The following is a 288,358-nucleotide window of genomic DNA, read 5'->3' as shown; positions in this document are numbered from 1 at the left end:
AATAATGCAGTTATTAACTCCAAGAAAAATAAAGGTTGAACGAGAAATAAGATATTGTCATGGTACATTACTTGACTCGGCAATGAACAATACTCACAGAGTCACCATAGAAAATATGGAATAAAGAGCTAATAAAGAATGTGATTTAACCAGAGTGGGAGGTAGGAAGAGAGACAGGTGTGAGGACGTAAAATTTTTCATCATCCACAAACCTGATGAATCACAATACAGGATACGTATATTATTTGGGAGTGTGGCATTAAATACCACAAGAAACAATAAAGAGAATGAAAAGTATTCTTTAAGGAAGAAGGTAGGATGGTAATAGGAGCCAGAGGAGTCTTTTTTTCTGATTTAAATTTTTTAATGACCATTTCACCTGTTTGACAATGTGCAGGCTATACTCAGATAAAATAAAAATTGATTTAAAAATGTGACGTGGCTCTCAGCCACACGTGAGAGGTGTTGAGCGATGGTCAATCTACAGTCGCATTTCCTAGGATTCAGCCATTTGACCAGCCAGTGCAACAGGGACGTTGTGTAATGACAATCTGCTGAGTTGGGGAATGGAAGGCTCACCTGGTAGCACTAACTGTGGACTCCATGGAGGTGGGGATCATGCCAACCACGCCCACTTAACACGATCCCCACAACTGCCACACTGAATAAGCGTAGCTAATGCTATTCTCATTTACCATTAGTGGGCCAGCCACTAATGCCAAGCATTTTATACATAGCAAGCCATTTAAGCCTGGCAACGGCCCACCGTTACCCCCCATTTCATAGCTGAGACAACCGAGGGACACAGAGGGCAATTAATTCATGCAACATTGCCACCTCCTGAGTGGTGAAGCCAGGATGTGACTCCAGTCTGACACCTCCACTCTCAATGACTGTGTGCTCAACAAACATCTGTGGAAGGATGATGGCGTGGCCAAGGGAAGAAAAATTAACAGAGAGAGAGAAAAAAAGGAAAGGAAGGCCAACTCTCCCTAGAAGATAATTTGTAATCTGATATATTGCAAAAAAAAAAAAAAAAAAAAAACCTCTCCAAAATTCCACTCCAGAGAGCAAGCGTGTAGTCATGTTAGTCGAGAAAAAAAAAGTTGGAGGTACGTCTCTCAAAAGATGCAAAGTACGGGGCCCGAGCAGGAGTGCAGCCCTCCTGCAGCTCCCAGGCAGGCCCTCCAGCAGCGATCCACAAGGAACAGGTCACGGATCACCTCGGGGGCCACCGGGGCTCCTGGTGCCCCTCAGATACCCGGTGAAACTGCTTCCCCACCTTCTCCTTGACACCCTCATCCTCTAGAATTTGGGTCCAAATCTATAAGGCCATATTTTAAAATAGATCCCACCTGTCTCCAGTTGGCAGGCCCTGACTCAAAATGGAGCTTGCGGGGCATGACTTTCTCTTCTCTGCTGATTTCTTTCCTCCTTAGTTCCTCTGGCCAACAGACCCCTGGGAAGAATCCTGGGAGAGATGGGGAAGGGGAGCAGGTTTGAGAGCAAAAACGCATAGACTCTCCTTTTGGGAAAAAGAAGACTCTTGCCCACTGAGCTGGCCAGGGGAGGGGTCAGCAGTAACTGAGCCGTGGAGGAGGGTGGGGTCACCCACACACACATGCACACACACAACAAATTCTCAAAAGCAGAACGCTTTAGGGTTTCACCTTCACTTTCTTCCACCCGAGCTGAAATACTGGAGCGACCCTGGAGCTGCAGCAGCCACTTTTCCACCAGGAGGACCAAAGCCATACATGAGGGTGGCAGGACAGGAAGACAGAAGGACATCCTTAAGCACTCCTGGGCTGCCTGCCTCAGGACTTCTCGTTACATTTAAGAAAAGGAAGGAAGAGGAACACCTGGGTGGCCCAGTCAGTTAAGCGTCTGGCTCTTGATCTCAGTCCAGGTTTTGATCTCATGGTCATGAGTTCAAGCCCCACATTGGGCTCAGCTTAGGCCTACTTAAGAAAAAAAAAAGGAGAAGGCATGAAGGATCTTGTTTAAGCCATTATAAACATATTTATATTTATATTTAATCTATTACTTGCAGGAAAATGCATTCCCGGGCACTACAGGATCACCCGCCCTATCATAAAATGGGAACAGTTGGTATGAGAGTAGTAACGCAGATTATTAGCCGGCCACACTGCGGAATACTACTAGTGGTTAACAAGGGTGGTATAAACACACACGAACGTAAGGACGTGGGAGGATCTTACAGTATATTGCCAGATAAATCAACAGAACAATATGTACCACCGATCTGTTTATGCGATTTTTAACATTTTTACATGTGCTTGTGTATTTCTATTATTTATCTCTGAATGTATAAATAAATAAGTGCACATACCAACTGCCAACAAGGATTACTCCTGAGGTTGTGAGAGAGCAGGGCTGGGCCGGGGAGTGAAAGGGGCTTTCACTCTTCACTCCATGCTCCTGGGGTAAAGTAGTTGAAAAGTAATGCTGGTTTGCTTCCTTCCCTTTGGGTGATTAAATTCTAAGTCTCCCTAAACTGAACGGAGAGTTAAATGCCTTGGGAGACCATCCTCTGGATGTCGAGGGCTCTAGAAATCCACATATCCCGGTCAGCCCCACCAGAGAGAGAGAGACAGATGGCTGCGAGGACAGGGAGCCCAGGGGACTACCATGCTGATAGCATGACCTCTGGGCTTCTGCCCTCTAGAGACCGAGAATGGAGTTCTGAAACACCCCAATCGAGGGGCGCCTTGTGGCTGAGAGGTTGAGCATCTGCCTTTGGCTCAGGGGGTGATCCCAGGGTCCTGGGATCGAGTCCTGCACCGGGCTCCCCGCAGGGAGCCTGCTTCTCCCTCTGCCTCTCTCTCTGTATCTCTCATGAATAAGTAAATAAAATCTTAAAAACTCACACACACACATACCCCAATCGGATAAGCTTTTGGGTCAAAGAGCTGATTTTCTGACACCCGAGTGCAGCCCCAGTGCCCCTGCCCACTGCAGGCGGGGGCTCTCCACAGCCTGAGCGCCTGGGGCCTGGGCAGTGTGGCACCCACGAGGCTGGGAGGCCTCCCCCTGGACCCCAGCCCCACACCCTCCCTACTGGCCTGGGAGCCCGGATGGAGACGCTCAAACGCTTCTCCACAGTAGCCAGTGTCCTGGGGCTGGGCCTTGGCCCGTTCCTGACTTCCCGGGCTCTCCCAAGTGAGGGTCCCCCGAACGCCATCAGGCAGCTGAGTGGATGTGACCTGTGAATTACACAGCTGCTCAGAAGGATAATTGCTCTGTAATCTAAACCGTAATGGGCGTGATGGAGAGAATTTTCGCCCGTGGCTGGCCTGCCTGCCCGAGGACGTCCGCAGGACACAGTTCCCTGAGCTGGTCCATGGCGGGAGCCCCACGCACACCCACGCAGGGAGCCCCCCATCCCCCCGAGGCTTGGTGTCAAGTGAGCCAAATTAGTAAGAGTACAGATGAAGCGGGGGAGGGGGGCAGAGGGGTTCTCACCTAGGATCTCCAGGAGCCTGTGGGAGGGTGGGAGGGGCATATGTCACTGGTGGTGCTCCCCATGGCCTCTCCCACCCTGTCTCCTGCCTCTTAGGCCAAGTCGCACTCCAACCACTGGGCACCTGCTGGGGGCCTCCCCGAGCCCAGCAGGGGCCACCGGGCTGTCACCAGCAGGTCGGGGAACAGGGGAGGGACAACAGTGCCCCAAACAGCAATGCACACCCGCGGCTGGGGGAGCTGGGTCTGGAAGGCCGGGCAGCGGCCGCGGTGCAGGTCCGCTTGGGGAGGTTGCTCAGGGCCCTGACTGCACATCCTGGCAGCTGACGCTGAGGCTGGGTGACCGAGGTTCCCTGCTCGTGTCTGCCTCTGGGGCTTTTGCAGAGGCTGAGGGTCCTTGGGAAGCACATGATGGGGTGAGACCGAGGGGTGAGGACACTGTGAGCACCATGCATTGCACCCCTTCATGGTGGTTCCAGAGACCCCAGGAATAACCTCCCCCCCCACCTCCTTCCGACTCCTCCCCAGTCTCCCTGACCCTTCTGCACCCGGGGCCTGCCCCCCACCCTGCTCTCCTCTCCTTCTCCAGGAGGAGGGGGGCGGTGATACCACCTGTGAGGGGGCACAGACCTCCCTCACCCCAACCCTGGCCACCCCCCAACCTGCAGCCCCGGGGATGCTGAACCCCCTCAGGAGTCTCTGGTCCTGCCCATCCACCACCTGCTCCACCCACCACCCACCCATCCACCCAATTGGAGCTTTTAAAGGAATCAGCTCTGAAAGGGGGGGAAAACCCCAACCCTCGAGTAACAAAGAATCATATAATTACTTTGCAGCTACTTGTCCTTGGTAATTTGATGCTTGTGTTGCTATAATTACACACTCCGTGGAGTTAGAGAGTCACAGTGCTTGTGTGGCCCATCAGCGACATCTGTTCTCAAAGGGGGAGAAAGCCCGAGAGGGGGCCTGGCTGATGTGGGCCCCAGACCCGGGGGTGGAGTTGGGGGGTGGGATTGCAGGGCAAGAGGCTGTGGGGGCACCGAGGGGCTGGAGGAGGATACGGGGCCCCAGGTGGGCGCACGCAGCCCCATATGCACAGTGAGCAAGGCCTGTGGGCACCCCTCTCCCCTGGGGCACCTCGAGGACCCAAGGGCCCGGCTGGCCTGAGGACGGCTCTCAGCTGCTCCCCGCACCTCCCCGGCCCTCATCCAACTCCTGCCTCGCCCCATAGCCCGGGCCATCCACCCGTGCCCTGCACAACCGCCGGACAGCCTTCGAAAAAGGCCACTTTGGTGCAACTGCCCGGCCTTCGCGGGGGGGCTCTGGCCACCCACCTGCTGGGCTGGCCACACCCTGCAGCACCCAGCCTAGGAAGGCCAGGCTGCCTCGTGGGGCCTACGGGGGCTGGAAGGCGCACCCCCCCCCCCCACAGCAGGCCAGCTGCCTGGCTGAGCCCACGGCCCGGCTCTGCTCTGTGAGCACCCCACAGGCTTGGCCAGAGCCCCATGGCCACAGGGGGATGGGGAGACAGGGTCAGGCAGTGGGGGGCTCCGCACCCCCCAGGGCTCCTGGCAGCCCTGACCCTGGATCCACTGCCTCCCCCTCCACCTCACCTCTGCAGGCCATCCATCGGAGCTCAGCACTGCCCTCAAAGGACCCGCTTCTGACCCCTCTCACCCTGCGTGGCCATCACCTGTGTGGCCCTGAGCGGTCCCCTCTGCTCCGAGCTTCTGCGGCTCCCCTCACCTGGACGGACTCCTCCCTCTCTGCACCCACCTTGCTTTCCCTGCTCCCCCCACCGGGACCTTTCTCACCATCCGCACACCAGAAGGAAGCTCCACGGGCAAGGGACTCTTCACTGCTTTCTTCCTGGAACATCATGTCCCGGGGTCTCAGTAAGGAGTCGCTGAGTGACCTACTGCGAGGCCCCTGCACTGGTGCCACGCAAGGTTGGTCACGACTGTGCCCACAGTCAGGGCAACACTCCGAGACTCAGGGGTTACTTCGTTCATTGCCTCTTGCTTCTCATTGGGCCCCCGGGTCAAAGGTGGCGCTTCAGACAATGAGGCAGGAAGACAGGGTACGAGTAGGAGGGGGTGGCCCTGATGTCTCAGCCTGTAGGGACAGCAGGGCTGTAGCCCCGGGAAGCATGGCTGGGCAGGGCCAAGGAGGGCCTGTGGCGGATGAGGGCCAAGCAGCGGAGGTGGGGCGGGTGGCGGGTAGCGGGGGTGGGGGGGCAGCTGACCCTGATCCCCTGGCTATCCTGGGGCGCAGGTAGGACAGAGCACACGGTGACAGAGGTCCCAGCACACTTCGCCTGGCCCCTGGTAACTGGGGCAGTGGGATTTGACCTTCGCAGCCTCACCCTCCTAGTCTGCAGGTGCTTCTCCTGTTCCTGGGGACACTCGGGTCCAGGCTTGGTGAAGCTACCTCTGAAGATCCTCCCAGTCCCGGCTCAGGAGGGCCTGGGGTCTCTGGGAGATGTCGGCTCTGTCTACGGGATCCCCGCCTCCCATCTCCACCATGCCCCACCCCACACCCAAGGGAGCCTCCACCAATCACCTGCCAGCTTTCTGAGGGTCTCCCTCCGGGGCACCCCTGCTCCTCTCCCTAAGCAGCCTACAGACACAGTCCAGCCTTCTCTTTAAAAGGAAGAAGGTAGGGTGCCTGGGTGGCTCAGTGGTTGGGCGCCTGCCTTCAGCTCAGGATGTGACCCTGGGGTCCCGGGATCGAGTCCTGCATCGTGCTCCCTGCATGGAGCCCGCTTCTCCCTCTGCCTGTGTCTCTGCCTCTCTGTGTGTGTGTGTGTGTGTGTGTGTGTGTGTGTGTGTGTGTATGTGTCTCTCATGAATAAATAAAATCTTTAAATAAGTAAATAAAAATTTAAAAATAAAAGGAAGAAGGTCAAAGCTAACTGTACCTTATGAGGAACACACTGGATTCAGTACCCAGGGCAGCCAGAAAAACCGCCACAGGCTTAGTGGCCTAAAACAGAAGAAATTTCTCTCCCACATTCCGGAGGCCAGGGCCACGCTCCCTCTGGAGGCTCTGGAGCAGAGTCCTTTCTGGCCTCTCCCAGCATCTGGAGGCCCCTGACATTCCTTGGCTTCGGCTTCACAGGGCCTTCTCCTGTGTCCGTGTGTCCTATTCCGGCTCTTCTAAGGACACCCTCGTTGGAGTCAGGATCCACCCTGACCCAGAGTGACCTCATGTCCATTCCTACTTTAATCACATCTGCAGAGATCCAGCTTCCCAAAAAGGTCACGATTTGAGGTTCCGGGTGGACGCAAAGCTGGGGGGCCCACTGTGCAACCCACTATAGCTGCTGTGGGCCGGCATCGTGCCGGGTGGTCACCATGTTACCCGGCCGACCTCACGGGCCACGGTTCTTATTCTCACATTCAGTGAGAAACTGAGGCTGGGGGCACAGGCCGCCCCGGGGCCCCACGGGGGACCTTGCTTGTCCAGCTGTGCCGTGGGGTCCACAGGGAGGCACACGGCCGGGCCCTGCGGAGCACTCGCAGCCACGACCTTCCTGGCATCTGCTACCCAGTTGTGTTGGGGGGTGGCGGGTGGCCCCAAGTGCCGAGGATCACATGCACCCCAACAACAGAGAGGAGCCACGGCGGAGAAGCTGGCTCCCGGGGTTGGCCTCCTCTGGAGCCACGCGGCCAGGTCTGCTGGTCTGTAGGGGCCTGGAGGGAGGAGAGGGCATTCTCAAAGCTTCTCTTATTCCCATCACAGCCGTGTTCAGCCGTACACAGGCACCCTTTGCAGGCCTGGTTTCCAGGGAAAGTTTCAAGCACCTGGTCCTCCGAGCTTTAGACAGAGGTCCGTCACCTGGTTGCCACGCTGAGCACACAGGTTTAGAGATGTAGAAGACACCGACCCTGCCCCTCAAGAACCCATGCAGAGATTTGAGGGGAAGAGGCAGGGATGCTGACACGAAAGTGCACTGGGAACACCACACGGTGGCCTCTTGGCTGCAGTGACCATGCAGAAGAGTGGGACTAGGCCAGAGCTTTCCATGTGAATGACCACTGGGGACAAAAGGGAACGGTGTGGCTGGCCAGGGAAGAAAGCCATGTAGCAGGTGGCACCACTTATGAGGCACTGAGGCTCCTGGTCTCTATGTCCAGGTCCACGTCGAGGTTGAGTCGCGTGTTCTTGGAAGGACCAAAGGGCACTCGTGGCGATGCGGCCCGTGAAGGCTTCTGTGAAGGGCTCGTCTTGAGGGCAAGCTCGACGGGGGCCACGGGTCTGGGAACCCCACGAGGGAGCGAGGGAGCCCCACCGGGAGCCCCCAGCAGCCCCACGTGCTGCGCGGCACCCCCCTCGGGCTCCGGGCCTAAGCCTCTTGAGGGAGTCACACACGGCTGCTTGCGTTTCCTGAGGAACAAAGGGAGGCCCAGGGAGGGAAGGAAAGGCTTGCCCCATGTGCCCTGGGCCCGCCACCCTTGTTCCCACCGTGGCTGCTCCCTCGACGTGGCAAAGCTCGCCCCCAAGACGGCCTTCCAGCCTCGGCTCAAACGTCGCTTTCTCACCGGGGCCCCACGGCGACCCTGAACCCCAGCCCTCCCCATTCCTCACACCAGTGGCGCCCGGCAAATGCTCAACTGGCTCATTCCCACGGTGTAAATGTGCCCATCGGGGCCAGTTCCCAGCCACCCCCGAGGACGGGTGCACAGCTGGCCGGAGATGCGCACGTCAGCGGCACATGCTGCCCCAACCCCGCTCCGCCTCCCCTCCTTCTAGCAAACTGGGGAAATGCACTTGATATGTTTACTGTTTATTCTTTGTCCCGTCTCCCCCCCAGTGTACGCGTCAGGGAGGCAGGGCTTCTGTCTGGTTGGCCGGTCCCTTTCATTCCCCACCGATAAGCTCAGGCCCCTAGAGCAGGAGCCAGGCAAAGGATGGCCCAAGTGAAATCTGGCCCACGGTCTGTTCTTATAAACACAATTTTGTTGAACTTTGTTTATTGGATCCCACATTGGCTATGGCTGCTTCCCAGTTACGTGGCAAAGTGGTCAAGAGCCTATAAACACCATGTGGCCCCCACAGAGAACCCCTACTTAGGAGGGCACCTGGCACAAAGTAGCTTCTCAGCAAATGTCTGCAGGATGCCCGGTGCATGAACGTCACACACAAACGTCACCGCGGACACTTCTGCTCTCACCCTGCTTGGCCCAGCAGTCCTCCCGTTCGCTCAATCCCCACTTGACAGAGAGTACACAGAGCATCCGAAGTTCAAGCCACACCCTCAAAGTCACAGGGTGTGGCATCTGTGGCACATGGGTGGCATCTGAGTGTGTCCTGCTTCCACCAGCTCGGGACATGTTTGCCTCCACGGGGGCCGTGTGACCAAGGGCTCAATCTTCTCGGCTGGAAATAAAGGGACGGGCTCAGTGACACTCCAGGGAGACTTCAATTTCTTCACGGGGTGTCATGAATTCCTTTAAAATGCAACTGATGCCGAGTTGAAATTCATTACAACCTGAAGTAATAGCCCCAGAAGGTGCCCGCAGAACTGCGGGTGGAGGAAGTTTCTCGGTGCTGAGACAGCTGGCTTTGTAAATCTGTCCTGGCTGCACAGCTAGACGATCCACCCGGGTCTTACGGAATTCACGGAAAATTCATGAAATTCACAAAATTCACGGAAATTTTGCTGACCAGAGGATACCAGCTTTTGCCAGAAGAGGAGGCAGAGTGAGAAAGGGGAACGGGCGTCTCTGTTTTCACAGAAAGTGGGCTGGCACAGGGCCAGGATTAAAACTCGGGACATCTAGGGGCCCCTGGGTGACTCAGTTGGTTAAGCGTCCAACTCTTGATCAGCTCAGGTCCTGATCTCAGGGTCGTGAGGTCCAGCCCCCTGTCGGGCTCCATGCAGGGCCCGTCCCCTGCTCTCTCTCTCTCTCTCTCTCTCTCTTAAATAAATAAATAAATCTTTAAGAATGAATAAGTAAATAAAAATAAACGAGAGACACCCGGTTCCAAGCCCCAGCCCTCATAATACGGCTACTCCATGCCCGCTAATCCACTCCCCGCGCTGATTTTAATTCAGCTCCAGGGTAGATCATATGTTAAATCAGTCTGACTCTGGAATGATAGTAGACACTCAATACATCATAGAAACACAGCAATCGGGAGCTGGCTGAGCCCCTGGAGGCTCTGGGCCAGTGGTTCTCAGCTGTGGGCACATTTGATTCACTCACAGGCCGAGGGCGTTGGTCCGGGGTGAGCCTGAGAATAGAGACCTTCTAAAAGCTTCTGATTTCATACATGAGGACCCGACGCTAGAGATTTCAAGGGCTATTCCTCCGTTAGTGCAGAGCGTGCAGGGATGACCCAGCGACCCAGGCCGGCCTCCCCGGCCCCTGACCTTTGCTCCGTGCACGCTCCATCCTGGCCAGGCAATCCGCTGGTGCAGAAATAATCATTGCGAGGGGCTGGTATAATTGAGCATCTTTGGGATTTTCCTCCTAACATCCTTAAAGTCCTCTTGGCCTCAGACTATCCATGTGAGGGAGGGTAGAGGCCGACATCATTGCCCCATTTTACTGATCTGGGAAACTGAGTTGCTGACGTTCTAGGCTCCACGAGGCAGCGAAGCCCAAAGGTAAAGGGTGCCGTGGACACTGACAGACCTGGCTTCCCTGCTGGTTCTGTCCTCTCCAGCCGTGTGAACTTGGGAAAATCACTGAACCCCTCTGAGCCTTGGAATTGTCATGTGTTAAGTGGGAAATAATGAGTTCCGCGAGCCTGAAGGGGCTTGCTGGGCTGTTAGGACCAAGTGCTCCCCTATAGCTTTGTCATTTCCCCAACAGCCAACTAGGGCAGCGGACTATTTACAAAGGAGAGAGCTGAGACTGGAAGTCAAAGGACTTGCCTAAGATCATGCAGCTGGTGGGGGGACAGGTCTGGGCCCAGGGCGCAGTCCTAGAGGCTCCCACCTGGCCCTGGGGCTTTCCACAACTCTCCCCAGGCCCCATTCACTCTGAGTGCTGCTTCTAATGAGGCCAGAAAATCAGCTCTTTGTTAGAGCTCCTGTGGGGTGAGCACATGAGAGGGAAGGAGGATTGCACTGGTCCCACAGCCCCCACAATAAACTCGGGCCCCCGGAAGAAGTGTAATTAAAGCCATGAACCCCAGGGACAGTGGCCGCATCACACAGTCACACCATCAGGGAGTCAGGACAGGGAAGAGCTGATTGGCAGAGGAGAGCACACTGCTTAGCTTGGGATTTGCAGTCTGGGAAGAGACCGTCCATCACACTTACGGGGGATAATCACCTAGGATCACCAGCAGTCTGGGCCACCACGGGGACAGCCCCCGGGACAGCCGTGGTGACGGGACGGCCTCTGGAATCAGTGAGAACAAAAGGGACAAAGGCCATCAAGGAAATGGAAAGCAACAACAACAAAAAAGGCCTCCCATTCCCCATGGGTCTCTCTTCCAATAAGATTTGTTCGTGCTGAATTCACTTCCCCCTACAAGCAACCTCCGGAGACCGGAGACCGTGGAAAGGAGCCAGGGGGAGACTATTCCACGGAGCAGCACTTAGGAGAGTGACCTCCATGCTCCCAGCATGGCCGTGGGAGGCGCGGCCAGTAACTGGCTGGGTGATGGGGGGCATCCCCCCGGCCCCCCCCTGGGCCTACCTCCCTTACAAAGTGACTGGGTGAGACCAAGCCCTGACACTCTGTGACTCTGAGGCCCCTGGCAGGAGAGCCAGGAGCTCCAGAGCAAAGCTGTCGGCTGCTGGGGCAGGCCCTCCAAGAAGGAGCCGGGCACCCAGGGCCCCTCATCCGGCCCACAAAGGGTTTGAGCATGAGAACAGCACATCCCCCCGGGAAATTTTCCTTTGGAAGCTGGACTTATTCGGGGGCTCTTGAGTGGGTTGGTCGGTTAAGCATCTCCCTTCGGCTCGGGTCGTGATCTCAGGGTCCTGGGATCGAGCCCCACATTGGGCTCTCTGCTCAGCAGGGAGTCTGCTTCTCCCTCTCCCTCTACACTCTTTTGTGTTCGCCCCCCCACCCACTCTGCTCATGCTCTGTTTTGTGCTCTCCTGAATAAATAAATAAAATCTTTTTTGAAAACAAAAAAAAGAAAGAAACTGGGTTCATTTTGTCCTGAAAGAGTGGCAAACCACAGAGGACTTTGGATGCCGGTGTGGAGCATCTCGATCCTTCCTTACAGGGAACTGGGGGCTCTTCAGGATTTCTGAGCACACAGAAACCATCCAGCCTATGTTTAAGGATGACCATAGCAAGGGAGACCAGGGGAGAGAGAGAGCTGGGGCCTGGTGCTTTCTAAGGCGAGGCAGAGTGCCTGGGAGCCTCTTGGAGCCCCTCTGTTCAGCTGTGTGTTCCCATTATATTTGAACATTGGAGACTATCTAAGGGCATATTAATTTTTTTCTTCTTATTATTATTTAGTCTTCTGAAAAGACCTAAAGGCATGAAAAGCAAAGAAGCAGAAGAGCAAAAAATTGTGCATCCGGCCAGAGGGAGTTGTATTTGCCATCCTGAAATCTCTGCTTCTCATTAATTAGAGGAGCCAAGAAATCACCCTTCAAAAACTGGCTTTTCCACCAGGAATGCCAACTGCTCAACATCTTTGTGGGAATGTGCTGCTGGCCCCCTCTGGAGCCCAAGCCCCGATGGCAAAGTGCCCCAACCACGCGATTGAAATAGCCACTTGGTGCCACCTTTGCCCGTTAATTGTGTGTGGAGAGTGCCTTGCCTGACCTCTTTATCTGTGGGCTTCAGAAGCAGGCCCCTCTCCGGCGCTCCTCCTGCGAGCCAGGCTGGCCGGGCCGCCCTCCCTAATGCCAAGCCCTGGCTGCAGCTCCTCTTCTGCGTCTAGCACAGCTTCTGGATGTCTTGCTCCTCCACTGGCCCCGCTCCTGGCCATGCAGAGCAGAGGAACAGCTTGGGAAGCTCCCGGAGCTGCCCCCCAAACGTGGAGGCCTCCTGTCCTGCTCAGCTGCGAGGGGTGGTCTGAAGGCAGAGGGTGATCCTCAGGACTCTGGGCCTCACCACACACAACATCTGGCCCTCAGCCCCACGTGGGCAGGGAAGGGGCCACCTGGGAATGAGACTTTCCACGACGGAGGACTGTGATACAGTGATCTATAGTAAATATAAATTTGGTCTCTGTCCTCGTTCCTGGCACAGAGCTTCTAAAACCCTTGGAAATTCCTAGGTGGTGAGAGCAATCGATAAATGTGTCATTGTCATGTGAATGAGGTGACTTTCAAAAAGCATCAAGGTCACCTAAGGACCAGGGCTGGTCACCTGGAGAGCCAAGGGTGGGATTGGATGGCTGGAACTTTCAGTTCCTCCACTGACCTCAGAGCTGGGGAGACGGGCTGGAGACTGAGTCAATCACCCACTGCCAATGGTTTCATCAATCGTACCTATGTAATGAAGCCTCCATAAAAACTCAAAAGGACAGGTCCAGGGAGCTCTCAGGTTGGTGATCACATGGAGGTGCTGAGAGGTGGTGCCCCTGCCAGGGCCTGGAAGCTCAGCGCCTTTTCTCCATTCTTTGCCCTGAGCACCGCTCCCATCTGGCTGACCCATTAATATCCTTTCCTGTAAACCCGGAACCTAGTCAGGAAAATGTTTCTCTGAGTTCTGTGAGCGAGTTAATTGAGCCCAAAGCAGGGGTGGCTGGACCTCCAGTCCATAGCCAGTCAGAAGCACAGGTGACCACCAGGACTTGCAGTTGCATCTGAAATGTAGCAGGGACAGTCTTGTAGGACCCAGGCCTCCACCTGCACGATCGGAGGTGACAAGCAAGTAGACAATGTCAGGATTGAGCTAACTGTTGGGTGTACGGGAAACACACACACCCATTGACATCAGCGTCAGAGTGGTAGAAACCACCAGAGTGGTTTCACCTAGAGAAGAAAAAACAAGGGGACAGGTTGCAGGCTTCCTGTGAAAACCATCGCCACTGCAGGAGGGACCAGAGTGACTCACTACTAACCCCCGACAGGTAGATCCAGGGCCTCCATGGAAGCAACAAAAAGACAAACTTCAATTCAGTAAAGGAGAGACATGTTCATCGGAGGTGTGAGGGATGGCATGTTCCCCCAAGAAGCCGGGTCCCATGCCGGGGGCATTGGAAGGCCAGACTCCACCTCATTAGAAGTTACTGGGGCTGCCCCAGCCCAGAAAGTGTGCCCGTGTGCAAGGTGAGGGGGTGGGGAGGACACTGGCTGGAGAGTCAGGCGGGATAGCTTCCCCTCCCAGTTCTGCCACAATCTGTTGACGGCGGGATTTGGCAGGTCACTTACCTCCTCCGAGCCTCAGGCTTCTTGTCTGTAGGATGGCAGGTCTCGGAGAAGACCACCTCAAAGTCATTTCCAATCTTAAGTGTGGCAGTGCCTCCCCATCCCAAAGCTCACCCTGTCCTGTGGCCAGAGAGGGGCTGGGCATGCGACCCATCAGAGCCAAATTAATGGAAGAAGCCTTCCCAGAGGTAACCCAAAGTCAGGAAGCCCAACGGAGGTGGGGGTGGGGGTGTCAGGCAGGATGTTTTACAGCATAAGGTGTTACACTGGCACAGCGTTTCTGGATCTCACATGTGAAAGTGATGGAACTTGTGGCAGAAACCACCCCTTTCCAGTATGGGATGTATCTGATTGGCTTTAGGAACTCAAAGTAAATTAAAGGAAAAGACAGCTGTCACCAAGAGCAGACCACCATCACCCCCGCCCCCCTTGTTCCACCAAGCAGCAGAATGGATGGAGGACCTGACTCTCAGCTGTATCCATAGATGATGAAAGCTCACAAGACAGCAGAAGAGATTTGAGATTCCTCAAATTCTGCTAGAGGCTGGTGGTAGAGAGGAGAGAAGGAGAATAAACAGTCTGGGGGAAAGAGGAAAGAGTTAAAAGAGCAGAAAAATTATATGGAGAAGAAAGAAGTAGCCAATAAAGCAGAAAAGGTGGCCTAGGGGATGCCTATAAGGAGTCATCCCAAAGGTCTGAGCCAAGATGGCCTCATTCTTTGATGGTACAGGGCACAAGACTTCTAGACCAGGATGGAGGATTTAGGGGTAGGGGTAGGGGAGAGGCAGGTGGAAGGGATATATCTAACCCCTGATTTTTCTTCTATCCCCACCTCTGAAGTTTAGATTTCTCACCAAAGACCTTAAGATCTATCAGAACATGCTTGTTATCTCTCGTCCTCATGCATGTTTGCTTTAGTGGGATGGTGGCCACATGGGTCGCAGCTAAAGGCATAGAGTAAGTCCCAGCTCCAATCAACCCAAGCAAGAGACTCGTCTTGAGTGTGGGCTATGAGCCATTGTTAATGGCTGAAAAAATATCAAGACAGAGCCTTTGGGTTGTTTCTTACCCTCTCTCTACTTTATATCCTAGGAAAGAGATAGGGAGCTTGAGTGACATGAGAAAAGTGGGAGAGGCCACCATCTTGGCTCTCCAAACTTTGATGCAAGGTCCCGCTGTGTTTAGATCATACCGAGGGACCCACAGAGCCAGAGACGGGACGTGCCCTGCTGCAGAGCTGTTACAGTGGCCAGAGGTATGGGAATGGAGATTGGAAAAGCCCCCCAGAGTGAGAAGGTCCTAGAACCTTGGTTCTAAATCGACTTGGGAGGTAGGCATGAGCCTCTTCTTCTGATCCAAAATTTTCAAGCAAAGATAACTTCCGGAAAGGGGAGACACGTCTATTGGAGAAAAGAGCTCAGGGAAAACCCAAGCTAAATTTCTTACCTGCTGGCAGAAAGGGGGTGAGAGGCCCGGAGTCCGAGGTGAGACTGCGGAGGTTCCTGGACAACACAGTGAAGTGGAGGCAGAGAGTCTTAGCAGGGCCCGGCCTCCAGCGAAGTGGGCCTCCTTAGCAGGGCCCACTTCGCTGGAGACAGTCACAGTGTTAACAAAAAGCCTTGGGCTTCATGAACTGCCTGAGGGTCTTCCCAAGTCTTCATGATCAGCCTGGGCAGAGTAAGAGAGTAGAGGCCATGGGAAAAGAAAGAGAAAAGTTACAAGCTCAGGTCTTAGAGACTAAAAGAGGAGTGTCGCACATGGAAAGAGGATGGCAGCTGCTGTCCAAAACAGGGTGGGGAAGCTCCAAACCCCCCCTTAGCGAGGGAGCCAGGCCCAGCTCAGGACATCACCCTCCCACCCTGGGTTCCTACAGTGCAAATAGGGTGGTATTAAGGTGGTATATGCAGGGTGCGTACGGCCTGTGACATAGGCTTGGGTGGGGGAAAATGTGAGTCAGTCACAAAATAATTTAGGGTCACAGGTTGGACAAGCTGGACCAGGCCTCAGTGAGGCTCAACGCTTCCCCACAGCTCGTGTGCCCAGTTCCCCAGCTGGTGGGGCTGGACGGGGGGTGGCAGGTACAAATCAGACAGGGGGAGACGTGCCTGGACGTGCCAGATGTCAGGTCCCAAGCTGCCCCTCCTTTCCAGCCCTCCCGAAGCAGTGTCCTGTCCAAGGCTCCACTGGGGGACCCAGTGAAGGACACCGTGCTGAGCCAGGAATTCCAGAGGTGGCCCGAGGGTAAGAGAGATTGTGCCACACTCAGGCCTGGCAAAGCGGCCCAGGTCATTGGGACAAATCCTCGTCCCTCCCAGGTGTTAGCCATGATTTCTGAGAATAGAGCTGAATCCCTATCCAGAGACACTGTGGCTTCTGACCTTGGCTACTTGTGCGTACCTGCGGAGAGCTTGGGAGGCAGGGCTACACCGTTTCCAACTCAACCCCACTGGCGGGGAAGGCCTCTGGCAGCAGTGCCCAGGAGTGGAGACTCCCACAGTGTCCAGGAGATTGCCCTGCATGGATGGGCTGTGGGCTATGGGAGCAGGGCATCGTCTCCCCTCACTGCAAGACCCTAAAGCACTTAGAAGACCGATAATTTAAGGAACCACATGAAGAACACCCAGTTAATGGCACTGTGTGGGAAAACCCAGTTTGGCTGAAGTATAGGAGAGGTCGGAGGGACTATACTGCCACGGGCCTTGCGCACCAGGCCAACGAGCGAGAAGACTCTGAAACCAGGCTGGAGGCTGGCCGACTGGTTAGAGCACCAGTGTGTGCTGGTGGCCGCCTCTACTGCTCCAAATGGTTTCTCTTCCTTTCTCCCTTTATGGCCCAAGCTTTCCCCGGCCGGCTTTCCACACCAGTGTTTGACGCAGAGAGGGTTATTAAAAAGAATTTCCTGAATGCATCCATGGACAGTGTGATATTTATGGGAATCCAAAGGGTTGGCATCTAATGAGTGTTAAATATGACATAACATTTACAACCACCAAATAAAAAATCAATGATGAAAAAAGAAATTTTTTTCCAATTATTTCTCTTAACCAGAGAAATCTCACTGAAATGAATATTTTGGTAAGTCACTTGTGGAGAGTGACATAATTATCAGATGATTGTGTGCAACGCCTTTTATGGAAAGTGGGTCTAGTTAACTCTGCAATCCAGGAACGGGGTTTATGTGTGGGTTTCGGAGTAGAAGCTGGGGCAAGGCTGCTGAGCTCTGCATGAATGAACAGAGGGCGGCCCCCTGGGTCACATACCTCCTGAGGACAGGAGATATAAAAACACTCAAAGGGGGGCACCCAGGTGGCTTGGTGATTGAGCATCAGCCTCCGACTCAGGGAGTGACCCCGGGGTCCCGGGATCGAGTCCCGCATCGGGCTCCCCGCAGGGAGCCTGCTTCTCCCTCTGCCTGTGTCTCTGCCTCTCATGACTGAATAAATAAAATCTTTATAAAAAAAAAAACACTCAGAGAAAAGATTTAGCCCCCCACTTCCAAGTTCCTTTGGCTCCCTAGCTCCTACCCCTCTTGTTTTCCCAGGGTCTTCAACAGATCCCCCTTCCTCCCCTCCATCTTCTTCAGCTGCCATTCTGGTCTAATGTCCCCCCTCATCCCCTCCCCACACCTCCTGTGACCTATTTGCACAGCCCCTGAGCCTCTCTCTCGTCTTGTGTTGAGGGACAGGGGACCTTCTGCCCCAGGTTGCTCCTTTATCCAGCCCCATCCTTTTGAGGGGGTTGGGGGTGTAAAGGGCCTGAGGTCTTCACTTACTCAGTAAATAAAACTGTTTTTGTGAACTAAAAAAAAAAAAAAGATCCATCTAAATGGATCTTGAAGTAGCTTGCTGTGATGGAAGCGCCTCTCTCCGTCTCCCCTGCAAAAGCGTCTGTAAAGCCTGGGGAGATGCTGCAGCGAGCGCACGCAGGATGTATACTTTTCGAGTTCTGCCCCCAAGCTAGTGCAGGATAGAAATAGAGGTTGTTTCCACATGTGCTGGGGACGGAGGACCAGGGACAGCTGACGTGTGGCACCAGCAGATGGACCATGGACTCGCGCATACTGGACGTGGCCTAAAGGATCCTGGAGATGTTCCTCCGGAGGACAAGGGTGATGGGTGTGAAAGAGGGGTGGACCCTCTCGGGGGCACGGTAGAGTCCAAAGGCTCACTGACCCGGGAACCACCAATGCCAGCACTGTTTGCCTCCCCGCTGTTCCCTCCATCCAGGTGGCTGTCCTTGAGTCCCACAACCCAGCAGGGACATGGTGGGGGGAGCAGGACACCAACAGGACAAAGGCTCCAAAGGACGTTTTGTGGTGGGCAGAAATAAATAAGGGTAGGCTTTCACAGCCAGCGGCACTCTGGAAATCCACCTGTTCACCCTATATTTTAAGTGTACGTTCACTGAAAAAAGGACAACTTAACTTGATTAAAGGCATTGGAATCCTCTGGGGGGGGCAGGCCTCCCCTGCTCACACCTGACCCCCTTGGTGGCTCCCTGCAGCCCCACACTGCTCCCCGCACTGGGGGAAGGCTGCCTGGCCCACGCTGCTGCTCCAATTAAACTCCTTAAAAAAAACGCAATATTTTCAATAAAGAGAGGCCAAGCCGAGCACGCCTTGGTCATTACTGTGGTACTTTTCTTCCAGGAAGATGAGCAAATATAAAATGAGCAAATATAAAGTAGAGGGCTGAGAAATTTTGATCAAGCGACATGTTTTAAAGGTTTTTATTTCCTCCCTCTTTCATTAAAATCGCACTGCTGTGATTCTATTCTATATATAACATAGATACATTCACGCACGCTGTGGCGCTCCTACCCAACAGGGACAATAGGACCCTCCCTGGGAACTCATATCTTCTTTAGGATCTGTTGGGGAAAAGCAACGCATATAAAACTACAAATGAAAATGGCCCCAAATACGACTATATAAAAACAAGTGCTGCTTTCCATTGCTAGGCTAGCGGCTCTGAACTTGGGGGCCCAAGAGAAATATACTCATTAGCTCCAAGAAGCAGATGTAGATTTGGGGAGGCGAGTTAGGAGAGGCCAGCAAAGGGAGCCTGGAAGCCCCCCTCCAAATGGCTGAGGCTGACGGGAATAACCCCATCAGGCCAGTTCTGTCCCCAACACTTCCCCTCCCCTAGGCTCAGTGATGGGAAGGGGAGGGGGAGAGGGAGGGAGGAGCCAGGCTGATGAATATCCCACACCCCAGCACCCCCAGCTGTGTGCGGAAGCCCCACCAGCTACCTCTGCACCCCCAGGGTGAGAATCCCATCAGCCCGTGGCCCATCTCGGTCCAGCCCCAGCAAGAAAGGCTCATGCGATTGCACACGGGGGCCAGAGCCCACCTGAGAGGGGACAGACCTCAGGGAGGCGAGGGCTTCCTCAGGGACGGAGGCGGCACCTGAGAGGGCCGGTGAGCGGATGCTCCAGAAAGGGCAAATGTGCAAAATGAGAAAAGAAGACCAAAGCTACCTCTGTATCCTTCTGTTCTGGGGAACCCTGGTCCCTTTCCCATCCTCAGTTTGAAAAGACAAACTACTGCAAGGAGAAATGGGATCGAAGCAGGCATATGCCAAGGTGTGTATCATGGAGCCTCTGGAATCCCTCCCTCCACATCGGTCTCACTCAGCAGCTGCCAGACAGGAGCAGCCTATGGAACCCCTCTTTATTCCAGGGAGACCCCAGCAGAGAACGAGTCATGGGTGTTTAGCTGACTCCTAAACAAGGAGTCCAAAGGATACAGACAAGACCAAGGAATCAGGGCCCCACGCTGCCTTCCTCACACCCTGTGAGATTGGCCTGCATGGAGCAGGTGCCCTTCCGGCTTGGAGGATCCTCCTCCATCAAGACTCGAAAATCTGTCCGCTTGCTTATTCAGTCAGTCATGCAGCCAACGCTTTCTGGTACCTCTTCCAGGTACCAGATAATGAGCTAGATGCTGGATACAGCCATAGGCCCGACAAACACAAGTTTCCGCTCTTGTGGAACCCTAAGGACTTGCCAGGAACACAGCCGCTGCACAATAACTCCACACATGAGTGTCACAAAGGGAAATAGAGGGTAGGGGAAGAACCGATGATGGTGAGTCAAGGAAGGCCTCGCCCTGACCAGGTGACACTCGCACACATTTAAAGCCTATGTCGCCATCCGCTAGGGCTGCAGTAACAAAGTGCCACAGCCTGGGAGGCTTACATATTTATTTTCTTAAGGTTCTGAAGGCCAGAGGTTGGCAGGGTTGCTTCCTTTTGAGGCCCCTCTCCCGGGCTTGTAGATGACCACCTTCTCACTATGTCTTCACGGGGTCTTCCCTCTGCGTGTCTGTGTCCTAGTCTCCTCTTCTTATTTTTTTAAAGATTTTTATTTATTTATTCATGAGAGACACACACAGAGAGAGAGGCAGAGACACAGGCAGAGGGAGAAGCAGGCTCCATGCAGGGAGCCTGACGTGGGACTCGATTCCGGGTCTCCAGGATCACACCCTGGGCTGGAGGTGGAGCTAAACTGCTGAGCCACCCGGGCTGCCCTCTCCTCTTCTTATAAGAACATCCGTCACATTGCATTGGGGGCCACCTCATGACCTCATTTTAATTTAATTGCCTCTTTAAAGACCCCGTCTCCAAATACAGTCACATTCTGGAGGTTAGGCCACTCAATCCAGTCTCTACCACTTGCTAGGCAGGTACCCAATCCTGGAAAGAGTGTTCCAGAAAGAAAACACCTGCAGGAGAGCAAGCGTGATCATGAAGGACCCAGTTAGGTCAGGGTAAATCTTTTAGACCATAGCTTAAAGGTCACCTTGAGATCATAGAAGAGTTTCAAGCAGAGAAGTGGTGTGACAAAGTGGACATTAGAAAGACCATTCTAGCAAATTGAACACCAATAAAAAAATAAATTAAAAAAAGAAAGAAAGAAAGAGAAAGAAAGAAAGAAAGAAAGAAAGAAAGAAAGAAAGAAAGAAAGAAAGAAAGAAAGAAAGACCATTCTGGATTCAGGACAGGAGGAATGAGGGTGGGTGCTGCTGGTGGTCCAGGCCGCAGAGGGCAGCCCCAGGCCTGGGGAGCTGTGAGGATGTGAACGTAAATGAAACAGCAAGATGGGACAGAGCAGAGCCCCAGCAAGCACTGATACTTAGAGACTATGAAGAGAAGTTAGTAAGGGCCACCCAGAGAGGCGACAGCAACCAGAGCCAGAGGACCAGCGTGCTCCCAGAAGGGAGTGGTCAGCAGGGCAGGTTGGCCAGACCGGCAGGGACAGAGGGTGGCTGTGGGGCTTGTCTATCCTGAGGCCACGGTGCCCAGGGGGAGAGCACTGCAGGGAGTGTAGGCCTGAAAGCCCAGTCTCCACGGGAGGAGGAGGTCAGGGGACAACCCTGGCACTTTGGGCTGGGTATAGGAAGAGAGAGATGGTTGGGGATTTTTTTTTTTTAATGTAAATTGTCGGTAGTTATACCATGCAGTGCAATAGTGGTTTGTGGAGTAGAATGCAGTGCTTCACCGCTTACATGCAACACCCCATGCTCATCATAGCAAGGACCGTCCTTAATCCTTTTCACCCAAACACTTAAATAACATGGGAAAAGAACCAGCAAAGAGGTGTTGGATCCTAAGGAAGCCAGAGGGAACACAGTCCTTGGGAAAGGGAAGGTCCAACTCTCCCATTTTTAACACCAACGAAGGAGGAAAAGAAGAGCAAGCGTAACGTATGATCAAAGGTGGAATCCCAGGAAGCCCTGTAGGCACGGGGAGTGCTTGCAGCAGAGGGGTATTTGAGGTAGACCATGAATGTAAGTTGAATGCATGAATGAACGAAGGATGTCCTGATGCGTGAATACCCAACATGTTTGGTGATAGATGCAAAAATCAGGCCCACGCTTTCTTTTTTAGAAGGTTTGTCCTTAAGATTGCCACGGATACCCATGGCCATTTGGTCTCTAGACTAGCAGACAGGAACCATCCTATTACCACATGGAAGTAGGCCATCAAGCAGCCCACGGGCAAGCCAAATTTTTTCTCTGGAACATTTTGAATCAACTATAAAAGCTGGAGGAGTGTGATTAGACCCCGAAAACTGCAAACCACAGAGCACGCGGGGACTGGTGCCTGGGCCCAGATGATTCTAAGGGCCATCGTTATTCACAAAAACAGCAGGAAGTACTTCCTTTGAGCTTGGTTTCTCTCCTCCCTCCCTCCCTCCTCCTCCTCCTCCTTCCTCCCCCCTTCTCTCCTCCTTCCTCCTTTCCTCTTCCCTCTCCCTGCCTCAGGCCCCCCTCAAAACCACTGCAGGTGCGGGATCTGACTGCGACAGGACACCCCCACTCTGTGGGCTCTGGGGTCCAGAATAAAACCTACTAGAATAGCCAGACCATTGAGTTTCAAATTAAATCACCCCCACAGGCACTTCTTCTCCAGTTACCGGGCTCATTAGAGCTCAGATAATGGAACATCTCCTCCCACTAATGGCCCACGAGAAGCGAAGGAGAGAAACCAACCCCTCTACAACGTCACTAAAGAGAAGCGGGGAGTTAAAGGTGACTGACTATAGCCCCAAAGTTTTTAGTGTTTGGGAAGAACTTTCTCCTGACCATGAGAGATCTAGAGCATGAAGAATGGGTTTACCAGGATGTGGTGGTTATAAACAGAAGAGACATTCATTTGTGCAGCCCAGTGACTAAGCCAGAGTTCTGGAATTTATCATTCCAGAAGGTTCCATGGCCAATTTCACTGGTAGGCAGGGGGCATGTGAGTTCACTGGAGCCAGAAGAGGCTTTTAGAAGCTGCGGGGGCTGCTTGCCAGGAATAAGGGAAGACAGCTAGGCACAGCCTGGTTTGCGTTGATTAGTCCCACGTAAATCACAGGCTCTGCGCAAGGACCCCTTCTCCAGGGAAGGATTTGACAGGGACCAGATAGACGAAGTTGACCAAGATGCTCCGAGCATCCAACCACGTGTGCCAACCTGGCGCCTACGTGTCTACAGCTGCTAGAAAGCAGGAAGCATTGGGGTTGGAGTATTTTCTGGCCAGGACTCTACTCTTACCTCTGTCAGGGGCCATAAGAAACTGGGACGTCCCTTATTGTCCACTTGTCTCACCCTGAGCCCCCCTCCAAGTATGATTACTTTCTTAGAAATTGGCTGACTTTAAGAAAGTGCAGAAAGCAAAAGAATCCAGCCTAGGGGTTCCAGGCACAAGAAAGCTCTGAGCAGCCCCTCATGCCCGACCAGCAAGACTTCCCTTATGGGACAAGAGCCACAAACAAGAAGTGTCGTCAAGGGCCTTGCACGCGTACAGTGGACAGTTTCTAACTGGTCCCATGAACATCACTCATGCTAAAATGAATGGAAGCAAAGAGACTCTTGGTTTTGGGCCTTCCTGCCCCACTAGGCCAGGACCATCTCCCCATCTCCTGCAGGTGACTCAGGACCCCTGAGCAAATTTCCCTTGAGTCCCTGAGCAATGCTACTAGCTGGTCTGAGTTGGAGGCGCCTGTTTGGGGCATGAGCAATGCAATGACCCACCTAAGTCTCATCCCTCCCACATCCCCCCCACATGATAAAACCTGCAGAGGGGGGCATCCCATAGCCTGCCGTTTGGGGAATGAGGATGTGTGGGGTGCGGGGTTCCGAGCGGGACACGGAAGTCTCACAGCCTATGGCCTTAGCCCAGTTATATCCCATGTTGGGGGAGCCGGAGAGAGCCATCACCAAGGCAGCCAGACGGAACACGACTAGCATTCAGGAGGCCCCTGTGACCCCAAGAGCTCTCCTGCTGAGGCACCCCAGCAGACCTCCCACAGCCCCCCGCTCAGGGAAAGGGGAAACCCCGCAGAGATGGCCTGCCCTGTGCTCTCTCCTGCCAAGTGCACTCTCAGCGTCCCATGTGGCCTCCTGCCCCCTCCTCCTCAGGCCTGGGCCCCGTCGCTCATCGTAGAGGACACCACGGATGGGTAAGTTACACCTGAGACCACAGGAGAGGGCTAGCGTTTGCTGGGCACCATCTCTGTGCCGGGCACTCAGCTTTCCTCCACGGAGGACTTCATTTTGCGCTCCAGTAAGCCCGGCGACACAGGCACGGCTGCCATCCCATCCTACAGACGGGGAGACTGAGGCTCGGAGAAGTGAAGCAGTCCAAGCCCACTGCCAGTATGTTAAACCCCACCGGCCAGCTCCCGAGCTTTGGCTTGTGCCTCATTCATCTCACATCCCGGGAGGAGGCAACACTTAGCCTGCCACCCCAACCCCTCTGACGACCCTGCACAGGGCTCCCGGATGGGAAGAGACCGTGGGCGCCCACTCAAACCCTCCCTCACCGGGGGGCCAGGGTGCAGGGGTGCACTCCTCACCTCCCACTTCATTCTTGTGGTTTGCACATGCTCCTTTCCCAGGGCCCCGGGTACCAGGAAGTACTTGCCATTATTACCCCTTTGGGGACTGGTGCTCCCGTCTTCTTTGAGACTGAGGGGCCTTTGCACAGTGAGAATGGGGGGCAGGACCGTCAGGATGCCTTCCAGGAGGATGAACGGCATGGCCTCCTGCCCACAGGCCTCGCTGGGTCAGCAGGAGGCAGTCGTCCTACTTCCAGATGCTGACCCCACCGCCCGCCGGGAGCCAGGGACATCCTGAAGAACTGCTCCAGCTGAGCGGGCTCCTCCTGTTTTGCTATCGAGTATGCGCATTTGGATCCTGTCTTTCTCTTGCCATATGGGACACAGCCAGACGAGGCCCGAGCTCTGGCTCGGCCTGGTCTCCAGGTCCTCATGCCCACGGCTCCAGAGCCACACAAGGGGTGCCCAGCCTGAGACACCGGCACTGCCCAGGGTGACAGGCACCATTACGGCCCTGCACACAGAGTCGGAGGGGCCAGACGAGACAGAAGGGGCTGTGGCTTGCTGCAGGAGGACTGGGGGCAGGTCAGAAGGAGCTGAGGCCCTTCTGTTCCCCGCTTCTGCCCATCGCGGGGGTGCGCCCTCAAGCCTTGGCTCCCACGTGCACAGTGAGGAGGGTGAGCCTCGTCGCACCACTGTCCAGAAGGCTCCGTGAGCTGCACCAGGTGTGGGATCCAGGCCCTGAAGGGCTGGAGGGAGGGCATGCAGGAGGGGGAATGAATCAAACAGCCCCACTTGGCTCTCTGCTACACGAGGGCTTCAGGAAGGTTCTGTGGCTATGGAATGTCTGACCATTACTGGGCTGGATACTCTTGGTCCTTCTGACCCAGGGGGTCGGGGTGCTGTGCCTGCAGGAGGGCCCTGCTCTGCTCATTCTGCCCCCACTTGGATGCCACAGAGCCAAGGTAACCTGGGTGGACCAAACGGTCAGCCTGGAGGCAGGCGACCTGATTGCACAGACTAAGACAATTCCAAGACTCCAGAGTGGCTCATGTTAACATCAGGAGACGTGTCAGGGGTATATCCCATTCAGACGGCGCACCCCGCAGAGCCAGCCCCCTTGCTCTGCCCCTTTGTGAGCTGAACAGGACAAGCAGACAGGAAGCCTGCCCCGGCACCTCCTCACCCCAGCCACCAACATCCATCCCCCAGGGGGCCCACCCCTACGGTGGGCACAGGGACTGGAGCTCCTAGTAGCATGGTCCGCGGACGGCACTCTGCAAGCTGATGTGAAAAAGCAAACGCAATGACAAGAGCACCCGGTTGAGACTGCGGAGGGAGTTTAACAGGCAGAATGGGATTCCTGGGCATGGAAGGGGTCCAAGAGCTCGGTGCCCCCCGGGAGCCCACGGGGTCTCAGCAGCACTAGCAGAAGTGGTGCCCCTGGCAGCCCGGCTCCCAGAAATATGAGTGGAGACTGGGATGTGGCTCCCAGGCCTTCTCCCTCCTGCTCCCCTCCAGGGTCCTCTGGGTCAACATGAGTCCTCTCCACTCAGATTGGACCCTTAATCCTCAACTGGACCCTCTCCCCAGGACCTCCTCAACTGGACCCTCTCCCCACGTTCCCAGGGCCAGGCTGCCTGTCACAGCACCTCCTGAACTCCCAGAGCAGAGTGTGGGGCATGTGGGGCACCTGGGCCCAGAGCATGACCTGATGGTCATGGGTCATCATGATCATCATGATTCAGGGATCATTCTGGTCCTAGGCCCCCCCAACGCACTTGACTTTGAGGAGGGAATTCAGAGGCAGCTGCTCACGGGGCCACAGGAAACAGCTGAGGGTCTGGTTTCTGGCTGAGCATCTCCTGACCAATGTCAGACCCCACAAAGGGCAAGGCTGCCCCTTCTTGTCCAGCCTCCACCCTCAGCTTTCAGTTTCAGGTCAACGCCTGACTATCCTCGCCTGCCAGGGCACTGAGGGCGCCGTCCGTTTCATAACACAACCTACCAAATGCAAGTGAGCTATCATCCGGGCAAGTGTGAATGAGGAGCCAGGGAGCCCGGACAAGGGGAGGTGACCTCAGAGCTGGGAGAGCAGGAGGTCATTAGCAATTGGCAGACAGTCCTCCCAGCTGGGCTGGAAGGAGTCCTCCGCTCCTCCAAGGCAGAGGAGCTGTGTGCAGTCAGGAGCCTGGGTGGTGCCAGGCCGTGCTGCTGGGGGCACACTGATGGGAGGGAGCAGGGGGAGGGGGAGGCTTAGACATAATCACACCTCTCCCTCCCACTGGGGCTCCGGATCCAGCCCTGGTTCACCCTCCTGTCCCTTCTAAAACTGCCTCGCTCTGCACCACTTTCCCGTTGTCACTGCAGCACCAGCATCATCCACCTGAAGCACATTTTAAATATATGCCAACATAGAGAAGATAATCCCGGGCACTGCAGTCACCTAAATTCAATGATTTCCAACTCCTACCCAGCCTTGTTTCATCCATAACTCCCCCTACGTCCCCAACTTCCACCCCAGCCATCGTCCCATCTCACCTGCACATACTCCACAAGGTTTCTTGAAAAGATCAGAGGTTTTTTAAGGACAAATCCACAAAACCATTATCATTCCTTTGAGAAATGATACCACTTTCTGATTGTCGTCAAACATCCAGTCAGTGATCCCGCAGATCCAGATTGTGCCGATTGCATCCCCGACGGTGTCACTTGTTATGTTCCTCTGTCCTTCGGGTTTCCTACGAGGTCATAGGCAGATCGAGAGACCTACGCCAATTCAGGTACGCTTGTTTGTGGCAGGAAACATCCAAAGGGCTGGTGTTCTTTCCATGAAGAGGCAACCGTATCCACCTGGTTAGCTCTTGTTGTGATATTAGCAGGCATGGGGGCCTGATCCATTCATTTGTTAGACCCATTCATTCATTCATTAGCCGTATGCTCCAAAGAGGGGGAACTTCATAGGGAAAAACAGAAGGAACGCTTGAGACTTCCCCTTCTTATACACGTTTTCCAAAGAATGAGCTGCTTCCTTAGCGTCCTCCAAGAGTGGCCTTTTTTTATTAAAAAAAAAAAAAAAAAAAAAGGCGTTCGACATCTTTGATGTATTTTAATCTGATGCAGTCACCCTAATTGATGAATGGCCTGATCTTTGGCCACTAGGTACCACCTTGGCTCCCGCATCCACTTTGAGAGTTTCTTCGCTTTGTGGTGTGACAAGCTGCTTGAGGCTCATCCTGTACATTCACCTCATTCTCATCTATTTCAATAGAAAGTCCCCTGGCCCCGGCCTCCAATCTGTCTGTGTCTTCACCGCAGCTAGATGAATCCTTCCTTAAATTAACTTTAGCGCCGTTGCTCTTCTTGGGGGGCAGTGTGATGCCGGGAACAAACACGAGCTTTGGAACTGGGGAGATGTGAGTTGGGAACCGGCCACATCAGGGACAGGCTGCAGCACCCCGAGCTGGTTATACCCACTCCCTGAGCTCCAGCCGCCTCATTTGCAAAACTAAGAGTAATAACACCTTGCCTTACGGGGTTATGGCGGAGGTTTGATAAACGTGAAGCACCTGGCATCCAATCTGGTGACCAGGAAGAGCATGTCCACATCTATTCATTTTCTTCGTGTTCTTTTCAAGACACGTCAATGGCTTCTAATGTCCGCCCCACTGTGCAGACCTTCAAGATCCCTTCAGCTGACCTACTCCACCTACCCAGTCTCGTTTCCATGACTGTTCTTCCCATCCACCTGCCATTCTAATCCCACTGGCCTGCTCTCATCAGACACGCTAACACCCTCAACCTTCATTGACACCATCTCCTTTATCTTAAATGCCCCATGTCCTTCCATTTATTCAACTGTGAAGACCCAACTCGGATCGTTCTGTTTCCCCAACCCCTTCCAAGCCTCCTACTCTTCCCACCCCATGAAAGCCTGCCTGTCCCCAGGAGCCTGACTGGGGGGCTACATCTATTGTAACCATTGTTACCCACCACCTACAGACTCGGGAAGAATATACTTCGAGAAATGTTCTTTCTGAAGCCAACGTGGTCTGCACACAGATCCCTGGGCACATTATCTGTGTGTGTGACCGTGACCACAGCAAAGCCACTGAGAGTGTGCTTACACATGTGTACGTGGGCATGCGTGTGTTTGTATGCAGGCATGTGTGTGTGTGTGTGTGTGTGTGTGCGTGTGAGTAGGAAGCCAGTGTCCTGGCCTGTCCTCTCTGACTCAGAATCACTCAGAGCCCCTGAGGCTGTGCCCCGCCCTCCGACTTCAGCCAGGACGTGGGAGGACAACTGGACCCGGATCTTCACAGAAATCAGGTGATGATCTCCTTGGGGGGGGGGGTCTCAGTTTTCCAAACCAGATGTGACCCCATCTGGAACGTGGAGAAGAGCCACAAGTGACTAAGGAAAGCTTCCCTGTCCAGACCTGACGGCTGGACCCAAAACTAAAGATGATCTCAGCGCAGAACTTCTCCACAGAAGAACCATCCTACAGGGCAGTGATGAGTAAGGACGCTTCCCAAGATGGCTTTGCTCCCCAGGCAGGACCACCACCCTGCCCTTCGCCGCTGGTGACGACAAACAGCCCCAATGTGCCACAAACTCAGGGAGGCTCCTGGGACGTGATGTGCGCCTCCCTCCCTGGACCTCGGTATCGGTCTCAGGATGGTGCCCACTGGCAGATCTCAATCCCTGCTGTGTAGAGAGGCAGAAAAACCCCACCTGGGCTTTCTTGGGTCTTTAGGGTCTAAAAGTCCTGCTCCTTCCCTCCAAAGGGAAGGATCCCCTAGCTTAAGGGGATCTAACCAAAGCAGGATTCAAATCTCAGCATGGCAAGAGCCATGCAAGCAATAAAAGTGGAATTTCCTGGGGATCCCTGGGTGGCTCAGTGGTTTAGCGCCTGCCTTTGGCCCAGGGCGCGATCCTGGAGTCCCGGGATCGAGTCCCGCATTGGGCTCCCGGCATGGAGCCTGCCTCTCCCTCTCCCTGTCTCTCTCTCTCTCTCTCTCTCTCTCTCTCTATGTCTATCATGAATAAATAAATAAATCTTTTTTTAAAAAAGTGGAATTTCCCCAGATGACTGAAGAGATGGGGAGCTCTGGAATGCAGAGGGGCTGGGTGGCACCCCAATAAGGAGATGGCCTCTGCAAGGGCTGGCAGGGCCCCCTTAAATGGCCACCTGCCGACTCTGCTCTGAGTCCACCTCTTGCTGTCCCAAGCTGTCAGGAAGACCCCCAGGGTGACGTGCCCCAGGGGACCGAGGACGTGGGCAGAGTCCCTGGGCTGGTAGCTCTGTGCTCGGGGGCATCAGAAGAGCAGGCTGCAGCGTGGCCGTTGCTGGAGCAGAGTGAGAGACAGCCCCCAGTTATTCTAGAAGAAAGTGGCCTTTGGAACGAGTGGGCATGGGGTGTGCACTTTCCACAAGAGTGTCAGTAGGGTGTCAGGTGGTCTCATGGGTGTTACAGGAGTGGTGTCGCCCCCGTCCCCCCCACTTAGATAGGGTGTGTGAGGACGGCTCGGCGGCAGCAGACCGCTTGGCTAGCAGGTGTTCATCGACTAACAGAAGCCGCGCTTGCAGGGCTTTCTGGGGGCTGCGAGCAGGAGGAGGCTCCGGCGGGGGGCGCAGCGCAGCTGATCACCACGTGCCGTCACGTAATAACATGTAATAGCGGCGCACGGAGCACCAGGCTGCACTCGAACACCCAGCACCGGCTTGACATCGCGGCGTCTTTTCCTTCCCGGGCTCGCCGGGGAGCAGCATCTGGGGGCGGGGGCGTGAGGGCCAGGCCCTGCCCGGGCTGCACCTCCCCACCCCCCAGGTCCTGCACCGAGCCCTGTGCCCCGGGCACCACTCAGGGGAGGGGTCCCCCGGCTGCCACCCCCCCCAGTTCCTGCACCAAGCCCTGTGCCCCAAGCACCACTCAGGGGAGGGGTCCCCCAGCACCCACCCCCGGGGGGCCTTTCAAAGATCCCGTGACTGCTCTCTGCTCCCAACGTATAAACAGAATGCGCTTCTGTGCATCTTTCTGGAGCAGGTCGTGGGTGCAGGCCCTCTCCTCTCAGGCTCGCCCCCCTTGGCAGCTCCCCCAAGGGAGCCACTTAGGAAAGGCAGGGTGCCCGGGGCCAGGCCTCCCGGGGGCTGTGCGGGCGGGACCCAGGGTCCCTCTGCCTGCTGCAAGCAGTATGGGGCGCTCCTGCGGGGGCGCCAGGAAACTCTGTCAGCTTGCTTTGTGAGTCCAGTGGTCTCTAAATGAGCCGTTGTCAGGACCCTCCATCGCTTGCTTTGCGCTCAGCCCCCCGGACGGCGGGCTCCCGGCGCCCTCAGCCCGCTCCACCCAGGGCAGGCTCGCTCAGCCCCAGCAGGAGCCAGGCGCCCCTTGGCTCTCAGGCAGCTCTCCCTTCACCCTCACTCGGCTCCTGTCTTTAGGGCTGATCTCTGCCACGTGTTTCAGGCTCTGTTAGAGGGTCAGTTCCACGAAACCTCCCACGAGCATCACTGTCATGATGCATTTCATTTTCCTTGTGGCGGTCCCTTACCTTTTCATTCTGTGTCCACTGGGTGCGAAGCCTGGTCAGGGCCCTGGGGATCCGCACTGGGCCGAGCAGTCGGCGGGGCCTTGCCATGACCTTCGTGGGCACTTCCTCCAACAATTCAGATCGAAAATTCCATTTTAAGGCTGTGTTGGTACAAAGATGAATACATTGATAGTGTATATGACAACATTTGTTTTCAACCTAAAAGTTCTTTTGTTTCTTCTGATGTTAAAAGAAATGAAAATTAAGGGCACCTGGGTGGCTCAGTCTGTCGAGCCTCTGCCTTCGGCTCAGTCATGATCTCGAGGTCCTGGGATCGAGCCCCACACCTGGCTCCCCGCTCAGCGGATGTCTGCTTCTCTTGCTCCCTCTGCCTGTCATTCCCCATGCTTGTGCTCTCTCTCTCTCTCTGTGTCAAGTAAATGAATAAAAATCTTTTTTAAAAATACATACAACAGGGCAGCCCGGGTGGCTCAGCAGTTTAGCGCCGCCTTCAGCCCAGGGCGTGATCCTGGAGACCCGGGTACCAGTCCCGCAGGAAGCTTGCTTTTCCCTCTGCCTGGGTCTCTGCCTTTCTCTTTCTCAATCTCTCTGTGTCTCTCATGAATAAATTTTAAAAAAACCATACAACATAAAATTTGCCATTTTAACCCATTTTGAAGCTCAGTAGCATTAACTGCATTTCCATTGTTGGGTCACCATCACCACCGTCCATCTCCAGAACTGTAAGTGGTGGGATCATACAGCGCTTGTCCCTTTGTGCCCAGCTTATTTCACTCAGTGTACTGTCCCCAGCATCCATCCATGTCATAGCAGGTGACAGGGTCTCCTTCTTTAAGGCTGAATAATATTCCACCGTGTGTACAAATCACACATCGTTTCTCTGCAGGGCCTTGCCTTTGTTGTTTACTGCTATATCACAGCATCTAGAACCTTGCTGGCACATGGGGTGGGGGGTGCGAATAAGTGTTGAAAAAGAGGCTTAAACGAATTTTCCATTGAGAGCGCTTCTTTCAGGCATGTCTCAAGCCGTCTAAGAGCATGAGCCAGGGTTGCAACCAGCCACCTGCACTCTAATCTCATCTGTGTAAACACAGGGCACACAAGCGAGCGGGTCTGAATGCCACCAGGAAGCAGGTGTATTTCCTCACGGCCACCCCAGGCACACAGTCAGAGCAAGCGAGAGAGGTCACAGAGCTGAATGTCGCTGGCGCTCTTGAGCTTGGAAGTTACGGCCTGAACTTTGGCCACCTTCTACCTGAGGAGGTGCTACCTGGAACCATGCCCTGGAACCTTGGTGGCTTTTCTGGGAGTCCCTCAGGGTGGGAGCCCAGCCATCAGCGGCCCTGTGTCACTGCCCGTCTTCCTCGGGGATGCAGGACTCCTTCCATGCAGGCCCAGGCCTGCTTGAGCACCAGAGCACACGGTCAGCACTGCATAAGCAACAGCCAATGAAATGGTGGGAGGTGGTAAATGATGGTGTTGGGACCCCCCCTGTGCGAAATCTGCAGCCCACCTGGGGCTTTCAACAGGTCATTTGTCATTCCACAGAGAGCTCCCTCTCCACTTTCTCTTTGAACAGATCCAAAAAAAAAAAAAAAAAAAAAAAGAACAAATTCCAGGAGACTCAGGTTATTTGCCCTGAAAGTGGTCGGCGGGTAGCCCCGGGCCGTCTTTCTTGTCCCATTTCCGGAGCGCAGACCCAGACCCCAAGATGGTGCCATGGCCTGCCGGCCTCTGCTCCAACACAGAGGGACGCTGCCGGCTGGCGGGATCCTATTTAGGAGGCCAGCAGGAGAGCACAAGAAAGGCTGTTATGTCTTTCCACAGAAAATTCCAGAACCTTTAACCCTCCACTGGAGCCTCATGGCCCAGAGTTTGATGGGGGCTGCTCTATCTTTTCCTGTCAGATTTAGACAGCTCAGCATGGCGCCCTTTTGACATGAAGTAATAATTGTCAGAGAGGGTCAGGGCTGCAGCAGCTGAGAAAACAGCAGAGTGACCCTTGAAAGGAAAGTGGGTCCTGCCGAATCAGGACACAGCCCATTAGTGGGTCAGAGGACCTTCCCCACTGACATTTGCGCTGACGCTGCCTCATCAAGAAATTTGACATGGGGGACATCGTCTGTGCAGTCACCTTGGTGGGGGGCACGCGCGAGTGCTCCTTGCGAGTGGCACCGGCAGATGGCTGCAGATGCCACGATAGAAAACAATAGAAGGCATTGCACGGTTATTCTTGCCTTAATACAAAAGGAGCCAAAAGCCATAGGAATGGTGGAGAAAGCCACACAGATGGGTTTAATCATCCAGAATTTCACACCAAAAGGGGAGAGCTGCTGCCACTGTAGCAGAGAATCCTCCAAGATTTATCAACGCTTGTGTATTTATGTGCATGAATTACATCTGTGTAAATGCAGGCATGCATGTGTGTGCATACGTGTATCTGTGTGTGCATGTGTGTACAAGCGTGTACTTATGCATGTGTTGTATACATGTGTGTATGTCCGTGTGCATGTGTATATACACATATATACAAATGTGTGTGCATACGTGTATAGATGTGTATTGTGCATATATGTGTGTGCGTGTGTGTTGCACATGGATGTGTACATGGATGTGTTGTGTATATGGATGTTTGTGTGTCTCTTTGTAGGAGTGCGTGTGTGTCCGTGTGTGTGCATGTGTATGTACATGCATATATACAAATGTGTGTACATGTGTATAGATGTTTATATGTGTATATATGTGCGTATATGTTGCACAGCATGTTTGTGTGTGCATGTAAGTCCATTTGTGTGCATGTGTATGCATGTGTGTATATTCATGTATACAAATGTGTGTGCACGTGTATAGATGTGGGCATATGTGTTGCATATGTGTGTATGTGTGTGCATGTATGCCTGTGTGTGCATATGTATACATGCATATATACAAAAGTGTGTGCATATGTGTGTAGATGTATATTGTGCGTATATGCATGTGCATATGTGTTGCATATGTATGTGTGTATGGATATGTTGTGTATATGGATGTTTGTGTCTTTGTGTGTGTGCATGTGTGTCCGTGTGTGTGTGCACGAGTATGCATGTGTGTACACGCATATGTACAAACATGTGCACATGTGTACAGATGTGTATTGTGTATGCATACACGTGTGTGTATATGTAGTGAGATTTTCATGCGCGCTTCGTAACAGAAGTCAATCATTAGTATAAGAAAAGAGGCTATGAGATCAAATGCACTTTAACATTTAGTTTTTATTTTATTTATTTATTTTTTTAAATAATAAATTTATTTTTATTGGTGTTCATTTGACATTTAAACTTTTTAAAATGTAGACATTTTTCATATTTTTTCTGCTGCAGCATTTTCCCAACTGTGTCCTACAAAACAAACACATGAATTGAAATAAAAGCTGGGACGTGCTGCCGCCCCCAGAGAGATTCCCAGAGCACAGAGACCCTGAGAAGCAGTGGCAGGGGAGCCCGTGAAACGGGGTCTAAGCAGCGCCATCACCCACCGGCCGCCCTTTGTCACAAGAACAGCGATGCCCGCTGACCTGCGGAATCAGGAGAATCGCATCTTCTCTGGCCTTCCTGCGGCCAGCGTCCGAATCCCTTCTGGCCCTTTTGGGGTCGGAGGAGAGGCCAGTCCAGCACCACCGGGTGACTTCTGAAAGCAGAGGGACGGGGAAAGTGGCACATATTTGTTGGTTGTGATTCCACACGGGTCGGTAGTAATTTCCTTCTTCCCAGCTCTTCCTGGGTGAGAGATGAAGCAGTGGGCAGGGAAGGAATGAAAACGCTCCATCCTGGGCAGCCCTGGTGGCTCAGTGGTTTAGCGCCACCTTGGGCCCAGGGCCTGATCCTGGGGACTCGGGATCAAGTCCCACGTCGGGCTCCCCACATGGAGCCTGCTTCTCCCTCTGCCTGTGTCTCTGCCTCCACCCCCACCCCCCCACGTTTCTCATGAATAAATAAATTAAATCTTAAAAAAAAAAAAAAAACCTGCTCCATCCTTTGTATGTTAGGTGACTCTCCCTGGCCAACCTGTTTCTCACTTTCTCATTCTAAACCATAAAACAAGGAGGGTGGAAGGGGGATTGATGGGCGGTGGGAGGAAGGAGAAGAGGTCCGGGAATCTTTTTCTGTTAAGCAAAGAGCTTTGCTTCTTTTCTTTCTCTGTTTTACAAAATCAGGGTTACGTCACACTATTTGCTTTCGTAATTTGCTTTTTTCACTTCGTGTATCACGGAGATTTCTTTGAGGAATTACACAATCTTCTAAAACATGACTTTAAATTACTTCATATGATTTTATCTTGGGGATAAATACTGCAGTCTTGACCCTATGTGCCAGTTGTTGATTTATTGCCTCGCGGCTCTAGATTCACCCCTCAATACCTGCTCAGTGATAATGGGGATCATGGGCGGGATGCCAGCATTTCTCCTCCAGGGTGACCATGAGGTTAAGCGTTGCCAGTGGAGGGTGAGTGAGGGACATGGCGAGAGGTCAGCTTCTCTTCCTCATTCCCCGGTGTGAAGCTCAGGGATCACCTTGCCACAGGCACCCCCACGGGGTCCTGGATGACAACATGGGGACACGGGCCAGCTCTGAGGCTACCGGTGGCCCCCTGTAGCACCCACTGATCCCCCACCACACCCTGTTCAACGAAGGGTGAGCCCCCTTCCAAGCCTGCCCTGCTTTGGGTGCCTCCCCCTGCCCTGGGGCACCCTCGAGAGTTCTTGTTCCACCTTTACTCCATCTCTACTCTTCTATCACTGCTTCGTAATTCCTCATATTTAACTTCCCTTGTTGCAATCACTGTGGGGTTTCCATCTCCTGGTTGGACCCAGGCTGAAACGTCTGGCAAGGACCCTGCTGTAAGCACTACTTCTTCCTCGGAAGTTGGGCACAAGGAAAGGATGGCATGAAGGACGCATTTATTCAAATAGCAAATGTTTACTGAGCAGATCTACGCTGACAGCCGGGGCCCCGAGATGGGCTGTCAGAGAATAGTGACATTTGCTAACCCCACGTTATGAGAGCTAACTCATTAACTGTTGAAGCAGCCCCCTGAGCAGGCATTAGCTCCCTCCCAGGCGGCAGGGGAGCACCTCGGCACACACAGCGGCCCACAGTCGGTGGGAGGCGGTGCCCGTGGAAATCACGCCGGGCCGCACACTCTGCCCACAGCTCCCACTGCGTCTCTAAGACGGGACAAATGTAATCATTCGGACTCTTCATCCATGAGCTACTGGCCTTCCAGGGCTCCAGTTCTCTAGTATTGGAGGAAAGAGAGGATTCTGAGCAGAGAAAATGAGAATCTCAGAGAACTTAAAAACAGAGCCCAGGAGGAAGGATGAGAGGACAGTGAGTCTGGAAAGTTCTGTGGCCATGTGTGTTGATTCTACCCAGAGAAGGTGTGGTAGCTGTCCCTAAAGAGACGCAGAGAGAGAGGCCGAGGGCAGCCCAAGCTGTGCAGGACAGGGATCCTGCATGCTCAATTCCTGAAGTTGTCTCGATTTTATATTTTTTCTACCCTTTTCAGTGAATGACGTTGATATGGTTTAGTATTTGTACTTTCCTGTGACTCAGGCACAGTACGGTCCTCATTGTGGGGTTGGGAGCGACGGTCTACTGTCTCCCCAGGGGGCAGGTCCGGTTTTCTGTGACTAGGCCAGTGGCTGGCAGACAAGAGAGCAGCCCCAGCTGCGGCGGAGAAACTGAGGCTGGGCCTGCAGGAGGGACAGTATCTATTTTACCCTTTATCCTTTTAATAACAGCGTCCCTTAGTTTGGCTGGGCACATGGCATCTCAGCTAGAAGTTACAGCTCCCGGGCTCACGTGCGTGCAGGTGTGGCTGTATGGCTATATTTTGGCTGATGGACCGTGGGCAGAAATGATGTGTGCAGGTTACAGATTATTTTCATAAGGAAATTCTCTGCGCGCCCCGTCTTCCTACCCTGCCTAGCTCTGGGCTGGAACCGGACGTGATGGACTGAGTCCATGCGACCCCGCCGTCGGAGGAAGAGTGTTAGCGGCTGGGAGCAGCCAGAGAGGAAGCCACCGTGTGGGCCGGAGAGCTGCACTTGGCAAATCAGTTGCCTTCGATACCTCAGCAGGTAGGCCCGGGTCCCCACGGAGCCTGCGGTTCCAGGAAAAGTAAGTCTTCACACTCGCTGCATTCAGCAAGGCGCAAGAGACATCGTGTTGGGTACGTTTGCAAGCAAAGATGGAAGGGGACAGCTCTGCCAAGCGAAGGCCACTCTGCCTGGGGCCTGCAATCCAAAGTGACCAGAAAGGCCAGCTGCTTCCCTACCCCACAGCACGGTGCCTCAAGCAGGGTGCCGCAAGCCCAGAACCTTCCGTAAAGGCCTCTATGGAGCCTTCTCAGCCAGACCCCAGGATCCCTCTGGAAGCAACAGTCAGATGAAAGGTGCTGCTTTCCGCTCAGGCTTCTTGTTTCCGAAGGCTTCAGAGGCAGGTTAAAGGGAGCAAGAGGGGGTGTAAGCCGTGACATAAAGGAGGACCCAGGGGCGAGCTCCCAGGCTGTGTCCAAGGGAGACTTTTCAGCAGACTGTGTGCCCATGGAATGAACCAGAAGCAAAGAGACTAGAAGCCTACTTGGGGCAGTAAGTTTTGGGGGGCAATGGTGTAATTACTCATTTCCTAAAGTCGCTCAGAGATCCTCCACCTGCAGCGGCCGTGGGAGCCTCGTCAGTCTGGCTCGTGACTCCCGCTTGGGCACGTCAGCGTCTTTGACCACATCCTGGCTCTTGGGAATGATGAGATACCCGAGATCACCTTGAACACATCCCACCCCAACTTGGAAGAGCCCAGGTTCCTGCCAGCAGGAAATCACTTCAGATAGTTCGACACTCCGTTTGGGTTGTGGTGGCATCCACTGTCCCCAAGCCTCGTGATAGGACAACACCATGAAACACCTCCCTTTTTAAAGATAAAGAATGTGAATTCATGTGAAAGCTTCCAAATTCAGATTCCTTACCTTTATTTACCTCCTTACGTGTACACGCATCCTTCCTTCCTTCCATGCCAAGAGTGCGGTCCGCAGTGACACCCACTGAAGAACCTGTGTGCTCTGCTCCATGATGTGCGCACAATAGTCTCAGGATAAAAATGCCTGGCACTACCACGAGCAATAGAATCAGTGACTAGAGTTTTAAAAAATGTTTTGCACGTCTTTTGTTCTCAGAATACAGCCCAGCTAGGGATGTAGCATTAAATCACTGTGTTTTATGGTCCCTTGAAATAGTTCCTCTCCGGGCGGTAATGCCAACTGGTTCAAAACTCAGTTCAGCTCGCCTCTCTCCTTTTGCCTTCTTCTTAATAAAATTAATTTCATAAATAAAATTTCACTTCATAGTCATGTAAAATATCTGCATGGCTCCAAAGTCAGATGCACAGAGCAAGGTGAATTTAGCAGACTGCCCTTAATATTTGCGGGCCCGGGGACAAGGTAATAGATGGAGGTCCACGTCCCACAGGTATTTCGGGTTATAAATCAAGCCACCAGATTCTTACATAGAATATGTGCTCCCAACCTACCTAGACAAGAGCTTCTTCCCACGGACGCCGAGACCAATTTCCCATTCAGAATCCTTGGCTCCTCAGAGTTCTGCGCTGGAGCAGGGTGGCCTGGGGAGAGCCTGCCCCGTGTTTCCGCCTTGCACACACATGCTCGCAGGTGTGCCAGCCCCTGGGCAGCCCTCAGGGTGTGCATTTCCCAGTTGTTGTTTGCCCATAGGGACCAGGGTCCTGGGATGGGCCCTCGAAGCGGGTGGATATTTGAGTCCTGTGACCTAGAAGGGAGGGTGCTAGCTCCACTGCACCTGGCCCTGCGGACCCCTCGCCTGGGGGTGGGGGTGGGGCAGGTGGCTGGGGGCAGGCCAGAGCAGGACACTCTCATCCAGACCCCTCCCTCCCCACCGGGCAACCCTGATGGAGCAACCCGGCTTCTCTCCCTGTCCCCTGCTCCTCTGCAGTTTGCAGTTGATGGTGAATTTTTTAATAAATATAAGCAAATCCCACACACACACATACTTCCACATCTGTCCACAGATAGGCACCCAGGTACGTACTTCCGCACACACACCCGCGTGCAGACTTCCTGCCCGGTGCGGCAGGCAACAGGGAGCACAGTTACCTAAGCAGCCTCCTGCGGCTGAGCTGTGCGGAGGCCCCAGCCCTGAACCCACCGGCAGACGGGGACCCCGGGGAGCCAGCGATCCGGGGTCGCCCCGTCGGAGGAAGCATATGTGCCTTGGTTCACATCAACCGGTAGGAAATACCGCCTTCTGGGTGTACCCAAAAGATGTACAGAATTGGACGTAGCAGAAAAAGATCCAATTAGGTCCCTGAAACAACAGCACCCCGACCCAGAGCTGACCTGCTGGTAGGACCAGGACCCGCTTCTGTCGACTTCACAAATGCCTAAATGTGGGTTTTGCCCCTGGGCCTTGCAGGGAGCGGGAAGTTAGCCCCCCACCCGCCCCAGCTGGGGGGACCTGACTCCTTAACCCCCTGGCTATTTTATAGACCGCTGCCTGCAGCTCCGGGGGTTCCTAGGGTTTTTCCTGGGGATGTGCTCCGCCTTCCTGAGCCCCAGTGCCCTGGCTCCCCAGCCCCCCAGCCGAGAAAGGACCCTGCTTCATCGGCTACGAGTTGCCAGTTCCCTACTGCGGGACCCTCTCTGCGGCTGCCAGGGGACGGAGGCCGCAGCCTCCCCGCAATAATCACGAGGCTGCGAGTCGGCATCTGGTCGAGTTAGGAGGGCGACGTCAGAAAACAAAACTCAGAATCCTAGGGGTCAGTCATCTCGGGGTGCCTCCCGTAGCACTAAGTGACACATTTCACAGAGCCACCCCCGGGGGCAAAGCAGCTCCGTGGACCCTAGAGGGCCCAGAGAAAGCCCCCTGCCTCCAGGGAGGCTGAGAGGTTCGAAAGCCTGCGAGCCGGCGAAAAGGTCCTTTAGACTACCGTCGGTTTTATTTCTTTTTTTTTTTTTCCAAAGCCCTCAAGATTTTTTTTTTTCTAGGCTTCAGCCTTTTTTTTTTTTTAAAAAAACATTTTTTTTTAATCTTTATTTATTTATGATAGTCACAGAGAGAGAGAAAGAGGCAGAGACACAGGCAGAGGGAGAAGCAGGCTCCATGCACCGGGAGCCCGATGTGGGATTCGATCCCGGGTCTCCAGGATCGCGCCCTGGGCCAAAGGCAGGCGCCAAACCGCTGCGCCACCCAGGGATCCCAGCCCTCAAGATTTTACTTAAGCATCAGGTGATACAGTCTTTACCTTAGTCTTTGGTTCATTCGCAGGGCATAGCACGACATCTGAAGCATAGTTGATGATTAATAATTATTGGCTTAATGAAGAAAAGTTCAACCTGAATTATCGACAAATGTAGACTTTCCTAGTTGTATCACCTTTCACATTTTCAGTGTCTTTTTTTTTAAATTTTTATAAATTTATTTTTTATTGGTGTTCAATTTGCCAACATACAGAATAACACCCAGTGCTCATCCCATCAAGTGCCCCCCTCAGTGCCCGTCACCCATTCACCCCCACCCCTGCCCTCCTCCCCTTCCACCACCCCTAGTTCGTTTCCCAGAGTGAGGAGTCTCCCATGCTCTGTCTCCCTCTCTGATATTTCCCACACATTTTCTCTCCTTTCCCCTTTATTCCCTTTCACTATTTTTTATATTCCCCGTATGAACGAGACCATATAATATTTGTCCTCCAATTAATAAAAACTCTACCTCTCATAAGCCGCCACCTAATACCATCTTGGGTGGAAAAATCTTTCCGTATTTTTTTTTTTTTTAAGAATTAGAAATAGCAGCAGCAGTGGCTAGTTCTAGATTGTGCTCCAGGGGCCTCCAGGGGAGGAAGCTGCCCTCACCTTCCTGAGAAACACTCCACAGAACTTAGCTGGAGGCTCCCGCTGGCACCAGCCCCCCTGCAATGCACTCTTGCCTCTTTTTTTTTTTAAGATTTTATTTATTTATTCATGATAGAGAGAGAGAGAGAGAGAGAGAGAGAGAGAGAGGCAGAGACACAGGCAGAGGGAGAAGCAGGCCCCATGCCAGGAGCCTGACGTGGGACTCGATCCCAGGACTCCAGGGTTGTGCCCTGGGCCAAAGGCTGGCGCCAAACCGTTGAGCCACCCGGGGGTCCCCTCTCGCCTCTCTCCTTTGCTTGCTCCCCCGTGTCATTAAGGAAGACGTCCCCGCGGAGGCCTGGCACCCTGTCCGGCCACCGCCGCCCGGCGGGAAGGGAGCGCACCTGCGCACCGCGGGCAGCCGCCTGCTCTCTAACCGACGCCAGGCTGGGATGGAAAAGATTTCCTCTGTTCAGGAAGGACTTTCCTCCTTCGGACCTTCAGCTTCCTCCCCGAGCCTCAGGCTGATCTGTTTTATTTCCTTTCGAAATACTCACACATTTTGAGCGGAACAGCTGGTAAATACAGAGGATTCAGCACTTTGCTCTAAACCCGCAAGCGGAGGTCAGATCGCCGGGCGGCCCAGCCGGGGTGTTAATAATGTCACTTGTAGAAACGACTCCGTCTACATGAGACAGCTGGTGTGAAGATGGCATTGTAAACGCGTCTCACTCTGAATACTCGGCGTGGAGAGGTGGCTCCCCAAAATAAGCTCAGACAAAGCCCCCTGCCGGTGGCAGACGCCAACTCTCTTTCTCTGTATCCACCGTGGCATGTGCCCAGCACAGACAATAAATCATGACAATCCCGGTCCTCGATTCACCAGCTTCTCTTGCAACTAGAGTGGCCTCTGACCCTGTTGTAGCCAGTGAGGTTGAGAACATGTCTGGGAAAACTTTTACTTTTCCTGTTAAAGGGACAAACATGACTAGTTCTACTTTTTACCTCCCCTCTTTCTGCTTTGAACACAGACATGATGTCCGGGGTTGCAGCATCCATCTTGCAACCATGAGGCAAAGAAAGACCTTGGGCAAGCACCGCGGATTAGTAGAACCGGTGGCAGCCAATGCCTATCTCTGAGCCTCTGGTTATGAGATAGGCATTGGCCCATAAACCCATGTGTGTTGAAGCCTCTTAAGTTGGCTTTTTGGAGCATCGCAGGGGGCTCAGTGGTTTAGTGCTGCCTTCATCCCAGGGTGTGATCCTGGAGACCTGGGATCGAGTCCCACGTCAGGCTCCCTGTGTGGATCCTGCTTTTCCCTCTGCCTGTGTCTCTGCCTCTCTCTCTCTCTCTCTCTCTCTCTCTCTCTGCCTTTCATGAATAAATAAATCTTTTTAAAAATCTTTTAATTAAAAAAGTTGGCTTTCTGTTATTTACAGCTTAATGTGTTCTAAAGGAGACACATCATGCTTGGCATTTTTCCATTAATCCTGCCCTCTGAAGGAATCTAAAGCAGAAGGAGTGGAATCTGCACTCTCCTCCACTCTCCACCACCTCCCTTTGTAGGACAAACTCATAAAAACTCAAGCTGGGTAGAGGAGATTGTGCAATGTTCTAATCTGATCCAGGGATTTGGGTCCTTGATGGGTTAAATGGGTGACAACTAAAACCCAAAGAAAGTCTTTAGACTTTATGTCAAAGAAGATGCCTAAGGACTGGCTCATTCAAGGCCGGGACATTTGCATCCTGGGTGGGAGCCATCTGCTTAGGATCCAGAAATGGGATCATCCCCCTGGCAGTGCCACACGTCAGAAGATGCTCTGTGTAAGCAGAATACATTTGAATAGGGCCAAAGTGGATTGTTTTGATGAAATCCTCACTATCATCTCATCCCAGCAGGTATCAGAGAAAGACATCAGTCACATAGGATTAGGACCCACCCTAATAACTGAATTTAACCTTAATTACCTCTGTAAAGTCCCTATTTCCAAATACAGTCACATTCTGCAGTCCAAGGGGGTTAGACTTCAACATATGAATTTGGGGAGGACACAATGTAGCCCAAATGGGATTCGCGTCATTGCATTGGCCCCACCCAAATAACCCAGAATAATCTCCCTACCTTATGGTCTATAACCTTAATTATACCTGCAAAGTCTCTCTTGCCACATAACATAATGCAGTTACAGCTTCCCAGGGCTGTAGGACATGGACATCTTTGTTGAGGAGAGTCTTCTCCTTCCACACTGTACCAAGGGCTTGACATTTATTTTCTCGTTTGTATGTGGGTAAGTTATCCCATTGTCCCCAATTCCTAGCTGCAGAAACTGAGACATGAAGCAATTACGAATGACCCAAAGCTGCAGAGCTGGTAAACGGTGGAGCGTGTGGCTCGCCCACCCACCGCCCCAGTACAGGGCCTGCCCGTTCTGACTGCCACCCGATGGTGCCCGCACCAGTAGGGCAGCTTGGGTCCTGGCATCTGAGGGCCGTCTCCCCCTGGCACAGAAATGGGGTGGGTGGCCAGGCTCCTCTCTTACCCGCCAGCTCTCCCCAAGTCTGTGGGATCTGAACCCCTCTCCTAAACAGCACAGCCGCCTCGGTACCCCACTCCCTGCGGCTCTGCTTCTCCGCCCACCACAGTGTAGCCAGAGCCAGGGTTGAAAGCACAGACCTGACTTCGTCACTTGTACACTCAAAGTCCTTTAATGTCCCTGTGGCTGTGATTGCCATGGTCTGAGTGTATATCTGAAATCCTAATGCCCAGTGCGGTGGAATGATGAGTTGAGATCTTTGGGAGGGGATCCGTGTCCTTATAAAAGAGATACCAGACAGCCCCCTATTCCCTTCTGTCAGGGAGAACACAGCAAGAAGCTGTGACCCAGAAGAGGGCCCCTCCCCACCCTAACCATGCCAGCACCTTGACCTCTGACTCCCAGTCTCTGCAACCGGGAGAAACACATTCCTGTAGTTTGAAAGCCACCCAGTCTAGGGGATTTTGTTTTAGGATCCCAAACAGACTAATTTACAGATTAAGGCCAAAGACTGATACGTTGTTTTTGTTGTTGTTGTTTGGGTTTTTTGGGGGTTTTTTTGTTTGTTTTTTCGTGTTTTGTTTTTTGTTTTTTGTTTTTTTGTCAAGACTTGATTTAAACTTATGAAAACCCAATTTCACCATGGAAAACAGTTTGGTGATTCCTCAAAAACTTAAACATGGAGATTCCATATGACCCAAGAATTCTGCTCCTGGGCATATATCCCAGAGAATTAAAATAAAAACACGAGTTCAAGTAAATACACGTGTACAGATGTTCACGGCAGCGCTATTCACAATCGCCAAATGGTAGAAACAACCCAACTGTCTGTCCAAGTGTGAGACATCCAGAAAAGCGGATCTTATTCAGCCACAGAAAAGAAAAAAGAAGTATTGATACAATGGAGGTAAGCCCTGAACACATCAACTTTTGAAGTGAAAAGCATCAAGAGACTCAAAAGATTGTGTGCTGTACGGTTCCACTCGCACGAGGTACCCAGAACTGGCGAATCCACAGACATGGGAGGTGGGCTGGTGGTTGTGAGGGGCTGGGGCCAGGGGAGAATGAGCGACTGCTCTGTGGGTGTGAGGTTTCCTTTTGAGGAGACAAAAGGTCCAGAACATTCTGGAATGGCAATACTCAATACTCAATGTTGTGCTGGTCCAACACTGTGAATGTACTAAGTGCCCTGGGTTGTTCACTAAAATCGCTAATTTTATGTTCTGTGTATTTCATCCCAAAAACTGAAAGAAGAGGAAGGAAGGAAGGAAGGAAGGAAGGAAGGAAGGAAGGAAGGAAGGAAGGAAGGAAGGAAAGGAGGGAGGGAGGGAGGGAGGGAGGGAGGGATGAAGGAAGGAAGGAAGGAAGGAAGGAAGGAAGGAAGGAAAGAAGGAAGGGGAGGAGGAAGGAACTTACTGGCTCCCGTAACTAACGGTGAAGTTGAAGAGCTGGGCCCAGCCGAGTGACTGCGATGTCTGTGATGGCCACACTCTGCCTCAGCCTCCACCAGACCGGCGGGGAGGCTGGCCTTCACCCCGACCCACGAGGGGTCCGGGCTCAGAGCCCAGCCTGCGGCGCTGTCCGTTCTGCCTCCACCTGAGATCACGACCTGAGCCACCCGATGTCCCAACAGAAAGATCCGTCAGCGGAAAGCAGGGAAAGGCCGGACGAGGACCAGAAGGGTCCAGAAGGAGGCAGAAGCAGGAGCGGGACTATGTCGTGGCAGAGGGAGAACATCCAGGAGGGAACGTGGACCGGGCCCGAGGCCCCCCATCTCGAGGCTGGGACCCTGACCTGGTCAGAGACACGGGGCCGGCAGGGAATCCGGGCTGTGGGATGGAGGAGCTGCTGGGGGGGGGGGGGCAGCAACACCCCAGCCTGTGGAGGAGAAACACTCACAGGGCTTAGCTCCGGGCTCCAGGCTGAGCCAAGAAGGACAGATTTGGGGCTGATGAAAATGGGAGGGTTTCTGCTGTTTGGGGCACCGTGTCTGGCGATGCCACCAAGGGACGATGGTGTCCCTCTGGTAAGGCTGGTTCCGCACGCAGCCCAGCATGGGACGGGGGGCCCGACGTGAAGTGTGTCCGTGGCTAGGGTTAATGTCCCCTCTGACCTGTTTCAGGGGACCAGAGCTGGCCGTTCTCACTGCTCTCGTTCTGGAAGGCCAGAGGGATTGCAGGGGCATGAGGAGGAGACAGGGCTGCCCTCTGCACCCCCTGCTGGGGAGAAGGGACAGGAATTCATGCCGGCCTCACGCAGCCCCAGACCGGGCCTGGCTCTGCTGGTGGCTGGGGTCACCGGTCACGTGCGCCCAGGCACCCCTCTGTCAGACTCTGGTGGGGCAGGGCTGATGGCCCGGCCCAGCCGCTGTGCCCTTTCCTCCTCCTTGCTGATATACTTTGGTCTCCTGCCTGAGGCCCCAGGGGAGAAGGTGATAAAATGCTACTTTCCAAGACAGTGGGTGTGGGTTCCTGCAGAATCCACCCAGCTTTGTGACCCATACTCACTCCCGCTGCTGCTGAAGAGCTACCTGCGTCCCCATTCGCTCCCGCTCCCTGTGACTGCGGCTCCTGGAGACGGGCCAGGACGGAGCCACACATTCCTGGGCTCCCCGCCGCTAAGAACACTCATGACAGTCACCCTGATTCCTCACCACTGCTACTCAAGTCCACCTGCTGTCAAAGGACTCGATCTTGGGGCATCCAGGTGGCTCAGCGGTTGCACATCTACCTTTGGCTCAGGGCGTGATCCTGGGGTCCCGGAATCGAGTCCCACGTCGGGCTCCCTGCACGGAGCCTGCTTCTCCCTCTGTCTCTGTCTCTGTCTCTGTCTCTGTCTCTCTGTGTCTCTCATGAATAAATAAATAAAATCTTTAAAAAAAAAAAAAAAAAGACCCGACGTGGAGTCCAACCCTTCTTTGAGAAGGCCCGGCTACAGACTGTCTCATCCCTCAAGCAGAGCGCATGTATTTGCATCCACACTGTGTCGGGGCTTCTGGGGCTCTCTGAGGGATTCCGACCCACTGGATTCAGGGAGATAAATCGCACGACTGTGGCACATGCCTCGCAGGGAATTTGGCAGAGAGCAGAGCCTGCAGGAGAGCCAGCGGCACCAAGGCACGAGCTAGGAATATCCCAGAGGGCTGGTGGCATTGGGCAGCACCTGTCCAGGCTGTATTAGAGCTAAATAAAACAGGAGAAGTGAACCTTTCATCCGTCATCCAGTCAGAAGGCAAAGTGATCATTTCCCCAAACAGCACTTCTCTTCAACAAACAGTGGCCATAAAAGCAGAGCCTCGGCAACTTGAAGAGGCCGTAAAGCCTCTGGCCGCGGCGCAGGGCTCTGAGAACACACGTGCGAAAGTCAACCCCGGAGCTGCCGCGCAGATCAGCAGGTCCTCGGAGGGGAGACTCGCAGGCCGCTCCGGCCCACGGCACCGCACGCGAGCCCCAGCCCCTGCGCGGCCTCCCTCCCTCGGGGCGGGGGGGAGGGGGTGACAGGTGCACACACTGCAACGCAAAACCACTGCCGTCTGTCGGCCAGCCCCATAACCAGGTCGCCGAGGCCCACAGGCACTGTCCTCTGAGGAGGGGGAGAGGGGACATGGTCGGAACTACCAAGTTCCCGCTCTCCCGCTCAGGCCCCAAATAGCGTGCTTCGGGGCACAGGGGCCACCTGCCGGGGCTCTGCGTTCAGGGGCATCCCCACGTGGGCTGACACTGAACGCTGGATCCCTCCCCCGAGAGCCAGCTACAAAGGCCCCGAAGCCACTTGCACCGAGGTTTTGTCCTCGATTTAAAAACATCCTTTTCCCCCCGAGGGCCTCTGAGCAGGATGGTAAAGAATTGCAACGAGGCCCTTGAAGTCGGATGGAATTCATATGACTCACTCCCCCGGCTGGGTCTCGATAGATAGGGACGCTTGAAACCCCGCTTGAAACCTCGAGCGCATCCACTTAGCTCTTTCCCAGGACTGCACGTCAAGGCTGCGAACTTGGTGAAGCTTCAGGGGCGATTTGCAATTGAGTTAGAGTTGGGGTTTGGGGTGTGTGTGTGTGTGTGTGTAAGGCGGTGGGGTTCCTTTCAGCTGCAAGCACACCTTTCCGATCACATGCCCAGATACACACTTAATCAGGGCTGCAACAGTGCGTGGAAAGCAGGGCTTGGACATGGCCGGATGGAGAGAGGTGACATTAAAGCCCCAGGAAGGAGGCCGAGTTTGGCACATTAGGAACCCGTGCCTTGGTCTCAGTGGCATTGGGTGGCGGACGGAGGTGACAAAAGAGAAGATCATTCAGGAAATGAACCTATCACAGTCACTGCAGGCTTCCGGAGCATTTATTACGTGCCTGCGCCACGTGGGCCACACAGACATAAGCAATTCGGGGCCAAGGGATAGAACACTCAGAGGCCACTGGAAGGCCATTTCGCCCTGGGAAGGATGGACCATCATCCTCAGAGGGCCCGGCTTGAAGACAGATCCAGTCCTCCACCTTTCAGGCAAAGAAACCAAGACACAGGGAGAACAAGTTAAATGTAGCCTTTACAAAAAAAAAAAAAATTTTAATAATAATAATAATAATTAATTAATTAATTAATTAAAAAGAAGTCTGTGACTGCTTCTAAGTCACAAGAATATCATGTCAGGAAATCTCTGATTTTATCTGAGCCACGTGGACTGTCTTAGTCTGTTGGGGCTGCTGTAACAAAATACCACAGGCTGGGGAGGGGGCTGGCAGTTAAACAAAAACATTCAGTCCTCGCAGGTCTGGGACCTGGAAGTTCAAGACAGTGGCACAGGCAGATTCTCTGTCTGGTCAGGGCCCGCTTCCTGGCTCCAGCCTTCATGCTTGTCCTCGCGTGACCGGAGGGGCCAGGGGGCTCTCTGGGGTCTCTTTACACGGGCACAAACCCCATCGTGACTCCCAAAAGCCCACCTCCTATCGCCCCCCGCCTTGGGATAGTGACATCAACGTGTGAACTGGGGGAGGACACAGCACTGGGAGTAAACCACGAAGCCAGCAAGGACATGACCTGCAGACCACCTGATACTACACAGGAGGGACCCCCATCGCTCTTCAGCGGGAAGGCACAGAAGTTCATGCTCCTGCAATATCTTTTTCTATATTGAGCTGAGACAAGCTAATTTTTTTCACATTCATAAACCCCATTTGTTCCCAAATAAAAATCTCTTTTCTTATTCCTAAGTGAAGAAACACATTTTTTAACATCTTTAATTTGCCCCACACAGCACCAAATGCCTGACATTTAACCCTTACAACACTCCTAAGAGGTTGGCATCCCATTTGGCGGACAAGATCGTGGAGGCTCAGAGAGGTTGTCACCCGCCCAAAGTCACATAGCTAGCTGTGGTCTGGCTGACTCCAAGGCCCACGTATGCCTCTTCGAATATTAGCAACACACACACACACACACACGAGTGGGCTGTCGTGCCTCCTCCCACAGGGGGCAGGAGCAGAGGGCCTGAATGAGCACCCTGTCGGCCCTTGTCTGGTTGACACTGCGCTCAGGGACAGGGACAGAGAGCAGGTGCTGCTCCCTGCCTCCGACAGGGTGGGCAGGAAGGTGTTCCTAGCAAGGGCCATGATGGGCAGCACCTGGGCCCTCTGGCTGCCACACATGAAGGTGGCTCGGGCCCCACTGGTGGGACTCCAAGGGGCCATGTGATGGAGCGGAGGGATGGTGGCTGTGGTGGCAGCAGCCATTGCATTTTGGGTGTCACCCATTCCTTACAAATGCCTGGACTCGTGTTCTGATGGCAACAGAGACAGGACACCTGGCTTGACCCCTGTGTGCCTCTCCGAGGATACACCTGGTCAACAGATGGGTCTAGTAAGTCACTGGCGTTAAGCTGAACGTCCCCATCGTAAGCACCTGCGGAGGACAGCAGTGTGCCTTTACACCTGTCTAGCTGAGCCCCCCCCCCCCCACTCCACCTGGTGTTTCCATCACGGGACCTGGGGCGCTGACTTAGAGAAACCCATCCACCCACTCATCAAATGCGGAGGTGCCCCTTAGACAGCATGCTGTTTGATGTGATAGAAATGTCACAGGTGTGTGCGAGAAAGACTTGTTTTCAAATCTTGGCTCTGCCATAAGCCGTGACCTTGAGATAATTACATGACCTTTCTGTATTCTCATCAGCAAACCTGCTTTGGACGGCTGTGAAGCAATGAAATGGAATCGTACCTGGAGTGGTACGCGGCACAGGCCGGGCTCTAAATGACAGTGTGACATGTGCGCTGGCGAGAATGCTCCTGCACCCGCCCTGGTCAGGGACCCCCACCTCCCCCACGTCAGACAGGGACCCGCCGTGGCTTCAGTGCTCAGCCGAAAGTTTCAGAGCTGTGATCTCTGGGTAAGACAGGAAGACTAAAGTGTATCTGACCAGCGAATCACACCCCACCCCATGATGGAGCGGGGGAGAGAGAGGAGGAGGAAGAGGAGGAACAGGAGGAGGAGGAGGAGAAGAAGAAGGAGAGGAAGAAATAATAAAAAGAAGGGGTTGGAGGGGAAGGAGGTTACAGGGAGCACATGGGAGCAGGTTTTCCAAGAAGGACCCCTCATCTCTTGGTACAGAAGTTCCAGATAAGCTGGCTGAGCAGGACGGTCCACAGCACTATTCTCTGCTTGTCCCGTCGTTGTCTGTTGTTGAGTGTGGGAAGGGGCTGATGGCTTGTGTCTCTAGTTCACACATTTCAGATTGAAGAGAACTGGATTTGAGGGCTCAAAGAGCCTTGTCAGTATGGACCGGTTTGGGACAAATGATGCTCTACTGGGATGAGACTCTGGGAGCCTTGGGAGAGCCTGAGTACATGGTGCATGTGGGAAGGCCATGAACCGCTGCAGGACAAGGTGATGGTGGCAGCCAGCCTCCAAGACGGCCCCCAGTGATCCCTCCCTCTGCTATTCTCAGGCTGGTGGCGTCCTTCCCTTGGAAACAACAGCATGCTTCAGAACAGAAGCACGCAACTTCCAAGGAAATGCTAACACTGTGGCTTCCCCCTTATTCTCTCTGGGGTCACTTGCCCTGGGAGAAGCCAGTGGTCATGTCATGACGACATGCGAGCAGACCCCTGCTGAGGCCTGCCTGGTGAGAAACTGAAGCCTCCGCCCACAGCGAGTGTGGACTTGCCAACCGTGCATGTGAGCTATCCCGGTGATCAGATCCCCTGGCCTCCCTCGGTGGCCGCAGCCCTGGCCAGCTTTTATATTGCAGCCTTGGGAGAGAACCCAGGTCCCATGACTCTACCAGAATGCTCAGTTTTTACTATGTAAAAAAATAATAAATGTTTATTATTGGTTTAAGCTGCTATGGTGTGGGATAATTTGTTACCCAGCAACAGATAACTATTACAGGATTGGAAATGTCGAATATTTCATTCCATTCATTAATTGATGATGAAAATAGTAATATAGTTCTCAGAGCATTTGAGGAACTTGATACTCATGGGCAAGTGAATGACGTGCTGTTAGAATCTGAGTGCTAGGTTAATTCGGCAGGGTATGAAACTGGTTCCTGTGTTACGGAGTTATGAACCGCCACCTTTGGGTTATCTTTTCTACCAAACAGAAATTTTTTACGTCCCCGTCAGTCAAATATCTAAAGTTCAATCAGAACTCTTGAGACCTTTAATCAACAGAAACCAGGGAGTGGAGTGATTCTTTGTTGTCAGAGGCCGCTTTGCACCCTGTGGAGCGTTCAGCAGGATCCGGGTCTTCCTCTGCTCCTTCTCACTACCACTCCCACACCACCCCCACCCTAATCATGACAACCGAACCTGTCTCTAGATACTGCCAGTGTCCCCCGAGGGACCCAGGGTTGAGAACCACTGTCTCACACAATGGAATGATCCTTGGGTGGATCTACCCAATGATGCTCATTTTGACACTGAAGTGACATGCCATCCACTTTTGGGCCTCATTTCCAAGTTTGAAATACTTCTTTTTAACAAAGTTCTGTGAGCCAGGACCTGAGAAAGGAAGTTCCCTCCCACTTAACTGATGGCTTCCAAGGAAAGGGGGTTCGGGCCCCCTGCTGCTGCCCCGGTGAAATCTGGACGTGCAATGCAGTCTCCTTCTCCTCCGCCCACAGGGGACAGGAATGAATGACAGGAATGACCGAGTGAGGAGGGCAAATACAGTCGGAGGGGGACCTGGGGTCCGAGAGTTCCCGCGGGTAAGCCCTGTGGCGCCACGTAGAGACTTGTCTCAAAGCAGCTCTGGCAGGAAGATCAGTTGTTAGCTGATAGAAACGTAAGGAAGGAAGAGGATGCCCAAAGAGAACCCCAGGCCCTAACTAAGGTTTTTGGGGTTTTGTTTGCTACCTCCAAGCATCATTTACCTAATAAAAACCAGAAATTTGCATTCAGCTTTGAGGCAGATTGGTTCTTTGTTTTGAAAGGAACCATTAAGTGAATTCCTTCAATGAATTCCCCCTTAAACTGATAAGGGATAGAGCAGAAAAAAGTTCACCCTTAGCCAGAAGGCTGACCTATACCCTGCATAGTTCCGATAAGGATCACATATGTGCTGGTTGCTATGTTCTTAAAGGGTCTCATGACTGCTTGTAAATCTCACCGACAGTTAACGTCCAGCTGAATGATAAGCACCAGAGAAATCTTGCAAAAGCAATTTTATGAGTAGAAATTTGAAGAAGATATTTATGATGATCTAACACTCCCTGCGTGTCCCCTCCCCCTGGAGCACCAAGTGTGTAACCACCAGCTTCACACAGCAAAAGTACTGCCCTATCTGCCCACGGGCCCTGTCCCTGTGCTATTTAAATAAACTTACTAAATGGCACCTTACAAAACATCAAGAATTCTTTCTTGACTGTTGCATTCCACAATGCCCCACAATCCCACAAAAAACCATTATTTTGATTACTCAATATAAAGCAAATATGCACCATGCTTGTTGAGTCTATTGGCCTCAACATGGATGTCTGAGGCTAAGAAGCTCCATATCCTGAGGAGAGTCAATGGCAGAACCAGAATATCACTTGAAAAGAAAAAATTAATTGGTCGGCAAGGGATTGAAGAATCGGTTTGCAGGCACTGCACCTGCAGCCTGTGGGGTGATGTGTCTGCAGGAGGCCAGACTGGGCTGGAGAACTCCCCCCACATGGGAACGAAGAAAGTCCATGGCAGGGAACCTGTCACTTATCTTCCCAAAATGTGGACAAGGGGCAAAGAAAGGACATGGAAACATAAATGAATGAGAACCACAGAATGCAAATCACTTGCTTCTGCTCAGTCACAATCCAGAAGGAGCTGCAGATGCCGGGTTCAAAGCGCCCCAGGCTTCCTCTGCTCTAGGTATGTGTGATGGATACAGAAATTTCACCCACCACCAACCAGGGGGTCACAGCGTAGCATGAAATAGAAGTCTGAGAGCCCAAGGGTTGGCCCGTTGTCACAGGAAAGGAGGTAAGCAGAGGAAGTTGTCCAGATGGAACCCAAGGTAAGGCTGGTCCTTGTGGGTGTCGCCCTGAGCTCCCCGACCCCACAGCCATGGGGTTCCTTCAGGAAGGCTCTGCTGCCTTTCATCAACCTCCTACAGAAAGGGAAGGTTATGATACTTTGCCTACTTCCCTAGGGGATGTCAAGCAGCTCAAACAACCTTCTAAAGAATGTGGCTATTTGGGGATAAAGGACCCTACGCAGGGCCACCTAATGTCACTTAATAACGACACAAGGCCCCCAGGAACATGACAGCCAAACGGATTGTGCCAAAGGTTTTTGTGATGAAATGGAGCCCAGTGGGGCGGTGAGAGTTCTAATCCTCCATGAAAGGCCAAACTGGGGAGCCCAGTCATATACAGGGTGTGTGTTTTCCTACACACAAAGCTGATTATCTACTGCTACCTGGAAACAAGTAAAAATTACTTGTAATTATTCTAGACTAAAAAATGGCGAGTTCTGGAAGTTTTCTGACTCCCCTCCTACCAGGCCCATTAATAGCTATAAAGAGGAAATAATACCATGTTGATTTGGAGTGACGCAATGGGTGACAGCATGCTTCACGTCTTAAGAGGAGGTGGGCGACAAGGATCTACCTTTAAAGAACTCCAATTAAAGTAATTACCATTGTTACCAAAATTACTGTTTTTAAAAGACTGAAGTCCTCTATTGGAGAACACTTCAGAAGGCTGTGGAAAAAAACCCACATGACCAGCACGATTAGTGAGAACAAAAGCCAAGCATTGTTCGAAGCGAGCTGCTTAAATCCTCCTATGCCTCCGTTCCGTGGTGGGAAGTCACCATTCCTGAAAGCCTGTCATACTTTCTTAAGTTTTCAAAGAGCTGTCAGCATTATTCCCAGGGTGGGAGGGCGACAGGCACGTGAGCGGAGCTGCACGCGGCAGGTCGTGCAGGGTGACATCTGTCTCCTGTCTCCTCCTGAACTCTGCGGACAAGGCCCAGCCTGTGGCTCCCCGTTCTGGGCCACGGGGTGGAGGGATCCCTCCGGGCACCAGCCACTGAGGCTCTGCGCTCTGACTCCAAGGTTGGGGGCGGGGGCGTGAAGAAACGACACCGGGCAGGCACGGCCACCCTTCGGGGTGAAGGATGCTACAAGGTAGTCCAGAGTCCACCTGGGATAACCTTCATGCTCTTGACGCGGTGCTAGAAAGATTGACGTGTTGGTGGGGATGCCCTCAGATTAGGGGGGGAACGACTGTTTTTTCAAATTTTCAAAGTGTTGCAGGTGGGTATTTTCTCCAAAGTACCCTGAAAATTAACTACTAGGGACATAAATTTAATAAAACAAAGAAATACAAAATATAAGCCCCAAAGCATTGTTATCAGGCTCAACAGCAAATACAAATTACCCCGCACGATGGCTACGAAAGTTTCGAAAAGCCTACTCCCAACCTCTGTCCTTAGCCCGCTGCAGACCACCAGGCCAGGGGCCACCCTTCAAGCAGCTCTGGTGTAGGACAGCGTGTCCCAAAGTCTAAGTCACCCAAGGTGGTCACAGGCCGGTGGTTCCACTGGTCAAATAAGGTTTGGAAAATGCCGCACCTCCTGGTGGACAGTCACAATGCCCAGTGGCATGTTAAAGGCTCTGACAGGTCCTGTTTCAAAAGCAGCAAAAAAACTACCTTCATCCAACCCATGTTTCCAAATGTATTTGCTGCCTTGCTCCTTCTCTCTCCTATTTTATTTGTTTACTGATTAACTTCTTTTTGCGTAACACTTGCAGGATTTGCCCAACCACCTCCCACCAATCGCACGCTGAGAAATGCTTGCCTGGGGTCTGGCCTCATGGGCCTCAGCCCGGCCTCAGACAAGTCGGTGTCATGCTGGACCCCAAAGTGGGAAGTCCTCAGGGTCAGCGGGTCTTCGCCAGCCCACATCGATCCCACAGAGGTGATGTCTGGACCCATTTGCGGACTATGCCAAACGGCCCAAGGAATTGCTCCTGGGGAAAGTCAGGTTCCTCTCGCACCGCTCGGCAGCAGCAGGTAAGAACTCCGGCTGTTAGCGTGTTAGCGCCACTACACTGTGGCAATGGCCTGGCATCTTGGGACACGGTGGCCTTTAGCAAAAGTCCATGCATGACGTAAACTTGATGGGGTGTCAGGAGACTGCAGAGCGCTGACGCCCCAGCTCTAGCGACACTGTTCATCCTTCCCTGGGCTCACTCAAGCTAGACCCAGGATGGCTTTTCCTAATTAGCTGGCATCGGGCAAACATCGCACGGTGCCACCAGTGTCCTTACAGGATGCTCCCCAATACTGCTTGGAAATAGATTTGAACACGCTAAGCCTCCCAACTCCCCTCTAACACAACAATTATCTACGGTCCAATTTTCACACACGGAACCCCAAGTGCCATCCATACTGGGGTCGGTAGAATGAGGGTCTGGGGGTGCTGAGAACTCGACTGCCAATGGTTTTAACAGTCACGGAGACAGGCGGCAGCTGCAGGGGACCTAGGATACCACTGTCCTCCAAGGACAGGACTTCTCCTCCACTGTCATATCACAAAGCAAAGACATGCCAAAGTCACGGCCCCTCTCTAGTCTCCTCTCAATCTCTTCACACTTCCCTGCTTCCCTAACACTATCTTGTACCCCTGTGGGATCACTACTTCGCGATCTACTGTGATATAAGCCATCCCAAGTCACAGAAAACAGTGTTTCTAGGCCTCGACTTTCCCTGGTACTCACCGAGGCATAGTGTTTAGTACCAGAAAATTGAGCTACTTCCGCGTGTCACATCATCCCTCCACACCTCTGATGTGAATCACCAGCCACTGAGGGCACAAGGAGACTTTCCAACGACACAGGCATCATTAGGAGGACCCCAGGCCACGTCACAGAGAGAGGAGCTCCCACACGAAGGAACCCCTAGGCACCCTGGGGCTCACAGACTTCTTGAGCTGCCCCCTTCCACACCCCTATTGCTCACGCTTTGCTTCATGCTACTTGCCTCCCTGGTGCCGACTCCTACTTCCTATTTGAGACGCTTCTAGTTAGGAAGCCCAGCTGGTCGCTCGGTTGCTAACTTTGCCAGCTCTCTGTTCTCTTGAGTTGCCAAGCTTAGCTCTCTCATGCACCTCCCATGCACCTGGTGAGCTGGGCTTCCCCGCGCACAAGTGAGGAGCACCGTCAGGCCCCGGCACGGCTGGCGGGTGCCTACAACTTCCACACCCTTCCTTGCTCACTCCCTGTAGTGCCTCTAGTGTTCATGGAGCATCCACAAGCCTCCACGAGCTGAACAAAGCTGACCATTTCTCACTGTTCAGTAGAAGCAAGGAAAGAGAACTTTGATTTTCACTAACGGGGGACAAGCGATTACCAACCAGGAAGTTGTGCAGTTGGGACAGAAAATTTGAGGAGAAAATATCTTTTTGTTCTTGTAGTTGCATGAGGTCTTGTAAGGCTGTGTAGGGGCAGGACAACCAGTTGTCTCGTCTCTAAAATAGAGATGGTAACAGTGCTGTCGCAAGGATTACACTGGACTGGTTACGTGAGATGCTTCGGCCTGCGCCTGACATGCGGAAGAGCTCAGTAAACAGAGGCTTTTCTTACTCTTGTTATATATTATCAAGTTTAATATGCCCCGTACTGAGCTCTTCGCATTCCCTCCACACCTCCCACACTTTCCCCATCCCAGTAAATGGCATGTTATCCTTCCACTTACTCAGCCAAAAAAAACCCTCAAACACCTGGAGTTATGCTGTCTCCTTTCCTTCTCTCACATTCCACATGCAGCCAAATGGCAGTGGGTTTTGATTCTACCTTTGAAATAGATTCAGAACTGACCACTTCTCCTCACTGTCTGCTCTTACCTCGTCCAAGCTCTCATCACCTCCCCCTAGCTCATGGTCGGGATGTGCGGACTCCCCTGCCCACTGCCATCTCCCCTCGGCTCCGCCCTGACCGGCTTTTTGACCAGCTGCCAGGAGAACTATGTTGAAGCAGAAGTCACATCAAGTGTTGTCTCAAAATCTAACCATTCTCAGATGAAAAGCTCAGTCCTGGGATACCTGGGTGGCTCAGAGGTTGAGCGTCTGCCTTTGGCTCAGGGCGTGATCCCAGGGTCCTGAGATTGAGTCCCGCATCGGGCTCCCCGCAGGGAGCCTGCTTCTCCGCCTCTCTGTGTCTCTCATGAATAAATAAATAAAATCTTAAAAAAAAAAAAAAAAAAAAAAAAGGAAAGAAAAGCTCAGTCTGTCCTCAGGATCTAATGATCTGGCCCCTATTCCAAACTACTCTCTCCCATCTTTCTCTCACCCCCAAACCCTGGCACGTTGTTGGATTCAGCCTCACTGGCCTTCCTTTGGCTCCTCAAGGACACCAGGCCTGCTCCTGCTTCAGAACATCTGCACTTATTATCCCTTCTGCCCGAAAGAATTTTAACAAATATCTAAATGGTCTTCCTCAGCTTCTTCCAGTCGACTTCTCTGGGAGGTCTTTGCCAACAGCCTAATTACAATTGCCACCCCTTGCCACCCTGTCTATCCCTCCCTACGTCTTCCTGTTTGCCACGGTCCTCCTCACTGCCTACCGTACTATGTATTGACCTTGGCTTGTTTCCCCTCCTGGGATGGGACGTAAGCTCCAGGAGGGTGTGGGGTCTGTTGTTCACTGCTGCATCCCCACTACCTAGAAACACTGCCTAATACAGGGCACGTGCTCAAAAACCCACATTAATCAGGCGTGGATCCTTGCTTGGTTCCTAAACCAAAATGCAGAAAATGTTTGTACTTCTTCAGTAGGGAAGGGAAAGACGGGGGCCCCTTGGGTACCTTTCCCTTCATTTTTCACTTGGTGCAGATACAGTGGAGTCATCGTTAGTGATGTGGCTCCCCCTTCTGCTGGTCTTAGGCATCATCCTCATTCGCCTATGGGGACAGAGTTAACTCTTTGGATAAAGATGCTCACCCAAGGTGAAGAATAGAGCAGCTAGGGGTCAAGTCTTACTTCTGGGATGCGAGTTCTTAGGGAGGCCCTTTGACACAGCCAGTGGCAGGTGTCTGGGTTAAGGGACTACTACTATTCGCTCACAGCGCAGTCAACATTTCCTGGATGTGTCGACAGCCTGAGAAATAGGAAACTGTGTTGAGCCGGGGGGCGGAGTAGGGGGTTGCAGTTTATGAGTTTTGGTCCCGTGAACTCTGACATGGACCAGATCCACAAGGAGACCCCCCTCCAGCTGAGGAACCTGCCATGACCCTGTGAACTGAGCTGTTATTCACCTTCTCGGGGGGGGGGGGGGGGTGACATCACAGATGTCTCAGAGGCCCCCAGCTGCATAAGACAAGACACACATGTAACTGGTGGGAAAACAGAAGAACAAATAAGGCATCTGGTGATGACAACCCTGCTTCTCATACAACAGCTTTTTTCTTCTTGGTTTCCTTATTGTCACTCATTTGTTCTTTCAACAAATGCCTATTAACATCCACCTAGTAACGGAAGCGTGCAATGGAACTTACCTTCAGAGGACCTTCATTTTCTGTGTCCTTGTCTCCATTTTCTCTTTCAGAGCTGTATACTCCATGCCTCTCTCTGGGGTGAAGCTCAGGGCCTCTATGCCAAGAAAGGTGATTGGTTCCTTGCCAGATGGTCAACAGAGAGGTTGCAGAAGTTATAGCCCTCAAAGGCCCAGCTGAAATCTGCTGGCAGAGGTTGATATCCTATAATCCCATATGCGTGACAAATGGGGTTGGGGAACCTATCTGCATGTGAACTTCAAAAAAACACTTTAGGAAAAAAAAAAGCAACGGGGGAAGGCAGGAGAGCAATGAGTAAAGATTTACTGGAAACAAATGTGTCAGGAGCTCTGGGTTTGCAGGGATGGGTTTGTCAGAGTTGGCATCTACCACGTGGCACGGGGCCCAGGCATAGCAGGTGGCACAGACATAGCTTTAATTGATCGCTTAATTAAGGAATTAGGTAGGTTAGAACTTCCAACTACAGCTTGGTTCAGCTAAATTTCATCATCTTCCTTTTCCATAGAAACACAGATAGAAGTAAATGAGGGCTGGGTGTCAAACACCCAGGAACTGTTGCTCACATGGTTTGGCCTGTCTGTGGGTATGAAAGGGAGAAAAATTATGTGATAGGGAGGAAATGTCAACAGGTGCTTCCTCCACTTGCCAGAAGCTGCTCCATGTGCCCCCAAAGGGCAATGGTTTATCCTTTCTCCTCAAGAACTTGCAGAGTTGCTTCTAGAGATGAGAAGCTCCATCTCCGACAGCCAGCCTAGACCTCCCAAGGGCGCAGGCCTGTGAAATGAGTGAAGTCTGTGGAGACACAGAGAAGACATCAGCCATCTCACTGCTGTCCGCGAGCTCTGCAGAGGCCAACTACTGTGCGCCTACGAGCCGCACACGCCAGCCACCCCCGGCTCCAGGAAAACACTTGGCCCTCTGGTGGGGTTGGGACCAGGCTCTTCCTCACTAGTCACAGTGTGGTCCCCTGCCTAGCTGCCTCCCCATCACCTGGGGCTCATAAGGGCTAGAGAACCTCAGAGCTAACTGCATTTTAGCAAGATCCCTAAGTGATTTCTATGCACATTAAAATTAAAAATTTAAGCCACCTGGGTGGCTCAGTCGGTTGAGCATCTGACGTCAGCTTGGGTCATGATTTTTGGGTCCTGGGATGGAGCCACCGCATCCGGCTGCCCACTCAGTGGGGGAGTCTGCTTCTCCCTCTGCCTCTCCCCTCACGTGTGCTCTCTCTCAAAGAAATAAAATCTTAAAAAAAAAAAAAAAAAGAATCAGAGACTTAGACAATAGATTATACAGTCCAGGTTTCCAACTTAAAAGTGACTCTTTCCTAAAGCTTCTAACATGAATCTGTAAGAAAAGCGAGGTCTCCAAAAAAATCTAAGCCACTAGATAGATACCCATAACTGAGACTTGACACCCTTGTTCGAATATAATATATGTTAAAGTTTGCAAGAGAAGTGATGCCACGAGTGGTGAGAATCTCAGATATGGGAGGGGGTGCAAAGCTTCACAGACTAGCCAGGAAGGTGTGAGGGACACTAACAGCTACTGGCCAAATTACAGAGCCTGGTGGGTGATGTACCTCATGGGCACCGTGGGAGGCGGTCTTCCCACACTGGGGGGTGCTGTGGAGTTTGGAGCACTGACCAAGATATTGAAACCAGCAACCCACGAGGCTAAGAGTCCAGCCCTCTGCTGATTTCTTAGGCCAGCGAAGCCCCTTACTTCTCACACAAACACCCAACTTTGCTACTCCCAAACCCACCACTGTCTGAGTCATTTCCTGGGGTGGGGGGGTTGCTGGGGTTCCAGACGGTACAGACAGGAAAGCCCTGCTGAAAGGAAGCTGACGGCATGTCATGGACCACCTCAGAAGCCAGGGTGAGTGAGGACATTCGATTTGCTGGTCTTAGGAGAGTTTCTGAAGGTTTGTAAAGCTGAAGGACATAATCCAAGGGGGCTTTAAAGGTACAATTAGAGATCGTGTGGTTGAGCAGAAAGTCATTGCAATAATACAGTCAAGTGTATTCAAGACATCAAACAGGGTTTTTTTTTTTTTTTAATTGGGAGTGTAGTAAACGAAATGTCACTTTATTCTGATGGACACTCATTTATTCTGAGGGACGCATAGCAGACATTCAATAATGCTGTGCTGAATGGATGCATGTAGAGTGACTTAGGGACGTCATTACCCAGACCAATCTACACAGTGATGCAGTTAGACCTTAAATGACATTAAGTTCTTTTCACCCATATTACCTGGGCCAAAATACCGTTTCTTGACTATTTGTGCCTAGCTTTGCTGGTTGGTTGGTTGGTTGGTTGGTTGTTTGGTTCTCCACGTGACGGGGTTTCTGTCCTCGTCTCCACCAGGCTGAGGGCTCCCGGCTGCAGGCAGGGCATGCCCGTCTACCTTCCACCTTGGAATGTGCGGTCTTCCATCTGCCGCGGAACGGAGCCACAGCGGGGAAAGGTGAGTTCTGGTGCTTTGCCCAAGGTCAAGTCCCTGGGCAGTTCTGGGCTCGTGTCTTCGTCTGTAAACTGCTCATCACAGAACAGGGAGAGCTTTAGGGGTGGAGCCCGCTGGAGACAAGCAGGCCTCCTGGGCTTGGGTGTGGTCCGTCATCCCGAGAGATGCCCCGACAGGTGCAGGGTGACAGGTGCAGGGTTTCAGCTCTGCCGCTCGAAACGGGGGACATAGGCTTGCTTAGGCCAGGTTCCTTTCAGCCTCTTGTGTTCAGGTGAAGCTGCCAGGTGACCCGATTCCAGATAGGTACACTGTTCCTGCTTCTCACCAACATACAACACTGTAAAAGAACACCTGCTTTTCTTTGCACGAGTTATAATTTCCTGTGTCAGCCTCAGTTAGGTTCTACTTTCTAGGCTTCTCTCAGCATATCTCAGATTTAACTCATTGATCACAGTGGATTTTTAAAACACATTGCACAGATCCCTTCGCGGGACTCTGATTAAACTTGCACACTCCATCTGGTGTTCCAAAAGCTGTTTCAAGCCTGGATTCCTTCGCTGCGGTTATTCGCCAACAACCTATCCATAAATTAATAGTTATGGTATGTTTATTAGTTTCCGGGACTTCTAATAGCATATTGATTCTGGGCAGAAGCTTAGCATCTGGTTTGGCTAAAGAATTTAATTTTCTACAAACCACACAATCTAATCATATCATCTGGGATTGAAATGAACAGTAATTCAGTGGCCTTTAAATGCTGATGTGTGCACCAGAGCTGAGCCACACAGTTTTCACCCACCTGCAATGAGGTGTTAAAAAAAAAAGTCAATACATTAAAAGGGTAACTATATTTGAAGTAAAGAACTATTTTTTTTCTGAGCTTATGCTTCCTTTGCATGCTACAATATTCTTTAATATATTTTTAATAGACCTATTTGAAAAATAAAAATGGGCAGCTCTATGACAGTGTCTCAAATCTTGGGGAATATTTTACTGATTCATGAAATTCAAAGGAATGGGCTACCTTGGTCTAATGGAGCATCCAGTGATATTTAAAATATGGGACAAGCCTGAGTCTTAAATCCTCCTCCACCCCTTTCTGGTATCAACAAACACCTGCCGTGGTTTCTCATCAGGGCTGGCCAGGGATGGAAAGATTCACTTCCCAGGCGGGCTTTTAATCAGAAGCCTTTAAATCCAGCATTGACTCGTGCAGCAGGAAGACTGTGTGAGGCACCTGACTCCCCCTCCCCATATTTCCAGGTCTTCATATTTCTGAGATTCCTGCTTTTTGAAAAATTTATTATTATTGCTTTTCTAATGTTCACCCACTGGGCTTCATTGACCTTCAGCTCTAGGGGTGGGACCGAGAGTGCCCTTTGGTCCCCAGGCCATCCCGGCCTCGGGAGTCAGGACACGGCTCCAGTCTCAGGGCTCCTGGCCAGTGACCACTTGCTGCCCGCCAGGGCTGCCCCCAGGAACCGCTCAGATTTTCTTGATCCTCTTTCTTCCCCCAACTGAAAGACCAGCTGTAAAGGACACAGTTCAAGGGGGAAAGAATAGCCATCCGAGCGCCTTTCCAATAAGGACCAGCATTTCCACCGAAGCCCAGCCTAAATGTTGTTCTGCTTTGCTCCGGCCTCCTGCCCCTGCCTACCTGGGACAAGTCCCTCCCCACCTCCCTGTTTTGCTTTGACTGATTCTTACAGCCCAGCTTCTAAACCCTTCTTCCCTGCCTGTCCTCAAAGGTTCCAAAGCCTTCGTGTAACCCGAACTTCCGTGGCCCTCCCGGACAGCCCACAGTTCCTAAAACAATAGTGAGCAGCCCCCATGGCCTTCACCACCACAAGGCTGGTCGGAGGTGAAGCCAGAAGCTGGAAAGCCAACCAAGGGCTACGTGAATACTGGTGGTAGCTTTCTTCACCGAGCAATACGTCAGAGATCTCTCTCCGTATCAGTACATATTTTTAAAGGGTGAAGAGTAGTTTTTCATATGGCTATACCATAATTTAACCTATCCTTTATTGATGGACATTCAAGTTCTTTCCAGTTTTTCTCAATTACAAATACTGGTGCAAGAAATATCCTTTGACACATGTTTTTTCCACCTGAATTTTTGTTCACAGAAGCAGAAACTGCTGGACCAAAGGATACAACATATATAAATGTGGGTACTGGAAAGCGGTACAATTTTAGGATGCAATTTTCCTCTCACTAGCAGGACATGGGCATCTTTTTTTCTACCTTTGCCAATCACTGTTTCAATTTCAATTTCCTTAATTAATGAGGACATAGAATAGCTTTGAACTTCTTTACCTGGACATGTTCTTTTCATATGCTTTGTTCATATTCCATTTGGGGGTACTTTACAAGTCTAAAAGGAAAAAAAATAGTTCTTAAAAAAGCAGCATCAGCCCTTTCCCTGTACAAACACATTCATCACTGAACACTCAGAAAGCATCTATGTTCCAGGCACTGTGTGCCATGTGTATTATCTGAATTAATCTTCAGAACAACCTTGTAGGGAACGCCTCATTTTTCCTATTTTGTTCATGAGACAGGTCCAGCAAGGCTAGTGAAAATGCTGAGACGTCTCCAAGTTTGTTTTGAACCCCAGGTGTTTGTTTTGTTTTGTTTCCATCACACCTCTCAAAAGCTCTAAATAAAAATGCCTTAATATGATTTTCAAGTAGTCTCCTCATAGTAGTAGAATGATATGGGATAAAGAAATATCGGGTGGAGAGAGTGGCATCTCCTTTTTTTGCTCTGTGGTCCACACTTCACGTTTTGTTGCGGTGTAGCCTACACAACTGCGTTGTTGAGCTATAGGTGCTCAACCCTAATTCCTGGGCCCTACCCTGGGAGGTTGAGACTTAACTGATCAGGGGTGGGTGGGCCTGGGCATGAATATTTTTGGCAGCTCCCAGGGGATTCTCACTTTCAGTCATGGGATCCACCGTCCTAGAGCACCTCCACCAACGTTTCTAGCGCTAATGCCCAAGCCGTACAGCTCAAGAAAGTGAGGCCCAGAAGGGGAACAGGACTTGCCCAAGAGGACACTGCTGCTAAGTGGCAAACTCAGACCAGCTGTGCAGATTTGAGGAACTTTAGTTCTCTCTACCGGACTGCGAGTGTACAGGGCCATGGCTGTCCTTCCTTCACAAAGCTAACTCCGCTAAGGGTATTATTCATGGGCGCAGACATGGCTGGCAACTTCAAAGCGTCTGCACGTTAGTAACTGGTCTTCACGTTAGGAGCTGTTGGTGTATTTGTTACTCTGCTTTCCTTACTCCCAGGGTGTGCTGGGAGGCCTGTGGCATTGTCCAGGGCAGTGTGCCAGCGTCCTCTGCCCATCGTTGGGGCTGCCTCCCCACGTGTCCATCTGGGGCCACATGGCTCCTCAAGTACATCATCTTTGTGCTTGCCACAATCACGGGAGTTTGTGCGCTGGCTACTCCTCCTCCCTGGTCCTTGCCACGCGTGCGGGTGGTCAGTTGTGTTGGTGACCGCATAGTTCATGGGGGCCTCCCTCCCCACCAGGCTATCTGACCCATGAGGTCCCTGCTTTCCTAGCACTTGACATGGTATCCATGTCAAGCAGACAAACAGGCCTCAGGAGCGCTCCCCTTAGTGTTCAGGGCAGAACCCTTTGCAAACTCCCATTCCCCACCTCCAGAGTTCACAGAGCAGAGAACGGAGTCCCAGAGGGCCCCGTGATCTGCCCAAAGTCACACCATGAATTTGTGGCAGAGCGCATTAACCCATTCAAGAGATTTAGCTTCTTGGTGAGCCACACTCACTGCAGATTCATATTTAGCTTACAGAGAAGCAAACCTCTCCACCTTTTGCACATTTGCTACTTCGGCATAACATCTCTTATGAGGACACAGCAGAATATAAATAAGTGCTCTACAATGTCACGGATATTCATGGGCAGCACTTAGGGGCTCTCTTGATACAGCCTGCTTTATACTGACTGTGTTGATTTTCTTCCAAATTAAAGCGAAAACTCTGAATTACAGAGAGTTTAATAATTGGTATATTAATACTCATGAATACATAAAGTATCAAACTGGAATAAAACCAAGGGCTGCCTTGTAGAAGTACCTGAGTGTGTTTGAACGGTCAAAACTCATCTCCAACTAGCATGATTTTTTCCCTGTAAATAAATCCCTCCCCACCCCCACCCCAGCCCTACCTTTACCCATCAGTCCCTCCAGCTCCTATCCAGCAGCTGCCCTTCCCTTGTCATGGACACCTCTGGGGAGAGCCGCATGGCCTCCCACTTGTGCCTGCGAACACTGCAATCTGAGGCTCGAGGAATGACAGCAGGTGTCAGATCCAAATTCTCTTCAGCCCCGGTCACCGGGCCATCCTCCTGCCTTGTGAGCAGGTGCTGATCGTCTCCTTCTGGGCACTCTTGCTCCTCCAGCCACGACCGTCTTCACCTGGGTCACGTCTACCTCTGTGTTCCTCACTAGACTCTCCGCTCCAGGACCTCAAAGCCCATGCTCTCTCGTCACTAAACCTTGCAAGGTGGTGGTACAGGATCAAAGACGACATTCGAAATTATTACTGTATGATGATGCTGTGCTGAGCACTTTACACAAAGCAACTCATCCAACTCGCAGCTCCATGAAATAAAACCCAGTCTTCATTTACAGATGAGGAAATGAACCAGGACACCAGCTCCAGGGGGACAGGGGTTTTGTTGCATCACAATTTCACCACTGATGCCAAGTTCAAACCCGAGCCAGTCTGGCTCCAAAGCTCAGCTCAGCGGTCAGTCCCCAGGCAATCGCCTATTTCAGAGCCAGCCCGGGACCGCTCCCTCCGAGTCTTTCACACACTCCCTTCTCTCTGGCACCTCTTACATGTCAGCGACACCCCACCTCCCCGTCTCCCCATCCTTAGCTTTCTCATCTTCTCCCTAGACAAGTACTCTATCACAGCTTTACCTCCTACGCGCTGGCAAGTAAGTCCCAAATCTCTCTGGAATGGTCAGCTGTCTGTCAGACAACACCATCTGTCAATGCCCTATTCCTCAAATTCTTCCTATCAAAACATGTCATTTTCTCACTAAAACTAAGCCTGCTCCATCTTCTGAGTTCTGCCTATCAGATGGTGGCCCCACAATCTACTCCACCATCCAGCCTGGGCACAGCTGAACTAACCTTCTCACTTGCTCTCCCATCAGTAGGAGAGAACGACAGTGAAGCACGCAGGCCCTGAAGCAAACAATCTATTCATAAGAGCAAGAAAAATAAAACACTGAGGATTAACTTTAACAAAAGAAGTGCAAGACATACTAAAGATACAAAATATTGCTGAGAGCAATTAAAGAAGGTTAAAATAAATGTAGAGATAACCTATGTTTATGGATTGGAAGAGTCAACACTGATAAGATGCCATTTCTTCCCAAATGGATCCATGGATTCAAAGTAACAGCTATGAAAAATCCCAGTTCTTTTCTTTTTCTTCTTCCTTTTTCTTTTCCCAATGACCAGTTGATCTTATGTAGAGAAAAGCAAAGGGCCCAGGATAGCCAAAGCCATTTGAAAACAGAACAAAGTTGAAGGATGTACATTTTCTGATTTCAAAACTTAAACACTTATATATATGGTCAACTGAGTTTTGACAGAAGTACCAACCAAGGTCCCCAATTCAACTGGAGAATGCATAGTCTTTTTGTAACACACGATATCCACATGAATTTAAGTCCTTACCTCACACTGTACACAAAAATTAATTCAAAATGGCTCAGGAACCCATATGTGAGAGTTAAAACTATAAAACTTCTTAGAAGAATAAAACATAGAAGAAAATCCTTTGTGGCATGGGGTTAGACATACAGATACAATACTAAAAGCATGATTCATAAAGGAAGAAAACTGAAAAAAAACCTAAACTTCATTAAAATTAAAAACATTTATACCATAAGACTGGGAGAAAATATTTGCAAATCATGTCATATAAAGGACTTGTATCCACAACATATTAAGACCTCTTACTATTCAATACTGAGAAAATAACCCAGTTTAAAAGTGAGCAAAGGATCTGAACAGACATTTCACCAAACAAGATGCACAAATGGCCCATAAGTACATGAAGAGGTGTTCACCATCACTGGCCATTAGAGAAATGCAAATGAAAGCCCAAGAATGGCTACAATAAAAAATACAAAGTAACAAATGTGGGTAAGGATGTGGAGACATTCAAACCCTCATACAAGACTGATCTAAAATGGTGCACTTTGGAAAAGGAGTCTGGAACTTTCTTAAAAAGTCAAACTTACCATAAAAGTCAGCAGCAATAGCCCCAGGGAAATGAAAACGTGTCCACACAAAGACTTGTACACAAATGGTCCTAGCGGCATGTGAACACGATCCAAATGTCTACAACTGGTGAGTGAATGAACAAACTGTGATATATCATGCAATGAATACTACCAACAGTAAGAAGGAATTACTAACACATGCTACAACACGGAGGGACCTCAAAATCATGATGCTAAGTGTGAAAGAAGTCAGATGCAAAAAGCCAAGGACTGATTCCATTTATATGAAATGCCCAGAAAAGGCAAACCAGAGAAAGTAGATTCGTGGTTGCCTGAGGCTGGGGCAGGAATGATGGCTGATTGCAAATGGATACGAGAGATCTTTTGGAGGTGATGGAAAAGTTCTACAACTGGTTTGCTGTAATGGTTGCACAACTGTGTAAACTTACTAAAAAGTCCTTGACATGTTCACTAATAGGGGTGAATTTTATGGCAGGTGAGTTATAGCTTCTTAAAACCGTTGGGCTGGGGGGAAGCACAGGCTCTGATTCAGACTGCATGGATTCAGGTCCCGGCTCTGTGACTTGGGCTGGCTGTGTCGTTTGGGGTATAAGTTACCTCAGCCACCCGTTTCCCCGTGTGTACAGGGACTTAGAGAGTATACCCTTCACAGAGTTATGGTGAGAATTAAGTGAGTTAATGCAGGTTAAATGTTTCAGCACAGGGCCAGACACACAGCAAGCACTCAGTAATGTCCACTATTTGTATTATGATTATTATGATTATAGTCAAACAATTATCTAGTCGGGCCAACTTTTCTTAGTTATTAGTTCTCAAATTAATCACCCCTTTTCTGAAACTGCTTCCCTGGCCTTACACTCTGTACCACCTTTTAGGTAGAACATTTGCTGTAGTCTAACTTCCTCCTAGGCTGGCTCCTCCCAAGTAGCCTCTAGAGACCACATAGGAAATGGGAATATACCCCTTGGGAAAACCAGCTTCTGGGATCTTCTTCAATGGCATAGAAGGTCTCCATCATCTGATCTCTCTGTGGAACACTCCAACCTATCCCCACCCCCACACACATCACAGTGGCAAATGTCCGCATAGGTACCGCACAGGTGTTCACACCATATCCCCCCTACAGCAGTGTCCCTCACCTTCCCTTCAACTGTCTACTCCAGTCCCCAGACTCAGCAATGGAGTCTCCCCCACCAGCCTCCACTGACCCTCCTGAACATGACCTTTCTATGCCTGTAATAATCACCTGTGCCATGTCCCCAGTATTGGATTGAGGCACACAGCTTAAAAACTATGTCTCCCACCTTCAAGCATGGGCCTAGCACAGTCCCTAGGACAACCAGTATAATTTAGGTGCTCAACAAAATGTTGACCGGCCAAGTGAATAACCAGATGATGCACATTTTCTCTGCTCCTCACATAGGAAAAATGCACTTAGGTTTGCAAATAGCTTAGGACTATTTTTAGCATGTCACTTAACGAAAATGACAGAGGTTGTCCAGGAAAATGGAAACCTATTCTGAGGCACTACTCTAAGCAGTAATGAGAGAAGGTACAGGGTCATGCCACCTTCCATTTGAAGCCATTTGTACCTTCCACAACTGTCAGTTGGTTCATCAAAATTTACAGAGACGGCTGGTAATATTAATCCTTCCAGTGGAATTTTTCCTAACTCACCTGAAATCAGAGTTTCTAAACTCTGAAACTGATCTGTTAAGAATTTTTGAGACAGTTCACAGTGGGATATATAAGACAAATAAAACTCAAATTTAGAAGGTTTTTTGTTGTTGTTTTTTTTAAGAGTTTTGCTGACTGAATGGGGGAAAAAATACAATTACCTGATGCCTGGGTTTCACCCCAGAGATTCTGATTTAAGTAGCCTAAGGCAGAAATCAAGGAGAACAATTTTTTGTTAAGTTCCTCCAATAATTCTAAAGAGTAGTAAAGGTCAAGATACACCCCCATGGAATCTAAAATTTGTTCCTTTATGCCTCAGTGTTCTTATGTATAAAACGGTGGCAATTATGCTTAGATTTATGGATAATTGACAATCCTCCTGAAAGTACAAGTCATAACTGTTAAGTGGAGTCCTTTCTTTTCATTCTCACTACCTTGGGTCACTGAAAAAATAAAGTCTGGCTTATTAAAACCACCTGATCGATAAGTCTTAATATCCCTTATTACAGAGGGACATTTAAAATCCATTATAGGACAGTTAAACAAAAAAAGATCCCCAAACCGTATCTTAATTAACCCACAATCAAAGGCATACTAAAAATAAAGGTGTGAGTCTGAAAGATAACTGAGAGTAATAATATTTCCAGAAGATTGAGCTGTAGGTCCTCTGTGAATAAATCCCTATTTGTGGGCACAGCATGTTTTTCTCTAATCATGAAAAGAGATCTCAGCAAAGTGTTGAAGAGGTACTGTTTCTGTGCTTGCATTTCAATGGGTCCTAAGGGAGAGATCTGAAATGACAAATATGAAACTTCACTGAAAAATTACACTGAGCATGACATAAAATTTAGTATTAGAATCTCCTTAAAATGAAAAAAGTTAAAGCAATCACACCACATCCTGTAAACATCTATTTTTCTTCTCTAGAAATGTCCTATTCAATCTTTTTTTCAATTCTTTCAGGAAACATTCTATCGTTGCCACTGAGGGGGATCAGGGCACGCCACCCCAAAATATACCACTTTGGCATAAGAACGATTTTGAGCCAGAGGCATCTGAGTTCCTGATATTGCTTATCTGCCTGAAAGCAGAGCTTCCCCCCCCCAAAAAAACTGTCACAAATCCCCTCCCCAGGCAACTCCACTTTTTCCAGGCACCACACCCAGACACTGCCACACACCATGACACCGTCCATCACTTCTCCTAAGGCCCTGCTTATCTTTCCAAATAGTCCCTTGTCCATAAGTGCCTTTCTCCTCCTCCTTCTCCCTGCTAAGTTAGGTGCATGGACCCCAAATCTTTTTATTTATTTATTTATTTGTTTATTTATTTTTTGGGGACCCTAAATCTAATCCTCCTTTGAGTTGCTCAGGACTGGGTACCATGTGAATGTAGGATGCACCTGTTAATAAACTTCTGCTTTTTTCTTGTTGACCTACTTTTGTCAGACCAGTTTACAGGGCCTGGCTGGAAAATTCAGCAGGGTGGAAGGAAAAATAATTTTTTTCTACAGTACTTTGGTATCTGACTTTATATTTATGTATATACATCTCTCTCAGCTTTCAAAAGCGTTTTTGTTTTTTTTTAAATTCGATTAAAAAAAAAATCTCCCTTGGAGACCCTGGGTGTAGTCTCTTTAACATTTCAAACTAAATATTAAAACAACAAAAACCACACCAAAGAGCTTATTGCATGAAGCAGGACTGCTATAAAGAAGAGAGTGAATACTATTTACAGCATGCACAGCTGTGTAGTAGGATCACATCAGCCTCTGCTCCACGAGATTCCTCACCAAATACAGTTTTGCGATTATATTTAACTCACTTTACTAATATTATTTCATCTTTTATCATCATTCCATTATTTATCTTTTATTAAAAGACAAATTTAAAAGCCTAAAAATTGTATGGTGGCAAAATAAGTTCAAATTAAATTTTCCTACTTGCAAAACTAACAGAGGGAGCAACGTTTATAGTGGGGGAGACTGGAAATACCTTATTGCTATTAATAATGGCAGAGAAAATAAAATAAAGGAAAGGTGATGTAGTTCTAAATACAGTACTCCTGGAAATTAATAAAGCATTTAACATACAACTGTGATAAAATGTACAGTCATGTGGGCAAACACTGAGCAGTATCTCCTCAATTAGAAGAAAATTAGCTTTAGAAGCATCAGAGATGCAGCGCTTTTGCCATATAAAAAAGGCACATGAAAGACACAAAACAAAATATACTTATTACTTTTAGCATGTTAAAAACAATCACATCAAAAAAAGTATACAGATAAAAATGTCATAGATGACATAAGAAAATAGTGTGTGTTTATATATATTTTGCATATATATATGTATATATATATATATATATATATATAAATCTACAGTATTTACCACTGTTGACATAGATATTTTGGGGCAGCTCAGATGCCGCTATCATAACCTAAATTGTACAGCTTGGTTTATTACAAGTCACAGAATCATGGTTTAAAAATTGAAATTAATATCCTCAGCTACATTTTTTATATACATTTCTCTCTAAGCCTCCACATGATCTGAATCAAGAGCCCAGGGGGAGCAGGATTTTGCCTGCGTTTCAGCGTAGTGCTTAGCTGCTAACACACTGCCATTTGTTTTGCTGTTTAATAACATCATTACCAAGTTGATTAAAATTACATTAGACTCATTATATACATAAAAAATATTGTCACATTCACTAGCTAAACAAATGTTACTCTCATTTGAAAGGACATACTTCAGTACCTTGAAAGTTTAAAGCGCCAACTTGCAACAAGCGGAGCCCTTGAAGTTAGGTTTTCTACTCTAGTCCTTATTCAAACACGAGGAAAATATGTGGAAAACGAGCTCTCCAATTAAACACAAAGCCATACTTTCTGGGAGTGCCCTAAACTTTCCCAGTGTTTTGGTAATTGTAGTGTAATAGACTATTTTAAAAGACATTCATTGCTAATCTCTTAACCATGAATCTGAATTTTTTTTAACTGTAAAAAGGGGGAAAAAAGGAGATTTTTGAAAGTATGAAAGTCACACTATTTTTTAAAAAAAGATTAAAATCTTAGACTCCTATTAATAATTAGGATCATTTTTTACAAGTTTACACAATGATAATTTAATGGCCTAAGTGCAGCAATATCCATGGACTACCACCTTGAAAGAAAGAGTGCCAGAAAAAGACCATGACAGTAAATGACACCCTGGACTGTGCAGGAATCGAAAGGGCAGAAGTAAGGAGTAACCATATTGTTAATCCTGCTTTCAAATGGATTTCAAAGGAGTTTGTTCTGATGCCCCGTGTGAGTGCTTGAGGATCAGTAACTCGCAACCTCTCCTGCTGGCATCCACTGGAGAGCAGGATGGCAGCACTTCCTCTGCATCTGGCAAGGAACATTTTGCTCTGAGCTTTGCAAGAGTCAGACCAGAAACAAGGGCACAAATGCACTTCAAACTGCTCTAAAACTGATCTTGGGGTACCAGCAGCGCCATGCCTCTGGCCATAACCTTACTTTGAGTGCCCCAGTGTTTAAGCACCATTAGGTGGTCAGCCTTTCTCTCCAGTGTCTTTAATTTTCAGAAGGAAAGAAAATGGCCACAATTGCAGAGAAGTCAGGGCAAACACCCGACGGCATGTTAGGACCTGGGTGAAAAATATAAGGGGGTGGGGACAAAAACCTGGCTGAAAGGTAAGTTAAGGAAAGGAAGAATAGTAAATTAATCTATGGATGTGGATTACAATTAGTTTTTTTTTTTTTAATGTTTCTTTAGTTCTGTGTTCAAATATGTGTGCATAGAGGCATTTTGGTATCTATTCAAAGACACGCTCTACACATAGCCTTAAAAAGGTCTATTCTACACAGTTTTTCTGTGCTCTGTAATATTACTCAAAACAGAATGGGCTAATGGTACAAAAATGCTCAGATTTTGGAGAAAGACATAAATGAAACAGAGTAATGAATTATTATTATGTGTGCCTCCCTAAATGCTATTGCTATGTTTCCACCACGTTAAATTCTTTTTTAACAGGTTCAGAGATGATGCAATTTAAAAATGCTCATTGTAAGCAGCATCTACTTGGGGATAAAACATTTCTATATATTCTTATTACTAGCAGACACTGGAATTGTGTGAGATGTTTACAATAATATAAAATACTGCTTTGGCAATTATAAACATAGCAATGTAGGTTTCAAATGGTTTCTATTCTCTTGTCTTTACCAAGTATAGATAAATTCTCACAGCAATACTGATTCTTGAATAGAAAGTCCATCCCGATTTCTGTAGTGATATACTGGAGGTGAGGGCCCTGAATATTGATACCCAGAGGAACTGGCATCTTCTAAACCTGGTGAAGTTCTGTATCGCACTGGACTATCTACTGAGACTGCCGGGAGGCTATGGTCCTGAAAGGAAACATGTTGAAAGGCGGAATATTTTGGTAAATTGCTCAAGTGGCCACGGTTAGCATCTTGAGTCCACAACTGTCCATGAGTCTCAGGTCTGTACGTGTAAATAACTTCTGACAGGTAATCCACTGGAGGAATGATGAATTTGCCGTTCTTTGGTGACTCCGAATTGCCCGAATATCCCCCGGCGCCAGGATCAACAGGAAGAACTTCTATTCGGCTGGATGGTAGTACAAGAGGAAGCGGGCGGCCATAGGACTTCTCGGGAGAAACATCGACCGAAAGCGTAGAACCATAAGGTCTCCGGGAAGGATTCCTTTGAGCCCCGTGAGTAAACTGTGGAGATGCGCAGCTGCTGTTAGCACTAGGGATGTGTTTGGGAGAATTTCCATGGTAAACAGGGGGGTTACTGTAGGATGGCGGATGTACTGTCCTGCGATCTTCCCCATCTAGTGGGGATGGATATTTTGGGTAACCTGCAGGCTGCACTTTAAAGGTAAACTTGGTTGGTACTCTTGATGGACTAGAACCCGGCTCCATATGCTTCCTTGGGCTGTGAGAGGAAACCATGTTCCTTGGACTTTGGGAGTAAGCTCTTTCTAGTGCCTCTTCAATAGATGCACTGTTGTCATTTTCAGGTACGTTATCGTACTGGGATGCGTTAGAGCCCCGTTTCCCTTCATCAGCATCTAAAACCTTCATCTTTTGCCTTACATTTGATATTCGAGTATCAGCAGAACTTGGGATGGTGACTGCAAGTGTGGGCTGCACCGACCTACTTTTGCCTTCGATGGCATATTTGGCAGTTTTCTCAATAGCTGAAATGTCTGATGGTTTATTCCACTTGGGCACAAATTCCTTCCTGGTATTTGAAGTGGCGTTGCTATTTTGGTTAGCAGCTGCATGATTATACTGCTTGGAACTGTCTTGTGGCCCTGATGGAAGTTTTCTTTGAAAATCTGCTTCTTCTTTAAGCTTTCTACTGTCCTCATCATCTGATTTCCGTCTTTGCTCTGGTGTACCAATTCTACTTTGATGGTGAGGGGAAGGCTCATGTTTTTTGTGAGGTGATGAGCCACTTTCTCTTCTGCTGCTCATGTGGGGACTTGACTTGCCAACACTTCTTCGTCCGTTGCTCAGGTGACTGATGCTGGCAGGTTCAGGTGGAAGCTGCCCCAAAGGTTTCTTTGGATATTCGTCCTCTTTACCTGAAGGGAAAGACAGATTTGTAAGTAACATGAACACAGGAGTAAATAGTATTACGTACATTAGTAGCCACATTTTGAACAACTACATGCTTTTCATACGTGCACTCATACATATATGCCACAGAATTTTAGAGGTTTAGAAGCAGCATTTTTAAGAGAGACTGATACTAAAACATAGCAAAAGTCAAAATCTTATTAGACAGCATGCAAGTAGCAATACTTTATAAACTTATGAGTAAGGTTTATATAATTATATAATGTGATTCTTATGTTTTCTTAAGATATATTATTACATGCGTTTTTAAGAATGCAAAACTGATATGCTCATATTTATTACTAAAACAACCATGCAGGTCAGTAGCTCAATGCCTTACCATTATGCTACTTTGGCTTTAGTCTAAAGTAATCTAGTAAATCTCAGTAAAAGGTCTATCAACTTTAAGCAGGTCTGCCAAATTGAAAAGGCAGATGATAAAAAAAAAAAAAAAGAAAAGAAAAGAAAAGAAAAAAAAGAAAAGGCAGATGATGACCAACTGTGGTCTCAAGGTTGTCCCAAGATAGCTTATAATTATTACTATTATTATCTCAAGTACCTGCCACAGTGTAACTTCACTATAAAAAGAGATAGTACTCTCTCAAAGCTAATAGCTCTAAAAGGATCTTATTTCAAATGCAAAAAGGAAAAAAAAGAATTAAAAAAGAAAATCATACTGGATACTTTTAGTTTTATATTTACATAACTAACATCAGAAAATTAATGAAGAATTAAAGGAAGGTGCAGGGGCACCTGGGTGGCTCAGTCAGTTAAGTGGCTGCCTTTGGCTCAGGACATGATCCCAGGATCCTAGACCGAGCCCCACATCTGGCTCACTGCTCAGTGTGGAGTCTGCTTCTCCCTCTACCTTGCCTCTCCCCCTCTTCATGCTCTCTCTCTCTCTCTCAAATAAATAAATCTTTTTTAAAAATAAGAGAAAAGAAAGTATAATGAATTAGCCATTCAGTAAACAGTTCTAAGATGTCCACTCTCATGATTTTTATTCAACATAGGATTGAAGTCTTAGCCACAGAAATCAGACAAGAAAAAGGAATAAAAGGCATCTAAATTGGCAAGGAAGAATAAAACTTTCACTATTTGCAGATGACATGATTCTATAAATAGAAAACTTGAAAGACTCCCACCAAAAAGCTACTAGAATTGATAAATTAACTCAGTAAAAAGTCACAGGATACAAAATCAATGTATAGAAATCGCTTCATTTCTATATACTACTAATGAAGCAGCAGAAATAAAAATTAAGAAAACAATACCATTGACAACTGCACCAAAAAGAATAAAATACCTAGGAATAAACTTAACCAAAGAGGTGAAAGGTCTGTACTCTGAAAACTGTAAAACACTCATGAAAGAAACTGAAAATGACACAAAAAAATGGAAAGATATTCCATGCTCATGGGCTAGAAGAACAAATGTTGTAAGAATGTCTATACTAACCAAAGCAAACTACAAATTTAATGCAATCCCTATCAAAACACCAGTGGCACTTTTCACAGAACTAGAACAAACAGTCCTAAAATTTGTATGGAACCACAAAAGACCCCCCAAAGCCAAAACAATCTTGAAAAAGAAAAACAAAACTCAAGGTATCACAATTCCAGGCTTCAAGTTCTATTACAAAGCTATAGTGATTAAGACAGTACGGTACTGGCACAAAAACAAACACACAAACAAATGGAATAGAGAGCTCACAATTATGCAGTCAATCAGTCTTTGACAAAGCAGGAAAGTATGTGCAATGGGAAAAAGATAATCTCTTCAACAAACAGTGTTGGGAAAACCGGACAACTATATACAAAAGAATGAAACTGGACCACTTTCTTACACCATACACAAAATGAACTCAAAATGGATTAAATACCTAAATGTAAGACATGAGATCATAAAAGTCCTAGAAGAGAACATAAGAAGTAATATCTCTGACATTTGACTATAGCAACATTTTTCTAGATATGTGTGCTCAAGCAGACCCAGGAAACAAAACTATCAGGACTACATCAAAATAAGAAGCTTCTGCATGGAGAAGGAAATAATCAACAAAACTAAAAGGCAACCCACAAAACAGGAGAAGATATTTGCAAGTGACATATCAGATAAAGAGTTAGTATCCAAAATCTATAAAGAATTTAGTCAACTCAATACTCAAAAAACAAATAATCCAATTTAAAAGTGGGCAGCAGGCATGAGCAGACATTTCTCCAAAGAAGACATACAGATGGCCAAGAGACACATGAAAAGATGCTCAACATCACTAAGCATCAGAGAAATGCAAATCAAAACTACAATGAGATGTCACCTCACACCTGTCAGAATGGCTGAAATGAAACACAACAAAGAGTAAGTGTTGGTGAGGATGTGGGGATAAAAGGAACCCTCACACACTGTTGGTGGGAATGCAAACTGGTGCGGCCACTGTGGAAAACAGTACCGAGGTTCCCCAAAAAGTAAAAAGTAGAACTACCCTAAGATCCAGCAATTGTACTACTGGGTATTTACCCAAAAAACACAAAACCACTAATTCAAAGGGATATGTGTATCCATGCTTACTGTAGCATTATTTATAATAGCGAAGATATGGAAGTAGCCCAAATGTCCATTGATAGATGAATAAAGAAGATGTAGTAAAATATATACATTCATATGTGTATTACACACACACACACACACACACACAAACACACAGGAATATTACTCAGCCATAAAAAATGAAGTCTTGCCATTTGTAACAACATGGACGGAGCTAGAGAGTATGAGGCTAAGTGAAGTAAGTCAGTGAAAGACAAATACCATAGGATCTCACTAATATGTGGAGTTTAAGGGGAAAAAAAAGGAGAGATAAACCAAAACAGACTCTTCACTAGGGAGAAGAAACTGATGGTTACCAGAAGGGAGGGGAGGCGTGGGTATGGGTGAAGGGGATTAAGGACACCCACATGATGAGCCCTGAGTAACAGAACTGTTGAGTCACTATATTGTATACTTGAAGCTAATATAACACTGTATGTTAACTCTACTGGAATTAAAATACAAAACTTAAATTTTTTTAAAATTAAAAAATGAAAATGATCTATTATAATGTAGATATCCAATAAATATCACCTTGACAGAAAACAACAGACTTTACTTATAAACATTTGAAGGTTTACAATGTTTTTCACATATTACAAAATAACAAAGTCTCACTGAAAAATGTTACTCTCTTCATATATCTACCCATCCATCCATCTACAATACTTACTGAGTGAGCTCGGTTTTAGGCACTGTGCTAAGCAATGCATACAAGAGAGGTAAGCACACAGATACTGTCTTACAATTTTGTTATTTACCCACATATCATAATTTTAAGATACTTAAAAAAATTATTAGGTGATCTGTTCTTTGGGAAGGGAGGAGCAGAGAATGAAGAAGCAACATCCTTTAAAGAATTAAGCTACTGGGATCAGGATTACTAAGGTAAAAATTATCTTTGTGCTCTTTTCTTCTTTCTTTTTTTTTTTTTAAGTAGGCTCCACACCCAGTGTGGCGCCCCAGTGTGAGGCTTGATCCCATGACCCTGAGATCAAGACCTGAACTGAGATCAGCAGTCAGATGCTCAACCAACTGAGCCACCCTGGCACTCCAAACCTTTGTGGTCTTCTAGTCCAGTAGTTTTAAAACTTTTTAAAAGCAGACTTTTAAACTAAATTTCATACAAAACCCCAATATATAAATAAAATAGAAACATAGCTGTTCTCATGAAAGTGGAAAGTCACCCCTTTTACTCTTCCCTCAGCTGGGCAGCTGCTCAGAGCCCAAGGGTTTGAGATCTAGTGCTGCCTGTATTTTAGAAGCGGGAAGCCGAGTCTCTGAACAGCCAAGTGATCTTTCATGGCAGACACTGACTGAGAACCGGTACCTGGTATTTTCACTCCAGTTCTGCTGTTTATGCCACACTCATTAAATTCCAGAGATACTTTTGATGGTTTTAACTGAATCTCAGTTTACTTTGACAATATTTGTGCAAGCTCTTTATTTTGCACATCTGAAAGCACACACAGTGTTAGAATTGGCGATTATAGTTTGTTTTGTTCATTTACCCATTCCACAAATACTTTTGTATCACACAAATACTATGTACCAGGCACTGGTACAGGGTGCTGGCAAACTGGAGAGGACACGAAGGATGAAGTCTCTGTCTTCATGGAGCGTATATGCTGGGTGTGCAGAGCTAGGAAGACAGCACCAGGAGAAGCAATTCAAGTGATTTGAGGTGGGGCAGGATGGAGCAGAGCAGAGTTCTAGCAAGAGCCAAGGCACCTTGTGCTTGAGCAGAAGACAGAGAACAGCCAGGGACGAGGCTGGAGGAACCAAAGATTCACATCACACAGGGTCTTGAAGACTATGGTGAGGACTGTGAATTTCTTTCTGAGTTAACTGCAAACCATGAAGGCCTTTTCAGCAGGAGGGTAACATCATCTGATACCTAGCTTACCAAGTTCATCCGGGGGGGGAGGGGGACTGGACTTCAGTTATGTAATAATTAATGATGATAAAAGTAACAGTAATAGCAACTATCCTATCCATTACACACTTACCATGCGTCACCCCCACTCAAAAACTGTACATACGGCATTTAGCAATAGGCGTGTAACTTAGGTCACCACTGTGATCTCATTCTATAGAGGAGGAAACCGAGGCAGAAATAAAAATGCACAGGGGCTTCCCGCTGGTAAATAGCAATCACCGTTCAAATAAGAGCTGATTCCAGAGCCCTCTGCACGGAAGTAATGAGAAGGGGCTGCATCTGGCACATCCTCCACAGTTAACGGTTAGGTCCACACAGCTGCTCATGCGCTGGGTGCAGGCCGTGAGGGAGGAGCAGAGCTAAGGGGGCCTCTGGGCTAGAACACAGCACCAGAGACTGCTCAGCAACAGAGGGTGTAACCTATATTGTTCTCATCTCTTTTTATAAAAAAAGATTACCATGTATGCAGACATGGTAATTTAAGTGATAACCCAAACTTTAAAATGCTTGGCAATGAGAAGAGTTGTCCATGTTGATAACGTTGCTTGTGAAGTAGTCTCAGGCAATTCCAGTTCAGCATCTGGCTGGTCTCATAGGAAACAGCTAAACTCAAGGTAAGAAAGGGGACTTGAATGCAGCCTGAGTCAAGAATATTCACAAGTAGTTATGCAGTCTATTGGGTTAAAAACAATAAAAATAAAATTAAAATCTGTGTCCCCCAAAAAGCTTTTACCAGCTCTACAAATAATTATCCATTTAGTCCCAGATAAATACAGGAACTCCTTCTTCCCTGTAGGCAGATAACACCAACAAATTATCAAGAAGATATAAAGACCCATATAAAAGAAAAACTGAACTTATGAATTTTCTTTTAGTTCCCACTCTGACAATGTGCTAAGGGCACAACACAGTAACCTGAGCGGCTAATTCAATGGCTGGTTGGTATTCCATCAGACAAAAATATCAGCCAATCATCACAGTGCCCTTTCCAGGTGGGTGAGTAGGAACCTGATGAAAACCATAACCATTAAAAAGAAAAAGAAAGCAGGGGCACCCAGAGAGTGGTTAATTCCTGCCTGCGAGATGTGCTGTTACAGGGACAAAATTGGATTAGTTGTAGAGACTCTCCCGCTGAGCCCTTTAAGCTGCTCCACTACTCCACCACTTCAGTGGCTTTCGGCAGCCTGCAGACAGAGCCACCGACATTTCGGTTCATGTGAAATAATTGAAAATGTTTAACAAATTCTCCATAGCAGTATTAAACAACAGCACCCCAACACCAGACTTCAAAGTGAACTCCTGCTACAACTTGAATGTGCGGGTCCTCCCTGGAACGTTCATCTATGGGTGAAAGCATCCAATGTTTCTCTTAGTCTGGATCATGGAGGCTCACACCCTGTTTTCAATGTTTCCATCTGTGTTGTTTCACAATCCATGAGAACCAAACTTTCTTGTAATTAGGTGCTTTCAAAGGTTAGCTATCTGCTATGGGCCGAATGTTTATGTCTCCCCCAAAAATTCATACAGTGGAATTCCCCTACCTAATATGGTATTTGGAGATGAGGTTTGTGGGGATAATTAGGTCACGAGGGTAGAGACCTCATGATGGGACTAGGGCCCTCACCTCTCTTCATATGGAGCAGTGGATGGGGCCACAAAGAGATGGGTGATCCGCCCTGGTTTTACCGCCCCCTCTGCAGAGTCTTCTAAAAAAATAGCCACGCTGCACCACAAGGACTGAAGCCCGTGGGTTCCTCTCAGTTGTGGTCACCAGTGAAGCAGGGAATGGCCCCTGGCGGAGCAGGGAGGAACATCCCACTGGGGGAATAGTGATTAGACAGGGAACTCTGGACCAGGTTGGGGGCAGCCCTTCACCTTCTGTCATCACACCTCCCCAAATATACTAAGACAGCTGACACGTAGAGGGAGGGAGAGTCTGAGCCTGATTCACACGTGTGAAGCACTGGCAATGCCTGCCTGGGATGCGTTCACCCTGGTGGAGAGCTGCACACTCTAGGGCCTCTGAGGAGGACTGGGCACTAGAGCAGGGTTTAATTCACTAGAGGACATATTTGTGTTTTTTCTCTTCTTCAGCAAAATCTGTGCCTAAAAACTACCTTATTGTATGGGCTGACCTGTGTCGTCCCTGAGAACTCATATGTTGAAGCTTGAACCCCCAATCCCTCAGATGTGACAAGATTTGGAGATAAAGCCTTTACAATGGTAATTAAGGTTCTCTGAGGTCACTGGCCTCTTATCCAATATGACCCACATCCTCCTAAGAAGAGGGGTATCACAGACGGGTATAGACGGAAGACCAGGTAGGAAGACGCCCAGCTAAAGCCAACGAGGGAAGAAACCAACCTTGGCAACACTTTGATCTTGGACCTCCCAGCCTCCAGAATTACGAGAAAATATTTCTCTGTTGTTAGAGCCGCTCAATCTGTGGTATTTCCATCATAGCAGCCCGAACTAAGATACTATCCTCAAGTCTACATCCTCAATCTCAAAACTGATATGCTATACTAAACACAAATTTTATGGATTGCCTTTTTCTGCTAGTTAAAAATCACATATTTCGTTATTTATAATCATTTGCTTTTATGGTCCTAGTGTACTTTCAAATGTCAACCATGTAATGAAAGCAACTATAGTAATTAAAATTTACTTTATGTAACCACATCAAAAAGATAACTGAACAAAGCAAATGTGGACGTAGACACAGGCAGTAACAGATCCTGCAGGTAATGAGAGTTCCATTACTTCACAGATTCCCATCTGCCATTTTGTGTCGTGGCCACCACGGTATTGCTAGGGATGGTCAATCTAGGGTTGGCTTCCACAGCATTTCCCACAGACATTAAGCTAGACTGACTTACTGACAATGATGGACATGGAAGGGCACCTTGGTTAACTGTGTACCCCAGAATTTAAGCAAAATTCCAGGTTTGGACTGAGCCAGAGTGGAAAGGGGTTAATCAGGGCACAAGCCAGTGGAAAGATGAAAACAACAACAACAAAAACCCAAAAACAAAACAAAAACCTTGGGAGAGGTGGAAGGAAGAAAGTGGGGAGGAAAGAGGACTAAGAGAGAAAATGGAACATCTGTGGGGAAAATGAGGCCGTATCACACACTGTTCCTATATCCCAGTACCTGCAGACTTTCATTCTGAAATTCTTTAGTTACATAAACAGCACATATTGGTAAAGACTAACAGGACAGAGTAAAAGTGTAGGATTACAGGTACAAGGCATTATTTCTCAGGAGAAGGAATAAGATGGTTGAGAAATCGGTAAAGGAGAGACCAAGGTGGTAATTCATGCATGAAACAAGATGGAAAGGTATGTGTCATACACACATACATGGGAGATTTAATTGTTCAACATAAAGGGTAAGGAAAGCATTCACCTTACATTTAACATCACTTTATATTCAAGTCAATACAGAAAGTTTTCTAAGGAAGAGACATTAATATTCTATGCATCTACACATCATAGTAGAATTAAAAGAAAACTTCAACATGTTCCATTTACTGAATGGGCAAGAGACCCAAACCCACACTGGGGAAAACATTCTGTGACTGTTCTAAAATATCAAAAAAGTAGCATTTCCACGTTCTTTCATGGTAGCCCAAAACACATCTCCCTTTCCCCAAGCAGACAATAACCTAAAGTGACTTCTCCCCCTTTCCTACCCCTATACCTCTAGTATCTAAGATAGTAACAGAATTACAAGTAAGGTGGTGATAAAGTGTCCATTCATTCACATGTAATTAATATGAATTAGAGTAATGACACACTAATCATATAAATGGTACAGAAACGTAACGGTTATAAATATCCAAGATCTACCAGCTAAGAAACTAGATGTAGCAGGGTTTCGAGGGGGAAAAAAATGCAGTCCAGACAAAATGACACTGCATTTAATTAATTCCTAGATGGTAATCTCCCATTAGGTACTAGGGCCCTGTAGCAGGTAGAGGCTGAATATCTTAAGTGGAGAAAGACATTTAGAGTACATGGCCCTGTCCCCAGAGAGATTTTCAATAAGAATGGAAAAAGGTAAAGCAATTTGAAAGACGTAGTAAGAGCCTTCCAAAATGGAGGGGCTTAAAAATCTGTGACCTGAGGCATCCTACAAACTAACGGGTGTAACCAATACATGGCTCAGGACCCCGACCAGCATCCTCCTTCCACAAACACCCGCTGAATGATGACACGGTGGGGCTAGGCCATGTTCAAGTTGTTCCCGGGACTGACCAGACACCTCTGACTGGGGGGAGAATCATCAATGACCCAACAATGATCAAATGTCCACATGCTGCCTGCATCTCAGTGCAGGTCCTCGGCCTGGGGGCAGCATCCGCTGTGCAGGAGGGCTGTCTCTCTCAAGAGGAGGGGGATGCAAGGGGGCAGAAAGAAGTGACCTGAGAAGAAAAGAGGGAGATGGAGAGAGAAAGCAGAGGGGAGGGGAGCTGCATGACGGAAAGGATCGGAAGGGGAGCCAAGGGCAGAAAGCGGAGGCAGCCATAGGGAACCCAGGAGCAGAGAGTGTCTCCCTTCCTGGAGATGCTCGTGTCTGGGCAGGAACTTGCTCACATTTCACAGAGACTGCACAGGGCACAGGCCTCTCCATTCCAACACTAATACCCAAACCCGAGGACTCTGTGCCCAGGCAATCCGACCTCGGTAATTGCAAAATCTGGAAAGAAACTCTACTCTGAATTTGTTATTCAGGTGATTCTTTCCTGAAAGCGAATTATTCAACTTTCACTGAGCTGAAGATAGACCATGTCCCCTTAAAAAGGACAAATGCCGTCATCAATGATATTTTCATATGCTAATAAATAGTTGGGCTTTTCCCCACAAAATAGATCCAGATAAGCATGAAACATTCTTGAACAATCTCTCCTTAAGGGAGACCCCCCCCCCAACACACACACACACACACACACACACACACACATACAAGAACACTGCTCTATTCGGCTTTGCTTAGTTTACCCATCCCCTTTCATCCCTAAGTGATCAAGGGTAACTATAAGATTCAAACATAACTGATGTCAAAACAGATGGATACCAACTGATAGATGGCAATACATATTGATATTTACCATCCACACTTTCACTCTGAACTCTTCAGTAGCCACAATACTGTCTGTGCTCACCCCACAATAAAATCCATGCTTATAATTTAATTCTCTTTTTCCCCTTGAAAACATAGGTGTCTAAAAGAATTACTGCCTGACTCTTAAAGGTAGGTAAGCAACACAATTCCTCTCATATATAGCAGGGACACCTTTGTGAAAATAGCACATTAATGATATTTTTTACCAGGGTTCCATCGAAAGTGGAATTTTTATGCCAATGCCAACTTGATATATTTTAATAAAGGCAAAGAAGTTTATTATTTGGGTTTTTTGAACATTTTTTCTTTAAAAAAAAAGGAAATAAAAAAGAATACTCTAGGCATCCCTTAAAAAAAAATCAGAAAACCAGGAGACTCCCTCAAATCCCCTCATATTTGTGCATCTTTGCTCTTACTAAGGTCTCTGCCGCCACCCAGTGGACACTACACCAAATGACAGCCTTCTTGATCAATGGTCTCAGAAGGCATTACCACAGGCATTACCACCAGCTTTAGGCACCAAGAGACACAGAATTACAGCTAAGGGCTCTAAGTGCTCTCCTCTCCCTTGTGAGCAACATCTTCTTTTAAATTTCAACAACAGAATATATGTACTCTGTTCTAAAAGTTTTCAGTAAAAAATGGTAGGGGCTGTTGTCAGGAAAATTATTCTGGGACTCATCTTACTTATCTCCAGATCAAATATGAAGTCCAATTGAGTTTGAAAATATTGTCACAAAATCAGTGATCTCAAATTTATATCTGAAAAATCAAATGGCTTTCTTTCTAATGTACCATTAGCCAGAAAAATATGCGATTCAAGCATTAGTAGAGTCTTCAATAATATCTCCTTTCTTTAATGAAATAATGTGCTATATTTACAGCTACGACAGTAAAAAATTTTTGTTTAATTATTGTAGTTTGCTCATAGGCTTGACCTTTTTTCTCATCAGACAAAACTTGAAAGACAGGGTAAGCAGAAAGGAGAAAATTATTTAAACACATTTAACATTAGCAGGAGGCAGGGAGGGGAAGAGGGAGAGAAAATCTCAAGCAGATCCCCCCCTTGAGGGCAAAGCCCCATGCGTCTCAATTCCAGGACCCTGAGATCATGACCTGAGCCAAAACCAAGAGTTGGACATTCAACCGATTATGGCACCCAGGCACCCCTGAAATAATTTTTAAAATCTGCACTTTATAGGGTGCCTGGGTGGCTCAGTTGGTTAAATGTCTGCCTTTGGCTTAGGTCATGATCCCAAGGTCCTGGGATTGAGTCCTGCACTGGGTTCCCTGCTCAGTGGGGAGTCTGCTTGTTCCCTCTCCCTCTGTCTGTTGTGCTCTCTTTGTTAAATAAATAAAATCTTTAAAAAATCAAATCAAATCAAATCAAATCTGCACTTTGTGTTTCCTAGTGTTTCAATTCACATATGTATGTAAGAAACTGTTGAGCATGTGTAAATATCAGTTTCCTCCATACAAACAAAAGTGAAAACCCACCTAAATAAACCCTCAAAAAGTGGGACAGTTTTAATTTTTTTTTTAATTGACAAACACGGTTGACTCTTTTGTCAAAGAGACTCTTTGACTCTTCCTTCCTCAAGGAGAAGGAAGACTTTTGTGGGTATGTTTGTAATCAGGATACAAAATGGTTCCATTACCTCAAAAAACAGCCTCATGCTAGCTAACCTTTTATAGACGGTAGCCTTTTATTATCTAAAAAAATAGATTAAGGGACGCCTGGGTGGCTCAGTGGTTGAGCGTCTGCCTTTGGTTCAAGTCATGATCCCGGGGTCCTGAGATCAAGTCCCACATCGGGCTCCCCACAGGGAGCCTACTTCTCCCCCTGCCTATGTCTCTGCCTCTCTCTGTGTCTCTCATGAATAAATAAAATCTAAAAAATAAACAAATAAATAACATAAAAATAGATTAAAACCTCATTTGTTCATTAGAAAATATAGATGGAATGCCTATTATACACCAGGCACTGAAGGAGGTGCTGGTGACACAAAGACATGGTCACTGTCCTCAACAACTCACTGTCTAACGCAGACATCACATGAACATGAGCAGCAAAGCACTGTAAGCAAGTGCTGGGTGCACATCAGGCACACAATCCTGTGATGGAGTTCTGTGGTTTGGGTTTGGGAGTCTGCGACTGGCTGACAAGGCTTCAGAAGGAGGAGATGATGCTTAAGCCAAGTCATGAAAGCTAAAACAGAATGGACGAGGGCTGAGCCACCTGGAGAAGTGTTCAGGGCGTCCTTGGGGGAGAGGCATATTCAAGGCAAAGAAATGGAAGCGCAAGACACAGCAGGGGGACCCTCCATGGCGGCAGCCCATTTGCAGTGACATATGGCGCTGGCTCATATGGCACTGGCTCGGCAATCAGGCCTTGGGCAGTATTAACCTCGAAGCCCGAGTCCCTCAATCTACAGGCTACTACTATTGGTACTGATGGCAGAACGGGCATGAAAGCTATTCAAAATTAATTTGATGCTGCTTAATGTAAGATTTATGGTCCTTCCAGATAAAAAAGGAACACAGGATTCTATCACGTTCAGAGATATTTAAAGGTAAAAGGTGAAAACAAAAGACAAAAAAAAAAAAAAAAAAAAGCAAAGTCCAAGCCTCCTGGGTGGAAACTACAGACTTCCTCAAGGAGAAGGAAGACTTAGGCAGCATGCAGGTGGGGTCCACAGTGTCTGGACTACGTGGCTAGGCCACTGAGGGGCCTGGACCCAGTAATAATAAAAAGTGGTTCAGCCTGGGAATTTGGTCACTGAGGAAAATTCACTTGGAGTCCTGGCTCATAATATTTCAACTGATGAACAAAGTACCCTCTAAATTTACTTGAAATTCATTTTTTTTTTCATTCATAAAGATCTAGAACTAAGTACAGAAAAACTTAAGAGAATTAAACATGGGACTAATTCTTTTGCATTAAGGAATCTGCCCATATTTAGTATTTTATATACTTAACATTAAGAGAATCTGGCCAAGTTGCTTTTTCAATTATAAAATTGAAACCTGTTGAACTTCTGATTTGAAATTTATAAATAGTGGTGTAACAAAAATTTTTTAAAGATTTTATTTATTTATGCATGAGAGACACTGAGAGAAGGCAGAGACACAGGCAGAGGGAGAAACAGGCTCCTCACAGGGAGCCCTGTTGTGGGACTTGATCCTGAAACCCCCAGGACCACGCCTTGAGTCAAAGTCTGACGCTCAACCACTGAGCCACCCAGGCGTCCCAGTGTAACAAATTTTTAAGGGACTCAAGGTTCAGCAAATTTGTAAACTTATCACATTAGAAGTTATTTAAGAACTAGGGAATGTTTTGTTTTTATTTTTTAAAATATATATTTATTTTTAAAGATTTAAAAAATTTATTCATGAGAGACACACAGAGAGAAGCAGAGACATAGGCAGAGGGAGAAGCAGGCTCCCCACAGGGAGCCTGATGCAGGACTTGATCCCTGGACCAAGTTCATGCCCTGAGCCAAAGACAGATGCCCAACTGCTGAGCCACCCAGGCATCCCAGTTTTTGTTTTTAAATTTAAAAGTTGATATGTATGGGGCACCTGGTGGCTCAGTCAGTGAAGCATCTGCCGTCAGCTCAAGTCACGATCCCGGGGTCCTGGAACCCAGCCCCAAGTTGGGCTCCCTGCTCAGTGGGGAGTCTACTGTTCCCTTTCTCCCTGCTTATGCTTGCTCTATCTCTGCCAAATAAATAAGTATATAAATAAAGTCTCTTAAAAAAAATAAAAGTTGGTATGTTTAAGGAACTGCAGATATTAAATTTATAAATGCAATTTAAGGCATTTGGAGGAGTTCATCTATAAGTGGGACTAAACATTAAAGAACATTAACATTAACCAAACATTAACATTTCCTTTAAAAGAGAATGATAAATTTTCCCAGATTTAAAAGCAGTCTACTGACTTTTGTAAGTGGAATTAAACTAAAGAAGAACTAGGTTTGTGGATTTGTAACTTTAAAAAATCAAATATTCATTTTAGAAACAAAAACTCTCTTCAAGGACATTAACAGATTTGAGGCAACAAATGCCTTATTCCAAAGGGCTGTTGAAACAAACTAAGCGCCACATATATGTAAGGAAAGCATTCTGCGAGGAGTCTATCACAGAAGATGCTAAGGTTTGCCCTTATTGTCACTATGCTACAAGTGTCTGAGGAGGAGGGACCAGTGGAAATAGGAAAGCAAGCAGATGGCAGACGGGAGAGCATCTCAGATCCAACTCAGGGGCGTGGATCTTCTCCCTGAAGCATGAAGTGGCCCTTCAAGGACTGGCCATTTCACAAGATCACTCCGCGAGGCACGGAGGTGAGCAACACCGGAGCCAGGGCTTCCAGCGCGCCCTGGGGAGGCAAGAGGAGGGAGACGTAGAGACAGGGCCTCGAAAGAAACACAGAGCTCAGTGTCTGAACGGACTGTCACTGGATGGAGTGCGAGTAAGCAGGGGCAACGGGGACAAGATTTTGGAAGACTCGGAAGATGGGATAAAGTTGAACATTTTACAAGAGGAAATATGCAGGAAAAATGGGGAAATGAACATTTTCTTCCTACATCCTAGTCAAAACTACTGGTCACCATTAAAAACCATACAAAAGAGAAAAGGCAACCCTGAAACTGGCAAAGTTTTGCTCTAAATAGACAAAAAAGGATGAAAAAGGACATGTACCACAGCTAAAAGCAACAAAATGCTTTCCTTTCTTAACAAGGTTCAAGTTTCCTGTTTTCTGATGTCTAAAATAAAAGATAAAAATTAAGATGGTTCTCTCAGTTATTCTAAGAAAAATCTGCTCTTGTTTCTTCCAGGTCATACAGTCATTAGCTATAGCTGAGCCGAACGGGCAGTCAGAGTGGATCAACATGGGCTTTCTACCCAGAGCGGCTTCCCTAACTGACCAAGCCTCTGCCAGACAGCCTCCTGTGAACAGAAGGTGGCTGAGGAGAATCAAGGGACAGTTCGAGATCTCGAGCCAAGGGGGCATGCAGGAAACAAGGTGAGTCATTTTAATACTTTACATGGCAACTAAACGTACATATATTTAAACTGGGGTCTTCAGAGTTGACTCACATCGAGAGATTGAGAGCTGAAACTTTCTTACTACTTTACCCATGTAAAGCAGTGGTCAAAAAGAAAGGCGGGACGGAATCAGTAAGTCAGAAACAACGTAAGACAGGACACAGATGGAAATCAGATGAGCGACATCAAGGAATGGCTTGATATACTCCTAATAAACAGACTAACAACACAAACAAGGACATAAAGATAAACAGTGTCAGCACATTAGGAAAGGAAGGAAACATTTGTTGATAAAAGACAGCTATGAAAAAGCTGTGTATGTTTATGTAAATTTATGTGCTTTAAACACAAGTTCATATGTAAAAGCAAAAGAAAAGGACTAAAAAAATCTTCCCCAAACTGAAGTGATGGAAAGCCATCATACTTCACTCAACACGCTGCAAAGATTATCTAGAATTCTTATGAGAATATACTCATAAATTGTTTGTGTAATAAACCTGAGGAATAGCGGATCTTTAGGGTAAGCCAGAAATATCTTGTTGCACATAAAAGCAAGGACATATTCAAAGACTAATCAGTGTTGTGTCAGAGGAACACAGAAATCAGTCTAAGGAGGATGCCCCTAAAAAAAAAAAAAAAAAAAAAAAAAAAAGATGATGCAATGTGAGCATTAAAACAATAATAACTATATCTGATTGAAACATTAAGAATATATCAAATTCCATGGATTCACGGTGAGAAACCCAAAATAAAAGCTCACTTTCTGCCACTGGAGATAATCAAGAACATCAACTCCGAACTCTGAAAAATGGCAAAAGAAGACAATTAATAAGCATTTATTATGCCTTTTCAGTAGGAAATACATCTTAGGGTAACTAAGAAGCCCCTGTTGATGAAAGAGAGAGAACTCTTTGTTGCAGAAGAAAATCTGCTGATAAATGTAAAAGAAATAATGGAATTTGAAAATAACTAGTTTACAACCTGTAATGAAATACTTGTTTTTGGCAAGGATTCTTCATGGAAGCTGAAAACCATTAGGGGAAAGGTTCAAAGGAAAATTGATACCTGTAGAGTGTTAAAAACATTATGCCACAGATCACTTGCTAGTTGATAAGTTCTTGCAAAAAAAAAAAAAGAAAGAAAGAAAGAAATCTTATTTTTAAAAGAAAGAGCTCTGGTTCTCACTACCTTTTAGCCAGATCAGGCAGTGCCACGGATAATAATGAAATTAGTCATTACATGCCTCCTAATTAATCTGAATCCAATCAGACCTCTACATCTAACTTCTAGCTCATAGAAAATACAGAGGCTACAGGAGCCAGTTAAATGACTACTGTAGGGATCCCTGGGTGGCGCAGCGGTTTGGCGCCTGCCTTTAGCCCAGGGCGCGATCCTGGAGACTCGGGATTGAGTCCCACGTCGGGCTCCCTGTGCATGGAGCCTGCTTCTCCCTCTGCCTGTGTCTCTGCGCCTCTCTCTCTCTCACTGTGTGCCTATCATAAATAAATTAAATTAAATTAAAAAAAAAAAAAAAAGATACCAACTGGTATCTATTAAAAAAAAAAAAAATGACTACTGTAAAGGAAATTTAGACTACTCCAAAACAGGAGACATTCATTCTACAAGGCAATGGGAAATGTAATCACAACGGAATAAAATAGAAGGTAAGGGTGGGAAGCAAGGAAGAGGAAAATGCTGGTGCAAAGTAAGAGATCTATCAGGCATGTCAAAAAAGATGGGTCCCTGGCTAAAACCTGGTGGAGAAAACAGCTATGACAGTTTGGGGCTTAAGTGAAAAACTTTTAATGTGGAATTGGTGTTAGATCATAGTTGAGAATAACAGTCTTAATTTTATGAGGTTTGACAATGACACTGTGGTTAGCCAGGAGAAAGTCCTTGTTTCTTAGACATAGAGACTAAAGTTTTTAGGGTTAAAATATCATGAGATCTTTATTTTCACTTAAAAATTATTCAATAATAATTGGATATACATAAATACATGGGGGGGGGCTTTAACGCTCTTTCTTTTGTGTATGTTTGAAAAGCTTTCCATAAAACTTTATACAAATAAATTTAGAAACTGAAGTGAACAACTTTCTAAGAAAAAAATAAATGATTCACCCTGACCTCAGAAAACAAGTAAAACAATAACCAATAACCAGGAAAGCATAAAGTTATCAAAGAATGATTCCCCACAAACAAGCATATCAGACTAAAACAGCTTCATAAGTGTATTTTTTAAAGAGAATCTTCTTTTTTTTAAAGATTTTATTTATTTAGTTATTTATTTATTTATTTATTTATTCATTCATTCATTCACTCATTCATTCATTCATCCATTCAAGACAGAGAGAGAGAGAGAGAGAGAAAGAGAGACAGAGAGAGAGGCAATGACATAGACAGAGGGAGCAGCAGGCTCCACGCATGGAGCTGATGTGGGACTCAATCCCAGGACCCCAAGATCACACCCTGGGCCAAAGGCAGGCGCTAAACTGCTGAGCCACCCAGGCGTCCCTTCATAAGTATATTTTATTTTTTTATATATTTTTAAAGATTGTATTTATTTATTCATGGGGGAGAGAGAGAGAGAGAGAGAGAGAGAGAGAGAGAGAGAGAGAGGCAGAGACACAGGCAGAGGGAGAAGCAGGCTCCATGCAGGGAGCCTGACGTGGGACTCGATCCCAGGTCTCCAGGATCACGCCCTGGGCCGAAGGCGGCGCTAAACCACTGAGCCACTGGGGCTGCCCCATAAGTGTATTTTAAACTGCTAAGGAACAATTTAAATGCCACATAAAATTTTCCAGAACAGAGAGGAAGCAGGAAACTCCAAACTATGATGCCATCATAACCTAATAATACATAGGAGTGTTGGTTAACTAATGCAACCACACATAGGAATAACAACAAAAAAATTAAGTAAAATATTAGCAAGTATAAATCATCAGTACTTTAACAGAATAATTGATCACAACTAAGTGAAATTTATCCAAGAAGCCTAATGATGATTAACAATTAGAAAATACATTAATAAAACTCACCATACTAAAAGGTTTTTATAAAAGAAAAATAAAAAGATTGGTTCATTTGTGCCTAAAAAGCACCTTTAAAAAACCTTCAACATCTACCTTTTTTTTTAATTTGGAAAAACAGTAACAGTTTGATACTGTCTTAAGATGAAAAAGAAATAAAAAGTGTAAGTATTTAAAATAAAGAAAAAACACTATTATTTGTTGATAACTGTATATTTAGAATCTTGGAAAATGTGAGGGAATCGATCTTGCTATGTAACATTAGAAATAAGGCAAAAGAGAGAGGGTTCTGGGAAGATGGCAGACTAAGAAGCCCCAGGAATATGTCTCCCCACCTAGATAGCAACTGCACTAGCAGACTCTGTCTCTATAACTATTTTGGAACTCATTTATGTTGAAATCTTGCAACAGCCAGGAGAAGGCTTGAATGGGAAACCACAGTTAATACTGGCCAATTTCAGCTCTCAGCACTGTAGAAACTGCCCATGACTTCTCCCCTGCCACTGGTCATAGGGCAGGCAGCTTTACTTTGTTCCTAGAGCAGTTTGTATGCAGCCTGGAGAGCCAGGATGGGCAAAATAAATGTGTCCTCCAGATAATGGAGATCTGTGCTCTGACTGCTGATAGCTGCTTCTATCAGAGAGGTGCAGACTAAGAGGCAGAGGCCATTTTTGTTGCACCTCCTCCCACGCTTGCAAGCCCCTCTGGGCAACTTTCAGGGACTTTCAAGGGACAGTACCCTTTTTCTCCTCCACTTTATCTTTTCCCTTTCTTTTCCCCTCTTCTGGGGGGAGGGGGGCAAATGTTACAGACTAGAACATTCAAAAACTATATGCTATGTAATATATGTAATATAATAATATAATATATATATAAACTACCTGTACGAAGAAAATTAGAAAAATAGAAGAAAATTAGAAAGTGATTATACATGTTCAGGGAAAGGTTCTGAAAAGGTGCTGAGAAGAATTTAAGTTTACACTTTAGGTGTATCCTTGGCACAGACACAACCTATAACACTAAAACAAATAAACAATACAACAAAAAACAGGAAGCCTAGGGAAAATGGAGAAAGCTCCAGAGTTACCACATTGTTAGATTAAAAATTGCTCAGTTCTCAACAACAAAAAATCAAACGAGGTACAAAGAAAAAGGAAAGCCTGGCTCACTCAAAAGAAAAAAATAAATCAACAGAAACTGTCCCTGAAAAAGACCAATGGCAGATAAACTAGACAAAGACTTTAAAGTGTCTTAAAGAAGCTCAAAGAACTAAAGGAAGATGTGGAGAAAGTCAAGAGAATCATGTATGAACAAAATAGAAGTATGAATAAAGAGAACACTTAAAAAGAGACCAGAAAGAAATTCTGGAGCTGAAAAGTACAATAAATGAAATTAAATAATCACTAGCAGCATCCAAAGGCAGATTTAAGCAGGTAGAAGAAAGAACCAGCCAATTTGAAGACAGGACAATGGAAATTATCAAGTCTGAGGAACAGAAAAAAGAAAGATTGAAGAAAAGTGAACAGGGCCTGAGGGATGGTAGAAACCATCAAGCAAACAAACATATGCATTATGAGGAGTCCCAGAAGGAGAGGGAGACAGGACAGAAAAAAATATCTGACAAAATTATGGCTGAAAACTTCCCAAATTTGATTTAAGGACATGAATATAAACATACAGGAAGTTCAAAGAACTTCAAGTAAAATGAACTCAAAGAAACTCACATGGAGACACATTACAAACTTTCAAAAGACAAAGGGAATCATGAAAGCAGTAAGAGAGAAGCAATTTGACACATACAAGGTATCCTCATAAGGTTATAAGTAGATTTCTCATCAGAAATTTTGGAGGTCAGAAGGCAGTTGGCTAATATATTCAGAGCATTAAAAAGAAAAAAAAAAACTATCAACCAAGAATCCTGTATCTGGTAAAACTGTCCTTCAAAAGTGAGGGAAAATTTAAGACATTCCCAGATAAACAAAAGTGGAGGGAGGAGCACCTGGGTGACTCAGTGGTTGAGTGTCTGCCTTTGCCTCAGGTTGTGATCCTGCTTTGTTCTGGGCTCCCCACAGGGAGCCTGCTTCTCCCTCTGCCTATGTCTCTGCCTCTCTCTGTGTGTCTCTCATGAATAAATAAATAAAATCTTAAAAAACAAAAAAAGTCGAGGGAGTCTGTTAACCACTAGATCTGCTCTGAAAGAAATGCTCAAAGATGCAGGGTGAAATGAAAGGATATTACACAGAAACTCAAAAGTGTAAAAAGAAATAAGGATCACAAGACAGGTAAATACATGGGGAATTATAAAAGCTAATATCACTGTTAACAATGATTTGTTTTTTTTTTTAATTTTTTTTTTTAATTTTTATTTACTTATGATAGTCACAGAGAGAGAGAGAGAGAGGCAGAGACACAGGCAGAGGGAGAAGCAGGCTCCATGCACCGGGAGCCCGATGTGGGATTCGATCCCGGGTCTCCAGGATCGCGCCCTGGGCCAAAGGAAAGCGTCAAACCGCTGCGCCACCCAGGGATCCCCAACAATGATTTGTTTTTGTATTTAACTTCACTTCTGTTTTTCTATATCAGTTAAGAGAATAATAGGTTTTTTTTTAAATTATTTGTCTAAAAACATGTATTATTGTACCTTTGGTTTGTAACTCCACATTTTGTTTTCTCCATAATTTAAGAGACTAATGCATTTAAAAGAATTTTTACTTTATGTTTTTGGGCACAGACTGTATAAAGATGTCATTTGGGGACATTAACTGAAAGGGCTGGGGATGGAGCTGAGCTGTAAAGGAGCAGAGCTTTCATATGTTATTGAAGTTCATCCAAATCCAAATTAGAGACTTATAACTTTAGGATGTTAAACATAATGCTTTAACCACACACACACACACACACACACACACACACACACACACACACACAGGTATAGAATATACACAGAAGAAAAGAAGTAATTTAAACGTTTCACAATAAAAAACTTAACCAAATGGAAAGTAAGATAGTAATCTAGGAAATAAAGGACAAAATTCTATAAAGTATAAAAAAAAAAAGACAAATAGTAAAATGACAGAAGTCCTTCCTTATCTGTAATTACTTTAAAAGTAAATGGTTTAAACTTTCAAATCAAAAGACAGAGATTGGCAGAATGGGTAAAAAGACACATAATCCAACTGTATGTTACCTTCAGGAGACTCACTTTACATCAAAAGATGACAGCATCACCACCACCACCAGCAACAACAACAATAAAAGACACCCGATGGAAAGTGAAGGGATGGAAAAAGACATTCCAAGCAAACAGTAACAAAAGGGAGTTGGGGCAGCTATACTAAATCAGACGAAACAGACTATAAATCTAAAAAAGGCTGTGAGACAAAAAAGGGGGCATTATACATTAATAAAAGGTTCAATACAGCAAGCAGATATAACAACAGCAAACATGTATGAACCTAATAATAGACCATCAAAATATGTGTTAGACAAATGGACAGAATTGAAGGGAGAAATAGTTCCACAATAATAGCTGGAAACTTCAATACCTGTCCCACAGTAAAGGACAGAACCAGGCAGAAGATGAGGACACAGAGGACATAAACCACACAATAAACCAACTGGATCCAACAGAATTTATAGGACTCTCTACCCAACAACAGCACACGCATTCTTCTCAAGTGCATGTGTAACATTTTCTAGGATACACCATATATTAGGTCACAAATTGAGTCTCAACAGATTTTAAAAGATAGATGTTCTACAAAGTATTTTCTCTGACCACAAAAGGGGGAAGTTAGAAGTCAATCAACAGAAGTAAAATTGGAAAATTCACAAATTTGTGGAAATTAAAAACACATCCTTAAAACTCTTCCCTTAAACCAAAAGGAATTCTAGATGGGCAAAAGATTTAAGCACAAAAAAAGCCAACATAAAAGTTGCAGGAGAAAAATATAGGTAACCAAAAACTTTTTCAGTCAGCAGGTAGAAAATTCTTTACCCAAGACAGAGAAGTGAGATGCCATAAAGACTGATTAATTTTTTAAGATTTTATTTATTTATTTATTTTTTTTGGTTTTTTGTTTGTTTATTTATTTATTTATGAGACACAGAGAGAGAGGCAGAGACAGATAAAGGGAGAGGTAGGCTCCTCGCAGGGAACCTGATGTGGGACCCGATCCCAGACCCAGGATCATGCCCTGATCCAAAGGCAGATGCTCAATCACTGAACCACCCAGGCATCCCAAGACTAAAATAAAAAAAAAAAAAAAATCTATATTAAAAGTATCTACAACACATATAATAAAGTGGCCAATTTCTTTACTTAGGAACAATGTATGTACATGAATACAGCAATAGAAAAATGGGCAGCAGATGAACAGGGAAAGTTTACTGAAAAAGAAACTAAAATGCCCAATAAAAATAAAAGAAAGACACTCAATCAAAATTAAAGAAATGTGAATCAAAACAATGGAAGACTATAAGCAACCAGAAAAAAAATTAGCAATTTAAAATACCATGCGTTGTGTGGGGGACTGGGAAAACATACTGCAAACTAGGGCAGCTCATAAGGAGCCACAAAGAAATAACATACTCATGTGTGTTTTTAAGATGATAGATAGGATGTTAAAACTTCTTGCTACGGTGACAATTTAATTATCTTAATTACCTTAACGTTCCATATACAGCTTGCAATAATTTAAAGAGGATAACACAGGGCAGGCTGTAGAGCACAAAGCCCAGAAAGTAAATGTTTAACAGTAGAAACACAGATGAAAGGCAGATTATTGTCCTACAAATTACAGAGCCACCTCACCACTTTCCACTAACTCTCAGTCTGATTAAAGCAAACTTTAGCCAATGTGCCTGGTATTATTTATCTTTCCCTCTCCTTTATCCACGCCTCCCCCCCGATCCCATTCTACTATTTCCAAGTAAGAAGATCTTACAAACTACTATTACTAAGTTTATTCAAAGTAAAAGGAGGGTGAGTACTTTTTCAGAGCTAGTTTTAGGGATTAAATGAGATAATGCATATAGCCTGTGGCCCATCCTAAGCATTCTATAATAGCTGCTATTAGACCCTAAGTCATCCTATTATGCAATATTTTATTCTCATGTTTAAATAGTTCTACTATATATATTTTCTCTATATAGGTCTTTTATTACAACTTGTTTTGACTCTTTTTTAAAAAAAGCAAGATACTCTGAAATAAATGCTAAAATGGTAAGAATACACTTAGCCACTATTGTCCTGCGGGTGTTCCCTGCTATAGTAAAGAACCAACAGGGAATGGACACTGAACACAAAAGGGGTGTCCTCACTTTGCAAAGGTGATGGCTTTACAAGGCTTCTGACCACAATCCATCATTGCTGTGACAGTTTGTTTTCTTTTTTTTTTTTTTTAAGATTTTATTCATTTATTCATGAGAAACAGAGGGAGAGAAAGAAAGACAGACAGAGAGAGAGAGAGAGAGAGAGGCAGAGACACAGGCAGAGGGAGAAGCAGGCTCCATGCAAGGAGCCCAACATGGGACTCGATCCCGGGACTTCAGGATCACACCCTGGGCGGAAGGCAGGCGCCGAACCGCTGAGCTACTCAGGGATCCCAACAGTTTGTTTTCTAGTGAATCTTGATGATCCAGAACAAACTCAAGAGAAACATTGACTAGACCCCTCAAAACGAAGTAACTAAAAGCATAGCATCTTGGTTTTTACCAAAGGGAAAAAGATGTGCTTTCCATGAACGTATGTCTGCTTGTTCTGTACGGACACATCCAAGAAGACATCCAAACATGTGCCACACTGATGGGGAAATGTTACCTCAACTCTACCTGAGGGCCTAACAGGTAATGTTACTTTTCACCTCTCAAACATGCTCTTCCACTTCCCTATTGCCTTACCACACCCAGCCACTGGAAAAAACACAAGAAAGGAAACAGGCAGATAATGACTTTTTCTCTGGAAACCATTCATTGTCAAATCATATCTGGTCAAAACTCTTGAGTTATTCCTGCTGTGATTTTCCACATTTTCTTTTTTCTTCCCTCTCATTCTACCCTTCCTTTGATCCTTCTCCAATTTATCCTATTTATTGACAGTTCATTTGTTATCAGTTATATAAATTCTGTCTGGCCTGTGGGCACCTTAAGACAAGAAGCATGCCCTTCTCTTCAGTTGCCCAATCTCCCACACAGGGCCTCACAGAAAATCTACACGGAGGTGCTAGGAAAGGTTTTGAAATAAGCAAACAAAATATATTATCCACACTGCAACGAGCCCCGGAGAGCAGTCAGAAAGCCTGGACTCCAGTGTCAAGAGAACACCCTCAGCTGGTTCTATAGCTTCAGACAGAAGCATTTCAGCACGCGTGTCCTCCTCTTCTACAAAATGGATCTCTTACTTTCTCTGCTATGGTTTTACAAATGAGATGATGAAAGTAAAGGTCATTGTTTAATGCTCATTTAAAGCGCCACGATTACTTCTCCTGATCAGTGTTATTTGTCATCCAACCTTCTAAATTTAAGTAGAGATAGGATATTCTATTAGGTAGGAGAAGCAGATTTCATTAATGCATTTATTTGCTTTTTCTTAAAATAAGCACAAAGCCATAGCAGCTTGCCTGATATCACGAGTACACCATAATGCTTATGTTCTGAAATAGAAATGGCCCGTGTTCTGTGCGCCATTTCCCAGCGTTAATTATGACTTAGATAGAAAGTGTCTGAATATTTCTTACCAGGTTCTGGAAGGTCTAATTTTGCACGCTTTAGTTCTACCATAGAAATCTGAAGTTGCTCTATTACAAAGTCATCTTCGAAGAAAAAATCCTTTGCCAGAGTCTCCTGAAGAAATTCTACAAGTTCTTCCATAGACAATTTCATTAGATGTTCTAAGAAAAAAATGAGAAAAATACAGATGCTGAGTCAAAAGTCACTTCAGGGTGAGAAGGTAATGTATTCTATTCTGGTGCAGTATTTTTTAAAATGGGCATGGCATTCAACTTACACATAGCACTGTGAATATCACTGACACTCAGTAAGATAAAAGTATTTTCTGATATCCAAGCAGTCACGTCTACTCTTTGGGAAGACAGGGAGAAGTAAATTACTGCTAAATACCATTTCATCAGTTCATTTAAGAATATCACACCTTAGACATTAATATGAACCCAAAGCAAGCACTTGACCTGAGGGCTTTTGTTTTACTGTCATGGTGTTTTACCTCTCATAGGCAAACGCATTTCAAATCTATTTTTACAGTTACAGAATTTCCAAAAAAATCTGGATTACTAACTTGATTTTTATTTCTACTTACAAAATTAGTTTTATTTAAAACAATTCAGATTACAAAGCAGAAAGCAAAAGTCAGCTATGATCCTACTAGCCAGCCACTGCCCTACAAGTAGATGTGTGTACACAAGTATCAATTCAAAAAACTATACTTTGAGTCCATCGGATATACTATAATGTACTGTAATCCACCTAAATTAGTCTTCTAATACTGGACATTTAAGTTATTACTAATTTTTTTTTTAAATTTAAAACCGTGTGTGATAATTCTCCCATAATAAATGTCTCTAAATATTGTTAAGGCAACCAGGAAAAAACAAGAACAAAATCTTAGGAGCTTTAGCTAACTACTGGTTAAGGTGCCCAGACAACAGTTTTTGAAGCTTCATATAGTGGTGAAGAAACTTCATACAAGACCTTGAGCTTTGTCTTCCTAACAGAAAAAAAAAAAAAAACAAATAGCAGCAGACACATTTTTTCCAACAGCTATTTAGTCTGGTGATATGACAGGATATAAAGTAGGTATTATGCTTTAAAGTTTATTTGCAAAGGTGAAGAAACTTTTCACCTGCCAAGGTTAATCAAGATTCATATAAATAAAACATAATTTAAGACTGAGAACAGAGCTATGGAGAAATAAAACATCGTATTTCCACTTTTTCACTGTTTTGTGAACATTAAACCAATACATACATATTTTAATAAAAAAGTATACTTTTGTTCCACATCTTGGTCAGTTCGTAATCCAGAAAGAAAAGATGCGGGGAAGATAGGAGGGTCAGGGGAGGGAAAGAGAAGAGGAGGAGGTGGGCCTTCGGAAGCAGTTCTCTAGGTGCTGTGGTTTGTGTGCTGGAGGTGTGAGGATTGGGTGTAAGGGAAATGAATCACAGCATCTCTGATTCCTTATCTTTCAGGATAAACAATACAAATCTGATTTTACAGGGAGTTTTCATTTCTCTCTAAAGTTTGGATAATCCAAAGTCATGCTTTTCAAGTAAGCAATCAAATAACTAAAAATACCTAAAATGCACTTAGAACAACGCCAAGCACAGCAGGGAAAAAAACCTCACAAAACATGACCCCAAATACTCAATTAGCTTATAATTTAGTTGGGAAGTTGAACAGATGAGTCATGCAAGAATAACCTAAGAAAGGAGAATGATCAATGAATGTGAACCTATGTTGTAAGACCTAGACTGGAAGTGCTCTGTGAAGTTCTCAAGCTCTCAATGATTCTCCTCTCTGCAGAGTTACAAGAAGAGTTACTAGGAGTTGTTGTAATTTTAAAGGCTGAACTGAGGCTTTAAGATAAATAAGGTTCTTCATATTCAAGAAGAAAACTCTCATTTCTTGATTTTAAAGTAAGGCACTGCATGCCAAGTTTATAGAACCCTTGTAATACTGCAACTGAAGACTCTTTTAAAGCCTTGTTGCATTTAAACAATCATAGACAGTGACTGTACTTGCCCCAGAGGCCACGATGCAAGTCAAGCAGAGAGATGAGCAGAAGGTTCCCCATCTCTGGTCTACAGCTTGGAGCTGAGTGGTTTTTTTTCCTGGATGGAGGAAACAGTGATGGAAAATATAACTGGACTTTTTAACTAAGGGCCTGGTTTCTTTGATTTCTCTCTTCTCTGATTACAAACCAGAGATTCATAATGATGAAAAGCAATATTAGGAATGTGGGAATAGTAAGAATAATATCATTAGTGAAACCAACTTTTGTATTCTACTACTTAAGTGGGAAAATGAAACTGAAATTGGAAAAAAAAAAAAAAAAAACAAAAAAAAAAAACAAAAAAAAAAAACACCCCTGCAATGTAATTGGCTTCTAGACATGAGGAAGAACCAATGGAAGCCAATTACCAACTGAACATGATTGACTTTTAAGAGTTTTTTAAATCTATCCCTAAAAGAAAATGAATCTGAAGTTAGGTGAAGAATAAGAAATCAGAGTTAAATCAAGCCTTGATCTCTGTGAAATCTTAATACTTAAACATTTCCTTACTTTTGTGTAATTTTAAGATTGTGTAAGACATGGCGGTAAGAACTCGTTCTCCTTCAAAGATGTAGATATCCCATATTCTGAGGTTTAGTGTAAAGGGAGTCTGTAATTAAAAATAAAACAGAGATAAGATTAACAGTTCACCCTCACCTGGCATTTATAATTTTATGATGGGGTTTTGTAAATAAATACTCACACGATCAAGGAAACATTGAAAAAACCATTTCATTGTGTAAAAACTTGTATAGATTTCTTGAGAATCCTGAAAAATACAAAGACTTCAAATTTCTGGATTGCAGCAAACAAAATATGACAATCTAATACTCAAAGTTAGGAAAGCTGTTGGAGGTAGCTGTCAAAGCTAAACATAAAACTGTTTCATTCCAAATCTTTTTGCATGCTGGAGTATTTCTAGGTTTTTCTCCTCACCCTAGCTTTCTCCTTCAATCTCACTTTTGGAAATCACCTTAGGAATAAATCCTTCTTCTATAGGATTGTAATACAACATTTTGATTCTCCACAATGTATTTTACAGGCAAGTACTAACTCTGTTTACTAAATTATCGTGCTTTATAGTACAGCATGTATATGGTTCACTAAGGACGAGTTTGTATGACCCTTAAAGTTCTTTTGGTGCAATAAAACAGCCTCCAAAATAACTAAGAAATTATATATCTTTAAAAACTGTACTATTTGTATATATCCTCTGCAAAGAAGTGGTTTGATCCTATGAGTTAGGGCTGTGATGGTTCATCAGTACTAAATTTCACAAATCTCATGCTCTTGAAACACCTAGGAATTATAACTGTATAGTAAATGAAATGGGCAACTCAGCACATCAATAAAGCAATTGGGACCAAAGGCTGCACTCAATTCTTCCAGCTTTATTCTTGGTGTAAGTGGGCATAAGTCAATGTTACATCTACCTACCAAGTGTTGCTTAAGCTTGGATAGAAACTTATTCAGTATTTTTTCATGATGTTCTTGAAACCTCAAGAGTTTAGGAAAACCTTGAACAAAAAAGCCTAGAATACAAACATAAAAACAGTATTTCATAAACAATAGCAACAAAAACCCCTCTTTTAAAATATAACGCATTTCTTTCATTTTTAACTGTCTGCAACAACAAAACTCCAATAGTTACTAACATACTTGTCCTCCCCATCAAGGAAATAATTGAGTGTGAGCTCCGGGTAAAAAAACTTGCAGTTTTGTACTTGTTTGCTAAAGAGCTCCTGTAACTTTGTAAAAATACAAAGGAGGGCAGAATATTTCTGAATTAGAGAAAAACTTAGAAACTAAAAAAAAATGAAAACAGAAGCCATTTGTCAGGATTGTCTATTCTCTTAAAGATCTTAAAGCATATCTTAAATGTGCAAATGTTTTATGAGCTATTCTAAAATCTTGAGGACTTTTGTTTTACTATCATTATGCTACATAACCAACATTTTATTGCTTTTTTCAGGGTTACTCTAGCTTCATTAATATTGTCCTTCCAAAGTTTTTATCACTTTTTAGTCCCTTCTGTGATATTTGACATCAGCTAAGACATACTGGCACAGTATGATCAATGTTAAATCAGAAACTGTAATTTATCCCATCTCATTATACAACATAGTCTGTAAGATTTCTAGGAAGTAAGTAATTATAAATAGTAATTGAGTAGTGATTTTGTGCATCTAATTCGTGGAACTTTACATTTATTCTTATTTACAAGTTTCCTTTCAGATATTCTTCTTTTTATTTCTTCCAATAAAAAGGATATATACTCAACAGATTTTTATCATTTCTCCTTCCAACCTGGGATTTATGTAACTTAATTAATAGATATCTTATGTTTTTTAAAAAGAATCCAGAGGAAGTACTGTGTGCTCCACAAACCCTTCTGGCACGTTCATAATGATATGGGCTTCTCAATGTTTCTAACATGTTTTACAAACTAAAACTTTGTTTAACTCACTCTGTCAGATTTACTTGATCTTAGAGTCTCATTTGTTCCCCCACAGAACATCTGCTTCCAAAAAGTGAAACTGTGTTCCTCCAAGAACCCAAGGAACATACTTATGTGTGTGAATATTTCCAGAGATAGAGATTCTATTCCTCCCATAGTAACATTTTCCAGGAAAATGACGTCATAAAAAGTATATCTCTCTATCTGTGCCATTCTCCTGGTCAACTGTGATAGGAACGACAATTAGAAGAACTTCAAGAAAAAGTCTCATTTTGAAAAAGGTAATGCCCCTCAGTAATAAACACTCACTCGAGGATGCTAGGATAACTAACATTACTTCACTTCTTAGTGATATCCCAGACTTGATATTTTAAAATCTCATTTTCTTCAGCCCTCATTTTATTTTGTACATTTATAAATGATGTCAGTATCATGTAGGGGGTGCAAAGAACTGAGGCAACTTTCAGTGATAAAATTCCATAGGCAGATCTACAAATATCTCTAAATACAAACTTAACCAAAATAATGACCTAAACTGCACAGTAAATGCAAATATAAGGATAGTAAAATTAATATTTCTTTATAGATTAGACTGGTGACAATTGCTGAAAGTAAGCTATCAGGTATGTTCAAAAGAAATGACTTTCTTAGAGTTGGGCAGTCTTCCACGGAATTACATACTACTGAAACTGTAACATCACTTTGTACTTCAACACAGATCAGCAACACCATTCTCTGGTGAAGCAAAATAGGGATGGATGAGGGAAAGTAATTTTTTTTCAAGATGTCTTTTCAAATGATACTGCGTGTTGGATGGCAGTTTGATATACTGCGTCTTACTTTTGGAGGCTCTTGATGGGATCCAAAGTGTCCAGAAACAGTTATCATTAGTAATAGTATTCATTTAAAAAATATTCACAAGGAAAAGTAAGGGAGATGGTCCAATCTGTGCACGTCCACATGGGCGCATTGCACAAACACACACACACACACAAAATACCACCACAAAAACTACATGGTAAGAATGTGTAAATTAATAGACTATAATCATAATTCTGAAAATGTTAAAATATCACTTTAAACATGAGGCGGGGGCAGCCCCGGTGACACAGCAGTTTAGTGCCACCTGCAGCCCAGGGTATGATCCCCGAGACCCAAGATTGAGTCCTACATCGGGCTCCCTGCATGGAGCCTGCTTCTCTCTCAGCCTGAGTCTCTGCCTCTCTCTCTCTCCCTCTCTCTCTCTCTCCCTCTCTCTGTGTCTCTCATGAATAAATAAAATCTTTAAAAAAATAAAAAATAAAAATAAACGTGAGGTGGGTTCCTCACCACATAAAACTTATTCACAAACAGAACTTAGATGATCTATTCTTAGAGTGACTTGTGTTAAAAATTTGTTTTTAATTTGGTATTATTACATGGGTGGCACTGGGAAGATAATTTTGCACGAAATGGGCAAATGCCACTTTTATTACCAAGATGCAAACCAAACTCTATAAAGTTTCTTGTATATGCTTGGCAGATACAAAGGAAAGGTTATTAAAAACAATCTTCTAATTTGAAAACCAAAAACTCATGCAAGTTTTGAGATAATGAAGTAACTACAACATGTTATCAGCAGCCTTTTATCATAAAATGGAATCCATTTTAGCTAAAAGAACCAAAACACCATTTCACTGAAATGATAACTATATGATAGTCTAAGGTTTTGGTCAAAGGCATCCTATATTTCTCCCAGTAATACAGCGTTTCCTAAATTGCTCCAAACCTAAATTAGTTTCTTCTGACCAGGGGCAAGTAAGGAAGAAATTTCAAAATGCCAATAGTATACCCTGAGGTAAAAATAAAGGCATATAAATGTGAACAGAAAAGCTTAGCAATGTTCAATAAAGAAGGAGGACATAAGAAATGACTCACAAACACTAACTGACCGAACAAGCCCTCAGACATTGTTTCTATACTTAACACTACCAAGCATCTTCCAAAGTTTGACTTTGCTTTAATTTACCTTTTTTTCCCCTTCCTTGTTTTTATTGTTTTTGGTAAACTATAGGGTTTTCTTACCATGCATGGCATGTTTGGGGCCTGAGAATAGTTTGACCAGGGCCCAGAAGGCATCTTCTTCATTCATATACATAAGGAGCAAAGCTGTGATCTGGCTCATCCCCTGACAGTATCCAACCTCCTGAAGATAAATGAGAACAAAGAAACCGGGTATTTTAAGATCCAATTATATGCATATGCACATACAAAAACCTGCCCTACAAAATAATCAGAAAATGCCTAAATACATTAAATAATGGGCAATTCTACAAAGATTGCATTTTTTATGATATTAAGCTATATACTATAAAAATAAATTGGTATTCAAGAATAAATGTAGAAGTGAGGACAAAGTATAAAGCTGTATGTATTTTTACTGTGCCCTATTCAATACCACTATACTTTCTGTAAAGAGAACTAATAGTTTATTTTTCCTTTGTATGTTATTCTCAGTTCAATATTCCTCCTCTTTGTTCAAATGCTGGCAAATTTCTCTCTTCCTACAGTTCCCTTCCCAAGTTGCTGTCTTGTCTCCTGTAGATTTCCCGGCCTGAGAGAGACACATTTTAGGATACCCAGGCAGTCTATGTCCCTTCTCTGAGAACTGCCTACTCTCCCCAAATTCCCTGCTTGTGCCATATGAACTGGACCTGATGGAGGAGAAGAGGTCACTTGACCCCAAGGTTACAGTTAATCGGCTGCACGGACTAATCACATACTCGCCCCAAGATATTTGTAATCAGACGGTGAGATGCATTAAAACAGAATGGTCATATTAAGTCTGTGCGGGCAATTTTAGCCAATGGGAAAACTGAAAAGTAGGCAGAGAAAGCAATATGAAGAGAGAAACAGTGGAACGAACAGTTTACAGAGATAATCAGTTACCATGTGGCCCCAGAGTAGAAGAGCTAGAAAGTGTAGCTCTTTCTCAGTGAAGGCTTCTCACTTTCCAGCTCCAATTTCCATGAAACCCAACTATTGCTTCATTTCTATGAAAAGGCCTTTAATAAACTCTTTTTTTAACTTGCCCTAGTTTGAAATTTCTCGAAACTTAAAGGTTTTAATAGAAATTACACACCCAAGGTTCAAGGTTGTCCTCCCTAGAACCTAGTCAACAAGCATTTAACATCATTAGGTCTAACATTAAGTGATCTTTCCCCAAATTACCACCTCTCACTGAGTGATAGGTACATTAAGAACAACATGTTCCATTACCAAAAAGTTTACTTTCAGCCTACTCCTAGGTTTAGCAAGTAGGTACACATGATCTCCTATTTGGACCTCACCGAGTGAAAATGTGACCCCAAAACACAACCTCCCAGAGGTATTGAAGGGTGAGCAAGGGTTGAGCAAAAATTAATCTGCCCACCAACTTCCTAAACTTCTAGCACTACTCATTCTTAGAGCTATTATGTAAAATAAAAACAAGAAAAACACCATAACAAAACAATTCAGAAGAGGGTGAAAAACGAGTCACTGGCATACAGTGGTTTTTCCCATTTCTGAATTGGTTCTAAGATCCCAGGGTCACCAGAGGAGTCTTGAAAAGCTCTACAGCAGGAGGGGGTGCCCAAAGAGTTCCTCCAGTTTCTCAGAAAACAACTCAAAGAGCCATGGTTAGGTATGCTCTGACTTACCGTGTTATAAATAGAATATGCAGCAAGAACGTGGAATAGGGACTGTTGCCTAGAGAAAAGAAAGTTTATAATGAATATATTTGTTATTTCATATATTTTTAAAAATTATAAACTTAAAAAAATGTTTGCCTGAAAATAGATAATCCAAACAAAAGTACTAGTGTAATAAAAAAGATCCCAAGCTCAAATGTAAGCAATACTCTATACTGTCTATATTTAAGGTTAGATTACATTCTTTTTTTTTTTTTTTAACGGCTGGAGGAGCAGAGGGAGAGAGAGAATCTCAAGCAGGTACCACACCCAGCACAGAGTGCTATGAGGGGCTCGATCTCACAACCTTGAGCCAAAATCAAGTCAGACACTCAACTGACTGAGCCACCCAGATGCCCCTGACATTCATACTGATAGAATTTATAGCAAAAATCACAAAGGGCTTCACAATCTCTTAAATTTGTTGCCCTCCTTCACTGAACTATTCTCAATATAAAATCATCCCCATAGGAGCAGCCAGCTTGGCAGAACTATGGAGGTCTTGTAAAGCCTCAGTTATATGGCAGAAAGGTAAAATGTTGCCGGGCGGGGGCAACATCATCTGGGAGGCTGTATATGCTCACACTCTGCCTCCGATATCTTCTGCTCTCTCTCCCAAAGCCAAATCTGGGGTCCAAGATTCAAGAGCCACAAATGGGGATGACTCTACCCACTATTATCTCTAGTAGTCCACTAGCAAAATGTTTGCTTCCCATCCTATCAGCCTTAAGTTCTACTGGTCTAGGAGTCCCTTGTTCCAAAGGGAGAAATGTTTCCACCAGGAGACATGATGATTCCACTGAACTAGAAATTGAGATTTCTACCCAATCACATTGGGCTCCTCGTGCCTCTGAATCAATAAGCAAAGAAGGAGGTGACCGTATGGGTTGAAGCAACTGATCCTGATTACTAAGGAGAAACTGAGTTGCTACTAAATAATAAGAGTAAGAAAAAGTGGGCCTAGAAGGCAGGAAAATACTTAGGGTTCCTCTTGTATAGCTAAGCCTTGTGATTAAAGTCAATGGAAAACTACAGCAATCTGATTCAGGCAAGACTGCTAATGGTCCAGAATTAAATTCAGGTCACCCCACCAGGTAGAGAACCATGACCAACTGAGGTGCCTGTGGAGGGCAAAGGGAATACGAAATAGGTAGTGGAAATCAGTAACTATGTGCCCAGCCACAGAAATGATGATTATAATTGTAATGAGCATTTCTTCCTTATTTTGGTATGACTATGTTCATATATATGTATTTAAAAATATTTTGATTTTCTTCCTTCCTTTCCCTTTTCATCTAACATATTAGCTATATTAAATTATTAATGGTTAATTTTTATCTTGTAGTATTTTGGTTTTAGAATATCAAAGCAAAGAGTTTTATCTTGCAGTATTTTGGTTTTAGAATATCAAAGCAAAGAGTAAACATCACCAAGGACTTTGCATCCTCTTGTGGGGAAAGGGTTAGCCTAGTTTCAGTCCTAGGCAAAAGAGTTGTCTCATGTCAGGCAAAAGTATGCCCTTCTATTATCCGTATCTGGAAACTGAGTGGACAAGGATATACTGTAATGATCAGTACTCCACGGGTGTCATCTTGGCTAGGCTACAACCCCCACATATCTAAAAGCTAATCCATACATTGCTGTAAAAAAAAAAAAAAAAAAAAGAAAGAAAGAAAAGAGAAAGGCATTCTGTAGGCGTGATTAAGATCCATGAGCACTTGACTTTAAGTAGAAGAGGTTATCCTCAACAATCTTGGTGGGTCTGATTCAATCACAGGAAAGGATGTAAGAGCAGATGTGAGGCCTCCCTGGGGAGGCTCTTCCTGTGCTCAGGAGTTCCAGACTGTCCTTCCTGTTGGCCTGTCCTCCAGATATGGGACTTGCCTAGTCAGCCCCCACTACCAAGTTGATTCCTCCCAATAAATCTCTGAAAACACAAGTCGTACTGGTTTCTGTTTCTCCTGTTGAACTTAGCCAATACAGATGTCAAAAAAACTATACCTCTCATTCATAAACCGTAATTCTCATTTCATTCATTCATTCTTCTTTTTTTTTTTTTTTTTTTTTTTTTTTGTAGTTCCAGCTATGCACTGGGGTCAAGTTTCTAGGGATCATGGCTCTCAAAAACTAACACAATCTCCAATTTCTTTACTAGGATTTTGATAAAAGTAGCCACTACATTTTTAAGAATTCCCAGATCATAAAATGACTCTTTATCAACTGTATAGCATCCACTATTTCAAAGGTTAAAAATTTAAGTTAACCTAGATCCTAGGTTTCATACAACATGGACCAAATGATCTGCAAAAGCTTAAACCTTTAGGACCTGCATCAAAATTATAGTTTATGTAAGACATTCTACTTACTCATGTTTTAAGTTAACAAAGACTTTAGTAGACACTATTTACAAATGCTATTTATATTTCATAACTTAAAGTTTACTTACTTAACGCCGTATCTGTCTCTAAACATAATATGGTCCCGAAATGTACGGTTGACATCAAGGTCTATTTGTCTGATATCAGGTGAACAACCCCGTGCTCTGTGTTTTAATTTCTGAAGAGGAAACAAAGAGAGGAATAAAGTATATTTTTTTGGAAATCAGCTGTTGAAAATAATTCTTATTAAAATAATGAATCATAACATTAAAAACCTGTTTCAGTTTAGAAAAATCACACCCGTGGTTCACCAATGAATGTGAAGAGGCAGACAATAAACAGCTCTCCCCCACCCATCCCTTCCCTCTTCCCACGCCTTTTCCCTCTCCTCTTAACATACAGTTAAGATTTTAATTTTGAATGAAGAACTTTCGGAGTTTGCATTGCTAAGTCTATGTAAAAGTTCTTCATGGCTGAGCCACAGAGTCTGCTAGAATTTCCTTTTTCTTTCCAGCACAGTATTTTTGTTTTCCTTCGAACTAATCATTGCCTTGTTTCTTGATTTGCTTCATTTTCTACAAGCTTGTTGCTAATCCAATCCCAAACTCACTTTAAACTCCATCAATCTCCTCTGGCGTTGTTGCAATGGAAAAGGTACTCTCCGATTTCAAATTCGTGCAGACACCTCTCCAGAGCCTCTGGCCCCGCCCTGGGCTTGGGCTCCTGGACCTCTGGACCTGCTGCACAGCTGGGATCTTGGGGTCCCCCTTCACCCTCTGCTAGGCCTTCCTTCGCTTGGATCCCATTTTCTGGATCTCACATCTTTTTCTTTCTTGGTTTATTCCCTTGTTCTAGGGGAGCACATCCTCTAGAAGCTCCTGTGGAAGGGTGTATGGAAGACAAATTTTTTTGAAACTTTGAAGTCTGATAATTCTAACCTCCTTCTCATTTAACTGTTCAGCTGTTTTAGAATTCTAAATTGGGAAATATCTTTGCTCAAAAGGCGCTGCCTTTACTGTCTTCTAGTTTCCAGTGTTGCCACTCTAATTCTGGTTTCTTTATGTGAAATCTTTTTCTCTAGAAGCTTGTAGGCACTTTCCTCTCCACATCCTGAAACTTTACATCTCTGTGCTTGATTTGTATCTACTTTTATCCACAGGGTGGGCACCTGATGGATCTTTTCAATCTTATAAACTCAGACTCATATCTCAGTTCTGAGAAACTTCTTAAGTAATTCCTTTGTCAATTTCCTCATCCCTCCCGCCCACTTTCCCACCTCCTCTTTCTGGAACTCTTACTATTACAGTGTGGGACCTATTGGGCTGTCATTCAACTTTCTTACATTTTTCTCTATTACTTTCTATTTCTTTGAATTTACCATCTATTTCCTGGGAAATTCCTTCAATTGTTACTCTCAAACTTTCTCTAAAACCTTTCAGTTCTAGTATAATTTTGTATGATTTAATAGGTTCTTTTAAAGGTTCTCAAAGGTTCCTTTTTTATAGGCTTCTATATTTGCTTCACGAATGTAGTATCTATCTTGATCCCTCAGAAGGTACTTGCGATCGTTTTTCTAAGTTTTCTTCTTGCTCTATAGTCTGTTTCTTACAAGTTTCTTTCTTCCAGTTGTTCTTGTTTCTCTTTCGTGTTAGTGCCTTCCCTCAAGTGAAGAGTGGTATGTTGTCATCTGCTTACATTTAAAAGTAGAACACTAAAATGCTGATGGCAAGCTCTGTGTGCAGAGGTGGGGATTCACGATCGTGTCTCAACTGCAGAGTGATCTGGCTGGGTAGTTTCAGTGGGGTTCCCCTGAAGTCAGTATCTCTGGCTTTATTTTCTCAGGCTTGGCAGATTCCCCAGAGAAGTCTCTTCTGGTCTCCTGTCAGGAAGATGAGCATCTGGTCGCCAATGTTCTGGGTGTAGCGTGAGCAAGGAGGCTGAGATGTCCCCAGCTCAGGATATGTAGTTCCTCCGTGCACCCCCATCAACACAGGAGCCCCACCTCAGCACTGTCTGGGTCCTCTCCGGTCCAGAGGCCCTCTGGTTCATTCTTTCCAAATGGTACACCTCAATCCTGAGCTGGGGTAGCAGAGGGACCTCGGGGCTCTCACTGCTTCTGTAACGGATTCTGGACGACTTCCACTGTTCCGAGCTCCCCCCACCCCTCTCAGAGGTACCTGCAGTTGACAATTCCCAAGCATTTTGGAGATTCTGAGATATAAATCCTCCAGCCAAGGATTCCATTTTCTCAGGTTTGCTAAGCTTACAAGTGTCTGTCTGGATTCTCATTTCCAGACACTGGCAGCCATCCTCTCTCCTGTTTTCTTATTCCTTGCGGGCTCACCTTTACAAAAACTCCCTGCTGTCAATTTCATGGCATTTTGAAGAGAGGGAGTGAAGTGAGACTATTTAATCTCCCAAGTTTAACGAGGTAAGAGATTAACGAGGTAAGATATTAATCTATACTTAACCATGCTGACGTATAATCATGCATCTATATGCATATGTTATACTGACTCGTTTACCATGTCCTGGTGATACAGATCTCTGCCTTAATCAACTCCAATAAATATATATGAAAACATAACTGCTAAAACCTGACTTCAGCTAAAAATAGAAGGAAGTAGGCTACCTGGAAGACGTGTGTATGTGTTGTTTTGTGACTATGTGTACTCCTGTGTTTTGAGGGGGGGAGCTCAAACAAGGGCAGCTTGTGTAGCTTTTAAAATCATGAAGAATAACCACAGTATACTTTTGAGTTCTAAACACACAGGAAGATATTTATAGTATTGTATTAGAATCACATGACTACTAAAACATTATCATATGCTATCACTAATACAGGCTGGTCCAGAAGATATTACCAAAATTTAGTTTATAAATGATAATCTACAGCACCTGGGTGGCTCAGCTAGTTAAACATCTACCTTTAGTAATGATTCTGGGTTCTTAGATGGAGTCCCACATCGGGCTCCCTGCTCAGTGAGGAGTCTGCTTTTCCCTCTCCTCCCCAGCTTGTGTTCTCTGCCACTATCTCTGTCTCCCTTTCAAATAAACAGAAGAAATCTTTTTTAAAAATCTATTAAGATGCCTATTCATGTTTGTTCTTTTTTTTTTTTTAGGTAATGGGCAAGGAAAGAGGTTTCAATTATTGTTCTACAGGCCTGCTGGTAAAAGAAAATAAGATGTCAAAACATAGAAAGAAAATGCCTGACAGGACATGATGAAGTGTGCTTTAAAATAAAATTTAGTTCAAAGGCAGAAAAACACCCACATACTTCTATATAGTATCCGTTTCTCTAGAGGACAAGAAAATCCAACATAAAAAGGCCTTAAGATAGAAACAAATTCCAGTTAAGTAGGTAAAAAATAGGTCAGAAAGATGATGTTCTAGAATATTTACCAACGAATCTACACAATACAGGAAGTCAAGCATATTTCTTATCTTAGTGCAAGGAGGTAAAGCAGCTTCTACAGTTATCTCTGAAATTGGGTGGGTTGAGACCCATGAGTGGCACAATAATACAAGAATAATATACACTTTATTTAAGAGCAGTAAGATCTAATGAACCTATAAACCCGAGGGTGGAAATATAGTGGAGAGTATTTACATGAAAGATCAGAGATACTGCTGTGTGTTTGGCCAACAGCAAGGCTGCAGGAGAGGCCGTTGACCAGGATGGGCTGAACTTCTGCCATCTGTGAGATATATCACTACACACAGGACACAAATGACACTAAGGTACAACTAAAAGAACAGGAGGAAGTAGTAGATGAGAGCACCAGCTCGGGAGCCAGGGACTGTCTCACCCACCCAAGAAAAATTTTTGTAGTTCTATTCCTCCTGAAGTTCCAACTTGGAGAGCAACTCATGTTATCTTTGGAGAAAGAGTAAAAAAGAGTGGGAAGGGAAGATCATCAAATAATAATGCCAGGAAAACCAAAGAGAAAAAAAATATATATATATGATAGTATTGGAAAGAATACCTTGAAAGTACTGGCAGGCAAGTTCTTTTTTGTTGTTGTTGTTATTCTATGACTGGCATTTACCAAATGGATCTCTCATGTTAACCAGTGCCAAGATCATTCTATTCTATGTAGAAAAAGTCTAGAAGATCATCGAAAGCACAGTTCTGCCATTAGGGTGTATGCTGGGTTGAACAGTGCCCCTTCCCCAAATTCACGTCTACACAGAGCCTATGAGCTGCCCTGATTTGGAAATAGGGTCTTAACAGCTGTAATCGAGTGAAGATGACATTACCCTGGATTGGGGTGGACCCCAAATCCAATAACTGGAATCCTTATCAGGTGAGACACACAGATATGCACAGAGAGAAGGCTGAGGGAAGAGGGAGGAAGACAGCAGGCTGACTTAGCTTTGAGCCCAGAAACACCAGGGAGCGTCAGCAGTCCCTGAGGCCAAGAATAGGCAAGGACGGATCCTGCCCCGAGCCCTGCGATGTGTCCTGCTGGCACCCTGGCACACTCAGGCGTCAGACCTCTAGTCTCCAGAGAGAAGACACTGCTGCTATTTGGAGCCACTCGGTTTTGGTACTTTGTGGCAGCCCGAGGAAACAAATACAGCATACTAAAGAAAAGGAACTGTCTTCTCTCACTAATTAAACAAGAATTTAATGAGCACCTACCAAACACCAGGGACACTCTGCTAGGTGTTGGGGTTAGATTTTATGTTTTCTCAGATACTATTTTCAATACTCACTCTAAAACTATGATGCTAAAAAGAAATACCTAATCAACAGACTAAAATAATTTGACACTCTAAAAACCCTAAGACATAAACTCATAGTCCGTGAAGGGCCCAAATAGCCAAGAACAGAAAAGATCAAGAGTCTTTCAAAGCTCCTTTTATAACTGGTGTTGGGTTTAAATTACAAATAATTTTTCTTTTATCCATTTTATTCTATTTATATACATTTTTTGAGGAACATACATCAAAATGATTTTTAGATAATCATTCCCTTCAAAGCTTAATATAAAATTTAGATTTGGGGGCAGCCTGGGTGGCTCAGGGATTTAGTGCCACCTTCGGCCCAGGGCGTGATCCTGGAGTCCCAGGATCAGGTTCCACGTCGGGCTCCCTGCATGGAGCCTGCTTCTCCCTCTGCCTGTGTCTTTGCCTCTTTCTCTGGGTCTCTCATGAATAAATAGATAAAATCTTTAAAACAAAAATTTTGGATTCAGGAAGAGTATAGATGAGATGACAGGAGGGAAATGTAATGCATTAGCTAATCTAAGGAAAGTATTACTGATCACGGAGTCAAAAGTTTGATTTCGGTTAATAAATAACAAAACCTAGAGATACCTACTAGTCTTGAAGGAAAATACTTTTTTTTTTTTTTTTCACACCCAGAGGAAAACAGTCAAGCACACACAGGCAGCTGTTGGGTAAACTGAATCCCACTGCAGTTTTCCCACGAAGTGTACAAGGGACACTGTAGATCTCTCTATTAACACTACAATGCAAATGGGCAGCTATGACCACGTATTAGTCAATATTTTCCTCACGAATATGCCCCAATGTTGATCGTTTCAAGTAGTTGAAAAACACTGGATACTTACTGACTGGTATAGAAAATAACATTTCACTTGAAGTATTTATTCGAAAGTTAGGAAGTAGATCACACCAAACAATGAAGAAAATTATAGGCTTAAAAAACTATCTGTAGCATCATTTTAATATAACTTCAAATGATATGTATATCTTAACATCACCTTGAAAGTGAAAATGGGTTTTATTTTCCAATTTCAAAAAAACAAGTTAGCTTTAGATACTCACACTATAGAGGTCTCTTGTCTCTTCTTTCATTTTAGGGATCTCCAAAAGGAGAGCCCAGACTTCACCCCTGAGCTGGAGTGGGATTCCTTTGTAAATTCTCCTATGAAACTTATTGGAAGAAACATAAATTAAAGGTTATAAAATGACCAAAAAATCTTAGATTGATTCCTCAAATCAAACTAATGTTGTTAAGTCCCTTACTTTCAAAGTATCCATGATAACTGATACATTTTGACAGAGCACACTTGGATCCTATCATTTCTACTTTTCAATTCTAACAGAGAGACAGAATAACAGAAAGGCAGACTAGACAAAAAAAGGTTAAGGATGCCTAGGACATCAGTATTTTCATAGCGTTATGAAGGGGCTCCTCAGGCAGCATGAAAGCATAATCAGGGCTCATTTTTAAGGTGGGAACATCTGGTTTTACACATTCCCTGTTGATATCATTAACTAGCTTTGTACTTTCTTCCTTTTCCCCCATATATCATCTAAAAGGCTCCAAACAGTAAAAAGGTTGCCTTATCCCAAAAATGTCTTCGTGGAGTGTAGAGAATCCTGTAAAGCCCTAATATCTTTTCTTGCAGCGTCTTCTCTCTGGAGCTTTCCAGAATATATCAATATAACATATCCCATCTAGCTCCTAACTCAGCGAATGCCACTGGCAATCTTCAGTTCTCTCCCCCACCCACTGTCCTTGCCTGTCTCCTCCCCTCCACACCACCATCCCACTCTCCCCTTTCCCTCTTCTCTTTTCAATGTTGGCAGTTCTTCAGGAATACCCTGAGATCACTTTTGAATGAAATGTGGAATAAATCATTGGTTTTGTCAACTCTGAGGATTCTCGTACACTGTCACTCTATGAATCTTGAGACTCCATATACTTCTCCATCTTCCCATAACTGTATCTTTTTTTCCTCAAAGCTAATAATCTAAAATAACATACAAAATCTATTTTGGTCATTACAAAGCTGTGCATAATACAATTTTGAAATTTAAAAGAAAATGTCCAAACAAGGAAATGATTAAACAAATAATGGCAGAAACCTTAAGGAATGAGGTAAGAATAGGTACATAATTACCTTTATGATCAAAATAACATATTTTAATAGTATGGCTAAGAAATAGGATGTAAGCTCTAATTATTGAAATGCTGACAAGCTATGAACTAAAAAGCAGAGTTTCAACTACTACTATATACTACCTCACTTTTTAAAACTAAAGCTTTAGTAACGAAGTCACGATATTGCTTTATAGAACTGATGATGTTTTTTAGAATGAGTAACAATGTAGAACCCTTACTGTGAGATAGTGGATACTGTGAAGGTGATCCAATTAGATAATTCCATATGGAGTTTCAGCTTTGTTCTTTTGGTATAAATATACTACGTCTCAAATTTGAAATTTCAGTAGACAGTGACTAGAATCCTCAAAGTTTTAACTCACACAGTAGCTCTCACTGGAAGAATATATACAGAAAGGTTCTGTGTATACCAGACTCTGCTACTTGCAACATTTCCCACATACTAAACATTTATCACCTTTAATTGCAAATTGATGTGGTTTTCAAAAAAATGAATTTAAGATTTATCTTCTTAAAGAAAGTTTGTCACCAATATTCAATCCAAAGTTGTAATATTTACCATTATACTTTTTAAAGGAGTATCATCCACTAAAAGCACTTTCAAATTATCTCCTAAACTTCTAAAGTAAAGATGCTATTCTGTAAGCATCTAGTATGAATACTGGAAGGTGTGGAAACTACTACAAATGTGAAAAGTGAAATTTTAATAGTCAAGTAGAATATGATGACAGGTAAGCAGATTAACTTCGATGGATGTGAATCTCCATTAGGCTGATAGTTTCAATGAGTAAGAGTTCTGACATGTATTTCTCAAACTATATTACTTGAAAAGACTTCAGACATTATTATTATTATTACGTATTATTTATTGCTTTCATCCAATTCTGTATTCAATAAATAAAAATAAATGTCCATTTTTTATCTTAAAGTAAATTTTTTAAAAAATCAAATGATTAGGATTATATTCAGAAGAAATAATAGGGGTGCCTGAGTGGCTCAGTCAGTTAAGCATTTGCCTTCAGCTCAGGTCATGACCTCAGAATCCTGGGATCAAGCCCCGAGTCAGGCTCCCTGCTCAGTGGGGAGCCTGCTTCTCCTTCTCCCTCTCCCTCTCCCTCTGCCCCTCCCTATGCTTGTGTCCTCTCTCTCTCTGTCAAATAAATAAATAAAATCTTTAAAAAAAAAAAGAAAGAATAGAGAAATTTCAGGTAGAAAGCAAAATTAACGGTTCCACTGCTACCCCAGGCATAAAACAAAAAATGAGGCATAACTTTTACTGAGCATTTACTGTGCACAGGAAACTATTTTAAACTATATATATAGGGGATCCCTGGGTGGCTCAGCAGTTTAGCGCCTGCCTTTGGCCCAGGGCGCAATCCTGGAGTCCTGGGATCGAGTCCCACGTCGGGCTCCTGGCATAGAGCCTGCTTCTCCCTCTGCCTGTGTCTCTGCCTCTCTCCCTCTCTTTCTCTATCATGAATAAATAAATAAATCTTTAAAAAAATAAACTATATATAGATGTTTCTCTCATTTAATTACATCAACAATTCTATGAGATTTTAGTATCCCAATTTTAGTATCCCAATCTTACACATGGTGAAAGTGAATCATAAAAAAAAATTAATGTGCCCAAAGCATACACACAAGATGTCACCATCTTTTAACAAAAGATACTGATTTTATATTTTATAAAAAACAATGACCATCTTCCCAAGACCATTTTGCATGTAGTTAGTACCCACTGTTCTGCTCAACTGAACTTACTAAAATACACAGGTCAGAAAATATTAAGGGAATTCAAGAGCAGAGAGCATTGAAATAATACTAAAACTATTTAAGAGGTAAGCATAACATACAAAGTTGCCAAACTGACAAAGTGATATCTCATATTTTCTATGATAATCTGTAATGTAGGCAGAGTGAGTGCTACTCCATTTTAAATGCTGGGAGACCATGACCCAGAGAAGTGGCTTGCCTAGGTCAAAGAATTTCATCTTCCTACTCCTCTTTCAGGTCACTGTGCCAAATCCCACTGCCTCTTAAGAGATTACAGCTTTAAATTAAGTAGACTTGAGCAGTAGCCAGTGACAGCAGTTCATTCCAACTCATAAAACTGATACTCCCTTATTGTAAAATACTACTTGCTACAGAGCTGAGCATCATACCCTGATGGGAGAAGCCATGCTATAGGCAGACTCCTCAGAAGGGGGCCAGAGTGGTAAAAGGAGAATGGTAAGCACTACACCATCTAGATATGCAGAAGTGATCAGCCCTCTATGTCACAGGACACAAGAGACTGGAAGGGAAAACCAACAAAGTTTGGGAATGGAAATGCTGGGTGAGGGCAGTGAATGTGCTGTGGTGGTTACTTCTTATTGGTCCCACACAGCGGTTCTCAACTTGAGGCTGTAGGAGAGATACTGTAACAGCAGAAGGGGAGATTAATTCTATGTGACAGGGTAAGGGAGGCCAACACTGTGGGACACACAGGGATTTGCCAGGAAGGGGAACTGATGGTGGAAATGACGATAAGGAAAATAATGAATCAAATAATAATGACTGTAATAATAAAAGTTACACTAACATTTTCTGGTTATTTATTAGGAGCTGGTATATGTGTTCTATACCAGTTTATCCCTGAAAAAGCAACATACTATTGCTACCATCCCCATTTTATAGGTGAGAAAATGAAGATACATTTGGAAAAGTAACTCCAAATCATACAACTAATAAACTGTAGGAGAACTGAAATACAGTTAAGTCCGACTTCAGAGGGACACCCAGGTGGTTCAGCAGTTGAGCATCTGCCTTTGGCTCAGGTCATGATCCCGGGGTCCTGGGATCAAGTCCCACATCCTGCTTCTCCCTCTGCCTGTGTCTCTGCCTCTCTCTCTCTCATAAATAAAATCTTTAAAAAAAAAAAAAAAAAGTCCTACTTCAGAGACCATGTTTGTGCTTGTTTTTAAGATTTATTTATTTATCTTAGAGAGAAAGAGAAAGAGGGAGTATGGGCGGGAGGGGTAAGAGGAAGAGAGAGTCTTATTAAGCAGACTCCATGCTGAGGGTGGAGCCTGACATGGGGGCTCCATTTACAACCCTGAGATCACCACTTGACCTGAAATCAAGAGTTGGGCTCTTTTTATTTTCTAAGACTTGGACTCTTAACTGACTCTGCCACCCAGACACTCCCAGAGACCACAGTTTTATTTTTTTTATTTTTTTTAATTTTTATTTATTTATGATAGTCACACAGAGAGAGAGAGAGAGGCAGAGACATAGGCAGAGGGAGAAGCAGGCTCCATGCACCGGGAGCCTGACGTGGGATTCAATCCCGGGTCTCCAGGATCATGCCCTGGGCCAAAGGCAGGCGCCAAACCGCTGCGCCACCCAGGGATCCCAAGAGCACAGTTGTAAAACAACCATGATTATTTTATGGCTATGATACAGAAAATCTTTAAGAAAAAAATAAATTAAGGTTCCCTGAAATCTACCTTTTGCTTTCAGTATCTTTGTTCCCTTGCCAACAGAATCAAGTAGTCTATTTCAGTCACACAGATATATTTAAATATCCATCAGCTAAAAAGCAATTCTACTGACTGACCTAACATGTTCAGAACCTCTTTTTTAACCTCAGTGATTTCAAAATAGTGCTGAATGTGCCAGTCCACATCATGACGTTGGCCAGTGAGTCAGCTTTGCAGCCCACCTGGTAGGGCTCAATTTGGGAGCCCTGCACGATGGCAAGTATGTACCATGAAATAAGAGTTCATGCTGAGCTGATCTGTTTACCGCCTTTCCATTTTCTTTCAGCATCCCTGCTTCATTAACTCCTTCATCTCTGCCTCCATATAGGCATGAGTCCCTCAAGTCTGGGTCTAAAAAGTTTTAAACCATACCCAAGGCCCTATTGGCTCTTATAACTAAATTCTATTTCCCTCTGTCTATTGACAAACACCAAAAGAGAAAGGGAACATGGAAGATGGTACAGTAAACGAGCCCTCAAGCCTGGAAATGGGGATCTTTTGCTTGCGACTAACAAGCTGTATGACCTTGAGAAATTTCTTTTTCAACTTTGTGCTTCCATTTTCCCATCAGTACAATAAAATGCTAACTAATACAAGGTCCATCCAGTTACCTGACTTAAAACAAAAAGGAAAGTATATCTATTGTAGGTATGCTGTGACATAGCTCAGACACACAATTACATCATGACTAATTAAATCATAATGTCTCCACTTAACAGAGATGTCTTCATTTAATAGACTATATTGCTAAAACACAGTACTACTGAACACAGGTGCCGTGAGGACCGTCAGACACACAGGCCACACAAACAACCTTAATGGAAATTGTCTTTCATTAAAACTTGGGTTCTAAAAATCTATGTATTCTCTATAACAGCTGTATTTTTATTTCAAGATACTTTTAGAAATTTCTTTGTATTACCATTATGTAAGTAAGGAATCTGTGAAGAGAAAACTTACACTTCCTCTTGGAAGAGAAGAAAACCACATGCTACTTTTTTTTTTTTGCCTTGGTGCAATTTAAAACTAGGTACAAATTGAAAGCAGCAATTCTTTTAGAAGGCACATTCGGTTGCACGCCAAATTGGACATATATATCATCAAATAATTCTAGCATTATAGTTATGGAAAAGTGCTTTAAAATTATACATCAAAGAAACAGTTCTGTTAAAATCTCTCTTACTGGGAACTACATTAGGCAGAGTTGCTGTCAGAATAATGGCCTGCAAGAATTGCTCATTTTTACACAGGCTTACATACTTTCATAGATGTATGTATCCTTGAGAAGAACATAAAGCCATATAATTCTACAACTACCTTATTAGACTGAATGTTGAGATGAAAGCATGGGTGCCGCACATCGACATTTACCCTGTGATTACCACGTGAGCAATCTTTCCACAAAGACATGAGGTAAAGCAGGTGCCAACCTGAGGCCAGCCTGGGAGACAGCGTGATAATGAACAAGGGCACAGATGCTGTCACTAACATTCTATCTGGAACTGATTCCTCTCAAAGAAACTCCTGAGTTCCAATCTAATGCTAAAACACACCATTAATAAAATTGACAACCCCAACGCAAGCTTACTCCTGATGAAAATAAAATAGTAACAGTTCAACAGACTTTAAATGAGGGTATTTAGGATGCTCAAAAGAAAAGGGACATTAGCCCAGTGAGATGCCCTACGACAAAAAGATTTTCACAGTAGAATACATTTCACTCAGTTAAAGGTCCCTCTTGAAGGTGGGGTCCCCCTACCACGTGTTAAAGACTCTGAGGAGTCCTGAAGTAAAGGACTTAACTTTGCTTCACTTAGGCTAGCTCTGACACTCCCAACTTTATTTCTCCAGAGAGCTCTTTTCTCTTTCAAAAAACATCTACCACCATGAACCTCACAGCTTCCCAATGTTTAAAGACTTCTGTGATGAGACTGCTGGTGACAGAAATAGGTACGTGTGTTATGTTTTCATTGGTTTAAAACTTAGCACCAACTCTGCAGGGCTAAAAGATTTAAGGGGAGGTTTGCTAGAAACTTTTGGAAAGGAGATGGCTTCTGCCTCAGGGAAAGCTTTCAGAGGCCAGCCCTCTTCCTGAGCAGTGTGACCTATGTGCGTATGAAGCCTGGAACTGCTGCAAGGATTGTGATCCCAGAGGAAAGGCAACTTCAAGGTAAGAATCTTATCAGATGGCAGAGAAGAGAGACGGAATGAAACTAAGTCACAGGCAATGTGATGGAGGGTCTGTAGCAAATCACTTCCGTAACCATCCTACCTCTGGACTACCTGGTATATCCTCTAAATTGCTGAAACCTTTCTGAATCGGATATTCTGTTACAACATAAAGATTCCTAATTTGAGGCATTCCGCTGAATTAAATTATACTGAAATTTTTGAAAAGAATAAGAGCGTCAATACTTCTATAAGAGAAACTTTTATCAGGAAAATCCACATTGAATTTGTACAATTTCAGATAGAAGTAACATTATTTTAATTACCTTTTCAGTGTTCTTGTATTTTTCCCATCCTTTCAGCATTTTCAACCACTTAGTAGTTCTTTCAATTTCCAGTTGCTTTTGCTAATAAAATAAAATTGAAATCTATTGTTACTGTTTGAGACTTCCATACTTACAAATTGCCAAAAAAAAGTCAAAGAAAATCCTGTTAAAAAAAAGAAAACTACTAAAAAATTAAGCTCTTAGATAGCAAATATACTACTCTAACTTAAAAAAGTTAGATAAGTGATTATAGTTGTAGCAATAGTATTCCATAGCTGGAGTTAAGATACAGGGGAGACGTTCCAATGGGACAGGTAGAAGGAGAGGAATCGTTTAAATTTTCCAATGCTTTTACACTAATTCCTGAAAACTCTATGTGGTCTACAAAATTAAACCAAAAGGAAACTCTAAAATATTTTGCAATGTTTTTTATGCAGCAATAAAAAAACAACTTCAAAATTCCATTCTCTTCTTTTACATTTTACTGAATTGTATCATCTTAATGTTTTCAGTGACTGAGATGATTCTTTAAAGGAGAACTGGTATGTATTTGTGGAAATATGAATATCTAACTAGCAGTATGTTAGTGAAAAATGTATCCAAAAGTAAGTATAAGTTGCTGCCCTAAAGAAAGTTCAGGGAAACTCAGGGCAACTGTCCTGGACACAGATGGTACTGTGACAGGTATGACAACATAAGGTCAGAAAAAGATGACAATAAGATCACAATGGAAGAAGCAGTCAAATCCACCTAGGGATGTTAAAGAAGGTAAGCCATAAATGAAGAATTGAAAGATTATTAGGATTTTATCAAGTGCAGTGTGGGACTGCATATTCTAGGAAGCATGGACAAATGCAGTTCTGAAACAGTTCAGCACCGTGGGAGGCTGACAAGTAGTTCTAAAAGGCTAAAAAGAGGAAGCATCAGGAGATGAGGCTGGAAACGTAGGCAGGGGTCTTGGATGTCACACCAAATTGGAAATAGAGCAAAGTCAGGGAATGAAGAAGGTGATACAGAAAATGCTTCTTCCTCCCTTCTTTGGTTACCAGGAGAAGGGGTGTTTTTTCCTAATTATTTTGGCCTGCTGTCCAATCTCTTATTCACTCCTAAAGTGGTAAAGTGACTTAATTAGTAAATTTAGAAAAGGATCTGGGCATGGACAGCTCCTTTGTCCCTTTGCTGTGGAAGCCTGAACCCTCAGAAGGCACACTTGTAATCCATCCTTTCAGAGAGGGAAAAACACCCTCTTCCTCATCCAAGATGACAGTGACCTGTCTGTGACCAGATGGTCAGGAGTGTCTCCTCCTGGGCTTCTGAGCTAGGGAGCCCACAAATGCTGCATAACTGATGTGCTTTTTCTCCAGCCTCCGGAAGTGTGCTGACATAGAGCAGGCACCTAACTAACGATTTCATTTTCATGAAAAGAACCCAAAGTGATTGTTTCTTATGAGTGAGCTGAGACTCCACTATTTTGTGAATTCCCAGTGCCCACATTTTCTCTTCTGGAGACCTCTGTAAGTGTAAAAGGTCTATGAATCAAAAGCAAAGGAAATGAAAGACTAGACAGCAAAGAAAACAGTTCTGAAGATCTACTTTATGCTCAAAACGGTGTGCTCATTACAACCCTGTGAGGTACATATAATCATACCTATTTTATAAATAAGGAAACAGAGGCACAAGGTCACTAAAGGACTTTCAGATTCCCATATCCAGTAAATTCAAGTGTGAGGAGAGGTTTGCGGCCAGGAGCTTGGCTTCAGGACCTACACTCTGAGTCACCACAGCTAGGTCTCCTGCTTCCCTCATGTCCTCCACTCAGCTCAGGTGATTGCAGTTTCAGATGAAAGCAATGGCTCCATATTGATGGTCTTCAATCCAGCCTCACACAAGCAGATGGCAAAAACCCATCATCAATATTTTTAGATGTAAAAGAAGCATAAAATCCCAAAGGAAATCCTGATTTTAGGAAAAGATCCTCATTTTCCAAAAATGAAAATATTTTTAGAGAATTTTTATTTTTAGGCATATTTTATAACTCTTTAATTCTTAACTCTTTCTAAAAATTGTGATAGGTTTTTCATAATAAAAGATCACAAGTGAGCAAAACATACTGTTATAATTCCCATTTTTCAAAAGACTAAGCATATTCTTCATTATATTATTAGTGATAAAATGTTGCAGATGGTTCCAAAAATATGTTTAATTTTAAAGCTCAGTGGGGCACTGAAATCTAATTAATGTTTCTGCTAAATGTGACTTTAGAGAAGGCCAAGCTGTGAAAAATTAAGATTGATCTAAGCTTAGTATTTTTTTGTTCTCTTGCACTTCCTCCCCTGACTTCTTCAAAGCACAGTCCCCTTCTGCACCAACAGAAAAATACCAAATAATTCAAGCCAACCCAAGAGTATAATAACATACACTTTGCCAGAACAACCCTGCTGAGACCTAGCAGGTCTCTTGCTATCTTTCATTTTTATGACTATGAATTATCAATGAATCACTTTAAGAACTAGTTACTCTTTTTTTTAAAGGCATACTGTATTCTAATTCTTATCATATACATTGATTATTTTAAATGCTATATACACTTGCATGCAAGGACAAAACACACACACACACAATTTTAAAAAATATTAATAAGTATTCTTTTCTTTCCCCTACAAGGAAGATTAAAAAAGATATATGTTGGGAAAAACTCCTGGCTGCAGGATTTAAAAATTATGTATCAGTAGTTCCATCAGGTTTAAATGTTAACTCCATAATGCCATCAATTCAGCCACACCTGACTTGATCCAAGTGACTGTTCTCCTCCACTCATGAATCTGTAACTCGTGCATAAAATATATTTTATCACCAAGCATGCCACAACTAACTATTCCACAACTTATTCTGAAGTAAGAAGTAACTGAAACCACAGGTGACAAATGTAAACTTGAATGCTCTAGAAAGACAGGCTAAGGAACTCCATCTTGTCATGGACTTGGTAATACCAAGACAAACTAGAATATAAGAGCAAGTGAGAATCTTGACGTACAGGCTCAGCACATACTCAGTCTCAACATATCTAAAACTATTTCCCTGACCATGCTGCTATCACCCTGTTCTTCTCAAACATAAATTAATAGCATCACTACCTACTCCTGCTGGTCCTGTCCATGTGTCTTGCATCCATCATGTCCCCTGCCCCAGTTCAGCAATCCTTACCCCTAGATGAAGGCACTGAGTCCTTACTGGGAGCCCGGATGGTCTTCAGTCCCACCTCCACCACGACCACAACTTTTTAAATGCATCACAGTGAAAAACCCTTCCATGGCTACCCACTATCGGCAAATAAAGTTCAAACTTCTCCATGGATGACCCTTTATAACATGGCCCCATTCACCTTCCAGTTTCACATCTTACTACTTGTATAATCTGGTCACTCTGAAATATTTGTCATCCCCGGTACATGGTGTATCTTCATGCCTCTTTAACCAAAGTTTGCTACTGTCTGCCTGTGATGCTCTTCCCCACCATTGTTTGGTAAAATGCATCCTCTCAAGACCCAAATGTCAAAGGTCTGGAACTTTTCTCAAATGCCTCCATGCTCCAAGCAAAATTAACTGTTTCCTCAGCATTTCACGGCATGGACTAAGGACCCAGCTGGCCTAGATTCAAATCTGAATGGGGCAAGTTACCTAGTTTCTCTGTATCTTAGTTTGTCTGGTCTACAAAATAATAATTATTATGATTATTGTCATAACACCTAAGAGCTGCCCTAAATATTAGCTGCCTTAAATACCCAAACCTTATCATAATTATTATTCAAGTATAGACTCCTTGAGAACAAGAACCATATCATATATTCCTATTTTAATTTCATCACCTAAAATAGTAGTAGTCATATTTAAAAACTCAAATAAGTATTTTAAAATTAAACACAATTTGTATAAGGAAAGAGAAGTAAACAGCACTATGAAACCATTAACAGCATTCTGTGATCCCAGAGGTAGAGGGGTAAGAAGAGGAAAGAGTATGAATGGGTGGACCAAGATCATAAATACTTTTGACATTTTTGTGCACTTTTCTTCCCATGAGCTGTTTTCAGAAAAGGACTAAACTTCCATTTGAAGTCTGCAGTCTGACACCTGATTGTCCTACGATGACGCTCCCTCTGAGTCGGATGGGCCCCTCCTACTTGGGCAAGCAAGGTGTAAGGATTAAAACTGGCTGGGACCAATGTCTTCGTTGCTGCTTCTCAGTCTCGAGTGATCTCAGACTATATTTTTAACCCTACGCAGGACCAGCTGAACAGTAAGTACTTGACAACTGTGGAACTGTCCAGATGGTACTAACTTATCTCCTGTCTAGTCCCAGGTTCTTCCCATTGTTAATCTGATTAAGAACCCTAATAATAATGGCTACACATACACACAACGCATTTAGGATATTGAATGGCCTTCTCTTCTAGAATAAGAAATTTTGGAACTCTACTAAAGTTCAAGTCTTCAGATGCTTTTCTGTCTCTCCTATTTGAGTATCAGGATGAGTGACAGGACAGGGGACTGGAGTGGATTGGAGTTCCACACATCTAGACCTCGCCAGCAGAGGTCAGGAGAGGACAAGAAGTATAGGAAGGAAAGTGTCCTGTTTTGATAGAATAATGACACTGAAAAGTCTTTTGGTCATGTCTTTTGAGTAAGATTTCACGCCACATAAAAGATACTGATTCTAAAGATATGAATAGACTCCAATGTTCCATAAGCTATGCAAAATACTGCATTACATAAAGGAATAGCTGAATTCATGAAAATTCACAGCCTTACATACCCTTTCCTCCTTATTAAAAACATCAATAAGCTCAAAGAAACAATATAATCCATTATTAATATTGCTCTCTGCTGAGTAAATATAATAAGTGTGATTGTTTATTTGTTCAAATGCCTGTTTGGGGGAATCCAAAGCACTCTGCAAATATCAACACTAATCCTCTTATGAGGGACTGCCTATTGCTACCCCTATTTTAAACAGAGAATTGCCTTCTGTAAAATAACACATGTCAAAGTTGGAACTAAAACCCTGATTACTTGACCATGCATTAGTGTACAAGCCTTTCCAAATGGCAATAAGTGCATGCTTCAAGTGTATGCTTTGTAAAGATTAATAAACACGTGTAGAATTCAGCAAGGTACTGTTTCCATTGATGTTATTCAATGTAGTAATACATGCAGAATTTATTAGTTTCCTGGAAACTGCAGGTTTGGCCATTAAGACTACGCAGTGGCTGAAGAACAAATGAACTAAAACCAGAAAAACTGGGGGGCGAGGGGGGGCGCAGATTCTGATAAACTAAAAAGTTTACAGTCTTACGCTGCTTTGAGTGTGCCTAAAGTTCTTATTCCACTTTAAAGAGACCAAAAGTATACAGGGCAGGTAGTGCAATAGGAAAGCAGTTTTATACAAAATTTATACAAAAGGCATAAATGGAATAGCCCCTTTCTTAGTAAAAGATTGGCAAATGAATATAAAATTATGTCTTATGTTAAATTATTAAAGTATGCATAGACTTTTTTTTTAGTGACTTCCTATTAAATTCTTTAAAGTAAATAACCAATTCATTACAAGCATAATTGCACTGGGTAGGTCTTTTCTTCTACAGGCAAGTCTCTTAAAAAACAAAAATCTAAAAACAACCTCCCTCAAGCATGCATCTTCCACTAGTTTTTGTCTTCTATCTCTTTTTCCTTCACTGTCACCTTTCTTGAATCATCCATATCACCAGTTCCCAGACTTCTGGACTTTCTGCACCAGAAAATTATATGAAAGAGAAAGAGAAGCAGGGCACTAAAGGCAGAAACCTATACGGGGTTGCTAGATTTTATTTTGCCAAATATGGATTTTTTTGTTAAAAGACACCTTTTAATTCTTCTCTCCCTAATCTCTCAAATAAAGGCCACTGTAACATTCAAAAGTGTTTAAGTCACTATATTTAGTGTCATAAAGCAGCCATTACATTCCCTGTATTTTCCATTTAGCCACCATTTACTGAGCATACACCCTCTGCAAGGCTCTGTGTTCTGGGGCTACAGGAGTAAAAAGAAGAGGTGACCAACCCCCATAAAGATTATATCCTAGTGAGCAAAGTAAAGAAGTGAGTAACTACTTAGAATGTGAAATAGTGTTAAATGCTAAAGAGAAAACCAGAGGAAGGAGGGGGATAATTAGCATGTGTGAGGGGAGGGAGTTCCCAATTTCAGATATGATGGCCAGGGAGAAGGGTCTTATTCTGAAGGTGACCTGAGTAAGTAACAAAGAAAATGGAATGTGTCTCATAGTTATTGCAGGGGCAAAGGGAGGAAGCACCCCAGGAAAGGAAAAAACCAAAGAAGGAATATGGCTGGCATGCTCTGGAACCCTATGGAACCAGCGAGTAAGGAAAAGAAGGCAGAGCCTTCATAGAAAGCAGGTCATACAAGATTTTGAAGGTCTCTCTAAGGACTGTTTTACTGTGGATATGGCTGAGCGTCAACACAATGTTCCAATGTTCCAATCAGTGGGTCATGATCTTATTTTAACAGGCTTATTCTATCTCTTTCAGTGAACAGAAAGATTGTGGGGAAGAGAGAGGGACAAGAGCAGAAGCAGGAAGATGGAAAGCTCCAGAAGAGAGGTTTAGTGGACAAGGTGACAGAAGTAGTGATGTAAGTCATCAAATTCTTAATACATTTGAAGGCAGACCTCACAGGAATGCTGACTGATGAAATGCAGAGTATGAAAGAAGGAAAGTCAAAGATATCTTAGAAGTTTTAGACTGAACAACCAGAAGAGCAGAGCTCCCATTTACTGACACAGGACTTCTATTAACATAATGGATTTAAAGAGAATAAGAGAAACTCCTGTTTGGACATTTGTTAGATATCTAAGTGCACAGAGTAAGTCACATATTTAAGTGCAGACATTTAAATGTATATACAAGGATAGAAGTATGAGATTCGGGGAGCCAAGTCATCAATATACGGCTGGCATTTTAAGCCAAAAGATGAGATGAAATCAATAAGGAAAAAATACAAACAAGAAAGAGAAGTCTAAGACCTGGGCCCTGGGGCACCTCAAAGTCCAGAAATGGAGGAGATGAGAAGGAACGAGCAGAGGAAAGTGAAAACATGTGGCCAGTGAGGAAAGAACACATGGAGCATGTGAGGGCCTGAAGGTCAGGAAGAAAGAATGTGTGAGAATGAGACTGTAGCCAGCATGTCAAAAGCCACTGGTAGGTCAAGAGGAAGACAGAAAACTGCCTACTGGATGTCATAGTATAAAGGTAACTAGAGACTCTAAGACAGGCCAGGAGGGGATGGGAATAAAGGTGGGGAGTTAAAAAATGGATGCAAGAAGGAAATGGTGGGGAATAAAGGCGGGGAGTTAAAAAATGGATGCAAGAAGGAAATGCAGGAAAGAAATGGGAAAGAGAGTCCAGACACCTCTTTCAAGGAGTTTTACAGGAATCACAGTTCTGAGGAGGAAATGGGACAAAAGCAAATTGGTAGTATTGTTGCTTTACCGGAGAAATAATAAACTTTACTCTGATGGGAACAATCAAGCAGCATGAGAAAGAATTCAGGAGAGGAAGGGAAGAATAGCTCGAGGGATGGCCCTGAACAAGCAACACACTCAGTGATTAGAGCCTATAAGTACAAATAAAGACAGGTGGGTAGGTGTAGTTGTGGAAGTTCTCCAATTGCTTCTTTTTTCTTATAAGAAATATGAAGAACGTGAGCTGAGAGGACAGAGGAGGTGCTGAAGTTTACGGAGGAAAGAACATGCTTTCTAGGCAGCATTAATGTCCTGTTGAAGTTTGTCATCATGAATTTAAAGTGAGGCCAGCCCAGGTGGCTCAGCGGTTTAGCGCCACCTTCAGCCCAGGGCGTGATCCTGCAGACCCGGCCGGGATCAAGTCCCAGGTCGGGCTCCCTGCATGGAGCCTGCTTCTCCCTCTGCCTGTGTCTCTGCCTCTCTCTCTTTGTCTCTCTCTCTCTCTCTCTCTCTCTCTCTCTCATGAATAAATAAATAAAATTAAAAAAAATAATAATAAAGTGAAAGCAGTCAGCACGGTTGTGTCTTTTCCCTGTTACATTTAGCTGTGTAGGAGCAGGCACCTGCAGGGGCAGAGAATTGGCCTGAATTAGGGCTGGACTTCAGTCCAGAGGAAGAAAAAGAGGTGAGGGATTTAAAGGTGTCTGCGAGTGATTATACTGGCTGACCTACAGGAGAATTTCAGCTGGGAAGAGAGAGGAATGAAGATATGAGTGTGATGAGAGATAATGTAACTGTTCTTATATCAGTGAGGTCCAAGGATCAGTGAAGAAGGACACTAGACAAGAGAGAGAGAATGGGCAGAGTGGGAACAGATCCTCAGACTTCCATTTCAAAGTAGACTGACAGAAGCCACCAATAATCTCTCAGCTAGCGTCTCACTTGACCTTCTAGTCAGTGAACAGTGAGTGTCTTGAAGGCAGAAATTACCTCTTCTTTGACCCTCATATTCCAGGCAGTACCTACCAGTGCCTGATACACAGCTGTTACTCAATAGTTTATCTATTGTAAGAAACTCATTTGCCAAAACATCAAGGTTAGGATACTGGGAGGCAGTCTAAGAGAATTCAACTGCAGGAAGTACCTATAAGGATCTTTATATATTTAAAATGGCAATTCCATCTACATCTTAAAGGTATGCTTCATTCTCTTATTTTTCAAAACTTTTGATTTTAGGAAGATTTTCTAAAGTATTTTTCAAATTTTCATTCCAATTCTTTACCTCCATTGTCTGAAACCCAGCTTCTTTCCCACATTAAACATCAACAAACTCAAGATAATCTCAACCAGTGGCCTGTCTTTCATTCCGCAATTCATTTTCTGGTACAGGAAAAAAAGAGAGAGAGAGAGAGAGAGAGAGAGAGAGAGAAACGAGGAGGGAGATTCTGACCCATCTTAAAACATTCAATCCCTAGTTCTCATGTACATGCAGCTATGGAACCAGCCAAGTGCTGTGAACAAGGGACACACTGACTTTAAAAAAAAAAAAAAAATTACAGGTTTTCTATCCTGAGGTTTCTTGAAGTCCTTAGAAGCCAATAGACTTATTTGACTAAAGCAAACTTCTATTGTTGTGGTTGTTGTTGCTGTTTGTAGGAAATTTGGTTACAACCTCATGGAATAGTTCTATTTCACAAAGCCACTGGTCTAGAATCCTGCTTTGTTAGCTACAGAGTGCATGAGACTCGCTAGTAAAGCTTTCTGCAAATGACCTACCTGGGTTCCTGCCCAGAGTCTGACCTAACAGACTGAGGAAGGCCCCGAGCACCTGTGCTCTTCAAAGGCTCTACATTCAAAGCACTCCTAGACTGAGAACTTTCTAGAATACAAGTCTCTAGTAACTGCTACCTTTCTTTTTTTTTCAGATATTTATCAGAAGTTCCAAAAATCTCCTAAAATTGTTTCACCGTTAATTACTTTCTTACAGTGATATACTTTGGGTTAAATTAGGATGCCTGCACCATTTACATATAGCATGGCAATCACAAAGGTGGAGATTTTATTCCTCTGATAAATAGGATTCACCAGTAATGATAAACACATGCAGAGCCAGACTCACCCGTTCCATAGCTGCATTATGATACGGGAGTTCCTCCTCACTGCAAAGGAAATATAGAATATGTGAAATAGCTGAAATCATAGTGAGATTTTTAAAGAATTATGTATCTATAAGTACATAGGATATATAACCATTTATCATCATCACAAGGATGGATCACATTACATAAGCTTCCATTCTACCAAATTCAACAGAAAACAATTAGCGATTCTAAACCCACAAGGTCCCCTATCTTCAAATCTCTAGACATATACTCTCCAAGACAATCATCTCCAGCCACATGTGGCTATTTCTTAAATCTTAAATATTAGGCTCAAATTAAATAAAATGAACAGTTCAGTTTTTCAGTCTCACCCTAGCCCCAGCTCAAGTGTATGACAGTCATGCAGATAAAGGCTATCATTTTCAACAGTGTGTATATAGAAAGACTATCTCCACCACTGCAGGAAAGTCCTACTGGACAACACTACTGTAGATCAGCAGTCAGCAACCTTTTTCTGCAAAGGCAAATATTTAAACAGTAAATACATTTAAGCTTTGCAGACCATACAGTTTTTTTCATAATTATTCAACTATGATGTATTGCACAGGCAGACACAGATAATAAAACCACTGAATGTGGTTTTATTCCCACAAAACGTTTACAGAAACAGGTGGTGGACTGAATGTGACTGTAGACCATAGTTTGGCAACCTCTACTCTACATCATCATCTCCTCTCTCTGGCTCTAACTATGGCCTATAACAAATAATTGTTTTAAAAAATGTTATAAGGAAACAAAAAAGCCTCCAGTGGATTTATGAGTTAAAAAGGAAAATCTAATTCTCTAAATCAGGAAAACTTCACTTGTCAAAACTTAAATGGCTTGAGATTTTTAAATGTACAAAAGATCAAATTCATTTCTCTGATACAGTAATACCGTGGTATCAGCTCTAACTGAAAACGTGCTAAGACTGCTGTATGAACCACCAGTAACAACGAGCTATCCATACCAAAGATCTATGCTTTGAATTGCCACCTCAGTAGTACTCCTATTTTGGCAATCACACAGATTATTGTCTTAGCCTCTCTTGAACCACATAATACCACTTTTAAGAGTACAACACATTAGTATTCAAGAGGCCAGTATGTTTAAAGGCACTCTTTGGCTACTCTGAAGAGGCCTTGGGTGAACCACAAACCAATGTATAGCAATGGAACTGACAAAGTTTAACAGCCAGAAGAGATCTTGGAGAGTCCAAACCCCTCACTTCAAAGATAAGAAAGCTAACATTTCTCTTAGTCACAGTCATTTAGCCAAGGCAGAGATGCTCAATTCCCCCTCCCCAGTCCTGTGGGTTCAAATGAAGATGAACAAGATCTACAGGTTGTACAGCAGTATATGAAGAAAAGGCTGAGAAACCAATTCTCAAGAAGGAAAAAACACAACAAAACAAAACAAAACAAAAAAACCTTTGAGGATTTAATACATCTTTTGTTTTTTAATGTAAAGTGTCCACTCACCTTTATTGAAGGTGACACCTTGGTTTTTTTATATCTTTCATTATGCTCATAGTCTACACTTCCCTGCTAATCTGTAATCCTAATTTACTAGAGCCAATGATGTATGAATGGCACATGATGTAACTTCCAATTTAAAAGTGCATCTATCCATTCTTCCATACTGGCAGAAAAGAGCTTATCGACACCCCTGGAAATAATTTCTTAGGTGCATAGGGTCAGCAGGGACACCCTGAAAGAACAAGAACACCTGACACCCTTTGTGCACACCAAGAATGTATTTCTGGGGTGAGTGGGCTGCCCCAGGCAAGAGTAACTTTTAGTACAGCAGATGTGAGAAGATCCTGATAACCGTTTCTTTGAACTTTCCTAACGGCAAATGAAGTGCCAACTCTAGCTGCTTACCAAAGGAAGGTGCTGGGTACATTTCTTTGGTGTCCCCCTATTGACTAAACAAGACTAACAAACTGCACTATGCCTATTCCCAACACTGAATCAGAACGAAGTTTTGCACTTGTCTATGGAATGGAGCTGATCACCCATCTGCTCAGGCTATGTGGCCTGTGTCAGTCAGGTCCTACAGAAGGCACCTGTGAAATTCAAGATGAAACAGGACTGCTCTCAGCATCCCACCCCACCTTAACATTGAACCATCCTACTAAAAAAAACTCTGGAAAGAGAGATGCAGGAATATACACACAACCAAAGTCAGCCTTAGGCACTACGCAAAAGTAGAGAGACTTGGTGTTGGATTTCCCTCCACCTTGATATTTTACATTATTTCCTTTTGGCCTGTCACAACTCTACCAGGATCTGCTTGCCTGTGCAGGAATGCCATCGTACCCCCAAACAGTTACTAAATTCCTACTAACCAAGTCTTTTTTCATACGCATTTTTTTAATTTTTTGCCTGACATATAACATTGTGTTAGTTTTAGGTATACAACATAATGATTTGATATACGTATATATCACAAATTGATTATTACTACATTGTTTAATTAACATCCATCACTACACATGGCTACATATTTTTCTATTTTTTTTCCCTTGTGCTGAAAACTTTTAAGAGCTACCCCCTTAGTAACTTTCAAATTATACAGTAGAGTATTATTAACTTTAGTCATCATGCTGTATACTTCATTCCCAGGACTGACTTACCTTATAACTAGAAATTCATACCTTTTGACTATCTTCACTCATTTTGCTTACCTCCCACTACCGCCACTTCCATTCTACCTCTGGCAACCAGCAACCTGTTCTCTGTATCTGTGAGTTCATTTTTTTGTTTTAGACTCCACATATAAATGATAGCATACAGTATTTGTCTTTATCTGATTTATTTCACTTAGCATAATGTCCTCAAGGTCCATCCACGTTATCATAAATGGTAAAATTTCATTCTTTTTGTGGCTAAATAAGATGCCTCTATGCCTCTGTGTGTGTGTTTTTTCCTAATCCATTCACCCATCAATGGACAGCTTATGTTGTTTCCATGTTTTGGCTATTGTAAATAATATTGTCAATATTGCAATGAACAAGGGGGTATAAAATCTTGTTGACATAGTAAATTCCCTTTGGATAAATACCCAGAAGTAGAAGTGCTGCATCATATGTAGTTCTGTTTTAATCTTTTGAGGAACCTCCATAAGGTCTTCCATTGTAGTTGTACCATTTTACATTCCTACCAGCAGGGCATGAGGGTTCCCTTTTCTCCACATCCTTGCCAAATCTTGTTATTTCTTGTCTTTTTGATAATAGCTACTCTAACAGGTATGAGGTGATATCTCATTGTGATTTTGGTTTGCATTTCCCTGATGACTGATGACGTTAAACATCTTTTCATGTGTCTGGTAGCCATTTATATGTCTTCTTTGGGAACATGTCTATTTAGGTTCTTTGCCCATTATTTAATTGGACGGTTTTTTACTACTTAATTGTATGAGTTCTTTACATATTTTGAATATTAACCCCTTATCAGATATCTAATTTGAAAATACTTTCTCGCATTTGGTAAGTTGCCCTTTTAATGCTGTACAAAAGCATTTTGGTTTGATGTGGTCCCACTTGTTTATTTTTGCTTTTGTTGCCTCTGCTACTGGTACCAGATCCAAAAAAATCATCGCCAAGACTGATTTCGAGGAGCTTACTGCCTATATTTTCTTCTAGGAATTTTATGGCCCCAGGTCTTACCTCCAAGCACTTTAATCCACTCATTCTTTTGCATGTGGCTACCCAGTTTTCCCACCACCACTTACTGAAGAAACTGTCCTTTCCCCATTTTATATTCTTGGCTGCTTTGCCATAAATTAATTGCCCATACACCCATAGGTTTATTTCTGGACTCTCAATTCAATGCATAGGTCTCTGCATCAACCTATGTCTCTACTTTTATGCCAATACCATAATGTTTTGACAACCAGAGCTTTGTAATATAGTTTGAAATCATGAAGTGTGATGCCTCTAGCTTTGTTCTTGTTTCTCAAGATTGCTTTAGCTATTTTGGTCTTTGTGTGGTTCCATATCAATTTTAGGACTGTACACGTTCTATTCTGTGAAACATGCCATTGGCATTTTGATAGGTATTACATTGAATCTGTAGATAGCTCTGGGTAGTATGGACATTTTAACAAAATTAACTCTTCCAATCCATGAGTATGGAACTTCTTTCTATTTATTTGTATAAGCTTACATTTCTTTCATCAACGTCTTGTAGTTTGCAGAGTATAAGTCTTTTTGTCCTTGGTTAAATTGATTCCTAGCTATTTTATTCTCTTTGATGCAGCTATAAACAGGATTATTGTCTTAATTTCTTTTTGATAGTTTTTACTATGTATAAAAATGCAATCGATTTTTGTATATTGATTTTGTATGCTGCAATCTTACAGAATTCATTTATCAGTTCTATAGTTTTTTGGTGGAGTCTTTAGGGTTTTCCATATATAAGAACATTTCATTTGTAAATAGAGACAATTTTACTTCTTCTAGTACTATGTAAATAAGAGACAAGAGTGGGCATCTTTGTCCTGTTCCTGATCTTGGAGGAAAAGCTTTAGCTTCTCACCACTGGATCTGATGTTAGCTGTGAGTCTGTCTTATGTGGCCTTATCCATGATGAGGTCCATTCCCTCCCTATTCGATGGATGCTGAATTGTGAAAACAGTCTTGAGATGCCTTAGATGATCAAAGAGCAAGAATGTGGCCAGGTTTTCCTATATGGATTTTCTTGCATTATTATTGCTCCATACCCAAAATCCTTTATACAAAATCTGCTGTGTGCACAACACTGATTGCCACAGAACTTTTCCTCCTCAAATTTCTGTGATGGCTTGCTTAATTTTTACAGCCTTCTAGGGAGAAAGCAGGGGATTGTTGCTTTACCAAAAGCTACACACAATGTCTAAAACACACAATGTAAAAGCACTGCACCAGCCTCAAGCACCATGGCCGGCAGGCTGAAGGAGAGTACTAAACATTGCTGAATGGATGTATGAAAGAAGGGTGAACACATGCCTGCATACATATATGCATCTTCATCTTGTCTCTTAATGTTCTCCAAGTAGAAGAAAGGAAAGACCAAAGTCTGGATGAGTGCAGAGTATTCCTTTAGGTCAGCAAACTTAAGCCCTGTGGATCAAATCTGGCCCACTGCCTGTTTTTGTAAATAAAGTTTCAATGGAACACCACCATACTCATTAATGTATTGTCTGTGGTTGTTTTCATGCCACAACAGTAGAGTTGAATCATTATGACAAAGATTATATGATCCACAAAACCAAAAATATTGCCTATATGGCTCCTCACAGAATATGTCTGCCTACCCCCACTTTAAAAAACAAAGGTCTGTCCTCTAAAGGAAAGAGGTACATAGAAGTTGCTAAAAGAAAATGCCAAGCTGGCAGCAAGAAGCTATGCCTCGTAGAAACACAGTTAAGAAAAACAACAACACAGTCATTCCTGGAAAGAAAGGGGCCTTTACTCAAACTGTTTTCATCTGGTATAAACTAAAAAGAATTATTAACTAGAGTCTATGTACCTGTAATTTTCAATATGTCAGGTGACATATTTCTGTGAGATAAACTTTCACTTGGAAACTAAAACTGAACTTATTAAAATCAGTAAGTCGAATATATAGACTAAATTTTGTTTTTGTAGTAAACTGTGTCTAAGTTTAGATTTACTGTAATCAAAAGGATTAGATGAGTAGGAAGTTCTCAAGCTATTGTCATTAAACAGAGGTTCTTTAAAAACAAAAACACCTTTATCTTGGCTTTCAAATATTTATATAGTCCTAGTATATTACAGACAATCTGCTAACTTTTATAAATATATATGTGTTGATTAACTGAAAACCTGAAGGTTGGTCTTAATTTTATCTTTTTTTTGACACAATTCCCTTCTACTTCTATTAATAACTTCTGACCTAAATGCTGTATCTATCATTATCCAAATTCCAAGCATTCCAAGCAGAACAGACTGTGCCTATTTTTGATAAAAATGTTGAAAGTTCAAATTTCGAAATTTCTCTCTTAAATAAGCTTGATTTCTCCATTTTCCAGATGTAACTCTGTCACAGGCATTTGGACCAGGGATAACTCCCCATTTCTGAATCCTAAACAAAGACTTTCCTGTTGCAGCATCAAGCCAAGCTGTTTTGGCAACAGTTTTTATATTTATTGTGAAATCTTTTATAAAGCCCAGTTAGCCCTATACCTCACTTGTGAAGTGAATACTGTCACATATCATAAACAAGTAATTTAAGTTACTAAAACTATAATTAGATATGAAGTCAGCAGTCTTCAGAGAAGATTACAAAGTTACTTTTGGCCATTGTATTGTATTGACATTGACAATTAAAACCCAATTTCACCATAGAACCAATCAAAAACTGCAAAGAACTAAAGTAGCAGAAATAAATGCTCTTTGATCAAGGTGTAACAGAAAGCAATATCTAAATGCCTATGCCAAGTGACTTTATTAAATAGTGCAAAAAAAACTTCAGGCTACAATGACAAGCAATGGAAGGCACCAGCAGCAACATCTGAAGAAAGTGTTTTACTCAAATTAGGCACTGTAACAAAAATCAATGACTTTGGTGCAAATCAACAAAGCCTAACATTACACTAAAATCCATTTCTATGCTTCATTATTTTCATTTGTGCTGGATGCTTCAGGACTGCACCACAGTATAAATTTAAAAATCAGTGTGATAGTAGGGGAACTGGTACCAACTGGCTTCATTTTCAAAGTGGTGAGCTTAGCTAGCTGACTATACCTTCATACAAGTGATCACCTTTAAATTTCTTCCTAGGCATCTGAAAGCACTTTTGTGTTTCTCTTAGTTAAAATACAGTAGAGTAGTTAAAGGGAGTAAATGCAGAAGTTCAGCCCTGCTGTAAGACTGCCACAGTCTACATCCCACATCTGACACTGTCAACACAACTTGGACCAGCTGGGTGGCCTCTTTCTGCTCCAATTTCATCTAAAGAGAGAGAAAAAAGAGTACCTATCCCAAGAGTTTTTGAGAAGAATGAATGAGTCATCTATGCAAAGGGCTTAGAACAGTGCCTGGCTCATAGTAAGTGCTCAATAAATACTAACTAATATTATGAAGATGAATAATGGACTGACTAAACAGGTTTCAAGCAAAGAGAAAAGAGACTGGAGGCAATCACTAGATCCCTTTGAAAAGGACAGGTTTTTCACATGTAGTCTGTACTCTATTGGGTCATTTCATGATATAAACAAGACTTTTGATGCCTCGTTTGCAATATACAGTCACTTGAGGAGGTCAAAATGAGCTGAGTTGTACGGCACTTTCTGAATCAAAATCTGGGATAGAACCTAAAAATGTTTTAATTTCCCAGCTCATTCTAGGGTGCAGGCCAAGTTTGGAACCCACTCAGGCTGACAGTGCTAAAAGCTCAAATTGTCCTTTAAAACTTCATTCACATACCTTAGATCTGCACAGTAACCCACACAAATATGTAATCATTTCCTGTCACATTTGTGGCCAAGTCTGATTTATTTAAAAAAAAAAAAAGTGGAAGTGGGGGTTTAATTTAAGAACAGTGTTTCCTCATAGTTAAATACTCTGTTCTGTTCAAGTTCAAAATCTTCTAATTATAACTACTCAGGAGAACACTCTGGTTATGTTAATGTCATTAGGTATAATAATAACACCTTATATTTGTCCAGACCTTTCTACAGTTTTCTATCATTTTACTTCTTCAAAGCTTCTACTACACTCTAAAGTATGTAGAGGAGTTAATGATTCTCTCTTACAGATGAGGTATAAAAGGGTTAACTGGGACCAGTGAAGCCACAAGGACACACATTCTCTAACCCACAGAACTGCTTCTCTTATGTTGTTTGCTTGTTTACCCCATGTGATACCAAAAAATACTTTCTAAATGCAAGAAAATCAACAGAAATAGAAAACACAGCCTAAGTGCTACAAGTTTCTGCTATGAACTATCAAGAAATTACATTTTTTTCCTTCAAAATGTAATCATGTATCAAAATAAAAAAAAACTCTGGCTTTTTCCTATTTATAATAAATGAGACTGGAAAACAGTAATGAATGAGGAATTAGCGACTAAACTGGCAGACCCAAACAAACTATAGCCTGAAGGGATCTGCCCAAACAACACAGAACTAGAACAGGCAAACTGGCATCATTAGCAGGATGTTTCCAAGAATCAAAATTACTTTAGCCACTTTACTTTACAGTAGTCTAGACCTCTCTCAACTCTTTATATAACATAGTAAGGATAAATGGAATTAATTTTGAGAAGCAGTAACACGAAGGCATTTATAACTATGGGAAAGATCAACAGTATTTCCTTTCATTGTTCATTTTTAGGCTGCATAACACTGAAGTTCTAATGGCTAATTATTTTTAAAATGCATTTACATAAAATGAAATGTTTTGTAATTATTTTTGAAATATAAATTGTTATTCATTTCCATTTAATTCTGCTAAATTATTAATACAACTCATTTTTTGCACTTTATGTTCTTACTAAAATACAACAAATATTAAAGACTGTATTCTTAACTATAGTTCAATGTTAATCATAGAGGTTAAAAATGCCAGGAACTGAAAAACAAAAAGCACACTGCAGGACCCGTCCTGGAATCTTATTCACAGGTATGGTATTAAAAATAAAGAAAATCAATATAATAGGTCACCATAGAAACATTATAATAAATAAGTTTGCTTTCAGTCAATGCAACTTACTGTAAAAAGCCAAATCTGTCTGTAACTTTGTAAACAAGGTAATCCGCATCCTCCCAAGGTTCAATCTCTGCACCTTCTCGTCCCTGTAATGGAGATAAAGAAGGGTATTATTGGGAATTGATAAAACTGAATATGCAAAACAGACCACAAAACAGTACTTTTTATGAATTAATAATAAGAGTTAAAAATGAGGCATTATCACCCTAAATTAACTTCAAAAAAACCAAACTACTTTTGGCAATAGAATCAGTATTTCCCAATACAAGCTTCAGAAGATCCTGTATGACAGAACAATGACATGCAGTGGAGTCCTGATCAGACTTGGGTTCGTGTGAGAAACCAACTGGGTAAGACAGAGCAAGAAAGGTAAGAAAGTGACTCAAGAAAAAAACTGCCAAACTTCAACATGTTTGACTAAACATGTCTTAGAAAAGAACTACTCCTTGCCTTTTCCTCCAAACTCCTCAGTACAGTAAGCTATTCACCTTTCTTTCTCCTTCTTTACTTCACAGCTACTGTGACACTATTCTTGCCAGGGTCAAAAATGAGCTGTCATTGTCCAATCCAGTGGACACTGTTCAGTTCTTACCTAGCAGATTCTTTTCAGTGCGTTTGTCAAGTGTTGCTCACTCCCCATTCCTCAACCTCTCTCCCATCAGCCTCTCTTGCTTCTCCTCATACCATCCAACTCTTCTAATGGGTCTTTATAGGTCCCTCTTAACTACCAGTGCTCTGCCCTCAACCCGCTACTCTTCTCTCTATACTGCTGAGGCCGTTAACTAGTTTTGATTAGAGGAGGAACCTCAGATGTCTACAGCAATCCATCAAGTTTTAAACTCAATGCCTACCTGTCTTGTGGACCCCTCTATCTACATATATTTGATCAATGACTGCATGAGGGCTAGCCTAGTCACTAAGTGTTGACTACATGGAAAAAAACACATGCAAGCATAATTGAATGACAGTTCTATTGGTTTTATATTAGTTAAGCAGTTAAATAAGTTAATTAGGTTTTTCACAGACTACCCTAAAACCTATTCACAATAATGGGAAATTGTGATGCTCCAAATAATCAGTTTAAAAACAAACTCTAGGAAGGTAACTATTAAGTGAAGCACTGCCTGCCTGTATGCCTCCTTGGGAGCAGGGTACTGTCCAGATGGCTTTCTATAATTTCATGCTCCTGTTATTCTCTCAAATAATCAAAAATAACAGATATTAAATTACATGCAACTGATACAAATATAAAACATGACATTTATAAATCACCACCTACAACCCATTACAGACCTCAGGAGGTAAAGTAATAATGAGGAGACATGTAAATTGTCAACAACTGTGATATTCTAGGGCATCAAAAACCAGATTCCATAACTAACATAGAGATAAAATACTAAGGGAGATTATACATAATGCATAAGTTCAAATTTTCAGATCTGTGTTAAAATTTTAATAGCATATATAAATTATAAATAAAATGGGTCTTTAATTCTATATACTGACATATTCAAATATTTACTGAATACCTAGCATGAGTCAGGAACTATTCCAGGTATTTTGGATACAAGAGTAAATCAGACAAAAGAAATCCTTACCCTCACAGTTTAGATACTAGGAGAGTAGACAAAAAAAAAAAGTATAATACAAAGTATGCTGACAGAGTAAGTGTTATAGTGCAAAATAAAGAGAACAGGGATCCAGAGTGCTGGGGATGGGGGGTCAGAGAAGATGTCACTAAGAGGGCAGCATCTGGGTAAAGATCTAAGAAAGGTGAGGCAATGAGGCATGAGAATATCCAGAATACAAGGGTTCTAGTCAGAAGAAATAGCCAGTGCAAAGGCCCAGAGACAGGAGCAAGCCTGGTGTGGTGGAAGAACCACAAGAGACCAGAGTGGCTGGAGCAGAGGGAAAGAGGTAGAGAAAATCTGGAGATGAGTCAGAGAAAAAAGATGACTTCCATTGTCACATGAAATAAACAAACTGCTTCTACAATTTAAGCTCTTAAAAAATCCTTTTCTATTTATATGCTTTTTCTAATAAAACTTACTCAAAGTATAAATACTTACTCTGTCATATTTAGCAACTATTTCAGCTCGCTCCTGGGCAAGTTTGAGTGCTACATCCTGGTCCGAATCTGTGGAGAGATCAAATTTAGATGAACCATTATTTAAAGAACCATAAAGTTAATTAATTATAAAACTAAGAGAAAACAAAAATAAAACAATAAATTGGTACTGCCTAAAGAGACAAACTAGCAAAATCAAACTTAAAAGGCCAAGTTAGGGATCCCTGGGTGGCGCAGTGGTTTGGCGCTTGCCTTTGGCCCAGGGCGCGATCCTGGAGACCCGGGATCGAATCCCACATCAGGCTCCCGGTGCATGGAGCCTGCTTCTCCCTCTGCCTGTGTCTCTGCCTCTCTCTCTCTCTCTCTCTCTCTCTGTGTGACTATCATAAATAAATAAAAATTAAAAAAAATATTAGCATGTATAAAATTATTAAAAAAAAAAATAAAAAATAAAAAAATAAAAGGCCAAGTTACATATCTGTAACTACAACTTTGAGATATCAATGTATCTATCATTTCAATAGTATATATGATATTCAAAAAAAAGCAGACTTGTTAACATGTCATTAACTTAGGGGAGATGATAAATCTTCCCTCAAGAATCAATTTTGGATCTAATTTCAGAGAAGTAAGTATTAAAGTAGAAACAAAAAAAAAAAAGTAGAAACAAACTAAAAGCTCTAAGTTTTCAGATGAAACCCCTCTGGGTATGTGATGAGAAGAACATTCAAGAAGGCTTTTATAAATTGAGGTAATTTGTCCACAAAACAAACCAATGTAAGATATACTTAAGGAGTTAAAAAAAATTATTTCTCCTACATGATGAAAATAATTACTTCTTCATTTAGCCTCTGAGGTCCCCCTCATCAATTGTCTCAACTACTATGATAATCTCCAATTTTATTGCACACACACATATCCTTCTGTCTTACTACCACCAGGTATCTTTGAGAAACACAAATCTGAGAACAGCAGCAGCAGCAGAGATCGTAACATTTAATAGTATGCATATGATTACACATCTCAAGTACTGTAAAGAAAAACAAAAGACCAATAACAGACTACATTAAAAGCACCTCTTATCAAGAAGAAAAAGACAAACATTCCACTGGAAATTTGGGCAAAGGCCATGAGCAAGAAATTCCCAAGAGTAACAACTGCAGCCGCAAGCCTATCGGTATCCTAACTTCCAGGCAGATAGTAAGGTATCACCAGGCAGCAGATACCGTGAAAACCACTTTACAAGCCTTATCACATTTATTTCTCACAATGACACCCTAAAATAGATATCATATGAATTCTATCACACAGACGAAAAAACGAGGCCTAGAGATTTCAGCCAACCTGTCTAAGGTCAAAAAGCAAGAAAAGGGCAAAACTCAAATTCATAGAGTCTTGACTCCACAGCCCATAATTTTAAGGATTACTTTATAAAAATGATTACTAAAGACCCAAGAAAAGACTTCTGGGGAAAGATGACAGGTGGAACATATATTTTATATCCATTCTTCTTGAAACTCACTAATACAGGGATTCTTTCAATCCCCTTCCTCAAAGGCCCAGCAAATGGTAGCTCCTGAGGAGAGGGAAGGGTGGGGTTAAACAGAAAGCTGAGGAAAGGAGTTAATCCCCTGAAGGAATAGAAGGGATTTGCACGTGTAGAAGAGGCTGGGTGTAGGGAAGGTAACCACATCTTCGCCCTCCACCCTCCACAGCAGGAGACCATGAAGGAGCAATACAGGCCTGCCATCTAGCACCAGGGACGAAAACAAAAACTGAATCAGCCTGGGGAATGGAAGGTGGTTACTTCTGTGGGGTGGGCTGTGAGAAGGGAGGAGTATGGCAGTCAGCTATTTTTCAAAATAAGTTGCACAAGACTGCTGACTCTTAAAACCAAGTATAGCTCTGATAAAAATAAAATCTAAATTTAAAATTTAAAAATAAAATCTAAACTGCATTGATGTTACTCAATGTTGACAACAGCGTGGGTAGCTTACTCTAAGGTGAGAGTTAACCAGTTATAAAAATCTTTGTGAAAAGCAATTTGGTAATATGTCTGCAGAATCTCAAAAACAGGCATATCTCAACAATTCCACCTCTAGGGATTTAGGCCAATGAGATCATCAATATAACAGTAAAAATTGGGAAAAATAGGAATTTGTAAATTTTTAAAAAGTTTATCTGGGGAAAAAATGTTTATGTCACTGCTTTTCTCAGACTACAAAGTATCAATATACTATCCTTTGGGGCAAAAGTGAATAAATAATATAGTGGTTCAATAAAATAACAAAAATGCAGACTCATTTAGATTTTCATAGTGAACTAATACAGTCAGGAGTCTGGGATAATCAATTCAATTATATATTCATTACCCTACTCTAGAATTATGGACCGAGTCCTTTACCCTCTTCTTTTTCTTTTCTTTTTTTTTAAGATTTTTAAAAATTTATTTATTCATTAAAAACAAAGAGAGAGAGAGAGGCAGAGACACAAGCAGAGGGAGAAGTAAGCTCCATGCAGGGAGCCTAATATGGGACTCGATCCTGGGACCCCGGGATCACTCCCTGAGCCAAAGGCAGATGCTTAACCACTTAGCCACCCAGGCGTCCCCCTTTTCCCTCTCTGTTGCCCAGCTTCACAACATAAACTCCACTTTTACAAAAGGGTAGCAAAAGCAAATTAATAGAAATTAAACTTCAACTAGGAAAGCTATGTACTAAATTCCATTTCCATTATCAGAACAACTAAGTGTGAATATCTACGGTGATCAGACCAAATTCAATGCATGAGTACATTCTTTGAATGTATTCTATACCAGACCTTCATTGCTGCTATCAGTCCTAGGAGCCTCCACCCTATTTCCTACTTAACAATGAAAAAATGTGAAAGTATAAAGGCAAGAACTGGAAACAGTGTGGAATTGAGAAGATGCAACATATCCCAAGAAAGCACCATTGTGGTGAACTATAAGATAGAAAGCTTTCTACAGATCCTCTCCAGTCTACAGATTTCCAGAAAGGAAAACCTAACTACATAAAAGAAGTTGTACTGGAACTGAATGAAACTGTATCTTAATTTTATGAGAGAAAGATCATGTACTTTAACATGATTAGAGTAGCTGACATGGCTCTAAATCAAACAAAATAAGTTCTGGATCTTTACATTCCTTTAGAAATTTCTTATTGCTACATTTCCCCGTGGAGAAAATTCTGTAATGTTGACAAATGGGTTCTTTAAAAAAAAAGCACTAATTTTATAAAATACAGCCAAACGTGCTTCCTTGAAGAGACTAAATGTAAATGCCAATTCTTCCCAACATGGACTGTAGAGACATGACTTAGTAATCTACATTGTGAGGCAACCATCTTTGGAGTAAGAAGTAATATCCCTATGCGGAATTCACTCTAGTTATATATTTCATACTGTCTGGTCTATGGTTGGGAAGTTTATTAAGAATTACACTAGAATCCTCCCTTTGGCTTCATTCTGAGTGCTTATTTAGAAATTCCACTGCAAGAACAGAGAGTCTGCCCTAAAACACTGACCACAAAGGGGTATTAACAGCTGTTTAGTGTCTGTGCACAAGTGTGCACTAAGTTCCAGGCACCTATTAAACAATGACAGTTGTGTTACTCAGTACTTACATCACAAGTCATTATTAAATTTTAAAAATCTCTATTACATTACTCAAGCCAAATTAAATCAAATTATTTTTACTGACTTCACATCTAATACAACAACATTCCAAAGGAAAAGAGGCATATTTTAAGCAGTAAAAAATCAAAAGACATTGTATTAAATACTCCAAGTATACAGGAAAACATATCTGAGCACAAATAAATGGAAGGTAACAACAGCCATCGCATCTTATGAAGCGTTTTAAAAACTGACAAGTATAACATTTTAAGAAGGCCTCCAATCCCCTTTAAACACAAGAACTGGGCAGCCTGGGTGGCTCAGCAGTTTAGCGCCACCTTCGGCCCGGGGAGTGATCCTGGAGACCTGGGATCGAGTCCCACGTCAGGCTCCCTGCATGGAGCCTGCTTCTCCCTCTGCCTGTATCTCTGCCTCTCTCTCTCTCTCTCTCTCACATGAATAAATAAAATACTTTTAAAAAATTAAACACAACAACTTTTAGGAATCAAGCATCCTCCTGAACGACATTTTTTTTTAAAGCAGGCACTGTAGTTTAGTATCACTCAATCCCAAATTGTAATGAGCAAGTCAAAGTTATTAAATTTCAAATTCAATCCATTAAATCAAAATTGACAACAGACATTTTGCCTAGTGTACATTCTGACAGCTAATTTTATATATAAATCTACTATTCCAATGTAAGAAGTACTTTACCCTTTGTTAGACAGTTAGTCCGGCCTTGGGAATTAACGGCAGCTTCAGTCCTCATAGAGCAAACTTATCTACTCCAAGATTTCATTATTTTACAGTTCTTAAGCACACCAGGGGTGTTAGATGGTGCCTCAAACATTCTTAGAACAAACTGAAACTCAAAAGTAGAAGGCAGCTCTACTTTAAACTATTTGTGAAACAAGCATAAGAAAGAAAACGTTTCTAGGGGAGAAGAAAAGACCTTTCTGTGGTTACACGGACTACAGATAGTCCAACAAAGATGATGTTTGTTGAGGGTAAAAACATGTCTTTCAGTCCCAAGTATGAACCACACCAGCCTACACCCAGCATTCCATCTGACAACAAACAGGGGCTTGAAACAAGCAGCTTTACAACACGCCTTCGTCTTGTACTGCAAAATTAGCCACACGCTTACTACTTTTAATGAAATCTGTCATGAAGCAACAAAGAAAAATTTTATAGAAAACACCAAACTAAAGCTAAGTAGGAACGTTCTCCTCAAATATGTTGTACATCTTAACATAATTTTTAATATGAATACTTCAGCTTCTGTTTCAGACACTAAGTGAATACATGTTAAATTCTGGAAGGATTTGGAAAGTTTTAACACATCACACATATACACGTCAAACAAATGTTTTGTGAAACAAATGCTTCGTGAAACAGTGAGTGCAACTACTGTAGTGTGGTACTGTGAAATTTTCTATTCTATTCTATTTATTCTTTCTCAGTTCCCTTCAGTGATCTTTATTTCAAATGGACAAGGGCCTACAATTTGGGAACCACTTTGTAATTGTAACAGCCATGTTAGAGGCATGCTTGTGAACACTGATTACACTTAACTGGACACTAATGCATTGTTTACACTCAGCTTAAGACACTTGTAATATTTAATATAAGCAAAAGATCTCAGAAGCTTAGAGAAAGGGGAAACTTTCAAGTCATATACTGAGGAATGAGAATCAGACTAGTACCAAACTTCTTAGCAGCTAAAAGATAATAAAACTCTATTTCCAAAGTTCTGAGAAAAAGAAATCATCGCCAACTTAGACTTCTATACCAAGCCAAACTATCAATGACATATGAAGAAAAACATAAAAACATTTCTAGACACTATGAGTTGTGCTAAGCTCAAGAAGGACCCTCCCACAAACACCCAGAAGATGTCCACATCCTAATCTCTGGTACCTGTGAATGTACCTTATATGGCAAAAGGGATTTGCAGACACAGTTAAGTAAGGCTCTTGAGATGGGGAGATTAACCTGGATCATGTAGATGGGGCCAACGTAATCCTAAAGCACCCTATAAAATTAAGACAAGTGTGATGATGGAAGTAAGAGGTTGGAGTGCTGTGAGGAAGGAAGGGGTCACAGCCAAAGAAAGCAGGTGGTCTCCAGAACTTAGAACAGGCTAGACTCCAGAAGGAATCAGCCAGGCTGACACCTGTGACTTTGGTCCAGTGAAACGGATTTCAGACTGTGGCTTCCAGAACTGTTAACAGAATAAATCTTTGTTGTTCTAAGCCATCAGGTTTGTGGTCATTTGTAAGAGCAGGGATAGGAAACCAATACAATGATTCAAAGTTCACTACCTACGAAATGTTTCTTCTTTAAAAAATCTGAGAATAAAAAAAAAAAAAAATCTGAGAATACACTACAGAAAAACAAGACAACAACAGAAAGAACTGACAGTGACTCTCTCCTTTTCCAAACTTCAGTCACACACTCCTAACCTTCTTCCTGACGAGGCCTCACCCTGTCTCTGGCCTGGCTCGCCTTGTTCCCCACACTCTGACAGCTGGTCGCCCTGACTTTACCCAGAACCCTCTTCAGTCAGTGTAACAAAGACCTCCATAACCCTGATGTCACTCTACCTACTGAATCTTTTACTCTGTTGGCTATGAACCCCACTTGTCCTTATTGCATTTGGAGGGGAGCCTGATCTCCCTTTCCTGTTGTCGACAGTCCCCACACTAACTGCAATCATCCTGAACAGAGTCTTCTTTACTTTTTAACGAGTGCCAGAATATTTTTTTTTTTAAACAGAATCAAAAAGAGGGGCAGACACAGGATCCATGAAATCTTAGGACACTATAATTAGACATTTCCAGATGCCAACTATGTAGTTGCCAAGAGAGTAGCCAGCCTACATAATAGGGAAACTAGGTGTCTTCAGGAAGAGAGTGAATATTATTAGTGATACAGTAAAAGCGTATACATAAAAGACCCCAAAAAGAGGGTGAAAGGACTGGTAGAAATCTCAGAACAGGCAAAACAGAAAGTGATAAAAGTCACAGTCAAACAAACGTACATTTAGGGCATTTGTACATTTGAACTGGGTGGCATATAGGAGAAATGAATTCATGTGACCTCGACACTTTCAACAGTAGGATTTTTACTTCCTTCCTACACACATCATAATATTTGAGACTGAGGTAAATGATACCAACATTATTTTATATCGATATTATTCTGACTATGTAAGGACTTTACTGGCTTTTACTGATCACAATCAACTATAGACAAAGTGTCCAAAACTGAACTCTGATGTGCACACATAGACCTCACTCCAAACTTAAGCCTCTTTCCTAAAAGCAGCTACCTGACATACAAAAAACATTCTCCACACGATACAGGAACCTCCATGTACGCATGTGCACACACACAGTGGTCAACTTCCCTTTTCTAGCCCAAAACTAGAAGCGTTCTATAAATAATGCCACACCTTACTCTTTTTCATTTAACAGTACATCCTGGAGATTGTGCATATCGACACCTGTAGATCTACCCAGTGATGCGCCAATAAAGGCTCAGTGGCTACCTCTTGGAGGGAAGGAGCAGGAGCTCCATGACCTGGTCTGCAGCATCCCCACCTTCCTATGGCCCCCACCACCCCTGTGGTGCCGAATGACCAAGAACAGTGCTGTCACAGGACGCAGAGTTCAGCTGGCTCCAGTACTTCAACAAATCTACCTCCGCCTTTTCCACAGCTGTCAAGCCTCTCAATGCGTCCATGTAATTGATTCAGCCAGTCTTCTAGAAGGGATGGGAACCAGGATCAAATAAGAGTCTGTTTTTAATGGGATTTAAAGATGAAACGTGGTGAGGTAAAGAGCTTCCCAGGCATTGGTGACCAAAGGCAGCAGAAAAACGGGAAGCAGAAACTACCAGAAAGCTGAGAAAAAGCAGCTGTTGCAGAAAGGAAAACAGTACCTGGCGTGCAGAGCACAGACAATCTCCAACACAGAGACATTTCAGTCTAAAAAAAGAGACAGAAGGACCTCTCCCTGAAGCTTCTTCATGCTTCAGCTCCCAGCGGCTTTCACTTCCTGCTCAATTCAGATAATGCTGTTTTCTTGAAATAATTTGAGTAAGTTACTGTCCTCTGTGATCTGAGTTCCTTCATTCCACCGCATCTTTCAACCAAAAGAGGCCCTCAGCACCAAGGGTGCCTATGCAATGGTTTCAGTTATTTGTGATCACTTTCTTTCTTTTTTTTAAGATTTTATTTATTTATTCATGACAGAGAGAGAGAGAGAGAGAGAGAGAGGCAGAGACACAGGCAGAGGGAGAAGCAGGCTCCATGCAGAGAGCTCAACGTGGGACTCAATCCCGGGTCTCCAGGATCACACCCCGGGCTGAAGGCGACACTAAACCACTGGGCCACTGGGGCTGCCCTGAACACTTTCTTAGCATGCCATGGACTAAGACATATCAAAAATAAGGATTCCTTTAATGGTAAAGTCTTAATAGGCACCACTGCTAAAAACTTCAGCATTTATTTTGTCAAGCTCTAGATCCAAGGCTGGAAGGAAAGCTCAAAGGAGGAGTAAGCAGAGTTAAGCAGGTAACTAAAATGTAACTAAAAACAAACAAATAAAATAAAGGAAGGTGTACCAGTCCCAAGAGAACTTGAAATATCACTTATTGTAACTGGTCATTCTGTGTGAGAGAATGGGGGCACCTACAAGTTCCACATACCCGCCCTCCCCCTGGAGAAAGCTTATTCTAAAACAACATGCCAGGATACTCTGGGAGCCAAAGCCAAAAGCACCACCTGCCGGTCCGTGTGAGACGGAACTAACCCAGTGTCTCCTCATGTTCACTCTACTTCCTTCACTGGGAGGTCATCTATAATCCAAACATTCCTTTGCACTCCAGCCCAGTCCCACTTCAATCTCTCATAACTCACTTAATTCCACATTAATGTCTTATAAATAACTGCACAACCCCAAAAACCTACTTCTCTCTTTCTTCCTCCCTCCACTAGAGTTAATCATCTTAGAAGTCATTGGCTTCCTTCTCTCTACCTTGTGTTCACTGGGAATAAGACAACATTCAGATCATAGCTGCAATTATAAAACTATTATAAATAATCATGATCAAGTAAGGGACAGCCAAAGGCTAGAAGTTCAATATATGAAAGAACCAATGCCATAACCCAAAATCCTCAGAAATGTCCAGATCTGGTCTCAAAACAGCCGCACAAGTATCCATACAATAGCTTCATATTTCTCTGGCTTAATATGCATTGTCTGATACCATAAAAACATTCAAAATAATAACTTTAAATGCTCTTCAATTTTAGATTTTAATTATCAGTATAAATATGATTTGTATCTTTCTACTCAAAATATTTCTATTATGTCACTATCAGCATGGTATTAATATTTTCTTTCTACTATATGCTTTCAATGAGTAGTTTTAAATTTTTTCAATAAATTTGCAGAACACATTCCTTCAAATTCTTATACAGAAGCCAAATTGCCCAGCAAGGCAGGAAGGTGAGGCTGAGGAGAGAGGGAGCAAAGTTGTCCTGGTTTGATCTCTTTCCCTTTTTCCTCCACAAGATCCAGGGGACCTGTACAGAACTACAGTGCTATACAGGCCAAAGCAAGCTGTAACCACCAGCCTTTTTTTATGTGTGCCTTTGTAAAGCTACTGCTTTTATGCAGCTTTGTAAAGCTACTGCTTTTTTGAGTAACCTTTGTAAAGCTATTGCTCAAGTGATTCTCTTCCAATTGGTTTCCCAACTGCCATCTCAAGCACCCCTTTCACAGTCTCTCCCACAGTTCTCTAGGTTTGGGTCTCCCTTTTGGGTTGACCTGAACCCTAAAATGTTCAGATCAACATTTTATAATTGGTAGGTTGGCTATTTTATTTTGTTTGTAAGCATATACTTTTAAGATCTTTCAAAACAGGACACAGCTCTAATATTTTAAACACAGAGTACCCAGTATCAGCAAGGTATTTAATATTTCCATAACTAAGAAGATACTTAAAAATATAGTATTAACAATAATTTCTGGGCAAGCTTCTATTACTTGCTTCCTAATTTTTAGAAAGATGAGAAGCAAAATAATTTTAAAGTCCTAAAAACAATTACTGACAAAGATTTACTATAATTGAGAAGATAATGTTTTTCTCAAATTTAATCAAGAATTATAGCCTGCTTCTAGCCCACTGTCATAAGGGAAAACTGCTTCTTTTGTTCTAGTGTACTTCCAAACTCATACACATAATATTGAATATATTTATTGACATGTCTATTTAATTGTAAGTTCCGTGAACAGAAGACAATTTATCTTATTCATTGTAGTATCTCTAGTTATCTACCATAGTGCCTAATACATAGTAGACGCTCACCATATAGTTCTTAAAAATATAAAAATAACTCCTCAAAATTCACTACTATTGTGAACTATTCAACCAGCTAAACATTTAATATATCAATTTATTTTTAACAATTAGATTTTTCTTTTATTTACTTATGAGAGAGAGAGAGAGCAAGCATGAGCCAGGGGAGGCGCTGAAGGGGAGGGAGACGGAGAGAGAGAGAGAGAAAGAGAGAGAGAATCTCTTAAGCAGACTCCACCTTGAGCATAGAGCCTAAAGTGGAGCTTGATCCCATGACCCTGATTATGACCTCAGCCAAAAGAGTCAGACCCTCAAGGGACTCAACCCAGGTGTTCCAACAGATTTTAAGCTATTTTCCAGATATACTTTCACTGCAAAAAGTATACCATTACTAAAGATTCTCAGCTATGTTTTTTTATTCTATTTCAAGGTAGCATCAAAAATTTCATTAAGACTCTAAAATTCAGATATGAGAAGTCACAATCTATTTCTGATTAGCACTTTTGATTACTTACAAGTCCTTCATATCCATCAAGGAAGGAAAGAAGGAAGGAATGAAGGAAGGAAGGAACGAAGGAAGGAGATATGGAGAGAGAGAAAAGAGAGAAAGGAGGAGCCTCTTGAAAAATGAAAGAAATCAGAGACTTGTATGGGATGTTTGTGTTCCAGTCCACTCTCCTCACATCTTCCTTACCTAACTCCCCAATCTATTCATAGAACCTTGCAGCCTCACTTTCTTGACAGGAAGGTCCTGTTCACATGGCTAAATGTGCTACCATCACGCTTCAAGTCCATGTGGAGACACTTTAGCTAAAATGACACTCCAGGGCAGCCCCGGTGACTCAGTGGTTTAGTGCCGCCTTCAGCCCAGGGCGTGATCCTGGAGTCCCAGGACAGAGTCCCACATCGGGTTCTCTTCATGCAGCCTCCTTCTCCCTCTGCCTGTGTCTCTGCCCCGCCCCCCCTCTGTCTCTCATGAATAAATAAAATATTTTTAAAAAAATTTTTTTTAAAATATAAGAACACTCTAGAACTCTCCCAGAACTCTTCTGTCTCATGCGGGCAGAAGGACTTCTGAGGTTGCTAGGTTGAGCTCCTTGCTCTCTTTCTCTCAGCCACCCTGGGTGCATATCCTCTGGTCTACTCTCCATGCATGAAGGCACATGTCCTGAGGGGAGGCCTGCAGTGTGGCTCAGCTGTGCTAGTCATCCAGGGGGTATGTCTCAGTCAAGTCAGGCTAATAAGCCCTTTCACTTCAGATCGAATGTCATGTCCTCAGATCAGCCAATGGAGAGGATATTTTGATCTTCATCCATGGGTCTCTTGTGTCTCACTTCTCAAGGAGAAGAAACAGTATCACTACTGGTTCCCTAGAACTCCCCAGATCAGACTAGAAACTCCTACGTTTATGTGTAAGGTGATTCATAAAGAAAAAGGATATGGAGTGATGTAACAATATTTAAATACCATTACTACCGATGAGAAGCATAATTACTAGTTGTTGAATATGAGTGCAACTCCCACATTCGGGGGCAGGGTTGAATGAGAAAATTGCCAACAACAGATACTTAGAACCAAGACAAGCTCATGAGTCATTTTACTCATTTAAATCCGCCTACAGTTGCTGGCAAACTCAGGATTATACCTTAGCTGCTTTTCCAGCAGTGTAATTGTTTCAGAGGATGACACAAGACTCACTGGTAACAACTCCCTGTTTGTGGATACTTTATAACCTGTCTAGTGAGAGTTTCCTATGTGTCAGACACTGTGTTTGAGCATTAACTCACATAATCTCACACATAATCCTCACACAGCCTACTCGGATAGTTGTATGTCTACCCCCAGTTTATGCGGAGCCTGAGGTACAGAGAGGTTAAGGCATTCTGGTTCTGTGGGAAGTAAGCAGCAGAGCAGGACTTAAAAGTCAAGACTGTCTGACTTCAAAGCCTTCTTTCTAACCACCAAGCTATACTGCTGAAGTACAAATGGATAATCTTTTTCTATTCTTCTCATCTCTGCTAGTCCTTACATTTCTTAGAAACAAATCTATCAAAAAAAAAAAAAAAAAAAGAAACAAACAAACAAATCTATCTGTGATTCCTACGGATTCGTAACTGGTGCTTTCTGCTTTCCAGTAGCCTTCTAAACTTACCACACTAGCTTGTCTACTATTTGTCCAAAATGGACTCCAATAACGTAGAAAGTCCAAGAACTATTTATATGAAATATTCTTTGTGATCCTAAGCAACTGTACCTCCCATATTACATTTTAAATTGTATGCTTCAGGATAATAATAGGAAATGTTCAAGAAACATGCAGTGCTTGCTTCAGCAACACACATACTAAAAATTGGAATGATACAGAGAGGATTAGTATGGCCCTTGCACAAAGACAACAGGCAAATCCATGAAGCAGTCCCAAAAATCATACAAATAAAACCAAAAAACCTGCAAAACTATTTGACAGACAAATCACTATATGGATACTAAAGTTAACTCTGCTAAAACACTTTATGCATTTAGTAGATACTAACTTACATGCCCTCACAATTAATTTCTATGATTATGGAAAGAATTCTGTTGAATCTACTTCACTTAATTGACTTTCACAACTCTTTCAGCTCATTCAGAACTGTAAGAATGTACAGTTATATTCACTACAAGTTCATGTTGAATCCAGCCCAATGGGTACTTACAAGAAATGATGCAACTATACCAGATTCTTGTAGACCACTTGGAAGACAAAGAGGATGGAAGAGAATTCATAGAATGTCCACCCTAGTAGCACATAACTAATTCCACAGATAATTTGGCAAACCCTATTCTCAACCCAATGGTAACTTTTCCACTTCTTAAATCAAAAATAATATGCAAATAACAAACTGTGCCTAAAATGGCATACAACAACAAGAATTCAGTATCACTTAGGACACAGTAGCACACAGAAAGAACCACATTAACACATTTTTTAAAAAGTATGAGCCATGCAAGTATGCTCTGGTCCCTGAATGGCCCTTAGGTTCAAATTGGAATATAGGCCATCGAGGAGTTTCTGGGTGGCTCAGTCACTGAAGTGTCAGATTCTTAAGCTCAGCTCAGGTCTTGATCTCAGGGTTGTGAGTTCAAGCCTTGCACTGAGCTCTACAATGGGCATGGGGCCTACTGAAAAGAAAGGAAAGAAAAAAAGGAAAGAAAGGAAGGAAAGGAAGGAAAGGAAAGGAAAGGAAAGGAAGGAAGGAAGGAAGGAAGGAAGGAAGGAAGGAAGGAAGGAAGAAAGAAAGAAAGAAAGAAAGAAAGAAAGAAAGAAAGAAAGAAAGAAAGAAAGAAAAAAGAATATAAGGTCATTGAATGCCAGCAACTTGGGAAATAATAAATATAGGTGTTCATATCACACTAAAGCTGTTATTCATTCAAATAATTTTTTTAAAAGGTGCCCTAAGCTCCAAGCACAGCACCACATAATTCTCATAAAATAGAGTTGCATTCACCAACATGCCTAACAAATCCCAAGAATATTATATATGCATATCTCACATTTGTATGTGTGTTTAATATAACATGTATTCTTTACATTGTTACTGTGACAGTAATTTTGTGTTAGGGTGTCTTGTATAAGTGAGATTTATTTTACATAACAAACACCGAAAGTGCTATACACATATGAAAGTCACTGATCAGGAGACCAGATAAAATAAATAACCAACTAAGTCTGGTTCATAACACCTAGCATTCATTCTGCACAATCTAAACATCTTATGTATGTTATTTCATGTAATGACCTCACATCCAAGCTTTGAGGTAGGTATCATTATTGTTCATTTAACAGATAAGAAAATTGTTGGGTTAATTAACTTGCAAAGATCACACAGCTTTGAAGTTGTAGAAGTGGCACTCAGACAAAGGCAATAAGGCCTCAGAGTGCTCTTAATCACTCCACGTAATCTTTGAATAAATGAAACGGCAAGCATATGAACAAAGGTTGGTCAAGAGAATCTGTCCATAAGGGATCCTCAAAGTAGCATTAAATCAGGGCAAGAGGCTGAGGGAATGCCATCCCATCAATAGGAAGCCAAGGAGGTATTTTTCAAGAGAACATTGGCCAGAAGCTGTAGTGAAAATGAAGGCTGCTCAGAAGGAAGAATGTGCTTATTAATAGCTCACGTTATTGAGCTTTTATTACCCAGCAGGCACTGTGCTAGGTACATACAATATCTCACTGAATACTCAAACAGTCCTATTATCATTTACATTGTACAGATGAGAAAATGAAACTTAAGAGGCCAATGAAACTTAAGAGGCCAACTTGTCCAAAGCTACCTAAGTGTCAAAGCCTTAACTCAAGCTCCTATCTGGAAGGCCACAAAGCCCTGTATTCTTGCCCATTATGCTACAAAAGTTAAGAGAAAAAGAGAATATGCCTGCATATCTGCAAATTAATAAGATAGAAGCTACCAAGAAATGTACCAGGAAGTGGGTTAGCTGAGTCAGTGTTAGCTCAAACCTATACATGCTGGTTGTGTTTCTGCAAGTGAATATCCTCCTCCGATAAAAAAAAAATCTTCCCAGATCTGAAAATGATGACTTCCCAAAATTACTTATTCCTGTGTACTTTCAGATACTCAAGTGCCCAAAGTTCCCCTCCACTGATAACAGAAAGCTACCATAGCGTTTTATGCACATAAAATGCATTTTCCTAGTTTCTGATTACAAACAAGGAAGCAAAAGTTTCGAAATGTTAAATTAGAGCAGCTCAATATTGATACAACTCTCTTTCTCTCTCTCTCTCTCTCTCTCTCTCTCTCTCTCTCTCTCTCTTTTTAATCCTTTACTAGCTCCCAATCACCAGACCCCAGGCAGGGAGCAGGGAAACATGGGCTCCCTGCCAATGGTTTTTAGTGATCTTTGATTTATACCCTCTATTCAATATAACCTAGTCCTATATTTATTTTTTTTAACCCCTTTTGACTATATCTTTTATTTCCCTAAGTACAACACATAGGTTCTTCAGTATAAAGATTCATTAATTCTATATCATATCAAACTTTAAAAAAACATTTCCAACATACCTATTACTGGCAATTTGTTGCATATAAATACTGTACAAAACACTCCAACTCTCATCACTGGCATTTGAAAAATGCTAATGTTTCATCATTTCAAAGCTCCTGAAGGTCATCACTTGTAACAATTGCTAATTTTCCTTAGGCATGAAACTGAATCATGGACTGTGTATATGAAAGCAGGTCACCTGGTCGTCAAGTGAGCCTAGATGCCTAGCTCATGCCTATCAAAGTAGCTTTGTTTTTCTCTCATTTCACAAACAGCAAATCCCATGGTGGGAGTAAAATAAAACCAAAGCAAAATACAAAATTTAGTGGCCTCAAAAAGAAAGTAAATAATATTTTGGAAGTATTTCTAATTTGCTACAGCAAGGTTCACAATAGTGCATATAACATCCTGTTGGTGGTTAGGGATACACATAAATACCCAAAATTAACAGTGGCTGTCCTGGGGAGATTAAAGCTACAAAAAGGACACATATTTTTCAATGGATAACCTTTGGTACACCTTGAGTTGTTTACCATGTATATGTACCGCCTTATCAAAATATAAAATTAAAAATGTTAACAACTGTAAAGATAATTAATGTGAGGAGAAAGTTCCCTCCCCTCAACAAAAGGTTGAAGATTTCATACTACTCCAGTGTAGCTCCCTCTACTCAAGCAAATGTTCCCTTCTCTACCACACCCTTCTTCTAGCCTGCAGGGACCTGAAACATGAAGGGTGCTAGTACAGTGCCACCTCAGCTTTTATGATAGAATGCCTTCATCTTCCAATTTTCCTTACTGTTCTAAAGGAAGGAAAGGAAGAATGTAAATTCAAAGTGATAAAAAACTATACCAAGTGCATAACTAATTCCTTCCCATAACCCTAAGAAAGCCAATTAGCAATTTCTCTTCTAACAAGCCATTCAGGCAGAGGTGCTGTGACAATGCAGAAAGAGGAAAATTAAGAATCTATATCTTACCTTCTGGAAATATGAATAGAAAGCCAGGCCCTGCAAAACATGTCTTTATCCAACACAATGATTTGAAAGAGTATTTTACTAAAAATGGCAAAAATTAAAGATACAAATGTTAAAGTTTTTAAATTTTAGGCTATTATGGGCTAGTTCAAACATTTTACAAGTAAATATACAAGCCTGGGGGCCTCTGGCTGCCCCAGGTGGTATAGCACGTGACTCTTGACTTCAGGGTCCAATTGAAGTCCCACGTTAGGCATTGAGCTTACTTTAAAAAAAAAAAAAAAAGCACAAGCCAAATAACAAAATTTATGGAAAAACCTTCCTCAGCAAATCACACTACAACTTTCCTAACCAATTCACTTATATTCAATGGGATTTTTATTGCTGACAAATCTAGGTTGTTTCTGAAATGGATGTCTCCTAGAACTTTCATTTATAGTGTTCTTGAAATGCCTTTAAAAGCCTTTTAGAGGGTATTTTTTTTCCCTTAAACTCTTTTTTTCCATATAACACTGATCTTGTCAAATGCAGTTTTGCCAACAGCAGTTCTTTTCAAGAACATAACTTTAATAAACTTGCTGACAAATGGATTACATTACCATCATTGTGAATGGCAAGCTACTTTGACCATTTTTAATACAGACAATCTAATGAGTTGCTTGGTTTCCAATGAAACCATCAATGCTTTGACAATTTCACAAATTCACTGTGGACCAAGGCTCTTTGCAGGTACTGAGAAACACAGATTATTAAGACATACTATCTGCCTTCAAGATGTTTGTTTACAACCTTGTAAATGAATAAAAGAATCATTACCATAAGAGATGCGTTCCCTACAGGACCTTACCAGCAAGGAGAGAAAGGCAAAAGTCACAATCTTTCTTAAAGCATATCACACAATCTGCAGGGGACAACTATGTTACCACACTAATGCAAACTGTTCTTAATTCTTAACACAACTGGAATAGTGCAGAGCATCTAAAGAATTAATTATTAGGACTGATTATCTAAAGGTAGAACAGAATTTTAGTGAGTTCATTTTTGTTTATCTCAACACTATGGATTTATCTTCTAGGAGATGCCTTCAGTTTGACTTACATGCCTCTAGAAATTTAATGACACATCTAGAAACCAGAAGCTCAAATTGCTTGGCAAGTATACTGGAATGCCAACACAAACCAAAGTTAATTGCCTACTTTCTTCTAAATGCTATCAAGCACCATAAATCTTTTGGAAAGTAGGATTATCTTTATTTACAACATGCTTTAAAACAAAGTGTTTTCCTACTGAATTATGCCTGGAATGTGTGTATATATGTAAACATATGCAAAACAAAGCTTTCCCCAAAATCTATAGAATAGTTTCACAACAGTCTGATGGATTCATTTAACAAATTAAAATGAAACTAATACTATTATACAAATTAATACAAAATTAGTCCACATACAAATAATTTCACTCCAGTTCTCATTTTGTTTTTGTTCAATTCAACAGAAATCTTATAACTGCTCTACCATTTATTACTGATGTAAACCTGGGCAAGTTACAACCTGCAATGAAGCACTGGTCTCTTCACCTGTAAAAGAGAAATAAGGATAACAAGAGCACCAACTAACATTAACTAAATGTCTGCTACCTGTCAGATACTACTCTAAGCATATCACATCCTATGATGCATATATTCTCAAGCACGTGATCAAAAACTCAAACAACCTTATGGTGTAGACACTATAGAGAAAGAATAATATATCACCGCACTCCAGATGAGGAAAGAGACACACATGTTTCCAAAGGTCTCACAGCAGGTGCCAGAGTCCATTTGGCTGGGGATCCAAAAGTCACAGTCTCAATCACTAAGATACAGCTGCTTAAAAACTGTAAAACATCTCCTGCCCAACTTGTAGAATCATTGTGAACATCACATTTAATTTGGCTCATAGAAGTATTTTATAACTTTCAGTGCCATATAAGATAGGATACTTAATAAAGTTTTGAGGATAAGATTGATAAAAATTGACTGTGGAAGAATCAAAGCAAAAATTTAAGTTAAAAAAACAGTTAAAGGAGTTGTAAAGAGCCTTCAAATGTATCTAGCTCAACGTCCCACAAATGTTAACATCCCCTCAATAACATGCTTAGTAAGTTGTCACAGAATTTCTCTTTTAATGCCTACAGAGATGAAAATTTCCCAAACACACAAGTCAGCCCATTCCATCTTGAAATGTTCAAATTATTATTAGAAATGTCATCCTTTCAGCTCTAAACAAAATTAGGCTTTTCCACATGATAAGCCTATAAATACAAATCACTAAGATATTCACACTGTTCAACACAAGACATTTTATTAAAGTCTCCCTTTGAACTGTGACACCCAAATTCAGCATAATATCCCAGAAGAGGCCTGATGTGAGGAAAACAACAGCCTATTACCTTCTTGATCTGCATCTAAATCATTCACTTTTCTTTCCTGGCTGGTAGTCAATTTAATGAGCTTGTATTTAGCATACACTTAATTGAAATCTCTCAGTCCTCTCTCAGGGGCTATCTCAATCACAGTGTAGAACATGACATTTAATCATTTTTAATCTTGTTTTCACCTTGGTCTATTATTCTAGCCTGAAAAGATCTTGGCAAATCTTAATTTCATAACCTTACTTTATCAACACTGTACCCTCTCTCTTCCTTTGCAAACCCAATGATTACAATGGAATTTTTATCCTAGCCACTAAAAAAATGCTAAATAAGTTAAGATCCTAAGACACATTACCAAAGACCTTGACCCTGACAAGAATTAATTTATATATATGATCCATTGATCAAATATAAAATCCTTAAAAGACCTATTACTTCTTGTAGTCTGTGATGGCATCACAGAAGCCTTTTCAAATATGTTTCTAACACCCAAATAAAACCTATCTCTTGGTGGGTTGGGCTCAAGAGAGTAAGATCCTAAACTCACTCCTTCCTACGGATACAATAAATACACAATTACATATGGAACAATTTCCCCTTCTATGAATAACTAAACAAAATCTTTTTTTAAAAAAAAAAAGGAATAATTTCCTCTGAGAAATACCAGAAAAGTAGATGAACAGAGCCTCCACAACAAAGGATAACATTAAAGATAGGAAAGGCAAAGACAGCATGAAAGAGAGGGGAGAGAAAGAGGGAATGGAGGTAGAGAAGGAAAGAGGGGAGGGAAAGGAAGGGAGAAGAAGGAAAGGGGGAGGAAGGAAGGGAGGAAGAAAGAGGCAAGCAAAACAAATAAAAAACACACCCTGGGCACAATCAGGAGGGATCTCAAAAACAAGTAAGTTTTCCCTCACAAGTAAGAAGTTTTCCCTCATTTTGTGCTCTGTATCAGGCATCCAACACTGAGATCCTGAATGAGAGAAGAGCCCTCTAAACTTTGAAAACCAACAAGGATCATATCTGGGAAAGCCATAAAACATAAAAGCCATCTGGGAATGGAGAACCCACTCTTAAAGGAGTTCTCATAGAGCTCACTCATCCCAGGACCCAGAGCAAACACACCAGTCGGAAAAGTGCCTAGATCATATGGAGAGATCCACTTATTAATGTTAAAACACCTGCCTGACAGGCAGGAAACCAGGGAGACTTTCTCAGGGAATGGAGACACTAGTAGGTCATGCCATTTTTACAAACTCATTCTACCTTGCTAATGTCAGTCAGCACCAGCAGGCTCCATTTTGGAACTCTCTAACCTGCTAGAGATAGTGGGGCGCTAAAAACCCACCCATGCCCACAGCACAGACAGCAAGTCATTGCTGGGCCAGATGCCAGCTTTCCCCCTGCCCCCAGGCCATATGAAATGAGCCCATGCAGCCCACAGAGGGAACACCACTTGGGTGTCCAGCTCTGCTAGTGAGATAGGATTACACTTCTGGGCTTCACATGAAATCATTCACATAAGGCCACTCCTTCAAGACTGAAAAAGGCAGCTGATTTCTCTAATACATAAAAACAAACACAAAGAGGCAAAATGAAGAGACAGAGGAATGTGTTCCAAAGAAAGAACAAGGGAAAAAAAACATCAGGCAAAGACATTAATGAAATGGAGATAAGCAATCTACCTAATAAAGAGTTCAAAGTAATAGTCATAAAGATGCTTACCATACTTAGGAAAAGAATGAACACAGTGAGATCCTCAACAAAGAGAAAACATAAATTCAAAACAAAAGCTACAGAGCTGAAAAATCTGCTAACTGAACTGAAAAATACTACAGTTCAACAGCAAATTGGATGGAGCAAAGAGCAAATAGGTGAGCTAGAAAACAAAGCAACAGAATTCACCAAGACAGAGCAGCAAGAGGAAAACAGAATTTTTAAAAAACAAAGATAATGTAAGGGACCTTTGGGACAACATGAAATACAGTAACAATCAAGTATGTTATAGGGGTTCTAGAAGGTGAGAAGAGAAAGGGCCAGAAAACTTATTTGAAGAAATAATAGCTGAAAGCTTTCCTAATGTGAAGAATGAAATGGACACACTTGTTCAAGAAGCCCAGAAAGTTCCAAAAAAGATGAACCCAAAGTGATCATATTAAGATACATTATAATTAAAATGGTAAAAATTAAAAGATAAAGAGAGAATCTTAATTACATGTAAGGGAAATCCCATAACGTTACAGCAGATTTTTCAGCAGAAACTATGGAGGCCAGAAGAGAGTGGCATGACATATTCAAAATGCTAAAATGGAAAAACTTTGAACCAAGAATTCTCTACCTGGTAAGATTATCATTCAGAAATGAAGGATTAAGCATTTTCCAGATAAACAAAGAAGTTCATCACCACTACCACTAAAGGGGCCTTACAAGAAATGTTAAAGAAAACATCCAAAAGTAAACACCTTACTAGAATATAGGTAAATACCTACTAAAGGCAGTAGTAGGTAAATCACTTATAAGGGTTAAAATAAAAAAAATAAAAAATAATTAAAACTATAGTAATTAGTTAAGAGAGGCATAAAAAGGTCTTAAATCTGACAAAAAATATAAAATGTGGGAAGCATGGAGAAAAATATGTAGTTTTGGAATATACTCAAATTTAAGCTGTTATCAATGAAAACCAGACTAATATATACACAAGAAGCTATATGTGAACCTCACATTAACCATAAAGCAAAACTCATAACAAATGCACACAAAAAAATAGCAAAGAAATCTAAATATAATACTAAAGAAAGCCATCAAACCACAGAGGAAGAGAGAAAGAGAAAAGAAAGGAACAGAGAAGAGCTGTGAAAACAGCCAGAAAATAGCAAACGAAAAGGCAATAAGTACATCTCTATCAATCATTACTTTAAATGTAAATGGATTAAACTCTTCAATCAAAAGACATGGAATAGCTGAATGGATTAAAAAACAAGACCCACCTATATGCTGCCCGCAAGAGACTCACATGAGAAGAACACATGCAGACTGAAAGTGAAGGGATAGAGAAAGATAATCCATATAAAAGGAAATGAAAAGAAAGCTGGAGTAGCTATACCCACAGCAGACACAATAGTCTTTAAAACAAAGACTATAACAGTAGATAAAGAAGGCTATTACATAAGGATAAAGTAATCAATTCAACAGGAAAACATAATATTTATAATGCATGCAACATATCTGCATTGACACCAGTCTGACAAAGTAGCAGACTAACACCTTATTTACATTAATGGATAGATCCAATGAATTAAAAAAAAGAAACATCAGCCTTAAATGACATATTAGACCAGATGGACTTATTAATAGATATATATAGAACATTTAGTCCCAAAGCAATAGAATACACATTCTTCTCAAGTGCCCATGGAATATTCTCCAAAACAGATCACAGACTAGGCTACAAAACAAGTCTCAGTAAATTCAAGAAGACTTAAATCATATCTAGCGTCTTCTCCAAACACAATGGTATAAAACTAGAAATCAATTATAAAAAGAAAACTGGAAAAACCACCAAAAATGTGGGAATTAAATATGCTGTGAACCAATGGGTCATCAAAGAAATAAAAACTACACCTAGAGACATATTAAAACAGAAATATGACATACCAAAATCTTTGGAATTCAGCAAAAAAAAAAAATGGTTCTAAAAGGGTATATTGTAAGAATACAGGCCTATCTCAAGTAACGAGAAAAATTTCATATAACCAACCCAACTTAACATCTAAAGGAGCTAGTGAGGGAGAAAAAAAAAAAAAAAAAAAAAAAAGAGCTAGTGAGGGAGAAAAAAAAGCCCAAAGTCAATAAAAGGAATAAAATGATAAGGATTAGAGCAGAAATAAATAATATACTGAAAAAGAAATCAATGAAACTAAAAGTTGGTTCTTTGAAAAAATAAACAAAATTGACAAATGTTTAGCAAGATTAACCAAGAAAAAAAAGAAGGCTCTAACAAACAAAATCAAAAATGAAAGAGGAGAACTTACAACTGACACCACAAAAACTCAAAGGATCCATAAGAGAATACTGGAACAATTATACATCAACAAGTTAGACAACGTAAAAGAAATGTATAAATTCCTAGAAACATGTAATTTTCTAAGACTGAATACTGAAGAAACAGAAAACCTAAATAGACTGATTACTAGTAAGTAGATTGAATCAGTCATCAAAAATCTCCCAACATACAGAAGTCCAGGACCAGACAGCTTCACTGGTAAATATTATCAAACAGTTAAAGAAGATTTAATACTTACCCTTCTCAAACTCTTTCAAAAATTGAAGAGGAGGGAATACTTCCTTCCAACCTCATTTTATGAGACAAACATTACCCATATACCAAAACTAGAAAAGGATACAAAAGAAAATTACAGGCCAATAACACTGGTGAAAATTGATGTGAAAATCCACAACAAAATGAGCAAATCGAATTCAACAATACATTAAAAGGGTCATACACCATGGTCAAGTGGAATTTATCCCAAGAAAGCAAGGATGGTTCTACATCCACAAGCCAATCAGCATGATACACAATGTTAACAAAATGAAGGATAAGTATGACCTCTAATAGATACAGAAAATGATTCACAAAATTCAATATCCATTTACAATTAAAAACTCTCAGCAAAGTGGATATAGAGGGAATGGATCTCAACATAATAAAGGTATATATGACAAACCCAATCATACTCAATGGTAAGAAGCTGAAAGCTTTTCCTTTAAGATCAGGAACAAGACAATGAAGCCCACTCTCATCACTTTTATTCAAAATAGTATTAGAAGTACTAGCCACAACAATTAGGCAAGAAAAAGAAATAAAAACATCCAAGTAGGAAAGGAAGAAGTAAAACTGTCACTAATAGCAGATGACCTGATACTCCATATAGAAAACACTAAAGATGCCATCGTAAAAATCTTGGAATTAGGGTACTCGGGTGGCTCAGTCAGTTAAGTGGCCGACTCTTGATTTCAACTCAGGTCATGATCTCAGGTTCAGAGATCGAGCCCTGAGTGGGGCTCCATACCCAACAGAGAGTCTGTTTAAGACTCTCACTCTCTCTCAGTCTCTCTCTCTCTCTCTCTCCCTCCCTCCCTCTGCCCCTCCTCCTGCTAAGACATGCTGTCTCTTTAAAATAAATAAATCTTTAAAATATATTCTTTTAATTGATAAATTCAGTAAAGTAGCAGGGTACAAAATAAACACACAGAAATCTGTGGCATTTCTATATACTAATAATAAATTATCAGAAAGTGATATTAAGAAAGCAGTCCCATTTACAACTGCATCAAAAAGAAAAAAATAGCTATGAATAAATTTAACCAAGAAGGTGAAATTTAACCTATACATTGAAAACTGAACACTGATGAAAGAAAGTAAAGAAGATAAAAATAAATGGAAAGATATTCATGGATTAGAAGAATATTGTAAAAATGTCCATAGTACCCCAAGATTCAATGCAACACCTCTCAAAATTCCAATGGCATTTTTCATAGAACTAGAACAAACAATCCTAAATTTGTATATAACCACCTGAAGACAAATGACCTTGACATAGAAAAACAAAACTGAGGTATGCTCCCTGATTTTTAACTATACTACAAAGTTACAATAATCAAGCCAGTATGGTAGGGACACCTGGGTGGCTCAGTGGTTGAGCATCTGCCTTTGGCTCTGGTTGTGATCCTGGGGTCCTGGGATCAAGTCCCACATCAGGCTCACCACAGGGAGCCTGGGTCTCTGCTTATGTCTCTGCCTCTCTGTCTCTCTCATGAATAAATAAATAAAATCCTTAAAAAAACACACACACACACACAACAGTATGGTGTTGTTATAAAAACAGACACACAGATCAATGGAACATAATTCAGAGCACAGAATTAAAACCATACATATATGGACAATTAATTTATAACAAAGGACCCAAGAACATATACTGGCTAAGGACAGTCTCATCAATAAGTGGTGCTGGGAATACTGGACAACCATATGCAAAGAATGAACTAGACCACTATCTTACACCACACAGAAAAATTCACTCAAAATGGATTCACTCAAAAATTCACTCAAAGTTACACTCACTTGAATGCAAGACCTAAAACCATAAAATTCCTAGAAAAAAACAGACAGTAGGTTCCTTGACACTGGTCTTAGTGATATTTTTGTGGATGTGACTCCAAAGGCAAGGGAAACAAAAATAAACAAATGGAATTACTTCAAACTAAAAAGCTTCTGTACAATAAAAGAAACCATCATCAAAATGAAAAGCAACCTAGTCAATGGGAGAAAATTTTGGCAAATCATGTATCTAATAAGGGATTAATATCCAAAATATATAAAGAACTCATAACTAAATAGCACAAAAACAAATAATCCAATTTAAAAACAGACAAAGGGTATGAACAGACACATTTATCCAAAGAAAACATATAAATGGTCAATAGGCATCTATTGATGTTCAACATTGCTCATCATCAGGAAAATGCACATCAAAACCTCAATGAGATATTAGCTTACACTGGTTAGAAAGGCTAGTATTAAAAAGGCAAGAAATAACAAGTGATGGGGAAGATGTGGAAAAAGGGGAACTCTCATGCACTGTTAATGGCAACGTAGGAAATGGTGCAGCCACTGTGGAAAACAGCAGAAAGGCTCCTCAAAAAATTAAGAATAGAACTACTATATGATCCAGTTATTCCACTTCTGGGTATTTATGTGAAGGATACAAAAACGTTGATTCAAAAAGATATATCCACCCCCGTTTTCACTGCAGCATTATTTACAATAGCTGAGAAATGAGAACAACCTAAGTGTCTACCAGTAGACAAAGAAAACAGACTACTACAAAGGCATTAGAAAGAATGAAATCTTGCCAACGGCAACAGCATAGATGAATCCTGAAGGTATTATGCTAAGTGAAATAAATCAGAGAAAGAAAAATGCACATAATTTCACTCATATGTGGAATCTAAAAACAAAACAAAACACATACACACACTCTCATAGATCTAGTGAACAGACTGGTTGCTACTAGAGAAGGAAAGTGGAGAGGTGGGTAAGATGAAAGGGGTCACTTGTATGGTGAGAGATGGTAACTAGACTTTTAGTGGTGATCATAATGGTGATTATATTTTACACCTAAAAGTTACATAATGTTAAAAAATTATATAACATTATATACCAATTTTGCCCCCAACAATAATTTTTTAAAAGAAGAAATGTGAAGAAACAAAACAAAACAAACCTATCTCCAACATTTGAGATATCTATTCAGTGACAGCAAAAAAAGTAATTTTTTTGTACAAGTAGCTCTAATTATACCCAGAAAAGCTCCTAAATCATTTCCTTCTAAATACATTCATGAGGCATAATTAATAAAAATCAAGCTACAATTCTGATTACAATGACCATGAAATACAATCGTTTCTAGTCACTAGAATCTACCCTTGCTCTTCCTCTTTCAAGTCCAGTCTTCAAGTATCTGCTCTGTATTTTATTACTCTTAAAAGACTATTTACAGTTATTCCAAAATAGCCTAAGTCTGTAACTCATTTACCCCTAAACACCTGAAATGAAAGGGCGTTATTATCCCTGACCTTCCCTGGTTTTCAATTATCTCTCATTTCTGTCTCTTCTCTTTTCTGTTTGATGAGAATTCTGCTTTAACAAAACAACAAACAAACAAACAAAACCAAAACCAAAACAAGCAGATGGAAGTAAAAGAGTCTGGGATATATTCTTTCTCATGTTTACATTACCTGGCCTGCTCTGAATAGCAGGCCTAAATGGGCATTACAGATTTCCAGGAAGCAAACTATGCTTTTTAAGGTGTTTTTATCATATTCCACACTTCACAGATGTCAATTCATTTGCACTTGATTCTTCCTGACACTATTTTTTAAAGTACTTATTAGTCTTTTTCATTCATTAGAGGGGACAAGTCTTTTTTTCTACCTTTCATTCAAGTCCTTAAACTCAGAGGACATTTTAAAACAGCTTTTATGTATATTTTTATTTATTCAGTGTAAGTTCCTTTTTCTTTTCTTTTTTTTCCCCTTTGTTGTTTTTTTTAATTGATCCAGGACTCCTTTGAGTGTGCAAAACGTAAGAAAGACCGCCTTTACTATTTTTCTAATTCACTTTCCTAAAGATAATCATATATCACTAACGTGGTACAGAATTTCACTCCTTAGAACTTTACAAATTCTCTGAAGTTAACAGCACTTGAACCTTACCAGTAAGGACTTTCTTATTAAACTTGAATTAGTCCTGAAAAGCAGTTCCTTTCATTATTCCCACAACCTCCTAAAATATATACTTATCAGTAAGGTTATAAAATGGATTTGTTTATATTTGAATAAGCTCTATTGTCAGGCTTAAATTCTTGATGAAAGAAATGGTTACAAATGAAAGCAAGATCTCATAGTTTCAAGGTTTCAAAATAATTCATGGAGAAAAAGTCTTTTCAATAAGTGATAGTGGAATAACTAGGTATCTGTACAGGAAAAAAAACAAACTTTGGCTCTTACCTCACACAGTACATAAAAATTAACTTGAAATAAATCCTTGTTGTTGGGTAAAATGGGGAGACCCTGGGCCTTGGGGCCTGAAACCTTGATTCGGCCCATCCCAAAGGAGTCACCAAAGGTTAGTGGTCTTGTCACGAGAAACAATTCAAGGACAGCCATACAACACAGTGGACAGGCGACACGAGTGGGAAAATTTATTAAAGTGAAAAGCAAACTCTCAAGATGTGACAGTGGGTGAATTCAAGAGAGCTGGATACCCTGGGGGTTTCTATATAGCTGCTAACCAGGAAGTAGAATATTCATCAATGGGGTAGAGATTTCTTGGAAGCAAGAGTTTCTTGCCTTTTCTTCCATATATGGTCAGGGGTTTCCTATCATGTGGCATCCACAATCTTGGGCCTGTCTGGATTGATCTGGTTTCCTGTGGAATGCTGCCAGGACAGGCCTCTGACTTTCCCTAGAGCTGGTCAAGACTTCCTCTATGCTGGCCTCCAGGTATCCCGTTAGAAACTAACAGCCTAGTCTAACAAGAGATTTATATGTACGAACAAAAACTACTGATCTTCTACAAGAAAACACAGGAGAAATTTTGGATTACATTGGGTACCCAAAATGAAAACATATTCATAAAGATGTTTATGTGAATGTTAATATAAACATTATTCACAATAGAGAAGAAAGAACACAAATGTCCATAAACTGGCCAACAGATTAACATATTATGGTTAATCTCTACTTGGAATACCACTTAACAAAGCAAAGGAATAAATCTACTAATATATGCAGCAACATATATAAAACACAAAAGCCTCAAAATATATAACTCCATTTATATTAAAGTCTAGAAAACACAAAATCATAGTGACAGAAAATAGATTAGGAGTTGTCTGAATGAGGCTGGTGATGGGGCAAAGAGACATAAGAAAACAAGAATTTTTAGGATTCTTGATGGAACTTTTCTATATCAAGATGTGGTGGTGATGATTTGACTATAAAATTATCAAAAGTCATCAAGCTCCATGCTTCAAATGAGTAAATTCCATTGTATGCAAATTTTTTTTAAAAAAGAGTTTATTTACTTATTCATGACAGACACACAGAGAGAGAGAGAGAGGCAGAGACACGGGCAGAAGGAGAAGCAAGCTCCATGCAGGGAGCCCGACATGGGACTCAACCCCAGGTTCCCAGGATCACACCCCTGGCTGAAGACGGCACCAAACAGCTGGGCCATCGGGGCTGCCCTAGTGTATGCAAATTATACCTCAATAAATCTTTCTTTAAAAAGATTTCATAATCTCACATTTTTAACAATCACTACACTTTGAGTTTTATTTTTATTACTGAAACGTTTTGCTGTTTTTGGAGAATCTCTAAATTTACGCCCCATTTGGACTTCAAGGCTGTTATAGCATCAAATAACCAAACTTACATCAACAATATGAAAAATAATCACCAACAGGCTGGCTCTGTGTGAGGGGCTAATAGTCTTTCAAAACAGCAAACACAAGTTTCAATGCACTGACTTTGTTGCACCTACTTTGGAAACCATTTGTTTCCTTCAAGCTTTTTTTTTTTTCCTTAAGATTTTGTTTATTTGAGAGAGAGAGAGAGAGAGAGAAGGAGCAAGAGCAGAGGGAAAGGGAGAGGGAGAAGCAGACTCCCCGCTGAGCACAGAGCCCAACGGGGAGAACTTGATCCCAGGACCCAGAGATCATGGCCTGAGCCAAAGGCAGATATTTAACCTACTGAGCCATCCAGGGGCCCCTGCTTCTTTCAAGTTTTTAAGTGACCTCTAAATAAAGTAAAAAATGATTGTAACTGTAACAATGATAGCAACTAACATTAATCAAGGACTATGGCTAGGCCCCATACAGATCACCTACAGCTATTTATCCCACATTCATCATTTGCAAACAATACACAGGCCTTATTTTAGTTCTAAGTAGCAAGCACAGCATCCCCCTTTTTCATTATGCTTCAGGGCCATCCCACATTCTTCTATTCCAGTTGTTTGGAATTCTCTCCAACTCTCTATACAGCTTACTCCTATTGCTCTTCCCATCACAACCTAAGAGCTACCCCTTCAGGGAGATCTTCCTTCAGTTGTTCTCTTTCATGGCACCTTGATACCTTCTTTAAAGAAAATACCATAATTTGTATGATTTCCTTTGTTTACTTGTTTGTTTTCTGCCTTCTCCATTGAACCCAAGATCGGTCCACCTCATTTTATTTAACACTCTAAATCAATGCCTCAGTACCGACACATAACTGAGGTTCAATAAACTTCCTGAATGACTGAATGAACAAGAATTTTCTAATTTAATCCCAATCACAACTCTAGTGACACTGGTACCATTGTAGAGATGAGAAAACTAAGACTTGGAGAGGTCAGTAATGGGCAATGATTAGATAGCCATTAAGCAGTGATACCACAAATAGGCCTCCTCCAAATCTTGTGCAAGTAACCAAGTGCTAATGTCTACATGCAGCGTAGCAAAACTCACTGAATTTCTACAACGGATTGTTTGGTTCTGTTCACCGAATCTGAAGTTATTGGTTGGATCCTATCATAAAACTCTAAGGACTATTCAGATTATTTGCCTAGAATTTTGTTTGATCAACTATTCTTTCAAACAATTGGGCCAGCTCAATTATGATGCCTGATGACACTTCCTGGAATAGGCTTTAACTAGGTACAACTAAATTTATAGTATATTCCCAAACAAAAGACGCATATATTTGCTAACATAAATTATGTAGTATTTATACATTCATTCTATTAACAAGTGAGCTTGTCGTCTCACTATTCTCACGCACTATTAGTTCTCACTATACTGTACTTCCTGCCAAGACTGAACAGCAAAATGCCAGCCATCACAAGTAAAAGCTTTGAATATGCCTAGAGGCGTGGCATATACGCACCAATTAAGAAAAAACAAAGGTTATATTCAGCAATGTGAGACTTACTACAATAATTCTATTCACTGGGGGAAAAAGTAAAGCCAGAAAAAGAAAAGCAGAATGAAAGAGCTTTTGAATGACAGTGAACTTAAACAAGTGAGTCAGGATAGTGAGTCATTCTTAAGTGCATACCTCAAAAATGTGAACAGATACTACCATAAGTCCTAAGATGCCATTATAATCTTTGTCAAAATAAGGAAATAGTGCTGTTTTAGGCTGAATGCCTGTTTTCAAGGGAGTCATAGTTCTGCCACATACATTCGAATGAAAATGGTTTTAAAACTAGTTCCTGAAATACTATCTATGGATAGAAGCAGCTTTGCGATGTGTAAGGGAACAGCTGCAACCCGGGGTTAGGTAAAGTCCTGCAATATCCTTAGGGTGGGAATAGGAAAGAAAATTCTTTCATGTTGGTATAATATAATCCACATTATGCAAAGAATTCATATATACCAAGAAGAAGAACTATTTCTTAAATTAAACATGCTCTTATTTTTAAGTCATGAAATATTTATTTCCTTGCAAGGAACCCTTCCCTAATTTGCCTATTTCTGTACCAATAGCATGACTATGCCAGATTTTAAATTCAGAAGCTTATTTAGCATCATCTTTAACATTTTTTTTCTTTGATCCCTCTACATGTAATTTGTCACTAATTTCTGAATTTTTTTTAATCATCCCTTACTTTTTTTCATTTCCCCCACGACCACATTAGTCTACAGCCATATTTTGTCCGTGAAATTTTATTTGTTGAATGAAAGGAAAATACCATTTCTCAACACAGTGTACTGTAATCCCCCTGTATGGTCTACTGGGATAATGTGGTAGGTGTGTCATCAGTAACTTGCCAATAATAATAACAACACTTGAATTTGTCAAGTCTTTCTCTATAGGAAGATGCCTCTCACTAACTTGAATTTTCGTGTTTGCTTCTGTAGAAATTAAAGTGATAGCATTTGGGCAAATATATCAGAGGACCTGTCCACAAGACTATTCAGTCAGGTGTATGTCATTTGCTGTGGATGTCACAACTAAACAAAAGGCTGAAAGTAATGACTCTTAGTACGCTATGTGAATATACACTTATACTGATTCCAGGAACCCTCACTTTATGAATTGGCATTAGATTCATCTGGGTATAACATAAACCTAAAATAGCAAGGCTAAAACAACAGAAGATGTTGATTTCTTTCCTGATGTCTAAGAAATCTAGAACTAAGTCATCTAGGTCTGATAAGAGGACTCTATATACAGAGTCAACGGGAATTCAGGTTCCTCAACCCTCTCTTTCTTCTCCTCATCCTCTTTAAGGCTTACATCCTCAAGGTTACCGCATGGTACAAAGAGGGTTGCCAGATCCCCATCCATCATATCTGCATTACAGACTTATTACATCTGTATTAAGAATGAAGGAAGATGGGTGGCTGGGTGTGGGGAGGGGGGACAGTTTGCACCACAGAAAAGGAGTAAAAATACTGTCCTTAGATAAAAACTGCTAAGAGGCAGAAAATCAGTATTTCTCAGTCTCACACTAGAACTCAGGATAGCCAGGACAGCCAGGGCCTGAGGGCCAAGATCCCACAGAGAAAGAAAACAAAGAGATGCCAACCTACAACTTCGGCTGCCTAACTCCTCAATTCATTTGCCCATTCATAAGCATCACAGACTGCCAAGTAGACAGTACCAAAAGCAGTTTATTTTTTTTTTTAAGATTTTATTTATTCATAGAGATGCAGAGAGAGAGAGAGAGGCAGAGACACAGGCAGAGGGAGAAACAGGCTCCACACAGGGAGCCCGACGTGGGACTCGATCCAGGGTCTCCAGATCACGCCCTGGGCTGCAGGCGGCGCTAAACCGCTGCGCCACCGGGGCTGCCCCCAAAAGCAGTTTAAAAACTAACCAGAGTTGTTGTCAGTCTCCAAGTCCTAAGAAGACAAAAAACTGGAGTTCGGGACCGCCATCAATGAGGCAGGAACCTGGTAGGCACCCCGTATGTCCAGCTGAGGTCCCTGAATGACAATACCCTAGGATTCATGGAGAACTAGAAATAAATATAAGTCCTAAAATTCAGACTTGCAACAGCTCAAATATGATGGACTAAGTTGCTCTGCCTCATCTCTTATAAGATGAGAAGGCCTTGTAAGTCCTAAAATTCAGACTTGCAACAGCTCAAATATGATGGACTAAGTTGCTCTGCCTCATCTCTAGCTGCCTGCCAGGAGCTGTGAGTTTATCCAAAATCTCCACAAATTTTTCATATACAGTAGCTACCATTTAACAAAGACTTTGCAGACCTATGAAGAAATAACACCCAAAGGGGGGGGGGGGGGCCTACAAGGTAAGACAGATACTGCAGTATCAGACAGATTTTTTTAAAGTTTGTAATTAATATGTTCAGGAAAAGTGGTAACAAGATGGAGATTTTCACCAAAGATCTGGCATCTTTTCTTTTTTTAAAGAATCATATGAATATTCTATAACTGGAAAATACAACCACTGAAATTAAAAATTCAACAGACAGGCTTATCAGTAGATTAGATACAGCTAACAAGAGGATTAATAATCCAGAAGACAAATCAGTAGAAAATATATAAATGGAAACAAGAAGAGAAAAAAGGGATGGAATAGCACTAATTTATTATATAATCTAAGAAGTCAAGGATGAATAATGCAATCTAGAGTAACTCCAAAGAGTAGCAAAAGAACTTATAACCAACAAACTAATAGGTGTGAGAATGGATAATAAAAATTATTTGAATAATGTAAAAGATGGTAAGAAATGACAGAAAAAGAATTTAAAATAGGTGAGAATATAGAAAGATTTAGACCCAAACATGACTGCAATATATGTAAACAGACTGAGCCATTCCAATTAAAAGATTAAAATAATCAGTTTTTTAAAAACCATATAGATATATATGCTACTTAGAAAAGCCCCATCATAAGGCACCTGGGTGGCTCAGTCGGTTAAGCAGCTGCCTTCAGCTCAAGTCATGGTCTCAGGGTCCTGGGATTGAGCCCTGCATCAAGCTCCCTGCCCAATGTGGAGTCTGCTTCTCCCTATGGCCCTGCCCTCTGCTCTCACTCACTCTCTCTCAAATAAATTAATTAATTAAATATTGAAAAAAAGAAGAAGAAGAAGGAGAGAGACCTATCTTAAGGACAGAAAGTTTGAAAGTAACATGAACGGGGAGAGAGATATAATGCAAACATGAATTTAAAGAAAGTTGTTATCATTGTAAGGATACTAGACAAAGCAGACTGAGGCAAGAATCATTACCAGAGATAAAAAAAGAACATTTCACAGCAACAAAAGAATCAATCCAGGAAGAAGACCTAAGTGTGAACCTAATAACATAAGTTCAAAATATATAAAGCAAAAATTGGCAGAATTAAAAGGAAAAACAGGCCAATTCACAGATTAGAAGATTTTTAATATTCGAAAGGGTCTGGAAGAGTCAGACCTCTCTAAATCTCTTCTTAACAATAAATCAATTTATACTCAATACTCTTGAGTCAATTAACCTTGCTCTCAACTTCAGGGTACCACCAACTGAGGGACAGGATTTTTTTTCTTTTTCTTTTTTTTTCTTTTTTTTTTTGGAACTGGATTTTTAATATTCCTTTTGTAAAAGGAAAAAGCCCATGGACTATTTCCTTGGGGTCATAACCAGAGGATTTTAAGACAATTCTAAAACAACTCCATATCCTCAAAAAATTTTTAACAGATTACTAAAAGCTAAACCATACAACTCTTTAACAATTATGGATGTAATTAATTATACATCAGATTAACGTCGCTGAATATTTTGTTTTCTTTCTGTATTAACCGCCCCCCACCCCCCTACATGCTAATTATTTTCATGCTCATTCAGCTCAGTTATTCATTCACAATTTCATTCAAAATAATAGAGGGAAATCTGAAACCATCTGCTTGGTCAAAGCTAGACAACTTCTTAGTAGCAGAAAGGATTAAGGAACAGTCACAAAAAGAGACATATGGGGCCTAATATTACAAAGCCAACAAGTGTGGTACCCAATGTGATAGAACAGCAATTAAAATTTGTTTCCATTTTAATTTCCTCTTTATGATACAACCATAGCAACTATAGAAGAATGGTAAAATCTACACATTTCCCTAAATATATGATACTGAACACAGGAATTTAAAGTGGTATGAATAACATATTCTAATTCAAATAAGACTTACGATTTTAAAAGCAAATTTTAAATTGGATTGCCACCAATGTTAAATTGGAGTCATGGGGCTGAAAGTCTGGCTGAAGTGGATTTAAAAGAAAATGGAAGAGGAGACCGTGAAAAGTGAGTACCGACAACTCCTTGGAGGAGCTCTACTGCAAAGGGAGACAAAGAAATGGAATGGCTACTGGCAAAGGAGGTAAAGTCAGATGAAGTAAGTTTTCATCTGCTGAGAGAAATAAAAATACATGGTGGAATGATGGGAACGACCCATTAGGGGAGAGGCACTGGGGACACAGAGAAAGAATGGGGAGCTGAGTGAGTTACGTGCAGGAGTGGGTGAGAGAACAGAGGGGAGTGCACAAGGAGCAGGGCTGCATTACACAGGAGCAGAGATGTCCTCTACAGCAGGAATGGGCACAGTACATGGGTTCAGCTGATGTCACCTTGGGAACTCTGCAAGTGTTAGCCTGGTAGTCCACTGAGGCAATCAGCTTCATGTTTCTCAGTAAAGAAGGACGACAACCAGCTGAGAACTGGGTGTGGGGCAAAGATGGTGAAGGTTTGAGAAAAGTGGGGAATGGAGATCATCACTGATATGAGGGCAGCAGGATGATACAGGATGACTGTGAGGCAGCATGAAAAGCCCACCTCAAGCTGATGATAATGATTTTAAAGTACAACTAGTCTGCATGTTGTGACGGATTCTCCAGCCACATCCAGCTGCACAGACACAAAATGGATGTAAAGTTGGCAAGAGCCCTATCGGAGAGCAACCAAAAAGCCTCTGAAGGCCTGCCCTCTTCTTCCCCACTTCCCCTGCCCCCGAATAAACTCCACTTGTACCAGAATGTGCACTAATGTCCTTGTAAAAGAGAATATTATCATCTGTGGGGTCTGTCTCCCTTCCTACCATGGTTTCCTTTCCTTCGGTTCTTTCTTCTTGTCTTCTCTCCCGAGTGACTACATACACTCCTGAAATGATGCCTCCTACATCTACATCCCTCCACATTATACCACCTGAATGCTAACTTCATATCCTTTTGCTTTCTGGATGTCTATATCTGAATATCTATAGGATAAATCTCAGTGTGTCAAAAATAATCCTTGAAAGTCTGATCCCCTTTCGTGGTTGTGGAATTCCCAACAATCCATCCACAGACCTCATAACCAGGACACACTATACTTCTTGCCCAAATACAGTCAGCTCTTCAAAACCTCACACCTCTACAGATTATCACATCTAATTCACTACATTAACTTTATATAAACGACACCCACTTAATCCTAATCATACTGAAAGTCACATCAAACTGAAGTTTCTAAAGAACTGAAACAGATCCAATTCTCCTCTGCTAAAAATATAGAAGAAATCCAGTAACTTTTTTCCCGGAGTTTTTGTGATAGTATCTAAGTTTGACATACAATTTCTACAACTAACCATAGCTTATTTTGCTTAACATTAGTTCATGTTTTGTAACTGTCTAGATTTCAAATAACTACATTAGTTAAAAACAAAACAAAAGAAGCACCTGGGTGGCTCAGTTGGTTAACCATCTGCCTTAGTCTCAGGTCATGATCCCAGGATCTGGGGATCAAACCCCACACTGGGCTTCCCCTGCTCAGCAGGGAATCTGCTTCTCCCTCTCCCTCTGCTCCTCTTCCTCCCTCTACTTGTGCTCTTGCTCTCTCAAATAAAAAAAAATAAAAATAAAAAAACAAAGAACCCTACTTCTGAACAAAAAAAAATCATTATAAAAGCAATGCAAGCTATTAAGTCAAGCTAGGTTATAGACTTCTATAATGATGACGTTACAGTCTCCAAAATACTGGCAATCACAAATAGCTGAATTCTCTGAGCTAAAGGCCCACGTGTAGTCCTCGTGAGGAAGAGATTTGTGTGCGTGCATGCGCGTGCACCTAAAGTACTTTGCAGACAGAATATACAATACAACATACAAACTAGGAGGGTTTCTGAATATTAGAAATAAGTGCACAAATGCTTTAGGTCGTTTAAATTAAAGGCAATATTCACTGGCCCAAATAACAATTACTTCTTACCTTGACACATGGAAAGGAAAATTAGATTCAGAAATACCATAAAAATAAGAATGTAACTTGCTTAATCATTTTTTGAGTACAATAAAACATCAAAACTTTAAAATCATTTCCCAAACCATTCACTAATTCAACGTCTAAAATGTATACATAGTGCATTCCAAGCACCACAGTGATAACACTTTCTAGAGCTTAGAGAGTTATAATCACTTCAAGGTAGTAAAAAGTCTCATTTTTATCTCCATTATTACTAATTTAACATTTATGGAGCTCCAAACATGCATATCATCTAAGTAACGTTATACTACAATAATATATGGGAAAACAATATATTAAGCCCAAAGCTTCTTCGCTTTCTTGAGCAATCACAAAGTACAACCTAAACATCTTATAAACACAAAATGCCATAAACTTATCACTGGGAGAGAGAACTGCCTTCAGCTAGATGGGAGGGGAGTCCTGTGTTGCTCCAGTAACACATTAGTCTTGATTATGAACACAAGCTCTAACACTTGTCAGCAACCTGATCTTAATCCCTCTCAGCCTCATTTCCCTTATTTGTAAAACTGATGTACCACCATACCATGCAAGGTTTTAAGAAGTCAGGATCTAGCCTACAAAGCAAGCAGTAGTTGTAAATGGAAAAAAGGCTGGAATGGCTGACAATAAAATATTAACAAAGATTTTCCTGAGTAAGGAAATTAAAGGATCTCCAAAAAATAATTTCCCAGTGTGCTCTATGTTGTCCAAGTTTTCTGCACTTAAGGATAATAATTCTCTAAAAATATAATGAATAAAATAAAGTCTTGTTTTATTCTGAAAAAGCACAATACATATGCAAATCTCAAATTTCATATTATCCCATACAAGAATAGTCACTATTTGAGTTCTCACTGTGTGCCAGATATAACCCATAAACTATCTCCACATAACATTCACAGCAATCTCTGAGTGTATCATCTAGGCAATTACAAAATACACACTAATATTAAGTAAAATAGGCTTTTAAATGCAAGAAAACTGAGGATCAGAAAAGTCACTCAGCTAGTACATGACAGTGCCAGGATTCAAACCCCAGTCTGATTTACAGACTCCAGATACATTACAAGGTTATCATGAACTTGGCAACAAAGGGAAGAATCATCTTATCATTAAGAAACAAAAACAAAATGCAAATATTTGAAGATTCAGGGTTTGGGGTTTTTGTTTTTTTTTTCTTGCCCTAAAACATCCTATGCCCTTTCCTTACTACTATAATTAATACGTTTCTCTAAAGAGAATGGACATCTGATCGTAAGAGATCCCTAGAGATGTAGCAACCTTCATATATCAAGCCCCCACACATAACTAAAATATAGCTAACCAAAGAAGAAAACGAGGCCTCTAAAAAGTAGGTGTTCGAATAACAAATAAACATTCTTAGACGAGTCCTCAAAACTTTCATTCAGAACTATTTTATTCTGTTTTTATTCTGAACTATTATTAGACATAGTTAAAACCAGATTGATTAAATCAGAAAATTAAACTAGGGTGGACTATTAAAGGCTGATCCACTGGTAATGTACAACTGCCTGCATAAGGAATCAGAAAGTTAAAAAATTTACAAGGAAGATTTAAAAAGCATTTAATATAAATCTATTTGGAGTATATTCAGCAGCCCTAAATATCTCATTTAGGCCCTGAGTTACTAAAAAAAAAATATTTAGTATACTCTATGGCATAAAATGGCAAAATAAAATTTTAAGTAGTTTCATCCAGAAAGTTAAAGTATAAAAGTTTGTGTTTCAAGCATCCAAAAACATTACATTATAGAATGCTTCATTTCCTAACTGAACAGTTATTATATACTTATAAAATATTCAGACAATACAGATGGGTTTTGTTTTGCTTTTTTTTAAGATTTTATTTATTTATTCATGACAGACAGAGAGAGAGAGAGGCAGAGACACAGGCAGAGGGAGAAGCAGACTCCATGCAGGGAGCCCGACACGGGACTCAATCCCGGGTCTCCAGGATTGCGCCCTGGGCCAAAGGCAGGCGCCAAACTGCTGAGCCACCCAGGGATCTCCAATACAGATGGGTTTAAAGAAAATGAAAACTCTTTCCCCCATACTGCCTTCCCAAACTCACTTCCCAGTGTTAACTGTTTTTGTTGTGTTTCCATAAAATCTTTTTCTTCTGCATATTCCAAAACAGATATAATCATACCACACACACACACACACACACACACACACACATATTCATGCAGAAAAACACATACATAAACACATGTATACATACTAGAGGGCACGCAACAGAATCATACCATAAACAGTGTTCTGTTGTTTTTCTCTACCTACTATATTTCATGGCTATTTTCCAGGTGTGTTTATACAAAACAAGCTTATTATTTTTTTAAAAAAGGTTTACTTATTTATTTGAGAGAGAAAGATGAGCAGGGGGAGAGGCAGAGGCAGAGAGAGAATCTCAGGCAGACTCCCCACTAAGTGTGGAGCCCAACACGAGGCTCGATCTCATGACCCTGAGATCATGAACTGAACCTAAGCCAAGAGTTGGTTGTTTAGCAACCGGGTCTCCCAGGCACCCCACAAGCTTATTATTTTTAATGGCTGGCTGTACTGTACTCCACTGAATGGATATATCATTATGTATAAATCTTTCTCCTGATAGTTATTCAGATAATTTCAGGTGGTTTCATATTACATAAACAATGCCCCAGTGAAGATCTTTATGTACATATGCAGGAATGGTGTGTTCTACAAAACAGAATCACAGATTCGAAATGATGAACCAGATAAAATACAATTTCTAATTTTGATAAAGAATACCAAAATTGCCCACCAAAAAGTATACCAACCAATATGTTAGTACCTCTTTCATCACACTGAACATTATTCATATTTTTTAATTTTAGCCAGTTTTAGGCACACTTGATATTTCATTGCTCTTTAAATCTGCATTATCTAATGAACATTTCTAGTTGCCTATCCAATATTCCTACATCTCCTTTACCAAAAGAACCCCAAATCTTTTCAGCAAGTGTTTCAAGTCACAAAATACTTGCTACTTAGGCCACCATGTAGCCACGTGATACAGTTCTGGCTCGTGATTTAAGTTTATACTCTCTTTATACAAGGGACACCCATTCTAGATTTCCCCTTTTCCTTTTTCTTCTGGTCTGGCTTTTGGATCTAAGGATGGAGATGCAGCAGCTATCTTGCAAACATCAGGACAATGACTGAATGTGACTGAAGAGAAAAATGAAAAGAGCCAAGTCACTGAAGGCATCACTATACCATGGTAACTACCTACAGAGTGCATCCTCCCTGGACTTTCAGCCATTCTGCATGATCTTAAGCATAGTGGTTACAAGAATCTATCCATGTGATAACTGCATAAACTACAAACACACACACACACACACACACACACACAACGCATGTAGAACTGGTGAAATCCGAATAAAATCTGTTAAGTTACAACAATGTCAATATCCTGGTTTTCAAATGTAACTATGGGGCGTGGGAGACTGTGTAAAGGGTATTGCGGGACCTCTCAGTATAATGTTTTGCTACTTGCGGTAACTGTAATTATTTTAATTGTAGTATATACCAAATCGAGCACTTTATTTCAAAATTTAAAAAATACTTGGTCCTATTTTTGGAAACCCCATAATCAGTATACCCTCTCTCACTCTTCGACTTTCTTCCAGTAGTGTCTGGATGAATTTTTCTTTCCTTTCAGCTCCACTCCAAACCCCACATTTCTAGTTAAGGTTTCAGAGGATAAACAGAACGCATGAGAAAGTCACTGCTTCCCCCGACCCAATTCTGCACAGACAATTCCTAGAATTGCACATTCAGCCCCACAGGATGCCAGGATTATCAAGTATAACCATTCCAAAAGTTTTTCAATGACATTGTTGATGGTTCATTTTACAGAAAGAAAAGTGCTTTCCCACAATTATTTAAAATTTAAAAGAATATTAAAATGTTCTTTCATAGTAATGTAGATTAACCCAAGTCAGATTTCCAAAGTACAGCATCTACACTGTGTTGGATGTTATTGGTAACCACAATGATGAAACCAGCAGATGTTCAGGTAACAGTCATTAAAAGCTCGCCATGACTAAGTAGCATAATGACCTTTATTAATTACTGCATCTGGTGTCTGCCAAATGGAAGAGAAACAATACTCAAGCAACCCATTTTTAAAAGGGTAACAAGTTATCTGAATGAAGACACTGCAGTACTTTTAAATTACATTTAGATTTTATCAAGATAGTGGTACAAATAAACATTTAATTCCAAATAGCATTCAAAATAAAATAACTCACTGCAAACCTAATTGTTCTCTAGAGAATGTTTATAGTATCTAGTGGGCAGTGTGTTTCAGTAATAGAATAATAAAAAGTAGGAATCAAATCCTCTCAGTCATTAGGTAACTGATTAAATATTCCAATTATCTATTATCCATATGTGCATTTGTCACTTTGCTAATAAGCTATAGAGAAACAAATCCTAAGCAAGTTCATGAACACTACATTCTTCAGAATTAACTTTTTTCCAAAAGTATGAAAGAAGTGTGTCTTTACCCTCACAAAGCTCACAGTTTAATAAAGGCACAGCACTTTAAAAAATAACCCTAAGTACATATATAATAGTAGAATGATCAAAGATACACACAAAAGGTTACCCTAAATCATTGTCAGGTAGAACACTGTACCAGTTCCCAGCCATAACCCCATGTCATCTCTAAAAAACCTAAGAGAGTATCAGAGGATATTGAACCAATGTCTTAGAGAAAATGTCTGAGAATTTCCAATCGCACTGCAAGACCATAGATAAATCTGACTCACATCACTGGTTTTATAATAATCGTTCTTTTTATAAAAAGCCTGCACGACATGTATTAGTGACAGTACACATTATCCAAAATGCACCTATCCATAGGTAATCACAGACTTGCCACTGCTATTCTTTTTACATTAAGCAACTTGTAGTAACACACAGAGATTCTGCACAATCTTCTATCAGAGCCATACTTCTACAGAAGTTTATGTTCAATTTTTTACACTTTTTTCCTCTTGTGGAGATAACCTGTTTAAAGTGAAAAACCACCTAAATTATACCTAGATATCATTATTATTTTAAAAAAATAAGTTTTACTGTTATATGAAATGGTATTTTTTTCCTTTTGATTTAAGGTAACAGTCATTAAAAGCTCGCCATGACTAAGTAGCATAATGTTTGTTATATCCCTGTCCCAAATGTATAAGCACTTGAGCATAATCAGGAAAAACACAGAAAGAAGCCACATACAGCAGATCAAAGAACATGGAAGATCTTTAAGTTTCCTGAAAGAAGTGAGGAAACCAATATAAAATCAGCATCCTTTAAGAATGTATCATCAGAAAATCATTAACTGTGTCACTGAAGGGTGCTCTACATGCCACCATAATGTAAGGTAGTGACCTATAGTGACAAGAACTATTATGCAGTCTCCCCACTGAGACAAATATAGACAGTGGTAGAGCTTTACACGATGGAGCACATTTCTGGTACTGACATCACAGATGGTAGAATGGGTTTTAAATTCCCTTTACTTCAGAAATTACTTGAACAAATGTGTTTTGATATTAATAGAAATACTGATTGCATTTCAAAATCTGAAGATTCTTTTATTCAACAAGCATACCCTGAGCATTTACTAAATGCACAGATCCTAATACTACCCATTCTGGGAGAGCTTATATACCATTTCAAGAGTGAAACCATCACCATCAAATATTTTTAACTAAAGCAGCGATTAACTTAAAAAAATAGAACGAAGGGTTAGAATTAATGGTAGTGAAAAATGAGTTGGGACAGGCAGGATGGAACTCTCAAAATGTCTCAAAATGCCTAACAAAGGAGACTATGCTTCACCCTGAGAGCAATGAACACTCACATGAATTTTTAAGGTAAAATGCATGACAGAAACATTATTCGAAATGGTGGTCCAATATAAAAATGAAAAATGCACCCAAACAGGTTGATATATACAAATTTTTTTCTCAAACGGGCAATGAAAAAATACATTAAGGACAAAAAATATAATCACTACACATTACTAATAACAAAGGGTAATAAATCTAAACACACTATGCACACTTGTTTATTTAACAAACATAGTTACTATGCGCCAAAGGCTGTTCTAAGCACTTCACAAATGTTGATTCATTTAATCCCCATTAACAACCTTGTAAGAACTTTGACTGCTGTTATTAACCCACGTTTACATATAAGGAGACTGAAGCACAGAGAAATTACATAACTTGCCCAAGGTCACAGGACTAGAAGGTTGTGGATTCAAGATAGAAGCCCAGGCAGTCTGGCTATACAATCTATCCAGTGGTGCCCAACAGACCTCTCTACAATGTGGCTACTGGGCACTTATGATGTGGCTAGCATGAATGAGGAACTCAATTTTTTATTTTCCTTAATTTTAATTATTTAGGTTATTAAGTTGTTGACATTTAAACAACCATGCATTAGAGGCTAGTGTACCATGTTGGACAGAGTTCAGATGATGCTCTTTTTTTTTTTTTTTTTTAATTTTTATTTATTTATTATAGTCACAGAGAGAGAGAGAGAGGCAGAGACACAGGCAGAGGGAGAAGCAGGCTCCATGCACCGGGAGCCCGACGTGGGATTCGATCCCGGGTCTCCAGGATCGCGCCCGGGCCAAAGGCAGGCACCAAACCGCTGTGCCACCCAGGGATCCCTCAGATGATGCTCTTAATTACTACAGAGTACAACCCTACTGGCATGCAAGAAAGGAACATTACTCAGGATGTCTACTGCTTGCAATTCTTATTTTAACAATCTGAAGAAAACTTTACAAATAATTTAGTCTCAACCAATGAGTGACTGCAAAATTCACTGCATTACTTCCAAAATTCTTTACCAGTTAAGACAATGACACACTGGACCAATGAACAATAAAATGGACCCATTTTTCTTTAAAATAGTATTTTTAAAACAGGTAAAATCTGTAAGTAGAAATATACTTCCCTAACACAGTTTTGATAAAACTTATCAAATTAACTTTGCCCAGGCATGCACACACACAATTTTGACTTCAAATATTATATTTCTAAATTTAAAGACTAAATGCACTGGTTAATTTTCCAAGTATAAATGAAATGAAACTGTTGTAAAGATTAAACATCACTATACTGAGTCTGACCACTGTGCATAGAGAATCCCGTGTTCTGTCCTGGACAGAAACACCTATAAGCAAGTTAGCAGCCTAATAACATATCAGGAGGGTAGTATTAATCGCAGTATGAATGCCAATAAAAATAAGGGAACCAACAAAAACATTAACAGCGGCTTACATTTTAGCTCTTACCACATACCAGCCACAATGCAGGTCCTTTATATTAATCCTCATCTCAATCCTCACAACACTCTGATGAAGTGCATCCTATTATCATCCCTACCTCAGATAAAGAATCTGATGCACAGCGATGTTAAGTAAGTTGCCAAAAGTCACACAGCTAATAAGTGCAAAGCAAATGCAGGGTTGACACCCCAATCAACCTGAATATAGTCCATGATCTCAATTAGCCTCTTCTGTGCTGCCTTTCTCTTCATTAAATCACTCAAATTACTATGTATCAACACAGCAGTAAATTGTGAAAAATCCCAGAAGGCTTTTTATACATAAGCCAATTACACAACTTTCTAAGACTTCTACAACCCCATTTACTATCTATGTATATGTGTTGAAAGAGTGAAGATAGCCAGGTAGACATTATGCATCTGCTATTTTAATCTAAGCATTTACCATGCCCGGGGCGGGTGTGGGGGTGGGGTGGGAATGGCTTAAGAAAAGTAACAGAATATGAAATTCAGTGCTCTCTGAGATCTTAGAGAACATCTCATCACAGAATAGATAGAAAAAAACCATGACACAGACACATTCACTTATTTGCCTAAAGTCACATGATGGTAGAGCTAACTCATAGGCCTTCTGATTCCCCCTCATCCTATTATAAGAGGTACATCTGTGTTTTAATTTAGGATAAATGCTACTCGTGATTAAGACTACCCAAGCCCAACAAAAAAATAAAATACATTATAACAGGGCTTGAGTTTACATGCTAAGAGATTCTGCTATTTAAAAGATTGACTTTGCCTATTTTTTATCAGGTAGGATATATACTAGTAGGGATTGCTTTAACTACAAGTAATAAACCAAAAGTCTAGAGGTAAGTCAGGGTTGTGCAAAGGCTCACTGGTTCCACTGGTTTCACCAAACACCAGACTCCGATATTTCTCTTCCACCATATTGTTCTTGTCCTCATGCTCACATTATAGCTGCTACAACTCCAGGAATTACACTCATGTTCCAGGTAGAAAAAATATATATAACAAGGAAGCAGAGATAACTATCTCAGAAAGCAAAACTTTCCCAGAAATCTCCAGCAGTCTTTAACTTCCACCTCAGAAAATACAGTCTGATTGGTTTGCTTTTTTAACTGAGCAAAATATCACTCCAAACAAAATCAAAATCCCATCATTAGTAAAGATTTGAGGGAGAAGGGATACTGAGTGGGCAATGAACAGTGTTTGCCACAAGCAGTCATTTCTCAAGTTCTCATGAAGTTATTCTTTGTTGGCCAAGAGCTTGAAATTCTTTATAAATTATAACTCCAAACAAACAACTAAATCAAGAATACTAGATGTTTGGGGCACCTGGATGGCTTAATTAAGTGGCCAACTCTTGATTTTGGCTCCAGTCATGATCTCAGGGTCCTGAGATAGAATCTGGCATCAGCCTCTGGGCTCAGCAGGGACTGCTTCAGATTCTCTCTCTCCCTCTTCCTTTGCCCCTCCCCCGCAACTTGCCCTTGGTGTGTTCTTTTTCTCTAAAATAACTAAATAAAATCTTTAAAACAAAAAAGAATACTAGATGTGGTGACTTCAGTTTCTCAAGTTTGGCCAACATGTGCAGCAAAAAACATGTATTTTAAATATAAGCTAAAAACCATTATCTATCAGATATTACAAAATATCTCAAAAGGAGTCACACCTTTCTCTACCCATTTGTTATATTATTAGCTATAATATTTCATTTATCTAGAGATCAGTTTCTGACAATCTTAACTCTTTTCTAGAACACAGCTAAAAGAATGGAAGCAAAAACTCTCAGACAAAACATTTACAGTTGACCCTCGGACAACATGGTTTTGAGTTGTACAGTCCTACACAGACTTTTTTCAATAAACATACTGGACAACTTTTTGGAGATTTGAGACAATCTAAAAAAACTCACAGAGGAACAGCATACCCTAGAAATAGAGACAAAAATCACAAAAAAGGTGCACCATGAATGTATAAAATATATGTAGATACTAGTCTATTTTATTGTTTACTACCATAAAATATACATAAATCTATTATAAAAAGTTAAAATTTATCAAAAAGTATGCACACATTTACAGAGCCTACATGGCACGATTCACAATCAAATGTAAACAAATGTAAAGTTGCAATATTAAATCATAAGTGCATAAAACTAACTGTAGTATACACTGTACCACTGTAATAATTTCATAGCCACCTCCTGCTGCTATGGTGGTGAGTTCAAGTGTTGCAACTATCTACTTAAAATGCCAACCACGTGATGCTAATCACTTCCACACAAGGAGTCTGTTTCTCCAATAAACTGCATATGGCAGTAAAAAGTAATCTCTGGTGGTTCCCACATATTTTTCATCATGTTTAGTACTATACCGTAAACTTTGAATAACATCATGAGGCCTAAATGAAGTGCCACTAGTAATGCTGGAAGCGCTCCCAACAAGCAGGGAGAAGTCATGACATTACAAGGAAAAGTAGCCTCAGATGTACCATAGATTGAGGCCTGAAACCGCAGCTGCCCACCATTTCAAGATAAATGAATCCAGCATAAGGACCATTGTACGAAAAAAAAAAGAAAAAAAAAGGAAAATCTTGCACTTTTTTATGAAACATCTCTTATCTCATATTGAAAATGCAGCATTTGGGATCTCTGGGTGGTGCAGCGGTTTGGCGCCTGCCTTTGGCCCGGGGCGCGATCCTGGAGACCCGGGATCGAATCCCACGTCGGGCTCCCGGTGCATGGAGCCTGCTTCTCCCTCTGCCTGTGTCTCTGCCTCTCTCTCTCTCTCTGTGACTATCATAAGTAAATAATAAAAAAAAAATGCAGCATTTATGTGGGTGCAGAATTGCTAGAAGAAAGGCATACCTACAGAGAGTCTAATATGATTAGAGAAAAAGCAAAGTCATTACGTGAAAACTTAAAGCAAAAAGAAGACGAAGGGTCTAAAGCCAGATGTTTTAATGCCAGCAAAGGATGGTTTGATAATTTTAGAAAAAGGTTTGGCTTATTAATTAATAAGTGTCAAGATAAAAGGGAAGCAGCTTCTGCCATCCAAGAGGCAGCAGACAAGTCTGCAGAACGATTAAGAAAATCAGAAGCCTGAACAGGTTTTTAATGCACTTTTTTTTTTTCTTACCAAAAAAAAGAAAAAAGAAAAAGAAAAAAAAATACCACAAAAGGCATTTATTAGTAAGGAAAAGAAAGGAGCATCAGGATTTAAGGCAGGAAGGGACAGGCTAACTCTACTGTTTATTGTGCAAATGGAGTCGGGTTTATGATCAGACTGTCCTTATATATAAAGCCTGAGCCTTGAAGGGAAAAGAAAGGAGCATCAGGATTTAAGGCAGGAAGGGACAGGCTAACTCTACTGTTTATTGTGCAAATGGAGTCGGGTTTATGATCAGACTGTCCTTATATATAAAGCCTGAGCCTTGAAGGGAAAAGATAAACATCAGCTGTCAATCTTTTGGTTGGACAAGAAGGCCTGGACAACAAGAACCCTCTTCCTGGATTGGTTCCACCAATGCTTTGTCTCTGAAGTCAGGAAGTACCTTGCCAGAAACAGACTGACTTTTAAAGTTCTTCTAATATTGGACAATGTCCCTGGCCACCCAGAACCCCATGAGTTCAACACTGAAGGTGTCAAAGTGGGTTACTTGCCCCCAAACACAACGTCTCTAATTCAGCCTCTAGCCTGGGGCTCATGAGGACCTTTAAGACTCATTGCACAGCACTCTAAAGAAAGGATTGTTATCACTATGGAAGAGAGAGACAGAGAGAAGAACATTTGGACAGTCTGGAAATCTTACAGTATTGAAGATGCCATGGTCGTTATAGAAAAAAGCCATCAAGGCAAAAACAATAAATTCTTGCTGGAGAAAACTGTGTCCAGATGTTATGCATGACTTCACAGGATTTACAACAGAGCCAATCAAGGAAACCATGAAAGAGATTGTGGATATGGCAAAAAAGATGGGGGTGGGGGGTGAAGGGTTTCAAGACACAGAACTCTGAAGAATTCAAGAGCTAATAGATACCACACCAGAGGAATTAAGAGATGACCTGATAGAGATGAAGGCTTCCGAACCAGGGCTGAACAATGAGGAAGACGACACAGTCACAGCAGAGCCAGAAAACAAACTGAAATCAGATACTCTGGCTAGAAGGGGTCCAATTATTCATAACTGCTTTTGACTTCTTTTACAACACGGACCCTCCTAATGGTACAAGCACTGAAACTAAAGCAGTGGTGGAAGAACAGTTGGTACAGTAGAGAAACATTTTTAGAAAAATGGAAAAGCAAAAAAGTCAGACATAAATTATGATGTGTTTCCATAGAGTTTCACCAATTGTGCCGGCTTCCCCTGCTTTCCCCGCCCCCCATCTCTGCTATACCTGAGATAGGAAGATCAAACTCTGCTCTCTCCTCCTCCTCAGCCTACTCAGTGTGAAGACAACAAGGATGAAGCCCTCTATGATGACCCACTTCCACTTAATAAACAGTAAATAATCATCATGCCATATAGTTAATAAACTTACCTGTTATGTGTGTGTGTCTTTGTGTGAACATCTAGTAATTATAGGCAAGAACTGTATGAGATGCTTTTGGTCACCATCATCACCTAAGTATTCGTCATGTAGAACATTGTATACAAGACTCAAAGGGAAGTGGATAGCCTATCCTTAGATAAGCATAAGGTGAGTGATATTTAATATAAAATCAATAATGTGTTTGTTTTTTTAGGTTTATGATTTTGCTTTCAAAGAACTACATTAACCATATAGAATGCTTGGAGGAACTGCATATCAGCCTACCATCACAAGTAAGTGCTTTTTCTTAAAAAATCTAATAATGTTTCCTATACTGTATTATGAATATGACGGTAAACTGTATGCCATAAAAATTATATATGATTTATTCATTAGCATACATGGTAGGCTCCCATGAAGGAACTGTATTGATTACAGCAGGTTACCATAAAGCAATCTTACTGCTGCTTTCTCATTACCAATGCATGAATCATTACACCTGATATGAATTCTTTTCACGTTTTTTCATTTTTTATGTCTATTGTTAGTAAGACATATGACAGCTACAATGTTTTGTATCATATAAGACAATCCTGATGTAGGTATGGACAGGATTCATCTTGTAAACAGATAATGTACACTTACAGTATCAACACAGAACAGTACGGGAGCACCTGGGTGGCTCACTCGGTTGAGGGTCTGCCTTCAGCTCAGGTCTTGATCCCAGGGTCCTGGGATCGAGTCCTGCATCAGGCTCCCTGCTCAGTGGGGAGTCTGTTTCTCCCTTTTCCTCTGTTCATTCTCTCTCTCACAAATAAATAAATGGATGGATAAAAAATAAAGAACAGTACTATAAATGTATTTTCCTTATGATTTTAATAACATTTTTTCTCTAGCATACTTTATTGTAAGAATATAGTATATTATATACATATATATATACACACATACATATATGTATATATATTTAACAACACACAAAATACACGTTAATCAATAGTTTGTTATTGGTAAGGCTTCTGGTCAACAGTAGGCTGTTAGTAAAGTTTTGGGGAGTCAAAAGTTATATATGGATTTTCCTTTTTTTTTAAAGGTTTTATTTATTTATTCATGAGAGACACACAGAGAGAGGCAGAGACATAGGCAGAGGGAGAAGCAGGCTTCCTGCAAGGAGCCTGATATGGGACTCCATTCCAGGACCCCAGGATCACACTCTGAGCCAAAGGCAGACACTCATCCACTGAGTCACCCAGGTGCCCCTATATGTGGATTTTCAACTGTGCAGGGGTTGGCACCCCTAACCCCCACACTTTTCAAGGGCCAACTATTTCAGTTAACATTTATTGATCAATTTAACAAATATAACAAATATAATCAACATGTACAGAATGTTAAAGGTATAATAACAGGCAGGAGTAAAATGCTAAGAGAATACAAAGGAATGATTAGTTCTGACCTAGAAAGGTTAGGGGAGAAAGTTAGGGAATGCTTTCTGGAGGGGTGGCATTTAGCCTTGTAAGCTGACCTGATAAAGAATTTAACTGTTAGAGGAGGGAAAGAACCTGCCATCCTAACGGAGAAGCATGTCTGAGAAACAGCAAGCATTCTGCTGAGCTGGCACAGAGGGTGCAGTGAAAGACCCAGAAACAGCTAGAAATACAGGTTAAGTCCAAATTCCAATTCCATGACAAACTGTTTCAGAAAACTATCTCAGATGGCAACAGAAGGATGGAATACAGAGTTGAATGACCAAGTATCACTGACCAGGCTTCTTCTCACCTTCTCCCACCATCATCTAAAAGTTTCCAACTTCTTCACATCCCATATAAGTCTCCTCATGTTTTGGCACCTGAGCTCCTCTCTATTATTTATTTTGCTTAGGATGCTTGTACACACTCTCCCCCCCCCCCCACCCCCTGCCCCAAGTTAGCTAGCTTTTTATGCATATTCTGATACTTAGCCCAAATGAGAGCACTGTCAACTCAACAAATAGTTTAATTCCTTTGCTCTCCTAGTTACCAAACTAGGGCCAGTTCCCCATGGGGCTCCCATGACACTATGTCTACCATAACATCGATCATATTATTGTATTATTGACTTTTGTCTCTTGCCACTTGTACATGAATTCCTTGAGGATACTGTACCCTTGCATCTAAGAAGTCATAAATGATCAGTGAATGTTTATAAAATAAAATGAGTGAGGAGGCTAGTTTAATAATCTAGAGGAGAGGTGTTAAAGTATGAAAGTGGGAATATAAAGATTAGGATAGATACCAAAGCTCCTATGTTTTAAATAACAGGAGGGATCTTCAGGTTCTCACTCTAAATATATTCTTCCTTTAAGAGTAATTTTTAAAAACATGGTCATCAGGCTTTGCAACCTACAAAAAAAATATTTTAATAAAGAACTTGTATCAAATTTATATTTAGCAGACTTCTCTTACAAAATAGGAAAACATGTACTATTTTTTAAATATTTTTATCCAAATAGACATGAAGCTTTTAAAGGAAAAAACCAGGCTCCTCACTAATACATAGCCACAATGATTGTATGTGTGCCTTACATACATTTGAACAGATTGTACAGTTTTACTTGTGCCCACTCGATGGTGTTCAGGCTTCTCAAACAACTTGAGCATGGCCTTGAAGATGAAGCCTCACCAGGAAATTCAAGAGGAAAACCGCGACAGTTGGTGTTGCCGCTTAGCATCAATTACTCATTCCATCTCTTTTCTTAGTCTACAAGATCACACTGCTTTAATTCTCAGACAAGTTTATCTTAAATGTATATTCTTCCACTCATTGATTCTTTCATTCACTGTATCTGCTGAGTGTCTCCTATGCCCCAGGCATAGGCAGGGATCATATCTTTTTTTGCATCCCCAGTGACTAACACAGTGACCTGCAAGTAATGGACACCTGATAAGGGCTTTATGAATAAATACATGAGAGAATGAAGAATGGATAAACCAGTGAGCATATACATGTATATGTGACCCTCTCTCCCAGAAGACAGATATATATATATATATATTTTTTTTTTTTTTCTTTTAAGGATATTTTTCCAAAGACCACTTATCCTTTGCCTAGTCTTCCTTTATTTTGCCCAAGGTCAGATTACAAAACATCTATACCTATCCATTTCAACCATCTTCCAAATGTCAATCATTTCCATTAGCTCCTCACTGCATTATTAGAATAAAGAATGTAGACCACTAAAACTATCCTTCAAATACCATTATTAGTTCTCTCCCTTTCTTATAATGCTAACTGGGGCAAAATTCTAAGCTCCCTAGAGAGCACTAACACAAACTCTCAACAATGTATTTCACTAAGTGGTGGGTAGGCTGTGATACTCAATTGATACTTCAACTAAATGACAAAGCAGTGATTTGGCAGATATTTTGAAAACTTTAAAGAAAATAATCATGAATATTGCATAATTTTCCTCCTTCCTCAAGATAAGCCTTCACCATACCCTTCAGTACTACTTACAAAAAAAATATTGAGTTTGTTTACTATCTCATACCAAGAAAAACTAATTTGTGAAAAAATTTTCAAACCATTTACAACATAATGATTTCATTCCCAACTTTGATACTTTTTTTCACAAATCAATTTTTCTATACTACTCACTCATATTAATGTGATCAAAAACTTTGAAATGTTGCTCTCTCTACATTCATCCATTTAAAGAACTGAGTTTAAAGACTCTCTTCTAATATGTCATTGTTTTATATTTGTCTAAAGAACTTTATTTTTTCCTAGTTTACAAATATTAAAAATTGGTAAAATGTAACAATATTTCACAAAAGGGTAAAACTAATAGTAAATATATTATCTAAATGATTAAAAACACTATTAGAATAGGTTTGAAAAAAATAAGGGTCTATGAAAAAAATCTACATAAAATGCCTCTGTTTTTCCTGGTCATGGAAAATTCTGCCTGAAAAAATAAGAAAAAGGATCTAACAACAAATGCTGTTCTACTACTTTAGTGTATAGCACCATTTAGTACTAGTTTTTCTATATTCATACAGCATTTCCTGTCAAATATGATTATGTTATGTACATATATGCATTTTGAAAAACAAGAAGTATGTTATTACCTTTTTCCCTGGGCGTATTCCAAGTAATTATGATTATGACTGAAAACATATAAACTAGAAGAAACATTCCAATAAAAAAAATTCCATCTGTAAAGGTTAAACTGTATGAATCTGACATTTTCAAACAGATTGCAATTAAATTAACTAATTTACATTCTCCTGAAATAGTAAAAGCAGTAAGCTTTTTTTTAATGCCTAATTGTTAGAATCCTGCTATTCAGAGATAAGAATGCAGTCCTTAATATTAGAGAAGAAAAAGAAGGAGAAATAAAGGTAGCAAACAGATAAAGTATCTTAAACATTATACTTTCAAAGGTAAATGATAATAGTTTCTCTGAATTTTGACATGCATTTTTGCCAGTGAATACGATTTATTCACTGGCAATAAATACCATGTTTTTCCACAAAATGAGAATAGACAAGATGGTCTAAGGTTTCTTTCAGCCATAATATTCTATATGTGACTGATAATACTATATGTCACAATATTATTTCATACCATCATCCCTAATCACGTTGCACAAGACTTAAGGAATCTCATAAGCTTTACTTTAAACACAGGTCACATCAATTTTTTTTTAATTCAAAATAATATATATTTTAGGGGAACCCTGGGTGGCTCAGCAGTTTAGCACCTGCCTTTTGGCCCAGGGTGTGATCCTGGAGTCCTGGGATCGAGTCCCGCATCAGGCTCCCTGCATGGAGCTTGCTTCTCCCTCTGCCTGTCTCTGCCTCCCTCTCTCTCTCTCTCTGTCTCATGAATAAATAAATAAAATCTTTTTTAAAAAAATAATGTATGTTTTATATTATTTGAGGTACATTTATGCTATTTAAATCATATAAAGACAGAATGCTGTATCTTACTTGTGAAAAAGCTGATAGAGAAATTTATCAACTGACTGATTTTAAACCATAAATTGAATTCATGAAATTGACAGCATTATAAACTAAGCTTGTGAACTTATATTTTTTAAATCAATTCCTTATTGTCATTTTGGAGATTTACTATTTCAAGTGTTTAAAAAAGCAAAAACCACAAGTATTTCTTCAAAGGTGTATCTGCATTAGTTCATTTTAAGATCTGTGAGTCAGACATGCAATTTAGAAAGATTCTGAAAATGTATTTCAACATATCCCAAACTGACATAGGCTATACAGAAATATTTTAAATATAAACAGCATTGATTACGCATATAATCATAAACAAAAAGATAGTATTCACTGAAAAAGGCAAAAAAAAAAAACCCTACCATTTAGTGTCTGAATTCATATTCATAACTATTATTTCATCAGCAGGCCACACAAATAAGAACCATCTAGTTCTTTTGCCCTGCTACAGGCAGAATTCTTGCTTGTTCCTTTCTGATCTCTGCCATGAACACTTGTACTTTAAAATTAAAAGAGGATTATATAAATTATTCTTCTACCTCCAAAAACACATAATACAAGAGGATTTTTCCAGTGTGAAAAATACTATTGCAGTAGATATGTCATAACCTCTCCTCAGTATTCGTATCTTTTCATAAGAAGATATGCTTCTAATTTGTCATTTAAAAGTAGGAATAATAAGGTGTGTTTACAATTATGCCATTACCTGATCCTTTTCAGTTACCATTATATAAGAAGAGCAAAAGCATACACAATAACTCTAAACTCCTTTTTCATAGCTGTTCTCTAGATCGATATTTGTAAAAAGCTCTGAGTGCTCCGACTGTTCATTCTGACGATGTTCCTACCTTCCTTCACTCTGGCTGCTTTTTGCCTCGATGGTGTCACCAGCTCCTTTACAATCTGCAAGACTTGAATCATTGCTAGTTAACAAGCCAAAGACTCCGCGGCTTCCTCCAGAAATCCAACAGGTTTCATCACCAAGAGCTCACTGCTGTCTCTGCGTTCGGGAAGCTCAGGCACGAACACAGTTCAACTTCAGAGAAATTCATGCTTTGCTTAGCTATCCAGGAAGGCTCTGAAGCAGTTAATAAGAAACCACGAAAGGACAGGCGACATCGTCTTGAAATGGATTCGAAGCGACTTCGGCACATGTGAAAACCACCATCCTCAAAGTCCCAATGTATCACTTTACAAAGCATTAACCAGTTATAAACAAAAGAAAACAAAATGTGGGTAATCTGCTGCAAATCACTAAGCACAGTGAAAACATTTTCTCACAAAAGTCATGACAGGAGAACTAAAGTGCTATGCTATAAATTCTCATATAGCGGATCACAGATGCTATGTGCAAGTTTTTAAAAACACTCAGAAGTACTCAACCAAAATACCCTGCACTGCAAAGCCTTAATACTTTTTTCCAATTTCTCAAAAATTGCTTATGTGAAACACAGAAAGTAAAATGTGGATAAAAATAAAACTCTATCTTGCTAACTCCAAGCTCCCAGGTCTGCCTAACAGAATACTTCAAAAACTATCCTATAAATTCCTTCCCCGCCTCCTCACACAGACACCTCTGACTGACATCCCAGTACGTGAAGAGAAGTCTACATTACATTCATGCTTCCCACTAGAAATCCCTAACGGGTTTGTGAATTCACTGGCCTCACCAGCAGAAGCATGGGCCAGAGATTTTTCAAACCAAGCATAACCGCCATCTTTGCCACCCAGTTTTCAACAGCCATGCGGCGACAAGGCCCCATTAATACTGAATACCTTGGTTACATATTCTATTTATCACACAGCAGCCCCTCTCAAAGTAAACCTACGGGGTTAACTAAAAGAGAGAACTGACATTCGAGTTAATATGGTTAACTGTTGTTTTTATCACAGTGATTCTCCACCAGCAACTTGTGCCCCTTTCGGTCGGTCCTGCCAACCGTCCTCCTGATTCTCCTTCTTTCCCATTTATCACGGTGACAGCCTCAATGAATCATTACAAAATGGATCCTAGAGCAAATCAAAGGCAGTTGCTTTGCCTTCACACTTAAAGGCTTATAATGGTTACTTTCCCAGTGTTCAACTGGACAAGTGAGATACACAGTCCATCCACCAAGGTTGGAAGTAAAACGCAGAATCCAAAACTCAAAGGCTTCTGATTTCTCTGACATCACGCCTTTCCTGTAAAAATGTATAGTTTTAAAATTCAGGGTGAAGTTTTCAGATCTTCAAAAAAGAGGTGCTATAACATGTGCATATATATCCACCCATAATGTATTCTCCATATGGGTGGTAATTTAAGACATCAGTGTTACAAATCCATGGCAGTGACAAACTCTGCAAATGGAGGACAAAACAGGGCATTTATCCTAACTATCCATTATCTTTAAACAGAATATCTATACTTACAAACTAAGTCGGAAAGTTTGGATGAGTCAAAGACCAAATTTTAAACCTCAAATCAAAACTGTGCTCTTTAGTGATTCCCTCTGAAGACTTGATACAGATAATCAAGATCTAAATCAAACTCCTCAAATTAGGTTCCCCCAGTTCTTTCCATCCCTTGCCCCATCTCCTAAGGCAGTTCAGAACATGAAATAGGTATATACTGACTTCATTCCAGTTCTTTGCATTCCCACATTTCCGGCTCCTGAGAAATCACTTCCACCCTTCTGGAAAAACATGATGCTTTTGAAAGATACTTTCTCTTAGCTTTACTCTTTGCCAGCATTTTTCTTTCCATTCAAGGAAAGGGATCTACAGGGCATTATCTTCAGTCAACCGTCTCCTCCACACCTGATCAGTGCAAAGAAGACTATCTATATTCATGGTTCCATAAATTTCAATTATCATACCCCCATCTCCCTGATAACAGTATTGGTTTTGAAAATGAAAATTGCATGTGATCAGTTTGACTCACTACTGTCAGCCCTTAACTTCTTCTGCTAAGCAACCAATAGATTTTTCCGGTTTCTCTCATTCTCTTCTCATTTTTTATATCATGTGCTGCACAGTAAATGTATCTCACTACATATTCTAATATAGTAGATATAACCAAGCTGTACTCTAAAATGTCAAGATTATGAAAGACAAAGACAGAGGAACTATTACAGATCAGAGGAGAGTCAAGAGTCAGGTTAACAAAAAAATAATAAAAAATAAAATAAAATAAATAAAATTAAATTAAATAAATAAATATATATATATATGTATATATATATATAAATAAATAAAATAAAGAAAAAAAAAAGAGTCAGGTTAACAAGACATAACCCATGATGCCAGGTTAGATAATGGACCAGAAAGGCACAAGAGGAAATATATGACATGTGGGGACAACTAGTGAAGTGTGAACACCATCAACAGGTTATCAGCGTTAACTTCCTGACTATGACCATTACACTTGCAGTTACATAACAGAACATCCTGGATTTTAGGACTATGCCCTAAAATATCCAGGGGTAAATACTTCAATTACCCTCTACTGGTCCAGGAAAAAATAATAATAATAATAATAATAATAATAATAATACAGAATGAGAAAATAAATGTGGTAAAATCTTAGCATTGGAGAAATCCAGGTAAAAGAACAGGAGAACTGGGTTATTCTTTTTTTCTTTTTGAAAACTGTGTTATTCTTGCAACATTTTCCTAAGTCTGAAATTATTTCAAAATAAACTTAAATTCTGACTATCTGGCCCTATATATGTGTGTGTGTATATATATATAGTTTATAAAGGATATTTACGTGTTCATATTCATGTATGTTTAAATCATACAAAGCAAAGGATTCTAAAGGCCCCAATAAATAATATAGAAAAGAATTCCATATTTGTGAGTATGCTGTGTTCCAATTCAGTCTCTGCAGGTATATACATATACACACATATATGTGTTCTCATATTTGCTTCCTTTGCCTCAAAAGATCATTCTGAATCTTCCTGAAATGCAAATTTTGAAAATATACATACCTCTGGGCTTAGTCTGGCACGGGCACTCCTAAAAGAATTAATTTCCAGGTCATTCACTTGTACATGTACTTGTCACTACACCTGAGCTGCTTGAGAAGACACAGGCAGCAAGGGCCCTTCATTTCCATCTCCCTTTGACACAATCACCTTTGACCCACTTCACAAGAAATAGGCCAACCCTCACCCACCTCTATGCCACACAGTGCTCCAAGAGATAAAAACAGGAGATGGGGGACAAAAACAATACAACAATTCCTTTAATCAAGGTAGGATAAGTAACATCAACCTACTCCATTCATAAGAGTTTCTTTTTTTTTTTTTATTTATTTATTTATGATAGGCACACAGTGAGAGAGAGAGAGAGGCAGAGACACAGGCAGAGGGAGAAGCAGGCTCCATGCACCGGGAGCCCGATGTGGGATTCGATCCCGGGTGTCCAGGATCGCGCCCTGGGCCAAAGGCAGGCGCCAAACCGCTGCGCCACCCTCATAAGAGTTTCTAATAAAATATTCATTTAAAGTGAATAATCATTCACCAAAATTCATCATATATTTGTTGTTTTGACAAAGTGCATTAGGAAAAATCTCTGTGAGTAAAGTGGAATGGATATAGAATTCCAGGGGAAAAAAGAATATAAAACCTCTAGCTACTAAAGAAAAGCTTGTTCGTTTTCCTTTTTTTTTTTTTTTTTTTTGAAGGAGAGACAGAGAGAAAGGGGGTGGGGGGGCGTGTGCATTGGAGTTGGGAGGGAGGGGCAGGTAGAAGGAAAGAGAGAATCTTAAGCAGACTCCAGGCCCAACACCTGACATGGGGCTTGATCTCACAACCCTGGAATCATGACTAGAGCTAAAGTCAAGAGTAGACACTTAACCAACTGAGCCCCTCAGGCGCCCCTACCTTGTTCATTTTTCAAATGGATGGCACTGGGTATCAAACCACTGTGATAATTAAACCTCACTACACACACTTATAAGAAGGATGTAAGAGTTTGGCTTATTTAGTATTCTTCCTTACTGGTCCTCTGGCACAAAGAATTGGTTTAATCACAGTCCTTGGTTCTTAACATTGGTTCATGCATGGCCCAGTTTTATTTATACGCTGAATTATTTACTTTTAATAATAAACATCACAAAGCAACCACCCAAAACAAAAAACTAGGAAGTTAACAATAATCTGCATTTAACCTACATCCCCCCAACCACCAACCCATCCCCCTGCTTCAACCCAAAGTATCAAACACCGTGAACTCAGTAATTATCACTCCCTTGATTTCCTTTATATCTATCTAACATTATCTCCCCCCCTTTACTCTCTCACACACACACTCCCATGTGCTGCTGTTAGTTGCTCCGAAGGGTATCACATTTCATGTTATCTTTGAGGAATTATATTTTTTCTTAAATATTGAGACCAATGGTTCTCTATCTTCACTACACATTGAAATGACCAGAGGGTTTTAAAAAGTATGATGCCTGGGTCCCTCTACAGGGATTTGCACTTCACTGTCTCAGGGTGCAGCCCAAGCATCACAAATTTTAAAGGTTCGCTCAAATGACCATCACATTCAGCCAAGGACCACTGTTCTAGAAGAATGACATAGGAAAAGTCAATGTGTACAAGCAAACATGAAAGGTACAAAAATTATGATCCCACTATTACAGAATTATACACATGTGGAGAGAGAAACATGTGTGCACAAAGAAAAAAATATCAAAATGTTATCAACAATTTTTCCTCTGGGGACGCCTGGGTGGCTCAGCAGCCAAGCATCTGCCTTCAGCTCAGGGCATGATCCTGGAGTCCCGGGATGGAGTCCCACATCTGGCTCTCTGCATGAAGTTTGCTTCTCCTTCTGCCTATGTCTCTGTCTCTCTCTCTCTCTGTGTCTCTTATGAATAAATAAATAAAATCTTTTAAAAATATTTATTTTCTCTGAATAGTGGCATTATATACGAATTGTTACTGTCTTATTTTTGCTATATTTTTCTACACATTTTACTATTAAAAAATGAATATTTTGGTTTTTAAATATTCCATTTCATCTCACCAAAAAGGATACACAGATGGCAAGTTAGAGTATGAAAAGAGGTTCAATATCACATCATTAGGAAACTTCAAATTAAGACAACAATGAGATACCCCTACACATCTATCAGAATTACAAAAATGCAAAATGCTGAAACACAAATTCTGTCAAAGATAAATAGCAACAGGAATTCTCACTAACTGCTGATGGGAATGCAAAATGGTACAGCCACTTTGGAAAACAGTTTGGTGGTTTCTTAAACTCTTATCATTTTGTGCAACAACTGTATTCTTTGTTATTTATCCAAATGAGTTAAAAACATCCACACAAAAACCTGTTTATGAATGTTTATAACAGTTTAATTTGTAATTGCCAGAACCCGGGAGCAATCACTTGTTCTTCAGTGAGTGAACAGATAGACAAACTGCTACATCCAAGCTACAGAATATTGTTCAGCAATAAGAGGAAATGAGCTATCGAGCCACAAAAATAAACAAAAACAAACAAAAAAAAAACATGGAAGGACTTTAAATGTCAAGTAAAGGAAGCCAATCTGAAAAGGCTGCATAGTGTATGATTCCAATTATTCTGGAAAAGGCAAACCTGTGGAGACAGTAAAATAATCAGCAGTTGCCAGGGATTTGAGAAGAGGAAGAGAAGGATGAATAGGTGGGAGCGCAGGGAGTTTCTACAGCAGTGAAACTAATCTGTATGCTACTATAATGGTAGACACATTCATTAGACATTTGTCAAAAACCCATAAAATGCACAACACAAACAGTGACCTTTAATGTAAACTATGGACTTTGGCTCATCAATTGCAGTAAATGAATCATATAAATCCAAGATGTTAGTAACAGGGGAAACTGGGAAGTCCTGGGGGGTATAGGAGAACTCCCAGTACTCTCCCCTCAATCTTTCTGTAACCTACAATTGCTCCAAAATACAGTCTCTTAAAATGACAAAAGAAAATCTATATTTAATATGTACTTAATCTATATCCTACTCTTCAGACTTTATCTGAAATAACACACAGATAAATCCAAAAAAGTACAGAGTTTAACTGGAGTGCTTAAAACAAAAACAGTAACTGCCTATACACAAGAGCTCCAAAGTGGCTCCGTAGATAAGAAATGGAACAGGTGCCCTTGCAATGGACCTCCTGCAACCAGCTATGAGCTAGTTCTTTTTTTTAACAGAAAAATTCTTACTTCAATCTTGTTTCCTACCTTTGTATTTTTGTTACACATGGCCACCCCCAAAACCACAATCTCCTGGCCAACCTCTGAGAGCACAGTTTTCCTTTTCCTCCCCATCACTTCCCAATTCAGCACTCCCAGAGTGGGGCACAAGGAGGAACATAACGCCATGGAAAGCACAGAATGAGCCAAGTGCACAGAGAGAAGGGCCACAGGCAGTACACCAGGAGCACGTCATGCACATCTACCGGGACACTCCCGGTCATGCCACTTTGCTTTCTCCAAATGAAGATACAAGGCAAAAGCCAATTTCCTTCCACTCAAAAGGGATCAGTAACAGGAACTGTATGTCAAGTGGTATAAAGAAAAAAACAGCTAGGCAGAGGAAAGAAATTTTTTCCCACCATTCCTCACTCACCAAAAAAACAAAACAAAACACCAGGAAGAGGGAAAAAACAAGATTGAATTTGATCTCATTTGTATTTTTTCCCTCCTTCATTTAATAAAACCATGAACAAATTCACTGAACCATCTTTCTTGGCCCCCACACGAAAAGAACTATGGAGAATCAGTGTTTTCTTAAAGCAAAATTATACTACTAATCCTCATTAATAATGTTGTAGAAAATTCAGACCAACTCCCTAGAATCCTAAAGAACTGATTTAAAAGGTCTTGATTTCCTTCTTTTTGTCACTATACATCTCTAATAATTATTCTTATTACAAAAATAATGCATGTTCACTGCAGAAAATAAGTATATGAGAAAACAAGTCCAAAGAAAATAAAATCTCTCTTAGGCCTATCATACAGAGATAAGCACTGCTAAACTTAACCCTGTACTTTTTTGTTGATTTTACAAAAATGAGGTAGTACTATACATTACTGTTTGGGAATCGATATGTTTTCACACTTAAAAATACTTCATCAACATCTTTTTTATAAAATAAACACAGACATGGATATTTGCACTGTGCTTTGTCCAAAAATATTTTGATCATATGAATAACAACCCAGCATCTTTTCATTCTTGGCAATGATTTAGGATTTTTTCTATGCACTTTTCGGAAAACTGTTTTGGCTTTCCTGGAAATATATTTTAGAATGAAACTACTGTCAGTTTTCTCAGAACATGTAGATAAATGAGAAAAAAAAAATATGAGTGGCCACACTTGTTGTGACAAAAACAATCTGTAAATATGCAAGATGTCAACTGGCCAGCAAATAGAAAAAGGCTTTTGAATATTAAATGATAAACCCACTCTGACTGGTCTCCTTTTGGATTAATAAATCAGTTTAATATACTTCATTTCTTTGTCATTCTACTTAGATTTTACAGGTGGGATATAAACATTATGTTCTACAATTTTGAAAATCTATAAACTCATCAATAAAGAATAAAATGTATACTGATTACAAATATAAGAGTTGACTTTTGTCCATACACCTTCTTCATTTTTATTTTTTAAAGATTTTATTTATTTATTTAACAGAGAGCAAGAGTGCACAAGTAGGGGAAGTGGCAAAGGTAGAGAGAAGGAACTCCCTGCTGAGCAGGGAGCCCCATGTGGGACTCAGTCCCAGGACCCTGAGATCATTACCTGGGGTGAAGGCAGGTGCTTTAACCAACTGAGCCACTCAGGCACTCCTCCATATACCTTTACCAAATATCTGTTACATTTTCTGTCCAAATAGAGCTCAAGTACTCTTACAATAATTCCTAATAATTCATATGGGGTATGTAAAGAATAACACTGTCAAAGCTAATCAACTACCTGCAGATTTTTTTTTCCACAGAAAAAAAAGGCAAAATAAAATATGGGAAAGTAAAATGTCCAAAAGTTGCAGGATGTGGAAAGAGCCACAGAATATGCGTTATGGATGACATTACCCTTCTTTCACATAATCTCTAAGCATATTAAATGGCAGTAATTGTTTATGAACAAAAGTACCTGTATTGATGTAATTAAGTTAGCAGTTCTTTCAAAACCAGTTTTTAAAGATATTTTATAAAAAGGCAATTCACTTTGCTTATAACAAGCAGCCAAGAAACCACTGTAGCTTGGTTGAAGCTTCTGTACTTTCTGTGGCTCAAAAGAAACTGTCATAAACATGCACATGCAAAGTACAATTCACAAAAATGGAGAATTAAAACATATTATCCCAATTTATCTTTACAACACCTAGAAATTCTTAATGTACTGACATATCGTAAGTTCATTTTAAAGGCAATAAAATTTTGCTCATCCATACAAAAACTATTAAGCTCTAAATACAATGCTAGCTCCTTGTATTACAAGCGTGATCAATCTCCTCCCACTCTACCAAAAGAAACTGACACTAAACACATAATTACACAATTAATTATTGAATTACAATTGAAATAACTTCTGCAGGTAAGTACAGGATGACAGAAGACTGTCTTCAAGTGGAAAAATAGTAGGAATTAAAGGATACACACAGCACATTATAACTGAACATATTCTAATTTATCAATTACCACATTTTGAATTTTTAAAGAAAGCTTTCCTTTATGCACAAATAAGTCTTCTGACTTTCCAAAGCCACATGAAGATGGACACATAAATACAGAAGGTAAAGAGACCTCCTAGTCATAATAAGGAAATTTAAATACGACTTTCTTTCCAAAATCAAGAACTCAAAGAAAACACAGCATCCAAGCAATCTGACCTACTCCAGATTCTAACAAAGCTGTCAAATAACATTATTAGTTTAAAAATTCATTACTATTTTAAAACTCACATATTAAAAAGTAGTTAAGTCTTGGAATTGAATCTAGATGAATGGTAATTCAATATAACATCACATTTAAGATCAAATGTCCATATGCACCAAATACATGTATATGAAAAATATACAGACATAGGTATTTCCATAGAACTCACAAAACTGCTTGTGTATATAAATACAGAAACACTGTGCATTATCTTTCTGTTAACCATCACAAAATGACCCATGTCCCCCAAAGAACATATAAAGCCCTAATACACATATTAAAAAACTACACTGCTTCATAACAAATTTTTGGAGATGTATCATCCAGAGTTAAAGTCTGTGATTTTTCAGTAAGTCTTTTGGGAGAAAGGACTATTTTAAAAGGATATGATACAAGAAAAATGTAACTAGTGAACACATAAAAAAGTTATCCTAAGAATGAGATAGCACCTCAACACCCATTCGGATGGCTGCTGTCAAAAAAAAAAAAAAAAAAAAAAAAAAAAAAAAAAAAAACAAGAGTTGGCCAGAATAGGAGAAGATATTTGCAAATGACTTATCAGATAAAGGGCTAGTATCCAAGATCTATAAAGAACTGATTCAACTCAACACTCAAGAAACAAAAAATCCAATCATGAAATGGGCAGAAGACATAAACAGAAATTTCACCAAAGAGGACACACACATGGCAAACAAGCACATGAGAAAATGTTCCACATGGCCTGCCATCAGGGAAACACAAATCAAAACCACAATGAGATCCCACCTCATACCAGTGAGAATGGCGAAAATTAACAAGACAGAAAACAACAAATGTTGGAGAGGATGTGGAAAAACGGGAACCCTCTTGCACTGTTGGTGGGAATGCAAGCTGGTGCAGCCACTCTGGAACACAGTGTAGAGGTTCTTCAAAGAGTTAAAAATAGAGCTACCCTACGACCCAGCAATGGCACTACTGGGAATTTACCACAAAGACAGAGATGTAGTGAAATGCCGGGACACCTGCACTCCAATGTTTATAGCAGCAATGTCCACAATAGCCAAGCTGTGGAAGGAGCCTCAATGTCCTTCGACAGATGAATGGATAAAGAAGAGGTAATATATGTACACTATGGAATATTACTCAGCCATCAAAAAGGACGAATACCTACCATTTGCTTCAATGTGGATGGAACTGGAGGGTATTATGCTGAGTGAAGTGAGTCAATCGGAGAAGGGCAATCATCATATGGTCTCACTCATACGGGGCATATAAGAAATAGTGAAAGGGAATATAAAGGAAAGAAGGGGAACTAAGTGGGAAAAATTAGAGAGGGAGACAAACCATTAGAGACTCCTAACTCTGGGAAACGAACAAAGGGTTGTGGAAGGGGAGGTGGGCAGGAGGTTGGGGTGATGGGCACTGAGGAGGGCACTTGATGGGATCAGCACTGGGTGCTATACTATATGTTGGTAAATCGAACTTCAAATAAAAACAAATTAAAAAAAGAAAAAGAGTTGGCCAGGATGTAGAGAAACTGGAGCCCTTGTGCAATGAGAAATGGTACAGCCGCTATGGAAAACTGCATGCAGTTCCCCCAAAAATTAAACACAGAATTACCATATCATCCAGCAATTCTGCTTCTGGGTATATACTCAAAAGAACTGAAAGGTGAGTCTCAAAAAGATATTTGCACACCTATGTTCACAGGAGCATTGCTGACAAGAGCCAAAAGGCAGAAGTGAACCAACTTGCCCATTGCCAAACTGTGGTGATCCAAACAATGAAATAGCTATTCAGTTTTCTAAAGGAAGGAAATTCTGGCACCTGCTACAACATGGGTGAACTATGAGGACATTGCTGCTAAGTGACATGAGCCAGTCACAAAAAAGACAAATACTTAGGATCCCATTTACATGAGGTATGGAGAGTCATCAAATTCATGAAGACAGAAGGTGAGACAAATGGTGGGCGCCAGGTGCTGGAGGAAGGGAAATGGGAAGCTGCTTAATGAGTATGCTGTGTCAGTCTTTCAAGATAAAGAGTTCTGGAAACTGGCTGCACAGCAGCGTAAACAGACCTAATGCTACTGAATTGTACACTTACAAATGGTTAAGACGGTGAATTTTATGTTCTATGTATTTTACCACAATTTAGACAAAAAAGTTATCCTGTCTAAAAATCAAATATATGCAACTAAAAGCAACTTTTAATGCCATGTTGAGCCTACTAAACTAGTCATGGTGAAATGTATCCCTGTATACCAATTACCAGAGTAACTAAATTAGTACAGTCTTTTAAGAAAGATGGGAGACATATACAAAAACATTTCAATACTATAAATCTAGCCTAAGGAATTCACTCTAGGTGGTTTTATTAAAGTAAAGGAGCTAATTCACCAGTGACATTCATTCTGCAAACATTTTTAAAAATTGAAAAATCCTAAATAACCAAACAAGAGGGAAATAGTTATATAAGTTACTATGCATCATTACCTTTAGGAATTTGAAAATTTTGAATTTTAGTTATGAAAAACAATTACAGAAATATGATAACTGTCTAAATACGACTCAGTGTTAGAAATCCAAATATAAAATTGCATATACATTATGAATCCAATTATATAAAAATATACAGTATCTGGTATGCCTGGGTGGCTCAGTCAGTTGAGCATGTGACTCTTAATTTCAGCTCAGGTCATGATTTCGGGGTCATGAGATGGAGCCCCAACCACATCAGGCTCTGCTCAGCAGGGCGTCAACTTGAAGATTCTTTCTCTCTGCCCCTCTTCCCACTCTCTCTCTCTCAAATAAACAAAAAAATCTTAAATACACACACACACACACACACACACACACACACACACACACACACACGTATCCGGACAAGACCACAGGGTCACATGCAAAAAAACAAATGGCTGCTTTAATGTAATGGAGTTACGATGACTTTTTCTCCCCATCTCCAAAATGTATTTCGGTGTTATGATTATACTTTAAAAACAACAGGAAAAAAAAAAACAACAACAGGAAAAGGAGACTGTAAAGAAAAAGAAAACAGATTAGTTTTAGTGACATTAGGTGAAATAAAATAGAAAATGGAGGCTACAACATGGTGTTTTATCTAAACTAAAATTACAAACTTAATCTCCTCCCACCACTTACTTATACCAGTGCTAAATTTCCTTCATTTCTTAATTTCAACCTCTCAACTCCAGGTCTTCATATGTTGTTCCCTCCATTAAGAACCTTCTCCCAGGGTGCCTGGGTGGCTCAGTGGGTTAAGCTCTGACTCCTGATTTTTCGCTCAGGTCATGATCTCATAGATCCTAAGACTGAGCTCCAGATCGAGCCCCACATGGGCCTCTGTGCTCAGTGGGGAGTCTGCTTGAAAGAGTCTCTCCCTCTGTCCCATCCTCCACCCCCACAAGCACATGCGGTCTCTCTCAAAGAAATCTTAAACAAAAAACCTCTCCTTCCTCCTCTTCACTTAGCCAGACATCAGCTGGAATATGATTTCCTAGCAGTGGTCTTCCTGCCCTCCCTACGGATAGGTTCCCTTGCTCCTGCAGACTCCTACATTCCCCTTTTTGTATTAATAATACCATGCTACTTGTGCAGTAGCTGTCTTCCCAACCAGTTCTGTGCTCTAAGAAGCTACTGGCTGTCGGTCTTGTTCTTGTCTATCTCGCCAAAGATCAACCCAGCAGCAGAATACTTAGAGGCACTCATTAGTATCTGTTAATACTAAAAGACACAATTATTATGTATTCAAAAATAATATATTTCCTTCCTTAAAATTTGTTTTAAAATCAGATTCAAACACCATAACTCTTAAAATATTTTAAGAAATCAATTTACAGCATCATTGTGTTTCAAAGTTGTCAAGAAAGATTTAAATCTTTTATACCTTGCAATATTCCAAATTAATTTTCTAGCTTTCACTACACCTTGCAATTATTAAACTTTTAAGACTCATGACTATAGATGGTAAGTATCTGGACATTTCACATTAAAATCTAATATAACCCATAAATCTCTAAAACCTAATGAGAAGCAGTCCTGATGCATTCATTTATTCTATTTTTAGGCAGGAAACTTTATTAGGACAAAGACAAAGAGGCACTAGATTATAAGAAAAGCTAACAGTGAAGCAATTTCAAGTGATACATAAAGAGCTACAGCTGTTTATTGCTACTAAACAAATTCAATTGTGCTATATCTAATACCTTCAAAATATTTGTTCAATAGCATCTTGAGATTCTGTCAACATAATTCAAAATAGGAATTGTGCAGAAAGAAATTTCTCTTGACAAAAGCTGAATGTTGTCTCCTTCCCAGGTCATCTCATATTCTAGAAAATCTCTCTGCCATTTTTCTCAAGCCTTTGTGATAAAAGCAAAACCAAGCAGTAAAGCAGAGCAATAAATTCCTTTCTTATGCAAGAGATGTGAATCCTATTTCGATTAAGGGAGAAATGGGAAATTTTTCCATTAAAGAACTAAATGGATAAAAGTGGAAAGATCACCACGCAGTCTTCCTTTCTCTTCTAGACAAGCCTCCGGAGGGAATGGTGCAAGCTGTCACGCATGTTCATGCAGACCCCATTCATGACAGGAACCCACAGCCAACCCTCATGTGAGGGCTACTCTACAGAACAACTGGGCTGCACCCTTCAAAATCACCAGTATGGTGAAAGATCAAGAACCCTGAGGGACTGTCCCAGGTTCACGGGGAGACAGGGAACTGACAGCCGGACAGGCCCTGCGCCAGGAGCAAATGGGCTCTGCAGGACATTGCTGGGAAACCCAACAACCCAAGCATAGAACATCAGATAAATGTAATTCACCTAGTTAGTAATTTTACTGTGGTTATGGAAGAGAATGTCCTTGTTCTTGAGAACTACACACTGAAGGACAAATGGGAAGAGGAGTGTGATATATGCAACCTACTCTCAAACAGTTCCAAAATAAATAAGTTAATATGTGGGGTTGTTTAAATATGTTTTCAGAAACAAAAACAAAAAAGGTTGATCCTATTTTAAAAATTAAGTTGCAAGGATTGGGAAGGGAGAGAATTTTACCTGCTGAGAAGAGATACTCACTAATCAAAGGAAGAAATAAGAAGGAAAACTTTGCGGATCTCAACACTATCATTTTCCACCAGAATGCAGCTCAGCACTGAGTTAGAATAGCACATCTCTTCATTTAGACCAGAACTTCGGATGGCTTACAATTTTTACATCACATTTTAGGAGAAAATACAATAATGACCACCTCTGTAATACAAGTCAAACATTTTAAAGTAGGTTGTTTTTGTTTTTAACTACAGCATTACTTCTGCTAAGTAATCATTTGAGATCCAAGTTCCTCTTAACAAAGTCAGTTTGGGTGTCTAGAAAGGTGAGTGAGGTGATTCTCCTGTCCTGGGCAAAGTTCCCCGTACATATCAGTACATACACCTATAAGTACATACAAGTACAAAGTTCCTGTAAAAGGTCTAAGTCTGATTTGGGCAAGAAAAAGAAAATCACACCCTACTGACTCCGTATGGGACAACCTGGACCAAGACCATGGCAAGATGCTAAGGAAACATCTTTCCTTAAGAGACTCTAGTAACAAGGAAGACTTCCCCTTAGTTAGCAGTAAAGAAACCCTCTTTTAAATAGCTTCTAGGTTACTTACACCACCAGAAACAGTATTTTTGATAATAGAACATGCCAATGAAATACATCTTAGTCATCGTTTCTGCGTATGAATCAATCATATGGCATATAAAGTTTGTTGATACAGTTAAAACAACAAATTCAAGCTGGTTTGAAAATCAAACTCAATTCTGTGGTACCATAATTGTCATGAGTAAGCAAGTTTGCAATTTTCTTCCAACACTGGTAAAACCTGGCCTCTCCTTTCCTAATCTAGAACACTTCACACTTCATCTACATCTACACAGCACATAAAGAAAATAACAAAAAGCTATTGCCTAAAGAAAATACACAAGACCAGTTACTATGAATTTATATAAAAACTTACAGTATGTGTACATGTGTACATGTCCACATTCTCAAATTTCTTTTAAGTTAGAATCAGTCAATATATTCTACCTCACTTTGCATTAGAATATAACAAAGTTAATCAGTGAAGACATTAAACACAGTACTTTACTGGAGATTGTCAAAACTCATGCTAACACATCCTGAAACTTCTATTTCTATCCCATTCTTCTAGAATCTGAAACAGGCAACTACATTTTTTTAAAAGTCATGGTGACCCTAAATGTTCCACAATGTAAAACAAATGTAGATGAGTGCACATTACTGTCTTACTGAAATCTGTCCAGTTCCACTGTTGAAAGTTTAACGCCCGAATACTCCAAATGTGTCAGTGGGAAAGAAAACTAGTTCGACTCCACAGTACCTAGGTAATGCCAGCAGAAGTCAGCTTCTGAATTCAGGACAAAAAAACAGCACTCGACAACCAATTGCCTGCACATGACCACTATCTTTGAACATGAAGTTAATAAACTAACCTATGACTCAGTCCTTGAATTAGGAGAGGGTGACTGGGCAGGGGAAGAATTGGGAAGATGTTTTCATTCTATTCTGACCCTTTCTAACCAACAGCTTTAAAGAGAGCCTAAAAAGAATTAACTTCCATGGTCACCTTGTCCATTTCCAAAAAAGAAAAAGAGAATATAGTATCAAAACACAATCTTAGAACAATTTTGAGAGAGAAACATAGAGGTTTCGAAATTTTTAACATCAATTTCACACTTCTGGGAAATGAGGAGACAGCTATATAATGACATCCATCATATAAATTGACAGGCTCAAATTCCCTTAATAGAAAATGTCTATTTGTGTTTAAGGCAAAAACTGGTAATATATAGCTGTCCAGACACTATAAAAAAACCAATGTTAATATATGTAGATTTAATAGCCAGGCCATTTAATAAATATCACTTATTTATGTTAATTACAGTTGAAGTAAGATAATTTGCCAAGTTTCTTCTGTATTGAATTCACCTATTTCTCAAAATTTTTAAATTCATACTTCAGCCTTTGCACTCAGGAGGGTTTTGCACCAGCATGAGCTCTTGTACTCTACAGATCTAATTTATATAGTGAGTCAAAAAGTAGAATAAATGATCTAACACAGCCTTTCTTTTCCTTTTTCCTCTCCTTTGAAGTGAGTTGAGTTCCCATTTAAGGTTTGTAACATAGCTGTTTCCTAGTTGTAAAGTTAAGCCTTCCTAAGTGCCACTGTTGTAAAGTGTTGTTTCCCTAGATCTTCCAAAGATCTCGTTTTACCTTTGTTGAAATTGTATAAACAACTGCACCAAAGGAAAAAAAAAAATCAGTTACTAAGTTGTGCTTTCCAATATATGCCTTTTGATAAATGAAGAATACCAGAAGTCATATATGTAATATTTTCATACAGAAATTCATTTTCAGAGAAGCTAATGTAAAAGAGATATAGAATATTTTAAACCAGTGTATCAGTTCTAATTACATGGATTCAAGTATAAACTATAAATCAAACTATCTTCTGAAATTATGAAAGAGATAACAAGATGACTATTTAAGACTATTAATTTGAAATATACATTCCCCTCCATCACTCCTTGCCTAGAGGAGAAGCACAATGAACAGAGAACATGTGCCTACATTTGGAACAAAGGTACCTCCGAAAGCAACCAGGACACAAATTCCAGTGAGGAGCAACATACATAGGCCCCAAAGCCCTGAAAACTACACGTGTAAGTTTTCTTAATTTAGCTTAATAGAGATATTTCTCGTTTCATTCAATAGCTGTGTTCCTATAAGGCAAAATTGGAAATGAAAAGTTTCTCAGTGATATATAATCATGAATTTTAGAGCTAGAAGGTTTCCAGACAATGTAGTCTGGTCCCCACATTTAAAACAAGGAAATGAGTAGGGGTGCAGTAGGAGGGGGTAGTGGGTAGTGGGGTGGCATTAAAGAGGTCAAGTCATTGGCCATACATAACACGGCTAGTTTTTGTTTTGTTTTGCTTTTTGTTCTGTTTTTTTGTTTGTTTTTAACACGGCTAGTTAATAGCAAAGCCAACCCAGGTCTCTGAGACTCTTAAAGACTGCCACTGGAAAACTTACTCTGTCAAAATGGCATTTTAAAGAATTTCCCTTAAGAAGGGAGTATCTTAAAACTATTATAAAGAGACGCTGGTTTGTTATACTAAAGAATTTTAATTAACGTTCATTTATATACCAAGTCAATCTACATAATGCAATATACTGTGGGTCTAAAATAAAAATGTTAATGTTATGCCTACAAAACCTATGTAAACAATGTCATTTTTAAATGGTAATAGCGTAACAACAGTAGGTAAATGTTTTGAAACTTTAAGATTTAACTAGGAAAAGTAATTTAGAAACCTTACTAAGATTATATTGTAATAGTACAGTAAGCAACATTTATGCTACAAATTTAAATGATTTAGTAAAGGGAAACTATATTTTCACAGAAAATATTTTACCTACAAATCAATTTTGTTTAGGTATATATAGATATAGATATGTGTATGTGTGACAAAGAGGGAAAACAAGAAAGAAATCAAATGGACAAAATGTAAACAACTGGTAAATTGGAAAGGCATACGAAGAATTTGGGTTCTGTTTTTACAACTTATCCTGTTACAAGTTTGAAAAACTATCAAAACAAGAGGATACAAAATACTGCAAATCATCTCCTAACAAAAACTCAATTCTATACTTATTTTTGAATACCATAATTGACTATACTGCATAAGAAATACATTAAATTCATATTAAATTTCCCATAGCATCAAACTAAGAATTACTCACTTTTCTGCAGCAAATGGTCAAAAAGATGACAAATTAGCTAAAAGTAAAGTATATTCCATTTGCAATGGTCAGTATTAATACAATAAACTAAGAAATCACCTTAAACTAAAAAATTGATCTAATAAATTATCTGAGAAGCAATTTTTGCTGGCATTCTTCATCACCCATCACCTACCTTACCTACAGTGTACTGCTGCCATGGTTCTGATAGCTTATACCCACAGTGTTTCTCAACAGGGACTACTGTATACTGTACCTGGCCCCTGCCCACTGCCAGTAGGTCTCCCCAGTAATTACGACAACCAAAAAGTCTCCAGACATTTCCAAATTCTTCCTTCTTCCAATTAATATTCTGATTATACGGTTGACCCTTGAACAAGGCAGGAGTTAAGGGCACCAGACCCTGACATAGTTGAAAATCTGCCTATCACTTCTGACTCCCTAAAAACTTTACTAATAGTGTACTCTTGAGTAGAAGCCTTACAGATAAAGAGCTGATTAACATATATCTTGCCATTTGTACTATATGCTGTATTTCTACAATAAAGTAAGATAGATAAATGAAAATGTTACTTTGGAAATCATGAGGAAAATACATTTAGAGTACTACACTGCATTTTTTCTAAGTATAGTTGACACACAATATTACATTAGTTTCAAGTATACAATAGAGATCAGACAACTCTGTGACTCTATACAGCACGTTATGCTCACCACAAGGTACCTACCATCTGTCATCATATAGTACTATATTGTATTTATCAAAAAATTCCATATTATAAGTGGATTCACACTGTCAGAACCCATGTTGTTCAAGGCTCAAGGGTATATTCATTTTAAGAATAGTTAACTATTAAAACTTTATCTTCCAAAATCCAAACTTATCAAACATAAATGAGCCTAAATAAACAAATAGATACTTATACTTTACAAAGGGATTTCTTTCAAGATTCCATTAAATGCATGATTCCTCAGTATTCAAAATACAATTCAATGGAAGTTTTTTCTTTAACCTCTACCCAACTTCTAAGGTATACAGCTATCCCATAAAACAAGATATATATATATCTACATAATTATCCTAGAAAGAAATTTAGCCAAAACTTAGGGAAAGCCTTATATTATTTGTTGCATGATTTTTCTATTTAATAAGACTCAGAAGAATTCTTATGCCACCATTGAGTGGCTTAGTAATCTACTCATTTATAACATTAACTGTTTTAACAGGGGCAGCCCCGGTGGCGCAGCAGTTTAGTGCTGCCTGCAGCCCAGGGTGCAATCCTGGAGACCCAGGATGGAGTCCCATGTCGGGCTCCCTGCATGGAGCCTGCTCCTCCCTCTGCCTGTGTCTCTGCCTCCCTCCCTCTCTCTCTGTGTGTCTTTCATGAATAAATAAATAAAATCTTAAAAAAAAAAAAAAACTTTTACCAAACATTAAATTGTTTTCATTTCAGCATGAACTTTTAGTCTACTGCTCCACAGAATGAAGATATTTGCTCCTACTCTATTAGAAAGCCATAAATATATTACATCCCAAAATATTCACTGCCATTACTCTTTCCTCAGTTAAATGAGAAATGTTTCATATCCAGAAGTGACCTCAAAAAACTCACTCCTTTATTTAGGACAAAGGGCAGGATTAAGCATACTAATGCAAGAGATTCACTCCTGGATTGTCAAATCAGAAGAAAATTAACACAGAAATCCTCTCTTAGAAAATATGTCATATAATTAGTTACAGGGCGAAAGTTTCCTGAAGAAAGTGAAATAAAATATAAGATAAAATTTAAAAATAGAGTATATAAGCTTTATTTTTTCAAGTTAAAAGATGGGAAAATAAAATTAAGTAGTACCCTAAACAATCATTTTGGGGGTTTGGTCGTTTTTCTAGTTTGTTTTTGTTTAACACATTCCCCCCAAAAAAATCATCTAGAAATTGTTTACTAATGCTTTTTACAAGAACTATGCCTGTTGTGACAATCTCCATTAAAGATCTAAAGAACCATTTCAAATTATAGCCAAAGTTTAAACATAACAACTTTCATACATGTATTTCATCTTTGGCACCATTTGATAAAACAAAATTTTGAAAAAAAAATCTTGGTAAATGTTTATCATATGCAAAAACAAAACCATTTAAGTGCTGAAAATCAAAAGGCTTTTTTGTGGATTGTAATAACGTCAACAATCCACAATGAAACACACAACTCATAGCAGCATCATATAATACATTTTCCACAAGATAAATATCTAGCCTCAAAATTGAACAGAATAAAGATCTAGAATAAAAACTGAAAATTATCCTAAAACATTTTACCAATTCTCTAAGTTTTATGGCTGGGGTACCCCAATCGGTGTGCCAGAACATGCAAAGAAACAGACCCCCCCTCCACTTTCAGGACAGTTGGGCACAAGTAGCAGCCTGGTCTAAGGTGTCAGAGCCAGTTGCCTCCAAGCCCCAAACAGCTCCTCAGTTTACCCCAAATGCTGTATAACTTCCACCACATCCTACGTGGCTCATGACATGGGAAGGGTTAAGAAATGCTTCAGAGATAAACACATCCAGACATAACAAGTATCAACCTTTCTTTTAATTTTCTAAAGAAATACTGGAAAAAAAAAAATTTAGTTACCCATCATTCTCACCCAATCTAGGTTTGGAAATTCTATCTAGACTTTAATGACATATCTTCCCTTTTTTTTTTTTCTTAAAGATTTTATTTATTCATGAGAGACATAGAGAAAGAGACAGAGACACAGGCAGAGGGAGAAGCAGGCTCCCTGCAGAGAGCCCGATGTGGGGCTCAATCCCCAGACCCATGATCCAGGATCATGCCCTGAGCTAACGGCAGATGCTCAGCCATTGAGCCACCCAGGTGCCCCTCTTCCAATTTTTTAACCTGTACCATGATTCTTCACTATTTTTTTCAAAAACAGAAACTCTGGTATACTCAGTTCTTATCTTTTTTTTTTTTTAATTTTTATTTATTTATGATAGTCACAGAGAGAGAGAGAGGCAGAGACACAGGCAGAGGGAGAAGCAGGCTCCATGCACCGGGAGCCTGATGTGGGATTCGATCCCGGGTCTCCAGGATCGCGCCCTGGGCCAAAGGCAAGCGCCAAACCACTGCGCCACCCAGGGACCCCAGTTCTTATCTTTTTGAAAACGTACAACCCCCTAGAAACTGGATCATAACATAGACACTGTAACATTTCCCTAACCTACGGTTGCAGTGATCTACTCATAAATGACCTCTACCGATAGAGAAAAGCCAGCAAGTTGGCAAGAATAAGAAACATAACCCAGTCTATTTCAAAGGAAGCCTAAAATGGGCTGAAAACAAAAACTCAATTCTATACTTATATTTGAATACCATAAGAAACATAACCTATACTGCATAATCATAATCACTAAAATGACCTACCTACATCCCCAAACATGTTAAATACCGCTTAATCAGAAATCTCACAGGAACACCAAGTGTGAGCCAACCTAAAGCCACCAGGTCTGGGGGCTGTGGGCCCCAAAGTAGGAAAAGGCAGCAGGAAGTAAATCCCACAGGGTAACTGCACACCAAAGAGTTCTGTGTGACGCAGGGTCATTAGCCAGGCTCCTTGCTTAGAACCGGGGGGCAGGGGTGGCACTAGTCCTGGATTAGGAAACTAGACTGAAAAAGGCTTTTGCTAACCGTGCTGGAGCTACCACCGAGGAGGCTGTTGACCTAAGGCCAGCTGACTTAGGCCAGTGACAGAATCTGTGATATCACCAACATCACCATGGGGCTGGTGCTCCAATCCACTAGCACAAGACCCGATTCTGATCTGGGAACTCCAAAGGCAGGCAGAGACAACGGCACATCTACCAGACCAGCAGGGAAAATCACAAAGACACAGACGTAAGAGAAAGAGAAAGAGTTTTCGTCAGAATGAGCCTGCAAAACTGCAGAATACCGCGTAAACACCAACAATATCAACTACCACAATATAAATTCACTAAGACAAAATTAAAATGCTAATAATGTGACCTGAAAAAGACTTCAAAATAAGCACATAAAAGATCCACAAAGAGATAAAAGAATAATTTTTAAAAATGTTTAAAAACAAGCAGAAACAAGAAAAAAAACTATTGAATATAAAAAAAAACAACTAAAAATCTTACAAGTGCAATACAGCCATTATAATTCACAAATCACAAGCTGTATGTGGTTCAGGTGATTTATTATTAGTCGCCTAACAAGCTATCCCACGCCTCTGCCTTTGGCCACACAGGGCTCTAGATTTTTCGGGGCAGCAGTACACAGGACACTGTTATACACTAAGATTCAAAACTGAAAGACACAGGGTACCTGTCCTTAAACAACTCTGTAACCGTTTTGCTAAGAGAACACTAAGATTACAAAGTAAAACAAAATGTAAATTTTCCAAAATGTAATAAGCATTTTTAAGTTAAAATGCCTGGCATTTCTTAGTTTTCATAAATTCCTATTACCATCTTTACTAGAGCCGGCACTTTTAGACAAACATTCTCACAAAACTCATAAGAATGAATCTGAAATATCAAAAGCCGCTTCTTCTTTAATCAGTATTTGAACTCGGCTAGCAACTATCCTGGTTTATTCAAAATACACCACTGAAAAAGTAGCCCACTGAGAAGTCTTGAAAATCAAAGCACGCTTCTTACAATATCACCCTTAGTGAAAAGCACTCAAAGACTTCACATCAACAACAGCTTTGTTTTCATTTATCAACTGCCTTATTATTTCAGTCGATGATAAGAATAACTACCCATATTAAGATAATCATTATGAATTACATGTGAAAAATTTTAAACTCTCTAACATTATATTTCAGTAGGAAACGCTCACTCTATTCCAAAGTTCCCCTAATCAAAAACTCTGTACTTTTTAAAAAGTACATCAAAACTGTCATATGATCACAGGTTAAAACTCTTAATTCTTTCCTCACTCTCTAAAAGTGAACAGTTAGTACAAAATAGTAAAATCTAGCTATCCTATTCACAGGAAGAAGTGGATTGGAATGGCAGACAATATTACATATTGTAATAATTCATATACACAATCACACAATCCCCTTACAACTGAGATGATGCCATGTCAAATTTGTAAGTCTTACAAGATAGACTTGGTTCTCATTCCACCAAAGACATTAACAAAGAGACATTTTTTTTTTTTTTTGCTTAAATGTAATATTAACCTATGTTATCTAATGATTGAACTTCACAAAATTAAACCCCTGCTAATTATGGTCAATTTAAATTTTCCCTCTTCATATTTCTTTTTTTTTTTTAAGATTTTATTCATTTATTCATGAGAGGCACAGAGAGAGAGAGAGAGAGAGGCAGAGACACAGGCAGAGGGAGAAGCAGGCTCCATGCAGGGAGCCCGACGTGGGACTCGATCCCGGGTCTCCAGGATCAGGCCCTGGGCCAAAGGCAGCGCTAAACCGCTGAGCCACCAGGGCTGCCCCCTTTTCATAATTCTTTTTTTCTCCCACTCACCCCCCTCTGGCAACCACTAGTTTATCCTCTATATTTATGAGTCTATTTCCCTCTTCATATTTCTAACAAGTCACCTTCCAATAACTAGTCAACAGAATATTCTGGGTAACAAAAGAACATAACTAAATCAGCCAAGAAACTAATGACACAAATTTTTTCTCAGCACATCTAACTTCTCAGAATAAATCAAACATCAGAAAGTATCTATATCTCCTTGTTTCAGTAGAGACAGGTGTACAATTGGGCTGAACCAGATTATCCAATCTCTGATGAAGTGACATAATTCCAGTTTGTCCAATAACAAACTCTAAGTACTCTGCAAATGCTCCTGAGGCCCCTGAAACGAAACAAAGATGGAGACACTTACTCATGACTGGAAATGTCTCTGTAGGCTGTCCCAATCAGAGAGTAAACCAAAATCTGCTTCCCAAGGCTTCTCAGAAGAATACATGTCCTGGTCAGAAAACAAAGAGAAAAAAATCATCTTTTCTAAAGGTCAGCATTTTAAATAAAATTTTCTAAAAGGAAATGAAAATAATTTAGTTTCCACAATTTCCTATTTGCAGAAGAACGCTCTAGTGTAATCTAAATATTAAAAATTACCAATCTTTAAAACATTCTTATCTTCCCTTGTCTGTAAGAAGTCATCTCAAAAGCAAATAATACGTATGAAGTAATTATCACACAGAAACTTATTAACAGGTGACCTCGGTCTTCACTTACTAAAATCTTATTCCCTCTCTCTATCCCAAATAAGTACTAGAAAGGAAACACTCCATCTAAGGTAGATACAGCACATCACACATGCTAAATTTATTTTGATTACATATAAATAATTCATATACACTATCAAAGATCACCAATGTTATTGCTATAAACTTCCTCTAATAATGGACATTTTCCTCATTATAAATACAGTTTCATTGTTCTAAAAAATTGGAGGGATGCCTGGGTGGCTCAGGTGGTTAAGAGTCTGCCTTCAGCTCAGGGCGTGATCCTGGAGACCGGGGATCAAGTCCCGCATCAGGCTCCCTGCATGGAGCCTGCTTCTCCCTCTGCCCGTGTCTCTGCCTCTCTCTCTCTCCCTCTCTCTCTCTCTCTCTCTCTGTGTCTCTCATGAATGAATGAATGAATAAATGAATGAATAAATAAATAAATAACCTTTAAAATAAATTGGAAACAGTGACAAGATAGAAAAAAAATTCTCTCTCCACACAGAGCCACTACATCTACCCAATTATGTGGGGCACGTTTCCTTTCCAGGAATTTTTTGTAAGCATTTTTAAAATACACTTTATAAGTACTACAAAAAAATGTTTTATTGGGTCCTTTTCACTTGAGTATAACACAAAGCATCACCATGTATTAGTATAAATATGAACTAAATCTTCCTTACTTAATATATGCAAGAAAATAAGGCATAAGATAATACTGTTATATTTAAACATATGCATGAATCCACAGTGCTTCCCCAAATCTAATACATAAAATTCCACAGGTAACTTTAGATTTGATACAAAATTTACACTGTGCTTCCTCACATACAGCTTTCTTCACTAACTGGAGAACTACTTTTTGCAATTATAAGAACTGACAATTACTTTATTTTTTATATCAATTAAGAAAACAGCATAATACTAAGGAATTCTGATTCTGAAATAGATTAAAGTTAGGGTAACATTTTTTGAAGAAATAATGCTTGTCCCATCTATATACGTTACTCATGTCATGTAATATACATGAAAATACAAATTTACAAAATGAAAATCTGTATGCACAGCATGATTCATAGACTGTAATTACCAATGGCATATAATCATAGTGCTGCCACGTAATCACCTGACCCACATCCCACACGCTTTCTTCTTTATCTATGCAGTAAATACTATGATTTTCATTTCTCGATAACCCAATTATCCCAAAGGAAATGAGAAGTTGTATGGAAATCTAAAACAACCTATAATCTACATGTTAATTTTAGAATACACGATGAAAGTTTCTCCCTATAAATACACTTTCTTGATGATGCTTCACTGAGTCTATCAGACCTGTCTTCCCTGCCAGGGAACTATAAGGTCAAGATGCTGACCCCTGGAGCATGCTGAATGATAAGGACATGGGAAGGCAAACCCACATCACAGATACACAAAGTAGTTCACAGATGATCCAGGAGTTTACTTACTCTTGTAGAGTCCAGTCTCTTTGGCCTAGAGACTTTTTGTTCATGTTTATATCTAAGATTTTTATTTTAAATTTAAAATTCCTAAATGGCAACATCAAAGCACTCTGTACTAAGTAGTATGCCCCTCCTACCCATAGACATAAAATACTGAAGAAATATGTATCCGATGACTGAAGTTCCTAAGATATCAAGAATTTTCTTAGCACTATAAATAGTAACCTCAAAAATGCCAGGATAATAAAACTATAAATAGTGGAGTTCTAACCTTATCATCTAAAGTGATAAAAAATACTTTAGAAATATGCAACAATGCATGTATTGGAATTACTGTAAAATGTCATGGAGTAGCTCTCAGAAACATACTTTGAAATTACTTATAACTGAAGTCACTGGTTCAAGATTCCTTACCCTAACCACAGCTCTAAAATGTCTATCTTCCTATCTACTCTCAAAGTATGAACTCTTTAAGCAACAAGGTGGTTCAGAAGCACCTAAGGTAAAATTTGCACATTCTCTCTCTCCTTCTCTAAGTGATCTCTCCTCCCACTGGACATACAAAAAAGAGGAAATAAATTATCTAACTTTGTTTTTCACACTATCCAAGAGGGAAAAAAGTAATTTGTCTTAATTCCCAGTTTCTCATAAAAAGTATACTGGAGAATTTCCATAAAATCTGGGCTTTGTACACTACCCTCAGCATGAGAATTTATACTAGTGCTAACCTAATACAGGTTCTTTCAAGTGACTCCTCTAACTTTTGATATACTTGAATAGTGAGCCAGCCTAAGGATAATCCATCCTGACAGGGAATTCAGGGTCTACTTGAAAGTCAAGCGGACTCCCCCAAGTCCTTTTCTTTATTGCAGGCACTACTCGGCCTAAAAATAATTTCTGACACTTTTAGAGAATTAAAACTTCTCAAAGGATCTGAAAGGATTTCTGGTTTTTATAACACCAGATAATCTATTCTAGAACTAGCTCAGCAGTCCCAATTTTGATTATTTTAAAGCTCAAATTTAACAGAATTAGAAACCACACCACACAGTATCACATTCTATTGTTTCTAATAACATTCTTTCAGGAGACTAAATTAACAGTAACTTATTTTATTGTTTACTAACTTCTCCTACTGAAAGAATTACACAAGAATGCCAATCCCCACTACAAGCCTATGGGATCTCCGTCCTTTTACTCTCATCACAAATCGTAATTTAAGAAAACCAAATTTAATCTTGAGAACAATTATGCTAGGTGAAATAAGCCAGTCATATATAAGACAAACATCCTATGATTCCACTTATATGACGTACCTAGAAAAGTCAAATTCAGGAACAGAAAGTAGAATGGTGAGCGCCAGAAGCTGAGGGTGGAGTAATGGAGAGTCAGTGTTTAATGGTGACAGTGTCAGTTTGGGAAGATGAGAAAAGTTCTAGAGACAGATGATAATGGTTGTACATCAAAGTAAATGTACTTACTGCTACTGAACTGGATACTTTAAAAAGGTTAAAATGTTAAATCTTATGTATATTTTACCACAATACAAAAATATAAATAAAAAAAGAACCAAATGTACCTATAGCTCCAAAAGAGCAAGCAAATCCTAAAGTAACAAATTCATTACAAAGAATCTAGGTGTTTGTTATTATTAAACATCAAAACCAACCACATAGTTTTAAAATATTTGGCTCTACAGGAAAAAGTGGCTACCTGAGAAATAGCTAGGACTCACTATTTAGGTTTTTTAAATCCCCTCAATTAAACAACACAGGCCCTATTAAAACCAGAAGTGAAACAAACACTTTCAGCATTTAATGAACATCAAAGTCCCTTCCTACCCCTTCACCACCACCATTCCCTATGATCTCTCACATTCATTTGGCTTTTTCTGTCCATCTGTAAAATAATTCTCTCTAAATATACACACCTTTTCATTCAAGTGTTCTTGGGTAGGTAAAATACTTACACCAAGAAGGTGAAGATGATGTGTAAGACTTTAAAAATTTTAGCCACGGCTCCATTTTTATCTTTCAGCATCCTTAAATTTTTTGTAGGAAAATGAGGATGGCAAAGAAAGTACTTAAGTTATTTTTCCTCATAATTTTTAGCTTCATGGTCAGTTTCCATTTAAAGAATTTCCACGGTTCTGCTGTGAACTTTCCAATTTTTATCATTCAAGATAAGTACTTCCCCAACTAAAAGTACAGCTGTCAGGTATCTGTTTCTGAGATTCTCGTGTCCAAATGGATTGTGAACCCTCTTGCTACATGACATCAAACATATTTGATAAAGGACAAGAATTATCCTTTCAGATGCATAGCAAAGCTCACAAGCAATAAAGAGAAATCCTTAGAAACCATAAAAAATGAACAAAAGCTCAGAGAGAGAGAGTGATCAGTGGGCAAAGAATCCAGCAATGGGCTAAAGGGCATCTCACAATCTCCCATGACCAAGCTGCACTGTCCAATACTGTGGCCACTAGCCAGCCATATGTAGCTTTTTAATTTAAATTAAATAAGACCACGTACAATTTAAAATTCCATTCCTCTGTCATACTACAGACATTTCTAAAGTGGCTATTGGTTACTGTGTTAGCAGAGATGTGCAACATCTCCATTATCATAGAAAATTCTATGAGACAAAGCTGAAGGGCTTTCAGTGTTACGAGTTATACATGGGACAAAGTCAAAGCTTCACACTATACAACAAGGGAAGTCAGACTACAGTTAAGCACATAGAGCCTGGCCCCTGAAGCACTACACCTTCAATAAAAAGATAAGCTATGGAAAAAAAAAAAATCTGCCCCAAAGAAGAATGAAGGAAAATTCTCTCCAGAGTCAAGGTTTATCAGTGTTGGGGGAAGGAGAAGGGAGTTTTCATAGAAATCATCCTGAACCAAAACCAACCTTCACACAGGTTTCAAGGTCAAATCCATACATTTATATGTTATAAAACTCTCAAGCCTAGAAATCAAGTCACCCTAGTGTGACAGTGTCCTCAACTGCGAATTCCCTCCAGGAGAAAGTACTCTTAAGCCAGGTCTCACATCCATTTCCACAGACACCATTACAATAAAAATTAGCTCGGGGATCCCTGGGTGGCGCAGCGGTTTGGCGCCTGCCTTTGGCCCAGGGCGCGATCCTGGAGACCCAGGATCGAATCCCACGTCGGGCTCCCGGTGCATGGAGCCTGCTTCTCCCTCTGCCTGTGTCTCTGCCTCTCTCTCTCTCTCTCTCCAACATGAATAAATAAATAAAATCTTAAAAAAAAAAAACAATAAAAATTAGCTCAAACTTCAAAAACTATGCATAAGCAAGATTCAACAGAAATAAGTAAACTAATCACAAAGACGTTACAAAGGAAAGAACAGTAATGTTTCAAAATACAATAGGAAATGGAAAATATGAGCAAAACAGAAGGCAACAGATTTGGAAAAGAATCAGGTGAAAAATAGGATAACTAAAATTAAACCTCAATAGACAAGTTCAGCAAAGCAGCAAATTCTAAAGAAAGAATTAATGAGCCAGATGATACATCTGATAACTTTTTTTTAAGTTTATTTTTTTTTTTTGTAATCTCTACATCTAATGTGGGGCTCGAACCCACAACATGGAGATCAAGAGTCACATGCCCTCCCAACTGAGCCAGCCAGGTGTCACTGGAACCATATGACAGGATCTGAAGTTTTCCAGAATGCACAAAGAAAGATAAAAACTATATAAAAGACGATTAAGAGGGATCCCTGGGTGGCGCAGCGGTTTAGCGCCTGCCTTTGGCCCAGGGCGCGATCCTGGAGACCCGGGATCGAATCCCACATGGGGCTCCGGTGCATGGAGCCTGCTTCTCCCTCTGCCTGTGTCTCTGCCTCTCTCTCTCTCTCTCTGTGACTATCATAAATAAATAAATAAAGATTAAAAAAAATAAAGAAAAAAATAAAATAAAAGACGATTAAGAGACACAAAAACTATATTAAAACATCTAATATGTTTATCTAATTGGCGTTTTAAAAAGAAAACATTAAGAATGAGGGAGAGACAATCTGCAGAGAAAAGAGCTAAGAATTTTCCTGATTTGATGAAAGATACTAATGTACAGACTCAAGTTCAGCAAATTCCAAAAAGTATAAATAAAATGGAAACTGACACCTAGAGATACCATAGTGAAACTGTGAAACATCAAAGACAAAGAGTTCTTAAAAGCAACTAAAAATAAAAATAAAAGCAGGTCACTTACAAAGCAGCAATTAGACTTTTCACACTTGATTTATCAACTGCAACAACAGAGGTCAGAAAACACTAGAATAATACCTTCCAAGTTCTAAGAGGGAGAAACTGGTAACTATATAACTATATGCTCAACTCAGCTAAACTATCTTTTCAAGAAAAATGACAAAATAATGAAAATTACAAACTGAGGGAATATACAGTTAACAGATCCTCACTCAGGAAGCTTCCATGGGCAGGCCCGGGTGGCTCAGCAGTTTAGCGCTGCCTTCAGCCCAGGGTGTGATCCTGGGGACCCGGGATCAAGTCCCACGTCAGGCTCCCTACATGGCACCTGCTTCTCCCTCTGCCTGTGTCTCTGCCTCTCTGTGTGTCTCTCATGAATAAATAAATAAAGCCTTTTAAAAAAAAAAAAAAAAAAAAAAAGGAAGCTTCCAAAACTGTAGTCACAAAGTAGGAAAATGATGCCAAAGAGAAGGTCTGAAATACAGGAAAGAATGGTGAGGAAAAAAAAAAAAAACTGAGTAAATGCAAACAAATATTAGAGTATGGTTTCTAAATCAGGAAACGCGGGGGGGGGGGGGGGGAGCTAAAGTACTGGCACCTAGCACATAACTGAGCCCAACCTACAGCTTATGGACAAACCCACCCAAACCCATCAGAGACTGCCAAACTCATGAGCTAGAAATAAATATATGTCATTTTACACCACTAAAATTTTGCAGTGGTTTGTTACATGGCATTATTACTGCAAGAGATGGCTAATACAGAGAATAAGAACATTAACTTTATTTTTTTTAAATATTTTATTTATTTATTCCTGAGAGACAGAGGGAGAGAGAGAGAGAGGCAGAGACACAGGCAGAGGGAGTAGCAGGCTCCACGGAGTGAGCCCGACGTGGGACTCGATCCTGGGTCTCCAGGATCAGGCCCTGGGCTAAAGGCAGCACTAAACCACTGAGCCACCAGGGCTGCCCAGAACATTAACTTTTAATGGGAATTAAGTTTGTGAGTTTTAGTTTTACTAAAAAACTTCACTCACTAAATCTGTGAACATACACACATACTGAGATCATTTACAGAAATTTCCAAAATACATAAAATTAATAATAGGTTTTTTAGGGACACACACACATATAATGTAACTATACAGAAAAGTAAAAGAATGGTAGACCTTAAAGTTGAGGCTGCTGAATTCCTAGGGACAAGCAGTGGAATAGAGGAGAAGCAGGAAGATGTGATCCAAGGGAGTACTGATAATGTTCTATTGCTTAAATTGAAGGAGGCAATAGGATGGACACTATTACATTAGACCTTAGGCAACACACATCACACACAGCTTTTGGTATTAATGTAATATTTTATGATATTTTAATATGAAAAAGCAAAAATGTTCCAATAAAATCAGAAGTATAATAATTATAAATAAAAGTAACATGTGTACCCACCTATATAAAGGAGTTAAATGCACTTATAATCTTTAAGCTATAATTAAGAGGCAGAAAGAGTTGTAGTGACTCATTCATTCTTTAAAAGTAAAAGACAATACCAAGTGATAGGCAGCTCCACTACAAATTACGAGAGCTTTCCATGTGCAAAGACTGATGATTATACATTACCCACACTAAAAGCAGCAAAGAGTTGTTACTTGTTACTGTCTGAACTCAGCCTTCTGATCACTAAAGCTTCTCATCTCACTCTCCGAGTTGTACAATCCAAATTCATTTTCTAGTAGAAATTCCTAGATCTTGTTCTGCAACACTGCTATGTGTTGAACTGCCATCCCAAGAAAGAGCTTAAGAAAATTTCCTTCAGTGAAGCATTATTTGTAACAGAAAAAAATATATAAACAACTTAAATGTCCAATAATAAGGGATGGACTGAGGCACCTGGGTGGCGCAGTCGATTGTCTGCCTTCCACTCAGGTCATCATCCCAGGTGGAATTGAGCCCTGCATAAGTTCAGAAGGGAGTCTGCTTTTCCCCCTCCCTCTGCTGCTCCCCCTGCTTGTGCTTTCTCACAGTGTCTTTAAAAAATAATAGTAATAATAATGATGATGATGATGGATGGACTAAATGAACTGTTACTAACGTACATGTAATGGACTCTCATATATCCATTTTTAAATGTCTCAAGAAAATTTAATGACAGGGAGTGAATGAGTGTTCCACAATGTACTTTATGCAACTGTCCCACAGTCAGCAAAAATTGTCAGAAAAGATACCTCAATCAATTTAAATTTATTTCCCAAAGGGTTATAAACCAAACTTTAAATGACTAATGTTAGGTTTTTAAGTTTAAAACAGATAAACAATACACAAATTTACTTTGCATTCAATAAATATTTACTGAGCAGCTCTTATGAGCCAGGCAGTGTTTTAGGCTCTTGGAGACACAGCCAAGAACAAAGCAAAGATCCTCTCCCTGTGGAACTTAAATCACAGTAATTCTCGTATCTTTTTTTTTTAATTCAGACTCATAATTCATTAGTTCAAATATATACATATGTCGAGGCACATTCCTAGGTAATATCTTCTCATTCAGATAAAAAACTTCAAGTTAATATTAAAGTCATTATTCACTGATGCAGAAAAGTCTCTCCACTGTACTTTCCCAATTCTTGGGCATTCTACAAAAAATGCTCTTTCTGCAATGTATATCCCCTGAAACACAATGTTAAATTTGAAAAGGTTTAAATATTTTCCCAGCTCAAGAGAAATAAGGCAGATTTTCTATCATTGCTAGAATGAAAGGAGGTTTGTTTATCCTGTTCACTAAATCAACAACATACTTCCTGCTAATAGGATCAGAGAATGAGATGGGTAAAATGTGAAATCATTTGATTTCTTCGTTTTGTTTACACGTGTATGTTAACGAAGCATCAGATAAGAATGAGGTCTAATTTCCTCTTCTGCAGGTAGAATTTGAGTTAGGTTTCCAGAAGGACTTATCAAATTCTAGTAGCCATACACCGGTAAACAGGTCAACCTCTAGGTATTTAGAAAAACAAATGTACTTTCCCAAACTTCTTAGTTACAGAGCCTTTCAAAGGCAGCTCATAATTTGTTCACATGTTGTATTTGCCTAATGCACTTGATACATACTATCATAACTGCACATAATGCCTGAGCTCTACAGATAAAAGCTAAAATGAAGGATACAATATATCTGATTTTCAGAGGCCTAGTATCATTTAAAAAGTCAGCTAACAATTCCAGACTATCTCTAGTTAGATTCTAAACACAAGAATCCATCCATCCATTCAATAAATATTCAGCTAGACAATATGCAAAACCATACCAAGGGGGTTGAGATTAAAAAAAAAAAAATCAAGATAAATCTGCCATCTTGCCACTAACAAAATATATCCAGGACAAAAAGTACTATAAGGGAAATGGGAGTGAAGAGCTTCAGCTTATGCAAAGACCCTGTACTGAATGAAAATGTGTAAATTTATGGGCCATAAAATGTAAATACATAGCGTTGAAGAGAGGAAAATTAATGTAGTCCATAAAATTGGAATTCAGTAGATTGTGAGCCTTGCAAGAAAATCACTCACCATACAAGTCCTAGAAGCAAGAGGTACAGCTCTCCCATTAACCAGCTCTAGGACTTTAGATCAAGTCATTTCATTGCTCTGAGATTCTGTTTCTTCATCTGTAAAACGAGAGTTAAAATTTCTAAGCTACCTACCACTCATGATTGTCAAGGGATTATGCATGAAAAAATGCTTTACTAAACTAAATATCTCATATATACTAGTACTGGTTCAGCTTTTTGTTGGGTCTTATTTTTAAATAAATAAGTTAAAATGATATTTTTTAAGATTGCATTTATTTGGGAGAGTGTGCACAGACTAGCAAACTGGGTGGTGGGGGAGGAATAGAGGGAAGAGACTTGAGCAGACTCCACGCTAAGCATACAGCTTGACACAGGGCTTGATCTCACAACCCTGAGAGCACAACCCCAGCCAAAATTAAGAGTCGGACGCTTAACCACCTAAGCCACTCAGGCACCCCAAGTTGAAAAGACTTTTAAGTTCTCTTTTTAGCACTGTAAGATTTACAACCTAAAAACTAATCTTAACTCAATGAGTAACTAAGAGATTTCTAACTTCCTAAGCATTATTATTAGTAGCATCAATCAATAAATTACCACAGAAAACGAGGTATGAGCTAAAACAAACTGTTCTAAAATATTGGTTAAAAAAGGAAGGGGGATGAGACTCAAAGGACACATGGAAGAAAGTTAAAATGACTATTAATAGTGAAGGAATCAAAAGTAACCCTGAGTCTGAGGGGAGAACGGAGATGACATTCTTCTGGCAATCCTTCACGACGGCAAACTATCAACTTTATAGGAAAAAGTTATTTCAATTGAAAAAGATTTCCCAAGCAAGTCTGGTGAATGAGCTTAAAATTCAAATTCATGATACAGCACTGATTCAAAAGCAAAATGTGCCAGAAATTGAGGGACAGGGCTCAGTATTTCCGAAAAGCGAGTTGTAAAAGGAAATTTCAGAAATCTGACTTCAGCAATTAATGCAGATGGTCTGCTAATGGTAACTCTATTTAGCACTCACTTTAATACATATTCTAAAATACTTCTTTAAAAATTACTACTACTACTACTACTACTACTGGCGATGGGTGGCTCAGTGGTTGAGTCTGCCTTTGGCTTGACTTCAGGGTCCTGGGGTCCTGGGATCGAGTCCCACATCAGACCCCCAATGGGGAGCCTGCTTCTCTCTGTGTGTGTGTCTCTCATGAATAAATAAATAAATCTTTAAAAAGAAATTACTACTACTGTTACTTCACAATCAGACTATTCTACCTCATCTCTATTTTCCAATAATTAAGCATCTGGCTGGGAAAGCAAAACACAGTTAGTTACACAAAAGATAAGACAAAGGACCTACATTTCCAACAAAGCTAGACTGCATATTACACACCAACCCTCTTGCTTGAAAGACAATTAAAAAGTTAGACAAATCTATATTTTTTTTAATTCTTAAAAATATCAGAGGATATAAACTGGTGCAACCGCTTTGAAAAACTGATAGTTAACTACTGAAGCTAAATTATATCTACCAACAGCGCCGTACCCAGGAATACCTCCAAAAGAAGGAAGTGCATATCCGACAAAATACACATGGAAGAATGTTTGTAGCAGATTTATTATAGTAGTCCAAAATTGGAAATGATGCAAATGCCATTAAAAGTAGAATGGATAACCAAACTGTGATAGATCTGTATATGAGGCTACTACTACAGCACACTGTATTTTCCAATAATGGTGCCTACAATATTTCTGGTCTCACAAGCTCTTCCAGAACCTCAACTCCCCCCATCAAGAGGTAGAGTCCATTTCCCCTCTCTTTAAACCTCGGCAGGCTCATAACTGCTTCAAAGAGCAGAACACAATGGAAGGAAAATTGCATTAAGTTTCAAAGCCAAGTCATAAGAGGCAATCTAGTGTCTGTCTGGCCCATGGGCTCTCCACCTCACTCCACTCCCCACTGCCTGTGGGTGCAGGACACTAGCCCTTGGAACACTGCCACCGTACTATTAAGCATAGTCAGGCCACATTTAGGTGTTCCGTCATCAACCAGCAGACATGTGAGTAAACCTTCAAACACTTTTAGGCCCAGCCTTCAAACAGCCCTACTTGAAACCAAATGAAGCTAAGACAAGCATTGCACAAATTACAGTGTTGTGCAGAAAATATATGTTGTCACTGTTTAAGTCACTGAGTTGCTAGGCAATTTTTTAGGTGCTACAGTAACAAGTACAGTAACTACAAGAAACACTACTGCTACGTGCAACAACACAGCTGAATTTCACTGATATTATACAATGTTGAACAAAACAAGCCAGATCAGACACACGGGAGTAAAACATACTGTATGATACTATTTTGAAAAGAAAACTAAAAACTGCAACACTGTTGACAGAAAACCAAGTAATTGCAACCTGCATCAGGAAAGGATATAGATGGGGAAGGGGTGTGACAAGGTCTTCTGAGGTGGCAAAAATGTTCTACATCTTGAACTGGATATGATTACATATTTAGTTACATTCATAAAAATTCTTCAGGTTATACATTTAAGATTGGTGCACATTATTATATGTATATTATACCTTAATGAAAACACAGGAAAGGGTAGTAATCAAAGAGCTAATAAGGAAATAAGGAACTACTAGGCACAGTAGTCCAAGAGGACAGAGAGGAGCACAGCACCCTGGGGTCTCTTGCCCCCTGGAAATGTTTGCCTAATCAAAAAACTGCATGTAGGCAGGCTAGGAAAGTAGGAAGACAAAATGTCAGAGTACAAAATCCACCAAAGGAGCCATCCCTTGCTTTAGAATAAGACCCCAAAAAGCTGAATCCTGGAAGAGAGAACACAGAAGGAAACTAAACCAGTCATTGCATAGATAGATTCAAAAAAACAACAACAACAACAACAAAAAAAAACCCTCAGTTTGAATAAAGGTGGAAAATACAGGAGACAAGCGAAATAAACAGAGGAGTTCCTTGACACCATGGAACTAAAGCCCCAGAAAGAGGAAGCAAGAAAATGGGGAAGAAGCAATACTTGATGAAATGATGGCTGAGAACTATTCAAAACTGATGAAAGACATCCAGACACAGCATCAAAAGGTATATACCCCAAGCAAGAAAAGGCGGAAGATTATCTGAAATCCAAAGACCAAAAATCTCAAAAATAGCCTGAGAAAGAACAACTTACCAATAAAGAAATGATAAACTATAACTGACTGGCCAATAGAAACAAAGCCAAATGCTAGAGAATAATCTCTTCTCCAAAGGACTAGTATCTAATTATATGTATATATGTATCTATCCCTAGAATTCTATGCCTAGCAAAATGTATCTTTCCAGAATGCAGGTGAAATAAAAACATTCTCAAAAAGTTTGAAAATGTGTCAATAATATCTACTCTAAAGAAAATACTAAAGGATATTCTTCAGATGGAAGGAAAATTATTCCAGTTGTTAGGTCAGTAACACAAGAAGGAACAAAGGAAAAGAAAATGCACTAAGTCTAGTTGAATAATAACAGAAACAACAGAAATCTATCTTTGGAGTTTAAAACATTTATGCATTTTAAAACATGGTAACAATGAAGTAAGTTACAAAAAGAAGAAGGAGTGCCTGGGTAGCTCAGTAAATTAAGCATCTGCCTTCAGCTCAGACCATGATCCTGGGGTCCTAGAATCAAGCCCGGCATGGGGCTTTCAGCTCAGGGGGAGCCTGCTCCTCTCTCTGCCTTTCCCCCCTGGCTTGTGCACACGTGCTCTCTTGCTCCCTCTCTTTCTCTTTCTCTCTCTCTCTCTCTAATGAATAAATAAAATCTTTGAAAAAAAATAAGAAAGAAAATGAAATGTTTTTAAATGTTTTCAAAAAGTTTCATTCTCTTGAAAAAAGGACTGGAAGTCTCCGTTAATATAACACTCTGATAAGCTGAGAAAACATATTAGAATTTCTTAGGCCAACACCAAAGGAACGGCAAAGGAATACATAGACCACACTAATTTAAAAAAAAAAAAAAAAAAAAGAGGTAAATGAGATAACCATTTTTAAAAAGACAATCCAGGGGTACCTGTGTGGCTCAGTCGGCTAAGCATCTGACTCTTGATTTCAGCTCAGGTCACGATCTCAGGTCATGATCAACCCCCACATGTGGTTCCACAATGAGTGTGCAATCTGCTTGGGATATTCTGTCCCTCTCCCTCTGCCCCACCCTCCCACTTGTGCATGTACATTCTCTCAACCCTCCCTCCTCTAAATGAGTAAGTAAATAAGACAATCTAAAACAAAGCTACGAGAAAAAAGAAACATGAAAAACAGGTAAGACAGATTTTTTTACATTTTTAATCACTAGGTGGATCCTTACATGGCTCCCCAGTTTAGCGCCTGCCTTTGTCCCAGGGCGTGATCCTGGGGTCCTGGGATCCAGTCCCACATCAGGCTGCCTGCATGGAGCCTGCTTCTCCCTCTGCCTGTGTCTCTGCCTCTCTCTCTCTCTCTCTGTGTGTCTCATGAATAAATAAATAAAATCTTTTAATACATAAATTTTAAACACTAATATTATTGTATGCCAGTTCATTTTTATAAGTCATAAGCAAAATACGTAGATCTAGCAAATGCACACATACCTAACTTTTATAAATTTTAACATCTATTCAGTTTTTTTCCCCATTGTGACGGACTCTTCAAAATCTTATTTCACCTTCTCTTTGCGTATTTTACCACAGGTCTGCTAACAAGCATTAAAATGTCCAAAACCAAATAAAAATAAGCAGGAACAAAAAGCCCAGAGAGCCAACTAGCTTATGAATACTGCAATAATTCCATAATAAAGTATTAATTTGCCACTACCGACTTACATAAATTTACTGAAATATATTAAGAAACTTAAGAATATTCTTTCACTTAATTCTCAAAAAAACATTAATACTTAAAATTTAATTCACTTGTTAATTTAGTCAAAGGAAGATTCCAGGATAAAATTACAATTTTTTCTACACTCAAACCAGTATCAGCAAGACACAGGTGCAACACGCCCCTCTATCAGAGAATCATTAAATATCTATGTAGAACCAAAAACACCTAAGCAAACAAGATATGAAACTCCAGCCTCGGGCTGCCCGGGTGGCTCAGCAGTTTAGCGCCACCTTCGGCCCAGGGGGTGATCCTGGAGACCTCGGATCGAGTCCGCATCGGGCTCCCTGCATGGAGCCTGCCTCTCTCTGTATCTCTCATGAATAAATAAATAAAATCTTAAAAAAAAAAAAAAAAAAAAAGGAACTCCAGAGTCACTCCTATTCTTCCTATAGGCAAATGAAACTACCTGCCACTTAAATCAGTATTTGTTATTTTGGGGAGAAGCTGATATTTTAAGTAAGATGGCCTAGGCTCTTCCAAAGACACAAAGCTATCGACATTAAATCAAAACGCTATGTTCGTGTCATACAGTACTTCTGTAAAGAAATTTTAAAAAAAAAATCTAATTCAACATTTAATTCCAGTCTTTTAGAGATTCACAAGTGAACGGTGCCAGAGTTACAAAACTAGACACCGAAGCGTGGAGTCATTTCCAGGTCTACTGGGGCTAGAGGCAACTAACCTGACTCCCTCTCTCCATTAAGGCTGTGGAACAAGCTGAGCCCTTCGTTCAGGTGACTGGAGCATGGTGCCAGAAGCCTGCTATCTACACAGTGAACAGTGGCTGCTGACAAGTCGTGTAGGGAACTAAGTCATACACAAGCATCCTTATCCAGCCTCCAGGAGACTCTTCAGGCCCTGCGTGCAGGCTCTTCTCTTACCCTCACGGTGTCCCACCCCCTCCCCTCCTCACCTACCATCTCCTCCTCATCCTTCAGGTCTTACGAGTCCCTTCCTCAGGAAAGCCTGTCCCACCACCCCCAGGTCGGGTTAGGTTCCCTAGTCATCGTTTTTATAGCTCCCTATACTCTACTTCAAAGGACTTATCCCCCCTGTTGTTGAAAACAAGGTACCTAGCATGAGGTCAGGAGGTACACAGAAGGCACTCCAGAAAGACTTGCTGAATGAACAAAATCTGAATTTATGATGTCCCCACCCTCTGCTCAATTTTACAAAGAAACAAGGCTTTAAAAAATGAAGTTATTTACATGATGTGATATAGCCTGGAAATGGCATAGACCAGTTAAGAATCCAAGTGTTTTCAACTCTAAATCCCGTGTTCTGAACCCCCATGTACTATAATGAAATGTGGTAGAAGACAAATTTCATTCAAATTAATATTGTGTTTACACTGAGTTCCACTGTAAAAATGAGATGCTTTATTTTTTTAAGACTTTATTTATTGATTCATGAAAGAGAGAGAGAGAGAGAGGCAGAGACACAGGCAGAGGGAGAAGCAGGTTCCCTGCGGGGAGCCCGATGTGGGGCTTGATCCCAGGACCCCGGGATCACACCCAGCCAAAGGCAGATGCTCAACCACTGAGCCACCCAGGTATCCCTGAGATACTTTCTTAATGGGGGAAAAAAAAAAAGAGAGACTCTAAATACAAGTGAATCGCATCTAAAGGCAATATGCCTTTCAAAAATCACCCTGAAGGGACAAACTACAACTTTCTGGTAATAAATGGTCAGCATATTGTCGATAATAACATTGCACTAAAACAAAACAAGAATGGTTAAAAGTGAAATTGCAAACATAACCCAAAAATGTCATCACCGGCCTCTTTCTAACTGAAGTTGCAACTCCCAAACTTTCAGGACAGTGGCAAAGTCTTCTTCTCCCAGCTCCAGACTGCCTTAACACACCTAGCACATTTTCACCAAAGTTGATTTTGTTTTCAGCTTGCCACTAACTTTAATTTACTGGCCTCTTTTTTTCAACCACCTTCACAGGCTACAGAAATAACAGGAACTTGAGACAGATGTACCCACAGTGGCCACGCTGGACCAGTGCAATCTCTGCTTGACACTGGAGGCCCAGATTGAATCCGCCACGCCAGGAATTGTCTTGGGTCCCCAAAACACTGAGGATGACCAGCCAATTGACTAATGGTGGCAAAGCTGACACTTCCACTTACTGGCTTGCATAACCAGTGGCAGGACATATCTCATGTCAACAGATGGTTATAACTGGTAATGGGCCTTTTCAGAAACAAGTACACCAGGGAGTATGACAGGTAACAACAGTAAGTAGGCACCAACGCCGAGATGCAGGCCCCAAATTCTTAATGTTTGGCGAATGATGCTTCTTCAAACGCCTTTGTGACGCCTCACTAATTCTTTACATAATCAAAAAGGAATTTCTGTTATTAACTCAGGCTACCTGTTTTCTTTTAAAGATTAATTCATACCTTCATTGGCACAATTTTTTTCCTTCTGTGTTTTGACATATTTCAACGGCCTGTGGAGACTACAATACAGGATTCAGCATCCATTTTAAGTAAATACAAAGTCTGTTTGCCAACTTTACCATCCAAAAAGCCAAACTCAAATCTTTTTGACTTTAGGGCCTGACAGAGTGAGAAAAGCAAATAAAGCACTGTTCGCTTGATGCTGGCTCACTTAATTCTGATTAAAATGACTCCACAGGGCAGCCCTGGGTGGCCCAGTGGTTTGGCGCCTGCCTTTAGCCGGGGGTGTGACCCAGGTCCCAGGATGGAGTCCCCCCTCGGGCTCCCTGCATGGAGCCTGCCTCTCCCTCTGCCTGTGTCTCTGCCTCTCTCTCTCTCTCTCTGTGTGTGTGTGTGACGAATAAATAAATAAAACCTTTAAAAAAATAAATAACTTCACCAAAGAAAAAAGTATCCCGACTTCCTCCTAATAGAAATTCCAAGAGATGCGACAACACCTGAGGGACTGGCCACGATGATCTCTGAGGTTCCGCCCAACCTTCCTGAGCTACGAAATAATACGTTTGTAGCCCAGAGACTTAATTCCATTTACAGATGGATTAATGTGGGATTAAAATCGCCTTCTTCCAAGCAAGCAAAATATTTAAGATCCTGTCCCCACTTTTTGTTGTTGTGTTGTTGTTGTTTTTCCCCCTTCCCCATTTGGGTCATATTATTCCCCACGACTGGGGAATAAATAATGCCTCAATTCAAACATCCTTCCCCAGGCCCAGGAGGGAGACACATTTCACTCCTATTAAAGTCTACCAACTAAAAAGTAACTGTGGATTAAAATGCGGGGGAAAGGGTGTGTGTGTGTGTGTGTGTGTGTGTGTGTGGCGGGGAGGATGTCATCCCCGACTTCTAGAAGTGGCTTCCAAACGTCTAGAAATGTGGATTCAGGGCAGCCCGGGTGGCTCAGCGGTTCAGCGCCGCCTTCATCCCGGGGCGTGACCCTGGAGACCCGGGATCCAGTCCCGCGTCGGGCTCCCTGCATGGAGCCTGCTTCTCCCTCTGCCTGTGTCTCTGCCTCTGTGTGTGTGTCTCTCATGAATAAATAAATATTAATTAATTAATTAATAAAATGTGGATTCACAGACTCCTCCAATTCCGCGGCTTGGAGCACCTGCGCGCAGCCAGCCCCGCCCCCACCCTCCCGGCCCCGGCCCCGGCCCCGGCCCCCCCGGCCGCCCCGCCGCGCGGGCTGTCCGCTGCCGACTACTTTGCAAACTTCGCGGCGGCGCGCCGGCTCTCCAGCTCCCGGGTCCCTCCTCCACCCCGTCCCCCTCCCTCCAAGCCCGGTCGAAACCAAGTTTCCCCCCCACCCCCACCCCGCCGGGCACCGAAGGGCAATGATGTTAATTAAAGGGACGGAGGCGGCCTGAGTCCTGCCCCGCTTGGGGGCTGCGCAGGACGCGAGGGAAACTTGCAGAGGAAGACGCGTCCCCCGGGAGGGGGCGGGGCGTGTGAGGGGCGGGGCGTGTGAGGGGGCGGGGCGTGGAGGGGCGGGGCGTTGAGGGGCGGGGCGTGGAGGGGAGGGCGCCCCTCCCCCCGGCCCCGGCGACCCCGCAAGCCCGCAGCCCCCCGCCCCCGCCCCCGCCCGGCGCCCGCAGCCCGCAGCCCGCCAATCACTCCCGCGGAGCCCCGCGGCCCGGGCTCGGGGGGGCGGAGGGGGGGCCCGGACGGCCCCGCACGCGGCCCCCGAGCCCGCTCCGTCCCCCTCCCCCGGGGCCGGGAATGGCGGCGTCCGGCTCCGCGGGGCCAAGCCGAGCGGCTGCCCGCGGGGAACCCCGCAGCCCGGCGGCGGCGGCGGCCCCCTGCGCGGGGAGGAGAAAAACGAAGTTACCTCGGGACGGTCCCGGCGGCGGCGGCGGCGGCGGCGGCGGCGGCGGGAGGGGGCCGAGCGCGGGGTCGGGGCAGCCGAGCGGGTCCCGGCGCGGCGGCGGCGGCGGCTACCGCAGTGCCCTCCGCCCCATTGTTTCCCTTCCAAGAGGATCCCGGCGCAGCCGAGCCCGGGAACCAGGAAGTTCCCCGGCGCGACACCTCCTGCCGCCGCTATGGAAACGGCCCCCGCCTCCCAGGGCGGCTCGCCCGGGACCCCGCCTCCGCGCCGCCGGCCCCGCCCGCCTCACGGGCCGCCGCCAACCGTCGGCGATGCGGCCGCGGCCGCCGCCATCTTGGCGCGGCCCCCGCGGCCCCTTCCCGGCGGCACGTGCGCGCCGGCGCCGCGTTCCCGCCTCCGCGAGGACCCCGGCGGCCGCCGCTGGAAGACGCCCGCCCGCGCGCGCCCGGCCGGCCCTGCCGCCCGCGAACCAGCAGCCCGGCTTGCGGGCGCCGCGCGGGGCCCGCCCGCTCCGGCCGCCGCGGGGGGTGAGGTCAGCGGAGCCGCGGCCCCGGCGCCACCTCTGCAGCCACCTCTCCGCAGGTTTCATTCCGGGCGCATCTCCCTGGCTGCCGGGGCTTGGACCTTCTCACCCCCCCAGCGCCCCCGCCGCGTGACTCAGTTTCCTCACCTGTAAGGAGTCCTGATAGTAGTAGTACCTGCCTCCTAAGGGTCGTCACCCGCCGCAAGCAAGGGCTGGGTCGTTTAACAGGTGCAAAATGATCATCCGCTCCTAAGAGAATTCACATTTCTGAAAATCTTTCAGGGACTTCCAAGTGTTCAAATCAGCACGACTTTAAATAGGCTACTGTTTCAGATCCCAACTGCCGCCTAAAATTCCCCCAAATGTTCGTCTTTTTTGTCCCATCTTTCTCTAGGTCAGCTTTCTTTTTTTATATCATGGAAACTGTCAAGAGTTTCAGTCTCCAGAGTCTTCTATTAAGAGGTGCCATTAAAAAAAAAAAAAAAAAAGAAAGATGAATGATGTAAACTTTCCGACACTGTAATTAGCTGACAGTTAAATGATTTATTCAATAGGAGCTAGAAGACTTAGGGTGTGCAAATAACAAAGGCTTCCTGTCCTTGATTCCAGGAACTAGAGTTAGTAAAGTTGGCAACTGCGCTGTTGTTATTTTCTTTTTTTTTTTTTTCCAGCTGGTGAAAACGGACACCAAAAAACTGGGTTGCTGCGTGCAATATGGAGGCAGAGAGATGGACAGAGGAAGTGGGACCACAGTCTCTGCTGGAGGATGCAGACTTCGCTAACTGTGCCTAACACTTGGTCTTAGATGGATCTCCAAGGCTCCTTGTAGCTCACAGCCGGTCTTATTTGCACATACACCCTTTAAAATAATACTTCCCTTTGCTTATCCATTTAAACCAGATTTGCAAAGGCTAGTGTTTAATAAGCCCAATCCAAAACGGATATATGAATTGGAGTGAAAAACAGATCAAGAGTTGGCAGGACATGGGAAACTTTCCCAACACCCAAACACTTCTCCAGAACTTCTGGAATGCCCCAATTAGCAATTACCCAGATTGAGATATCTGTATTTCTTTTTTCTTTTTTTTTTCTTTTTTTTTTTTTGAGATTTTATTTATTCATGAGAGACACAGAGAGGCAGAGACATAGGCAGAGGGAGAAGCAGGCTCCCCACGGGGAGCCCTATAGTAGACTCGATTCCAGGACCCCGGGGTCACGGCCTGAGCCAAAGGCAGATGCTCAACCACTGAGCCACCCAGGTGCCCCGAGATATTTGAATATCTGAAAGGCAAGAGCCCCCACTCCTACAGCTGTATAGCCCAGCTGGACCAGCAGTTTGCTTTGCACATAGTAGGCCCTCAACATTTATTGAATTAAATGGCCATGTTTGTGGCTGAGTGCTCAACATTTAAGAAGTCGTTGGGAACCACAGATGATGTTACTCAAGGGACATCACTGCAAACATCTTTAACAGGAACCCCCAAGTCACTAGTTAAGGAGTTAATGGGATTTTGGAATGAACAACCCTGGCCACAGGCTTATTTGGCAAAATAAAGTGGAAATTTCAGATACATTTTTTCCATAACTTATATGGGTAATCTTTTAAAACTTTATTTTGGACCTAATGATGAGTAACACTGATTCAATTTTATGCTTCAGTGATAGTCCTCTGACTCTATAGTACAGTTAAAGCTCCAAAGTCCCCACATTTTCCCCCAAATCCAAGTGTCACCAGTGAGTTATGTCACTTCAGTATAAAACCAGTATTTGTTCGTAGGTATAACTTTAGGGGCTTGCCATAATTTTTGTATTTTTAAGCATCTTGGAGGTATTGTTAAATGGCAAACACAGATTTCTGTCTATATCCCCAGTGTAGGGCTTCACTCTGGGGTAGGCATGCAAATTCACTTATCTGCAGCATACGGTAAACATAGAACTTGTGTCAGTGATTATCATGGAAATAAAGATAGAATCATTTTTCCTCTAAATTGGGGATGGACAAACTTTTTCTTAAAGAGGAAACATAATAAACATGAAGGCAACTGTAGACAATATATAACAGGATGAATGTGCCTTAATTCCACTAAAAACTTACTTATGGCAATAAATGGGTTTGAACCACAAGGCACTATTTTGCTGATTGATCCCTCAGTAATTGTATTTATATTAAATTCATTCCATTTTTATATTCACTCCAATGTGAATTGCCAGATATTAAAATACAAAGGGTAAAAGCTTGATATCAATAAAGCACCAAAAAGTCAAAAGTCCTACAGAGTAAGTTTGTGTTACCAATAAAATGTTTCACGTATACCAAAGGTTTAGAACTACATCTCATATACTATAATGGAATAAGGTAGGTGGACATTTGTATGTCATTTTTGCAAAAGCTATGAGCTGTGGTAATGGAAATACTTAAAATGTTGACAAAGAGTGCATGTTTAAACCTCTCCCCGCTACCCATAGGATGCTATAATTATTAAAGCCAGAAGTACAATTTGAGGTGAGAATATAAGAACATAGAGAAAAAAATAATCCTCCAAATCATCCATCCTTCACTGTCATCTAGAGAAGGTGGATCAAAGTGTAGGTCCTCTGAGTGTCCTGTAAATTGAGAATTCGAAATGTGAATCCATGGCTATTTGATCCATTCCATTTTTTTCATAGGGGTAAGCAGATAGCTCCTGGGGAAGATGCAGCAGAGAGGAGAGCAAAGACGGTGGTAATAAAGCTGTGGAAAGTTCTGTGCACGTTTTCATCCTCAATAGCAGCAGTACTTTCGGAAATTTCGTAAGGAACCAATCCTCTTCGTTGGTTAGGAAAGTCACTTCCAATGACACTACATATAATTGTTCTTCCCTGTTGGGAAGAAAGACACACTAATCAATATCTGTGCACGTGGTATAAGTGAAAAAGCAATGGATAACCAACAAGGACGTCCACACTGCTTATATGAAAAAGTTTTCCTTTGATTAAAAAGAGAAGTTACTGATGCAATTAGGAAATTTTGTATAAGAAATGGGAGCCACATAAAACTTTATGAAAGGTGTGATCACAGTTCATTACTTAAAACTATCTGGAGTTATCTTGCTTATTTATTGGCATACTTGGTTTGTTTGTTTGTTTTTTAAGATTTTATTTATTTTAGAGAGCACAAGTGGGAGGGGCAGAAAGGGAGAGACTCTCAGGCAGAGTCTGCACTGAGTGCAGAGCCTGATGCAGGGCTTGATCCCATGACCTGAGCCAAAACCAGATGCTTAACCAGCTGTCCCACCCAGGCACCCCCACCCCCGGTGGGGAGAGGGGAGGGGGGGTTCTATCTTGAAAATGTTCATGTCATGAGATTGGGGAACTTATCTGTCTTCTTCCCTATTCTATCCCTTGGTCCAGATCAGTGCCTGGTACAGCTCTCTGTAAATATTTGTAGAAGAATAAAGGAAGAGTAGGAGGGAGGAACAAAGGTAACAACTAGCCATTTTCCTACATTTCTGAGCAAAAATTTCCTAAATTTCTGTCATATACTCCAAAGGGTCTCTGACTGAAAATAACAAAAACCAAGTAAGAATGACTGGTTTTCAACTACAAAGGCTGCCTCTCATTATCTCCTCTGCCCTTTTGCTCACCAGCTACCCTGCTCTCATAACAAAATGGTTATCATGGTTTGCCCAAAATCTACAATGATGCCATATCATTTGGAAAGTGTCTCATTATGTTTTTATAGCTTTAGAGAATTGCTTCTGCCCGCTTAAAGTTGCCATACTTAAAGTCTCCATTGGACTGCCTCCTAGACACCAATGCCCTTTATTTTTTGTTTAAGATTTTATTTATTTCAGAGAGAGTGAGCATGAGTGGGGGCATGGGGAGCAGAGAGAGAGGGAAAAGAAGGCTCCCCAATGAGCAAGGAGACCGATGTGGGGCTCAATCCCAGAACCCTGGGATCCTGACCTGAGCCAGAGGCAGTTGATTAACCCACTGAGCCACCCAGGTGCCCCCCCCCTTATTTTTTTTAAATCTCCTCCAACAATTGTATTAAAAAGTGCTATATGATATTGAAATAAATGTGAAGTACAATTTCAAGGCATTCTTGTCCCTGTCTTAAGGTGATAAAACTTGCCTCTGTGTATATGATTTTTTAATTAACTTTAAACCCTTGTGTACCTAAATCTATATAAGTTGTGTGCTAATTTTCAAAGCTAGTCCCCCAGTGACCCATGCTTCCAACGTTCACGTCTTTGCATACTGTCCTCCTCTTGAATCTGGGCCGCCCCTGTGACTCACTTTTTGAGCAAAAGAAGAGGGCAGAAGTGATGCTGAATATTTTCTAAGACCAGATGATAAGACATCTTACAGCTTTTGCCTGGGACTCTGAAATACTTACCCTTAGTGGACTCCCTCCTCGAACTCAGATTCCATGTTAAGGCCACATATTGGTGACAAGCTTTGCTTAGACCTCCAACCAATAGCATCAACTGCTAGGCCTGTGGGGGAGCCGTCCTGGACATCCAGCACAGTTGAGCCTTCAGATGCCTTGAGCATCTGTGACCCAATAAGAAACCCAACTAAGGGCACCTCAGATGAGCCTAGTCAACCCATGGAACAATGAGAGCACAAATTAATTGTTTGTTAAGCCATTGAGTATAGGGTGGTTTGCTACCCACGTATATTGATAACTGGGATAAATTGATTAAAAATACAGTGCTAAGGCTATATTTAGAGACATTTAAGCTAAAACCTTATAAATAACCTTGTCAAAATTAACAGAAATGCTGTATAAAAAGGTCGAGTTATAGAAGAACAAGGTAAACCGTAAAAGATCCTTAGGCATTCCGGGGCATGTTTCTGCTGATTCTATCTGACTCTTTCCTTTGAGGTGGTTCTTTTCCTTTGAGGCTCTTTCCTTTGACACTCGGCCAACGTGAAAAAACGTGACAACCTTAACCTTCTGGTGTCTGCAAAGTAAATATACTTGCGATTAAATGTGACTTAGACATGAAAATAAGTCCCTGTCCACACACTTTGGCTAAAAAAAAAAAAAAAAAAAAAAAAAAAGGAAAGGAGTGGTCACAAGTAGCCAGACTAAAGACTTAATTAAAATGACACAATAGATGGGAAAAAAAATTTTTTTAATCTACTCAACTTCTCTTTTCTATTTGTTAACACTTCATGAAGATTGGGTCCAGAATGCCTAATCAGCAGTTTTGAAATCTTAAAAAGCTCTGAAAACCAAGTGTTTTCCCCCCTAAATTTGGCACCTAAATTCATCTGCTAGCAACTGGATTTTCCTTTGGCTATTTATGGACTTTATTTTATTTAATCTGAATGTTCCTCCCGTTGTTGAACCATCAGTGTTTGATTGCGGGGTCCTAGCCCAGATCCCACTAACACTGCCCCTTAAGTAACATGCAGTATACGTGCTGTGTCACCCTCCTAAAAATCGAAACTTCTGAATCCCAAAACAGTTTTGGTTTCAGACCTGAAGTAGACTTTACTGGAGACCTCAAGTAGCATTTTGTGGTGCAGGGGTGAGACAATATGTTGTGGAGTCATTGAACATTTGATTCAGACAGCCTGAGTTCAAATCCCTACTCTGCTGTTTGCCACCTCTGAGACCTAGGTCAGGGAGGAACCCTCTGCCTCAGTTTCCCCCTCTGCAAAATGAAGATAAAGATAGTGATAGACATTACCACATAGGGTTCTTAAAAGAACTAAATGAGATCATGCATGTAAAGGGCTTACCGAAATGACTAGTAGTAAACACTCAACAAATGTTAACTCTTACTGTATTGTTATTATATAGAAGCTTCCTTAAAAAGTCAATAAAATTAATATCTCCACTACAGTTCAGGAAACTACTCAAAGGTATTACCAGCAGGAAAATATTCAATACAGCGGATCCGATGTACAAACTCTTTGGAAGGAGCCAACGGGGGAAGGTGAACAACACAACTCCTGGGTTATTCCACAGCAGTTGATGTCAGGAAGCTGCTGCATCCAGAGTCAGAAATCACAGGGAATGACATGAAATCACTGCCAATGTCACAGCTGCCTCACAGCTTAGAAGCTGGTAACTGTCAGGGGCATACTTTGTAGTCTAGCTTCACTGCAAAAATGTTTGTCTACCAAAGCCTCGTGTCAGCCACTACTGTCAGAGGAAATATGGCACGTTCCTTATGCCATTCAAATCCCAAGAGTGCATGTCACTGGCAAAAGGACACCTTATCAGAACTGAGCTGGCAAGGGACTCTGGGAAATGCAGCCCTTGCAAAACAGGTGATGCCCAACACAAATAATCTAATAATAATGATTTACATGTGTAAATTACTTGCCATAAAAGTTCTGTGGGGTGGGCAGGAACTGAGAAAGCAGAGGGGCTTCGTGGCCTCTCCAGTTGGCTGCACAGTGAGACACGCAGGTGCTCATATTCCAGATCTAATGTGTGTTTCCTTATGCCAGCGCTCATCTGAGTCCTACTTTTCCCCCTGAGTCCTCATGCCATTTATATTATTATTTACTTACTGTTTTTCCTTCAGTTGACTCACAATTTCTACTTGAACTACATTGGAAATTTTGCATCACTATCTGAAGTATAATGCAAATCACTAACGGTGGGAAACAGGTGTCACATAACATAAGTGGAAGATAAAAGCAAAAATAGAAAACAACAATGCTATTAAGACCACTTAATATCTTTAAAAAAAAAAAAAAAACGCCTGGGTGGCTCAGTGGCTCACCCTGCCTTTGATGAAGGGTGTGATCTCCGGGTCCTGGGATCGAGTCCCACATCGGGCTCCCCGCAGAGAGCCTGCTTCTCCCTCTGCCTGTGTCTCTGTCTCTCTCTGTGTGTCTCATGAATAAATAAATATAATCTTAAAAAAAAAAAAGGACCACTTAGATAGCATTGCCCACAGAAGGCAGGGAGCCTGAAGCCCACTCTCTCTTTGTTGAAAATGAGGATTAGCAAGTGTTGCAGTTGTTAGACAAACAGCAAACATCCTAACACCAAACTGAGACTCTCTCATTGATACATTCACAGGACTAAACCGCTAAGATCCTTGAAATTAAATTTCTCACTACACAAGGCAAGGTTATTTAAAGCCCATCTTACCTTCCAAATACATCCCACACTTCAGGTAATGCTGATTCCTGCCAATTGTGAAAGTTGAGCTCAGAATCAGAGTATTTATTCATTCAATTTTGGTTTGGTTTGGTTTTTTAGTTTCTTAAAGATTTTATTTGTTTATTTGAGGGAGAGAAAGAGCTTGAGAGAGTGTGTGCAAGCAGGGAGGAGAGGCCAAGGGAGAGGGAGAAGCAAACTCCTTGCTGAGCAGGGAACCCAACGTGGGGCTCTATCTCAGGACGCTGGGATCATGACCTGAACTGAAGGCAGATGCTTAACTTACTGAGCCACCCAGGAGCCCTATTCCATTTGAAAAAGTACTTGGTAGCTGAGTATTAAACACATGTCAGCATGTTTTGCTCCTACTGACTTGTTCGTAGAAGAGAGGTAAAATTCCCATCGCATAAACCATTTCAAAGTGAACAGTTCAGTAGCATTTAATACACTCACGATGTTGTACAATCACCACCTCTATGTTGTTCCCAAACATATTAATCACCCCAAAAAAGACTATATCCAGTAACCAGTTACTCTCCCTTTTCTCTTTCCCTAGGCCCTAAAAACTACTAACCAGCTTCCAGTCTCTATGGGTTTACCCTGAATGTTTCACATAAATGGAATTATATAATATGTGACCTTCTGTGTCCATCTCCTTTCACTTAGCATAATGTTTTTGCATTCCCCACACATTGTAGCAGGTACTAGTGCTTCATTCCCTGTTATGGCTGAATAATACCACATTGAATGGATATACCACATTTGTTCACTGATTCATCCACTGACAAACATTTGGGTTGTCTCCAACTTTGGGCTATTGTGAATAGTGCTGCAATGAGCATGTGTGTACATGAGTTTCATAACTGTTTCTCAGTTATTTGGGGTGTACACTTAGGATTGGAGTTGTGGGATCATATGGTGATCCTATGTTTAACTTTTGGAGGAACTACCAAACTGTTTTCCATTGTGGCTGAACCATTTTACATTCCCACCAGCAGTGACAAGGGCTGCAATTTCTCCAAATCCTTGCCAACACTATTTATTTTCTGCTTTTGTGATTATAGCCATCCTAATGAGTGTGAAGTGATGTCTTATGGTTTTGATTTACATTTCACTGATGACTAATGATGCTGAGAATCTTTTCACATGTTTATTGGCCACTTGTATCTAAATCTTCTTTGGAGAAATGTCTATTCGAGTCCTTTGCCCATTTTAAAAATTGGGTTGTTTGTCTTCTCACTGTGGAATTATAAGAGTTCTTTGTTTATTCTGACCCTTCTTGGATAGGAGATTTGCAAATACTTTCTCCCATTCTGTAGGTTTCCTTTTTACTTTATTTTGTTTTTAAATATTTTATTTACTAATTCATGAGAGACACACAGAGAGAGGCAGAGACACAGGCAGAGGGAGAAGCAGGCTCCCTGCAGGGAGCCCAATGTGGAACTTGATCCCGGGTCTCCAGGATCATGCCCTGGGCTGAAGGCAGATGCTCAACTGCTGAGCCACACAGGCATCCCATCTTTTTACTTTATTGGTAATGTTCGCTCGTGGGCAGAAGTTTTCAATTTTGATGAAGTCCAATTTATCTGGTTTTTTTTTTTTTTGTCTTGTTTTGCTTTTACTGTCATATCTATGAGTCAGTTGCCAAATCCAATGCCATGGGTTTTTATCTTATGTTCTAAGAGTTTTATGTTTTAGCTTTTATATTTACATATGATTTTTAAACCATACTATAAAATTTTCATGCAAGTAAGGTAAATTCACTGACCTAGATTAATTCTATTACCGTTAAAATTTACTCACCCTTGAAAGACTCATTTGTTTCTTTAATAAATGGGTTTGTTTAGCCATGACTATGAGCAAGTCACTATACTAGATTATATATATATCTGTAGACTACACACACAAACAAATGTATATTTATTAGTACATATACTATTTATTAGTATAGAATATTACTCTATATACTAACAGGAAGGTTATAGAAGTGCTGAGAAGAAAGACTGGATTACCAGTTTATGAGAGAGTAGCAGTAGGTTGCAAATTCGAAAAAGAAAAGCAAAACCAACTCAAACCAGCTTGTATATACAATAATGCAGTTAAGTTATTGGCTCATGTCACTGAAAGCCAACTAGAAAATGGGCTTTGTGGGATTCAATGATATTGTCAAGGACCAGCTTCTTTCTCTACCTCCCATCATGTCAGCTCCATCCAACCTAGATGATTGCCAACAATTTCCAGAGCTGCATGCATCATCATCTCAATCAGGAAGTGAGCAGCCCTCAGCCAACACTCTTCTCTGCCTCTGGCTCTGGTATGACCTGAATCACATACCCATTCCTGAGTATCCATAAATGTTGATTTATGGCCAGAGAGAGTGTATGATTATGTTAATTGCTTTCACTGCTGTTTAGCACCAGTAATGGAGTTGGGCTTCTTCCCACATGGGAAAGATATGGTTCTCAACTAGAAATTGGGCAAGTGACAAAGAAAACAGGAACGTATATTGGGGGGAGGGGAGGAACATCACAATGTTCACCACAGGTAATCTCAGAGAAGTCTTAACAGAAGAGAAGAGATTTGACCTGGTTAGAGGGAAACAAATAGAATAGTGAGTGTGAAGGCTCAGTTTTAAAAATAGGGAATAAGCATCTATATTTTAGCTCGACCGCTGGTGTCAGGTGAAAGTTAATAATCCTAGTAGGGTAACTTGGGGACATATCATAATGGAGGACTTCAAATACTTGACTGAGGAGTTTAGACTTAATTCACCAAGCAACAACAACAACAAAAAGAAAAAGGAAAATGACCTTATTCTTAGAAAAAAAAATGTTTTCTCTAAAACTGTATGGAGATGAAAGAATTTTAGAAGAATTTATTTTAATGCTAGGTTGTGGTATTTGAATAAGCTATATTCACCAGTAGAAATTCACTCACTCAAGTGACAAATATTGATTGGGGATATATGATGTGTGTCCAGTACTGTTCTGGCAATAGCTGGGTTGTTCAATGGTGAAATATAGTAATGTTACTGCCTTTGTGAAGGTTACAGGCCTGTGGAGATCCTATCATCTATGTCATCGTGGTGTCAGATTCTAATGTCTCCTCTGCCTTTGGAAGGCATTATACCCTGGGTCAAAACAGTTCACTCACAGTCAATGGAAAATAAATTAAGAAAGCATTCAAACTATAGTTAACAAACCTGCACATAATCTCCATGTGCCTTGCCAAGTTAATCCATCCTTCTTCTAAATCCTCCAAGTCCAGTTGATACTTCACTACAGAGAGGTCACTCTTCAGCCCTAGTTGGATGAAGGGATGTGAACTTCACCCAGAGATTTTACTTAACCTCAAACTCAACATACTCATCTTCAAAATGGATCTCTTTGCTTTACCTCAATTGTAGACCTAAATATTGTCAAGTTAAAATCAAAGCAGAGACTAGACAATTAAGTTAAATCACCCATAATACACTTGGAAGTCCCTTCTTTCCTCTCCCTGCACCTCCCCCACCCTCATCCCCTTTCTTTTAGCAAACCTCTACTGTGTACTTTCAAAGGCGCAGGACTGGAGAAGAACAGCTATACAGCCCCTTACCTGCCCAACTCCCTAACTTTTGTTATGAGTTACTCCTTTATTCCCTGTATGACCTGAGCTCAGAAGGATGCATTTGAGAAGAAAACAATTCTCTTCCCCCAACCCAGAAAATGTAGCTTTGCATTGGTCTGAGAAGCGAAACAGCCTAACTTAAAGCTGGTAATAAGGCAAGTTTATTCTAAAGGAAAACTTCTTCAGAAACAAACAAAAAGAAACAATGAAAAACCACATACCATACGATTTCAGCTCTATGACATTCTGGAAAAGGCAAAACTATAGAGACAGTCAAGGATCACAGGTTACCAGAGGTTGGGTTTTTTTTACTATAGTGTAGATACTTGTCATTACACATTTGTTCAAACACATGGAAGTTATAACACCAAAAGTGAACCCTAATGTAAACTACAGACTTTGGATGATGATGATGATGATGATGGATGATGATGATGATGGTGGTGGTGGTGGTGGTGGTGGTGGTGGCCACCACAGGTTCATCAGCTGTGAACCTGGTGAGGTTCTGGTGGGGATGTTGATAATGAAGGAGGTTGGGGGCGGGTAGGGATAGATGGGAAATCTCTGTATCGTCCACTTGGTTTTGCTGTGGACCAAAACCTGCCCTATATAAAGTCTGTTTAAAAAAAAATGAGAAAAGGAGAATTTATCAGTCCAACCAATACTTACTAAGCCCCTGGATATGCCAAGCACTACTGTATGACACACTGTAGTATCAAGGGCAAACAAGACATGCGTGGATCCTGCCCTCACAGAACTTCCATTAATGTTGTAATCAGATAAAGTCATTGTGCTTACTGAGTTGCCCTTTCCAGATAGCATACTATAATTCTCTACTCCAACTGAGAGCCCCGGCTTCCTCCAGCAGGTAACTAGTGGGTAATTCCAACTGGCTTAAAGGGGCCAAGCCTTGCAGCCCCCGAGAGAAGATACCCCCAAGTCCAGTAATTCTCACCTGAAGCTTTTGAAAAATTCTGTTTCTGGGGTATCATCTTCAGAGACTCCAACTCAGTAGGATTAAGGTTTGGCCAGATACTACACTTTGCCAAGCACCCCAAGTGGTTCTGATACAAGAGATTTGAAAACCAGTCATTCAGCAGTGGATTTCACTCTAAATAACAGTAATCACTCTTGTCCTGTTTTGCATACTGAATCTTTTTTTTATATTTATTTATTTGGGTGGAGGGGGGAGCATAAGAGAGGTAGGGGTAGAGGGAGAGGGAGAGTCTTAAGCAGACTCCATGCTGAGTGTGAGCCCCAACACAGGGCTCAATCTCAGGATCTGAGATTATGACCTGGGCCCGAACCAAGAGTTTGATGCATAACCAACAGCACCACCCAGGCACCATTGGTGGAGTTTTTAAAATACCTAGAACATGTCAAAAATATGATGATATAGGCACTCCTGTAAATTGCTTGCAGGAGTGCAAATTGGTAGAATTTAAGTGAAGGGCATTTTGACAATAAATATTAGATTTTATAGTATAAATAGTTTGACCAAGTAATTTACCTTCTAGGAGTATTTCCAAAGGAAATAACTTACACACATATACACAAATAAAACCCACAGAGATCTATGTATAGGGCCATTCAGCATAGCCTTGTTTACAATATTAAAAATTTGGAAGCCACCTACCTGTCAGTGAAGGATTGATTAAAAGAGTAAGCCATCTAACAAAGTGCAATCCATTAAAAATCATGTCATCTATATCTATTAATAACAGAAATAAACCTTTAACTGACTTTTTAAAAACTACATTAAAAAAACTACATGTATAGTATAATCTTGTTTTTAAATAAAATAATAAATGTTAGGCACATTGTGGGAAAGAAATCACTGAAAATGTTAAGAGTGATGATTTTGGGTAATTATAGTAGAGATTTTTATTTATACATTGTTACATTTCCTGAATGATTTCTACAGCAAGCATATGTTACTTTTAAAATCTCCTCCTCCCTAAAACCCTTTATATTTAAGTTTTATATTTGCAAGGGGATTTTCATTGAAGGACTAGCCTCTAAGGCAGTTTGTATATTACTCTATGAGGGGTGGGGAAGGGAAAGGAGGTGATGGAGGGGTCTGGAAGAAAGAGGAAGAGGGTAATTGGAGTCCACCCTACAGCCCAGGGCCCCAGACTAGGTCTGAACCTAATGGCAGGACAGACTACAAACAAGGATGAAGAGATCTTCTCCCAGGGGACACTGTGAGACAGAGAGGCATAAACAATGTCACTACAGTGTTCAGCCAGGGTGTACGGCAGATGACACAGAGTAGGACTAGGACAAAGCGTTATTCTCAATTCAGAGCAGCAGGAAGGAGCAGCAAGGGCCTATGGGAATGCTGAACCATCTTGGCATTTCGAGGCCAGAATACTTTTTATGCTCCTCAGATGTAGCAGCATAGAATGAAAGCTCTGCTGCCTCAGCCAGAGCCAGCTGGGTGCAGCAGCCAGGCCAGGTTGGAGACGGATGGATGCTGAAAAGTAATGCAGGGGATGAGGGGTACAGGGAGGATTTCTAAGGCAAGCAGTATGAGAGCATGTTTCAGTGCTGAGAGAAGCATCTAGCAGTGGGACAGAGGAGGGAGAACTAGCTCTTCTCATTCCACCCATAGTCTTGATCTGATCTCATCAGCATCATGGTTTTAACTACCACTCTAATGGAATTGGCACATTTTATGCCCAGGGTGCAGGCACACAATAAAAATATACTAAACAGATGAAGCTTTCTGCTGGCTTCTGGATCTAAATCATTAACTCATCATCTCTCAGCAATTCCACTGCTACTAACTTAATATCACACACACACGCACGCGCGCACACACACACACACCATTCTTCCTTTGGTGTTCATTCTCAATGAATGGCAACACCATGCACCTAGTTGTCAAGCTAACTATCTGAGATCCTCCTTAGTGCTCCTTCTCATCTCTCCCCATAGCCAACAAGTCAACAAGTGTAGATCCTCCCTTTGGAGAGCTCTTGAATCTATTCTCTCCTGTTATTCCCACCACTGTTTTCAATCTCTCATCATTTTGTGTTTGGGTTACTCCAACTCTTATTTTCAGCCTATTCCTCACTCTGTTGTACACAGCTATGCTGCACACTGTTAACAGTACCGTTTTCCGAAAATTTAAACCTGATCATGGCATTCACTTACCATTCTGAGCTTCAAAATAAAATGCAAGGTAAATATTCAATAAGTGACTGACTTGCCAAAGAAAGGGAGGATTCACCTTGGAAAAAGATTGCCAGCCCTTCCCAATCTGTGATAACTTTGGGCTAGTCATCTTTTATTATAATAATCTAGTGCCAGTTGGTCTCAAGGCAAAAACTCAAAACAGGTGTTTCTAGGTTTGGTTACTTGCTCAATATTTTCACTGTCCCACAGGAAGAAGGTCAAGGGGAGCATTGATATAGAGTACAAGGTGACAACAATTTTTTTGTGGCTATAACAGAGAACCCATCATGCCAAGAATTGGGAAAAGGCATCTTTAAAGTGGAAAAATAAAAGATCACTTTGGCAATTACATATCATGCATTTAGCCTTGCTACCTAGAAGATACTAAAATAAGCTGTGAAATAGTAAATTTCCAAATAAAAGGAGGAGGGACTAAGAAGCAGCTAGCAGAGCTTAGAAAAGTGCAAGCCATGTAACAATAATTTCATTTCTTTCCAGGATGAAGTAGCAGGCTATGCTGATAAGGAGGAAGCAATAGCTATAATCTATATAATCTACTCCCTGCAATAAAGATTCCGATGTGATGTTATCTCCAAGAACCTGGGACGATGCAGTTCAGTTGAAGATGGCTAAATTGCAGATTCGTATGTGATGCCAACACCACAGCATTTCTCAAAGAATAGCAAATATACTCTTTTTGACAAAGAAAATGTTAAGATCCACCTTTTCCAGTATTGCAAAATCTAGAACAAAAAAAGAAAACCATATGGGAACCCTCTCTCATTTTCACTGTAACAAAAGACTGAACTATAACAAAATCTGCACTTAGTAGACAGGCTCGACATGGTGGCCGATGTTATAGATAACGGCTAGTGATAACGCTGCTGCATCATGTACTTACCTGGGCAATGAATAACCTGTGAGTGTCACTGAGTAAATAGGGCATACACAAATAAAACTATAAGTAAGACACAACTAGGTTGAGGTTAAAAGGGATGTCATCATTTCTTCCAGCAGTACTGATGCCTGTGGAACTTTGGAGTAATCGATATCCTTCCTCAAAATACTATTAACTAAAAATCAGCCAAAAATGCATTTTAAGCCAAGCACTTAGAATACAGTTTTTTAAATAAGCAGGATATACTTTTTTTAAGGTTTATTTGTTTATTTTAGAGAGAAGAGAGCACACACCAGCATGGGGAAGGGAAGAGGGGCAGAGAGGAGGAGGGAGAGTCCCAAGCAGACTCCATGCTGAGCCCATAGCCCTACTCAGGGCTCAATTCCACCGCCCCAAGGTCACAACCTGAGCCAAAGCCAAGAGTCTGATTCTAACCAACTCTCCCACCCAGGCACCTGTACTTTTTTTTTTTTTTAAGTAAGGTCTATACCCAATGTGGGGCTTGAACTCAACACTAGAAGAATCACACGCTCTACTGACTGAGCCAGCCACGCAATCCCAGGACATATATTGCTGTCTCCCTTGTCTCAGAGAGAAGAGGTTCTCTGTGAGGACAAGATGATAGCAGTGAAGAACTTGCCCCTGTTACCTGAGTTTCATTTCCCTTTGGAGTTTTCTCAGTGGGTATGATAGTCATTAATGCTGTTCAACAAATATTTCTTAACATAAGAGTAGGACTGCTTCCTGGCCCTGCTGGGTTGGGTACAGTCATCCGGGCTAATGAATTGTGGACAGAATGTAGCATATGTAATTCCCATGCAGAACACTTAATTGCTGGTGCAGAACACTTAATTGCAAGACCCTCCGGAGCACTCTTTGCCTCTGCTGCAGCAGCCAGCAATGCTCCAGATGGTGGCTGCTCCATTAGCCTGGATTACAAAACAATGCAGAGTGGAAACCCCTAGTTGTCCTGCCATAGAGATATAACCAAATGAACCAAAATGAGATCTTATTTTTGGCCAGTGAAATTTTGGAGTTGTTAGTGCAGCAAAGTCTGAGCTATCCTGACTAACACTGTAAGATTATTACTATCACTAATACTCTGATCCTCATTATAAACTTTTCCTTAACCTTGAGATCCTGATTCCTTAACCTTGAGATCCTGACATTGACAAAAACTTTTTCTTAGGTTCCTATTGACTTCATCGGTAAAACTGGAACTTTCGAAATGGCAGTAATAAAGACAATGGGAGAAAATAGGTGGCAAATGAGAGTGAGCTAGGAGACAGATGGACTGGGTTCCACTGCATCTATGCTGCACAGCCTTGAGCTAGCTACATCATCTCCCCAAACCCCAGTTTCCTCAACAATGAAACAAAAGATGATAGCAAGAGAACCTATATCACTGAATTGTTTTAGATGCTCGATAAATTCCCATCTAAGAAGGTATCTTCTCAATGGGTCCTTCCCTGCTACCATCTTAGCTTAGATTCCCCCAAAAAACAGAGCCTGAGAAAGATGCTTATGTGTACTTTATGGGAGATTGTGATTTCGGGGGTCAGAAGAGAGAGGAAAAGGGGCAAAGCAGGGCAGATGGACCTACAGAAGGATGCAAAGTAGCAATACAAAGTTGGTGACTGGTCACTTGATCCTATAGGACCAATGGAGAACTCAATAGGTCCCTTAGGACCCTCCATTTACGGGGGTGGGTGGAGAAGAAAGGAGGAAGCATGTATCTATCAGTTCCTCTCCCACATTGGTCAAAGGTTAGCCCCAGGGGGTGTTGAAAGTAATCTAGAGGACTCGACTGCTGGTTGAACTTCAAGCTGGACCTGGGCAATCAGAGGTCCTCATCCCCAACCCAGTCCTTAAAAAGTACACTCTGCCTCTGGTTCTCAGAGTGGAAGCTGTTCCAAAGACACAGGCTTGAGAGGATAAGGTGTTGTTGAGACCATCTGGATGGTTTGTGTGACTGAACCCAGTTAAGGCCGCTATAGGCTTTTAAAATTGGGCAGGCAGGTGTGGAGACCTACGCATTTTGCCTCCATCCAAGACAGCCACATATGTAAGTTCCCTTATTTAACCTGCCATCTACCAATCTGGAATAACCTGCTTCTTTTCTTTGGTCTCTTTTTGCCCTGCAAATATGGGGGCGAGTTTGCAAACCAAGAAGGGGCGTTAAGTAACCTGCACCTCTGGGTCAGGCATGAACAAGTCTGAGCACTGAGAGATGTGTCATACACCTTGTCATCAATAGGGCAGCCCTAGGATGGGAGACAAGAGGCAGGTGGTGCTACCAGGTTGCACCTGCATCAGGCTGACATCAGAGTCTGTATTCAAGAGACTTGAAGACAAAACAGGTGTCTAACCCACCATCTATTTAAAATTGCAAATACCCCACTCTGGAATTTCTTATCCTTCTACCTTGCTTATTTGTCTTCATTTTACTTATCACCATCCAATATACAACATTATTTGCTTTTTTAGTTCATTCTGTCTCCCCGATTAGGATGTCAACTACCTGATGGCAAGAAGTTTTCTTTTGTAACCTGCTGTATCTCAATAATTAGAACAATGTCTGGCATAGCATAGGTCCTCTATAAAAATTATTTTTTAACTATTTGTTTTGATATATCAAATGTATAGAAAATTTGCAAAGAAAAAAATAGTACAGAGAACATCCACATATACTTTAGTCAAATTTACCATTATTAACATTTTACATTTGTGCTCACACTCGCTCACTCTCTCTGACACACACACAGACACACACATATTCTGAACCATTTGAGAATAATATGTAAACATCACATTCATTTACTTTCAAATACTTAAAACATGTACTTTCCAAGAATAAGGACATGCTATAACATAAAAGGACAATGATCAAAAACAAGAAACTTAACATGCTGATGAATATACATTTCATATACAAATCTTGTCAATGATCCCAATAATGTATTTTATAGCAAAATTTTTTCCTAATTGGAGATTCAGTCCATCACCACACACTGTGCTTAGTAGAAATGTCTCCTAAGTCTTTTAAATTTTAGAATAGTTGCTTAGCCTTCCTTTGCCTTTTCTAACGGTGACATTTTTGAAGACCATAGGCTTGCTTTTTAAATTTATTTATTTATTTATGAGAGACACACAGAGAGAGAGGCAGAGACATAGGCAGAGGGAGAAGCAGGCTTCCTGTGAGGAGCCACCCAGGTGCCATTTATTTAACTATGCTTGTTATTTTGTAGAAAGATCCCTCAATTTAGATTTGCTTGATGCTTTGTCATTAGATGTCTGATGATAAAGAATACATGAGGGTGCCTGGGTGGCTCAGTCAGTTAAGCATCTGCCTTTGGCCCAGGTCATGACCCCCGGGTCCTGGGATCAAGTCCCTCATCAGGCTCCCCGCTCAGCAGGGAGTCTGCTTGTCCCTCTCTTTCTGTCTCTCCCCCCTGTTCATTCTTTCTTCCTCACACACTGTCTCTCAAAAGGATAAATAAAATCTTTTTTTTAAAAAATACATGAATAAATTATTACTATCAAACATGATTGTTTTCAAAACATCTTATCCATTCCCACCAATCTGATATTTTAGTCATACTAAATTATGAATTCAGTTGCTGTAACATCTCACATTCTTAACTTACTTTTTCAGATTCTTATCTTACCTTACAAAAAAGAACGAAATAGAAGTTCTAGAATTGAAAGTGCAATAACAGAAATAAAACAATTCACTAGGAAGAGGTTCAATAGAAGTTTTAATCATATGGAAGAAAGAATCAACAAACTTGAAGACAGATCAATTGATAATATCAAGTCTGAAGGAAAAAAAGAATAAAGAAAATTGAATCTATTTACAATTTCAGAGACCTGTAGACACCATCAAGCATACCAACATATAATGACAGTCACAGAAAAAGAACAAAAAGGACAAGAAAGAATATTTAAAGAAATAATGACCCCCAACTTCCCCAAATGTGAAGAAAAACACTAATCTACACATCCAAGAAGTCCAAGTGGGGTAAATTCAAAGAGATCCATATCAACAGAACATAATCAAGCAGTTGAAAATATAAAGACAAAGAGAGAATCTTGAAAGCAGCAAGAGAGAAGTAACTCATCACATACAAGTGATCCTCAATAAGATTAAGAGCTGAATTTCATCAGAACCATGGAGGCCAGAAGGTAATAGGGTTATATATTCAAAGTTGTTGAAACAGAAAACTACCAACCAAGAATTCTACAGCCAGAAAATTATTTATCAAAAGTGAACGAGAAATTAAGACATTACTAAATAAATAAAAATTGAGGGATCCCTGGGTGGCGCAGCGGTTTGGCGCCTGCCTTTGGCCCAGGGCGTGATCCTGGAGACCTGGGATCGAATCCCACATCGGGCTCCCAGTGCATGGAGCCTGCTTCTCCCTCTGCCTGTGTCTCTGCCTCTCTCTATCTCTCTGTGACTATCATAAATAAATAAAAATTAAAAAAAATATAAATAAATAAATAAATAAAAATTGAGGAAATTTGTTACTAGCAGACCTGAAATATAAGAAATTCTTAAAAAATAAAAAATTAAAATTAAAAACATTTTAGAGTAAAAAAAATTTTTAAGTAAAAAAAATTAAAATTAAAATAAACAAAAAGAAATTCTAAAGTTAGGCTAAAATGGAAGGACACAAGGTAGTAACTTATATCCTCATGAAGAAAGAGCATTAACAAAAATCACTAAATGAGTGGTAGATACAGCATAAATGTATATTTTGTTTGTGACTTTTTTCCTCCCACCTGATCTAAAAGGCAACTACATAAACTAATAATTCTAAATATGTATTGATGGGAATGTAAAACATAAAGATATAATTTGTATGAAAATAATAGCACAAAGGAGGGGGTAAGAGAGGTACATTAGGTTTTATATATACTATTGAAATTAATTTGGTATTAATTTGAACTTAGTTTGTTATAAACTAAAATCTAATTAAATCCACTGGTCAAGCATTAAGAAGATAACAAAAATATAATAAATGACAAGGGAATTTAAATTCTACACTAGAAAATGTCTTTAAAAGGAAGGCAGTAATATAGGAATTGAGGAACACAAGAGGCAAAAGACATAGAGAAAGCAAATAGCAGAATGGCAGATGTCTTACCTTATCAATAATTACATTAAACATAAATGGATTAAGCATTATAATTAAAAGATGGCATTGACTGGGAGGTTGCATAAAAACACATGATCCAACTATATGCTGTCTGCAAGAGACACACCTTGTAGCTACAAAGATACAAATAGATTTCAAGTAAAAGAATGGAAAACATACCATGCAAATAGTAACTAAAAGAAAGTTGTAGCAGCTATACTAATATCTGACAAAATAGATTTTAAGTAAAAAAATGTCACTTGCAGCAAAAGAGGAGGTTTTAGAATGATAAAAGTGTCAATCCATTAAGAAGATATAATAATCATGAATATATATGCACCTTACCATGGAGCCCTAAAATAAATGAAACAAAAGCTGTCAGAAATCAGAGAAGAAACAGATAATTCAATGATAATAGTTGGAGACTTCAGTACTTTATTTTTAATAGTGACAACTACACAGAGGATGAACAAGGAAATAGAAAATATTATTTTAAAATATAATGAACTCTTTTTTAAAAAAATATTTTATTTATTTATTTGAGGGAGAAAGAGAGTGAGCACAAGTAGGGGACAAGGGGAGAGAGAGAGAGACAGACAGACACAGACAGAAGCAGGCTCCCCACTAAGCAGAGACCCTGACATGGGGCTCGATCCCAGGACCCTGAGATCATGACCTGAGCCAAAGGCACATGACTGAGCCACCCAGGCACCTCTAAATAAAGAACTCTTAAAACCACAATTTAAAAAAATTTTAAGGACAATTAAAATAAAAATTTTAATAACAAATGTTGGTAAGGTTGTGGAGAAACTGGAACCTTTGTGCACAGCTGGTGGTTGCAGCTTTTTTGGGAAACATTCTGAAAATTTCTCAAAAAGTTAAACCCAGATTTATCATATAACCCAGTAATTCTACTCCTAGATATATACCCAAGAGAGTTGAGAATGAATGTTCACCTAAAATTTGTTCATGAATGTTCATAGCAGTATAATTCATAACAGCCTAAAAGTCAAAACAACCCAAATGTCCATCAACTGATGAATCGATAATACAAATGTGGTCTATCCATATAACAGAATATTGTCCAGCCACAAAAGGAGTGAAGTAAGGATACATTACAACGTAGATAAACCTAAGACGTTATGCTAAATGAAAGAAACCAAATGCAAAAGGCCACCTATTATATGATTCCATTTATATGAAATATACAGTATAGGCAAATCCAAAAAGACAGAAGTGAATAGTTGTCAGTGCCTAGGGGCAGGGGAATGAAGAGTAAGGGCTAACTGAATGTGGTTTCTTTTTGAAGTGATGAAAATATTCTGGAATTAGACAGTGGCAATGGTTGCACAGCCTTGTGAATATACTAAAAAAACTCTAAGCTGTTCGCTTTAAAAGGGGATTTTATATTTTGTGAGTTATGGCTCAATAAAAAAAGTTCAAAAGAAAATTTCAAAATGAGATTAGCTATCTGGAGATATTAATAACTTAACCAAAGTATTACTATAAAATTTAGAGTATGTCCTAAATCTCAATTTGATTAAGCAAAATGAATCCAAAGTTAACTAACTTAACACCAAATAGAAAACAAGTCCTCAAAATATAAAGGTAGACACCTAGGGACACTTGGGTGGCTCAGTCTATTAAGCATCTGACCCTTGATCTCAGAGTCATGAGTTCAAGCCCTGCATTGGGAGCCTACTTAAAAAGATATATATATATATAATATATATATTACATATATGTATATGTATGTATATGTATGTATGTATATGAGTTCAAGCCCCTAGCATGGAGCCTACTTAAAAAGATATATATATATATATATAATATATATTACATATATGTATATATTTTTTATGTTATTTTTAACATATATATTATGTTATATATTATTATATATGTAATATAACATATTACATATATACATATTATTTGTACGTATGTATATATTTAAAGGTAGATTGATATATATTTATATATATATATAAAGGTAGACATCTATATGAATTCTTGAAAAACAAAAAGAATCAAATGGCAAAAATTTGTCATTGTTCAACCTTCCCCATCATGGGGAAATGCTGCACCTATGGGAATATATCTGTAAGAAAAAGGTATACCACATAGTCTTATGGAGATGATTTTCCAAATCCTATCATGGACCAGATGAACCATCATTGAAGCCCTTAATCTCTCTTTACTCATGTTCTGTGTTCTTCAGACAACTTTCTCATTGCTATTAGGCTCCTCAGGTATAACCTTACCAAAACACACACACACACACACACACACACACACACACACACACACAAAGCATATTGAATCAAAGACAAAAGAGTTTGAACCATTAAAATTTTATATTTTCATCTTAAATTAATACCAACATTAACAAGATGATTCATCATTAGGCCAACCTGATACAATAGTGTACAAGAGTCAACTATCAAAGAATCGAAGAGTGTCTGGAGTCAGGCCAAACCCAATGGTCCACATTGAGAAGACTGCTGGTCATGAGGGGCAGCACTTACAGGAGAGGATGGGCGGTGAGTAATTCTGCAGCTATGCATGACCAGCGACCTCTGGTTTACACACAATACCTTTATTGAATTCCATTTGCCCTCCCTTTGAATTTAGCTAAGTCTTTTTGAAAATGCCATCTTGTCCTAGCCGTGTGAGGATGGGTCTTGTTTATGCTGGGGGTAGGATGCTCAGGGAGAAAGTCCCTGTGGCCATGGTGCTGACAATGGTCATAGCAGAGAACCCCAAGGAAAAAATGAAATGCCCATGTTTCATGGGAGATTGTTTGGTCCTGCTGCCTATCACATCCCAATTCCCACAAGCCTTTCCCTTTGATACTTCCCACACTAAGAATTTAGGGGTTTTGTGACTTGACTTACAGAAAGAGAGGATTCCCTTACAAGATCTCTACAGGAAACTCTGAGGGGCACCTGGGTGATTCAGTCGGTTAAGTGTCTGACTCTTGATTCCAGCTCACATCATGAGTTCTGGGATGGAGTCCAAGTCAAGCTCCACACTCAGTGAAGAGTCTGCTTGTCCCTCTCCCTATATCTCTCCCCCCACTTGTGCTCTCTCTCTCTCTCTCTCTCTCTCTCTCTCTCAAATCAATCGATCTTTAAAAAAAGAAAAAGAGAAAGAGAAACTCTGAGATGTGAATGTATCAGACTGGAAACTAGGTTGGGACCGGGACAGGTTGGGACTAGAGCAGCACCCTAGTCAAGACACCAGTCCAAATTGAGGGCAACGTCTTAAGAGGCTCAGATGTGGGCTAAGTAAGATCACCTGGGTGGAATGAGCTTGGGCCCCTGCATCTCTGTTGGAGAATGTGACCATGCAATAGGAAGACTCAATTCGGTTTTACCTTCATGAGAAATAAAACTTTATTATGTTAAGCATCTGCGATGTGGGGGTTCCTCTATGGCAGCAGCTCCCTTTACCTTACAGTCACTTTTATAAATGCCGTGAAACAAAAGTTGCCCTGAGAAGCTGAACAAGAAGGCGTGTAAGAACACTGCTTGCCGTGGCCTCACAGCTGAGTCTTCTACTCGGCATCCTCCCCAAGCTTCCACCCGTTCACTTACCTTCTATTCATAGCCGACTTTCTTGGAATAGCAGTCTACATGTGTTTTCTCCATGTCCTCACCTCCCACTCGTTCCTCATTTTATACAATGTAGATCTTCCCTCCCCCCCATTTGTCTGGAATCACACCTCTGACCTCCTTGCTGTTAAATCCAACCCAACACAATTCAGTCCTTATGGAGTGACTTTCAATATGCAACAACACGCAGACTTCAAGAAGTGTGATATTTATGTTTCTGACTCTAAAAATTAATATTTCTAAGCTTTCCTTTTCCACTGGGAAGGAAATCCAATCGTAGCCATGATTAGGGTTCTCAGGTCTTGGGTCATGCAAGAATCAGAAGGGTTTTAGACAGCCTAGAATGCTGGGGATGGGGTATTTGGTTCATACAAGTCCTAGGTGACATGATTCTTGTCCAGCCAAGTCCACTTCCCTTGGGGATGAGTGTCACCCCTCATCTGTTTGTAGCTGGGCACACCAGGTGCTGTCTAGACTAAAAGATGAGTTACTCCTTAAGTAGACACTATGCCTGGCACCTGCCCCAGGGGTCCTAAGTGAAAAGGCCTTTGACTCCACTTCTCTCAGGATCCCTGGGCCTGGGTTCATTCCCCTACCCTTTAGAACATTCTTGCTGACTGAGGCCCCCCAGTCACGTCCAATTCTGCAATCTCCTTGGAGCCCCTCCTCTGCAAACAGTTCAACTTTCTCTGAGCCCCTAGAGAGGCTAAGGAATGCTTGATCTCCCAACTCAAAATCCCTGCTTGGACAATCGAAAGGCAAAAATATCTCCCACTGACACACACTCATGAGTCAAAGCCTCAGTAGGTGATGCTGTGACACCTGCTTGCTTGAGCCTCGAAAGTCTCTCCTCTTTTGAGTCCTGTGCACATTCTCTCGGAGTTTCCTTTCTTTCCCTGTGGTTATTCTTTCTCAGTCCTCTTTTATTCTTTTATAATTTTATTCTTAAAAGTACCTTGAGGGGCACCTGGGTTGCTCAGTCAGTTAAGCATCTGGATCTTGGTTTCGGCTCAGGTCATAATCCCAGGGTCCTGTTGGGACTTGTCTGCTTGTCTCCCTCTTGTCTGCCCCTCCCTCACTCACACACACTCTCTCTCAAATAAATAAATCTTTTAAAAATTTAAGATAAAAGTACCTCAAAAGATTATGTACTGTCCCTGTACATTTTTAAGTTTATATCTTAAAAATGTTATCCTAAGTCTAAAGAGTTGCAAAGAATGGATTTTCCAGTACATTGTAAATCTCATTACTTTGAAATGACCCTGTTGTATCATTCTTTTAAATAAATCTAATGGAGTCTATGAAACATGGTGTTTGGTTATAATCTAGTATCATCCAGATTTTATTTATTTTTTTTAAATTTTTCTTTATTTATGATAGTCACACAGAGAGAGAGAGAGAGGCAGAGTCATAGGCAGAGGGAGAAGCAGGCTCCATGCACCGGGAGCCCGACGTGGGATTCGATCCCAGGTCTCCAGGATCGCGCCCTGGGCCAAAGGCAGGCGCCAAACCGCTGCGCCACCCAGGGATCCCTCATCCAGATTTTAAATATTTGAGCAACCTCAAATATTTTTTTAACCTTTGACATCTTATATGGTTTTTTTTCTCCCTTTGATATCATCTTTCCCTTCCCACAGAATTTAATCTTAATATATTTTATACTTTACAGCCTTTTATTGATCACTCTTTTCTCTGGGAAAAAAAATTAAAATTTGCTGTGATTCCCATAGCCACAAGTCTCTAAATGTTAAAAGTGTCTTCAGTGTTGAGTTGCCATTACAGTGATTACTGGTACATAATTGTTCAAAACAACAAATACTATACATTTGATAAAGATTAAACAGAAAACTTTTTCCCTAACTTTATTGAGGTATCATTTACATCCAAAAAAAAAAATTCACCCATTTTAGATAGACATATTGATAACCTAGGACAATTGTGTTCACTTATATAACTGACACCACAATCAAAATTAAGATATAAAACATTTCTTTTACTCCAAAACTTCCCTCTTGCCTCTTTACAGACAGTCCTCAACTCTTATTCCTGACTCTAGGCAACCACTGATTTGCCTCTGTCACTACAGTGTTGCCCTAAATAAGTTTTTATTGGGAATTGTTGTGGCCTGAATGTCTGTGTCTCCCCCAAATTCACATGTGGAAATCCTAACTTCCCTATGTGATGGTATCAGGAGGGGGGTGCCTTTGGGGGTGATTAGTCTGTAAGGGGATTTGTGGCTTTATAAAGAGACATGGCAGAGTTCCCCTGCCCTTTCCACAGGTGAAGACCCAGGGAAACGATGCCATCTATGAAACCAAGAAGCAGGCTCTTACCCTACCAGAATCTGCCAGCATCTTGATCTTGGATTTCCTAATGCCCAGAACAGCAAGAAATAAAAATTCTGCTATTTGTAAGCCTTTCAGTATGGTATTTTGTTATAGCAGCCTGAATTGACTAAGACAGAAATGCATCTCTTAATTTCTGGGACTGGAGATATATATATATTCCCCACCACCACCACCAAGTTTAGTCATCTGTTAGTAAATATTCCTGGTCTCTAGAATAAGACAAGGTGTACCATCAATTCTACTCCTATTTTTCATTTTTATAGATGTACACTTTGAGAAACCTTACTCACAAATAAATGGATGGAAAAGGAAGAAGGTTTAGAGCAGTGGCTCTAAACTCTGAGCTCCTTTAGAATTATGCCCCAAATAGATTGCCCAGAGCAAACCCTAATCACAAACTCCTTGTGATGGCTTACCAGGGGACAGGTCAATAAGATCTGATTTCAATCCTGTCGCAGGCAGAGCTGGAGACCACCAGCTGGCAGAGGATCTGCTACTTGGCCACCAGAGTCATGGGCTTTCTCAGAGCCAGCACCAATATTTCCAGTTGCCCCTTTGTTTGCTTCCCCAGAGGTTCTTCCTCTCTAGGGTAATGCAACCTGTTGCTATGATGGGTGTGCCTCTCTTTTGGAAATGAGAAGAAAGGCAAGCATGAAAGGATGGGAGAGGAGACACTGAACTCCCTCCTCCATTCCATCACAGGTCAGCTCAGAAACAGAGCAAATGAGGAAAGATTAGAAATTGAAGCTGAGGGATCCCTGGGTGGCGCAGCGGTTTGGCGCCTGCCTTTGGCCCAGGGTGCGATCCTGGAGACCCGGGATCGAATCCCACATCAGGCTCCCGATGCATGGAGCCTGCTTCTTACTCCGCCTGTGTCTCTGCCTTTCTCTCTCTCTGTGACTATCATAAATAAATAAAAAAAAAAAATTAAAAAAAAAAAAAAAAAGAAATTGAAGCTGAGAATCTAGAAATGGACTCCCTTAAAACATCTATGTACACGTTACCCTCTTTGAAAGTCTTCACAAGGAGTGCTTTATCCCCGTTAAAGACCTCTGCCTTAAACAGCTAGTATTACCTTGGGTTCAGTCCCTGGTCTTTGGTGATTCTTACCTCTTTGGGTTCTATACACTCTGCTCCTTATGGGACCCAAGGTGCACCTTTAACTCCCCCCACCACAGACAGGGGGGTTACTGCCCAGCTTAGAACTCTGGCCTGAGTCTAAGAGCCACATATCCAACTGGCTGTTTGTACTTTCCACTCTCCTAACTCAGGTTTGACATGCTTTCTTATATGCACAAACTTATACTGTCCTAGACTTAGGGAGAAAAAAATATTCAACTCTCATAAAATGAATTGGAAAACAAAGTAGTTAGCATTTTCCTATCACTTTACTATTCACAAGAACTTTCATCTCTATACATGTGTACGTAGTATCGAGTCTATAAAGTATACATGTGACTTTTACAGTAAATGCTTATATTTTACAGATGAGGAAGCTAAGACTCTGACAGGTAGTGAGCAGTCAACTACATTCAGAAAAACATGCAAGAAATAGGATTTATTCTCTGCTGTGACTGAGTTGAAGAGTAGTTACTTAAATAAAGATCAAAAATCAACACAACCCTGTGCATACTAGGAGACAAACTACTGTTCATGTAGATGATACAAAGGATATTTCCCCCCCTGGTTTTAATAAAAAGTAGACTAGATTACAACCTATATACAGACACTGTATCTCGTTTCCTTATGGAAATGTGAAAAAGTTAAAATTTGTTGACTGGGCAATAAATTAATTAACCCACAATACCTAAGACCCAAAACGATTTGATGAACAACCACTGCTGGTTTAAGGACTGTTCAGCCAGAAACAGGAGGTGAAATGTGTCACTTCCTTGGCTTCCTTCCAACAATTTAATTCCATACAAAAGAAAAAAGAAGTAAAGTTTACCCATTTTCTTATGAATTGTGTTTTTGACATAGCCCTTCACTGAATGTACATTTCCTGTCCTGAGTGAGGTGTTTGTGGATTGTGAGGGGGAAAAAAACAATGTCTTACGCTCTTGAACAAGTGTTATTTGTAACAAACTCCAGGCAAAAGGGCATCTTGGGAATTCGGGTTCTCAAACAACCCAAACTACACAATTTTACATTCTTTTAAGATGATGGTCAAGAGGCAATCAACCAAATCTTTAAAAATGTTCTTTCCTCATCTTTTTTTTCTCCTTGATTGTCTCCATCTCTCTTATCTTCAGGTCTTATTTATCATTTGTGCTGTTTATTTGTGTTGTCTTATCTTCATACATACATCAAAACTTTCAGTTTTGCCTCGTCACATTCATTACTCTTTATCTTCATGGCTTGTACATTTTTGGACTTTAGAGACATAATTCCAAGCTTTTGTTGGTTGATAATGAACGAGGCCTCCTCTGTTACCATGTGTTTGCATCTGGCAAAGACCTGCAAAGGTAAAAAATGTGGCTGGGCCAATGCACAAGGGTCTGCTGTGCTTTGAGCAAAGGAATGGATACAATCACACATTTCAAACCCAGAGGGAGATCGTGCCAGTGTGAGGAAAGGCCTAAGTTCCACACTGGGGTGTATTTGAGTCCTTTCAGATGGCTACAATAAAAATACCATGAACTGTGTGACTAAAATGATAAACATCTCTTTCTTGCAGTTCTGGAGTCTGGGAAGTCTAAGAGGAAGGCAGTGGCACATGCAGGGGCCCGTAAAGGCCCACTTCCTGGTTCATGGACAGCTGTCTTCTTGCTGTGCCCTCATATGGCAGAAGGGGCGAGGGAGCTCCCTGGGCTCCCATTCCTGATGGTTCCCCCCACCTTCATGACCCAATCACTTCACAAAGTCCTCACCTCCAAATCCCATCACCTTGAGGATTAGGTTTCAACGTATGAATTTTGTGGAGGACACAAACATTCAATCTACGAGAAGGTAGGACAAGTCTTCGCTGAGCAGGACTGTTCCACAGACTGCAGACATCTAGCAGCCTTGACTCCGCTTCAAAGAAGCCAACAGCATCCCGTATTAGTTGCCTATTGCTGTACACTTTAAACTTTAGAGTCTTAAAACAATGACCTTTTGTCCCCTCGGTTTCTGTAGGTCAGGGATCGGGGAGCAGCTTAGCTGGGTGGTTCAGGCTCAAGGTCTTCATAAGCCTGCACTCCAGGTGTCAGCTGGGGCTGCAGTCATCAGACTTGATTGGGTATGGAGAGCCTGCTTCCGAGGTCACTCACGTGGCTGGTTTGCAGCAGGCATTTCCACAGGGCTGCTCACAATGAGGCTTTTGACAGAGCAAGTGGTGAGAGAGCCCAAGAGGGGAGCTGCAGCACCTTTTCTAAGCTTATCTTGGAAGTGGCTGACCTTCATTTCTGTGGCATCCTATTGGTCACAAAGACCAACCTTGCTGCACCATGGGAGGTACCACAAAGCAGTGTGACTACTGGAAGCAGAGATCACACAGGCCATCTTGGAAGATGGCTACCATATACAGAACATGTCCAATGGCTCCCAGTGACAGCCTATTCCCAACCACCCTCCCTGCCCTAACTAAGGATAATCACCTCATTCGATGCTGAGGAAACAGAAGCAAGGTGGAGGCAGTGACTTACTTAGAATGTATGGCTCCTTAGCGACTCTCCTGCACCCTACTGCCTCTTAGGAAATGTGTTTGTGGATAATCCGTAAGAATCATTAGTGTTTTAGCTGTATTCCTCAGAAGAAGGAAATTCTGGTAATAATCACATATTTAGATTAATGGCAGATTTTTTTTCCCCTTGCCTAGGAATTCTACTATCTCTTCATCTTGCACAAAGTAAGCTTACAATCTCTGGGGGCTCATGGGTGCTCCCTAGGTTAATCATCTGCCTTCGGCCCAGGACGTGATGTTTAGATCCTGAGGTCAAGGCCTACATCAGACTCCCTGCTCAGCAGGGAGCCTGCCTCTCCCTCTCCCCTGACCCCACTCATGCTCTCTTTCTGTCAACTAACTAACTAACTAAATAAATAAATAAATAAATATTTTAATAAAAAATTAAATTAAATTAAACTCCTCTCTGATTTTCTTAAATGTGCTAAGACTCAGCCTGGTACTATAGTTTTTGATATTTTCCCGACATGAATGAAATATTTGGGAGGGGGGGTACCTGGTTGGCTCAGTTAGTAGCTTGTGTGACTCTTGATCTTAGAGTTGTTTGAACCCCACATTGGGTATTGAGATTACTTACAAATGTTATATATATAAAATTTTCTGTTTATAAAATATAAATATATATATATATCTCAAAGAACTGCTTATCTTGCAAAGAGCTCTTTAATTGGGACGCGAGGATTGGGAAGATGTAAATAATAGTACTGAGATCACTGATACAGCTGATCATGAGCCCAGAGCTTTCGAGACATCATATCATTTAATCCTCATACCATTCCAGAGGAGGTGGGCATTATTATTCCTAATCTGCCAGGTTAGGAAATCAGTGCTCAAAAAGATCAAACAATAGCTAAGCAACGGCCAGGATGGAAGCCGGGTCTGCTTGAACTGAACCTTTGCTACTACATGATTAGGACTGAATTCTCTAACAACAACAATAAAGAATAGAAATTAGCCTTTTTAAGAAGAACTAAAAAGAGAAGCTCCAAAGAGAACCAAAAGTATTAAAATCCTCAAAGACAAAAGAAATACTCATTTTAACTGAAGGAATGGACTATGTACCAAAGATTTTCCCAAACTAATAATAAACTTATCAAAAAAACTGTGATTAATGCTGGGTTTTTGGACGGTTTGGAACAAGTGCAACTATCCTGATACAAATATAGCGGGACGTTACATTGCAGGGCAAACATCAGAATGGGCAATAATCTGGATATGTAAAGTCTGTGTAGCCCTAGCTGCCAACACCCACTCTTTGCTTAGTTGGTCTGATTCGACGCAACCCTCTCTATGGTCAAACCCATCCTACCTCTGAGCCTTACTTACCTAATCTGTCACCATTTTGATTTCCACATTTATTCTAGTGCGGCTCAATGTCTAAAACTAATAATAATTACTATTAGTGAACACCAACTGTGTAGCAAGCAAAACTTTAGGTATTTCAGCTGCAAGACCTCATTTGTTTATTTTTATTTTTAAAGATTTATTGATTTATTTTAGAGAGAATGAGAGTGTGTGCACTTCAGCAGGGGGGAAGGGCACAAGAAGAGGGAGAGGGAATCTCAAGCAGACTCTGAGCTAAGACTGGAACCCGACGCAGGACTCAATCCCATGACCCCCAAGGTCATGACCCAAGCTGAAACCAAAGTCAGTTGTTTAACCGACTGAGCCACTCAGGCGTCCCTACGAGATCTCTTTTGATCATTGTAATGCTACTCTACAGTTGAGAAAACCAAGTAATTAAATAATTTCCCAGCATCAAAGTTAGTGAGATCATCAATCAAAGTCAGAGTTGTCTCACTCCCAAACCATATGCCCCTTGCACCACATCACCCTGCCTCCCAAAAAGCCTTTGACATGGAAAAATTGGCATATGCATCCCTTTGACAGTATGGACACCTTTTCTGAGCAATGGTGAATTAGTAGATCTCTCCTTTCTTCCCCTTTCTGTGCTTCCTTCCACCCCCAATTTTTGTTGACTATATATACCTTTGGTTCTTCTTTATATGATTATTTGCAGGCCATTTGAAGCCAGGCTATCAAGATGAAGTATTGTAGAAGTTTGATGGGAGAAAAATGGTGGGAGAACTGAGTCATCAAAATACACATGATGGCAGGCACCTGGGTAGCTCAGTGATTGAGCGTCTGCCTTTGGCTCAGGTTGTGATCCTGGGGTCCTGGGATCAAGTCCTGCATCAGGCTCCCTGCAGGGAGCCTGCTTCTCCCTCTGCCTGTGTCTCTGCCTCTCTCTCTGTGTCTCTCGTGAATAAATAAATAAATCTTTAAAAAAAATACTTATGATGGCATAAGCACAGAGAACTCACAAGTATGCATCCCAGAATCCAGGTCCATATTCACACTGTGAGCCATGCAGGGTAAGGATCTCATGATGAGAACACACACTTACCACACATCATTAATGTGTGTGGTGAACAACCAATGAAAAAACTTTGTCAGGGCAGCCCGGGTGGTTCAGCGGTTTAGCGCCGCCTTCAGTCCAGGTCATGATCCCGGAGACCCAGGATCAAGTCCCATGTCGGGCTCCCTGCATGGAGCCTGCTTCTTCCTCTGCCTGTGTCTCTGCCTCTCTCTCTCTCTGTCTCTCTCTGTCTCTCATGAATAAATAAATAAAATCTTTAAAAAAAAATAAAGAAGAAGGGACAGTCTAATAGTGTCTCTCAAATGTGATGACAAAAGTATCATTTGACAAAGTTTTTTCTTTTTCTTTTTTTTAAAGATTTTATTTATTTATTCATGAGAGACACAGGATCCAGGATCATGCCCTAGGCTGAAGGCAGGCGCCTAACCACTGAGCCACCCAGGGAGCCCCTAGACTGTCTCTTCTGAATAAGGGATGTAAAATAAACTTTGCTAAAGAGAAAATAAATAAATTTTAAAAAGAGAATAAAGAGCAACACAAATCATGACAATTATTCAAATGATGGGCAGTATACTCAAAATCAAAATAACCAAATCAACCAATAATCAACTTGGCTGTGCTCATCCTCACAGCCCTCTTATCCTGGCTGCAATCAGCATTTTGGCCCAAGACTTTGGCCCGAGCAGTCCCCTCGCCTATACCTCACGACAGAATACACACATCATCCACCATTCTGCTCCTGGTTCACATCTCTTCTCCTACACATCTTCTTTAGGTGGGAGCTCATCCACTCACAGCCACGATGATTGTGAAAAGACTCCATCACTTCTACGTTGCCATCCATCATTTCTTCAAACTCACATTTTTGACTGCCCAACAGATGCCTCTACCTCCTATTTAATGTAACAAACACTGATAAACTCTGTCTGTCTCTTGCTCTTCCCTTTCCCTTTTTAAAGTAAGATATTTTAACTATAATTGGTTAATAGCATTGTCTCTTTCCTCTTGGATTTTCTCTCCATCGTACTTCTCCCTCTTCCTCTGCCCCGCCCACTGCTCATGCTCTCTCTCTCTTTCTCTTTAACAAATTAAATCTTTAAGAAAAAAAAAAGGAGAAGTTAAGTCAGGGATGCCAAAGCTTGGTGGGATAGATCTACACGATTCACAATCAGTTGGGTGTATGGTTATTGCTAGCCATCCTGGTGTGGGAGCAGCTTCCAGGGTATCCCTGCTGCCCATTAGGCTGATTCACCCAGAAGTCATGTCACGATATGAATGTGTCCTACAATACTTATCCCTGAAATGACACAGGGAGTGAAGAGGAAAAACAAGTTTGAAATACATAGTTGGAAGCCCACTCAGAATAGAAATCCTCTCCTGTCAGAAGTACTCATAATAATGCAGCAGGGATGATTTTACCATTTTAGATGCATTGCTTTTTTTTTCTTTTTTGATAGTAATTGTGTGAAATAGGATGATCATGAATTCTGTATTTATAGGACACAGATTATAACAAGACTACGAAAAAGCAAGAACATCCATAAGAGCTCATATGCATTTAAAAAATCTATATTTCCAGAATTTAAAACCATAAAATATAGTGAGATAATCTACAAAATAAATCTATGGAATAAGAATGTTTCTGTCTCAGACATTAACTTATTCAATGTCTGTTGCATAAGTAGAACAGGCGTATTTTCTCCAATTTTGAAATAAGACCCCAAAAAACTTGCCCAAGCCTCCACTGGCTCCTGAACACAGAAGGATCCTCAGCCCCCGGCTAGCTGGTCTACCAATGGTAGCCTTGGTTCTTCTCATTAGTCCACACTGGGGACGGGTGCCCCCCTTACACTGCTGTCTATCAGCTCTGCTCTGCACACCATGACTGACTGTGCCGGGCACACAGATCAGCCACACACAAGAATTATGTTGATGGGCCTGGTGGCGTGTCTGCCCCCAGGGGTCCTGCCAATCAACCTAGGGAGCCTTTCTGCCCTTGATGTGCTAGGAGCTGTGTTCTTCCTTGATAGTGACTTTAGCTAGGAAAACTTTTCTCCTTAGTTTATTTTTTAAAATGTCTGTCCTAGGGGCACCTGAGTGGCTCAGTTTGTAAAGCCTCTGCCTTCAGCTCTGGTGATGATCCCTGGGTCCTGGGATCAAGCCCTGCGCCAGGTTCCCTGCTCTGTGAGGAGTCTGCTTCTCCCTTTGCCCTTTTTCCCTGCTCATGATCTCTCTCTCTCTCTCTCATAAACAAATAAAATCTTTTTTTTAAATGTCTGTCCTAGGGACACCTGGGCAGCTCAGCAGTTGAGCATCTGCCTTCAGCTCAGGGCAAGCTCCCAGAGTTTTGGGATGGAGTCCCCCATCGGGCTCCCTGCAGGGAGCCTGCTTCTCCTCCCTCTGCCTATGTCTCTGGGTCTCTCTCTCTCTCTCTCATGAATAAATAAACAAAATCTTTAAAAAATAAAACAATGTCTGTCCTATAGAAAAGTGAAAAAAAATAGTACAATAGCTATATACTCTTGGCCCACATTCAAACAATTGTTAACTTTTTGCTACATTTGTCCTCTGTCCCTCTCCCCATCTCCTTCTCTCTCTCTCTCTCTCTCTCTCTCAATCTCTCCCTCTCTTCTTCTTCTCTCTCTCTCTCCTCCCTTCCCCCTCTCCCTTTCATTTGAAACTAAATTGCAGCTGTCAGGATATTTCACTCTAAAGTTATTGGCATGTATCTTCAAAAAACAAAGACATTCTCCTACATGATCATGACACCCAAGAAATTTAACACTGATGCATAGTGTTATCTGCAGTCCAAAATCCCAGTTTCCTGAGTCATTCCCCAAAAGTCTTCCATAGCTCCTTTTCCATCTAGGTCATCAAAAGTCATGCAATTCACTTAGTTCTCATGTTTCGTTATCTTCCTCTTATCCAGAATAGCTCTGGGGGTGGGGGGGTGCTGCTGCTGCTGCTTCTTTTCTTCTTCTTCTTCTTCTTCTTCTTCTTCTTCTTCTTCTTTTCTTCTTCTTCTTCTTTTTTATTTCATTTTGTAAGGGTTCAGGCCAGTTACTTGTTTGATTAATTGTTTCCTTACAATCAGATTCATATTCAATGTCTTGGGCAAAATATAACACAGTATACTTTTCACAGCTTCATGTCAGGAGGCACATGATAACATATTGTCTCATTGTCAGCCACACAAAGTTGGTCACTTAGTGAAGGTGGTTTCTACCAGTCTCTCTATTGTGAAAACATCTTTCCCCTTTTGTAATTAATGAGTAACATCTAGGAAAATAAAGGAAGACATCAACTGTGTGCATATCCTTTTCCTCAACAATCTTTAATCCAATGGTTTCAGCATCATTATTACATTGGTGACTGCAAAAAAATGGAAATTTCCTTAATTCTATCATTCTGTCTACATTTATTAGCAGCCATTATTCATAAAATGTTCCCTCCCTTGCATGTACATCTTTTTAGTGTCATTATAAACTCATGGCTTCTTTTCCTGATTTCATGTTTTACAACCCACTGCCATTATTATTGGGTTGTTGTTGTTGTTGTTGTGTTTTTTTGTTTTTTTTTTTTTTTTTTGGTGTTCAAATTGCCCCAAAATTAACCAACAGGAGCCCCTTCAAGCTGGTTCCTCTGAACTTTTTAACACATCTTCCATTATCAGGGTCAGCATCACAGGTGTGTGACCTGGGTAGTTGCACAAGACCTTGCTCTTAGGAAAGCCACCTGTGAGCTTCACTGCTCCACTATTGCTAGTCTGACATTCCTGATAATTTTTCAGCAAGGGTCCTACATTTTCATTTTGCACCAGGCCCTGCAAATTACATAGCTGGTCCCACTCACTGGTCTTTGAGACTCTTTGGCTTTCTGGACAAGCTGTTCCAAACACATAGTACTTTTCCTGTCTATAATCCGAAATCAATTTAGCCAAGGAGACATGTTCCTTCTAAAGGGAATGGTGTTTAGAAACCACAATCTGAGGACTCACGTGCCCTTTGGTCTGGGAGTGACACTGCTTCCAGTCACTTTCAATGGTAGGAACTGAACATAACAACCTCATCCAAACCTCTACACCAAGAGACATTCAGCTCCAGCATGGCTTCAAGTAGAATAAGACTATGTCCTAGGAGGATCCCAACCCCCACCCTCATAAGCCTGCCTGGAAAGTTCAACACCACCAGAATTCTGTTCATTCCAGCTAACACCCAAGATTAGGGCATTCATGAAAAAGGGCTTATCATTATGAATCCCTCCCCTGACCCTTTGAGATGTACATGCACCTCCTACAACTCAGGAATGCCTTTCTTGGGGCCCTGAAAGTCAGGCTTTTGGAAGGCAGTCAGCAGAAAGGATAGGGCCTCTGTCTCCCAGTCTCTGCAGGAGAAAGAATCCTGAGTTTTATCACTGTCAGCCGGCAGGCACAGCTGGCCTGAGTCACACTGACACTGACCAATCCTTTGTAATTCCTCACTGAGTATCCCTCTGTCCCCTCCCAACTGCTGCATTCTCACTTTAAAACACCAGTTCCTCTGTGCAAATCAGAACGGAACTCAGATCTTGTCTCTAAGGCAGTAGTTCTTGAATAAAATCTGCTTTCACAGCTTTAACTGATGTCTTGCTTTATCTCTGACAATGGATAGAGCTGGGAAATCATGAACTCACACTGATCCCCCCAGTTCTAAATCAGGAGCATAGCATTTCTCCATTCCATGTCACCGCTCTCCTCTGACCTCGAGAGCCTGAGGTCGCCCCACACTCATTTGCTGTGCCTTACAACATGACATACAGAGTTTCAGCATGATGACATTAATATTACTGTTCACTATAACCCATATGCATAGGCCTCCTGCAAGCTTTTTTTCCCTTACACCATATCCCATTAGCCAGAGTATAGGGATCAAAACCTACCGACAATCCTCAGCTCTGTGTTGTTATGCCATCAGTCTCCTAACCACTTGGATTCCTTTGTTTCTGTGTATCTTCGACTTTTTTTTTCTTAATTCTCTTTAATTTTTTAAGGATTTAAAATAGTTCCATGGTTCAGCTCCTTTTTGGCCTGAACTGCCCTCTTCCAGTAATTTGCCAAATTGACCAACACAAAAGGAAAGGGGAAAGATACCCGCTCTATGGTCTCTAGGCCTTTTAGAAAATATGGGGTTGTTCCTTTGGCCATGTAGGGGTGAATCTACAAGAAAGGTGATATTGTGGATATCAAGGGAAAAGGAACACCCCACAAATGTTAATAGGGCAAAATCAGAAGAGTCTACAGTTTTACTCATCATGCTGTTGGCATTGTCATAAAAAAAAAAAAAGTTAAAGGCAAGAGTCTTGCCAAGAGAATTAGTGTACATATTGAGCATATGGAGCTCTCAAAGAGCAGAGACAGCTTCATTAAGTGGGTGAAGGAAAGTGATTGGAAAAAGAAGGAAGCCAAAGAGAAAGGTAGGCGGGTTTCCCTGCAGTGTCGCCTGCCGTACCCAGAGAAGCACTCTGTGAGAGCCCATGGAAAGGAGCCTCAGGTGCCAGAACCCATTCCTTGTGAATGCATGGCATATAAATGCAAATAAATAAATAAATAAATAAATAAAATACCTCAAAGGCTGTAAAAACATTTCTATTAGTTGAGTAAAAGCGTGGTGTCCTCTCCCCCGAAGAAATATGTAAAGCAAACTGTGTACTAAAAATAAAATAAAATAATAAAATAAAATAAAATAAAACATTGATATGGCTCAAAATTCAGAACTGCATAAAAAGATTCTCAGAGAAGTTCACCGTCCCTCTCATCCTTCTTCCTTCCATGCTGTTCACCCTTACGCCCTCCAGGTAGTCATTTGCCTTTGTTTCTGGTATATCTTTCCTGTGATTCTAGTGAAAACAGCAACATGTGCTTGCACACACACACACACACACACACACACACACAATTCTTACCCCCACCTTTTTTGTACACAAATGTAACATGCTTAATGTATTCTTTTCCACATTATTTTCTTCACTTAACAATATAGGTTGGACATCCTTTCCTGTCAGTTCAGAGTCTTCCAGTCTTTTTTATGGCTGCGTGATACTCCAGCCTGTGGCTGCTCTATGACTGATTCAACCAGTCTCTCAGGGGCAGGAGCTTTGATTGTGTTTTCAGAATTTGCTATTATAACAACATCCCACAATCATTAACTTTTTTTCTGTATGTTGTTTTGCATCCAGTGGGTTATCACTTCGGAATAAAATGAGCTAAGCTGGATTGCTTGACCAGAGAGAATGCAGCCCTTCCAGCACCTTAATTCTAGCCCAGTAAGATCCATCTGATTTTGGTTTATTAAATATTGCTAAATTCTCATCAGTTGGTTAACTGCTCTGTACACTTGCCAGCAGTGCCAACCCTCTTTCAGCTCTGGAAATGCTGATGTAGCAAAGCATAGCTGTTTCAGGTACCCGAGATTGAAGGGTTTACTCTGTGGGTATTGTCTATTGCCAGAGAGCCAATCTCTTAATCCTCTCCACCATGAGTTTGCTATATTTGTATGTCCAACAGATTGATGTGAGAGTTCATGCAGGCAAAAAAGAGGCCCCCCAAAACCAGCAAAACCTTTGCATGATGGATTGGACATTAAGCTGCCCATAGGGAGAGCTCTAAAAACAGAGCACAGAGCTTAGAAGTGGGCCACAGCCCTGGTCTCTCAAAGGAGACAGATGAAGATGCAAAATGAAAACCACATTGATTGGGGCACCTGGGTGGCTCAGTCAGTTAAGCATCTGCCTTCGGCTCAGGTCATGATCCCAGGGTCCTGGGATTCAGTCCCACGTTGGGCTCCTGCTCAGTGGGGAGCCTGCTTCTCCTTCTCCCTATGTCTACCACTTCCCCTGCTTATGCTTGCACTCTCTCTCTCCCTCTCTCTTGAGTAAATAAATAAGTAAATCTTAAAAAAAATAAAAGAGAGAGAGAGAAAAGTAAACCATGCTGATCAAGGAGTCAGGATTAGAGCAGCTACTAAGAACATTGTGCCTCCTGAAGCCCTGGAAACAGTGGAGAGGCCTGGCTCTGCTTGAGCTGGAGTGTTTCTTAGCCAGTGCAAGGGAATCTAGTATTTAATCAAAACTTCATCAGTCAACTTTACCAGTTTAGCTATAAATACAGTATCTACGGTAATTGTAAACGGCTCCAATTTTTTTTCCAAAATTTAGCTAACTTTGCTCCAAACTCATAAAATCCAAGTGTATTTAGTCTCTATGGCTGCTGTAACAAGTTACAACATGTTTAGTGGCTTAAACAGCACAAATATGTTATCTTACAATTCCAGAGGTTGAAAGTCTGCACAATCTGAGGTCTCACTGGGCTAAACTCAGGGTGTCCTGAGGGCTTTTCCAACTCCCAGATGCCTCCCTGGCTTGCGGCCTGCTTCCGTCTCATAAACCAGCAAGGGCCGGTGGAGTCATTCTCACATCACAGGGCTGTGACGCTGACTCTTTGGCCACTCTCTTCCCCAGTAACAATCCTCGTCCTCACAGCAGACCAACCCACATAACCAGGATAAGCTTCCTACTTCAGGGTCAGCTGACCAGCAACTTCAATCGCATCTGCAAACTTAACTCCCCATTTCCACATAAGCTGACCTATTCACAGGTTCTAGGATTGGGATGTGGACGTGGGTGGGACAGTCTACTGTCAAGTAACATTGGACTATCTTGTGCCTAGGTGTGCTCTGACACGGCATCACATTCTCACATTCACAATTCTACAAAAGCCTTGACAAGAAAGGGTATCTTTACCAAGGATCCATTGAGGACGCTGAGAAGGAAGTTTTAGATAGTCATGCAGTAAGTCCTCTTTAGATATCTCTTCTTCCTGAAGTTTCTACTGAGTATTCCTCATGGGAACTGTCAACTCCACTTTCTCTTTATTCTCCCCATCTCCTCTCTCCCTCCAGACCTATTTTCCTTCTGAGTATCTGAGTATCTTCTACCCTTTCTCTGTTTGAGGAACCCAGCCCACTTCTGTTCTCAGCTTCCCTGTCTTGCATCCCTGTTCAACCCACAGTCAACCCCTTGCAGGAAGTAGGTATGCTGGATATACCATTTGCTCCTTCAGATCCCATCTCCGTCCTTTGGACCCTGCCTGTGCCTGGGAAGGCCACTCTTGCCTTCTGGCTCCTGGTTGGGTTAGGTACCACACAAAGCATGGTGGGTGAAGAAGGGAGGTGAGGGTCTCTGCTCCCCTCTCCCTAAGGCTTCAGCTCCTGTCTGGTGGCTTTATCTCCAACTACAATTCTCCCCACAGGTTCTGGTAATCATCACCTCCCCTGCCTCCTCCAGGCCTTGGAGTGGTAACAGTTCCTCTACTGTTGCTCATTCTGAGGGGCTTGACCACCCCCTGTTGGCTTCCTTAAACTCACACCCTTATAAATGACTCATGAAATTCTGTTCAACATCCATGGGACTATCTAAAACCATGTATTTCCTGCAGGGACCCTGGCAAGAGTGGGGGAAGAGGCCTCTTAAATACTTAGAACACACACACACACAAATTTGTGACATTTGCTACAACATACGAATCTTGAAGGCATCATGTGAAGTGAACTAAAATCAGACATAAAATCTGTTATGATCCACTTATATGAGGCACCTAGAATAGTCAAATATTAAGTAAAATGATATTGCCAGAGGCTGAGGGGAGGGGGACAGAGTTTCTGTTTGGAAAGATGGAAAAGGTCTGGAGATGGATGGTGTTGATGGCTGCACAACGAGGTGAACGTACTTAATTCTGTGCCCTTAGAAACAGTTAAGATGGTAACTTTTATGTTATATATTTTTTGCCACAAAAAAAAAAAAAAGAGAGAGAGAGAGAACTTTTTAAATACCTGTCACACACACAACAGGGATCTCAGCTTGAGTCCTGACTATGATTGTGTCCTACGATGGGATATACCTGGGCAGGTCTGGAAAAAATAGTGGGGTAGCCTGAGACAACTTTATGTGCAAGGGGGCTGAGAACTTAAATGCAGAAAGATCCAGGGACCAGGCTCCTGACCCAGAAACGGAGTTGAACTCATCAGGGGGCAAGAGCAAATTTCCAATTCAGGTAGGGTCCCTGCAACACAGGCTCACCATTACGCTTCATAGCATTTCCTGCAGTTGCCTCCAAGCACGTTTAACGCCTCTCTGTGATGCACTGACGGCCCCGTGAGCAGGCCCTCTCTGTTCGTCCAGGCTTCTGTGACAGAACCACAGGAGGGGTGGCTTATGGACAATAAACATTTCCTTCTCATTCTGGAGGCTAGAAGTCCAAGACCAAGGCACCCACAGATCCAGTGTCTGGTGAAGACCCCCCTCCTGGTTCACAGATGCCATCTTCTCGCTGTGTCCTTATGTGGGGACAAGGTGAGGGAGTTCTCTGCTATTTTTCCATGAAGGCACTAATCCCATTTACAGTGCTTCCCTCTCATGACCTAGTCACTCTCAGAGTCCTGACCTCCAAATATCATCACATTAGGGATTAGGACTTCAACACAGGTGTGTGTGTAGGGGGCATACATTCAGTCTAGCCAGGGCAAAGAGTGCTTTATGCATGGCTTTGTCCCTAGCACCCAGTTTAATTACTCAGGTGGGAATACTTGCCCATTTGGCATTTGAGTAAACGAATGATTTCTGAATACGGCATGGTGGCTGTTAGCATAATCTGTTCCTTCTCAGCTCTGCGGATGCTTGTCTGGGTCCTGGAGTTAAAGCAGATTGGAAGTGAAGTAGCTGTTGCCCAAGCCCTGTAATACTCCAGGAGCATAAGCAACACCACATGGGACCTTCAGGGAGCATGACTGGCAGAGAAGAGCCAGCCAGGATGAGCCTGAGCCCCAGATTTTCAGATTTCAACAGCAGCGGACCATCTGACAGCGAGGCCGGGTAAATCATACTTCCTTCTTTCTCTCCAACCCAGACTCAAAATATTGGAGATTTCAGCCATCCCAGAGCTTTAAAATGGCCTTTTTCTCCTTTTCTCTATTAGTGTTTTGGAACCACATTAATCAAGTTAGTTATATTCAACTTTAATGGATTTTGTAGCCATTAATATAATTTTTGAGATCCTTTGGCAAGAGGGGAACTTTCCCATCCTACTCCGATGGCCCTTTCTTAGCTTATGGTGCTGATTAGCACCAATGGCTCATCATTCTTAACTTTCAACATGTCAGCTCTTCGGAGTCCTACCCTGGAGGCCCTGGGAAGGTTTGTGACCTTGGCCAGGGGAAACAAGGGAAATCCAAGACACCGTTTCCTGGATTCCCTCACCACACATACCTACCCAAGTTCACTCCCAGGTGTCAGCTGGCTGTCACTGTCGGGTTCAACACCATTTGGTCTCCCAGCCCTCTCCATTCAATGTCTTGACTCGAGTCTTTTTAAAACTTTCAGTCTAGCTATGCTTCCTCATTTGGGCCCTTTCAAATTCCCAATAAGGAAATCGTTTCCCTCCTTCTCGACCAAGACCAGAACGGAAACACCCGGACATGGGCCCAACCTCACGGGCATGTCGTTCCCAGCAGTCTGTGGCTGCTCCTTCCACAGAAAGAGTAGAGGGAAGAAGAGGGATAGGGACAAGAGGAGGGTGTTGGGAGCACTGAGATTTGCATGGAAGGAATGTTCTGAACTGAGCCCTTCCTCCATTCTGAAGATGTTGTCATACTTTCCACCAGGACATATTTAATGGTCCTCAATATGCTACAGGATAATATTTGTAAGCACTTTTGGCAAAGGTTCCACATTGTATTTCAATGATCTATCACTCTGCATTCTTTTCCACGTGATGCATGCTCCTTTTCACTGCACCTGACTCTTGGCCCTACTCTCATCCACACCACCTGGACACAGGATGTCTCTGGGCACTGACAGTAAAAACAAGGTCCTGATGCATGCTACAGCTTGGTAAGTGAAAGAAGCCAGTCACAACAGACGAATGCTACATGATGATTCCATTTATGTGAAATGTTAGAGTACCCAAGTCCAGAGACACAGAAAACAGAGCAGCAGTCTCCAGGGGCCTGGGGTGTGTGTGTGTGTGTGTGTGTGTGTGTGTGTGTTGGGGGGGGGGGCAGTTGGCGACTATCCCTGCGGGCAGGACTTCTTTTTTGGGGGTGATGAAAATGATTTCAAATTGCTTGTGGTGATGGATATGCAACTCTGTGATCATACCAAAAGCCACTGAATTGTATACTTTAAATAGATGGATTGTATGGCATGTGAATTATATCACAATAAAGCCATAACCAAAAAAAAAGCAACTCACAGTGAGGGTAAGGGGGTAAAGGAGGAAGTCGACCTAGGAGGAAATGAACAATGAGACTTTAAAAACCAGCAGGAGATAAAAAGAGGGCTTTTTTTTTTTTTTAAGAGAAAGGGAAAAATATGCTCTTATAAAAAATAGAGCTTTTCAAAATAAATAAATAAATAAATAAAGCTTTTCACCCAATGCCTGAGAAGAGTGCTGTCTGTAAAGTATGTTCTGGAAACTGCAGGAACCAGCAGGAAGGGCGGGGGGGGGGGGGGGGGTGGAAAGCCTGGATCAATGCAGCATAAGTGGAAAACAGACAAAGGGCCAAGCTAACGAGGGAATCAGGCACACCGAAGCGAACAGTCACATCAGGAAGTGGAGTGAAAGAGACAGCTGGGAACAAGGCACCAGGAAGACTGTTGAAAGAATTTTGAATTTTGAACTAAAAATTAAGTTAAATGAGACAGGAGAACCCATTTGCTTTCTCCTGGCCTCTTTTTTTTTTACACCATGCTCCCCCCCGCCGCCCCCCCCCCCACCGTGCCTTCCCAGGGAGCCTGCCTCACTCTGCTGGGCCAGCCCAGGACACATGTGACTGGGGACACACCAAGGACCTGCGCGGTCTCCCCCAACCCAGCTCCTGAGTGCCAGCGTCCCTCCACCCTCCGACCCCAGTTCCCACCCCAAGGTGGTTCACAGAACCAGAAGGAACCATCTTCAGAGTGGCCAGGGGAAGTCCCTTGGTGGCAGGCTGGTCAGCAGCTGGTGGGAGCATATGCTTTCTCTGAGCAGGTTCCCTCTACTTCCTGTCCTACAAAACATCTGGCCCTGGGCACTAGACCATGAGTCAGGAAGTCCCAGGCCCCCCCCCTTTTTAATTAAAGCTCAACTACATCCTCTGGGGGCAAACCCTTTAAAGACAGGCTCACTGGGGCGCCTCAGCGGCTCAGTCGGTTAAGCGTCTGCCTTGGGCCCAGGTCATGATCTTGGGGATCCTGCCCTACACTGGGCTCCCTGCTTAGCTGGTATTTTGCTACCCCTCTGCCCCTCCCTGATGCTCTCTCTCTTTCTTATCTATTTATTTATTTGACAGAGAGAGAGCACAAGCTGGAGGAACAGCAGCAGAAGAAGAGAGAGAAGCAGGCAACCAGTAGAACAGGGACCCCGATGTGGGGCTGGATCCCAGGACCCCGGGATCATGACTTAAGCCGAAGGCAGACGCTTAACTGACTGAGCCCCCAGGTGCCCCAAGAAGGGTTAAGTTTCATAAATGAAAACAATCAAAACCAAAAACCCATAGCTTTTCCCGATTCCAAATACTATATACCTCCTCTAAAACATTTAGTCTTCAAATAAAATAAATGTATGCCTACATCTCTCTCCAAAAAAGTCATACTTTTCAAAAAATTTCTTAAATTATGTAAACTTTAAAAAGTCCTTAAATTGTAAACGTTTACTGTTAAAAAGAAGAATCTGACCAAACACGAGGTCCCCTCACCATGGAAAACTTTCTTGAGAGCGTCTGGGAGGCTCAAGGGATGAGGAAAGATGCCTTCCCCTGCCTATTTTGTTCCATTTGGGATGACAGGTCTCCAAAGCAGAACTGCAGTGACTCGACGCCAAGGATGGGATGCCCTCATTCATATGTGTGTTCAGATCCCTACATGGCAGCTCCTTCTGGAACCAAATGCAACCTGGCTTTGCAAATACGATTTACATTTCCAGAGCTATGCATGAAATCAGACCCTCTACGGAATATATGAAAATTAGACTTTCAACGCCTGGAAAAAAGTTTTCAAAAAAAATTACCACCATTCTACCTCTACTCCTCCCACCTTCCATCCAGTCAAGAGGTAAGTCAAAGAAAGTCCAAGAATGACATAATGAAAGAAACAATTTCCTGTACTATTATTCCCCACCAGGAAGCATTACCTAAGTCCCTAATTGCTTACAGTTTGGGGCTAAGCACTGTATAAAGAGAATTGTATTGAACCAGTCTATCTCCTTTTCAAAGACTTTATCGTGGAAAGGTAGTTAGCACTCACATGGACCAACATGTCCAGGAGACAACAGCGCAAGGGGAAATGGAAAGCATACCAGTGACTGGACATTGAAGCATCAGCTTGGTCAATGTCGGTGCATTTTCAGGGAGCCAGGAAAGAGAGCATCCAGGGGTGAGCAGCTGTTGGGTGTCTAGGGATCCGTAGGTCCAATTGCAGATGCTGCCCCCACCTCTTAGAAGATACCATGTCTGTCTCCTGGTGGGCAGGGAAGGCCACAGGACTGGGTTGCAGGCAGGCGGGAGGAAGTTGGGGTACCCAACTGGGCTGAAATAGGAGGGCAGAGGGCACCAGCAAGGGGTGCCTAGCAGAGACACCCAGTGGAAGGGCCACGGGCAGCCCCACCCACACCTCCAGGCCTGGGGATTTCTCCAGCCTTCCACTCTGCTCAAGACCCAAGGTGGATTCTAGAACTCATTTGGTGGAAATGGGGAAAAGGAAGGTCTAGGTCAAGCTTAAACTGTGTGATTGGAAGTCAAGGAGGGAAGGGTATGAAAACATTCCTGCTCAGAAGAAATGCTGATAAATGACAGGATCAACCGTAGCCAGGAGAACAACATCCTTAGATCTGCTCCTGTGGATGAGAAGCCCCCAGCAGAGGCCCAGGTGTTTCTGCAGGTGAATGAAAACCACACAGCAGGGGCTGAACGGGAGCTAGAAGGGGTCGGTTGACCAGCTGACCAGAGTGAGAATCAGGCCCTGTAAGAGGGACATGGTAAGTGGCAAAACCTAACTCGGCATCAACAGCCTCCAAGTAGGAGAGAATTCTCTCATTAAAAGCCATCATGTTTGGGGCACCTGGGTGGCTCAGTGGTTGAGTGTCTGCCTTGGGCTCAGGGCACGATCCCAGGGTCCTGGGATCGAGTCCCACATCAGGGTCCCCACAGGAGCCTACTTCTCCTTTTGCCTGTGTCTCTGTGTCTCTCATGAATAAATAAATTAAATATTAAAAGAAAAAGCCATCATGTTTACTAACTAGTAACTGTAAGCCTTCAAAACTATTTTAGGTCAACGGCAGGACCCTGGTCCCACCACAGTCCAGACCCCAAACACAAGTACCATACCCAGCGAAAGTGGCCAGGTCCAAGAGGACCGAATCTCCATTTCAGCCCCTTCAGATCACACACATCTCTCTGTAACTATGCACACACATATTTGTGGAAAGAAACATCTAAGTCATCTCAGTGAGAAAAAAAAAAGATGAAAAATGGTTGGGGATGTGGATAACAAGTTTGCTCAAAACCCCTGCCCCGATTCTCATGGAAATACAAATCGTGATAGACAGTGAGATACTGCGTTTTGGCAAAACAGAGTGGTCAACATGCAAGATGATCCACAGCGGAGGTGGAGAAATAGATCCTCTCTCATACACCGGTGCACACTGGTAAGACTTTTGGGAGGTGGCAATTTGGCGGTGTCCATCTTTATGAAATGGCCATGCCTTTCGACCATCAATTCATTTCTGGGTGTCTCTCAGTCTCCAGCTGTTCTAGAGCCTCGGTCAAGTGTATGGAAGAAACAAAGAATGTTTATTATAGCAGTGTTTACAATTTTTTTAAAAAGGAAACAAACCTAAGTAGCCATCACTGGGGAGATTAGTTACAGTCTGGCACATCCATGGAATATAGTAGTGATAAGAAAAGAATGACGTAAATTTACATGGAAAAGACCACATAAATGATCTCACGGAAAGACCCCAAAGACATACTGTTCACTGAAGCTGCAAGTTGCAGAATGCTGCAGAAAGCATGACGTTAGTTATGTAAATGCATACAGAAGGGTATACATTTGTCTATGCAAATACAGTCATGCAAATGCAAGCAAGAAAATCTGGGCAGATTTATACCAAACTGATAATAGTGATTACTTCTGATGGAGGAAGAAGGTTAGGGACTGGGGAATTAAGAGGGTTTTTTGGTCTGTCTAGAAGTCTCCTTTACAAGGAGAATGTATTTGTGTGCTACTTGTGCAAGTAAAAATGAATTTTATTTTTTGACCTTTTTAAAAAAGATTTTATTCATTTATTCGTGAGAGACACACAGAGAGAGGCAGATACAGGCAGAGGGAGAAGCAGGCTCCATGCAGGGAGCCCAATGCGGGACTCGATCCCAGGACCCCAAGATCACACTCTGAGCCAAAGGCAGACGCTCAACAGCTGAGCCACCCAAGCGTCCCTCAACTGTAGTTTTAAAACAGAGAGGCCAAAAATAAATAAAATAAAATAATAATAAAATAAAATAAAATAATAAAACAGAGAGGCTGAAACAGTTTGCATGTATGGAATTGGCATTTTAATAGGTTGTGCCCATCTCTCTGGCCTAAGAACTGATAGACATAGAAAGTAACGCCGGGTCAGGCTGCAAACAAACAAACAAGCAGCAATAAAAGCAACCTAAAACTGGGCACTGGGGAAAGGAAGAAACGTGGAAATAAAAGAATATTGCAGACAGTCCCTGACCTAACGACGGTCCAACTTATGATTTTTCATCCTTATGATGGTGCAAAAAAGTGATATAGATTCAGTAGAAACCATACTTAGAATTTTGAAGTTGGATCTTGTCCTGGGTTAGTGGGGTCAGGCCTGTCTCAATGCCGGGCAGTGAGCCGCAGCTCCCAGGCCGCCAGCGATCACGAGCATGACCACCCATCCTGACACCCATCCTGCACCCATCCCACCGCTCTGGTCTTCACTTTCAGGACAGTCCTCAATACACGCCGTGTGACAGTCAACCCCTGATTATCAAATAGGCTCGTGTGAGGTGATTTTGCCCACCTGTCAGCTGATGGGAGTGTTTGGGGCACGTTTAAGGCAGGCCAGGCTAAGGAAGCTATGATGCTTGGCAGGTCAGGTGTATTAAATGCATCTTCCACTGACACTGTTTTTTGACTTCTGATGGGTTTGTTGGGACACAGTCCCATCCTAAGTCAAGGAAGACCAGCACATGGCAGGCCAATAAGTGTGTTTTCCTCAATAATTTCACCTTCATATACTTCACTCTTACCCCCCCAACACACACACGCACACACACACACACACACACACACACACACGAGAGGTTAATGGTGAAGCATGAATGAACTCTTTGTCCTCAGAGAATGTTTGGCATAAAATCTTAACCACACGAGCTTTTGTTTCCTTTAGAGGAGAACAAAACAATATTTTTCATCTCGACCCAGCTAACGTGAACGTTTAAAAAATATTTTGCTGGCAGAGATTATAATCACAGATGCAGTAGAGCCAAACAGCATCACATTGCCTTCCTTGCTAAATTAATGAAATGTGACTTCACATGGCGGTTGGTTCATCTTCAAGGACTAAGTATATTAAAAATGGCAGTAAAGTCTTGACTGTTAAAATCATAATGAGAAAATA

The 288,358-nt window shown here is 41.9% G+C and overlaps 1 protein-coding gene and 1 non-coding gene across 5 annotated transcripts; one reads left to right on the top strand and one right to left on the bottom strand.

Moving 5' to 3' along the window:
* Nucleotides 1-72,367: 72,367 nt before the first annotated feature.
* On the bottom strand, nucleotides 72,368-240,136 carry USP6NL (USP6 N-terminal like). 4 transcript variants are annotated; one of them, XM_072749535.1, is made up of 15 exons: nucleotides 239,856-240,136; nucleotides 220,393-220,479; nucleotides 142,587-142,654; nucleotides 140,521-140,603; nucleotides 131,779-131,818; nucleotides 122,151-122,231; nucleotides 115,048-115,155; nucleotides 109,319-109,428; nucleotides 106,843-106,891; nucleotides 105,227-105,347; nucleotides 102,142-102,236; nucleotides 101,408-101,473; nucleotides 101,215-101,314; nucleotides 98,654-98,806; nucleotides 72,368-74,149 (listed from the first exon to the last, which is right to left on the bottom strand). In XM_072749535.1, the coding sequence occupies exons 2-15, from the start codon at nucleotides 220,394-220,396 to the stop codon at nucleotides 72,771-72,773; spliced, it is 2,457 nt and encodes an 818-aa protein (XP_072605636.1). In that variant the 5' UTR covers nucleotides 220,397-220,479; nucleotides 239,856-240,136; the 3' UTR covers nucleotides 72,368-72,770. The 4 variants fall into 4 exon arrangements, with proteins under 4 accessions (XP_072605636.1, XP_072605635.1, XP_072605637.1 ...); XM_072749534.1 differs by lacking the exon at nucleotides 239,856-240,136 and adding an exon at nucleotides 239,189-239,314; XM_072749536.1 differs by lacking the exon at nucleotides 239,856-240,136 and adding an exon at nucleotides 234,048-234,146.
* LOC112908398 (U6 spliceosomal RNA) lies at nucleotides 154,910-155,017 on the top strand. The gene has a single exon (XR_003232918.1). It is a non-coding gene; the product is annotated as a U6 spliceosomal RNA (small nuclear RNA).
* Nucleotides 240,137-288,358: the final 48,222 nt, after the last annotated feature.

This window comes from Vulpes vulpes, chromosome 2 (genome assembly GCF_048418805.1).
Source record: "Vulpes vulpes isolate BD-2025 chromosome 2, VulVul3, whole genome shotgun sequence".
Classification (NCBI taxonomy): domain Eukaryota; kingdom Metazoa; phylum Chordata; class Mammalia; order Carnivora; family Canidae; genus Vulpes; species Vulpes vulpes.
This window is presented reverse-complemented; position numbering and strand designations above follow the sequence as displayed.

Coding starts and splice junctions, on each gene's coding strand:
- USP6NL (XM_072749533.1), bottom strand. CDS start 196,678: ATGATTCAAGTCTTGCAGATTGTAAAGGAGCTGGTGACACCATCGAGG. Junction 101,474..102,141: donor CCAAGCTTAAGCAACACTTG/GTAGGTAGATGT, acceptor TGTATTTTTCAG/GATTCTCAAGAAATCTATAC. Junction 74,150..98,653: donor ATTAGACCTTCCAGAACCTG/GTAAGAAATATT, acceptor CTTTCCCTTCAG/GTAAAGAGGACGAATATCCA.